Below are 288,358 nucleotides of genomic sequence, written 5' to 3'. Positions count from 1 at the left end.
GCTCAACACCCCACGCTGCAGATCCAGAGACAATGCTGGCGGGGAACGCGGAGTGGATCTGCTGTGAGTTTCCCCTTCCTCTTGCCCAAGGGATGTTATCAAAATGTAGACAAGGTCGTTATGACTCTCTCTTCGCATCTGGAAAAGTGAAAATTGAGCCATAGAAGCGGGTGGCGGTCCCACTGCCTCCCCACCCTCCACGAGAAGGCTCCTGGCCCAGGAGGAAACGCCAACCAGCTGGCAGGCCCGAGACAGGCTTCTGCCTTGTGTCGCATGCCCCCCTGGGGTCTCGCAGGCACCTTATCCTGGGCTGTCGTGGCCACTGGCAGGGGCAGAAGGAAATTCAAGGAGGTGGGAGGCAGGTGCCAGCTCTCATTAGTATTCAACTCGGGCTGGTATCTGCAGCTCCCAGGCCAACCAGGACTGGCAGGCGGCTTCCTGGGGTATCCCCCACCGTGGGAACGAGCCCCTGGCCTTTCCCAGCCTGATAAATGCCCTCGACCAGCTTTGAAAATCACTCACCGTGAGCGCCTGCCCCCTGCACGAACGTCTAAGTTGTACCCCGGCAGGAAGGCCCCTGGGTCTCCCAGGCACACACACAGAGCGGATCTCCTTTGTCCATGGATTCAGCCTCTTGTCTCACTTCTGGAGACAGTTTCTACAGGATTATCGGGCGAAGTCAGTTTCCTAGGAGACGCCCCCACCCAACCCCAGCAGGTATTTCCAGCCTCGCAAACCATTAGATAAACTAAAAGGACAAATTAGTCCCCATTGTCGGCCCCTCCCCGCTCACCACTTCAATCGGGCTGTTTGCTCAGCCGATTGGAAGCCCAGCTTTCAGACCCCAGCCCTCCAACCAAGAGCCTGAGTCCATAACTCATCCGAACAACCACCTCCCGACTGCTTCTTCGGTTTCTCACATCTGGTATCTGCTCCCACCAGCAGCGAGGGCTGGGGTTAGGGTAAGTGAAGTCTTGAAAAGAAAGAAATGAGGGACGAGCAGGAAAATCAGGACCGCCCCAGGAGGCCAGTGTCGGACAAGGGTTGGGAAACACTTGAAATAACTCTTTCTGTTCTGTCTTGGTTTTGTCCACCTGCTCTGCTAGGCCCAGCCACTAACCAACCGCTGGTAACTTTTAAGAGTTTGTTCCCCATCAGATTCACAACAAAACCTATTGGGATTCCATGGGCAGCCACTCAGCTGAACTGCACACCCTAAAAGCACAGTGCAGTGGGAAAAGCCCAGACCAGGAGCCAGGCAAGCCGGGATCCCTATTCTGCCTCTACCCCTTAGGTTAGTGCAATGAAGGCAAGCTATTCTCTTCCTTCCTACAGACCTGGAATGATTGTGCCTATCTCACGTGACTTAAGAATAAAATCTTAAAAAATGAAATGACAGGCCTGGCCGGTGTTGCTCAGTGGTTGAGCGTTGACCCACAAACCAAGAGGTCACCGGTTCCATTCCCAGTTGGGGCACATGCCCCAGTTGTGGGCTTCATCCCCAGTAGGGGGCGTGCAGGAAGCAGCCGATGTTTCTCTCTCATCGATGTTTACAACTCTCTATTCCTACCCCTTTCTCGCTTTCTAAAACCAATAAAAACAAATAAAAAATAAAAACATTTTGAAATAAAATTGCATTTTATTTAATATAATATAATTTTATTATATTAAATAAATATAATATAAAATATAATATAAAATTTAATATAATTTTATGGCTTGGGACAGTGCCATAAAAAAAAGTCCACTTCCCTTCTCCTCGAGGTACTCACAGCCACTGGGACCTCGTTATTAACTGAGTCTGACATTCTCATGTGTCTTGGTTTCCTTATTTATAATAACTGGCAAACAATACCAATAGCCAGCCCAGTCGCTCATAGTTATTATATTATTTAAGCAAAAAACACAGAACAATTAAAGATCACATCAGAAAAGCAAGTGTTTACACAAAAGGGGGGAAAAAAAGGCTGGGAAGAGATGAGAAAAAAGGAAATTCACACCATTAACTGCACACTCTCTCAGAGAAAGAGAGTTTTATTGTATCTTAATATGTCCTTTTAACAGAGTAAAACATTACACAAGCACGTTTTATCAAATTATAGAATATTAGGTTCGTTTAGTCCAAATCCTGATGAAATACCTGAATACCATTTTAAATGCTTTTTACTTTTAATTTACTCTTTTCTTAAAATATATTTGAACTGATTTCAGAGAGGAAGGGAGAGGGAGAGAGAGAGAGAAACATCAATGATGAGAGAGAATCACTGATCTGCTGTCTCCCACAGGCCTCCGACGGGCGATGGAACCCAAAATCCAGACACATGCCCTGACCGGGAATCGAACCATGACCTCCTGGTTCATAGGTCGATGCTCAACCACTGAGCCACACGGGCAGGCTAGTTTACTCTTTAGAGTACGTTTTCAAAAGGCTATTTGAGGGTTCCCTGAGGTAAGCCAAAATGGTCACAACTCAAGAACAAGAGGTTACCAGCGATGGAGGGAGGTAACGTAGGAGAACCCTCCCCGTCATACGCCCTGAGCTCTAGTGACGAGGGTGCATGCCCTCTAACAACCCTTCAGAAGACACGGATTGGAAGAGGCTCCCTAAAGTAAATGCAGTGGCTGCTCCCCAGTGGGCCAACGTCCTTGGGGACTGATGACGTCATGGAAGGCAGAGCTCCACTAGGTCTGCCGGCCCAGCATTCCTCAAAATGGGGTGCACGCCCAGCTGCATCTCACTCCTCCTTTGGGGGTCGAACGACCCTTCCACAGGGGTCGCCTAAGACCATCGGAAAACACATCTATAATCACATATTGTTTTTGTGATTCATCACTATGCTTTCATGATGTTCAATTTGTAACAATGAAATTGGGGGTCACCACAACATGAGGGACGGTATTAAAGGGTCGCGGCATTAGGAAGGTTGAGAACCACTGCTCTAGCCCATAGAATCTTTGAAGATGCTACTGAAATTAGTATTTTTCGCCCCCCATAAAATGCATTTTAATTAATTCTGAATGTGAAACCATATTTGTAATGTGAAGGGAAGTGAAAAAAAGAAAAAAGAAAGCAAAGCATTGTATACCAGCCGTGGGCAAACTACGGCCCGCGGGCCGGATCCGGCCCGTTTGAAATGAATAAAACTAAAAAAAAAAAAAAAGACCGTACCCTTTTATGTAATGATGTTTACTTTGAATTTATATTAGTTCACACAAACACTCCATCCATGCTTTTGTTCCGGCCCTCCGGTCCAGTTTAAGAACCCATTGTGGCCCTCGAGTCAAAAAGTTTGCCCACCCCTGGTATACACTCATCATTGAAAAGAGGCAAAGTAGATTATGTATGAACAGAGAGAAAGAAGGAAAACAGATGAGATGTCCCTGGCTGAGTAGCTCAGTTGGCTAGGGCAGTGGTCGGCAAACTGTGGCTCGCGAGCCACATGCGGCTCTTTGGCTCCTTGAGTGTGGCTCTTCCACAAAATACCACATGCGGGCGCGCACGTACAGTGCGATTGAAACTTCATGGCCCATGCGCAGAAGTCGGTATTTTGTGGAAGAGCCACACTCAAGGGGCCAAAGAGCCGCATGTGGCTCGCGAGCCGCCGTTTGCCAACCACTGGGTTAGAGCATCATCCTGATACCCAAGGTTGGGGGTCTGATTCCCTGGTTGGGGTGCATACAAGAATCAACCAATGAATGTATAAATAAGTGGAACAACAAAGCCATGTTCCTCTCTCCCTTCCTCTTCCTCTAAAAATCATAAATTTCACAAAAATTTAAGTAGTGGATTTTTTAAAAAAGAAGAAATGAGTGTGCTGGTGTGTCATAATGTAGCATTTGGAAAACGCCCATGTAACTCGTTCCTAACCCAACTACGTCTGGGAGAAATATGACCCCACGCTTCTAAAGTGATTATCAAATGTAGTCACATTTTTTAAAAATATACTTCATTGATTTTTACAGAGAGGAAGGGAGAGGGATAGAGAGTTAGAAACATCGATGAGAGAGAGAAACATCGATCAGCTGCCTCCTGCACACCCCCTACTGGGGATGTGCCCGCAACCAAGGTACATGCCCTTGACCGGAATTGAACCCGGGACCCTTCACTCTGCAGGCTGATGCTCTATCCACTGAGCCAAACCGGTTAGGGCAAATGTAGTCACATTTAAAATAGAAGAGTAGAAATAGAGACTTTTGATTGCCTGAATACATTACTCAAACACTCAGTATTACATTTTTCTTAAGAGTCACACCATGAACTTTTTGGAGAAAGAAAAGCATCGTGGAAAAACAATTGTTGTGATGGGTATGAATGGACCTTTCTAGAAAACAAATTAAGTTGCCTTTAGTCACATAAGAATAAATTCCTCAGAAAGATTCTCGGGGCATAAGAGTAGAGAACTGTTTAACCTAAAAATCACAACGGAAAATGTTCTTAAATTTCCAGGAAGAAGAGCCAGCATCGTCTTTCAATTCATGGCGAGGTGTGGAAAGTAGGATCACATTTACCAACAGGTAAGTTCCTCTGGTTCATTCTCTTCTAACTACAGCTCTTGAGAACCTAACTTGAAAACTTTATCACAAGTTAAAATATTTTGAAGTAAAAAGGAGTGAAAACATGATAGAGAGAAATCCAGATGTATACCACCCATGAAATGGGTCCCTTCACCTTGGTCATTACACCCTGTAATCTTCATCAATCTTCTTTCAATTTGCTGTTCCTATTCCTTCACTGACACCCTGGATTATATGCCATCTACTTCAAACCTGACTGAGTAGTTCATTCACCTAAAACAATGGGGTACAAGTTAAGAGATACAAAGTCCTACAGAATTCTTAGAAATCAGAGGCAACATCTACCAGGGATGATCAAAAAAGTTTTTATGAAAATACTAATGTAAAAGAGTCCCTGAAAAGAAGTGTGGGGGAAAAAAAAAAAGAAGAAGAAGTATGAAGTTCACTAATAAGATGACCAAGAGAGGACATTTCAAAATTAGAGAAACATGAAGGTCAAAAGTAAAGGTCAAAATTAGAGAACATGACTTTCCTGCCACCTCCCCTCCACCTGTTATCAATCTTCACGTCTTATCTATTAGACTTCTTCAAGCTCTCTCTTATCTTTGCTTTATACTCAGTTCTCTTTATTGGGATTCTAATTCATATCCTCAATATCGTTCTCCACCTAGAATCAGTGGTCGGCAAACTGCGGCTCGCAAGCCACATGCGGCTCTTTGGCCCCTTGAGTGTGGCTCTTCCTAAACCCTAGGAGTACCCTAATTAAGTTAATAACAATGTACCCACCTATATAGTTTAAGTTTAAAAAATTTGGCTCTCTGCCGAAACCGGTTTGGCTCAGTGGATGGAGCGTCGGCCTGTGGACTAAAGGGTCCCAGGTTCGATTCTGGTCAAGGGCATGTACCTGGGTTGCAGGCACATCCTCAGTAGGAGATGTGCAGGAGGCAGCTGATTGATGTTTCTGATTCTCTATCTCTCTCCCTTCCTCTCTGTAAAAAATCAATAAAATATATTTTTTTTAAAAAATTGGGCTCTCAAAAGAAATTTCAACCGTTGTACTGTTGCTATTAGGCTCTGTTGACTAATGAGTTTGCCGACCATTGACCTAGATCATTCCATCATCTATGGATGAATCAACTTACTGCTTAGTTTAACACAGATTAAAAACATGATTGGGTCCCCAGTGCCTACTGAATAAAACCCAAAATCCGTACTCTAATATTTTATGTCTCAACTCATCATTCTAGATTTTGGTTTTAAAATTTCCCTTAAAGCGGAAACTCAGAGGTCAAAGAACAAGTGAAGTCAAGTCACAAGAGTCCTGGGAAACAAATAAAGAGTCATGAGTTGCCCACCCAATGTGGCTCAGTGGCTGAGCGTCGACCTATGAACCAGGAGGTCACAGTTCAATTCCCCATCAGGGCACATGCCTGGAGTTGTGGGCTCGATCCCTAGTAGGGGGCATGTAGGAGGCAGCTGAGCAATTATTCTCAGCATTGATATTCCTATCTCTCTCTCCCTCTTCCTTCCTCTCTAAAATCAATAAAAATATATTTAAAATGCAAATAAATAAAACAAAATAAAGAGCCATGAATGACCTTTGAGAGCCCAGTCTCAACAGGGTGGTGGGAGTGAACCACATGGAGGGGACCAAACTGAGGCACAAAGAGGAGCTGAAGAGGGGAAAATAAGGCGTTAGAGAGCTCTCTGGGGACATCAGACCATAACAATAACGAGAATGACAGGCTGGTATGCTAGGGGGAGTTAGCGGTGATGAGGAATGGCTTCTTGGTGGTAGTGCTGGCAGGAGATGGTGGTGGTGGTGGTGGTGTAACTTTTTTTCTGGGGGAGGGGCAGTAGAGAAGAGACTGAATCCCCAGTTCCCTTATCCAAAATCACAAAAGAGAGAGAGAGAGAGAGAGAGAGAGAGAGAGAGAGAGAGAGAGAGAGAGAGAGAGATATGCTCCCCCACAACCAGGCAAAAGTGAGAACTAAGTCCAAGGCCCTCACCAAGCCAACAATCTGCACAGAAATCTTGAAAACATGTAGAGAAAGCACAGCTTTGAGGAGAGAACCTATCTCAGCACATTTTGGGAAAGGAAGGGGCACTCTTGGTTCAGCATGAACTTATCTGTGTATTTGCTGATTCCCCCAGCTCATCCCATAAAGAATCGGAGGCAGCCACAACGCACCATGTGCTGGATGGGAGCCACCACGGCCTGGAACATGAGCTCAGCCCTCCTGGCCACCAGTCCTGTAGGACCCAAGCACACAGATCGTAAACAAAGAGCTCAAAGCCCCAAGCTCTTAAACAGGAGGAAATAAAACTACGAGAGCCACGATGAGAAGGGGCGGCTCCCCAGGTGTACCCGAGGGCCGAACCGGCTCCCACCACATCAAACGCAATGGCCCGGCCCCTCATTCCAATGGCTGAACCCTTTTAACAGCTGGGAATTAAAATAAGCTGTCAGCCAGCTCAAAAAGATTTTTTAATTCAAAATAAATCAGGCTAACAGCCTGCAGATGTTTGGAAAGAAAACGTTGGGGTGAGTCACTTTCAAAACCCACTTTCCCAACTTTGCCATTTCAGAGTTTCTGAATGGCTGCTACCTGCCCTGAGCGCCCGAGACCAACTCTGATGCTGACATCCTCGGACTTAACACTGGCCTACCTTTCGATGCGCAATCAATAGCAGAATCTCAATGTGAGAGGGACACATTGATTGGTTGCCTCCTGCACCTGCCCCCACCAGGGCCAGGGATTGAACCTGCAACTCAGGTACTGCCCTTGCCTGGGAATCGAACCCACAACCCTCTGGTGCACAGGCAGATGCTCTAACCATTTAGCCATGCTGGCCAGGGCAAGTGTTCATTTTTTTTTTTTATTGCTTTCATAGAGGAAGGGAGAGAGAGAGAGAAACATCAATGATGAGAGAGAATCATTGATTGGCTGCCTCCTGCACGCCCCCGACTGGGGATCGAGCCCACAACCCAGGCATGTGCCCTTGACTGGAATCGAACCCAGGACCCCTCAGTCTGCAGGCCGACGCTCTAGCCACTGAGCAAAACCGGCCAGCGCTCGTTATTTTTAAAGTAATGATTAAATGAATGAACAAGAGGGGGTAAAATAGATTATATTACTTATGCCCTCATCATCTTCTTATATGTAAAAGAACTCTTGCTGGGAGCATAGCTTCTTATGATCTCTATTTATCCAGAATTCAATAAGCATCTAATAAACACAGGATTAACTATTGTGTGCCCAGCCATGTGTGAAATCCTACGCGTGATGTGAAAGCGACGTAAACACGCACGCAGTGCAAACATTTGCAAACTTTGGAGGCTACAAAACACTTTGGACATCCTATGATTCAAACCTATTGCTTTATCGGTTAGGAAACTGAAGTTCACGGAGTTTGACTTGTCCAAGGTTAACAGCGGCAAGTAACAATATACTGTACACTCACCATGTGTCAAATACTGTACATGTACCATCGCCTTTAATTCTCCAAACTGCACTCTGAAATAAGTGTTGTATTATCCCTGTTTCACAGAGGAGGAAATTTGGGACTAATGGGATTAAGTGAGTTCCCCCAGACAAAGGCAGTGCTCAGGCGGAGGCCCTGTGCCCCCTGCCCAGGCCTTGTGTCCCCTCATCACACGGACCACACAGCGGAAACCATCCGAAAGCAGGAGGTGAGCAGGACGCCAGGGGAACCCAGCTAACCCGGCTCCTAGCATCGCCATGGGGAGCAGCATTGGCAGCGACAGGACTGGGGGTGTCCACAGTACATCAGGGGCAGGCAGATTTGGGGTGCGCAACGGTTTGTAACTTCTCATCTCTCCTGTTATTTATTCAATGCGACTCTGTTTACTTTCATAAGAGGAAAAAGGCCAGCTGGCGTGGCTCAATGGTTGAGTGTCGACCTCTGGACCAGAAGGTCACAGTTCGATTCCCTGTCAGGGCACATGCCTGGGTTGTGGGCTCGATCCCCAGTAGGGGGCGTGCAGGAGGCAGCCAATCGATGATTCTCTCTCATCATTGATGTTTCTATCAATCTCTCTCTCTCTTCCTTCCTCTCTGAAATCAATAAAAATATTTTTTAAATAAAAACCTGCCACCTAGTGTGAAAAGTGGTCCATGCCAAGGTTCAGGTGGATAGGACACAAAAGAAGCCCCAAAGTGCAAAATGTTTTCAAATCAGTACCATTTGCTTTCTCCAGACTCTTTCATCAGCTACAAAACACACTTATTGATTTCATGTTTTTATTGATTTGAGAGAGAGAGACAGGAAGGAAGAGGGAGAGAGAGAGAAAGACAGAAACATCGCTGAGAGAGAAACATCACTTGCCTGCCTCTTGCATGCCCCCTACTGGGATCAAGCCCACAACCCGGGCATGTGCCCAGACCGGGAGGGAATTGATGGAACCTGCAACCTTTTGGTGTATGGGGCGACGCTCAATCAACTGAGCCAAATGAGTATTTACAGGTCAAATGCAGAAAAACAGAGGCCATGATTATAAACCAGCTGAAGCCGTTTTGAAGATGAATTGCAAAAGAATGTACCATGAGCCTAAGTTGCAAGGCATGCCCATACTGGCTTCAAGGACAAAAGCATGGGTACAAACTATAATAAATTTCAAATCAGCAGCGACCAATAAGACTTTATTCATATCTACGACAAAACTGTTTTTCTTAAGAAACCACAGTTTGGGCGCTGGCCTGTTTGGCTCAGTAGATAGAGTACTGGCCTGCAGAAGGGTCCCAGGTTCGATTCCAGTCGAGGGCATGTACCTTGGTTGCGGGCACATCCCCAGTAGGGGGTGTGCAGAGGGCGACTGATCGATGTTTCTCTCTCTCATCGATGTTTCTAACTCTCTATCCCTCTCCCTTCCTCTCTGTAAAAAAAAAATCTGTAAAATATATTTTTAAAAGAAAAAGAAAAAAAAAAACACAGTTTGGGAGAAGCACGTTTTCCCCGATACTGAGATATGAGAGAATCTATTCCTTTGTTTGTTTTCTTGGGTTTTGCCCTGGTAAGAAGCACGCTGTATGTGTGTTTCTTGGGTTTTGCCAATCGATGTGTCTCTCTCACATCGATGTCTCTCTCTGTCTCTCCCTCTCCCTTCCATTCTCTCTAAAAACCAATGGGAAAAAATCCTCGGGTGAGGATTAACCAAAAAGTAAATAAATAAAAATAAATAATAATAAAAATGAAAGAGACACACAAGCTCTATGCCAATGTGGATGGATAAAGAAAAAAAAAAAATTTTTTTTAAACTGGGGTAGTATGGTTAGTAGAACTCAATCCAGAGAGGTGAAATCCACAGCCCCTGCCTCCCCCAGCACCTGCCCCTCCCTTGCACACACGTAAAGGCGGAATGGACTGTAGCCCCCCATCTCTCAAAGTAGCTCGTGCAGGAAATACAGACCTTCGGGGAGAACTGCTAGAAACCAGAGGGGTAGTCAGATCGGGTTCAGGGGCCGCAAACCACCGGTGATGGTGGGAGAAGGAGCCAGAAAGGGCCTCCCGGGCCCAGCCGGGGGGAATCCAGTTACATCACAGGAGGGGGAAACCACATCAAAGTCTAGATATTGGCAGCCGGGACCCCACAAGGGACTGACATGAAATACTACCTATCCCACCAGGCCTGGGGCGACGGACCAAACAGCTTCATTCCTGCACGGAGCCGGCTCCCCTGACCTGCTCGGCACAGTGGACGCAGTGTCTATGCACACGGTTCATTTTCTGGAGAGCTACACAAGATGATGGAAAGGCATGAATTAAAGAGGTATTTTTATGAGGGGGGCATAGTTTTTTATATATTTTTTTTTAGCTCTGCCACCTGCAAAGTCATTTCAGAGCCACAGGCTATGGAAGCTGAAATGCTAGAAGGGAAAGAGGCAAGAAGCAAGTGAGAGGGCGCCCTGTGAAGGCAGGAATGCGGCTGGAGGCCCAGGCATCTCTACTGCGAATCCCAGACAATCATTCCTGAAAAATATTCCCCACGGACAGAGGCTCCGACCTGAGACTGAGGTTGTGCGGGGAGCTCCTAAAACCCAGTCCGGCCTCTTGCCGTAGAAGGGTCTGGAAATATCCAGTACAGATGAATTCAAAAACATACAGAAGTCCTGCTACATATCTGCCCAATGGCTTCCTACTGCATCTCTCCCGTCTCCGACTCAGAAGGTTTTTCCTCTTTTCTGACATGTTAGAAGCCCAATTCCATGCCTGGCACCTACAAAGAGCTTCCTGCGAATCACACAGAATTGCAAATCTCCCTCCTAAAGCCCCACCCTGAGTATTAGCCACCAGGTGGGTACCTTTGTGTGCGATTTGCGCACCTACAGTCACGCATCGCAAAATGACACTTGAGGTCAACCATGGGCCACACACAAGCCGAAGATTTTCTATCACCTCGTGACCTTGCCACCCTCCTAAAGTTGCATTTTGACCTAAATATATACAAGCCTCGGTCAGATAGGTACAAGTATTGATGTGGAACTATACACTAAGATAAACTTTTAAATTTGCAATAGAAATAAAATTGTAAAACCCTCATTGAAATTGGTCACATTCATTGAATGCGTCTAACAATGTCACTTTGCTGAAATAGTCACCAATGAACCTTTAGTGCAGATTCCTTTATGATCCTTCAATTCTTCAGAGCCTTTTCTTTTCTTTCTTTCTTTTTTTAAAAATATATTTTATTGATTTTTTACAGAGAGGAAGGGAGAGGGATAGAGAGTTAGAAACATGGATGAGAGAGAAACATCAATCAGCTGCCTCCTGCACACTCCCCACTGGGGATGTGCCCGCGACCAAGGTACATGCCCTTGACCGGAATCGAACCTGGGACCCTTCAGTCCGCAGGCCGATGCTCTATCCACTGAGCCAAACCAGTCAGGGCTCTTTCTTTCTTTTTTTTATTGATTTCAGAGAGGAAGGGAGAGAGAGAGAGACAGACACATCAATGATGAGAGAGAATCATTGATCAGCTGCCTCCTGCACGCCCCTTACTGGGGATCCAGTCCACAACCTGGGCATGTGCCCTTGACCAGAATCGAACCTGGGACCCGTCAGTCCACAGGCCGAGGCTCTATCCACTGAGCCACACCGCCTAGGGCTCTGGACCCTTTTCTATATATACTGAGGTTATCACCACACCTCCCCGGACACAGCTTTCTGGGGTGCCCTTGGCCTCTACTTGATGATCACCTGGAACTCGAGGCTCTGAGTAAACAGACTCCGGGCAGTCCAAGGTCTCTCCCTCCTGGTGCTCCCTGGGGACCCCGCCCTGTCCGGCTGAGCTGGATTGCTCGTCCTGGCGTCTGACTCCATCTTCCCCGAGAGAGAACAAGGCTTTCCGCCTCCTACACGCAGGAGCTGCTGGCCAAGGGGAAGGTTCTCTGTGGGCGATGAGAGCGGCACACCCACTCCACCACATGTTGGAAAATCCAACAAAAGGGGAAATGGTGTCCTTCCTGGCTTCTCCAGAATGACCGGGAATAACCAGGGGACCCCACCACACACACAGCCTCCCATCTTCTGGAAATTTCAGCTCAGGCCTGGCCGGTGTGGCTTCAGGGGTTGAGCATCGATCTATGAACCAGGAGGTCATGGTTCGATTCCTGGGCTCTATCCCAGGTGTGGGGCATGCAGGAGGCAGCCGATCAATGATTCTCTCTCATCATTGATGTTTCTATCTCTCCCTTCCTCTCTGAAATCAATAAAAATATTTTTTTAAAAAAGGGGTCGCCTAAGACCATCCTGCATATCAGATATTTACATGACGATTCATCACAGTAGCAACATGACAGTGATGAAGTAGCCACGAAAATAATTTTATGGTTGGGTCACAGCATGAGGAACTGTGTTGAAAGGGCCAGAAGGTTGAGAACCACTGCTCTGGATGGTCACGCTGGCCAGCCGGTCACGGAGTGCCTGACGCCTCTCTATTGTTCCGTAAAGTTGCCAGGCTTTGCCGACCATTTGATGATTTGGCCGCTTGGCCAAAAGAGAGGAGTCTGTTCTCAGGCTGGCCTTCTTCTCATTCTGTAGACTCTGCTACCCTCCTGTGGTCATGCCGAGTTATGGCCACCTCGGCTTTCTTGTGAGATTTCACCACCAGCAGTAGGTGAACCTCAACATGTGAGATCCCATCCCAGTAAACACTGATCTAGGCAGGAGCAGTGAGAGGAAGCGTGGGTACATCAAACTGTTTCTATACAAAGAGGAAGTGCCTGCATGCTTAGGAAACCCAGCTCCAGGGGAGGAGAATGTCAACGTAGATCGTGGAAACCAAGGACAGAGTCGTGGACAAAGGATCGCCCGAGACAAAGGTACTATTTTAAGTCCTGGGCCCCTCTGACTTGTCCCCCCGGCTGCAGTTTTGCTGGCGGGAGCAATGCCTTCAGTCGGTTATGAAATAGACAACAGCTTGACATCCGCATGAACCCCACAGGCACGTGACAACCAGACAGCGTCCTTGGTCTCCAACAAGCATTTGAGAAGTGACTGCGAAGAGCAGTAGTTTCTAGTTGTGCCTTTCGTTCTTGAAAATCCCTGCTAACTTCGGATGAGTGCAAGCGTGACATGGACATCGCCCCGTCCCAACCGAGGAGAATATAACACACAGCTACAGAGGGCGTTCCCTTATTCAAGACAAAAGACTCTTCTTCCTGCCGGGGAACGTGGCCAGCACCCGTGGGTCTCAGTAGAAACGGTAGGAAGCTGGGATTGACGCACACAGTGAAGAATGTACGTGAGATGCGAGGAAGAAGGCTGGGAACGGAGAGTGGCTGATAATGCCATATGTGGCCAAGAAAATGGAACTTAAAATCTAGGGGGCTGGACTTTCCTTTCTGCTCTGCCACCAAGGAGCAGTGTGGCCTTGGAAGGGTCGTGTCACCTTTCTCAGTCCCCTCCTCTGCAGGGAGAGTGTCACACTAAACACTCTTTCACCCTGACCGGTTTGGCTCAGTGGATAGAGCATCAATCTGCGGACTGAAGGGTCCCACGTTCAATTCCGGTCAAAGGCATGTACTTTGGTTGCGGGCTCCATCCCCAGTAGGGGGCATGTAGGAGGCAGCTGATCGATGTTTCTCTCTCATCCATGTTTCTAACTCTCTATCCCTCTCCCTTCCTCTCTGTAAAAATCAACAAAAATATATTATTTTAAAAAACAATCGTTCACTGACCATTTAACCCTGAATGTTCATAAGCCCAAGAGTCTAAGAGGAGGCGGTCAAAGGGAGCAGCGGAGGTGGGGGGAGGAGGAAAATTTTAAACTGTTTCATTGGTTGGGACACAGATGTACTTGCAACCAAGGGAATGACTCAATGACCCTTTCAGATGACCTTTTCTCCCAAAATCTAGGGAATTGGAGGTACTTCTCCAAATAGACTGTTTGCCCAATGAATAGAATCCTAGCATCTCAAGATTTTAAACCTTGCCATAACCGGTTTGGCTCAGTGGATAGAGCGTCAGCCTGCGGACTCAAGGGTCCCAGGTTCGATTCCGGTCAAGGGCATGTACCTTGGTTGCGGGCACATCCCCAGTAGGGAGTATGCAGGAGACAGCTGATCGATGTTTCTCTCTCATCGATGTTTCTAACTCTCTATCCCTCTCCCTTCCTTTCTGTAAAAAATTAATAAAATATATTTTTTTAAAAAAAAAAATTTTAAACCTTGATGGTTCAAGCAGCCTTTGAAAGCCTGGTCAATGGAGAGGTCTTCTGGGTACATAGCTAAAATCTGCCTCACTGTAGCTGATCATCATTGCACCTAGTTTTACCCTTGGGAGTTGGAGAGAACAAATCTAATTCCTCTTTTTCTTTATAACTAGCCACATGTTAACAGGTATCTACCAGGTTCTTCTCTTCTAGTATCCACAGTCCTCTCAATGAATCCCTGCCCAGCTTGGTTTGAAGTTCTTTCATCACGTGAAGAGTTTGAATACAGGGTGGGGAGTTATTGAAGCTATCAGGCAAACAAACCACCACAGAAAGACTACAAAACATTTTTTACACGCACGGTCCCAAAAATTGACTCCCAAACAATATTTTTCAGAAGTTGCTGGACAAAGGGCCCCACCAAAACAAGGAAGTAAATTAAGAGAAAAGGGCTGGAATCCAGAAAACAGAGACCTATAACAAGGAGAAAATCCCCCCCAAAAAATGTTCTTGTAAGATCACATGACCAGTTCAACTTGAAGCAGGGCAGAGGGGCTTTTAAAAAGCCCCTATCATACAAGGCGAATTTGATAGAACACCTTACGTATTTCAACATACCGAGAGATTTTGGCAATTGAAGGAAACGGTTGGGGTTCAATGGGCGACATGTCAATAATAAACCTAAGCAAACCAAAAAATACTCAAAATTTTATTAAATCTAGGAAAAAACAAAACATTGTGCAAGAAAGGAAAGATACTTGATTTGACACCACTATAAGATCGGTCACTCTGTTTTCCATTTATTTTGCAACCAGTGTGTTGAGGAATTGGAATTTCAAATCAATGGGAAACAAAAATTTTTTTTTAATTTTTAATCACGCTCTTTTCATTCACGCTCTGTCAAATCTTCCTTCCCTGCACGATAGTAAATCCTTTAACACCTCGGGCAGGTCCCATAACTTTCCAGTTCTTTGCAGTTATTAAAACTCAGTCCCATCCTGTTAATAAGTCTGGGCTCATATCTGATTCAAAACGTTCCCTTCTCCCTCCGTGCGAGCCTGGCCTGTGGCTGGAAGGAAGAGAGTTTTTTATCACCACACCATCTCCATCTTCATATTCCAGATCCTTTGGCAGTGGGAATAGGGAAGGGGCTTGGAGGGCGGGGGGCGAGGTGGAGGGGGAGACAAACATCTCCTTACTTAACTGGAGTCATTGGAATCCTCTCTCTTGGCCAACCTTGACTGGCCAGTGAGTCTCGGCCAATCTTGACTGGCCAGTGAGTCTAGGCCAACCTTGACTGGCCAGTGAGTCTCGGCCAACCTTGACTGGCCAGTAAGTCTAGGCCAACCTTGACTGGCCAGAAAGTCTCGGCCAACCTTGACTGGCCAGCGAGGCTTGGCCAATCTTGACTGGCCAGAAAGTCTCGGCCAACCTTGACTGGCCAGCGAGGCTTGGCCAACCTTGACTGGCCAGCGAGTCTCGGCCAACCTTGACTGGCCAGCGAGGCTTGGCCAACCTTGACTGGCCAGTAAGTCTAGGCCAACCTTGACTGGCCAATGAGTCTCAGCCAACCTTGACTGGCCAGTAAGTCTCGGCCAATCTTGACTGGCCAGTGAGTCTCGGCCAACCTTGACTGGCCAGTAACTCTAGTCATGTGGAGCTGGAGCACAAAGCTAACTCTTTCATGGGGTACATGAGTGTGTTGACTGTAGGATGTCCTAGGCACCCCTCCACTACATGTTTCACTAATGGGAATCAGTGGGAAATGCTACGCTATAGCTCTACTCTTCTGCCCTCCCAACTCCCATCACTAGTGTTCCATTCAAAGCCTCTTGCTGATGGGGTCTCCTCATGCTGAGGGCAGCCCTCTGACTTGGACTATCAGCAACAGGTCTCAAGGCCAACCTCATCCTGCAGGGTTCCCTCAACCCGCTAGGGACTCGCAGCCCCTCCCGGAGCTGGTGTTGACCCGGCTCTGCTGCTGCCCCTTTACTGAGCCCCCATGGTCTCCCTCCGATTCCTCTCCCTTTCTCTGGTTCCTTTGATGTCGGTGAAGGAAAAGAAACCCTTGTGGGCTGGCAAGCCCCTCTTACCATGAACGCTGCACTCACTCCCCACCAGGCTAGCAACTCTAAAAATTCCCCTGTGTCTCTAGACTTCTTGTGTAAACTGCCACCATCCCCCTTCCCACCCTTTCTCCCTGGTTTGATTCTCCTAGATCAGTGGTCGGCAAACTGCGGCTCACGAGCCACATGCGGCTCTTTGGCCCCTTGAGTGTGGCTCTTCCACAAAATACCGACTTCTGCGCATGGGCCACGAAGTTTCAATCGCACTGTTACATGCGCGCCCGCACGTGGTATTTTGTGGAAGAGCCACACTCAAGGGGCCAAAGAGCCGCATGTGGCTCGCAAGCCGCCGTTTGCGACCGACCACTGTCCTGTATGGTCTGGCTCTGTCCCTTCTGTCTCTCCTTCAAAAGTAGGTAGGAGACTTTGAGCCTCTTCCTTTCATATGGGGTTGTAGTCATAATTCTGGACATGTAATTACATCTATTCCTTGGCATTTTCCCCCTTTAAGTATTTATTATCCAAAGTTATCAATATTAACCATTCTGGAAACAATCTTTAAGCTAGGAAAATTGAATTAAATTGTGTTAAAGAAGAGAGGATGAATGTTTTAATTTTTCTAACCTTTGGCCTTCTTTTCTTTTTTTTTAATTTTGTGCATTCATCAGAAGAAAAAAAAGTGCTTTTATCATATTGGCGACCTTCATGCTACTCTCATGAAGCAACTTTTAGCGTTTTATTACATAACTTCCTCTGGCCAAAGAATTATACTTCAGTAAACCTCTTATATGACATCATCCCCTCCCAAATGCAATGTTTACTCTGTACAGAGCAAGGACTGTATGCCAGTCATTGTACTAAGTGTTAGGTCTGTGTTTTTCAAACTATTGGTCATGACCCATTGATGGGTCGTAAAATTAACTCAGTGGCTCATGACCAGGATTTTTTAAAAATACGAAATAGAGTAGATATAAATGTCTTGCCACAGTCCTGTACACCTGAAACTAATATAAAACAATATTGAATGTCAACTATAATAGAAAAAATAAAAAAATCATTTAAAAATAATAACATTAAAATAAATAAAATTTTAAAAAGAAATCGAACAGGAAATATCAGAGTGTGTTGCACATAATAAGGGTGTTGCTTCATGACATTGTTGTTAAAGTTATGTATGTCTCTGCCCATGTGTACATCTAGGTACTCCAATTATTAATGTAAAAATCTGTTTCCTACTGCAGATTATTGTAGGAAAAATGAAAAGCACTTTTGATCCATCCCCTTATTTAATCCTAGCAGATAGATAGATCATAGATAGATAGATAGATAGATAGATCATAGATAGATAGATAGATAGATAGATGATAGATAGATAGATAGATCATAGATAGATAGATAGATAGATAGATAGATAGATAGATAGATAGAGTAGATACAGTTATTGTCCTCAGTCTGAAGATAAAAACACTAAGGTTGAAAAGAATTGGACCATATGCTCAGGTTTGAAGAGCTAATAAATCACAGATTTGGGATTCAAATCTAGACCCAGCTCTGCTCTTCACCACATCCTGTCTCTCTTTCACTAGATTAAGGAACAAAATAAGAGGCCGTGGTCAAAGCTATGTTCACACCTTTGGATAAAAGGCCTAATACAAAGGAAAGAGACACAAATCTCCTAGACTAAGGTCCTGCTTCCATAGGTCATCTCTGTTTCCCACCCTATCAAAACCATTTCACATGACTCATGCTTAGGGTGCAGAGTGGTCCTTCGTACTTATTGAACTTGGCCATGCAGGCATGACAGCGAGCACAATGAGTCAGCAGCAATACCTGTCCCCGTTGTCGCATTAAGATCTTGGCCTGGAGGCTGTGTCTGAGCCATCTGGGCTACTCCATCCATCTTCACCTCATCCTTCACATTGACTTTTCTCAAACTCCATGCACCCCCAACTCCCTCCTCCAACCTGTCTGGGAAGGCAGCGGAGCAGCTGGCGTGGGGAGCCAGGTGGTGTCTCTCGTGGTTAAGTGTCTGCTGTGGTCAAGCTGTGCTCTGACCATCTCCATCTAACTCATCCACACACATCGCCGTGGCAATGGAGATGCCGCATCCCAAAGCCCCGACACCAGAATTCACCACCTCCCTGTCCCTGAAGAGCTCTAGAACCACAATTAATGAGCTCACTGTTAAAAACATCCTAAAATCATTAAAAATCCTCACAGGCTTACCCCCGAGAAAAGTGACTCCAGTCCTTGCGCACAGTCCCCCAAGAAGGCCAGTTTGAAGAGAGGAGATTTTTTCTGGACCCCAGAACTCCCTGATGCAAAGTGTGAGTGGCCCGGGGATCTGCTGTTCCCTTCAAGCAGCTGGTCCCATCTCTTTGACAGACATGCATTAGGTTTCTTTGGCCAAGTATCCATCAATCGAATCTGAGCTTCAAATGGATCAGTAAGTCCAACCTAATCATTGAGAGCCAGCTGGGAGAGAAAAAGCACAGCCTTGGTGGAATTCAGAAGGGTAACAAATTTCTCAGGTGTGGGCCAAAAACTAGAGCTTCAGAGACAAGACCAATGGGACATTCCTGTTAGCCAGATGGCCCATAACCACCAACCTCCAGAACAGCAATGGCGTCCGTTACTGCTCCCAGGGGATCTCTTGGGCCATGGGTTTTAGGGGGCTGCCACCCCCCAAAGGATTCAGTGTACTCTGACCTCACCCTCGAGCTGCCTCGGCCACTCCATTGGTTAAAAATACCCCTGAACTGTCCTAATTTTAGAAGAGGCAGCACAGTTATGGCCAAGGTGATCTTGCCGAAGAAGCCAGCCCATCAGGCAACACAGCGATGCAAGTACCTAGAAGCCTTCTGCCCTGCAAAGTGTTTCGGAGCTTCTAGTCCTATGGGATGTGGGCATATGCCCAGGGGCCATTGTGGGGAGCATCCAAGCTCTTTATGCCAACATATCTCCAAAAAGGGAGAAAGAAAATGTAGATACATCCAGGGTGCATCCCATGGACTCTCTGCCTTCTTTCCTCTACCCTCATGCTACATGTGGATGATGACAAGGAACACAGCCCGGCCGGTGTGGCTCAGTGGTTGGGCGTCGACCTATGAACCAGGAATTCACAGTTTGAATCCCTGTCAGGGCACATGCCTAGGTTGCAGGCTTGATCCCCATTGTGAGGTGTGCAGGAGGCAGCCAATCAATGACTCCCTCTCATCACTGATGTTTCTACCTCTCTCTCCCTCTTCCTTCCTCTCTGAAATCAATAAAAATATATCTTAAGAAAAAGAAGCCCGGGCAGTGTGGCTCAGTGGTTGAGCATTGACCTATGAACCAGAAGGTCACAGTTCGATTCCCGGTCAGGGCATGTGCCAGGGTTGCAGGCTTGATCCCCAGTGTGAGGTGTGCAGGAGGCAGCCGATCAATGATTCTCTCTCATCATTGATGTTTCTATCTCTCTCTCCCTCTCCCTTCCTCTCTGAAATCAATAAAAATATATTTTTTTTAAAAAAGAAAAGAAAAAGAAAACAAGGAACATAAACTTTCCTAGAGACAGAATTCAAGTTCCAGTCTTACCCATCACCTATCATGCCCACATGACCATTGAATCTGCCAGGGGTCAAATCTGACCTTCCTCTGACCTTTGTGACCTCAAAATAGCCCTGCTTTCCCACTGATCTGATAGGTGCTCTTGGAATAATTACTCTAAATAATCACTACAAATAAACTCTATCATAGTAGCTATTCCACTTCTGGCTTTCATGTTATTCACCTTCTTCCAAATAAACATCATTTCCTGATGCCTGGAAAGTTCCAATCTTGTTCCAGATTGACATATTACTTTTCCATTATCTCAGGGCAGCAATAATAATAACAGTTATAACATCTTCCTTCTCCTAGAAGAATCCTGGCCACTTCTTGTACTTTTCTTGTTTGGAATTCTCTTGTGGGCTTTTTTTTTTTTTTCTCCTCCTCCTCCTCAGTGGAAAATGTTACTTCTAGCTGCTGGATTTAATTTACTTTAATTTAATTACAGCATTTTCCACACATGCCCACAGGCTCTTGGTAATAGTTGCATTTTTTAATAAATCTAATATATAATAATGACTTTGTTTTTAATTTTCCACTGAGAATTGGATCCTGAGTTGAATACAGCGCTCCAGACAGGGGCGTCTGGTTCCTTCCACGTGCCTGCGTTTCAGGCAACTGAGCGGGGCTCCTAATTGGAAAACGGCTGTGCTTTACTCTCTATCCCCACACACCCATGTTCCGTGTCCTCTGCAAACATCCCATGGGGGGGTGTGCAATGGCCAGTTGCTTCTGTCAAAATGATCAAGCTAGTTGTGCAGGCCTGCCCCGGGCTGGACTATGAGAGAAAACTGAAGGTTCCTGGCCAAGACGATTACACAAAGCGATTGTGTGGACAGTACTCTTTGAGGATGGCCTTTACTGGGTGTCCTGCTGCTGTCTGCCTGTAGCCACACATCACGGGGCCAACTCCGAGTTGTAATCAAATACAGTCCAACCCAAAGATAAATCCTATGACCATGGATCTGTGGTCTCTTTACAAAGACCATCCTAGCACCATGGCAACGTTCATTGACTGACATCTTCATGAACATGTGTTCATGTTCCATTCATTCAACTCTATGAGAAATTAACCAAGTTTGGGGTTCTTTCCTTGTCTTTCTCCCCTAATCCAAGTGCTCAGTAGAGAGCTCAGCGCCACAATATACACTCAGTAACATCTAGGGCTACTTTTATTGGGTGTTTACTATGTGTCAGACACCACTCTACACACGTTACCTGTACTACTTCAGAGTACACCTACCAGCATGCGACTGTCCCCATCCTACAGATGAGAGAATGGAGGTCTACAGAGGTTAGAGGACATGTTCAAGTTCACCCTGCAGTAAATGGTGAAAGTGTTCAAATGCATAGTCCATTAGGCTGTGCTTACCAACGAAAGCACGGAACTGCCAATCTGCAGCAAAGCGCTTGGAAAATGCCCTGCCTTTTAATACACTGGGCATCCCCTTGAGGTCAAGTGCAACAGATCTCAGGTCTCTGCCAGTAACTGAGATCTGCCCACAAGGAAACTTCTCTATATACTCCAAGCACCTACGAGAAAAGCAGGCAAGCAGGACAAGTCAGAGCTTTGAAATGGAGCTAAAAGTCCCTGCTACCGTCTTTCCCACTTGACCATGGGGTGAGGGTGCTTTAGAAGCATGGCCTAGGAGAACAGTACCACCATGGTACCCGGGCGACCTTCCACGTATCCACATAGGCCATGCAGCTAGCAGCTTGAAACACAGCCCATCTGAACATCTCATGATCTTCTCAGGAGAGCCTGGGAGGCCTGGGAGGAGCTGCTTCAAGGTCATGGCCCACTCACCTCTCGGTCTGCCTGCAAGGACATCATGAGACAATCTCTCCTCACCTCCCACGTCCTAGGGCATGGGGCCTGCCTCCCTCAAAGCAGAAATGCAGACGATAAACCCACCCAGGCCCAGGTTGGGACTGGCTCCTCGGCCATGGGGAGTGCCATAACTTGTACTGCAGTGGTCCAGCCCCTTTGGTATGCATGCTGCCTTTTCTGGTGTGTTGGGTAAGGGCCACGGGGAGCTGAGTACCTTTGGCTATTTTTCCTTTTGCCGTGTAAGTAATAAATGGTCTGGATCTATCTTTACCAGTCTAATCAGTCAGGCCTTGGCCTTACAGTAAGTCTTGTGTGCGCTGACAAACTATCCCATCAAAGCAGGCACCTACTCAGGCAATGAAATGCAAATTAGCCAAGGAGAATATTTAAATAAGGGCTGCCTCATTTCAACTGACCATGGAAACTGATGCCAAAATCTAGTATCTCTCTCACTCTCACACACACACACACACACACACACACACACACACACCTCTGTTTAAAAGCATTTCTAAGAGCCCGGCCAGCATGGCTCAGTGGTTGAGCACTGACCTATGAACCAAGAGATCACAGTTCAATTCCCAGGCCCAGCACATGCCCGGGTTGTGGGCTCAATCCCCAGTGTGGGATATGCAAGAGACAGCTGATCCATGATTCTCTCTCACCACTGATGTTTCCATCTCTTTCTTCCTCTCCCTTCCTTTCTCTGAAATCAATTTAAAAAAATTTTTTTTCCAAAAAAGAAGCATTTTGAAGAAAAAGAAAAGTCACATTCACCAAAAGCCATTGCCTCTATTTGCCTTTTGCTAAGCAAGCTGGTGGTGACTTGGGAAAATAAATGCACATGCATTCCGTTTAACAAAATTAATATTTATTTTCTATAAACAAACTCAGGAGAATTCTCAGTGGGCACATCTTTCCACGCCAGATTTTAAAGTTCTGTCTTAATTCTGAATCTCGGGATCTGTGCGACTCCAAATGCTAAGATGTGTCTGAGGATGGATCCCATCCCCTCCTCGGGTCTCACATGGGCTGTAACAGCCAAAGGAACGCGGGAAACTCCCCGTCACATGGCAGGACTGGGGATGGACTGCTCTGGTTTACAAATACACCGACTGCCAATTTTTGAATAGTTTTGTTCAAAGAATATGTGAAACATGATTAACACCAAAAGCCCCATGAACTTATTGTAAACTACATTTAATGATTGAGAAGTCGCTTCAGGACAAAGTACATGAGTAATTAAAAGTGGGCCAGCCCGGCCAGTGTGACTCAGTTGATCACGCGCCATCCCATGCACCAAGAGGTCACTGGTTCGATTCCCAATCAGGGCACATGTCCGGGTTGCAGGCTCAATCCCCAGTAGGGGGCGTGCAGGAGGCAACCCATCAATGATTCTTTCTCATCATTGATGTTTCTATCTCTCTCTCCCTCTCCCTTCCTGTCTCTCTAAAATCAATAAAAACATTATTTGAAAATAGTCTAATTACCATAGAATTTTTTTAAAAAAACATGGAGGAGAAAACCCTCATTCTAAAGACCCAGACAATCTGTTGGAGAGGAAGATTTTCATTAATCACACTAGAAAACACAGCAGCTTTTTTTTTTTTTTTTAATCAAAGCCTCAGAATTACCTCTGGGAAAACCAATTATCACACAGGCTGGGCAAAAGTAGGTTTACAGTTGCCAGTACTCAAACCACAGAGCTGATTCTTATATGACTGTGTATTGATTACTGTATTGTTTTCCATACAAACAACTGTAAACCTACTCCTGTTCCCACCCGGCCTATCAGATGGGCAGGACCAGCTCAAGATGATATGATGGCCGAAACCGGTTTGGCTCAGTGGATAGAGCGTCGGCCTGCGGACTGAAAGGTCCCAGGTTCGATTCCGGTCAAGGGCATGTACCTGGGTTGCGGGCATATCCCCAGTGGGAGATGTGCAGGAGGCAGCTGATCGATGTTTCTCTCTCATCGATGTTTCTAACTCTCTATCTCTCTCCCTTCCTCTCTGTAAAAAATCAATAAAAAATATTTAAAAAAAAAAAAAGATGATATGATGAAGGAATGACAAATACCCACACTTCCACTTTTTAAGTTTTTAAGTGTCTTTCCGTTTCACTAAGTTATCCACTGCTTGAAATCCCAGGTATAATTAGCTTCATAGACATCGAATACAAAGGAGGGTGAGAACCCTCCCTCCCGCCAAAGGTGTCCGACACGCCTAATGTCACCGGTGTCCTCACACACGCAGTTACTACAAAGGCATCCGCCTTTCCAGCTGGACTCCTTCGCGTGGTTTTATTAAGAATGATGTCATGCAGTACTCCTTAGTTCGCTTGTTAAAAAATTTTTCTTTTCTTCTTCTTTTCTTTTTTTCATTTCTTTCCCCCAAAGAAGTCTTCGGACTACAGTCATTTGAAATTCATCCAGTAGGTTTCAAATACCATCAGTGAAGCTGCTTATTTTTTAATGTTTTACCCCAAATCCTCATAGAAAATTCGAGAAAAAGGAAGCACATGAAGGAAAAAACATTTTCAAAATTAACCAAACCATTGGGTGATGGGTGCGCGATGCAGTGTGCTGATGATGCTTTGTTGAGTTGTACACTTGAAACCCATATGGTTTTGTTAAGCAATGTCACCCCAATAAAACTCAATAAAAAAAGGAAAGAAAACGTAGTTGCAGCAATGATAACAATCTCATCTAAAAGCTGGCTGTAAGTAGATGTATCAATGTCAACGTCAGCTCTAACCAGTAGGGACCCATCCGCTGTGTTCCAACAAGCTCCTGTGCACGCATCACCCAGACCCTCGGGGGTCACTGCTGCCTCAGTCCCTGTCTCCTCCCTGGGCCCTGAGCCACTGGAGGACAAGATCAGACTCAGCTTCAAAAATGACTAAGCACCTACCATATTCAAGATACTGGGATTAAAAAAATAGGAATAAGATATGCTTCCTGCCCTCAAAGAACTTACAATCCAATTTCAGCAGGTAGAGAATGAGGAGAGTAGAAATAAATAATTTCCACATACAAGAGTCCAAGTGATCATTGCAGTATATCCAAGGTCATATGAGAACGCTAGAGGCCCAGTGCACAAAATTCATGCACTTGTGGGGAGGGTCCCTCAGCCCGGCCTGTGCCATCTCACCGTCTGGGAGCCCTCAGGGGATGTCTGACTGCCACCGAGGCAGGAGAGGTTCCCACCACTGCCGAGGCGCTCGCCAGCCATGAGCCCGGCTTCTAGCGCACTGACCACCGGGGGGAAGCTCCTGCATTGAGCGTCTGGCCCCTGGTGGTTAGTGCGCGTCATAGCGACTGGCCGTTCCGGCGTTCGGTCAATTTGCATATTAGCCTTTTATTATATAGGATAGGAGGAGAGCCAAGCAGGTGGGGGAGGTCTCCTTGCGGAAGCAACAGCTCTGCCTGAAAAGATGAATGGAAATTGACATGTAACAGGTGGAAAGGAAGGGATGACAGAAGAAGGGTGCTTCGGGCAGGAGGCAGGGCCTGAGTCTAATACCATGATTGGTGTGTGCCCAGCCTACCAATCATTTGCTCTCCTGGAGTCAAGTTCAAGGCAAGGAACAATGGGAAATAGGACAAAGAGCTTCTATTTACTTACGCTGAGGTTCATTGGGGGTGGGAGGGTGTCACTAAAGGCCAGGGAGGGAGTGGTGTGGGGCGATTTGCATCTCCTCAGAGAGAGAGGAGCAGGAATTGGGTACCTTTTATGTAGTGGGGGGAGGGGGTAGTGGGGAGATTAATTTCTTGCTAAGTATAGTATTTCCCCTTTAAAATATGATGAAGAGTTAATCCAGGAAGTTTAATCTGGCTTACACTTATTTCATCACATTCTGTAAGAACTGATTTAAGGAATATATTTACTCAGCGGTGGAAATGAACAAAAAAGTCCACAGGCCCCAAAATGCAAACCCCATCAGCCCGCAGGCAATTGGTGTACAGTATGCAAATGTCTTCCCAGCCATCCCCACGGAAATCTCGACCCCTTCTCCAATTTGAATTCGCCCGTGGGAGCTTTAACACTGAGAATCAGAAGTTTCCTTTCACCAAAGGTCAGCCCTGGAAAATCGTTCCCTAACCCCCAAAACAAACCCCGTTTGGGGGTTTCCCAAGCTGACGTTGATTTCCGGAATTTACCAAGTGCTTACTCTCATTACCGCTTTATGTCCCCCTAATGGAGCAAATTCTCTTTCCAAAGGCGGAACTCTTCCCAATTATTCTGTGAAAAGCCGGCCAGAGTTACTGCTCTACATTTCAACACTCCGGGTTCCGCCAGCTGTAGGGAGGGCCTTCACCAACATCATCCCCTCCCTCAATCAAGACTTACTTATTTCGGCCCGGCCAGTGTGGCTCAGTGGTTAAGTGTCGACTTATGAACCAGGAGGTCACAGTTCGATTCCTGGTCAGGCCACATGCCCTGGTTGCAGGCTCCATCCCTAGTAGGGGACATGCAGGAGGCAGCCGATCATGATTCTCTCTCCTCATTGATGTTTCTATCTCTTTCTCCCTCTCTCTTCCTCTCTGAAATGAATAAAAATATATATTTTTTAAAGCCATAACAAAATGTTATGTCTCTTTAGCCCCTTTGAACCTGAAACGGTTCCTTAGCCTTCTGTGTGTGTATGTGTTTCTCTCAATGGTGCTATTTCTGAGAGAGGTAAGCCAGTTCTGCAGAAAGCCCTTCCATTTGGATTTATCTGATATTTCTCCATGATTTGATTCAAGTGATGCATCTGGGAGACAGGAAAACCACAGGCATGACGTGCTGTCCTTAGTGAATTACTTCCAGAAGCCCATGTTACTGGTTTTTCCATTGTGGGTGATATTAACATCGATCCTTGAGAGATGTGTGCCAAGTTTCTTCACTATAAATAAAATTACCTGTTTTCCCTTTGTATGTGCTTTGTAAGTCAGTACTTGGAGACCATCATGCCTTTCCTCATCAAATTTTAATCACTAGCTGTAACATTCATTGCCTATTTCCAACTTCATTGTTCCTTCTACGTGTATTAGTTGGCAACATAATGTAAGGAAGAGCTGTCCCATCTCTCCAATGTATTTATTCATTCACTCATGTACATTAGCACACATCATAAATATTAACTGGATTTATTGGTTTGTAATCAAATTGTGATGCTCAAAATTGGCCCAGATTTCACTAAAGGGAGCCTCTTCAAGCTGGCTGCTGCATTCTTTTCTACAGATCAATAATGAACTTCTACTTTTGGAATCATTTCAGAGGTACAGAGGAGTTGCAAAGATGGCACAGACAGCTCACATCTGCTCCTCGCCATTCTACGTTACCATGCTACATCTGTCAAAGCTGAGAAACCAGCCATTGCGTGTTACTATGAACTGAGCGCCAGACTTCATTAGGGTCTGCCAATTGTTCCCACTGCTGTCCTTCCTGAATCCAGTTCAGGGTACCCCATGGCATCTCAGTCCACTCTCCTCTCTCAGTTTCTGTCATCTTTCCCTGTTTTTCATGGCCTCGAGTATTTTGAGGAATACTGGTCAGGTAATTTCTACAATATACCCCAATCTGAGGTGAGAGGGTGTTTCCGTCATGATTAGACACGGGTTATGGGGTTTGGGGAAAGAATACCACGGAGACGAAACCCTTTGTGATCACAGCATAACAAGGGGTATAAGCCAGCACCATGACATACCACTAGGGCACTGACCTTGATCGCTTTGGTTAAGGGAGTGACTTCCAGGTCTCTCCACTGTCAAATGACTCGTTTCCCCTTTCTATGTTCTAGTCATTGGTAATGAGTCACTGTAGCCCAGCCCACACGTTGTTGGGGGCACAGAGGGGGTCAGTGTGGGAAGATGAAGCGCCAGATCCAGGAGGGGGTGAAATATCTACATGTATTATCTGGAATTCTTCTGTAAGGAAAGCTTGTCGCTTCTCCTCCATTTAGCTATCTTGTTATCCAGTTATTGATAGCATGTGCATTTTTTCCTTGGAGTCATGATGCCATTTTACATGCATATTTGTTGCAATTGTCCCAGCTTAGACCAGGAGTTCTTTCAGTTTGGTGCCTGAGTCCCCGTGACGTGTCTCCATGCTTTTGGTCTTTGACCACGTCCTTATTTCCTGCCACTACAAGTCTCCAGGCAAACCTTGTACTCCCCTTGCTCTATCCCTAGAATAAGCTTTTTTTTTTTTTTAATTTTTTATCCTCACCCGAGGATATTTTTCCATTACTTTTTTTTTTAGAGAGAGTAGAAGGGAGGGGGAGAAACACAGAGAGAGAAACATCCATGGGAGAGAGAGAGATACATGGATTGGTTGCCTCCAACATGCACCCCGACAAGGGCCAGGGATAGAGCCTGCAACCGAGGTACGTGCCCTTGACGGGAATCGAACTGGGAGCCTTCAGTCCTCGGGCCAAAGCTCTATCCACTGAGCCAAACCGGCTAGGGCTAAGCTTATTATTTACTAGTTCCCCAAGGATCCCTGGCTCCCATTATGGGAGACAAGTATTTAGAAAACAAGACCTGGGGGCCTGGTGTGCTCCTGGAATGTCACCACATCTAGGCCAAGAGCCTTTCTTTTCAAATGTCGGTGAGACAGAGGGATAGTGATGGGAATGGAACTGGAGCAGGTATCCGATTTTTGTTGTACTGATCCCAGGAACGGGCAAAGCTGTGTTTTAGATCCTGGCTCCTCTTGAAAAACAGAATGAACCCAACAGACTAGTTAGTTAGAAGGGAAAGTGAAGGCAGGTGGCCCAGAGGATGTGAGAATTTGAGAGAAATAGAGGATGAGGCAGGTGACGAAACAATGGATGCTCATTCATCCCAGTTTTCGGAGGACAAGGCTGGTACATGCGGCCTATGGCACCCGTGTGATGATTAGCAGCGCCCCTTTCACACTCAAAGGGAGCTCAATTTGCACAACCGATGATCTGGTCACCCTGGAAACTACCTGGAGGATGAAGTTTGTGGTGGCTAAACCCCTGATGAGGAATTTGAGGGTCAAGCAATGTAATCACGCCTTTGCGTTTCATAGAAATTTCCATGGAGATTGAAACGACTTTTCAAGATTCCTTGGATTTCAAATGTGTTTCTGATAAGCTTTCTTCCTGGCACCCCGCTGGGCTATGAAGGTCAAGAGTGCCCGTCCATCTGAAAAGCTTACTGTTCCCCACATCGGTTAACCCAGCGACTGGGCCGGGTTTACAATCCCCGAGCGGCTTCCACTAAGTCCCCTTTGGTGCTTTAAGAGCAGATCCCACCAATGGAAAGGGAAAAAAGTCCCTTTAACAACCTTTTCTCACTTACCCAACCCTCCTTCCGCCTGCTCAGTGCCTTGGATTCCTGTCTATACCTTCCTCCGCTGTCTGTCCTTGTCCTTCAAGGCCCCATCTTGAAGGACACGGGTGGAGTGAGTGTAAGCTTGACTTAATTTTCTACCACTCAGATTCTGAAATTTTGAAATGATGTTTAGACAGAAAAAAAAGTGGGGTGGGGGGGAGCAGGGGGCGGCCTAGCCAGTTCTGCTCAGTGGATAGAGAGTCGGCCTGCAGACTGAAGGGTCCCGGGTTCGATTCCAGCCAAGGGCGCATGCCCGGATTGCGGGCTCGATCCCCAGTGTGGGGTGTGCAGGAGGCATCCAGTCAATGATTCGCTCTAATCATTGATGTTTCTATCTCTCTCCCTCTCCCTTCCTCTCTGAAATCAATAAAAATGTATTTTTTAAAAAAAGGTTTTCACCTACTGGATAAAAACACAGAATGTTATTTATTTATTTATTCATTAATCCTCACTCGAGGATATTTTTCCCATTGATTTTCAGAGTGGAGGGAGGGAGGGAAGGAGGGGAGGGGAGAGGGAGAGAGAGAAACATCCCTGTGAGAGAGACACATCAATTGGCTGCCTCCTGCACCAGATCCAACAGGGACCAGGGATCAAACCTGCAACCCAGGTACACGCCTTTGACCGGGAATCGAACCCTCAACCCTTCAGTGCTCGGGCCGACACTCACACCAGCCAGGGCTTGTACAATTGGGGTTTTGAAAACCCCAATTGTCTACCCAACAATGTAAAATTCCAGGATTTCCTAGCAACGGCAGCATGCAATGAAAATACCCAGTGCTAAACTTGGAGCCGAGAGGAACATTCGCATGGAACTGGGTTTTATAAAGCAATACTTGCTCCAGGAACTGGGCGCCTAGAAAATTTAATCAACTGCAAACTGACCATGGCTGCGATGTGTGCACGTTTAAGAGTTAAACGGTTTGCAAGACTTGGACCAGAAGGGTCTCCTGGTTTCTCTCAAACGAAGTTGCTCCAGCAAGAGTTACCTAAGTGCAAGCAAGCCCAGGTGACGTTTTATATTTCCAGGAAGCCCTCGTGCCAAGATTCGGCCCTCAGAGAATGATCAAACCTTCATTAAAACTCCCCAGAGCAGGAACTGAGACCGGGAAATAAGACGTTCTCACTTCACGGGTGCATCTAGCGCCAGCGCTCACGTTGTAAGAGCTGCTGGGGAATCAGGTCTTGGTCCTGACAGAGGGTGTGTTAGAGAACCCACAGTTCCCTCTGAGAGGGGTCTTCCCAGAGGTCAGAAGGCAGGTGTGGCCCCGCTGGTATAACCTGTGAACCAAGAAGTCACAGTTCGATTCCTGGTCAGGGCACATGCCCAGTTGCAAGCTCGATCCCCTATTGGGGGTGGAGGGGGGCGGTGTGCAGGAGGCAGCTGATCAATGATTCTCTCTCATCCTTGATGTTTCTCTCTCCCTCTTTTCCTCTCCCTTCTCCTCTGAAATCAATAAGAATATATTTTAAAGCCAAGACTGGTTTGGCTCAGTGGATGGAGCGTCGGCCTGCGGACTGAAGGGTCCCAGGTTCGATCCCGGTCAGGGGCATGTGCCTGGGTTGCGGGCACATCCCCAGTGGGAGATGTGCTGGAGGCAGCTGATCGATGTTTCTTTCTCATCGATGTTTCTGGCTCTCTATCTCTCTCCCTTCCTCTCTGTAAAAAAATCAATAAAATATATTAAAAAAATAAAGTATTTTAAAAAAATAAACAAACAAAATAGAAACAGACTCACAGATACAGAGAACAGAATAAACTGATGGTTGCCAGATGGAAGGAGGTGGGGGGAGGGGGGGACTGGGGGAGGGAGGTGAGGGGATCAAGAAGTACACATTGGTAGTTACAGAACAGTCACGGGGCATGGATTACAGCACAGGAAATATAGTCAATAATATTGTAATAATTATGTGTGGTGCCAGGTGTGTGCTTGAAATATCGAGGCAACACTCTGTAAAGTATATGAGTGTCTAGCCACTACACTGTACCTAAAATCAATGTACACCTGACACTAATACAAAATAATACTGAATTGTAAACTGTAATTGAAAAAAAATATTTAATTAAAAAAAGTGCCATATAGAAAATACACATGCGAGTATTGGAAGTGGAATCTGGATTGGGGGATAGTTTGTGTGTGTTGTGCTTAAAAGCAGTGAAACGCATCAAAATATGTGTAGAACTAAAAGTCCCAAATGGTGATCCTGCTTTTAAACTTGGGGGGGGGGGTGATAGATGTGTTCATGTAGTGATGGTTCCTCAGGTTTCGGCATTTCTCAAAACCTATCCAATTGTGGGCTTTGTTTTTGTTGTTGTTGTTGTTGTTTTTTAAATATATTTTATTGATTTTTTACAGAGAGGAAGAGAGAGGGATAGAGAGTTAGAAACATCGATGAGAGAGAAACATCCATCAGCTGCCTCCTGCACACTCCCTACTGGGGATGTGCCCGCCACCAAGGTACATGCCCTTGACCGGAATCGAACCTGGGACCGCTCAGTCCACAGGCCGATGCTCTATCCACTGAGCCAAACCAGTCAGGGCCAATTGTGGGCTTTGAATACGTGCTGGTTATTCTATGCCAATTATATCTCAACTAGAGGCCCAGTGCACTAGCACCAGTGGGGTCCCTCGGCCTGGCCTGCACCCTCTCGCAATCTGGGACCCCTTCAGGGATGTCAGACTGCTGGTTTCTGCCTAATCCCCGCAGGCCAGGCTGAGGGACCCCACCAGTGTACGAATCCGTGCACTGGGCCTCTAGCATGCATATAAGACCTTTGGTTACTCTTTTCCCGCCCTCCCCCTTCCCCCTTCCCTCTGAGATTCATCAGTCTGTTCCATGTCTCCATGCCTGTGCGTTGAGAGTCTGCCCCCTGGTGGTCAGTGCGCATCATAGCTACCGGTCAATGGGTCAAACAGTCACTTAGGCTTTTATATATGTAGATAGAGGTGTTTTTGAAAGAGGACAGGTGGTGTTCAACACCATCTTAAAGGGACAGTCCAGCTGCTGGGAGTGGAGGATGGGGGTTAGGCACAGGGGAGCAGAAGTGAAAGGCGTTTTGCTTTTTCCTTTCATATTCCTCTCTGCATTGACTGAGTCCGTTCTCATGCTCATGAACTTGTGATTTTATGATTTAACCCATTTCATTTCAAACTTTATCGTTTAGAGTTGAGAATTTTTTTTTTCAATGTGCATGCTTATTTTTACCTATCACTTTCCAATTGCATCGATTTCTGAGAGGGGAGGGGACACAGAGAAAGCCGTTTTGCTAACAGGCAGGAAGGAAAGGGGAGAACTGTACCACAATGTCCCACATGGGAGGGGCGGGCCCTGATGGGAGACTCCAGAGTCAGGCTCCAGAGGGAAGCTGTGGACATCAAGAACAGCCTTAGAGCCCTAGCCGGTTTGGCTCAGTGGATAGAGCGTCGGCCTGCGGACCGAAAGGTCCCGGGTCCGATTCCGGTCAAGGGCATGTACCTTAGTTGCAGGCACATCCCCAGTGGCGGGTGTGCAGGAGGCAGCTGATCGATGTTTCTCTCTCATCGATGTTTCTAACTCTCTATCCCTCTTCCTTCCTCTCTGTATAAAATCAATAAAATATATTTAAAAAAAAAAAAAAAAAAAAGAACAGCCTGAGGAAGAACCAGGACTGGGAACCCAAAGGTCTTGTTTCCACATCGATCCCACCAGGAACCAATGATCCGATTCCTGGGGTGGAGCCCAGGAATCTGCACTGTAGCTCTCCATGTGGTGCTGATGTGTAGCAGGGGGTGGGGGACCATGGCCTTGGATGGTACAAAAGATCCTTGAAGATCCCTAAGTCTAGAAGGCTGATGCTCACCTTCATTCAGAATAAAAATCGCCCAGTAGAGGGTGCTGCTATCTCTAAAACAGAGAAACCCTCCAACGTGAGTGACTACATCTTCCCTCTGCCATGAGTTTGGGGATGGTGGTTGAGGCAGGGGTGTCAAAAGCCCCCACCTGGCAGTCAAATCAGGTCTGAGTTGATGGTTCATTCGCTGTGAGGTCAACTGCGCTGTGGGCAGGAGAAAGGAAAGGTGAAAGGCCTTTACTGGAAAAGTTAGTTTGACGGACAACTGAAGGATGAGTTGTAGGACAGTGACTGGGTCAGGAGTGAAAAAGACAGAAGGGCCTTGAGCTTCCAGAGGCTCCAGACAACTAATAAAACTAACAATAATTACTATTGTGCATTATTATAGATGATTCACATAACATTAACAATAACAAAGTATTGCCCGGCTGGCGTGGCTCAGTGGTTGGGTGTCCACCTAGGAACTAGGAGGTCACAGTTCGATTCCAGGTCAGGGCACATGTCTGGGTTGCGGGCTCCATCCCCAGTGTGGGGCGTGCAGGAGGCAGCCGATCCATGATTCTCTCTCATCATTGATGTTTCTATCTCTCTTTCCCTCTCCCTTCCTCTCTGAAATCAATAAAAAAAAATATTTTTTTAAAAAATAGATAGCAAAGTATTGTTTATTTAGTATTAGTATTTTTATAGAGCACGGGCTCTCTGCCAAGCACCCTTCTAAGCACTTTACATAATGGTAGCTAGTTAGTTACAACAGAGCCATGAAGGAGGAATCATTATTTCCCAGTTCACAGAGGGGTACACTGAGGCTGAATAACTTGCCCAGAGTCACCGGCTGACATAAGTGGTGGAGCCAAGCCAACCTGTTTGACTCCACAGTGGCTGGGTGTACAGACTCCATCCTGTGGCCAAAACATAGGAGAGGAATTCAGGCCACTTAAAACGACCCTCTGTACCCTAGCCGGTTTGGCTCAGTGGGTAGAGCGTTAGCCTGTGGACTGAAGGGTTCCGGGTTCAATTCCGGGCAAGGGCACATGCCTGGGTTGAGGGCTTGATCCCCAATAGGGGGCCTGCAAGAGGCAGCTGATCAATGATTCTCTCTCATCATTGATGTTTCTATCCCTCTCTCCCTCTCCCTTCCTCCCTGAAATCAATTAAAAAAAAAATTTTTTTTTAAAAAGAAGTGAACATTTAAGATAAATAAAATAAAATGATCCTCTGCAAAGAGGCTCAGCTACTCCGTGGGTTTGGGTGCAGGAGGCTGTTGGTTGATGGGGAGCTCTTGTAAAATATCTGAGAGCCATGGAACAGAAGAAACAACGAGAGCTAGGCCCCACTTCTCTGCCCCTGCTACCTGAGGGCCCCGGGCTGACTCCTCCTTCCCGGAGAAGTGCCCTCAGGGAACACCTTCAGCGGAAGAGAGCGCCCTCGTGGGTAATCCCGACCCAGTGCTTTTATGGGGCTGTTATCAGGAGGGAGCCTCACACCTCAGGCTCACCGGTCTGTTATTACCCCCGGTATTTGCTTTGGCAAACCTTGGTTGCGAGGTTAATTTAGTTGCACGGAATCAAAAGGTAAGTTGTAGACATCCATGCACCCAGCAGCGCTGAATTCGCTGCTCACGGTGAAAGAGCATAACTGTTAGAATATCCAAAAGGCAGCACCTAGGATTCCAACGTCTTTCTAAAGCCCACGCATCCCACCACCATCTCCAGGAGTCAGGGACAAGCACTGAGAGATTTGTCAGACACCAGAGGGGAGGGAGGAGACTCCGATGGTTGCTGCTAATAAACTGTGCAGCCCTAGCCGGTGTGGCTCAGTGGCTAGAGCGTCAGCCTGCGGACCAAAGGGTCTCGGGTTCGATTCCGGTCAAGGGCGCGTACCTTGGTTGCAGGCTCCTCCCCAGCCCAGGCCCTGGTGGGGGCTCCTTCAGGAGGCAACCAGTCCATGTGCTTCCCTCACACCCATGGTTCTCTCTCTCCCCACTCTCCCTAAAAATTCAGTGGAAAAATATCCTCAGGTGAGGATTAACTAAATAAATAAATAAATAAATAAATGTGCAGGTGAGTTTGAGCACACTTAACTTGTTCAAGACCAAGTTTCCTTTATGACCCCCAAGTCCCCAGGCCAATGTAATCCATTGGCCATCTAATCTCACATGATTAAAGTTAATCCAAGGAGGGATGTTTTAAAATCTTCATGATTGCTCTGCTCCTCTTTTTCTCCTAATATTTAAGAACTAGAGGCCCGGTGCACGAAATTCGTGCACTCAGGGGGGCGGTCCCTCAGCCTGGCCTGTGCCCTCTCCCAGTCCAGGAGCCCTTAGGGGATGTCCAACTGACGGCTTAGGCCCGCTTCCCACGGGGAGCGAGCCTGGGCCGTCAGTTGGACATCCTTAGCACTGCCATGGAGGCAGGAGAGGCTCCCGCTACTGTCACTGCACTTGCCAGCCATGCGCCCGGCTTCTGGATGAGAGGTGCTACCCCTGTGGGAGTGCACTGACCACCAGGGGGCAGCTCCTGCATTGAGCATCTGCTCCCTCGTGGTCAGTGCATATAATAGCGACCGGTTGTTCCGCCGTTTGGTCAATTTGCATATTAGCCTTTTATTATATAGGATTGTTTATATGTTATAAATGAGTCACTCTTCTCCATCTTCATGGTTAGAAACACCAAACCTAACAGGCTCACACCATGTCATCAAGGGCCAGCCCTGGTACCATTCTCTGGGTTAAAGGGTCTTCAACTGAGCTCATTTTGATTCCTCAATAAGAAAACCTGACTATCTAGGGGTCCACGATTCTCTGAGAAATAGAGGCATCCTTTAATGCAAACACTATATTTCAGAAACTTGCTTCATTTTCCCATGGTATTTTTTTAATAATATATTTTTATTGATTTCAGAAATGAAGGAAGGGAGGGAGGGAGGGAGGGAGGGAGGGAGGGAGGGAGGGAGGGAGAGAGAGAGAGAGAAACATCAATGATGAGAGAGATTCACTGGTCGGCTGCCTCCTGCAGGTCCCAATGGGGATCAAGCCCGCAACTTGGGCATGTGCCCTGACCAGGAATCAAACCGGGACCTCCTGGTTCACAGGTTGATGCTCAACCCCTGAGCCACGCCAGCCAGGCATTTTTCCCATGGTATGGGTGTTTAAAATAGTGCAAGGTGAGGTCACAAGAATTTGTTTAATTGAACATAGGCCAAAGAAGAGAAAGTGTATGTGCAATAAAAAAGGTGTTGTTACTGTGATGCTATCACTTAAATATATTGAGAAAGACAGATTTAATTTGTAAATACTGTCTATTTATCCTAAGAGTCAAGGTTACATATTGGAAAGTTTAATTATAGAAAAATAACCAAATGAGGGATTTTGTAGAAATACTTTGGTGACCTTCTGGATAATTGCAAGAGAATATAAGATTAATGAAATTTCCTTAGGATGCATGTTAACTCCAGAGTTTTAACTTTGCTTTTTCCAGGCAGAAGTATTGCCTCATAGAAATACTTAATCAATACAATTTCATGTTACACTCTATGCAAATTATTCTTACTTATGAAATTGTGTGGCAGCTAATATTCTTTAAAACAGATTGTTCTCTTCATTTTAAGACACTAATTTGAAAGTTTTGTTAAATAAAATATGAGGGTTTTTAACTGAGTTCCTAGCCAATCACAATATCTATTATTCAAGTGTAGAAAATCAAAATTAAAGAAACCCCATATTTAAACTGTATGTATCAGATAAAAACCCATTTAAACCCAACAAAACTTCCCACGGAAAGGATAGAAAGAAGAGCAAGATCTATTCTAGTCTAGTAACTGGTATATCCTAACGCTTTTTATAAAGCTTAGAGGAAGTTAATTCCTGATGTGGTGTTATTAAATTAGTTCTTTTCTCTGACTTCGGTGGAAATAGAAAATAAGAGGCACACGTGGGTGTCCTCGCTGCTGCTAACCAACCATGTGTCAACTATGAGACTGGCTTATTACTTACTAGTGTAGACTCTTCCACAGCGAGTCTGAACTCCTAAATGAATTTCCTAGACCCTGACCCTTGAGCTTTTAATTCTCAATAAACACCTGATCATTATACTTCAGTCATACTAAAATGACATGAAATGTAAATTAGGTGTATTCTTCAGGTATAAAAGCAAAAATCTAAGTGAATTTAAACTCTTGATCTCAAGAGTATCTTCTATCTAGCCCAGCAGTCAAAAGCTTTCTGGGTTCCTAATTTGGTAAAAACCAGGCAACTTTGATCTCAATGGAAGAAAAACAAACTTCCCCAAAACTCATTACAGGTTCAACTCAAACACACACAAACACACACACACACACACACGAATCCTAGGGGCTGCTGACCATGGCTACTCCTCCCCAAAAGCCCCCAGTACTGCAGCCCCCCTTCTCCACGGTCTCACTTTCTGAGGTTTCACTTCCTGGTGGTCAACCACAGGCAGAAATTATTAAATGGAAAATTCCAGAAACAACTCAGAAGTTGCGCGACCTTCTGGGTAGCAGGATGAAATCTCATGTTATCCCGCTCCATTGCGCCCGGGACGTGAACCATCTGCGTCCGGCATATCTCCATGTTGTACACGCTCCCGGCCCATTGGTCTCTTAGCCATCTCGGTTGTCAGACCTCCTGCCACAGTATCACAGCGCTTGTGTCCAAGTAATTCTTACTTTACTGAATAATGTCTCGTTCAAAATACAGAGATTAGGCAGGAAATAACCTAGGGGACATGTTTGTTAGAGGATACATTTTAAAATGTTGGACAGATCTTCATTGTTGCTATGGGGCTGTTTATTTGATTCCGTCTCGCTATTTGGTTAAGGTCATCTTTGAGGTAAAAAAAATATATAAAAATATTTAGCAGGCTCCCCATTCTTTCCAAAAGTATAAAGATGAACTAAAATCAGTGATGAAAGAAACAGAGAAAGCTGGAGGGAGGATTGTGATGAAACTGTGAACGGTGAAAATGTGTAAGATTGGTATGCTTTTATAATAAAACATTGTTTAATATAATTATAATAAAATAAAATAAAAGGTCTCACTCAATTCACTTCATCTTATCACGTAGGCATTGTATCGCCTCATATCATCACAAGAAAAAGAAGAGGGATACATACAGGACAGTAAGATATTTTGAGAGAGACCGCATTCACATAACTTTTATCCCAGGATATTGTTAGAATCATTCTAGTGCATTATTCGTTATTTCTTTAATATATTTTATTGATTTTTTTTACAGAGAGGAAGGGAGAGGGATAGAGAGTCAGAAACATTGATCAGCTGCCTCCTGCACACCCCCTACTGGGGGTGTGCCAGCAACCAAGGTACATGCCCTTGACCAGAATCAAACCTGGGACCCTTGAGTCCGCAAGCCGACGCTCTATCCACTGAGCCAAACCGGTTAGGGCACATTATTCGTTATTGTTGTTAATCTCTTACTGTGTCTAATTCGTAAGTTAAACTTTATCATAGGTATGTATATCTAGGAAAAACAATATACAGAATGCCACCCCCCCAAAAAAAAAAATGTATACACATTGTAACAGCTGACACCTCAATTTTGAAAAAGAATTCTATTTTCATAAACACTGCCTTTATCATTATTCAAAGTATATGTATACGTTTTGGGGGAGACCTTTATATAAGGCTCGGTACTATCTATGGTCTCAAGCATTCACTAGGGTCTTGGAACGTATCCCCCACAAATAAGGGGGGGACTGCTGTACATTTCAGAAGTCCCAGATGCTGACCTTTCAAGGCTGAAATATGGTCACAGTCTGGCCATGGGTGTGCTGAGCCCTGGCGCCCACTGGCAGCTCTCATTCTGGCCATCTAGGAGGTTAATATTAAACCCTACGCCCTTCGGAGATGCCTGCCCTAATCTGGTTACATCTGTTTTATCCCACACAAAAAAAAAGAAAGGAAAAAAGCCAACAGTTAGAAATGTTATGAACAGTCGCTGCAAAGATCATTCCACGTCTTAGATAACACAGCAATACGGTGGGTGCTGTGGTTTTATGAGAGCCGTGCGAATGTTCTAAAACTTTATGGCTTTACGATCCCTTGAACCCGGGGACCTCCTCCTCCCTGGTTCCATGAACCCATTAAACCCTTCCAACATCACCGTGCCGGTGGCAAGCCTCCAGGTAAGTTCCCTTGCTCTGGGCACCTGGGATGAACAGGTGAACCTGCTATTCACCGGTGGTCACCGGGTTCAGGGGGAGGTGACTGGGCGGCAACCTGGTGGTGTAATGTCTAGAACTCAAGACCACTCCCTGCTCAGTGGGTCAGGGCGAGGGCCAGGCAGGCGAGGCCCTCGCCCGCCTGGGGGCAGAACTGAAGAGGGGGGTCAAAACACCTAGCATAGGGAGATGCAATATTTTAAAAAACAAAAAGGAATGCGAAAAGAAATCGACGACGAGTCCTAACCGGTTTGGCTCAGTGGATAGAGCGTCAGCCTGTGGACTCAAAGGGTCCCAGGTTCGATTCCGGTCAAGGGCATATACCTTGGTTGCGGGCACATCTCCAGTGGGGGGCGTGCAGGAGGCAGCTGATCGATGTTTCTCTCTCATCGGTGTTTCTAACTCTCTGTCCCTCTCCCTTCCTCTCTGTAAAAAAATCAATAAAATATATTTTTAAAAAAAGAAAAAGAAATCGACAACGAGCCAAACGTCAACATTGAAAATAAAGACAGATTTGGATTCTGCCCTTGTACGGTTCGGCCTCACTCACCTCACCTGGATCCTGGCCCTTCTGTTCTGACTCAGTGGTCCCAGAAACTCCACACTTTGGGAACAACCCCTTTTTACAGCATCGCCTGGGACCAGAATACTGACTCAGCACATTCTACCTGATGGTAACTGGTCTAGCAAATGCCTTCAAAAAAACAGACTTGGGGAGTCTGGAGAGAAACCAAGAATGACGATGCTGGGTCTGTGGGGGCAGCAATGGGACATCAGGAAGATAAAGAAAGCCTTTCTTGGTTTCTTACTCAAACAAGACTTAATGTGTCGAATATTCTAGTTCCTGGGCATAAGGGGGCGCTGCCAGCCCTTAGAGCAGTGGTTCTCAACCTTTCTCATGCTGCGCCCCTTTAATACAGTTCCTCACGTTGTGGGGACCCCCAACCATAACATTATTTTCGTTGCTACTTCATCACTGTCATTTTGCTGCTGTTATGAATCGTCATGTAAACATCTGATATGCAGGATGTATTTTTATGGTTACAAATTGAACATCATGAAAGCATAGCGATTAATCACAAAAACAATAGGTCATTCTATATGTGTTTTCCGATGGTCTTAGGCGACCCCTGGGAAAGGGTCGTTCGACCCCCAAAGGGGTCGCGACCCACAGGTTGAGAACCGCTGCCTTAGAGGCAGGCTCAGGATTACTTGCTGCTTTTAACTTCCCAATCGCTAGAACCTGTTGCCTTTAGGCCACAAGAACAGAATTTTTCTCAACAGACACAGTCAGCAATTCTAGGTTTGCAGCTGCTGTGAATGTATCTAACTCCAGAGCATTTGTAAAAACCCATCCAATGCGCAAGAACCGGTGGAAACTTTCTTTGCAAAGATGTGCAACGCCAGAATGAAAATGTGTAAGAAGAATGATGCTAACAACAAAGCTATCGGTGTCCTCCACCGTAGCCATCCACACTAACAATATAATTGCATTAAAGAGCAGTTACAGCATTTCACATGAATCAGGACTCCCTGAAAATGTTCAAGATGCTTCTTTAGAGTTGGACATCCAATAGCACAGCTTCTTAAGGAATGGTGGACAGTGTCTCAGGCCACCAAAGCCAAAAAAATGCACAGCAAATAAGAATTTAGTCAAAATATCCCCGTACCTTCAAGTGCCATCCCCCCCCCGACCTCTATCCCCAAATAAATAGCCCCTCTCTTCCAAACAAAAAGTGGTTATTTATTTTCTGTTTTCAACTAGATCCAGCACAAGTTTATATGTTAAAATATCACATCATCCCTTGATTGCATTTGTAGGGATTTTTTTTCTCTCCCTTTCAAAGTGTCTAGAGATGAAAGAGCATGGGGTTCATTCCTCAGCGTTTTCTGTTTTCATTTTTCCTGGGCCCTTCCAAAAACATACAAGTATACACAGGACAGATCAACTACAGATCTTCTAAAACTAAAGGCTGATGTTAAGTGTTGATGCTTTAAGTGCAGGGGGGAGGGGGGCATTTTCCTGAAAGAGAGGAAAATGGTTAAATCAACACTGGAAAACTCCGAGACTATCCCCAAAGTCCGTGAACTGGGCAAAACCAGGGGGTGCCACAGGGACCCAAGTCAGCGGAGGAAGCAGAGAGCTCAGCCTGATCGGTTCTAATCTTACAAAACGAAGTTTCTAGACACCGTGTGACTTGTGCGAGACATGAGGCTGCATATCAGAAAGCTGCAGAGTAACAGAGAGCGAATACAGGTACAGATTCGGAGGGAAAGAGGAATGACCAGCCAGTGTCTTCTCTTGTCAGAGAAATTGGCTTACACGTCTGTTTTCTCTGTAGCCAAGTCATGTCACTTCCACTAAGACATTTTCAGAACAAAACCAAGTGCAGCTCCAATAGTCAACTCAAAAACATTAATGAGAAAGTGAAAAAATGTGCTACAAAAGAAAGGTGAAAGGTCTCCATCATCCAGTTTGGTAGGGTGTATACATTCAAAACTTTAGGAATAAATAAAACCTGAAGAGAGAAGGACCCTGAAGAGGAAATGAGGTGTTAATACCTGTGTTTCACCAAGAGAATTACAACTGACCATCCCTATGTTTAGCTTTTAAAACACGCTAAGCTAGTCAAGTGATATGAGATGCCTAATGAGAAATGACAGATTCCTAAGAAGAGAAACAAGATGGTTAGCAAGAAGATGGGTTGCATTTCATATTCGTTTCTACACTGTTTTATACATACAGGAAAACACTGAACTCACAATCCATGGCATCTTCAGGCTAGTTTCATGTCAGGTTACCATGATGCCGGATATAAAAATTGATATCAAGAAAACGAAAACATGTGGACAAGTTAAGTTCCGTTTAATACGCAATGTTCACATGATTACCAAATGTGTTGTTGATTCTTCTACAAGAGAATTAACTTACTGGGCAAGTTCACTGACAGTTTGGCAATCAAATGAATGTTTCATTTTTAAAATATTTCAGGTTTGACACATTAGTGAATGACATCTGAGTGACTACATACTGAAAACTGCCTTCTTTAAAAATAAAAAGAAAATTCCCTTCTTAAAATACTTAGCTTCCAGGCAGCCCCAGAGAAGCTAACAGTTTTAAGAAATGTATTGGAATTATTGTCAGCATGAAATTCAGAAGTAAAGAGCTCATTTGCCTAATAGAGTGGTTCTCAACCTTCCTAATGCCGCGACCCTTTAATATAGTTCCTCATGTTGTGGTGACCCCCAACCATAACATCATTTTCGTTGCTACTTCATAACTGTAATTTTGCTACTGTTATGAATCGTAATGTAAATATCTGATATGCAGAATGTATTTTCATTGTTACAAATTGAATATAATAAAAGCATAGTGATTAATCACTAAAACAATATGCAATTACATATTCAATATGTTTTCCGATGGTCTTAGGCGACCCCTGTGAAAGGGTCATTCGAACCCAAAGAGGTCGCGACCCACAGGTTGAGAACCACTGGCCTAATAAAATGTTCCTACAGCCGTTACTACTATCAACGATTTATTTTCCCTTAGCCTCTGGTCAAAATCCCTGGGTAATGTTCTTGGCCACTTTGCAAATCAAAAGTTAATACCTAAATAGCAGTGCATTCATGTCAATTTTCTTATTGTGTAATTAGTAACCATATATAATACATTTATTTTCTCTAATATAATGAAATGTTTGATTTCTGGTATTTGTTGCTTTGGGTTAATTTTTTTTTTTTTTTAAATATATTTTATTGATTTTTTACAGAGAGGAAGGGAGAGAGATAGAGAGTTAGAAACATCGATGAGAGAGGAACATCGATCAGCCGCCTCCTGCACATCTCCCACTGGGGACATGCCCGCAACCCAGGCACATGCCCTTGACCGGAACCGAACCTGAGACCCTTCAGTCCGCAGGCCAACGCTCCATCCACTGAGCCAAACCGGTTTCGGCGGGTTAATTTTTTTAATGGCATCTGCATCCTTTACTTTCTCAGTGAAATTCAACTATAACACAAACTTAAACACTAAAAGTGTCTAGGAACGAGTTAGAGTTGGTTGGAAATTGTCTATATACTGAAACCTTAGGTCTTAACGGCCAGGATTTCTGTCTATCACCTGAAACCTTTTGTAGTCTTTTTGGAACAAAACTAACGAAAGTATTTTCGTTGCATCAAATAATTCCTTATAGCCATTGTTCTAGCTGATCTTTGACAGAAAAAAATTAAATAATGTAGTCTAATCTATAATACAGTGAAAAGTACATGCCTGTGAACTTTGTGCCCCTGTATGGGTTTGTTTGTTTTTTTTGGGGGGGGGAGTAAGGAGGTTGGTTTTCTCTGTATCTAATACCTATTTTCTCATTTTACTTATTACATGTACCTTTCTGTGTGTCTTAGTCGTATAAACGAGCTGCTAAAATGCACCCACAATAATAGTCAACCTGTATTTATTTATTTATTTTAAATATATTTTATTGATTTTTTACAGAGAGGAAGGGAGAGGGATAGAGAGTTAGAAACATCGATGAGAGAGAAACATCGACCAGCTGCCTCCTGCACATCTCCTACTGGGGATGTGCCCACAACCAAAGTACATGCCCTTGACCGGAATCGAACCTGGGACCCTTGAGTCCGCAGGCCGACGCTCTATCCACTGAGCCAAACCGGTTAGGGCAGTCTCCCTGTATTTAACTTGTAGAAAGTTCAAAGTATTTTACTGGCATTACCTCCTAAACCCTTCTATCCTCTTGAAAAAAAAAGATAATAAAGATAAGAACGACCCTTTTTGCAATGACTGTGGTGTTCTGATTTCTTGTTTCAAAGCATAACTTGTGAGAGCTGGGTCTTCAGATGAAACCCGAGGATAAACCGCATGAGGTACGCTCACAGTCATCTTCTGAGAAGCCGTGTAGCCTCAAGGTCAAGAGTGGGGGCACTGGAGTTCGACTACCTGGATTCAGAGCTTGGCCCAGTCACGCACTAGCTGGACACCCTGAGGTCAATCCCTTCACTTCCCTGCAGCTCAGTTGTCCTCATCGGTCACCGGGGTGCATGATCATAATAATATCTGCCTCGTTGAATCGTTGGGGGGAATGAGTTTAAACTGTAAACAGCTGAAGACAGGCAGTGGCCGGTGTGTAGGAAGTACTTGGTATATGCTTACTATGTGTGTTTCTTAGTTTTTTTTTTACCTTTTTGTTGTTGTTTTTTCTTTTTTAATGCTTGCTATTTTTTAAAATGATGACATGCTTTTCATAAATGTGCCTTTAGTCTCATCGGGGTGGTAGTTTTATTCTCCCAATGTTTCCAGTGCTGTGTATCATGGCTCTATCATTCATCTTTAATATCTTTTTTAAAAATATATTTTATTGATTTTTTTACAGAGAGGAAAGGAGAGAGATAGAGAGTTAGAAACATCGATGAGAGAGAAACATCGACCAGCTGCCTCCTGCACATCTCCTACTGGGGATGTGCCCGCAACCCTGGTACATGCCCTTGACCGGAATCGAACCTGGGGCCTTTCAGTCCGCAGGCCGACGCTCTATCCACTGAGCCAAACCGCTTTTGGCATCTTTAATATCTTATCACAGCACAAGGTAACAACTCTTCTCTTTCCTTTGCACCTAATTCAGCGGTTTCAGTCTTATTGTGAAAAACTAGCCAGTTTTTTTTCTGTCTGGTGCTTTTGTTTATTATGTGTCTAGCAACTAGATTGGAAATGAGACAGCTATTAATTTGAGGGGGGAGAAAAAAGATAAAGATGGTTGATCCTAACATTGTATTACTAGATGTGGTTATTGTTAAGGAATGTAACGTATTTTTCTGTTACCTTATTCACATGTTATGAAAAATTCCAGGTGAGGATGAGTGGTTGTCAAGGCGTGAGATATCTCCCCGTAAATGGTCACAATGGGAAAAGTATATTCCCCTGTCAATCATATGCCCAAATCATGTTTATTTGAAAAGTATCATGTGGGAATGCAAGGCTCACTCATGAATTCATTCAAGAAAGACTTAGTGATTATCTATTATTTGTTAGAATGAACTAGACTCCCAAGCAGGTCCTAGCATACTGGTAAAAACACCTTCTAGCCGAAACCGGTTTGGCTCAGTGGATAGAGCGTCAGCCTGCGGACTGAGAGGTCCCGGGTTCGATTCCGGTCAAGGGCATGTACCTGGGTTGCGGGCACATTCCCGGTGGGGGATGTGCAGGAGGCAGCTGATCGATGTTTCTCTCTCATCGATGTTTCTAGCTCTCTCTATCTCTCTCCCTTCCTCTCTGTGAAAAATCAATAAAATATATTTTATTTTATTTTTTTTAAATATATTTTATTGATTTTTTACAGAGAGGAAAGGAGAGAGATAGAGAGCCAGAAACATCGATGAGAGAGAAATATCGATTAGCTGCCTCCTGCACATCTCCCACTGGGGATGTGCCCGCAACCCAGGTACATGCCCTTGACCGGAATCGAACCCAGGACCTCTCAGTCCGCAGGCCGACGCTCTATCCACTGAGCCAAACCGGTTTCGGCAATAAAATATATTTTAAAAAAAAACAAAACACCTTCTAGTATCCAAAGCCAATTTCATGAACCCATATGAAACCTATTCTTTCTCACCCAGCTATCAGTCTGAATGTCTATGAAAATGATTTGGATTTGGATTCAATTTGGATTCAAGTCTTGCGAAGTTGCCTCTGGGCTATAACAGCGATGGCTCCTGGCATTACCAGTAAAAAGGAGGGCTCCCCGCCTCCCCTTGCTAATTAAATCAAGGATGGAAATGAATACATAAGGGAGCAACACAGAGATCCCTGCTCAACGCCACCCTGTCTGTATCACCCAGCTGCCCGTTTCTAAAGTCTTCTGCCATCTCAGTGGAACAGAAGAGATCACTGCAGCCTGCTCATCTTCTTCTCCTTGAAGGAAATACACAGGGAGAAGGGATGGGTGGATGACAAACATGTCATCGTCATGCGAAAGCGCACCGAGTTTCTTTAAGAATCAAAGGGCGGTCCCTCTCCTCTCTTCCTGAACTCAAGAAAGCCGCTTTTGGAAGCAACTGGAAGCTGGGATTCTGTGTCTACGCGGCTCAGGCACCCAGGCAGCCAGGGGAGCTATTGGGAGGAGCTATTGCAGACAAGTCTGTGAGAACCCCTCCCATGCAGTCCTGTTAGCCAGGAGAGCAGTTCTTTTGACTCATACTGTTAACTCCTCTGTACAAGGTCTGGCTAATGCTCAGGGGACTGAGGAGAGAAAGAAAGATCTTCTTTCTTCCAGAAAGAAAAAGAGATTTAAACACACACACACACACACACACACACACACAAAAGTACACTACTATGTTTTATACTTGGGGACAAAAATTTTTGAGGACTTCCATTGTTGGTTAAAGTAATATTTGTCATAATATGAAGTAAATGTATAAAAACATAAATTAGGTTATATATTTTAGCTCCTAAAATATACAACCAACACATTTAAAAATGTAATGGCAACAAAAAAATAACACAATGATGGCATTAATTTAATGTAACAAATCATATATTGCTAAAACTAAATCACTGCCCATGATGTGAATATAGTTCTGATTGAAAATAGATGATTGCATAAAAGATATATTGTATATAGTGAGAAGGTTTAACATATAAATACTCATAGAAGAAGAGGAGAAGGAAAAGCAGAAACAAAATTTGAAGAGATAATGGCTGATGAAAACTGCAAATGACTGATTCAAAGGCTGTGAATTCCAAGTAGAAAAAAAACTTTTAAATCCACACTTGGTACATTATAGTAAAGCTGATGAAAAGCCAAGACAATGAGAATATCTCAAGAGGAATTTTTGAGGATAAAAGGAAAGACTCATCAAAACAGTAGAACAACAGCTGACATTTCAACAGAAACAATAAAAGCCAGAAGACAACGGAATAACATATTTAAGCTCTAAAAGAAAATCACTGCTGACCAAGAATTCTGTAGCTGATGTAGGGACTTCTTACACAGCTGCAGTAATTAAGATACTCAAGTACTGATCGAAGGATAAACAAATACACCAATGTCAGATGACAGAGTTATGAAACAGACCTACATATATATATATATATATATATAGACACTTGATTTATGACAAAGGTCACAGTGAAGAGCAGTAGAGTACCTTTCTAATAAGTGACATAGGGTCTATTGGGTGCGTAGATAGAAAATAAACGAATGCTAGCTCCAACATATATATTCCAGACAAACTGTATATCTAAATGTGAGTTGTAAAACAAAGTCTTTTGAAAATACCGTAGGAGAATCTTTGCAATCTTATGGTAGGAAAAAGCTATTTAAACAGTACACACAATAACCACCAACTTATAAAATCTGATAAACTGAATAGCATTATAATTAAAAATTCTGTTTATCAAAAGACACCATTAAGAGAGTTAAAAAAGGTGAGCACCAGGTAGGATAAGACACTTGAACACTTGCAATTAGAATGACTATAGCTTGTGGGTTATAAAATGGTTGCATTCCCCCCTTTCTATACAGATCACTATTTTTGTCTTAAGTAAATAATACTTTTTAATTATTATTCATTATCAAGGGCATCTGCTGAACTACAAACACGTATAACAAATTAAAATCTGGTGTGAATGACATGAATGCTACTTTAGCAAACGGGGCTTCCTTATTAATACAAAAATTTAAATTTGTATTATTTCAATATGCACTGTAAATTAACTTAAAATTTTTTATCACCACGGAAGTGACACCTTAGAATGTTAATATATTTCACTGTTGAGTACATATGAAAAAATATTAGGATACAATTTAATTTCCCTACACAGTTTGTTTTGCCAACATTTTATTTTTCTATATATTAGGTTGTATTCTGCATTTTTTCAAAACTCACAGTAAAGATGCAATAAAAGCAGTGATCCATGTGGGAAAAAAAAAATGGTTGCATTTCTTTACCCATCCCTGGGTCCCAACCAGCCAGAAAAAAAAAAGGGAAGAATTTCCCACTTCTACATTATTCCATTTTCTACCACGTGTCACAAGGCCACATCAGGCTGCAAAGGTGACTGGGAATGTAGTCTTTATTCTGGGTCTGTACCCAGCTAATACTCAGGGTTCTATTCAGGAGGGGAAAAGGAGAATGGCACTGACAGATAATTAGTCATCTCTGCCATGTTCTGGATTGAAAAGATTTCTCTATTTTTTAATTTATTTTTTTATTTTATTTTTTGGAAATTGCTTTACATTTTGGGGAAAGATTTCCTCCAGTGAAGTTTAATTTAACAGTGATACACTCTGGGCAACTGACATGAATGTCCTAAGAAGCTGAAGGGCTTAAGCCTTAAGTTCTTTTTTGCTTCTCCATCTCTCTCTATGTGTTCCTCTACCAGCTACAAGCACATTATGAACACTCTTGGGAAAATCTATTTTTCACAACTGATAACTGCATTACTGATATAGCAGATTATAAACCAATTGTTGCATAGGCACTGAGCTTGATGAATACTGATTTCTAGTTTGAAAAATGTTTTTGTTTGTTTATTGTTTGACTGATTTTCAGAGACAAAGGAAGGGAGAGGGGGAGAGAAAGAAACATTGATGTGAGTATGAAACATTGATCAGCTGGCTGCCTCCTGTCTGTCCCCACCAGGGATCTACCCCACAATCCGGGCATGTGCCCTGACCAGAATCAAACCACCAACCTTCAGTGCACTGGGCGATGCCCAACCAACTGAGCCACACCAGCCAGGGCTGAAAAATGCTTTGAACAGATTATAATCTGCTTAAGCTGCATATTGATGTCCTGATAGCCTTCTGGGACTTTAGAAAAATCAAATATACGAGAGATAACCTTAGGAATTTGCAGCAATACTATAGAAGGAGAACTTTAGCCTCTGGGTAGTCACAGCAAAACACTGAAACCCAATCACAAAATTCATTGACATTATTTCTCCGAAACAAATGCAAGGCTTCCTTTTATGAGATTATGAAACCAGAGTTCAAGACAAGTTCAAACATCTAATAAAATCTATAAGACACCTCATTCGGCTGACTTGTCCCTTGCTAAATATCACCTCGCTATAAAAATGACAAGGAAAGAGAAATTAAGGCAATCGAACTACTTGGAAAGCAAACAGAAAAGGGGAATTTTAACAATGGCATTGCTTTGAGTCTTCAATGATCATGTTTTAGTGCCTGACTATCTGGGTTTTGTTGCCTGGCTCGACCATTTAACACTTGTTTTGGGAAATTACTTCTCTGTGGTATTTCGTTTTCTCACCTAGAAGTAGGGAGGAAGGTGATAGGCAATAAGTCTATCAATTTCATGTGATCATTTGGAAGATGCAATGACTTGGTACTATTCTTATAAAGTGCTTGGACAATAACACTCAGTCACTGTGGGGTATTATTATTATACGCATTCAAGAGAACATGGCCAGGCCTTGCCTAAGACCAATTCTAAATATGAATCTTTGAGAGTGAGTCCCAGGCATTAAAGCTTCTCGCGTGATTCAAACGTATATCCAAGGACTGAGGTGATGTGACCATGAGCAGACTGTACTACAAGCCTTCAACTAGAAGGTTATCTGCTAATGTGTCAGCAATCTTTCCTCTTAAGTCTGGAATTACTGGGGAGTTTTATTTTCCTTTTATATGTGTGTGTGGCAGGGGGTGCTTTTCTGTGGTTTCGAATTGTCCTATAATAAATACTAGTGGCCCGGTGCACAGATCCGTGCACATTGAAAGGAAATTAATTAGAAGACATATTTTAATATTGCTATTCGCCCTTTCTCTGTCATAGAAGTGTCAACCAAATTCACGATTGACAATGACAGATCGAAACACATGTGTGCGATTGGCGTCAGCAAGCGCTTTATATGTATCACGCATGAGCGAGTCGATGTTTATTTTTAAATTGTCAGTGCGCATCTTGTGTACCGGCTGATTGGTCGGTTGGATGGTCAGACAGACGTATGGTTGTTCAGTTAGCCTTTTATATAGAGAGATGTATTACCACATTAGTAAACATGCTATTGGAAACATTTTACACACATATGTGCCTGATGCCAATACACCGTCCTGCCCTCAAGATTGTGCAACAGTGGGGTCAGGTGCATGCGGAGAAACATGTAAAACAGGCAGATGCCATGAGTGCCAGGAAAGACACTCCAATGCAACACTACAGCCGTTCAGAGAATCAGCACTTCGAGCCGCTGAAGGCTGGGAAGGCAAGGTGTCCTAGTGGACTTCAATTTCCAATCAGAAGCGGAGACTCTTCCTGGTAGATAATGGGAAGGAGTTAAAGGATTCTGAGACAGGAAATGGCACAGGCGGATCTGTTCTTGGCAAAGAGAACTCTGGAATCTTTGGGCAGGATGAGCAAAAAGGAGATGCAAACATCCCGGAGACTAGAGATACCATTGACCCTTGGACAACGTTGCAGGGAGGGACACTGACCCCAGTGAAAATCGTCTGCAGATCCGCGGACCAGCGCAATTCAAACGCATGCTGCTCAAGGGTCAGCTGTTCATCGGTGGCGTGGCCTTGTGTTGTCCCGGGTTGCCACCTGCTCACTGTCCCCGAGCCTACTGAATTCCCACCTCCCGGTCTGTCTCTTGCCAGTTTTTTTAAACTTTGGCACCTGTTCAGCTTCTCATCTTGCCATGGCCCCGGTAAATTCCATCACGCAAGGGGATCACCCAATCCCAGGGCCACGCTTTAATTCCTCGAATCAGAAGACCTTCAGCGCCATTCCATGGTGGCCACCCAGTCTGCGGCCTTCAACTTCAAGCTCCCGCCCTCGGACATTCGTCTCGCATTCCCTATTCACACTGGCCCTGCCCTTAAGTCTCAGTCGGCCTTCCGCTCTGCTCATCCCTCATGCTTCTCTACTTCCAAGTGGCCCACGGCTGTACCTTCTCAATGGAAGTACCCCCACTTCTGAGTGAAACAGAGGCCACCATGTGGGGACCCCCTCACCTGACTGCTCCTCAGCTACCAAGTCACTGGCCTCTTAACGCCTCTTCTTTCTTTCTCTCTCTTTTTTTTTAAATTTCAGAGAGAGTAAGGGAGAGGGAGAGAGATAGAAACATCCATGATGAGACAGAATCATTGATCGGCTGCCTGGTTCATGGGTTGACACTCAACCACTGAGCCACACCGGCCAGGCAAGTTGTTTTTTGTTTGTTTGCAGTTTTTAAAATATATTTTTATTGATTTCAGAGAGGAAGGAAGAGAGAGAAACATGAATGATGAGAGAGAATCATCGACTGGCTGCCTCCCACACGCCCCCCACTGGGGACCGAGCCCGCAACCCTGGGCATGTGCCCCTGACCAGAATCGAACCCGGGACCCTTCAGTCCTCAGACCAACGCTCTATCCACTGAGCCAAACCGGCTAGGCCAAGCTGTTTTTTTTTTTTAAGGCTCATATATTCATGGGGGGGGGGCTTATAAAATTATAGCCTTTTCAATCAAGGTGCATTAAATTTCCTTTTCAGTTATTATATCAGGGCATCTGGCTATTTTCAAAATGCTTAGCAAATCAAACCTTTTTCTGAAAATGCAATTGCCCCAGCATTAGTCATAGAGGCTTAATCATTGGTGAGGAATAAAATGGCCCTATCTTTACCATATGCCACCGTAATCACTTGAGCAAACAGTCTGGAGACATTAGTATTATTCCCTGCGGGCTAATGGGTTCAAAGTTGTAAAGTCTGGAAATATTTTACCAGGAGAATGCTGCTATCGGCATTTCCCATTCTGAACCTCAGCTGGCGCTGTTACACCTTGCAGGTCAAGCACCTCGCTTGACGATGAAATACGGAGCAAACAAATGAATTCTGACGCTACTCAGACAGGAACTCCCAGAACAGGGACAGACCCCAGGAGGCCAGCTCCCTCTCCATCGCCCACTCCCTCTATTCTGATGGGAACACAGCGCCTTTTCTGGCAGCCCAGCTCCAATCCAGGCCTGCACCCTCTTTCTCGCTCTGGTTACCCTCTACTTTGTTCTCCATGCGGGGAGCTCAGCACCCATGAAATTCTCCGTGCTGACCCTGTGCTGGTCATTGATGGGGAGTGGGAGACAGGAGTCTTTTCTTAAGGCACTTGGCGATCGTAGATGTCAGAATGTCAATATGAGAGGCCAGGAAACTTGACGTCATGAATGTGTATTTTTAATTTTTTTAATATATTTTTATTGATTTCAGAGAGGAGGGGGGAGGGAGAGAGAGATAGAAACATCAATGAGGAGAGAGCATCATGGATCAGCTGCCTCCTGCACGTCCCACACTGGGGATGGAGCCCGCAACTCAGGCATGTCCCCTGACCAGGAATCGAACCATGACCTCCTGGCTCATAGGTCAGTGCTCAACCACTGAGCCACACTGGCTGGGCATTCGTGTGTATTTTTCATAGACACTTACTGTGCACTGACAACTATTACTTTTTCTAATCGAATTCACCAATCCTGATGTTCTATGAATTTTTTTAAAAAACTGAGATTCACAGAAAGGAGAGGGATTAACATGACTGAAAGCTTAGGCTATGATGAGCATTTTTCATGTTCTCCATCCTTTGAATAGAGATTAAGTGATGTATCCAGAAATACGCAATTGATCAGCAACCAATCTGGCATTTGAGGTCTAACTCCAAAGCACATGTGCTTTCCAAACTTCAGTCATTCAAATGACTTACGTCAAGCCTTCAGGGCTTTTGCCGGAATCTTGTACCGTATACGCTACTGTTTCCTTAGAGGCTGTATGGTTCAGTGGTTAGAACACACTCCTGAAATGAACCTACCAAGTTCCAATCCTAATGGTGCCTCTTACTAGCTTCTGACAACGGGCTTAACCTACACCTCCCCTCGTGTTTAAAATTGGGGTGAATAATTAAATGAAGTAATGCATGGTAAGGCCCTAGAGCAGCGGTTCTCAACCTGTGGGTCGCGACCCCTTTGGCGGTCGAACGACCCTTTCACAGGGGTCGCCTAAGACCATCCTGCATATCAGAGATTTACATGACGATTCATCACAGTAGCAACATGACAGTGATGAAGTAGCCACGAAAATAATGTTATGGTTGGGTCACCACGTGAGGAGCTGTATTTAAAGGGCCAGAAGGTTGAGAACCACTGGGCTAGAGTAAGGTCTCAAAGTTCACTTGTATCATTTCAGAATTTCCTTCAAATCAGGCTTTTGCTACTTAAGGAGATGTATTTAGAAGGTGAGATTTTTTATTTTTTAATATATTTTATTGATTTTTTACAGAGAGGAAAGGAGAGAGATAGAGAGTTAGAAACATCGATGAGAGAGAAACATCGATCAGCTGCCTCCTGCACATCCCCCACTGGGGAAGTGCCTGCAACCCAGGTACATGCCCTTGACTGGAATCGAACCTGGGACCTTTCAGTCCGCAGGCCGACGCTCTATCCGCTGAGCCAAACCGGCTTTGGCAGAAGTTGAGATTTTTATAGCATAACCCTGAAAGTACAAACTTGCTGTGACCATCATATTTCCATGAACATGAAAAGAAATGCATACTATTTCATTTTAATAACGATGTATGGTGCCAGGTGGTGGGTACTGGAAATATCAGGGGAACACTTTGCAAAGTATATGATTGCCTAACCGCTATGCTGTACACCTGAAATTAATACAAAAGAATACTGAAGGTAAACTGCACTTGTAAAAAAAGAAAAAAAGTTTTAAGACTAAATAAATAATAGTTATTATTATTTTTTGAATATATATTTTTATTAATTTCAGAGAGGAGGGAGAGAGCGATAGAAACATCAATGATGAGAGAGAATCATTGATTGGCTGCCTCCTGCACGCCCCCTACTGGGGATCGAGCCCACAACCCGGGCATGTGCCCTGACTGGGAATCAAACCCAGGACCTTTCAGTCCACAGGCTGATGCTCTATCCACTGAGCCAAACCAGCTGAGGCTAAATAATATTTAAATAAAAATGTTTATGTATCACCTGAAATCATTTCCCGTACCTCACCCTACTTTGGAATCATGTCCCCACACCAGGCTGCTTGCTATTCATAAAGAGATCATAGGAAGCTAAGCATTGAAAGGTTCCCATGGAGGAAGCAGTCTTAAGCTTCCTAGATGTGTGGAAAAGAAGAAAAAATTAAGAAAACCAAAGGGTAGACATGGGGTGGACTGGAGCAGATGCCAAAACCAATTAGCAAAAATGAAAAGAAAAAAAAACCCACAATTTTTGCAAGGCTACTATTTCTATAGGGCCCGCCTGACAAGAGAAAAAGTTCTGAGATGCCCTCAGTGAAACCACAGCAGGCCAAAGAGTGGGAGAAAGAAAACCCCAAGTACCCAGTTGATAGCCATGGCCCAGAACTAACCGCAGACTCCTCACATTCCTGAATGTTCCTTCAAACCTGGAATCGGCTTCCAGGTGGCTACTTAAAACAACAGCCGACCGCCAGATGCCACGGCGTTCAGCGTGTGCGTGAACGTTCCAGACTCTTGTCCACAACCGCTCGAGAGGCAATAATGAATAGTCTTCCTTACAGACTGGGACCCTATCCTAAAACGGTCCCCGCTTCACTTTTCCACCCCTGTATCTCGAGCTAATGTACATTCTTTCAAAACAACTTCCATCTTTCTTCCCCAAACCCGTTGCGTAAAGAGCCCGTCAGCCTCAGGACCATGGCCATGTTCGTCTTCATCCAGCCCTGCAGCTGGTCGTCTAGACTGTAGGTCCCGGCACCTGGTCCTCTTTCTGGCTAATGTAGGGCTCCATCAGGGAGTTTTAGGATGCGAGGGGGATTTAGACTGAAAGTGTTCAGCCCCAAATAGTATTCAGGCTATGAAAACTCTCGACATAGACAGGGTTTTCCCCGACTTTCACAAAATATCTTTGCTTTCTGACAATATCAAACACTGGGAGGTAGTAATTTCAGATAGAACAGCCTAGAATATGGAAATCAATGGAAAAGATTATGCTTCTTGCCCTGGCCAGTCCGACTCAATCAGTTGAGGGTTGTCCCAGGCACCAAAAGGCCACCAGTTCGATTCTGGTCAGGGCACAACCCAGGTTGTGGGTTTGATTCCTGGTCTGGGTGCGTCCGGGAGGCAGCCTAAGGATGTTTCTCTCTCACATCAATGTTTCTCTCTCCCTCCCTCTTCCTTCCTTCCTCTCTCTCTCAAATCAACAAAAAAATATATATTTATTTTAAAAAGGAAGAAAAGATTATGATTCTTGAAAATGTGATTTGGCAATGCATGAGAGTACAAGACAAAGCTGAAACAATATACAAGGTACTATCAACTGGGAATATCGATTCCCTGAGCAGGCTAGTATTTGTGAAAGGGGAAACAAGGAAATTAGGGTACTACAAATCAGTAAGGAATGCTTTGAGCTTCAAGGAACAGAAGACTTACTAACAGGATCTTGAAAAAAAATACAGCTTTACTCTTCTCATATATAAAGAAGCCTAAGAGATCAGCAGCTACTGACTTTGATGCATTAATGGCATCCCCAATCTCCTAACCCCCCAATCCCCCAACCCCCAATGACATCAAGACCTGAATCCCTACATGGCCATTTTTGGGGGGGTTGGGGGTTAGGGGGTTGGGGGGTTAGAAGATTGGGGGCTGGGAGGGAACTTTCCTGTTTTTTATCTCAACTTGGTTCCCTCTGCTCTGTGGATCCTCTGAAAAAAAGGGAGGAAGGGAAGTAACACTCTCTCTCTCTCTCTCTCTCTCTCTCTCTCTCTCTCTCTCTCTGTCAAAAAAATAAACAAAACAAAAACACACACACAAAAGCCTTCCCAGAATTTTTCCCTCCCCCACCTCAATCGCTTACCTGCCGGAAAATGCTTAGATCACCCCAATTTTGAAAACAAGCTGTTCACTCATGTTGACTTTCGTTTGTTTTCTGAACCAGATAATCCTCACACTGCGAGGCATTTTTTTCCTGAGCCAAAGGTGAAGACTCGGAGTCCTTACCTGCTGCCTCCCAGGGCTCCCCCCTCAGTCTCACCCAGGCTTTCTGGAGACTCAGGGGTTCAATGGGGCTTTGGGGTTTGACACAGAAATGTAGGAAGCTTTGGGTAACTGTGGGAACCGATCTCCGTTGAGCAAATGTTTCCCAAACCTGCTCCCAAGATCCAGCCTTTGACCCCCTCTGCCCTTCTAGGCATTCCCTCCACAGCCCCTGCCCTCCCTGACCCTGGCTCCTCTCCAGCACACCATCCGCACACATGCAATCTCAAGGCCAAGGTTAATTTCCCTCATTTACTTTTATCTTTTCTTAAGAAGTCCTTGCAAACAACTCTAATTCTGCTCTATCGACTGTTTCTTTTCTCTCCCTCTCTCTCATCACTCCCTCTTCTCCACATTACCCCCACGAGAGCTGACATGAATCTTTGCAGGCTCTAGCTTCCAAATTCTCCCAGGCCTTGCAAAGGCATTCAGAAATAAACCTTCTTGCGTTAGAATTTCACAAAGTAAGAACTTGGAGTTAAGGACAGGCGACTACATATCTCACACAACTAGAGATTCTCAAAAAGAAGAACATCAAATGAAAAGGAGGAGAAGGAAGAGGAGGAGGAGGAGAGGGAGGAGGGGGAGGAGGAAGGCCAGGACTCTACTGCAAGACATGACTTGTTGCGTGGATGATATCACCATGGGGCGTGGTTCTGGTCCCAAGGAATAGCATGTTCAAAACATTAAGAAGTCCAGAGTTTTCGTTTTCTCAGCAGTTGCCAATGCAAGCCCTCTTTTACAACAAGGCAATTATGTATTCTAATGAACAACCGCTAGATAAGAGGGTTCATTAATAGGCACCCCCACATTTCCATATCAATAACCAGGGCTCCATAGCAGTCATTTGCTCTCATCTACTGAGCGTCACCCTCTGCCCCCCAGCAAATGTTTCCGGTGTCAGAAACCACTTTACCTTGGCCCCGGTGGCCTTGTCTCCTGCCCTGGTGTGATGTCTCAAGTCCAAGGTGCGGAAGAGAATTCGGTGGATAATACTGTAAGGAAAAGAAGTGTTAGGGGAGACCCATGTGGTCAGGGCATATCCTATAGACTTGGTCTTGGAGGAGACTGAATTGGGATATGAGTCTTTAGAGAAAGTACTGTCCTCTGTCATACTCAATCAACAAGTTGGCCCTAGCCAGTTTGGCTCAGCGGGTAGAGCGTCGGCCTGCGGACTGAAGGGCCCCAGGTTCAATTCCGGCCAAGGGCATATGCCCAGGTTTCGGGCTCGATCCCCAGTAGGGGGCGAGCAGGAGGCAGCCAATCAATGATTCTCTCTCATCATTGATGTTTCTATCTCTCTCCCCCTCTCCCTTCCTCTCTTAAATAAATAAAGATATATTTAAAAAAAAAAAAAACAAGTTGTAATGACACATATGTTGTGTTCCCATCCCTGGCTAGATGTTGCAGGGGAGAGCCCGAAGCAGGGGAAAGGGCCAGGCACTGGAGTACAGGAGAGCTTGGTCCTAATCCTGCCCCCACTGCACCTGAGCTGAATGAATCACTTAAGCACCCTGAGCTTTCTTTTCCTCATTAAAAGAGGGAACGGACTGCACAGGAGTTTCCTGAGAGTTAAATGAGACCACATATACATGTCAAGTACCTGACACACAGAGGAGCTTGCTCAGCGTTATTATTAAAATACAATCCATGTTCTCAAGGAAGATACTATTGATTTGAAGGGCTGAGGCATAGAATCAAAAACCAGAGGGTGTCGTCATACAATAAGCACCATTGGAATTCAGAACTGAGCAAAACATTTGTGAAACAAATACCATTTTTTTAAACCAACCAATTCCATTTTTAAATAACTTTTTTTGATATTATATAGGTATCACATACTCATTATGGCAAATGGGGTGCAAAAAATATAAAGAATAAGCATTCTAATGGCATTAATTCCAAATCCATACACACACATAAAGTGTTAGAGTCATGCCAGTGGAATTTAAAGTCCACGTGATTGTCCACCTGGCGTGGCTCAGTGGTTGAGTATCCGTCCACCAAGAACCAGGAGGTCATGGCTGGATGCCCAGTAAAGGGGGAGGCGGTGCAGGAGGCAGCCGATCAATGATTCTCTTTCATCATTGATGTTTGTATCTCTCTTTCCCTCTCCCTTCCTCCCTCTGAAATCAATTTTTAAAAAAAATAACGTCCACGTGATTTTCTACAGGAAGTAAATTCCTCAACAGGAGAATAGATATTTAAGTTGAGACAGCTGTACAATGGAATACTAGATAGTTGTATAATATAAATAGAGTAAATCTTTACATCCTAACTTGGAAAGACAGCCAGAATATAGTGTTAATTTTAAAAAGCAAGCTGAAAACAGATGGTGGACAGGTGAGAAGGGGGTTGGGGAAATGAATGAAAAAGGTGGAGGTTTTATGAAGTACAAATGGGAAGTTACAAAATAATCACGGGAATGTAAAGTACGCCATAGGGAATATAATCAATAATATTGCAATAACTGTGTATGGTGCCGGGTGAGTCATGGGGTTGGGGGGGGGGGTCACTTCGTAAGGTATATAAGTGTCTAATCCAGTGGTTCTCAACCTTGGCTGCACATTAGAATCACCTGGGAATCTTTTTAAAATCCTGATTTCTGGGCCTCATCCTCTGGAAATTCTGTTTCTTTGTTACTCATGTTGTGGCCTCACCCCATAACAAAGAAACAGAATTTCCGGAGGATGAGGCCCAGAAATCAGGATTTTAAAAAGATTCCCAGGTGATTCTAATGTGCAGCCAAGGTTGAGAACCACTGGTCTAGCCGCTATGCTGTACACCTGAAGCTAATATAATACTGAATACCAACTATAATTGACAAGTTTTTTTAAATTTTTTTTAAAATAAAAAAGTAAATTGAAGTCCGAAATGCATAACGGGAAAACGGTTATGTTAGTAAGCACGCTTTCCTCTGAGGTTTGCAATGATCTCAAACACTTTGTACGCGTCTGTACCGTTTGAAGACCATTTAGTGATTTTTAAAATGTTCTGAACAACACGACAGATGGCGGGAGTGGAGCAGAAGGTGAGACGGACCGGGTGCAAGTTCACCTACCGGGCGTTGACCTCGACCTGCGGCTGGACTTGTCCTCGGAACAGGTGACCCAGCGACCGGGAACCCGGGCCTGCGAGGCAGCCGCTGCACTGGCGGCTGAGGCGCCTGCGCAAAGCCAGGCAGGAGGCCCCGCCCAGGGAGAAGGCCCCGCCCAGGGAAAAGACCCCGCCCAGGGAGGAAGCCCCGCCCAGGCAGGAGGTCCAGCCCAGGGAGAAGGCCCCGCCCAGGCAGGAGGCCCTGCCCAGGCAGGAGGCTCCGCCCAGGGAGAAGGCCCCGCCCAGGCAGGAGGCTCCGCCCAGGGAGAAGGCCCCGCCCAGGCAGGAGGCCCCGCCCAGGGAGAAGACCCCGCCCAGGGAGGAAGCCCCGCCCAGGCAGGAGGCTCCGCCCAGGGAGAAGGCCCCGCCCAGGCAGGAGGCTCCACCCAGGGAGAAGCCCCAGGGAGTGAAGATGCACCTGCAGGACCTGCCCATCCTGCCCAGAGTGATGGTCGGCCTGGTGGGCGTGTGCAACAGCAAGACCTTCCACCGGGTGGAAATGGATGATGATCAGCCACGACCTGGGCGAGTTCTCCATCACCTCCAGGCCCACGAGGCACAGCCGCCCCGCCTTGGGGCCACCGACTCCCGCTTAGTCCCCGCGAGGATCTAATAAAGGCATAGGCTTCTCTAAAAAGAATGTTCTGGAGTGGATCCAGAGACCGGGAAGCAGGGAGCAGAGTGCGGGATCTCGGAGGGAAGGCGGGGGGGGGGGGGGGGGGGGGGTGGTGATCAACCAAGGACCTTGTATGCATAGATGCATGGCCCATGGGCACAGACAGTGGGGCGGAGAGGGCCTGGGGCGGAGGGCGGGTGGGGGAGCGGGCTGGAAGTGGTTAATGGGGGTAATAAGGGGACATATATAATACTTTCAAGAACAAAGAATTATTTTTTTTAAAAAGTTTTGAAGCCAGGTTCAATTCCAGTCAAGGTCCCATGCCTAGATTGCGGGCTTGATCCCCGGTAGGGGGCGTGCAAGAGGCAGCCAATCAATGATTCTCTCTCATCATTGATGTTTCTATCTCTCTCCCTCTCCTTTCCTCTCTAAAATCAATAAAAATATATTATTTTTTTTAAAAAAGAAAGACACGCCCTAACTGGTTTGGCTCAGTGGGTAGAGTGTTGGCCTGTGGACTGAAGGGTCCCAGGTTCAATTCCGGTCAAGGGCATGTACCTTGGTTGCAGGCACATCCCCAGTTGGGGGTGTGAAGGCAGCTGATTGATGTTTCTCTCTCATCGATGTTTCTAACTCTCTATCCCTCTCCCTTCCTCTCTGTAAAAAATCAATAAAATATTTTTTAAAAAGAAAGGAAGCCGAAACCGGTTTGGCTCAGTGGATAGAGCGTCGGCCTGCGGACTGAAAGGTCCCAGGTTCGATTCCGGTCGGGGGCATGTACCTGGGTTGCGGGCATATCCCCAGTGGGAGATGTGCAGGAGGCAGCTGATCGATGTTTCTCTCTCATCGATGTTTCTGACTCTCTATCTCTCTCCCTTCCTCTCTGTAAAAAATCAATAAAATATATTTTAAAAAAAAAAAAGAAAGGAAGACAAAAGGAACATAAAGGGAAGTGAGGGGGAAAGAGGAACAAGAGCCATCAAAGCCCCAGAATAACAAAGGGCACTATCTTATCGAGTGAGCATTGGGGCTCAGAACATCTGTTTCAAACGCCGCCGGGGCCTGAGACGAATGTGGGTGTGGGAGCCTAAGCCAGGCTCTGCCAACGGGAGATAGCGGTGTGCTCCCCCGAACCACTGTGGGGTCCCAGAACCCACACCTATCTGCTGCGACCATCCTTGCATTGACGTGTTCAACATGACTTGGAACCTGTCCAATGGAGCCCATTTGAATGTTGGTGACAAAGGACAAAGAAAAAATCCCCTTGGGTGGGTAAGAGATCAACCAAAGGACTTGTGTGCATGCAGATGAGCCTAACCAATGGACACGGACAGCCGGGGGTGAGGGCATGTGCTGGGGGGTGGGAGCGGCAGAGGAGAGGTCAATGAGGGAAAAATGAGACATATGCAATACTTACAGTAAAGAATTTAAATTTTTTAAAAAAGAAAATACCCCCCCCCCATAGACTGTGAGGTAAGAGGTGTACTACACTTTATTGTTTCATTCATTCATTCATTCATTCATTCATTGATGTATTCAACATGTATTGATGATTGACAAACAGAGACCTGAGTACCTGAATAATAGGGTAACCACTCACAACCCATATGACCTCCCTGCTGTGACACACACACACACACACACACACACACACACACACACACACGGGCGCTTGCACGTCAGCCTCACTCTCTCCAGTTCATATTTGACACCATCATAGTGGTAACAGTGGTGGCAATGGCTGCAAGGAACACATAACCTTAGGTGTCCGGCAGGTCTAAGCATGATATTTAAAGGTGTGGGGGTTTTGATGGAAGGAAATAAAAATGAGGCAAAACAAGACAGTGCATTTGATGTATGTTCTGAAATGAGATGGTCAGGGAGGCAGACGTATACAGAGGGCTCCACAAAATCAGCTGGCGTTGGAAATCACTGACCCTCCGCCACGAACATGCAGGGTCTGGTGGGACAGCCACAGCACCCCTGCAAATGGGTGTCCTTCCTCACGTGAAAAGTGTGGGGGATCTTGACATTCCAAGTAACTTGCCCAGAGTCTCACCACTTCTTAGTGGCCTTGTAACCAGGATTTCAACACTCATAACTGCTCCAATAAAATGCACCAACAAATATATTAAGAGACAAGCAGGCCCCGTGACTTCAGGAAACGGACCCTCCTGGGTCAGGGTGTCCCTAGGACTGGCCCGGCACTCAGGGCTGGGCTGAGGTAGTCTCCTGTCGAACCCCATTTCTCAAACACCAGACCCAGCCAGACAGGAGGCCCCTCTGTCCTCTGGTCCAAGCACAGACAAAAACAAGAACACTCTGCAAACCACAAAATTACCAGTCAATCCCCCTTGTCCGGGACAATCTGAGTGACTAGTGAAACAGGAATTTTTAGGGGTGAAAAAGACAGGTTTAGGAAATTTTAGACATTAAGGGGGACCACGGAAGAAGCCCAGGGCTGCAGAGCAGCAGAAGGTGTATGTCCATAGAATGGGGGAGATGAAAAGCTGCAAGAGGTGCATTTCCATAGAATGAGGGAGCTGGGAACAGCAGAAGGTCTATATTTACAAAATAAAGGGAAGAAAGCCCCTCATTCAGAGGGAGAAGAAAGCCCAGAGGGACTAGGAAAACAATAAGGAGTAGCAGGGAGAACCTCACATGTCCCCTGTGAGGTTCCACCTTTGAGCTCAGGAGTTACTATAGTAACCAGTCTAGGGAAATAGTGACCAATCAGGGGGGATATCAAGGCATAAAGATGTACAGCCTTTATAAACTGTGGAAGAAGAGATTCTGTGGGACTCTTTCCCCCTCCCCACGTGGGAGTCTGTGCAGTGAAATTCTTTCCCCTCCCCACGTGGGAGGCTGTACTTGTTCTTCAATAAATTTCCACCTTTGCCATACCATCTCCCGTCCGTGGATCCATTCTTCGACTCCAACGGACGAAGAATCAGGGGCACCATCCTGCCCAGGGGGATATGGCGTGTTCCAGCCCCCAAAACCTGCTTCTTTGCTAGTTCAAGCCTGAGCCTTGCTTCATTCCTCCCACTTTATAGATCGGATTTACTAAGACTCCTGGCTGGTGTGGTCACAGGTTCAAGTCCCAGTCAGGGCACATTCCTGGGTTTTGGGCTCTATCCCCAGTAGGTGGCATGTAGGAGGCAGCCTATCAATGATTCTCTCTCATCATTGATGTCTCTCTCTCTCTCTCTCTCTCTCTCTCTCTCTCTCTCTCACCAATAAAATGCATATATATATACATATATATATATATATATATATATATATATATATATTTTTTTTTAAAGTCATATTAGCTTATGCTGTGTATCTCTGAACATGAAATTACAGCCACAGACTCACAGCCTTCCAGCAGGCCCGTCTCTAGGCCCCCAGTCTTCTGAGGCAGATAAGAACCCTGGTCGTTTTCGTCACCACTGCAAGCCTGTATCAGCACAGGCCACTCCGAGAATTTTCTCCTCCCCCGCCCCCTACTTCCCTGAGAAAACGTAGGCAAAATGTCACCAGCCCTGTGGTTATAAATCCACGCAAACTTGTATCTTGCATCTGAGCTTAAAAAACACTTTGGCTCAGTCTTGGAACACATGATGATGGCACAGGGACAGAAAATAAGACTCGCATTAGTAAAACCAACCTAAAGAGATACTGAGTGATAAATTGACTAGCGGGCCCGGCCGGTGTGGCTCAGTGGTTGCACGTTGACCTATGAACCAGGAGGTTCCTGGTCAGGGCACATGCCTGGGTTGCGGGCTCTATCCACAGTGTGGGGTGTGCAAGAGGCAGCTGATCAATGATTTATCTTTCTATCGTCATTTATCTTTCTATCCCTCTTCTTTCCTCTCTGAAATCAGTAAAATAAATAAGCAAACCGACTAGAGAAAGCGACAAAGGCGTTGAGCTGCCTGTTGAATTCCCACAAACATCTCAGCCGTGTGTTTACTTTTCAAAATGTTTATTTGCAGCACCATCGAACACCATTCACTGTCGGAGGTACGCATACAGGACTGGGGGACTTCACTTACAATGAGCACTGAGTTTTTTTCAACTTCATATCTTAGCGTTTTCCTAATTCCCCCCCCCCCCCGCCAAAATGTGACAATTACACTGTGGCAAAACATCGCCTGTGGGGACAGAGGGAAGACTAGAAGCAACAAAACTCCACAATACTGTAACATAACTTGAGACCTCGCTCTCCCAGGAAAAGCATCCTCGTCTTGTTGGATTATTCCCATTAGGATGCAAAGCAGGTACCCAGTCTCCGGCCTGGCTTTGGACCAAGCGGAGACGGTCCATCCATCTAGCAACATTCTAGAAAGTTCCGTGTAAACAAGGAAGTCCAGAATAAAACATCTAAAAAGGGAAGCTCCAGAAAACGACATATCTGCATAAACTCCCAATTCCTAAGAACATTTAGATTACATGAAGGGGTACGGTGTGAGGCAAGTTCCATTTGAGCAAGCAATTTCCTGATTCAATGCCTACTTCACTCCTGGGGCTACTCACATGCAAATATACTGAGAGGCGCAAATAGGTGACCATGTGTCAGAGCTATGATGGCAATAGACCTGACAATCGGTCAGTGACCATTCCTCAGTCTAAATTCCAAACACAAAGCAGGTCATGTTTCCCCATTTTTTTTCCAAACCATCTCCCCCCACCCTTTTTTTTGCAGCCTTCACTTGCAAAAGTGTGGAGATACATTTAAAGGCCAGATACTTGCAAAGCAGGAAATGCATTTTGTCCACTTGGGGAAAAAATGGGTAGGATTTGACAAAGGTTAGCCATAAATAATAAAGACTTGTGTTAACATTTTTAGTCCTGAATTTGTCCTGGGTACTAAGAAAAAAAAAATCGTCCTTGTTGGATTATTCCCATTGGAATGCAAAGTTGTTTGTCAGGGACCAATAACAAGAAACACGATGAAGTTTAAAACTGGTGGAGAGCCCTAGCTGGTTTGGCTCAGTGGATAGAGCATCGGCCTGCGGACTGAAGGGTCCTGGGTTCAATTCCAGTCCAGGGCACATGCCCAGGTTACAGGCTTGATCCCCAGGAAGGGGCGTACAGGAGGCAGCCAGCCAATCCATGATTCTCTCTCCTTGTTGATGTTTCTCTCTCTCCCTCTCCCTTCCTCTCTGAAATCAATAAAAATATGTTTAAAAAAAAACGGGCAGAGAATTAGGCACCTTGACCCCAGGACCCCAATGGTCTGACATCATTGGGTCCCACTTTGTAGTGGGTGCATCAGGTTGAGAATATCCATGAATTGAAGAGATCATCACAGACCAGCAAGAGCAATGCTTTTTTCTTCATTTCGTTCCACGTCGTAATGACAGATCTATACGATCAAATTTGTAAGGCCTTTTGCACAAATTATATCTTTTCTTTAAATATCTAAAGTTCTTACATAGAGACGGCATGATTGTAATTCTTATAAATTATAATTCTTACAATTTATAATTCTTATAAATTATCATTTTTATAAATAGTTTGATCTCCTCTTTTACAATATATTACAAAACAGAGAATTCTGCAGAATTGATTATATTACAAGAATTACTGGGCGTTGGCAGGGTTTTTGTCAACAATATCCCTCTAGCACCCTTAGATTGAGTCAGCGGTTCAGAACGAGGGCCATTTTGCCCCCCAGGGGACGTGTGGCTATGTCTGGAGACATTGTTGGTTGTCCAAAGGGGGTGGGGGGGGGGGGTGATACTATCATGTTGTGGGTGAGGCCAGGGAAGTTGCTAAAATTCTGCAATGCACAAGATAGCAGCACACAACAAGGAATCAGCCAGGTCAACATGTCAGCAAAGCCCAGACTGATAAAGCAGAGCCAAAGCCCTTACTACCTCACAGGGCAGCTGCTGTATTATAATCCACAATCGACCTCAGTAAATTCTTTGAGGTTCAAAGCACCCATTCCTCCTGAAGTTCTGATTTACTCCAACTAGAATTCAGTTAGCTGGTGGCAAAAAGAAAAAAAAAAGTAACTAAATATGGAGACTGTCTTTAATTGCTCTTCAATGTTTTTCTATTTTATTAATATTTTATCAAAAAAATAGAGGGATAACACATTTTTTTTTCCATCAGCAATGGGGCGTGGTCGCCCTATGGATGGATATTCATGATGGCCAATTATCATAAAAAAAAAATTAAGTTCTATTTTCAAAAACAAATGGAAAGTTGGCAAATAAAAGTGGATGTAGTACTTCCTGCAGCTGTGCTGGAATTCTGTGGAAAGGACTCTTTTTGGAGAAATAGGAGGACAGAGGAGCAATGCAAAATGTCATCCCTGCATCCTCCAGGCTAGCATGCAGGGATGACATTGCCCTAGACTTTTTAGAAAATCATTTCCAGTTCTGAATAAAAGGGAGACAGAATTTTCTGGAATTCACCTAAGTACAGAGGGACATTAAACTGAGTGACAGTATTTTTTTTTTCATCTCAGAGATGAAAACAGAGTTGTTTAAATCCACTGTTTATCAGCTGCTACTGCCACCAAGCAGGGCCATTTCAAAGGGAGAAAGAAGCCCTTTGCCCTTCCTGGGGAGAATTAAAATGCAGGACAAATAAAGGCCTCGGGAACCCCAAGTAGAAACACCCACAGCAGGCACCACAGGGCCTCAGATGGTAAGAAAGCACCGAACTCGTCACAAAAACATTGCACTTGCCCTGACTGGTTTGGCTCAGTGGATAGAGCATCGGCCTGCGGACTGAAGGGTCCCAGGTTCGATTCCGGTCAAGGGCATGTGCCTTGGTTGCGGGCACATCCCCAGTCGGGGCTGTGCAGGAGGCAGCTGATGGATGTTTCTCTCTCATCAATGTTTCTATTTCTTTATCCCTCTCCCTTCCTCTCTGTAAAAAATCAATAAAATATATTTTTTCAAAAAGAAGAAAACATTGCACTTGCTTCGCTCGCTTGGACATTATTAAATGCACTCAGTCAAAATGTCTTACCATGGGATTATGTCACATCGGCTCTACTGCATCATTTGCTATGTTCATTAGATACTTTTCTGAGGTCAGACTTCATGATATTGGAATTAAGTGCAATAATTCCAGAAAATAGATATGCATTCCTGTAGCCAGTAGCACAAAAGTTAGAAAATTATCATTCTTCCCTTTTAATAAAAGCAGAGTAACCTGAAATCAAATTAGACCTTCACATTGGGGAGGAAGAGACAAATTTCTTCTCTGGCTCTGGAAGGGCCTTTCAAATAACATTTATCCAGGAGAATTGGGTCCACGCATCACCATGGTGAGTTTCAAAAGCCCCTGTTTTGTGTGAGTACCTGCCACACTTTTAATATTAAAAATAAAATGTCATATATTTTAGCAATAAGCATATATATAGCCTAGTCCAATAAACTCCTAGAGATAAAACATATTTAGGTATTTTTCTAATTTACCTAACTCATGGCCGATTTAAACTCAGATAATAGATTTTCAAGGAATAAAACTATTCTTATCCTACTGAGGATAGATGCTTACTTATTTTAGTCTTAGAATTTTATTCATTTATTTTTTTAGTGATGTTTGTGATGGGAAATGTGAGTGCTTTTTCTGTTAAATACTGTGCAGGACTCAATGCTTACTTAGGGCCTAAGAGGGGATCATTTTCAGTCAACTTTGCAGCTCATCAAAGAAGATTCTAGTTCTCTGGTGAGGTACCGCCCATTTCTCAAACCTATTTTGAGATTGTTCTGATGAAAGTATTCTGCCTGGACTGTGTGTTAAATGCACGGCAGATGCTTCTCCAATACTAAGACAGGTATATTGGTTATGGATCCGAATCAGAGTCTAATAAATGTATTTGAACTTGGTAACACAGGTCAGACACATAAAAGTTTAAGCTCCTCAAAACACATTTGGTAAAGTCAGCAATGGAATTCCTTCTCATTTCCATATACTTTTCCATTAAGTTACTAGTTGGCAATTGTCATAAATATTTTTAAATATGTCTAATTTAAAAAAATCAACCTAGCTTAATTCGGGTGCAGGAATGAGTACAGAATATTATATATTCTTCTACCCAGAAATGCTCATTTTTCTCCTGGTAAATGCCTCATAGATTAATGTGATCGTATATTTAAAAAAAAAAAAAAGACTCAAAGGAAATTTGGACAAATAAGTAAGTCATTATTAAGCAAATAAATGAAAACAGTCCCCATGGACTGCATCTCAAAGACAGTATGAAAGTACTTGTGTCATACTTAAGTAGAAATACTCCTATATTTCCAAGTGAAAAAAAGAAAAATAGTATATATATTTAAACATTTGAAACGCCCAGTTCACAGCAGAAAGTAAACATTCATTTTCTTTCCACCTCACAAAATGAAATGGCCCAATAGCATTTTCCTCCTGCTCTCTCCCTGCTCCCCCCATAAACTCCACTTTTTCTCCTGTTCTGAAAGTGGTCTCTTCCTTAATTGGTCTCTATTTTACATTCATTCAAAAATAAGCCAAAGAAAAAAATTGCTGCAGTGGCAAGACTATTCTTCCTCTTTTATAATCTTCCAGTGGAATGGAAAAAAACAAACAAACAAACAAACAAACAGCCATTATGGCTCCTAAGTCTGTGCGATATACTTGGCAATGAGCTCCCCTGAGGGTCAGCTGGAAGCTCTAATGGGTGTCAAACAAAAGCGACTTTGAGTCCGCTGTCCACAGTCGCTGAGTCCCTGCCTTCAGTGCCCCTGACATACACACACCAGTGCAGTTTGCTTCAGAAAAATCAATGAGCAAACGAAAACTCTTGAAGAGCAGCATGGGACCTCCAGGACCACGCAATGGGTTTCCTTGTCAGTCCCGTAAAAATTCACAGGCACGGTCAACGAACACCCCACACTGCCAACCCCTCACTGACCACAGAGTGTACACCGTGGGTTTGGTCAGTGCCTACACGGACTCCCACAAGCTAAGCTGTAGGTCCAAAGTGCCTCCGTCTATACAGTCTGCTTATGCGGGGACAGGGTTAAAAATGTGTGCTGTTGACATAACACTGGTCCCCCTGAGTTTTGGTGAAAGCTTGTCCATGGTCACTCCCACGGCCATCCAGAGATACTTCGATCGCCACGTCCGAGAGTTCTGGTCTACCGCGGCCTTGGCTTTGGTACATGTCTAGGCGGGGAGAGCCGTTGTGCTCGGCACAGCCATTGACGTGGGCCACGGGCAGTGCCCGGGGGGGGCAGCACAGGTGCTTGGCACAACTCTTGGAGATGCAGGGGGAGCTGCAGAGGGACAGCGTGTCCTTCTGCTCCGGGGACTCCGGCGAGTCCACGGCCTCAAACTGGATGGTCACGCTGTGGATTCCCGCCCTGTGGAAGATTTCTCGAATTTTCAGACTGGCGTCCTGATACCCCCTGTCCTTCTGGTACTTGATGTGCAGGGTGGCAATGATCTTGCCACTTATAAGTTCCCAGATATGCAGTTCATGAACGCTGCTGATGTCCGGCACGGCCGCGAGCTTACTCACTAGGGCAGGGAAGAGCAAGCGAAAGCCCATGTGAGAGCTAGAACTGAGACATGGAACTGCTTCAGGGGCGGGGGGTGTGGTCCCTTGAAGCGTTCTCACCAAAATGATGTATTTACGAAGAATAACAGGAAGAAAAATAGCCTCACCTACTACTCAGCTATACAAGGACATGGCCCCATCATCCTCTTTCTCCTCTTGGAATTCCTCTACCAAATATTTTTAGGCCATAAAAGGCAATTCAAGAAAATAAGCTTAAGAACAAGAAAAAATGCCCAGTGTGGCTCAGGGGATGGTGTTGTCTCATGTACCAAAAGGTTGCCAGTTTGATTCCAGGTCAGGGCACGTGCCTGGTTTGCGGGCATCGATCCCCAGTAGGGGGCGTGCAGAAGGCAGCTGAGTGATGTTTCTCTTTCACATCAATGTTTCTCTCTCCTTCACCCCTCCTCTCTCTCTAAAAGTCAATTTAAAAAAAAAAATTTTTTTTTTTAATCAATTAACCTGAAAGCAGGATCTAGAACACAAGAGATTCATGGTTTCAGAATGGGGAGAATAAAAATGGAGTTCACCTTATTTGGATGAAAATAAATCCTTGACATGAAGGTAAGTAGCCCAGGTAAGTAGTCCAGGAACAGGAATTGCCTGAGCACTACATTCTCAAAAAATGCGCAGGTCAGCCCAGTTGGTGTGGCTCAGTGGTTGAGCATCGACCTATGAACCAGGAGGTCACGGTTCGATTCCCTGGTCAGGGCACAGGCCCGGGGTGTGGGCTCGATCCCCGATCCTGCAGGAGGCAGCGGATCCATGATTCTTTCTCATCATTGATGTTTTAGCAACCTCTCCCTCTCCCTTTCTCTCTAAAATCAATAAAAAAATATATTTTAAAAAAATATGCAGGTGAGTCACAGAATCATAGGCTGCAAAGGACCTTTGGTTCTTGGAGCCGTGACTCATCTCACGAAGCTCCAAGGGATAAGGGATGTCTCTACCGCTGATAGGGATAATTGAGGCTCTGAAATAACGCGGGCCCTTTGGCCTGGAGAACGGGAAGTGGACAGTGGTTCTAGATCAGACCCGCCTGACTTACTCAGCTCCTCCACGTTGACCCCTTTGGGGACCATCTGCAACAGAATGATGGCGGTCTCCTTGATGAGCGGGAAGGCAGACGACAAAATGATGATCACCATGACGACGGTCAGGCTGGGGTCAATGTAGCATTGCCAGTTGCAGTCGTCATCCTGGCCCAGGGGCAGCACATAGAAGATGGTGGCCGTGATCACCACCACCACCGAGCCCAGGGCGTCGCCCATCACGTGCAAAAGCACACCTGCCGGAAGAAAGCAAGATCCCTAATGCACACGTCCAAGTTCAGGGGCCACGTGACGCTCCGGGCTCGGGGGTCCCACGTCTGTGAAGATCCGTGGCTATTTGTTTTCTTTTGGGTAAGAACGGCAGGATGGATTCAATTTTTTTTAATAGATTTTTATTGATTTCAGAGTTAAAGTGAGGTGATGGCGAACGCGATCTTAAAAACCTACCATATCTGTTTTTTAAACTGAACCTAAAAGCAAGATAAGTAAAAGGATAGTGATTCTTTAAAAATATATTTTATTGATTTTTGACAGAGCGGAAGGGAGAGGGACAGAGAGTTAGAAACATCAATGAGAGAGAAACATCGATCAGCTGCCTCCTGCACACCCCCTACTGGGGATGTGCCCGCAACCAAGGTACATGCCCTTGACTGGAATCGAACCTGGGACCTTTGAGTCCGCAGGCCGACACTCCATCCACTGAGCCAAACCGGTTAGGGCAGGAGAATGATTTTTTTTTTTTTATTACAGATTCTCTTTCCAAAAAGACTCACCACCAAGCTCTTTAGAAAGTCTCCTAATTGTTGTAAAGTATACGAGTGCCTAACCACACTGCTGTCCACCTGAAACTAATACGAAATAATATTGAATGTAAACTGTAGTTTAAAAATAACATTTTTAAAAATTAAAAAAAAATAATAAAAATAGTGGGTGAGGGACTAAAGATCTTGAAAAAAAAACTTTCCCAACTCCTGAGAAGAGCAGATTATCTATAGTACAGAACAAAAATCATGTCACTAAGTCATATCTCATTTCAAACCCCAAAACTACTGAATAAGCTTAAAGCCTTCATCATCATTGGTTGACTCTATGGGTGTAAGACTACAGAGCTTAAAAATGTTAATTCATTATTTAGAAATGTCTACATATCCTGTTCTACTCTAAGAACTTCCCCTTAGTTAATTTCATGACAAAATAAAAACTAAATAATTAAATATAAAAAAAATCCCTCTGTTGTAGTTACATTTCTAAAATTAATTCATTTAGAGTTTTTAGGAACTCACATGTTGTTGTTATTTTCTGATCCTCCCTATAGATCCATCCTTTGTAAAACAGATGTGAGACTCTCAAAAATAAAGACGTTTCTTGGATTATTAATTTTTCTTCATATTATTTCCATCTAAGCCCTAGGCTTCCCCAAACCACCTGAAAGTAAAAGGTAGTAGCATGGTCTTTGCTGAAATTCTCAAAATCAAGGTTGGGCATTGACCCAAAGGGAAGTCATTGTCTGAAAAGTTGGAAAGGAGAGATGTTGGTGCCTGATGAGAAAGGCACCTCTGAACCCCCAGGGCTGACCTTGGCCCAACACTGTGACCTTGAGCTCTTGGTAGGGGGAATGCTAGGGATGTGCCTTCCACATGTCTCCCCAGAACCCCCCCACACTTTGGACCTGGAGGTGGCGATTCAAGTGAGTCAACCAGACCCATCACGGAAGGGCCATGAGGGTCAGTTCAGCAAAGCCACCTGGGATAGCTGCCCGCCAACTCACTTCCCACCTTATCAAAATGACATTCAGTGAAAATGGGCTGCACTGTAGGTTAGCAACGCCCACGGGTGGGCAAAACCAAGAGAAATGGGAGCGTGTCACCGATCTGTGAAGCTCTTGAGCAGGCAGCGCTGGGGCAGGTCTCAGTGAGCAAGGGTCAATGGGGAGCAATGAGTGTCTCCCTCGCAATCGATGCGGGGATGAGGCAAGAGCCGGGTCAGAGTCTACAGGTCGTGGCCTGCCCACTTTCTAACCGGCTCAGAGGCGAACAGAAAGGGAAGGGACCAGCGCAGACCAGGTGTAGCCCTGAAAGGCTTTCCAGTCGGCCCAAGGGCAACCCCACCTCTGATATTCAGGGCTTCCGACTTCTTCTCCTTCCTCATCGTCTCCTCCGGCTTGTGCTGGACGTTCAGGGAGTCACCTGCATTCAAAGAAGAAACCTTGTGTTGTGTATAAGTTCTACAAACAAAAAGAACCAATGGTCTCAAAAAAAAGGCTTGTTATTTTCAAATTCCTCCCAGCTTATCTGACCCCCCACCCCTGTACACACACACACACACACACACACACACACACACACACACGGCTCAGAGCCAGGAACAGGCCCTGCTGGCCTTGACATGAGCCTTGGGATCCACCTTTGGACTCATTCACACTTCCAAACAATTGTAACACCAGGAGGCAAGTGGGGAAGCCCATCTCCACCCCAAAACCCATAACTCCAGGGGAACGGAAGGATGGGGGGGGGGGGTAAAAGAGAAGTGCAGCTCGCATCTGGAGAAGGGGGAGGGGAGGGGCGTGATATCTGTTGCCCAATAATAACTAATTTCCAAGACAATCGATACTGTACAGAAAGAACGGGGGGGGGGGGGGAGGGAATACACGCACAGCGGGCCCACGGGTCCAGGAGGAAAACAGAAGTCGTGGGCATGGAAAGAAACCGTGGGGGAAATGTTGGCTTAGCATGAGAGGTCTGGAGCGGGACTGCAGAGGGAAATGGGGGGAGGGGAGCGAAAGAGGGCGCGCTGGGGGCGATGGGGAGGGCACGGCGGAGGCTGCACCCGAAAGGCACCTGCTACGTTGGCGAACACAGTCGCCCCCTTCTCCGCGGTCTTTCCCACGCGCAGGGTCACGGCCGAGTCCGGGCTGGGGGCTGCGCGGGCGGCTCCCTGCGGGCCCCCCAAGGCTCCCGGGGGCCCGGGGGGCGGCGGGGGACGGCGGCGGCGGCGGCGGCAGCAGGAGGACCAGGCGCCGCAGTCCTGGAAGACCAGCAGCCCCACCACGTTGACCGCCAGCCCCAGGGCGCCCACGATGAGCACCAGCGCCGGGTCGTCGATGCGCTCGGGCCGCCCCAGGCGCAGCACCGCCTCCACGAAGATGGTGAAGCAGAGAGCGGTGAGGAACACGGCGTTGCTGAGCGCGCCCACCGCCTCGGCGCGCGCGTAGCCATAGGTGGCGCGGGGGCCCCGCCGCGCGCGGCGCGCCAGGGCGCCCGTGCCCAGCCCCACGCACAGCGAGATCAGGTCCGACAGCATGTTGAACGAGTCGGAGATGAGCGCGATCGAGTTGCCCAGGTAGCCCGACACCAGCTCGGCCACGAAGAAGATCACGGTGAGCACCAGCATGCACAGCAGGCGGCACGTCTTGCCCGAGTAGCGGCCCATGGTCCCCGCAGCGCAGCGCGCACGGCCCCGCGCCCCGACCCCGACCCCACGGAGTCCGTACCGCCTCGGGTCCCGCCGCCCTGTCCTGCGCCCGGCTCTTTATGGAGCGGCTCGCCGGTCCCTGCGGCCAGAGTCTACAGGAGGGGGCCGGGCGGCGGCCGTATCTACAGAGAGCGCACGCCGCCTCGGCGGTGGCCTTTCCCCCTCCCTCGCGGCCCCTGGCGGGCGGCCACGGCCGATGGCTGTCCCTCTGGGACCGAGCCGGACACAGCGGGGAGCTGCCGAGAAGCGGGGGCGTGTCTGGAGGTCACTCCCCCCCCCCCCCAGACCCCCAGTCCTGGCCCCAAGCCGGTAGGATCCACCCCACCAGCCACTGGCTTCTCCAAGCCCTTCCAGCTGCAAAGCCTGACTGTTGACCCTCAGCGATAAGGGGCCGGCTCCTGGGTGTGATCGCTGTCCTGGACGTGGCCGCCTGGGCCTACGTGCACAGACACCAGCCGCTGGCATTAGATTCCTCATTAACCTGGGAAGGCCGGGGGCACCCATCTGGCCAACCCTGTCCTGCAGGGCGCTTCCTGTTTTGTGAGGTTTGATCTGATGGCTCACTCATCGCTCCCGCCCCACGCCCACCCGTGGTCTAACTATCTTATCCCCTCTGCTTGCTCGCAGCCCTCATAGAGGGCACATTACCGTTGCCGTCACCCCCTCTTGGCACAGTCACTCCCCCACCCCCTCACCCCTCTTTAGGGTCTTCTTTCACGAGGCCGCCTCTCCCAGGTAAATTACAGACAGCCCTGGGGGACACACCGGTCACTTTTGTAAGTGTGGCCTTGCCACCCAGCACCCCGAGCCCAAGTTCTCCGTGGGAGGCACGGGGCCCTTGGCCACCAGAGAAGCCAGGGCAGGGCTGCGCTGTGTGCTTGTACCGTTCTCCGCTGGAGAGAATGTTCCGCGCACCCCACGTGTCCCGACCTGACACTCACAGGTCAATTGACCTCCATGAAGGTTTATTCCAAACAGAGTCTTTCTCATGTTGACGAAAGGATCTGTTCCAAGTAAAAGTTGTCCTAAAGAGGACCATCCCGCCCCAGGACTGCGGGAAACCCGGGAAAGGGACCTTCGGAGGCCCAGGAAATGAACGAAGCAGACAAAAGGGTGCTTGCTCTGGCGGTTTAGGGAGTGGGTGGGGGGAGCCCTTGTGGTTTTCTTTATTGGTTTGTATCTACTTGTCTCATTCCAAAAAGGATCTGAAGGTGAAGTCTGGCGATTTCTGTTCTCTTCCCAATCCCCAGCCCCTGAGCTTGAACTTGGAAATGACGACGGCACAGAATGCACTAGCAGAACGTTCTAATTCTAGCCCCTCACTGCCTCAGCCTTGGAAAGCACCCCCTTGTTTTTGTTTTTTAAATATATTTTTTTGATTTTTTTACAGATAAGGAGAGGGATAGAGAGTTAGAAACATCCAGGAGAGAGAAACATCAATCAGCTGCCTCCTGCACACCCCCTACTGGGGATGTGCCCACAACCAAGGTACATGCCCTTGGTTGGAATCGAACCTGGGACCCTTCAGTCCACAGGCAAACGCTCTACTCACTGAGCCAAACCGGTTAGGGCAGCACAGTCTTGTTTTTTAATGCCCTCTGTGCTAAACCAGCCTTGATCTGAGGGCCCCAACTTTTACCAGGTAAGCCTCCACACTCAGGGTGCCTGCTAAGCATCTCCCCACTCCACCTCCAAGAAAATACCCCTGCAGGAGAACTTGAGGACATTGGCTATTTCGAGCATTCTCTAAAAATCAGTATTAAAATGATCAACAATTTAAAAGAAGGAGATGAACATTATGGAGCTGTGTAGCCTGGTACAAGACCCTGAAGTGTCTGAGCCAGTTTTCACTGCTCTTAAAAGGGAGTAAATATCTACCTGCAGAGGTTATTATAATGAACCAAACAGACAAAAAAACCCTGCCCTCATGGATTTTACACTCTAAAGAGGGCGAGACAGACAGTGAACAAAATAAGGAAGTGTGAGCCCTGACAAAGAAGACACCTACCAAGAAGGGCTCCTGCTGGCTAACGGGGCTCAAAGTCAAAAACAAACAAACACCCCAATAACAGAGCCAACCAGCCATTCTAGGCAAACTGCACTTCAAGGAGAGGCCTGCACTGTTTCTGGATCTGAGTCAGCCCTTATGAAAAAGTTCTGGAAATCCTACTTCAACCAATAGGACTGAGGCTTTCCCCATCCAATCTGATTTCCACAGCTTCAGCTAATCAGAGCAGCGCTAATCTGACCAATCAGGACACTGCCTTTTGGACCAATCAAACTGCAAGAATTTGGAGTCCTCATTTGCATGACGACTGACCAATCAGGAACCAGGAGCATGGACTTTTGTCCATAAAAGCCAGCTCCCAGCTGTGGCTCTGGGAGTACACTTTCTCTTTCCACCAAGGACTGAAGAGTGTGCTCCCTGGCTGAGCTGAAACACCGGCTGGAGATGTGTCCTTGGAGCAGACCGGAGCAGCCTGGCATGACACAGAGCTTACGTACAACACAAAGCAGGCTGGCCAGGAGCAAAGCCCCAGAGGGGCCTGGCCCCGGGGCCACCTCACAGCTGTGCTGTATACAATTGAGCTATAAAGTTTTAGTCTTCACTGCAAAAAAAAAAAAAAAAAAAAAATGCAGAGAGAGAGAGAGAGAGAGAGAATAAGTAATAGGATTAAATGGTTAATAGTCGTAAAGTGATTATAACAGCAACTGGCACATAGGAGGCACTCAATACATGCTCGCTGCTTATTTAAAAAAAAAAAAAAAAGCCAACAGGAATAAAAAAGCCAACAGGTGCAGGCTAAGGAGAAATAGACTGGGCGGGAGAAGGGAAGGGTAGAGGTCAGAGGTCCCCGCACTATCATTCACGTGTTAGTGTTTTGACAGCACGTGTGTCAGAGAATCCCAGGTGGCACACTAATCTCCCACAGGAAAAGGTGAGCCAGGCACCGCCCACTTCCCCCTTTCTGCCTCTCACTGTCCTCAGACTAAGAAACCTCCCACACATGCACCAGGACGGCTAGCAGAACAATCAGAGGAGAGAGGAAGCCTTAGGGGCATGGCCTGACTGCGAGGCTCAAGTATCCCCTGCTGATGGCACCCGGAATTCACAGCAGAAAGAAAAGCTGAGGTCAGCAGAAAGGTATCCGGGCAGATAACAGGAATGATGTCATGGCCCCGGAGGGCCTTGAGGGAACTAGAAAGCCATTGGCTGAGGGACCACGGGAGGGAGCTGTGTCTTCCATGCCCTACCCAGGGCCTCACTGCTGACTTCTTTTGTTTTTAATGTATTTTTATTGATTTCCGAGAGGAAGGGAGAGGGAGAGAGACAGAAGCATTAATGATGAGAGAGAATCATGGATCGGCTGCCTCCTGCACGCCCCCTACTGGGGATCAAGCCCACAACCCCGGCATGTGCCCTTGACTGTAATCCAACATGGGACCCTTCAGTCCACAGGCCTACGCTCCATCCACTGAGCCAAACCGGTTAGGGCGCTAAATTCACTTTTTATAGTTGTTTCATAGATTTCCTGGTATTTTTAAGGTAAATAATCATTATCATCTGCAAATAAAAGACAATTTTATTTTTTCCTTTTATGTAAAGAAATGTATGCAAGCTCCATTTCCACTAGGCTTCTGACATCAGTATCACATAAGTTTGTTTTTTTAAAATATATTATTATTGATTTCAGAGAGAAATGGAGAGGGAGAGAGAAACATCAATGACAAGAGAGGCTCATGGATCGGCTGCCTCCTGCACACCCCCTACTGGGGATGTGCCTGCAACCAAGGTACATGCCCTTGACCAGAATCGAACCTGGGACCCTTCAGTCTGCAGGCCAACGCTCCATCCACTGAGCCAAACAGGCTGGGACCCAGGTCAGTTTTGTGTGTATGTGAGGGAGACCCTCCACTCCGCTCCGCAAGCTCCCATTTATTTCTCCTCGGGCACCTCTACAGGAGCAACCTGCCTGGCCTCTTGCTATCACTTCCCCGAAAATTGAGAGGCAGGGTAACTGCTCAGGTTAGTGAGCCTGGGAGAGAGAGTGGAGCGCAATTCTTCTAAGCTTTCTTTTTTTCTAGATGTGCTTCCCACGGACCTGAACTCCTGGTCTGTGTGTACATGAGGACAACCAGATGGGGCAGCTGGGCCCTGTGCAGGGGGGCCTGGGATTGGGTGAGTTTAACTCTGGGATGGACTATTGAAAAGCTGTTTGCTTCCTGGCCGGCGTGGCTCAGTGGTTGAGCGTCGACCTGTGAACCAAGAGGTCATGGTTCAATTCCTGGTCAGGGCACATGCCTGGGTTGTGGGCTTGATCCCCAGTAGGGGGCGTGCAGGAGGCAGCCGATCCATGACTCTTTATCTCTCTCTCCCTTTCCCTTCCTCTCTGAAATAGATTAAAATATATATATATATTTTAAAAGAGCATTTTAAAAAAAGCTCTAAGCCACAGCCTTCAGTCTCTGTCATAAAGCTGACATTTTATGTTCAACTGGCATCTAGATCTTACCTACCCAGGGCTTCCCAATGCCAGAGAATAAAAAAAGAGTACAAGGTAGTGCAAAGGAGGTTTACAGTTGTGAGCATGCGAAACCTGGAGCTTATTCTTGTATTATTATTATTATTGATTGATTTTTGCATTCTTTTCCATACAAACTACTGTCGACCTACTGCTGCCCCACCCTGTGTCCTTATGAGTCCCTAAAGCCCTAACGCACTGGTGAGTTGGCAGGAACCTTGAGAAGATAAAGGTGAGAAGCTAGAGGCCAAAGTTACACATGGAGATTGAGGCTTGGGTAAGACCAGGACACGAGCTGTGGGTTTTAAGGGCCCGGAAACCTTTCCAGAATGTGCACGGACAGCTCCACATCCGTTTTCCCTCTCCACTGGCAGATTTTTTTATCTCCCTTTAGTTCAGAATAAATTCTTCTATTATATCTTTGAATACCTATTCTGCTACATGGGTCTGATCTCTACCTCAGCAAACACCTATGCCATATATCTATCTAAGTGTAAGCCAGGCAGTATTTTGACCTTGGCAGGTCATAGCAAGCAATTCCTCTGTACTCCCTTCAGAAGAGTGGAGGTTGTTATAGAGAGAGGGCTGTTTCAACAGGCCTCTGTGAGTGCGAGCTTTCAAGACTGGGTTTTACTATATGCTTCGGTCTTAACTGTGGCAAGAAAACGAGAGGGAGAGTAGTTCGCAGTCAGAAGCAACAGACTGAGCTGGAGGAAGAGTTAGTTTTCCTGAGGCTAGGGGGATGCAAGACAGAAAGGAATGAAGGGAGGGAGCTAGGGAGAAAAGGAGGAAGGAAAAAAGGAAGAGACGGAGGGAGGAGAAAGGGAGGGAGGGAGGAAGAAAGGGAAAGGTAAGGAAACGTTCACAAACCTAAATATTATTTTGTTGTTAATCCTCACCTATGGATTTTTTTCCATTGTGTTTTTAGAGACAGTGGGAGGGAGGGAGAGGGAGAGAGAAACATCAATGTAGGGAGATACATCAATTGGTTGCCAACCACACTCCCACACTCCCCCCAACTGGGGCTGGGGATCAAACCTGAAACCTAAGAAATATTCTTTCTTTTTTTAAATTTTTTTTAAAATATATTTTATTGATTTTTTACAGAGAGGAAGGGAGAGGGATAGAGAGTTAGAAACATCGATGAGAAAGAAACATCGATCAGCTGCCTCCTGCACACTCCCCCCTGGGAATGTGCCTGCAACCAAGGTATATGCCCTTGACCGGAATCGAACCCGGGACCCTTCAGTCCGCAGGCTGACGCTCCATCCACTGAGCCAAACCGGTCAGGCAGGAAATATTCTTAAAGAGGAGATTGGATCAGATCAGGGGCTGGGATACAGACACAGTACCCGAGACAGGAAGGCAAGTTGCCAAACAGCTGCCTAAGATCTGGAATAGAGCCCCCTCCTCCCCCACCACCACCAACCACCACCAGCACAGGAAGCCAGATCCAGGGAGTATGAAAGTCACCCCCTTAAAGCTGTGAATACTCCAAAACACAAGCCACTGGGGACTAGGGCAGCTCCCGTGTCTGTCCGGCCACTGTGCGCTGGGTGTGTGGACAGCGGGTCCTCTGTTCCTTCAGCTCCCAGAACTGCGGGTGGAGGGGAGACTCAAGGAGCCGGACCTGGGGACTGCACCTGCGGAGCCACCTTGGCCCAGTCCCCGAGTAAGATGACGTGATCCTGGGTGTGAGGCTGATGTCCAGGCAGCAAGATGTTAGGGGCCTTGAGGAGCAGTGAGTGTATCCATATGGGAAGTGACCTGAACTGCAGCTGGAGGGCAAACTGTGCAGACCTTTCAAAGATGAGAGCCAGGCCCTGGCTGGTTTGGCTCAGTGGACAGAGCAGCAGCCTGCGGACTGAAGGATCCCAGGTTCGATTTCGGTCAAGAGCACATGCCCGGGTTGCAGGCTCGATCCCCAGTAGGGGGGGCTGTAGGAGGCAGCCGATCAGTGATTCTCTCTCATCATTGATGTTTCTATCTCCCTCACCCTTCCTCTCTGAAATGAATAAAAATATTAAAAAACAACTATTGTGGGTGGAGGGACTGCCTGTGACAGGAACAGGAACAGGGCAAGAAGCAGAGTTAGGGCTCCAGGAAGGAGCAGGAAGAGGGAGACACACTGAGGGTGGTCGAGGAGAGCATCCGATGGTCCGACCTTTGCTTTAGCTGGAGATGCCTTTCGAGTGACATGGTCCAGCTCGGAGAGGTGACATCGACAAGATGTGTTTGGACAACAGCTGCTGCTGGCAGACCCACGACACACGGACTTCATTCCTCTCACTGCCATCACAACAGCAGCATCCACGTTGGCAAACAAATGTCTGACCCAGAAAACAATGGCAAAGTCAAAGGGGGAAAAGTCCACCAGAAACGCCAGCCTTCCGGGCTATGGAGAAGGAAGGAAACGACGTTAGGAACTGGGTTAACCCATTCAACGTCAACAAGGCCACCGAGCCTTCCCGAGAGAGGGACCCCAGGGGCCAAACACAGGACGCATCTCCCCAGCTTCCAAACAGAAGGTTGATGCAGGACGATGCCCTGCTCAAGGCCCACAATGCGCAGCTGTGGAAAGACAGCATCTAGAGGCGCCCCCTCCACCACCACCCCTGCAAGCGTCCCACATTCCCAACAGCTTCAGCTGGGAAACCTGCAGAGGCTGCCCCTCAGGCCATGACAAAGAAGAGAGTGAGCAGGAACCTCCTTAGGGAGCAGGACTCACAGGCCTAAGCAGCTCAGGGAAAGTGCCACCAAGAGATCTGGAGCCTGGCCCTGGCCGGTGTGGCTCAGTGGATTGAGCACCGTCACATACACTGAAGGATCACTGGCTTGATTCCCGGTCAGGGCATGTGGCCTGGTTGCTGGCTCGTTTCCCAGTAAGGGGCATGCAGGAGGCTGCCCGTGTCAATGTTTCTCTCTCACATCGATGTTTCTCTCCCTCCAATATCAATCAAATCTTATATAATTTTTTAAAATTTCGAGCCTAGAATATCATGGAAATTTATAAACTCTGGTGTAGGCAGGAGTCTGGTAAATGTCACTCCCTGGTAAAGGATGTGCTGTGTTTACCAAACACGGAGAGAGAGAAAGCAACAGCATAGACGGGCCTGGAGAGCATTGTGCTAAGCAAAATAAGTCAGTCGGAGAAAGATACATATCACATGATCTCACTCATTTGTGGGATATAATGATCATCATAAACTGATGAACAAAAACAGATCCACAGACAGAGAAGCATCCATCAGACCGTCAAATCTCAAAGGGAAGGCAGGGGAGGGTGGGGGTAAGGGGGAGAGATCAAGCAAAGGACTTGTATGCATGCATATAAGCCTAACCAATGGACACAGACACCGAGGGGGTGAGGGCATGAGCGGGGGTAGGGGGGAGGTGGGGGGGTAGAACAATGGTGGGATAAGGACACATAAGTAAAACCTTAATCAATAAAGAAAAAAAGATTTGGAGTCAAAACAAAAGTAACAAATGAAATTGGAGGAAAGGCATTTGGTAAAAATAAATACATACGTACATAAATAATAAAAGCAGCAGATATTTCCGATGTCAATCTGTCATTTATAAATTCGACCAATGGGAAGCCTGTGCTACCCCGGACGGAGCTGCACACATACTTTTGTTTTAAGATAAAGGCCAGGGCACAGCGAGGTGTCTGTTCCGGTACAAGTCAAGGGCATGGAGAGATCTACTTGTGACATTTCAAATAAAACCCAAGCCTGGAAAATTATCCAAAATAAAATACCAACATCAAAAGAGAGGAAATCTAAGTAAACAAGGAGGAGGAAAGCACAGACACGAAGCACCTTTAGTCCCTCGTCCCAGGGAAAGGAACTAGCAGGGCCACCTCCTCTCCAGGGTCTGAACCCTAGGAATGCGGGTCCCCCCATCCCTTCCCCAAACATGGCACACAGAGCCACCCACATGTTGGACTTTAAATCTATTTTGTTTGTTTTTTCTTTCTTGCTTGCAGTTTTTGCTTTTTTCCTGTTGCCTTCACTTTAGCCCCAAACTCCTGCTTCGCCATCAATTTTGTGTGTCAAGGGGGAACTCACATTGGTGGGAACTGGTCTAGGCCAGTGATGGCGAACCTATGACACCTCTGACACGCGAACTCATTTTTTTGGTTGAGTTTTCTTTGTTAAATGGCATTTAAATATATAAAATAAATATCAAAAATATGTCTTTGTTTTACTATGGTGGCAAATATCAAAAATTTTCTATATGTGACACGGCACCAGAGTTAAGTTAGGGTTTTTCAAAATGCTGACACGCCGAGCTCCAAAGGTTCTCCATCACTGGTCTAGGCTCTCTCGTCTCAGGGAAATCTTCCAAATATTCTTTTCTCCCAGGTGTTCTTATTTTTTTAAAATATATTTTTATTAGTTTCAGAGAGAAAGGGAGAGGGAAAGAGAGAGAGAGAAACATCAATGATGAGAGAGAATCATTGTTCGGTTGCCTCCTGCACGCCCCCTACTGGGGATCAAGCCCAAAACCCAGGCATGCACGCTGAACAGGAATCGAACCGTCAATCACTGAACCCCACCGGCTGGGTTCTCCCAGGTGTTTTTAAAAATGTCTGGCTGGCCCTAGCTGGTTTGGCTCACTGGATAGAGCGTCAGCCTGGGGACTGAAGGGTCCCAGGTTCAATTCCAGTCAAGGGCATGTACCTTGGTTGCGGGCACATCCTCAGTGGGGGGTGTACAGGAGGCAGCTGATTGATGCTTCTCTCTCATCAATGTTTCTAACTCTCTATCCCTCTCCCTTCCTCTCTGTAAAAAATCAATAAAATATATTTTTTAAAAAAATAAAAATGTCTGGCTGGTCTGTCGGATTTTCCAATGAATTTACTCCATGAGTCCCAGGGATGTTTAAAGTCTCAACTATATATACAGCCTGTGATGTTAATATTTAACTTAAAGTTGGTGGTCCTATTTTTTACTTTTCTAGGACCTCAAACATGAAAGATAACCGGTGTCAGCAACTCCTGCACCAAATAAGACAAAGCAGGACAAGTACACGGTCCACAGAAGCAGGGGAGGCGGAAGGCTTGCAAAGTCACAAACTCTCTCCGGCCACAGGTTCCACAGAAATGATGATTCCCTGACTCCGATCACTAAACCAGGAGGTACCATAGTTCTCTAGCTGAGAGGCACTTCACACGACGCTTCGAGCCAGGATTCCAGACATACCGAAGTTCTTTATCCTACGTTTACATCAAGTCTTTTGAAGCCAACAATCATTTTCCCCTCCTATTTGAAACCTCCTAGTAGAAATCAGTATGTATGGATTGATTAGATTTCTTCTTGGATTAGAAGCCAATTGAAATTGGGTTAATGGCAGTTTTTGAGATCCATCCAACCCAAATGTTTACTCTTTACTGTAAGCTTCTTTAGGTGGTTAAAAGAGTATTTTTTAAAATGTATGTTTTGGTTAAAGTGATGAATACCTTGAGACATAAATGCTAAGAAGCTAACTAGCTATCCTAAAATTACTCAGAGGGTTTAAATACTCTAAGATTCCTAATAGAAAAATGCAGCAACACCTAAGGCTACCAAAATGAACAGGAACCTTAAAGCACTAGCTATATGTGTGTAGTTCTTATTGCACTTAGGTATTTTATTTGTTAAATATGTTTTTATTGATTTCAGAGAAGAAGGAAGAAGAGACAGACAGAAACATCAATGATGAGAGAGACTCAAGGTCTGCACACCCCACACTGGGATAGAGCCCGCAACCCAGGCACGTGCCCTTGACCGGAATCGAACCTGGGACCCTTCAGTCCATCAGCCAATGCTCTACCCACTGAGCCAAACCAGGCAGGGTGCACTGTTATTTAAAGTAGAATACTGTATAGCAGCAAACACTTCAAAAGAAGACAGATGCTTTAGAACACAAGAGAAACCCATACGGTCAGGGTGGAATATCTGTCTTCAGTCTCTTGTTATTATGTTAGCATGGACACAGACAAGAGCCAAACTAAGACCTATCCAATAATAATCTGATTTATAAAAAACAAACAAAAAACCTACGGTTGTCTACCAGTTCTCCTGTTGGTCAGAGTCAAACCCTTTGCCTAAATTGTTTTTGTAATGTGCAAAAAAATATGTTGAGAGTAAAGACAAATTGGAACTAAAAACATAATGTTTACTAATGGTGACACTTCTGTTGTCTGTCGGAGCACTTGTTTGATGTGAGCTTTCTTACCTTTATTTATAGTTAGCAACAAATATGTATTTTATATTTATATTTTATATACATATACATACATATACATATATATACATATATACATATATGTATATATGTATGTGTGTGTGTGTGTGTATGTGTGTGTGTGTGTGTGTATATATATATATATATATATATATATATATATATATATATATATAATGTGAATTTTATGATGTGGACACTCCAGCAGTAATTCTTTCTATGACTGATGTAAACAAGGCACAAGGTCTCACATTAACTAATTATTGTCTTTTTAAAAAGACGGGCCCTGATTGATTCCTTAGTCTGAATAAAGATACAGACTCTAGTTTTTTGCTTGTTCCCTTTTATACTTAACACCTACTATAGGTGCTCTCAAAACATGCATTCCACCAGTGGGAAATTTTAGACAAAAACAGGAAAAGGACTGGGCCCAGCCGACATAACCTACAGCAGTGGCAAAGACAGGAGGAATGCAGTAAAAATGCAAACGGAGACTCAGGTTCCCCAGGCGAGTAAATGCCCCAGCTCATGAGAGAAAACTGACTAGCATCCAATAAGGAAAATCCAAAAATTTCTTAAAATCCAGATGAGCCATTATTGAACAGTACTGGATTTTCACCTAATTCAAAGGCTTGCATTGTTTCATTTTTTGAAAAACCATCATTATTCTTCACCAAGTGCCTATGAACTGCTAAAGCCTCGGAATCTCATTACTCCTGTAACCCGCACACGACGGGTGGGCACCCAGGCTGGCAGTGACACTGGACCACTGCCCTGCGGTAGAGCCGTGCCTTGAACCTGGTTCTGGTCACGCCATAGGCCTCCTTTTAAAAGCACTGGAATTTTCTCTTCTGCTAGGGCTTTCATATTTTTTCTAAAAGAATTCCTCTCATGGCAGTACACACATGGTTCTAGCTGGTAATTTATCTTATGGGTTGTTTTAGGTTTATTGCCGGATTTAAAATCTCACCTTTTGACCAACGATCCAGTAAGTTTGCTACCCGCTCTGACGCCCCCCAGAGATCCACCTACACAATTCTCCTCCTTCTCAAACAGGACAGATTTAGAAATACATACAGGTCATTCCACCCAAAACAGAGCTAAGTTTACAAGGCCAGCTCCTTCCTTTCCCTCTCCATGTTACTGAGCGTTCCTTGAACATCCTCCCGAGTTCACCATCCGAGCCCATTGTTCCACACTCTCTCTACCTGAGCTGGCTAAAGAGTCCAGTGCTTTTTAAGCATACTTTATGGGGACACTAAAACATTATTTTTAAAGTCAAACAGAGCCAGGCCATATCTGGGTAAACAAACAGAAGGAAGTCATTAAAGGAGACTGTTCTCAACGCCACATCCACCTTCCTTCTCATCGCTCCCTCCGTGGCTGCGGTCAGTAACTCCCCTCCCTTTCTCCACCTGCCTGGCCTCTTTTTCCTTCCCTGTCACCAAACGAGAAAGCAGACCCTCACGATGGAGGTGGCCTGCTGCCACCCTGCTCACAGGGAACTTCGGGCTGGAGGCGACTCTTAGGGCAAAGTCAGGGGAACAAGAGGCCCCTCCATGGCCCCATCGGAGGAGGCCCCCCCTCCAGGACCGGACCCACCGAGAGCCCCAGGACACTGCCTGCCCACCTGCAGGGTTTACCTGTGCCCGGGTCCTCCAGGGGCCGGCCTGCTGAGCAGTAGCAACAGTCCAGGATGACATAGTTGAGCACGTTGAAGAACAGCCCGATAATCCCAGCCAACAGGACCAGCAGCGCTTCTTCCGTCTTCTGGGGGTTGATGTACCTCTTGATGGCCTCCACCAGGATGCTAAACATGAGCGCCACAGCGAAGATGGAGTTGCCAAAGGCTCCCACCACGTCGGCCCGCAGGAAGCCGAAGGTGCTCTTCCTATGGTGAGAGATGGTGCTGGCCCGCAGGCTGAACAGGCCGATGACCATGGACAGGAGGTGGGAGAGGACGGCGAAGGCGTCGGAGGCCAAGGACAGGGAGTTGCCGATGTGGGCGACCGCCAGCTCCATGACGAACAGGAGGATGCTCACCACGCACATGAAGACGAGGCGGAAGCTCCTCCCGGAGTATCGGCCCATGGCTCCGGCTGGCAGGCCGTTCCTCTCCCTCTCCTTCCTCTCCCGGGAAGGCTGCGCTCCGAAGGGAGCAGCTACAGATCTTGAGATTACGACTCCTGGAAAACTCTCTCCCTTCAGCCATTCAGCGCTTGTCAGATTTGGAAATCACCCTTTATAGGCTGCCATAAAGCCATAAAGCAGTTTAAAGGGCAATTAAACGGGAGATGTCATGTGAGCTGGGACTGTGGAAGGGGAAGGCTCGGCCTCAGATACGGACTCGGACTGGAGGAATTTGTTTGTTGTGTGTTTCATCCCAGAAGTCAGGAGTCTCTGTGCCTTCGAATCACACAGTGGCTCACCGCTGGCTTCAGCCCTCGCAGCTGCCACTCACAGTCACCCGGGAGACAAGTCGGTTGACAAAGGCCATCAGATCCTGTCCACCCTGGTGTGCAAAGTTTTGAGTGCTCTCCACCGCCTGGGTCAGGGGACACCCTGGATCACAGCTACCGTAAGTGAAACCCAAACATGACGCGAGGGGGAGTTTCCCACTGCCTGGGTGCTGATAGGGAATACACAAGCACCTAATTCCACACATTCTCCCAAATAAGACCCCCCAAAAATAAAAAATTCCTCATGGTCAGGGAAGATAAAACACCTTTAAACTGGAGGAACTACAGACATGACCCCAGTCATTTCAGGAAGAAAGCCAAATTATAATAACTTCACTGAGACAAGGAAATCCTTTTGTTTTTAATCTTATCACCTGTCACACTCAAAGGTTTGCTGGGTCCTGATTCCGTAAAACAATAGCGGCCTCTATTGTTTTGAGTAGCCTGCCTACAGTCAATCCTTTAAAGAAATGAGACTGAAATGACTACTCCCAGTGTTTTCTGAATTTAAATTCTGTGATGGTTAATTTTATGTGTCAATCTGACTGGGCCACCAGGTGCCCAGACATTTGATCATTGTTCTGAGCGTTTTCTGTGAGGGTGTTTGGATGAGATTAGCATTTGAGTCCTAAGACTGAATAAAGCAGATTGCCCTCCTGTGTGGGTGGGCCTCATCTAATCCGTTGAAGGCGGGAAGAGACACAGACAGTCCTGATTCCTCCAGCTGAGTGCCTTCAAGCTGAGATGCAGGGCTTGAATTGAAAACATTAGCCCTTCCTAGGTCTCAAGCCAGTGGCCCTCAGACTGAAACCATCCCCTAGACCAGCGGTTCTCAACCTGTGGGTCGCGGCCCCTTTGGCGGTCAAATGACCCTTTCACAGGGGTTGCCTAAGACCATCCTGCATATCAGATATTTACGTTACGATTCATAACAATAGCAACATTACAGTGATGAAGTAGCAACGAAAATAATTGTATGGTTGGGTCACAACATGAGGAACTGTATTTAAAGGGCCAGAAGGTTGAGAACCACTGCCCTAGACTCTCCTGAATTTCCTGTTTGCTGACTCACCCTGCAGAGCTCAGGACTCTTCAGCCTCCATAACCGAAATTCTGTATAATCTCTATTTATTCACCCATCCTCTTGGTTCTGTTTATCTGGAAAACTCTAATACATTCAATTAGGCCTAAATCCTCACAACTTAGATGTAGCCCTAATGGTTTCCTTAGCATCTCATACACCACCTCCAATTCATCTCCAGACTTCTAATACAACCAGGTTGTGTATCAAATCGCACCCAGATCTTATCCATTCATGCAACAAATACTGACTGAGTACCTACATGTCACACACAGTTGTAGGCTCTGGGGAAGGGAGCAATGAGTAAGACAAAAATCCGGGGAGAAACTAAGATGGCGGCATAGATAAACACCGGGAAATAGTCGCCTCCCACAACAATTGAAAATTAGCCCAAAGGACGGAGCAAACATCGTCCAGAAAAACAGGAAGGCTGGCTGAGTGTAATTTCTACAACTAGAAGAAAAGAAAAGCACGCTGAGAGCCAGAGGAGCTGCGGAGGCTGAGTGCAGAGGTACAGCGGCGGCTCGCACGCACGGAAAGGGGGTGGCACCTGAGGACGCGGCTGTCTTTTTGAATCACAAGCTCCCGACTGCTCTGAACTCCGGTTCTGGGAAGTCTCTGGGGACCCAGGACACATACGGGGAGAGGCTGCTCTCTCAGGCGGCAGCAGGCGAACTTGAGGGCGGATTTCCCTCAGAGGTGCTTGCAGCCGTTACCAGGACACTGAGACGCGCGACTCCGGGCGCGGAGAATCAGCCATTGCTTCTTTCTACGCCCTTTGACTCCCTGAGACCCCGCCCCACCCGGGCTGCGGCAGAGGCTTTTGCATGTGAATGCCCCAGAACTTTGCAACCTGATAATTACCTAACTGCAGCCGGGCAGACCCGGAACTTCCAAGAGAAGGCCCAAGGCCCCGCAGCGGCTTGCATTGCTTCACAGCTGAGCCTCTTCGTGGCTCCTCCGGCTGTGAGGCCTCAGGCAGAGGCTGAATTAGCACCTCCTTAGATCCAGGAGCCACTGTACCCAGTGGTCAGAGGGGGACCATTCTCCCACTTCAGACACAGCTGCTTCCCACAGCCAATTGGCCTGGAGGTCAATTCCTCCCAGTGATCCTACAACAACCAAGGCACCAAGAGTGCACCAAGGGTGTCCACCCCAGGTAACTGGGGAGGCTGAGCCACTGGGCCCTACAGGACACCTGGCGCGCAGGCCACTCTATCAACACAGGGAAGCAGCCAAAATGCGGAGACAAAGAAACAGGTCACAATTGGCAGAAACGGAGGAGGCCAGACGACTGGATATAGAGTTCAAGGCCACGTTTATAAGGTTTTTCAAGAATTTTATGGAAACCGCCGATAAATTTAATGAATCCCTCAAGGAGTATGGTGAGACCATGGAGGTCATGAAAAAGGACCAATTAGAAATTATGCATACACTGACTGAAATAAAGAATACTTTACAGAGCTCCAACAGCAGACAAGAGGATCCCAAGAATCAAGTCAAAGATTTGAAATGCAAAGAAACAAAAAATACCCAACCGAAAAAGAAAAAAGAAAAGAGATTCAAAAAATATGAAGATAGTGTAAGGAACCTCTGGGACAACTTCAAGCGTACCAACATCAGAATTATAGGGGTACCAGAAGGAGAGAGAGGGCAAGATATTGAAAACCTTTTTGAAGAAATAATGACAGAAAACTTCCCCCACCTGGTGAAAGAAATGGACTTACAAGTCCAGGAAGCGCAGAGAACCCCAAACAAAAGGAATCCAAAGAGGACCACACCAAGACACATCATAATTAAAATGCCAAGAGCAAAAGATAAAGAGAGAATCTTAAAAGCAGCAAGAGAAAGACAGTCAGTTACCTACAAGGGAGTACCCATCCGACTGTCAGCTGATTTCTCAACAGAAACCATGCAGGCCAGAAGAGAGTGGCAAGAAATATTCAAAGAGACGAATAGCAAGAACCTGCAACCAAGATTACTTTATCCAGCAAAGCTTTCATTCAGAATGGAAGGTCAGATAAAGAGCTTCACGGATAAGAATAAGCTAAAGGAGTTCATCACCACCAAACCAGCATTATATGAAATGCTGAAAGGTATTCTTTAAGAAGAGGAAGAAGAAAAAGGAACTCTTACCATTTGCCACAGCATGATGGAACTGGAGAGCGGATAAATACCACAAGATCTCACTTATTTGGGGAATATAATGAACAACATAAACTGATGAACAAGGACTGATCCAGAGACGGAGAGGCATCGATTGGACTGTCGGGCCTTGGAGGGAAGGTAGGGGAGGGTGGGGGCAAGGGGGAAAGATCAACCAAAGGACTTATATGCAAGCATATAGGCCTAACCAATGGACACGGACAACGGGGGGGGTGAGGGGGTGAGTGGGGAGAGGGGGGGTAGAGGGTACACATATGTAATATCTTAATCAATAAAAAATATTAAGAAATAAAAAAAAAAAGACAAAAATCCGTGCCTTTATGAAGCTTACAGTCTAGTGGGGGGAGACAGATAATTAACAAAATAAGTCATAAAATGTATTGAATGTCAGGTGGTAATAAGATGGAGACAAACGAAGCAGAGAAGGACAGAGTGTTGGCGTAGGGGTGGAGTTGTAACTTTAAATGAAGTGATCAGGGAAGAATTTACTGAGATGCTCGAGTGAACACCTGAAGGAGGTAAGAAACTCACTCATTCAGCAGGTGTTTCTTTTCTTATATACATTTTTTTTTTTTTTTTTTTTTTTTTTTTTTATTTTTTTTTTTTCTTTTAATTAAATCTTTATTGTTCAGATTATTACATTTGTTCCTCTTTTTTTTCCCCCATAACTCCCCTCCTCCCAGTTCCCACCCCCCCCTCCGCCCTCACTCCCCACCCACTGTCCTCATCCATAGGTGCACGATTTTTGTCCAGTCTCTTCCTGCATCTCCCACACCCCTTTCCCCCCCAAGAATAGTCAGTCCATTCCCTTTCTATGTCCCTGATTCTATTATAATCAACAGTTCATTCTGTTCATCAGATTATTTATTCACTTGATTCTTAGATTCACTTGTTGATAGATGCCTATTTGTTGTTCATAATTTGTATCTTTACCTTTTTCTTCCTCTTACTCTTCTTAAAGGATACCTTTCAGCATTTCATATAATCCTGGTTTGGTGGTGATGAACTCCTTTAGCTTTTCCTTATCTGTGAAGCACTTTATCTGACCTTCAATTCTGAATGATAGCTTTGCTGGATAAAGTAATCTTGGTTGTAGGTTCTTGGTATTCATCACTTTGAATATTTCTTGCCACTCCCTTCTGGCCTGCAAAGTTTCTGTTGAGAAATCAGCTGACAGTCGTATGGGTATTCCCTTGTAGGTAACTGAGTTTCTTTCTCTTGCTGTTTTTAAGATTCTCTCTTTGTCTTTTGCTCTTGGCATTTTAATGATGATGTGTCTTGGTGTGGTCCTCTTTGGATTCCTTTTGTTTGGGGTTCTCCGCGCTTCTTGGACCTGTAAGTCCATTTCTTTCACCAGGTGGGGGAAGTTTTCTGTCATTATTTCTTCAAATAGGTTTTCAATATCTTGCTCTCTCTCATCTTCTGGCACCCCTATAATTCTGATGTTGGTACGCTTGAAGCTGTCCCAGAGGCTCCTTACACTATCTTCGCATTTTTGGATTCTTTTTTCATTTTGCTTTTCCGGTTGGGTGTTTTTTGCTTCCTCGCATTTCAAATCATTGACTTGATTCTTGCGCTCCTCTGGTCTGCTGTCGGGAGTCTGTATAATATTCGTTATTTCAGTCCGTGTATGCTTAATTTCTAGGTGGTTCCCCAATATACGATCGAGGGTCTCATTAGTTTTCTTGTAGATCTCATTAAGTTTATCGGCGGCTTCTAAACAGTTCTTGAGAGACCTTAAAAGTGTGGTTCTGAACTCTATATCTTCCATTGACAATTTTGTCCTGTTTCTTTGTCTCCGCATTTTGTTATGCTTTCTTGGTGCACCCCCTAGTGGTCTTTGTGCGCAGTCTTATAGACCTTGATTGTTGTAGCTAATTCCAGGGAGGGTTGGACCTCCAGGCCAAGTGGCTATGAGAATCAGCTGTTTCTGCAGTGAGAGAACTTCTGTCCTCTAGGGAGGTGCTAATCTAGCCTTTGCCTGAGGCTATCCGGCAAATGCCTCTGTGCAGGGCGTGGGCGGGGCGGGGCGGGTCGCACAGTATCAATAGGGTGGGCCGGAGAGAGCAGTGATGGCGGCTCTCAGTCCTGTCCCCAGGGGCTCTGCCTCTCTGAGTCCCAGCAATGGCTGCAAACCTCGGAGAGAAAGCTGCACTCGCTCTGACCGAAGCCAGACAGTCGCGCTTCTCCCGTTTGAGTCTGGGTCCCTAAAGACTCGCCTGTATCTGGAGCTCAGAGTCTGCGACTCCCTCCCGATTGAAAACGCCAACCGCGCCCTCCGCCGCCAGCCCGCTCCGCGGCGCGCGCACTCCGCACCTCAGAATTTGACTTCAGCACTGCGCCTCCTCTGAGTGTCCGAATGCGTTTCTCTTTCCTCCTAGTTGTAGGACTTCCACTCAGCCAGCGTTCCTGTGGTTCTGGGTGATGTCCCTTCCGTTTTTTGGTTTCACTTTTGAAGTAGTTGTTCAAAGCAGCAAACTCCGGCGTTAACCTATGCCGCCATCTTGGTTCTCCTCTTATATACATTTTTATGGATTTCAGAAAGGGAGAGGGAGAGATACACGTAGGTTGCTATGCCAGACTCTCCAGTCAAATGCCTTCTCTTCGCTGTTTTATGGGGTGTTTTCTGCTGCTGATGCCAAGACCCAATGCAGGAGGAAGAATCTGGAGGGTCTGCTCAGCCCTTCAACTGATTGAACAAGGCCCACCCATACTAGGGAAGCCTACCTGCTTCACTCCTCCACCAGTTCATCAGCAGGTCTTTGTTAATGATCTGTCTCCCCCTACAACATGCTGTTACTACCCAATTCTAGCAAACGCACCTGGCCTATTGGTTTTCTTTGTACTGCAATGAACACTAGCACACACGCATGACTGTGAGTGCCAGTCATGTATCTTCATTAACGGCTGTCATCTGCAAGCAAAACAGTGCCCTTTCCTAAAGGACGTTGTTTGGCCGCAGGCTTCTGCATCCTCTGGAAAAGCACCCCCTCTTCTCAGATGTTTGGAAAGTTTTGATATTTTAGCTGAATCTCAATTTAAAGAAAAAAGTCTACCTCTTATCACATGTAGATTTAGGGTAAAAGATTCCTGCCCTTCACATACTGACTTACTGTGGAGTTCCTTTAAATAATGAATTCCTTTGAAGCAGCCAACTTCAAGCTTTTCTGCATCTAGTTCTCACCAGAAGCTTCAGGAAATTCCTACGAATAGAGGATATTTTCACCTCTTCGTAGGAATTTCCTTGTAGTACGTAACTCAAATACTTCAGAAACGAACGAATACATAAAACAAATGAATTCATGGTATTTATTACTGGGGTGGTTTACAGAAAAGTCTTTTGCCACTGGTATTTGAGACATAAGAACAGGTGTTTATCTCATGTGACCTCCTTTTTGAAGTTTTATTTTAAAAAATCATAAAACTCTGTATCTGGGAAGATATTAGTATCAATTTTTTAAAAAGTGCAGAGGGTTGGAGAGAGGGCCGTGGCTTTGTCCTCAGTAACTACGCCCAAACAAGGTGTAGTACTTGGCAGGGTTCTTGCCGCAGACGCATCTGGCTCCAGGCTGCAGCTCACAGAGCGGTTTGAAGGGGATGCAAAGGCTTTTGGCTCCCATGGATGGAGCACCAGGTTCCAGATCCTGATCCCTGAAATTAAAACATACAAGAATCCCATTCATTGAAGCTGTGCATCTCTTCTTTCTCACTGCCTCACCTCCCACGTCTTATCTGCTCATTGCATTTACCTGGCTGTGGTCTTCTTGATCCAGTCTTCACAGTCAATTTCCCCACAGAATGGGATCTGAACAATCTAATAGGAAAGGAACAATATACAGTGTGTATCCCTCCTTCCAGGCTGTAAATAGAGCACCAGTTATTTGCAGCCACCCAGCCCTTGCTCAAATGGAGTCCCTCCTGCAAACTCTTCCCTGCACGTAGGACTTGGTTAAAACATGTTCCCAGAGGCTTTTCTAAGAACACAGTGAAATAGACGAAGAAATGATAAAACCTGAGCAATTCATCAGATGAACGTTCCTGCAGGGTAAGGAAGTTACCTACTTCTCTCATGTTCATTCAGCAAAATGTATTAGCCTGAGCCCCCAACTTGGTAAAATGTCATTTTGATCATCTGCCTTGAGATAATAAAGAGGTGATAATTTCAAGGCAAATCTTGGAGGGAAGGAATGAGTAGGTAAAGGGAAGATGGAAGGGCTGGTAGTAATAAATATTCTAAAAAAATTGAATAGAGAAATTGTACAACGCAAACTGAAGCAAAGACCAACCTGGGTCTAAGGGCTGAAATCACACCAAGCTACAGCCCTGAAACTTGGAAATCATTAGCAGTTGTGCAATCAGAGCATGAAAAAAATGTGTTTGCTTTAAACAAAGTATTGTTTAAAATTCATTACAGAAAACAAAATGGGGGAAATCTTTACTGTCACTATTTAAGCAATGATAAGAATATTAAGACAATTACAAAAAAATGCCTTTGGATACTAAATTTGGTTTCTTAGAAATTTTTACTTTAACTCACAACATAGCTGTATTTTTAAATAACTAATAAATTTTACAGCAAATAGTCTTATTTTCTTTTTCTCATGAGAAAACATTATTAAGCCTCGAGAAGGTATTTCTAAAATAATTTTTAAAATTTAAAACGATGTAGCATGTAAAAAACTCAACTTAAGTTATTAAATGTTTTGGACTCATAAATGATAATTTTGTAAAACACCATGTTTTAATTCTTTCTAGCTTCAAAGTAAAGTATAGATAATAAGACCTAAAATTTCTATTTATTCATATAAGTCATTAATATGAAGTACAGTATTCATTTTTATGCTATTTATTCAGTCATGGAAAGGTTCTTAATTTTTACTTTTTATAATTTCTATATCTATGTTTTTTAAAAGATACAATCTTTTGCAACACACAATATCTTCCATTTTGTAGCAGAAAAGGTTAGTGACAAAAAATAACAAGACTCTAAAATTATGATGATCAATAGATTAGTAATGTATGTCAACAGTAAATATATATTACAAATATAAATAACATTTATTTTTCATTTAACTAAGACCATCCCCTTGGAAAAGTTACTGAAATCAAGTCCTACACATTTTTCTTTTTTTTCATTTATACCAACAGGGAAAGTAGAAAATCAAACTTTCACCTACATTCACATTCCAAAGATCCCTTCCACCTTCTCCCTTCTTAGTAAATACAGTTTTATTTACAGTAACTTCAAAGGCTGCTGGCGGGCCAGTCAACATATTTCAGCTGAGCAATGTAAGATGAGATGCGGACGGAACTGGCTACTGAATTCAAGAAACGCAATGTGCTTTGCCTCTGTGCTCCCTGGACATACAACTGAAACATGTATTCTGCTTTAGAACACATGTGGAATCTGGTTCCACTAGTGTCTGCTGAGACTCATTTCTTTGAGAGCAATGAACTAACTATAACTAGTGTTGACTCTATCGATTTATTAACTCTTATGTAATGTCTTCATACACTGTATTGCTACAGTGACTCCATATTTCTATACTACAGGAAATTCTAAAGTTCAGTAAATAATGGAGAAAAAATAAAATAATCACAAATTGCAGTGAAAGGAGAAACGAAATGTAGACGGCACCAGTGGCTACCCATTCTCTAGCCTTCTCTCAGAAGGACGGAGCTTGAGTCACGTGACAGATTACAGAACCCAGAACGGGGAGGATGAAAGGCAATATTCCAAGCATAAGAGAACGGTGGACACGGAAGAATAATGGATCTGAAGGGCATTTTGAGATGAACTATTTTGCACTCATTTAATAAGTTAGTAAACTGAGCCAGCGAGATTAACATGCTCCCAGACCACGCACTGAGACCTAGTAAGAGGTTTTAATCATAACCAATTAAAACTTTGCCTATCAAGCATGAGAAAAAGCTTTTACATAATCAGTTCACAGTGTTATCCAAAAATGATAGACTGTCAAGTTTTAGGAAAACCAGTTGAAAGAGAATATAATGGCCCCGGCTCGTCTGGCTCAATAGGTAGAGCGTTGGGCCTGCGGACAGAAGGATCCCAGGTTCAATTCCCGTCAAGGGCACATGCCCGGATTGTGGACTCGATCCCCAGTGGGGGGCGTGCAGGAGGCAGCTGATCAATGATTCTCATCGCTGATGTTTCTCTCTCTCTCTTTCTCTCCCTTCCTCTCTGAAATCAATAAAAATGTATTAAAAAAGAATGCTGAATACTATGTAATCCTTCTGTGTGACTGGCCTTGAAAAGGGGATTAATATCATGCTTCAGTGAGTCTTAAAACACCATTTACTGAAACAGTTTTATATTCAATTGTTTTCAGAAGTCTCTTACCTTTCCAGAATCCAGCAGCTTCTGGAAGTCCTCCATTGAATTTGCCACCACCATGTGAGTCTTAAGGTCTTCAGAAGCCCTACCAAGAAATAATGAGAAAAGAACACATAATTTCTCCTAATAATATAATGTTATTTTTAAACAAGCATAGTTTAATGAAATAACAATAACCTGGAAGTGAAAATTCAATGAGAAACTCGACTTTGTCACTAGCAATGACATTCAGTAATCTCAGTGAACTCATCATTGTGTAATTGTGAACATGAAATGGATGCGGAATTTGCCAAGCACACAACAGGTAATTTTTACTTTTGTTATGGTTGTTAAATCTCTGTTGACCAACATTCTATTCCTGCTATACCACTGGCTACCTTAGAGTCTAGGTTGTCTTTTTAAATTTTTTTTTTGGGGGGGGGAAGGGGGGTTATTTTTTAAACCTCTCTGGTCTTTTCTAAGTTTTCACAAACCTAGAAAAATACTCAGGTAAGTCTAATTACCCATACAGGATTCTGAGAATCAAGCACGAAGGCATGAAAATGTTTTGAAAAGGAAAAACACATAAATATCCATTATTCAAGCTATTTTCACCCACTAGGTAATTCTTTTAGAAATGGAAATAAATGTTATTCTCTTCTGCATTTGAAGGCATGCATGACATGAGGAAAGGAAATAAGGCGCCACACATGGACCAACCTTCTAGTGCCTCTGCCTTGAGACCTGCAATTCTAAGACCCCTTCCCATAGGTCAGGGCAGCCCTGAGCCCCCCACCCCCACCCCCAAACCCATAGGCGGTTCTGAGCCTTGGCCACACATCAATCACTTGGGAGCTTTCACTACTGCAGGTGCCAGACCAGCTCTAGACCAATTACATTGACATCGCATGGTAGGGGCCCAGGCACCGCTGGTTTCTAAAGCCTCCCAGGGGCTGCTCATATGTACCTGGCAGGTGAGAATCAATGCCTTATTTCCTCAAATTTATGTCATAAAAGCCTAGATCTAAAACGAACCCAAATTAGCCCATGGGCCAGTCAGTCACTGCTGCAAACCTAGCAGGGAGCAGAAAGCACCTAGAAAAACGTCCATAATACAAGTCAAAACACAGAGAGAAAGGCACACTAAGAACCACGGGAAAGAGGGCTTCCCGTTGGGACAGAGAATTCCCGGGACAGATCTCAAAGGTCGAGTGGGGTTGGGAGATGAGAGGCGTGAGCCGCTCATTCTGAGGAACTGACTTTCTGAAGAGACTGGCGTGGATGTCCTCCAGAAGAGCTTGAAGTTTAGTCTCGGCCTCATTTTCAGCCACCGTGAGCTTCTCTCCAGTATCGCGTCGGACGGCCACAAACTGACAGCTCTTCATATCACGTGGCCCGACTTCCAGTCTAATGGGAACTCCCTAGGAAACAAAAGAGGCGGATAAGGTGACACAGGCACAACTCCAACTGACATGGGGGGGGGGGGGGGAGGCACGGGTAGGCTTACAGTTGTGAGTTCACAAAACAGTTTATTCTTGTATTATTAATATTTATTAACCCTTTGTACGCATAAGTGTCCATAGACACAAGCAGTAGACCGTCCCCACACGCCAGCCACAAACCTCGCATATCAACTCTGGTCGCCCAATTTAAAATCAGACTTGTCAGTGACATCTCTGGGTTTGTAAGGAAAACTATGGTAACTTAAATTCGTCAATATTCCAGCGTATATGGAAGAAATTCCAGTATCTTCCCGTTTTGGATGCGTGGCAGTTAACTGATTAATTATAGCATTGTTTATTTGTATTATAACTGTAAAGCTACTTTTGCCCACCCTATATAGACTAATTTCATGGCTTTGACATAAATAATAAAGAAACAAAACAAAGGCATGCACAAACAGTAAGAAAAAGCAGGCAACATTCCTGAGCCATTACACAAACCCATTCCGACGAGGCATAAACCTAAGAAAAAACTGTACTGCCTGAGGTTTATTAAAACAAAATAAAAATAAACTTCCTCAAAAACAAGTTCAAATTTAGCAACTGAGCTGAACACATAGTTTCAGTGAAGAACTCATAACAATGAAACAGAGAAAAGTCATGAGAAAGACTTACATTTTATAAAAATACATGTAAAGAAGATCTAAATCCAACGGGAGAGTTTACCTTGAGCTCCCAGTGGTTGAATTTCCAGCCCGGCGAATAGTTATCTCGCAAATCAGCTCGAGCTCGAATATTCACACTGAGCAGCCGCCTTCGATAATCATTGCATTTTGCAATCAGAGCATCTCTGTCTTCCTCAGAAAGTGCGTTTGTGATGCCACAAGGAATGACCACCACCTGGAACCCAGCACAACAGCATATGTTCACACAAAGAAACAGCATACAGACGTGACTCTAAATCTCAACACAAATCAACACGGGGTTGGGAGGGGTTGGCTTACAGCTGTGAGTTCATGAAACAGTTTATTCTTAATTATCATTTATTAATTATAGCATTATCTGTATTACAATGTAAACCTACTTTTGCCCACCCTATGTAGACTAATTTCATGGCTTTATTGACAATCCTATATAATAAAAGCCTAATATGCTAAGTGTCCGGTCGTCCATTCAACCAATCAAAGCGTAATATGCTAATGATATGCTAAGGCCACTCAACTCCTTGCTATGATGTGCACTGACCACCAGGGGGTAGACACTCCAACTGGTAGATTAACTTGCTGTTGGGGGTCCAGCCAATCGGAACTGAGCAAGGTGGGCCGACACACCCTGGAACCCTCCTGCAGTCACTCCCTGGCTGGCCAACTTCCTGCATTCTTCCCCAGCCCTAATCATGCACCGGTGGGGTCCCTTGGCCTAGCCTGTGCCCTCTCGCAATCTAGAACCCCTCAGGGGATGTTGGAGAGCCAGTTTCAGCCTGACAACGGAACAACAGGTGCTATGACACACACTGACCACCAGGGGGCAGATGCTCAATGCAGGAGCTGCCCCCTGGTGGTCAGTGCGCTCTCATGGGGGAATGTCGCTTAGCCAGAAGCCAGGCTCACAGCTAGCGAGCACAGTGGCAGTGGGGGGAGCCTCTCCCGCCTCAGCGGCAGTTGGACATCCCCCAAGGGTTCCTGGACTGCGAGAGAGCACAAGCCAGGCTGAGGGAGCCCCCCTCACCCAAGTGCACGAATTTCGTGCACAAGGTCTCTAGTGCAGCGGTTCTCAACCTGTGGGTTGGAACCCCTTTGGGGGTCAAATGACCCTTTCACAGGAGTCGCCTAAGACCATCAAAAAAAACATATATAAGTACATATTGTTTTCGTCATTAATCACTATGCTTTCATTATGTTCAATTTATAACAATGAAAATACATCCTGCATATCAGATATTTACATTACGATTAATAACAGTAGCAAAATGACAGTTATAAAGTAGCAACGAAAATAATTTAATGGTTGGGGGTCACCACAACATGAAGAACTGTATTAAAGGGTTGTGGCATTAGGAAGGTTGAGAACCACTGCTCTATTGAGTAATAAAAAAACAAAACAAAGGCATACACAAACAATAAATTGCTGGAGCGATTTCTAATCTATATATAATGTCTACCTATTAGCTGCACATGGCTTGTCCGTGCTAAATAAATCATTCCAAAAAAATGATTTCTAAAAGAAGTTTTATATAAAGAAGCTAAAAATTAACAGTAAAAAACAAGAACACAAACGATACACATAGTTATACAACTGAAGTCTAGACTGAATTCTATGTTGTTTCTCTGTTGGCAAAATCTACCCAGATGATATTCAGAAAATTGCCCTTTCGAGTTTCTGTTAGTAAATATGACCTGTATTTTAAGTGCTAACAGAAATACCTTCTTACCTGAACGCAGGCTACACGTGGAGGTAACACTAAGCCCATGTTGTCCCCGTGAACCATGGTCATGACACCAATGGTCCGTGTGGTCAGGCCCCAGGAGTTCTGATAGGCAAACTGCTTCTCTCCTGGCGTCTTTGGGTCTTCAAAAACGATTTCAAACATTTTGGAAAAATTCTGCCCTAGATGATGTGATGTTGCTCCCTGAAATAAAGAGAAATAGGAGCTTTAATTGTAATAACCTATTATGCCTGCGAAAATGACTACAAAATCACATGCCTTAACATGACCTGTTTTGTCTTCCTTGATTTATTTATATATAACACATTTTAAAAGTGTAGCTGATACACCAAAGAGAGTAGGTTTAATTAAAAAGTGCTGTAGAAGTGTGCTGCTGTGGGCAGCCCCTTTCGGGGGAAGAACGTTAGTTACGAAGGTTAAATGGGACTCCACGCCTTGGCAATTCAGAACACAGGCCTTGACTTAATGACTGACCTGGGAGACTTAGGAAAGCGGGGCAGACATGCCTGGAATTAGCATGTGGGCTAGGAGCACATGACGCACTGGTTTTCTAAAAGAGCCCACTGCCCCGAGGACAGAGAAATGCGCTGGCTCTGCCCACAGGCCATGCTGACTCAAGTCCCCCGCGGACCCAGGGCAGCAGCCGGTACCTGGATGGCTCTCCCACTGGCAGATATAAACGCCTCCACGGTGGTGGTATAGTCTCCTCCTGCAAACTTCTCCTTTTCAGTTTTTCTTCCTTTTACAACAGGAATTGCCAGGAGTTCTTCATATACCTGAGCATATAAGTCAAGTATCTGCAAGACCTGCAACAACATTTTAAATGCAGAAGTGTTCAAATCTCTGGTATACTTATTTATTACAGACTATAACCCTGTACTATCTAAAACTAACTGTGGTGGGAAAAGCACCTCAAACAATAAAAACCTTTTTTTGTGGGAAGGTTAAAGCAGCCAGTGTGAAGTTATTAAGGAAAACATTCCAACAAAGCAGTGTGAAAAGAAGTTAAGAGCTTTTAAAAACCTACATAAATTGAGAGTGCAAGAGAAGATTAATGCTTTTGAAAGATACACAGCAACCAGGGTAAAAGCCTCCTGAAGAATAATTAATTTCACCCACAGGTTTATTTCTGCTACATCCTGAAGTCCAAAAAGACTTCCATCTGAAAAGTTATTAATAGCATTTTCTAAATAATTTCAACAAGCAGTTTCTTAAAGTCCATGCACACTTGCATTCACTAGTTTTTTCTCTTACCATTGTAATGTTAAATTACAATATAACAAAATAATTTATACCAAGAAATTCTTGCCGAAACCGGTTTGGCTCAGTGGATAGAGCGTCGGCCTGCGGACTGAAAGGTCTCAGGTTTGATTCTGGTCAAGGGCATGGACCTTGGTTGCGGGCACATCCCCAGTGGGAGATGTGCAGGAGGCAGCTGATCGATGTTTCTCTCTCATCGATGTTTCTAACTTTCTCTCTCCCTTCCTCTCTGTAAAAAATCAGTAAAATATATTTAAAAAAAAATTCTTTTAATGCTATTTTGATCAGATCAATTTCAGCTTAGAGTGATATATTGAATGGTCACCTATAATAGACGTACTGCATTCCTCACAGCTGGACAAAGCACAGGGTGGACAAAGCAAAGGACACGCACAGAACTGAGCAAGGACGACCACTCTTCATACCTCTGCTGCTGCTTCCTCAAATGTGGCAAAGGCGCTGTGCCCTTCCTGCCAAAGGAACTCGCGAGTCCGCAGGAACGGCTGCGGATGCTTGAACTCCCAGCGCTGGAAGAGGCAGGAAGACAATGTGGTCGTTAGAGAGAGCTTTGCCGTTTTCATTAGCAATTTCATGTGTGAGCAATCAGAAGTCATAATGTGATCCAAAGGACTGCAAAAAAGCTTCCATGCTCCCAATGCTTTGAATAGACACGTAAGGAGAGACCAATGAGCAGGCAGGACAATGGGAGCACAGAGAAGGGTGTGCACCTACCACCACGTTGCACCACTGGTTGAGCCTGATGGGCAGGTCTCGGTGCGACTGCACCCACTTTGCATACGCAGGATACATGACTGAAAGACACCGGGAAACAGGCAGGCTTAGTCACTGGAGGTTTTCTTTCTCCCCGAGGGCTGCTAAGAGGTAAACTGCAACGTAACTAACAGGAAGGAGAAGGTCGTGTTTGTGTAAATGTGTTTCCAACGTCTGTAATGGTCAGTGAATGGTATTATGTATTTCGTAAAGCAGGTTAATCAAGAACGTTATCTAAACCTGATCATATTTTGTGTTCTTAGCAATGAGATTTACATTTAACATTTAATTTGCTTTTCTGCTGTTTTGTTTTTAAAAAACACTAAGTGAAGACCTATAGTATATACCACGTTCTATGTTAAGGTCTTTGCATTCATTATCCTGTTCAATTTTCACATTCAACCCAGAAAGTTGCTATCACAACCTCAATACTAAAGACGTGGATACTGAGGTTAAAGACGGTAAAGTGCTTGCTAAATCAGCAGTTACAGGGAGAACCAGAATTTAGGGTAAATCTGTATGTTTGATGCATCTACCTGGAGTATGGAAAGCTCTTGCCTTAACTACTAATTTGAGTGAGGCGCCTGTCTTATCATGGCCTAGTCAGGACTATCTATAGCTAGTAACACACACACACACAAAAAACCCTTGCCAATCTAGTATGTGAAAACCAGCTGGTGTCATAATTTCAATAATGCATCATTACAATATCACACAAGAGCTTCACCAAAGTATCAAAGAGCAAATAATCCTGAACTATAGATGGATACTCAGGTTGGAAGCCACCAACAAGCCCAAAGCCTCAAACTCCACTACCAAGTGTACATCTAGGAAAGTCACTTAACCTTTCAGCCTGTTTACCTACCAAATGGAGGTAACAGTAGCTGCCTCATCCTTCCTCACTACACGCTGTAAGAGTAATACAAGATACAAATACAACCATTAGCAACCTATAGAAAGCCTACATGAGTGTAAATGTAGTATTAAGTAACAAAATTTATAAATACAACATAAAACATTCGTGTTGGCAATTTTATAATAAATTTCAAGAATAAAAATTATCCCAAGAATACAATTCCTTGGAAAGTTCTGAAAAATTATAGCATAAAAACAAAATAATATAACTGTGGTGTGTTTTTTGTTTTAAAATATATTTTTATTTATTTAAGAGAGAAAGGAAGAGGGAGAGAGAAACATGATGAGAGAGAATCATTGATTGGCTGCCTTCTACATGCCCCTTACTGGGGAATCGAGCCCGTAACCCAGGCATGCGCCCTTGACCGGAATCAAACCTGGGACCCTTCAGTCCGCAGGCCAACGCTCTATCCACTGAGCCAAACCAGCTAGGGCCTGTGGTGTATTTAAAAAACAACAACAACAAACCTTTATCCTATTGCTAAAGAGCTCTGTAATGAATACTGTACAGAATAAAATTCTATACAGTATTCTGGTATCTAGTCAGTTTGCATTCATTCATCTTGGCATATACATTCATTAAGCTTTACGTATTGTCAGCAGGATTATAAACATCACAGAACGAAGCGGAGACCAACTCTACACACTGCCTCTCACACTTCAGTGCGCTTCCTCCTGCACCAAGGCCGCTCCTCACCTGTTTCACTGGTAGGACGAACGGCAATGGGTTCTGCCAACTCTGTTTTGCCAGATCTTGTAACCCAAGCAACCTGGTAAGAGAAATTATTGTTCATACATTGTACAACAGCACTTAGAGAAGTAGCACAAATGCTGGCATTTCAGCAACTCAGCTTTTGCTCTGTTATGGTAAGGTGAATGCTGCTATTCACTATGGGAAAAGGTAGATACTGACTGTCCTTACAAACATTGAGAGAAAAGCAGAAGCCAGTTAATTACTTAATGTAACAAACACAATCAGACTTAACTTGCCCTAAAGGCAGAAACATGTCTTAAAAAATGGCTTTTAATTTACAAAAACTTCTCTAAATCGGCTATTATAACTTGCCTTTTAAATTACTATTCAAGTGTGAACTGAAATACACTTTTGAGTTTACGTGGAAAAAACGGCAAAAATCAATCCAGCCCACCCACCTCCGGGGCAAAGTCGGCCACGTGCGTCTTCTCCGTCTCCAAGGCGCTCTGGGACACAAACATGGGGAAGTAGCAGTTCTCCACGCCCAGCTTCTTGATCTCGGCGTCGAAGAAGTCCTTGATGGACTCCCAGATGGAAAAGGCCCAGGGACGGAGGATGTAGCAGCCACTCACATCGTAGTATTCAATCATTTCTGACTTGGTGATGACCTTTGTAAAAGAAAAATGCAGGTTTTAAGGCCGAAACAGAACCAAAATTACAGTACAGGTGCTGGGAGCATGATAACCACGCCTCCACCTGGAGGCGGCCAGCGCTGGTACATCCTCTTCAAGTGCATGTAAACAGCCCTTTCCACCCTCAGAAACAGGGAGCCCTACACCTGTCCGAAGACTTGAATTCTAATCTTGATCCTGCTGCTCCTATCTTTGTGGCTTTGGACTATACCGTCACCTCACCATACAGAAATAAAAATAAAAATAATGACTATCTCATAGGGCTACTTCGTGATTCCACACTTATGTGAAGATGCTTTGAAGACTGTGACATGCTAGATTTCTATATTATGTATTATTAAAGGCATTATGCTTTATTATTTTGTGTCTGGACTTCAGAACCGAAATATAAAATTGTCTTTGAGAAATTTAATACATAAAAATCAAATGAATGTATACTCACCTGAGAATACCAATCTGCAAGATTTTCTTCTTTTTTTGCCTCAAGACCCAACCTGCAGATGTGAACAGTAAAATATAAATTTCTTCACTCAGCAATTGCTTCTAGGTTGAACAGAAAGAAACCTCTAAAGGTCAAAATATTCATTTTTCTTTAGTATAAGTTATTTCTGTATTGATATCTCTTCTATATTCATTCTATTCTAGATAATATTCCTTTTCTTGAAACATGAATAATTACTCAGGAACCGTCTTATGATGCACACAGAAAAATCTACCCATGAGTTGTTTTATAAAAAGTACATTGTTTTAGAGTTTATAAACAAGGCTTTCTTGGTTTAAAATCTTAGTGCATTTATACTTGAATTCTCCATTTGTAACATTTCAAAAAATGCCCATCTTAAACCTGCCCCTTCACAAGTAGTCAGAAGGTAAAAGATGGAAATTCTAGTCTTTCTTCCACTATTCTGTGCATCTGATCACCCCGTCAATAGGCAAGAAAAGCAACTGCGGTATCCTCTTGCCTAAGAGACTGTGTTTGATGTGAGCATGAGACAGAACTTGAACTTCAGCTAAAGAAATCTAAAACACAGTCTCTCAGGACAGAAGCTGTTAGTAACAGTGCTTCCTTCTACTAAGCCACTCACGGAACCAAGCACAAGGTTCAAAGTTCTGGATGGGGCTTAGAGACGAGAATCACATTATGTGCACAGATTGGAAAGTACTGGACTACCACCTATCCCACCACTATTTTGTTTTTGAACAAGCTTAGTTTTATATACAACTAAACCCACTTGAAATCCTCGTGAGTCCCCACAAAAGAATTTCATTCAAAAAATCTGTTTAGAGTGCAAACCGACATGTCTAGTTAAGTACCACATGTGTTAAAAGGGAGAGGACGGAAGATGTATATGTTTGCTTTTAGTTACCTACTCAGCGGGCACAGAAAAAACTACTAACAGTGGTTACCAACTCATTATGGTGGTCGGAGGGACTGGGAAGATGGAAAACAAGCATAGGATGGAGACTTCACTGACTCTATTCTGAGACTCCTGAACCAGCAAGCGAATGTGTTGCCCATTTAAATAAACAGAAAATTAACAAAAGCTACCTGCTGACACTATACCTGTAGCATTCTCTGACTTAGTGTGACAGTCAAACTAACCACAAAAAACTCCTTTTAATGTAAGAGTCGAATGCATTCCAAACACTGCTTGCCAGCAAAGGGAGTTCCCGAGGTGGTTACCTGGTCTGCTTCCGGGGGCCCTGCCCTTCGCCGGCTCCGCTGGGCGGCAGCCCACCACCGCCCTGGCCCCTAGAGGGCTCTTTCTTTGAGCCATCATTTTGCTTTTGAGGCTTATTCTGCTTTTCGGATTTATTTTCCTTTTCTTTCTTTTTCTTGTCTTTGTCCTCGGCCCCAGTGGCAGAGACGGGCTTGTACTCGACGCCGGTCAGAGACTTGTACTGCGCCTTCCGCTGCAGGAGCTCCTGCACAGCCGCGTCCACCTGGTCCTTCGGTTCAGCAAGAGAACAGGATGGTATTTAATGCAAAGCCCTGCCCGAAGCTTTAGAAGCAGATCTGAGAACACCACTGCAGGCAGAGGGGTGTGTGGTAGGGGGAAAACACTGTATGTACTAACTGCTGAAAATAAGTGAATATCGCCCTAACCAGTTCGGCTCAGTGGATAGAGCGTCGGCCTGCGGACTGAAGGATCCTGGGTTTGATTCAAGTCAAGGGCATGTACCTTGGTTGTGGGCACATCCCCAGTAGGGGGTGTGCAGGAGGCAGCTGATCTATGTTTCTCTCTCATCGATGTTTCTAGCTCTCTATCCCTCTTCCTTCCTCTCTGTAAAAAATCAATAAAATATATTTTAAAAATAAATAAATAAGTGAATATGAGGAACAGGGATAGGACTGTGCAAGAGACTGACTTAGAAATCGTGCTATAACTGCACTGTCTAAAGAGTAGTCATTAGCCCCATGTGGCTACTAGTATTTATCTCTAAATTGATCTGAAGTAAATCAATCAGCAACCCGGCTTCTCAGTCACAACGGCCACACTGGCTGTGCGGGACAGAGCTGTCACGGAGCACGCCTCTGAGAAGGCACTGGTGCAGAGCACATGTCCTACCGCAGTTTAGGAGCCACTCCATCACACAGGTGGAAGGAACAGTGACCACTGCCAAGGTGACAGCAGTCCAGTCTACATTCCTGGTCAAATTTCAAAACCTGTAACGTTTCTGCCTTCCACTCAAATGAATCTGTACCAAAAAGTCCTATTTGTATAAAGGTAATACTATGAGCATAAACCACACCATGGTTCAAAATAAAACTTGTCGTTCAAGACCAAGCATGTCAAACTCAAAGGCTAACACGGGCCAAATAAACGAGGCATGCGGCCCGTGGGCCACGAGTTTGACATACTTGTTCTAGACTGAAGAGCTTTAGGAGAATGAGTCCAACGGAGAGCACGGACTGCTCGGGCCTCCGTGAGCCAGGCTCTGCTGGGGTCGAGGCGCCTATTCTCCAGGCTCTTACAGACCAGAGAGAAGCAGATAATTTCACAGCTGAAATCAAGGGCAGTTACGTATTATGTCAGAGAAAGGCGGTGTCCTGGGAGACTGTGCAGTCAGATCTAGTTGGGGGAGAAAGGGCCACGGAAGGCTTCTCGAGCAGACAAGACAAAAGAGCTGGGAACTGAAACATGACAAGTCTGCCAGATTCCATGGGGCAGGAAAATAGCGGGTAACGTGAAAAACAAACGTACACACAGAACAGCACACCAACCTTAGAGGCTTTCTCAGCTTTAAGCTTCCGAACGACCTCCCCTTGAGAAGCTACTTGATCGAAAAGCACTTTGGCTTCCGCTGTTTCTGGACCACAAGGCTCAGAGCTCCTGGCTGGACTTGAACCTGAGCCGTGAGGTAACGGGGGCTGGCCAGGCACGTATTCCTGCCCGGTCTTTTCTTTATACTGAGCTTTCAGAGAAAGCAAGCACTCGACAGCTTCGTTGACTTTAGCCTGTGGTCAAGGAGAAAGAGATATTTAGTGCTGTAACTTTTCTTCTTCCTTATGTAAACAGACAAACGACAAAACAGCCAAGCAAACTGCCAGCGACCACGCCCTGGGTAAGGAGAGGAGTCAGAATTTATAAAATCGGAGCACAGACCACCCCAATGGCTTGGCCAATATAAACCTTATTTTCTTCATTTCTAAACAGAAGGTAAATACAACACTGGGAAAAACACACAATCTGGGCCCAACTAAAGAACAGTTACATCACTCCCTCTGATACTTCAACATAATCATCATGAAAAGAACGAAACAGCCCAAATGAGACCCTGGTGACTCCCGCAGGGAAGGCCAGCCACGCAGGCAAAGGCCTCAAGCCAGAAGCCTTACCTGGTGGCAGCACTAACCACAAACCAACATGCCACCGGGAAGCCACGGTAGAGAAAAAGCACCTGCAACTCACCCTACCCAAGTCTCACGGCCAATTCTACCAGAGCTGAGAGCCACCCACCGGAAGCCGGAAACCCACGTGGGGGCCAAGGAGGCAGGAAGCATGGGTGTGCCTTCCGAGAACGGGCATCCGACAGCAATCATTTCCTTGGGCAGCTACTTTATGAGACAGTGCTCTGCCGCCTACAGACCTGGAGCCCGTCACAGCAGCACCAACGGAGCGAGCACAGGGAAAGGCAATCGCCCCCGATCGCACACCGATAAGGGGGAGGCGGGCTGACCGATACTCCCGGCCCGTCTCTCACTTACATTACTTCAGAATTCAGGATATTTTCACAGCAAAACCTACCTGATCCTAAGAAAAAGGAGGTAGTTCATCAGACACACGAGAATCAAGAAAAACAGAAACTTCCACCAGTTAAAAGAAAGGAAATGGGGCAAAGTGCAGGGGCTGTCCGGCAACCATTTCCACAGGAAGAGGCCTATCTGAAAGAGGCTCCACTTTGCCACTGGAAGTGTTCACGCGAGTTTAAAGCCAGATGGCGCACATTTCACACAGGGAAACAACAAAAAAAAAACCACACCTTTGTTTGGCAAGACTACAACTTGAAATATTATAAAGGAGAAAATTAAGATGGCCAAACGACTTCATTACGACTAAGACATTCCAGTAGGAGTAAAAGCAGAAGGAAATTCTAAAACTAGATTATGTCTGTTCGCTGGGCTCCACGTTATGAACCGTGTCCTCCTTTCCTGCCACTTCGCACCACAGCACTTCTCAGCAATTTAGACACCACGGTCACAGGGCCCAGGACTGTGACGGCGTGCGTCTCCCCGGCCCTCCCCTGGCCCTCCCCTGGCCCTCCCCCGGCCCTCCCCCGGCCCTCCCCCAGCCCTCCCCCGGCCAGCAGGTGACGGCGAGCTGCTGCTTGTTAATGTTTCCAGGGCTTGGCACACGGCAGGTGTCAGTAAATGTTGACCGTTATGTCGAAATGTTCAAGCAGACAGTCTACAAACATCACGTCCCCCAGGAAGCCGAGTCCGCACTAGCAGCTGGAGGTCACCGCCTCCTCACAAGGCTGCCTGGCTCCCCCAGCACACCCACCTTAGGGGCTTTTTCCGCTTTCAGCTTTCGCACCACCTCCCCCTGGGCAGCCACCTCATCGTACAGAGATCTGCCTCCCGGGGGGCTTGCTGAGGACGGAGACGATACAGCTTGCGCGGCCACCGCCGGAGGACTTCCAGGCTTGTATTCCTGGCCCGTCTTCTCCTTATATACGGCCTTCAAAGCCAGAAGCTGTTTTACAGCTGCATCGACATCTTCCTTTGCTGCTTTCTTGGCTTTCAATTCCCGAACCACATCCCCCTGGGCAGCCACCTTATTGTAAAGGACCATGGGGTCCTCAGAGACAGCACTAGTATTAGTCAAAGGGGGCGCTGGTCTTTCCTTAACAGGAGTCGTTGTCTACGGAGGCAGAAAACCAAAAGCACGATAATTAATTCATGTTCAATGTCTCTTCCCCAAATTAAATCAAACTGTTTTGTTTCAAGTTAAAATTTTAAAATCAGAGACCAGTTTTTATTGTGTAAATGAAAGGCTCAAGTCACGACATTCCCATTGTAAATAGTTTCGAACTCGTATCTCCTAATAAACTTGCACGCTCCTGCCATCCCTAGCTCAGATATTTTACCACTTACCTAGTCACCAAAACAAAACTAGAGGTTACTGTCTTAATAATTCTACTCCCTGGATCCATGTCCTACACTCTGTTCTCTATACTCTCATCCTCACCACTTACAACACCATCTAATCCGACATCCCACCCACCCTCCAAACTGTCTTCCTCACTGATGCTAAATCTTCAATGACTACCCAACTGCCACATCCAAACTATGCATCGGGTGCTCCAGGTGCCACAGAAAATTCACCAGATGCCATGGATACTGTAAGTGTCTGAGGCAAACAGAGCAAGATGCCCTCATCTGTGTGTGCCACAAGCTCAAGGTGTTTCAGCTGTAACATTAGAGCGTGCTGCATTCTTTCAAGGACGTCATATCTTGGCAAAAGTGAAATAAAGCCCTGTCGGTGTGGCTCAGTGGTTGAGTGTCGACCCATAAGGTCACTGGTTCGATTCCCAGTCAGGGCACATGCCTGGGTTGCAGGCTCGATCCCCAGTAGGGGGTTGGCATGAGGCAGCCCATCAATGTTTCTATCTCTCCATCCTCTTACCTTCCTCTCTCTCTAAAATCAATAAAAACATATCTAAAAAAATAAAATAAGCAAAAGGTGAAATAAAAATAAGAATAAAAATATTGAACATTTAAGAACAAAGTATTTTTTAAATAAAATGTTTTTCTTTTCTTTCAACTTACATGTTATTATTTTTTCAAATAGTTACTAAGTTACTGGGATATAATATGTATGTAGTTGTTTGCACTTAAGTACTTAATAGAGACAGTATTTACCTCATTTTTCAGTGTTTCTACTTTGGTCTTTTCCTTGGACCCAGAAGTCGGCATTTCCTTGGTGTGCCCGTCAGGAATGAATATTAAGACACAGGGTGCTTCTCTGCAGCTATGTGGGCTGAAGAGAACAGGAAGGGCCGGAAAAGTGCATTTGAACCGAATTATCTGAACAGCAATTAAAACTGAATTCCTAGATTGAGTCGATGGCACTGTGTTAATGCTCTTAAATATAAATAGTCCATTCTCTTAGTCAAATCAGAGGTTCTTCCGTGTAGTTTAAAAATAACGACGTTGATAAAAATCAACCGTGCTAATTATAAACTTCCAATTTATAAACTTCCATAAATGTGAGCATGCTAAGCCCAGGATAACAGTGTATCTACTCCACGTGGCACCAGAAAGGCATCAGTGGATGCTAACGGTCTCACTCTTGACATAAAAGGCAATTCATGCCGAAACCGGTTTGGCTCGGTGGATAGAGCAACGGCCTGCGGACTGAAAGGTCCCAGGTTCGATTCCGGTCAAGGGCATGTACCTTGGTTGCGGGCATATCCCCAGGAGATGTGCAGGAGGCAGCTGATCAATGTTTCTCTCTCATCGATGTTTCTAACTCTCTATCTCTCTCCCTTCCTCTCTGTAAAAAATCAAAATATATATATATATTTTTAAAAAAAGGCAATTCATCTACCTATCTGCTTAGAAGCAGAACCATTCCTGCAAAATATTTGAGAATTTCTCAATTCTAAAGGGTAATTAGCAAACTCCACTGCCCTGAGACTATTTGCAAGCAAAGAATTTCTTCAAATTTTGTAGTAAATGCCAAAGTGAAAAGGAAGAGAAAGAATGTAGTAACAATAGGATCAATGCATCTCTTCAATATTTATTAGTAATAGCTTTATTGAGATATAATCTACATAACAAAAAAGTCATCCTTTGCCCTGGGAGGGTAGCTCAGTTGGTTGGGACATCGTCCCATATACCAAAAGGTGGTGGGTTCGATTCCTGGCCAGGGCACATACACAGGTTATGGGTTTGAGCCCCAGTCGGGGCATGTGCTGGAGGCAACCGATCAATGTTTCTCTCTCACATCCATGTTTCTCTCTCTCCCTTCCTCTGTCTAAAATCAATAAAACAAAATAAAAATTCACCCTTTGAAAATCCACAACTCAAGGATGATATGAAGTGTGCAACCATCACCACTATCTAATTTTAGAACATGTCTATCACCCCAAAGAGAAACTGAACCCTTTGTCCATCACTCCCAGTCCCCATTCTTCTATACCAGTGATGGCGAACCTCTGACATGGGAACTCATTTTCTTGGTTGATTTTTCTTTGTTAAATGGCATTCAAATATATAAAATAATTATCAAAAATGTAAGCCTTTGTTTTACTATGGTTGCAAATATCAAAAAATTTCTATATGTGACACGGCACCAGAGTTAAGTCAGGGTTTTTCAAAATGCTGACACACCGAGCTCAAAAGGTTCGCCATCACTGTTCTAGACCCTGACAACCACTAATCTGCGTAGTTTCTAAGGACGTGTCTATTCTGGACACTTCACATAAATATGTGGTCTGTTTTGACTAGATTATTTTACTTAGCATATTCTTACAAGGGTCATGAACGTTTTAGCACAAGTCAGTACGAATTTCATTCTTTTTTATGGCTACGTAATATTCTCTTGCATAAACAAACCACCTTTTGTTTATCCATTCATGGCTGTTATGAATAATGCTGCTCTGAGCCTTTGGGTACAAGTTTCGGTGTGAACACATTATTTTTCTTAAGTATATACTTGGGAGTAGAATTGCTGGGTAAAATAGTAAGTATATGTTTCAAACTTTTGGAAGAACTGCCACACTGAGTTTTCCAAAGTGACTGCATTATTTCAGATTTCCACCAGTAACGTATGAAGGTTCCAATTTCTCCACATCCTCAACACTTGCTATTGCCTGTCTTTGTGGTTATAGCCATCCTCGTGGGTCTGGAGCACATCTCACGGTGACCTTGATCTGCACCTCCCTAATAGCTAATGATGCTCAGCAGCTTTTGTGTGCGTACGGGCCATTTGTATATCTGCTCTGGAGAAATTTTTTCTTTATACTTGGACTACATGAAGATGAATTATAAGATGGTTTAGTTTCAGAAACGAATTTGTGAATATTATACTGTTTCAAAGATATCACTAATTAAAGTCTCAAATATTAAATACAGAAGAAAAAATCAAATTGAATAGAGAATTACCAGGTACAACATTTTCGTGAAGTTCAAATTTTTAAAGTATGATTCACTCTAAGAACGTTAAGCATTTTCATTTAGTTGTTCAGCTACACTTATTTACCTGACAGGTTCATAAGGTTGATCACATATAAAGAACCCTCTTCTTTGGAGCTGTATAATGTCCCCTTTTTTCAAATCCTTAAGGCAGGGGTCCCCAAGCATCAGTTCTTCGTGCTGCAAAGGTGAAAAGATGAAAAGACACTTTCTCAAAAAATCAGAGCACTAAATGCAAACCGTTTTCCAGTAGCTGCAATATTCCTATTTTACACAGATATGTTAAAAACTTTACTATGTAAGCATACACAACAGAACAGAGAAGTATAAAAATAAATAATTATATTTATTGTAATTTTCGAAGTTAATATTTATAAACTGACTGGCTTCAGAAAACCTTTAAACTAACTTGCTTGGAGTCCCTGCAGGTACAAAAAAGTTTCCCACCATAAATATAAAGCATTCACACCAGACTGAAAAGCACTTACGGATAAGGGCTCTAGAGCCAGGATGCCTAGGTTTGAATCCCAGCTCAACCATTTAGTGTCTGCCTCAGGCAAGTCACTTAACCTCACTCTGCCTTACTATCATCTGTAAAACGAAAACATTACTCTTTCACATCTTATTTTAATCAAATTCTACAAATCTCTTCCACTGTATTTGAGGAAACAAATACTTAAAACTAATTTTAAAAATCCTAAAGAGAAGTTTACATAGCAGGGAAAGACGAAGCACGGTTTCTTTTAGTTACCTTACTGTTCTTGTTGACATACTGCTTGAAGTCCTCGTCTTTTCCCAGCACTGGCTTCGTGATCAAGTGCTCATACGTGACACAGACCACTGGGATGGGAAGAGCATGGGCCGTCTCCGCAAGCCACGTGATCTTAGTGGTTTTCTTGTAGTCTTTGTTCTCCAAATTCAATTTGGCATCAAGAGATACAATTTTTCCATTTGCATTTCTAGGTGTAAGATTGAAAAGTGTTTTTAAAACATAAACCCTAACTGCCCTAACAGTATCTGTAACAAACAGATCAGGAATTTTCTTTGTAAAAATTTCAAACCAAACACTTATTTGAGTTTTTCGTATGTGCCAGGCATATACTGGTTATAAATAAAATATAATCCCTGCTGTCAAGATACTAAGAATCCACTGGACAACAGACCCACATACATCTGGTGAAGACCATGAACATATTTACAAACTTTAAAGTGAGCCATACTAAGTATTAAAAAAAAAAAATCTAAAATAATGTATTTTAAAACATGTAGCAATTACTTAAAATAATATGCAATGACTGGACAATTAAGATGTCAGAGTCTATATAAATCAATCTTCACATATTTTGTTCCATTTATGTAATCTTAAAATTATAAGTACAGTACAATATAACCACTGGAAAGTTCAGATTCATCATTAAACAATTAATTTTAAAGCTGATTTCTGTATAGAGAACATGTTAAATTCTGTCCAAAGAATCCCTCTACCAGGTAACTATAAAATGAGAATCAGATGATCAACAGGGACCCTAAAACATTAAAACTATTTTTATATCTAGATGAAATAAATTTCAGCATCACAAGCAAAAGCTATCCTGATACCCTTTTAGTAAACTGGATTATCTATGGAAAAAAAATTATTCAGAACTTGCAGTACTTATGCCTGGGTAAATTTACCACTCAGCCACATGAATGTATCTGAACCAAGTAACTTTTTTAATTTTAATTTTATTTATTTTTAAAAAATATATTTATTGACTTCAGAGAGGAAGAGAGAGGGAGAGAGAGAAACATCAATGATGAGAGAGAATCATTGATCGGCTGCCTGCTGTATGCCCACTACTGGGAATCGAACCTGCAACCCAGGCATGTGCCCTTGGCTGGAATCGAACCCGGGACCCCTCAGTCCACAGGCTGACACTCTATCCACTGAGCCAAACCAGCTAGGGCATGAACTAAGTAATTTTTAATAAGTGAATAAACATAGCACCCTTTTATCCCATATTTACTTGAAAACAAATGAAAGTTCTTACTTGTGTATTTTGGTAATGTTGATGTTGCCCCAGTTTATAAATGTCACCATCTCCCCCTCTGACAACGTCTCCGCATCGGCACCTTCGATGAAAACTCTGGGGCTGTACCACACGGGCTTCAAGCCCACGTCAGGATTCTGATGAATAAAGGAAAGTGTTGATTAAAAAGACAACTTGTTGAACCCAGTGTGGAAATACACCTATTCTTCCATTTTATTCTTTCACCAAAAAGTTATCTGTGCTAGCTGGAATCCCAGCCCCGTGACCTGGGTCAGTCAACTGACCACTGATGCCAATGGAGTTAGATGAGGTGGCCTGCCCGAGAGTACATCCAACCTAAAGCACTGTTTTCAGAGCTGGAACAGTGGTAGTTGTCCCTAAGTGTCCTCGACCAGAATCTGCTTTGCTAGTCTCAGAACCTCACTGCTTTTGCAGGAAAGGAGAAAATAAAGTCATTCCTGACCTCTGCTACAGATTATAGGACAGATACCACACCTTAGGAGGAAATTAGGAACCTTCATGTTTTAGGAGACAAATTTTAAAGACAGAACTGTATATGTATAGATAAATTTTCTGCCTTTTCAGTATATTTTACATGAAGAAGGTAAAGAGATTTGGGGAATAATTTCAGGTTTTGAGAGAATTCAAAAGAAAAAATATATGAAGATCTTTTGAAATAAATATTAGATAGCATGTGTTTAGTAATGGTTCAAAATTGGACCAATGCATTTGAGAAAAACCAGTATGTTGTAACAACTTATATTATGGTGGGGTCAGAAGAGAATACTGGCAGGCTAAATATAGAACACTTTGTGAGGGAAATAATGACAATGAAAATTTCACAAATCAAACTGAGAAATCCACTCATCATTTAAGTACGTTTTCCTATCAATTAATTCTTGTTTAATAATAAGCACTAACGTCACTCATGCTATCTGACCACAATAGTCACTTTAACAAGTAAGCACCCTTAAGAAGTTTTATCCTCACCATTTATATTTTAAAACATTCAGTCAACTTCACGTTTAAGCTAACTGTAGTGTGTGATATATATCGTATGCCACTGTTCACCTAGTTGAACTGAATAATCAGATGCAAGATAAAGGCAAAGCCAAATCAATCAAGCTCTCTCTCCCTCTTTCCCCCAAATCTTATTAGGGCTCCCCTTAAAATAACTCAAATATTTAAAATAAAGAAAACAGCTAATGTCACACATAGAAAGGCAATCACGTAAGGCAACGGCCTAGAATATTTATAGCTCTTCATGATGCATATCACCATACGTGTGAGTCTAGGAGCGTAACACGGTGATGAGTAAGGTCATGAGTCCATCAGTCTGCTGGTGTATGACGGGTCTCTGAACATAACCTTCACTGTATAATGAGGACATTTACAGACCACTCACAAAGCTGGACTAAAAGAACCTACTTTTCTTTCAAGACAACCCAGGAAGTCATGACCACCCAAGGAGATAAGCATAGCTTGACTAACAGGGAGCTCCCTGCTACCCGTATTTAAGACTTAAATTCTAATTTAGACAGATAACACTTTCACTTTACTGGTATTTTCTAAAACAGAGCAAAGAGCAGCATGATAAACTCTGGGTACACGTTGTGACTTAATATTACTAGGTCCAATGTTCTGGCTTAAAGACAAAGGTAAGAGCTAGTGAATAACCTAGTTAAGCGAGAATGCACCTCAGCTTCCACACCAAGAAAGGAATGTGAACTGATACCTCATCTTTCAAAAGGCCTCTGAGAAGAGACGCATTCTTATTATACACGGATATGCTATCTCCACAGAATAAAAATCAGGCACCAACTGAGTGGAAGTTCTGTGTGATGTGCTGTGGATTTCACTAGGATAAATGTCTTCAGCAAGAAATCCCCAAAGTCTTTTCTCCAATTAGTATCGCAACCTGATAAATAATGTTGGATAGAAACGATCCCCAAACCACGCTCTGGCCACCAAAGCACACTCTCCCTTTTATTCGCTATCCTGCCCCTTCTAGTAGACAGAGCAGCACTGAGGGTGCAGGGTGACCTTGGGGTGTTTGGCCACTTCTTTCATCTCCTCCTGAGCTCCAGGGACGTGCACTGGGATCACCTCCTTCTTCAGTAACGCGACGTATCGTGGCGCCACCGGGTCAATCACCTGCAACAAATGTGCCCTCGTGTGAGAACATTCAGATAATCCTCCACATTCCATAAACAGCACAGGAATACTAACTGGCTTCCTTTGTTACTGCATTTACTAATTTTTTTTTATTCATCAGCTAACTCTCCTCTAGCATTTTGACTGTCAAGTAGAAAAGAGAGGAACAATCGTAAATGAAGGCTATAGGAAGGACCGAGACCGCCTTTCCAAGAATGAGGACTGACAGGTGGAAAGAAACCAACTGCTTAAAGCATAATAGTATTTTGAAAGTAATTTTTTAGTTTTATTATTTTTAAATGATTTTTAGAGGGAGAGAAACATCCATCATTGCCTCCCGCACGCCCCCTACTGGGGATTGAGCCAGCAGACATGTGTCCTGACTTGGAATCATACCCGAAACCTTTCTGTGCACAAGAGAAAGCCCAACCAACTGAATCACACCGGGCAGAGAGAAAAGTAATTTTTAACTCTGCGATTAGAAGGTAAGGAAAGATTATCCTGTGGGATTACATATTAATCCTACAGGTAGATATGATCTTCAATCCTGTATTATTGGAAAAGTCCATTTTGAAGGAACATAAATGTGTGTTTTAGTATAATTTTCTATAATCAGGTTTAGGTAATGCATCACCATCAAAAGCAGAATAGCATTAGATCACTATAATAAGGCAATTCTGTAGGTTAAAAAAATGTAAACAAAATATTTCTACGTGTCTGCATGCTCTCTCTACAGGGACCACTGTATTCCCAGTCCTAGCAAGGGCCTGGCACATACAGGGAACCAATACATATTTGCAGATTAACTGAATGACTCGTCCTCGTCACTGTGTTCTAACCTACTCTACCTCCAACACAGCAGGAGCTTGGCCCTCGGGTCCGATGTGCTTTTCTCACTTCACTGCTCAAGTTAAAATTTTCCATGATGACCAGTCACAAAATCAGTGTTTAAAACACTAAATGAAGCCCGTGGAAGAAAAACGTAGGTAGGAGGAAATGTATCTAAAAGGAATGGAAATGATCTTTTCCCATTTGAAGGATGCAGGAAAGAGTGGCTATGACTGCTTTATTTTTTACTCGTTTTTTGTTTGCTTTAAAAGTATTCTGGAAACATGACATTGTGGAAACTCTGAATAAACTCAGAGAAGAAACCATTCTCAGAGGATCACTCACAAAAGTATGAAAAGCTAGTTAATTTCCCCTTGTCTGCTTCTCCTCCCCCCGTACCAACTCAGCACCGGCCTCTCTAGGTGGACAGCTTCAGCCTTGCCTTCCTTGAGACCTACAGGTCACTTTTACTAGTTAAGGGTTCTTCTATGATCAAAGATTTAACTTGTGACCACTTGGTTCAGTGTTTAAGACGGTGAGACAACTGTTTAAGACAACTTCTTTAAGACAACTGTTGTAAAGAAGCTAAAACCAACCTGAGAAACGTACTTCCGTCTCCTGCAGCTGTTTCCTCGACTGACGAGAGCAGCAGGCCGTTTCTCACACTGACCAGCTAGAATGACCCCTTAGGCCTTGGCTAGCACAAATTTTCAGGCCACTTCAGTGTAAAGGACTATGATTCTAATGATCTGAAGTGTGGAAATCTATTTTTTTTATTGTTTTTATTGATTTTGAGAGAGAGAGGAAGGGAAAGGGTTAAATAGAACCATGGGTGAGAGAGAAATATCTCGATTGGCTGCCTCCTGCACACCTCCTACTGGGGATTGAGCCAGCAATTCAGGCACATGCCCTGACTGGGAATCGAACTAGCGACCTCTTAGTGCATGTATTGATGATGCTCACCCACTGAGCACAAGGGCTGGGCAAGCCCAACTCTTCCTCTAAGGCCTCCAATCATTCTTTTAGTCTCTTCCCATGTTAAACTTGAGCAGATAACCAGTGCTAAACAGAAATCTGAAAAACTGCCTTTAATATCAACAAAAAAAACAAAATGAACCACCTGGAGGAAACAAATGCTCTAAGTAAAAAAATACTATTAGCCCTAGCTGGTATGGCTCAGTGGATAGAGCGTCAGCCTGCAGACTAAAGGGTCCTAGGTTCAATACTGGTCAAGGGCACCAGCCCATGTTGCGGGCTCAATCCCCAATAGGGGGCGTGCATGAGGCAATGATTCTCTCTCATCATTGATGTTTCTCTCTGTCTCTCCCTCTCCCTTCCTCTCTGAAATCAATAAAAATGTATTTAAAAAATAAATAAATATTATAACCATGAAGTAGGAAGGGGAAGTTATTTTGAAAATTCAGAGAAGAGAAATCTTGGAACTATGAGAACGTAAATGAACAACTCAATGGAAGGGTGGTTGAATAGATCTACCAGAAAGTAGAGCCAAATGGAAAGATAGAAAATAGAATCAGAGGACCGGTCCAGGAGGCCCAGCATTTGCTCAAGAAGAGTTCCAGAGAGAAGAAAACTTTCTAGAGGAAAAAAAAAAGAAAAAGAAGAAGAAGGAAGGAAGGAAAGAACGAATTCGAGAATATTTCCCAAAACTGAAGGAATGAGTTTACAGACGGAAGCCCTATGTTCTTCCCATGGCTATGGATGAAAACAGACCCAAACCATGGCACATCATCATGAAATTTCAAAGTGAACGCATAGGCCACGGACAAGGTCTCAAACACCTTCATCCCAGGCCCCCTTATCAGGGAGCTCCTGAGGCAAGCAAGAGGTAATAAAAAGAGAAGGAAGATCCACGAAGCAGACGATCCACCAGCGAAAGAAAGCCAAGGGACCTGCAGGGAGAGGAGGAAGCCTCATTGGGTAGAGATCAGGCCCTGCAGCACCGAGGCTGTGGCAGAGATGTCTCCGGGTGGTACTTGCAGCTGAAGGGATACCTGGGCATGCAAACACTTTGGTAGGGAAGCTAGACAATGTATGCGGAGTCTGAGACACAATTAGAACACTCAACAAATTAAGGGGCCGGGGACACACAACGACCACAACAATCAGCTACAAGAAAACCAACAAGTTATGAGAAAAAGAAAGAGACCTCATCTTCCATGGTGGGAAGACAACTGATGAGGCCCAGAACTACAAAGTCAAGAAGTAGCAACACACATCATTTAGAGAAACGGGCAGTAAATACCAAAAGAGTTATTGAAGGAGCTGAAAGTGATTTGTCCAGGGAAGAAAATGGAAGGAAGACAGAGGAATATACAGAACTATATGACTATAGTGAAATGCATTTCTTATATTCGAACAAAGTATACATCTGTAACTTTGTTAAAACTGAAAACCTTTAAAATTTGGACTATTCATAAAAAGCGCATCAATGTTAACTTTGCCTATAAATTCTACTTTATTATTAGTAACTGCAGCAACAGAAAGAACCAATTAATCACTCCTTTATGGATCAAAAAACTGACTACACACAAAAACTAAATAAAATAAATTCAAGACACATGCGAGACAAGCAGCTACTTCTTGAGGCCAGGCATCAGCAAATCAAGCAGCAACACGGAAGAGTTTACGGAACACAATCACAGAAACCACAGTCTGAAACACGGCACTTCGATGATTTGCCTTATTATAGTGTCCAAGCATCTGCTTCCAATTGGTATTATTAACAGTGTCAATATGCAGTATTCCTCATTTGAGTTCATTTAAGAAACGCTTTTTAAAAAGCTAGATTCAGTAAGACACAGGAATCAGAGTTCATACAACTCAATGGAATCTGTAACTTTAAAACTGTGTTCTCTCAGTTCACAAGGGAACGGTGGAATGGTCAAATCTTCCCTATGCCACGTTTTTAAAAACTAGGAATAGTGCATTTTCAATGGGTTTGTATAAACAAGTCTTACATAAATGTGATTGTGCTTCAAAGCTGTACAACAGCTCAGGGTATAAGATATGCTAGAAGCTTTGTGCTAAGTAAGGCGAATACCTTCTTACAGAGAGCTCGCAGCTTGAAAGCAGAAAAATAAATGCAGAGTGTTCATAAACGATTTAAGGAAAAGCCGTCACTGTTCCCCATCACTCCAAGTTTGCTTGCTTGAATCACTGTTACTCGTTTGGTACAGTTAATAGGCTTAACGCTCTTTATATGTTTAAAAAAGGAAAATATTCCATTTTCCTGTAAGTCTGCAACAATGATAATATTCTTCACAAAACTGCCTCTCCCATGAGCACGCTAATGAACTCTACAGGTAGGAGTTAGACATGAGAAAAGAGGCGTAAGAGTCAGAACATTTACCTTTTTGTTAAATGCCCAAATTTTGTCCCATTCCATGTTGACAACTGAGCGCGAGGAACCCTGGAAAAACAGTAATAAAATGACTTAAAGGACAAGAAGTAATGAAAACATTTCCTTTAACTGTAGCTGTGCATGTTAGAAAAAGTAAGCCCAGTAATTGCCTGCAAGTTTATTTCCGCTGGAATACAAACTTATGATGTACAAGCTAATTTGGTTCCTTCAATAGGTAGAGGCAACAGTCACATACTGCACTGGGTAAAAATACCCCAGCTGCTTTTGTCCACCCCAGCTTGGAGGAAGGACATTCTCAGTTTCCCGTTCTCAGAGTATAAACAGTACTAAACATACTCTTTTTAAGAAAACATTCTGCCCTTGCATTAGAAGGCACAAACAAGGAATAGAAAGAACAGAAATAAGACCAAGGAGGTATTAAGAGACACTTGAAAATTCCAGCGGGGAATCTGGGAAAGACACCATCACTCACCTGAGCAGCAATAAACTGCTTCAGGCCTTCAACGGTCATCCCTCTTCTCAGCACACCACGAACCGTGGGAAATCTGGGGTCATCCCTGGGAAACGGACATTTTTCAGTATTAATGAGATTTTTTAATGTGTAGATGCAGAGAGTACAAAATACCTTAACGAGTAATATTATATTCAGCTTGTTAAATATTTGGACTGAGAGGTGGTTGTAATAACTGGGTAGATCACAACCCAGAGCCCGAGTGCTTGGAAGAGGAAAGCTGCTCACCAGTCAGCTACTGGAAACAGTACAAGCATATCTGAAGAAAGACACAGGGTGACACCTTCAGATCCGGAAAACCCGGGCATTAAACAGTAGGTGCTTTTTACTTCACAAACATTCAAGGTCCCTGCTGTACATATGGCCAGGAGACCAGGTCTCTGAAGGACCAGACTCACAAGTACTTTGCTATGAAACGCTGAGGAAGTACCCCCATGTGCAGGGGATGTACCCCCATATGCTTTTCTTTTTTTTTTTTTTTTTTAAATATATATTTTATTGATTTTTTACAGAGAGGAAGGGAGAGAGATAGAGAGTTAGAAACATCGATGAGAGAGAAACATCGATCAGCTGCCTCCTGCACATCTCCTACTGGGGATATGCGCGCAACCCAGGTACATGCCCTTGACCGGAATCGAACCTGGGACCTTTCAGTCCGCAGGCCGATGCTCTATCCACTGAGCCAAACCGGTTTCGGCCCCATATGCTTTTCATTCCCACGCTCCATGGCCCACAATGTGCTCTATGTTTGTAGCATTACAACAAAGGGGAAGGGGGACCTGATGCACCGGAGCAAATAAAGACAAGGACAGAAACCCCCCAGGCCTAGCATTCCACCTCCTCCCATCGCCCTCCCAGCCTCACAGCAGTTAAAGTCGCTGAGCTCCCATGCCCTTGCTCCCCTCCATTCAACAGTAAACATACCATCCATCCACCAGTCCTTCGTCTACAAACCATGTGAGTTTTCTCTTGGACAGCACTGTGTTGTTGAGGTTTAGCCGACTATATTCCCAAATGTACGGCTTTCTGATGCCTAAGGCTTCAATAATCCAATAAAACTGCTCATCTCGGTCATGGTATTCTGTTGTTCTCAGGGCATGTGTAACCCCTTCAATGCTGTCCACTATAGGGCAGGCAAAATCGTATGTTGGGTAAACACTAGGGAAAAAGGGAATATTTAACACATCAACAAGAAGCATTTTAGCCTTTCTATCTTAGATTAGGCATTATAAGCAGCAATACTAATTTAAAACATAGTCTTTACAAGTTAGGAAATTCTTAAAACCCAACATGTTTTATGACCTTTAATAATCATAATAGATCAAAACATTATCAGGTTTTGAGAATAATGAATTGGTTACCCACTCAATAGTCAAACAAAAAAGCAAATTTGCAATTTAATAGACAATCGGGTATTGGCACAGCCAACTGTGCAACCGTATTTCTGTAATGACCAATGTCCATCATGGTAGGAAGCAAGATACAATCATTTGGAGGGAATTTAGCTTTTCAATATCTTATTAATCTCACACTCAAGTAAACTAAATTGCTTTTGTAATAACTGCATACAAGAAGAGATAAGAGGGGTGAAAAATTAGGAAAATTAAAATTCCATATAAGATCGAATACACCTAAAATAAATTTCTGCCTAAAAAATGTACATAGCACAAAAGCAATTTTAATTTTAATTTTAAAAAACATATTACTGCTCCTGCATTAGGCTTTGCAATTATTTGATACTGAAAATGTGGATGCAAATTCACTTTTCCAAATGTATCCAAAGCATGTGCTTAGTAAAACAAGGAGGCACACATCAACACCACCCAAGTTGACTTAAAGGCACACTAACCAACCAGGTAATCATTATATTTACCAATCTCTTCAAGTTAAAAGTCAGTATGAGTATGCAACAGGCTTCTTCAAAGTATAAGAAAACATATTCTATGATTACTTTATGAAGTAATCTAATGGAGGAACCTTTTAAAGAAAAAATTCTATTAACCTGAAAACCCACACAAGAAACTAATAGAAACTAAAAACAGATACTTTCTTTTACTGTTCCTATTTCTGTAAATTTTCAATTCTGTCACATTCATGAATGAATTTTTGCCTAGCAGAATCAAAGTTTAAACTAAGATAAGTATCTTCATCAAAAGATAAATAAAAAATAGATACCACAGTGTATCTAATCAACACATTATAAAGCAACTGCAGGCAGCCTGGAGGACTTCTCCAGATACAAGGCATCTCAGAAATGATGTGGAGCCTTAACTGGTAAGTGTTCGCCCGGCAGGCTGCCTGCTTTACACAGGCCCAGTTCATCCACGATGAACAAAGATCAGGAGTCATCACTATTCCATCCTGTACCGACTCCGAGTTTACAGGGAGCATCGGAGCAGAGCCTGGCAGGCGGTCACCTTACTTGTATCGATTTCCAGTCCTCGGGTGAGGCTGAATTTTGCAGCGGTACAGTGTCGGGTCCCTCATGCACCCATTGTTACTGTTCATGTCAATTTTTGCTCTCAAACAACAGGACTGACCAAACGGGCTCCCTTTTTTCATTTCTTCCCACATTTGCAGATTCTTCTCAACAGCTATAAAGTGAGAGTTATATTAGTTGATCTAGCATATTACTAATTGAGTTGAATTCAAATTTAAGAGTCCTGTAATTTTATGTAAGTGTTCATGCTCTGGTTTTATATTACCAGCAGTTTAAAAGTATGATAATAGTTCCAATATCTGGTGCCAAGAGTAAATGCACTGTTTTTTTTTTAATGCAGAAGTTTCAAAAGACACTTAGAAAATGCCCTCTATAAACATCTTTTAGAAGAAGTCAATACATTCTACGTGTAGCACTGATGAAGGCTAAGACAAGAAGCATGAGGCCTGGAGGTTTCTCTCCTCCGCATTTCCCATTTTCCATCATGACCCAACAGGCCGGCCCCCCTCAAGTTAACCCCGTGCCTTTGGAGTGGAAGCACCCTGTTCCCTTGCCACCTATTGCCCAGGGACAGCCCGGTCTGGCCCGGTCCATGCGGCCTGAGAGCCTGAGCCTGAGGACTCCCTGAAAGCCCCCGTCACTCCAGTGGGAAGAAGGACACCCTTGGATCCGAGAAAATGAGAGGATAGAAAACAGACAGCGATACACGTTTAATCCTAGAAAAGAAATGCTACATCCCAAGTGACTATGGTCTTACCTATGTCAGAATATCAAAACCTTTTGGACAAAAAGACCCGTTAAACAATGATTCTCTGTGGAAACTACAGAAATATGGTGCACACATGACCTGCTCCCAAAGGATCAAGTTAGGTCTAAAAGTCCAGTTGGTAACTTAAAAAGAAAAAAGACTTCTGTAACTATTTGACAAAAGACCTCTATAACTATTTGACTTTACTTCCCAAATGTGACATTCAAGATTTAACTATAATAGTGTGGAAGTTCCGGCAACATAATTATAGAATGAATATAGGCCAATTCCGAAGCCCAAGGACAAGTAATAAGAAAGATGTGCGTTTTTGTCAAGTGCTATTTCAAAGATTTAGGGCAACACCAAGATTATAGAGTATGTTCACATTTACCCACATGCTGAAAGGAAGGTTTAAAGCATGAATAATATTATCACCAAACACTACAAAGGCTAAGCATTTCAAGTGAGAAAAAATACAGAAATGCCACAGAAGGAATCACTCCAATAGAATGAAGTTCACAAGGCTGCACGTAGTACGTGAGAGGCAAAGGGCACGCGTACCTAACGCGCAGTTGTGAGGCTCCCAAAATAACAAGAGAAAGATGACAGAGAAAGAAAAAAGACTGGTGAGAGATGGACTAATGTATGAATCATGTTCCCAAATGTGTTTAAACCAGCGTCTTTCACAGAAAAGAAACCACGTTCTACTCCAGGCAAAGCACAAGAACAGCAATAAAACATCAAACGCTGACTGTGCCTTACAGTTGTTTCTGTGTTTGGATTCTGTCCTCTGCTCTCGTTCGGCTTTCATCCGCTCGGCAGGAGTATCATCCACATACGCCTTCCCTTCCTGAATTAGCTTCTCGGCGTATTTCATTATAGTTTCAAAATGGTCCGAGGTGTAAGTAAACTGGTCTGGTTCGATATGCAACATGGCAACATCTTCTAGGATAACCTGCAACAGGAACCCCAAGTCACCATCAGTGTATCTGGCACATTTCCTTGTGCACGTTCATTCCTTGACACTGTATTTGGGCAAAATGTAATAACACACCGTCAGTCTTATTTAGCCTGGAAATGGTTGTGCAAGTTGTATTAGATCAGAAAAGAAAAAGAGACTCGCTCTACTAGCTTCTGAATGGTCGGCTGAGAAAGTGGCCTCCTGAGAGAGCTTTCCATTTACTCTGGAAAAGCTGGTTACTATTGGCCGTTCTGACAATGACTTGCCCTCTCTGCACACCTTGCAGTGCTTCTGGGTAAAGATGATATGAGAGGCGAGGAGACCTTCCCATTCCCCAATACGTGGTCGGTGTGTGTTTCAGCCATAAACTTAAAATTATATGACAGAAAGGAAACCTGCCTCTAGTTACCCATTCATTTAAGAAACGTATTTATGAGAAAATGTATTTAGGTAAATTCTAGGTATTTAGGGAAAATGTATTTAGGTAAATTCTAGGTATTTAGGGAAATTCTACAACAATCGAGGAAGAACAAATAAACTGAAGGTTTTGGTATGGGAGCTCAGTATTTACTGGCTTAGGTCTGAGACACAGAATACACAGATGAAGGAAAAAAGCGTCTATGAGAACAAACTTAATTTAGTGTCATGAATTGTTTCTATTTAACTCACATACCATGAAGGTATCAGGTCACCGTCTAATTTGAAATAACTTTTCTGACAAAGGGTTATCACTACACCTTTAATTACCTTCTCAAAATCTTCCTTTTCTTTTTCAGGATTTGTGTCATCGAATCTCATGATCAGTTTCCCTTTAAAGTTAACCTGGTAGTGCTGGTTGAGAAGAGCAGCTTTGGCATGCCCAATGTGTAAGTAACTAAAACAAAAACATTTCACAGAGACACTCATTAACACGTCTTGACTGAAGAGTTACACTTAACCTTTCTGAGGAGATGAGAACTAAACAAAACTGCTTCTAGTTGGAAAGTACTGGGATAGAAAATCTGACCCTGGCAGGAAGAAAGACAGACTACCACACTTATCTTAAGAAATAATCTCATATGTAAAATCTCACCAAGTTATTTACAAAAGGACTTTCACTAAGGGTCTCATCCAGGACTAAGGTCGCACTCTGTAAACCACAGTCTATGCAAACACTACTGCTCCTAAGGGCAGCTGACAATTATAAGATATAAAATGAATCAGAGGCAATGTTGATAATGGTACACACCTCAACACCCTCCTCTATCAATGAAGTGGGTGAAAAGAAATGCCTACACTGTTGCTGTTAAAAACATAATTTATCTGCCAGCAAACAGGGCATGAAGCATGAAGTTTAATCGGCTCTCACTACTTTTTACTAGTTTCAATTGATAAAGATAGCTGCAGTCACACTGTTCTACGGTCACCTCATGTCACACACACCTCTGATCTTAGTTAATATCAACAAGGAAGAAAAAAATACAGCACCCTGTTATGTCCCTATATCATTTTTAAAATCAACCCTTTTTAGAAATTCATATAACATTCTAGATCAATGATTCCATTTTAAGAGTTTATATGCACAGGTTAATGGTAGACAAGTACAATGCAATGCATTTAGGGTTATTCAAAACTTTCTGCATAAAATAAAGGGCTGTAAGCGGGCCCAGATGATATTCTAGAACAGAAAAAGAACATTAGGAAAAACATGATAAAATTAAAAAAAGATATGGAGTTTAGATGATAATAACATATCAATACTGGCTCATTAGTTGTGGCAAAGGTACCATAGTGATGTAAGACATTAACATTAGGCGAAAACTAGGTGCAGGGTGTATGGGAACTTTTTACTTTTTTAGCAACATTCCTATAAATTTAGAACTATTCTAAAATAAAAAGTTCATTAAAAATAAAACAGAGAACTGCATTTCAAGAAACAAACAGAAATACTGAAAGCATTAAACCCATAACGTGTTACCCCCCGTTGTTAAGGAAAAAAGATTAATAATCACTGCCTGCCTGCTATCTGGCAGTTAATATGTTAGGCATTACACACAGGGATTAATTTAGGAGAAGTGATAAAATCAAACCATTATCTTAAACTTAAAGATATTTCTGACTCTGAAATAATGTGTGCAGTTCTAACAATTCAAACCTCAAGAAAGCTAACAGGACTGTAAAACATTCATTCCCAAGAGACAACCTGTATTAGCTCAGCTGAAGAAAATTCGACTTGTGCTGTGTTAGCACCGATGCTGGACTGGGCTCTGGCCACACGTGACAGACACAGGCATATAATTTTAAGTCACACGGACTCTAGAGCCAGACAGTGTAGGTTTGAGCTGGCAAGTTACTGTCGTATGAATCAGCTTCGGAAAGCATTTGTAAAATGGAGATACTAGCAGTGCCTTTCTCACAGGCTTATCAGGATTAAATAAATTACTGTATGTAAGGTGCTCGGTAGCATTTGCACAAAATGGTTATATATCATGTTAGCTAAGAATAAGAACAAAAGGTGAGTCAAGTCTTCTGGCCTTTCATGCAAGACCAAAAGTGATTAAAAAATAATTAGCCCTGCCCTCACCGGTTTGGCTCAGCGGATAAAGTGTCCACCTGCGGACTCAAGGGTCCCAGGTTCGATTCCGGTCAAGGGCATGTACCTCAGTTGTGGGCACATCCCCAGTAGGAGGTGTGCGGGAGGCAGCTGATCAATGTTTCTCTCTCATCCCATGTCTCTGACTCTCTATCCCTCTCCCTTCCTCTCTGTAAAAAAAATCAATAAAATATATTTTTTTAAAAATAATTATTATTCTTCAGCAATATAAGAAAATATGATAAAAAATATGGAAAACCTAAACATTGATTTATATTCCCAAATCCAAAAACTATTCAGATAAGATGATGCTCTGACATTGACATACTTTAGAACAAATGAGGAATTCGTTACTCCAAGTGATAGAAAATATAAAGATTCAAAAAGGACAACTGTTCAAATGGCATCGCTATCAACAACTACTCCTAAGAAAGTGGGTTTTATCATATCACCGAAGTCACTACCCAACAGGGCAGCCATGACCTCTCACCCCAGGGACACAGGAGCAGAAAACGGGGCAGACTCTGTGGGAATTAAACCATGCAAGACAGGTATTATTGGTGACCGATTCCACCCAGTCGACCAATCAATCACTTAATGATTTAGTCTGTGAATTTTCCAGGATCATTATTTCTCTTTCATCTCTTCTACCCATTCATTATTTCACCATCTAAATCAGCAAACTTAGAAAACAGACAGAAAACGGGAAATGCTAAAACTGGCTTCGCTGTTAATGATGGCGCTTATGAAATAGTTTGTGAAGAACTATCAAGAATGGATGGCTAGCCCTAACCGGTTTGGCTCAGTGGATAGAGCGTCGGCCTGCGGACTCAAGGGTCCCAGGTTTGATTCCGGTCAAGGGGATATACCTTAGTTGCAGGCACATCCCCAGTGGGGAGTGTGCAGGAGGCAGCTGATCGATGTTTCTCTCTCATCAATGTTTCTAACTCTCTATCCTTCTCCCTTCCTCTCTGTCAAAAATCAATAAAATGCCAAAACCGGTTTGGCTCAGTGGATAGAGCGTTGGCCTGCGGACTGAAGGGTCCCGGGCTCGATTCCAGTCAAGGGCATGTGCCTGGGTTGTGAGCACATCCCCAGTGGGAGATGTGCAAGAGGCGGCTGATCGATGTTTCTCTCTTATCGATGTTTCTAGCTCTCTATCTCTCTCCCTTCCTCTCTGTGGGAAAATCAATATATTTAAAAAAAAAAATGGATGGCTAAAAAGCTGTGCATCTGCCACTTTCTATTGTCTACACATTCCATTCGCCACAGATGGGGAAGAATTTGGCTACACAATACAAAACCTGAAATTAGATAAAATTCTTTGGGGGAGCCTGACGGGTTTGGCTCAGTGGATAGAGCGTCGGCCTGCGGACTGAAGGGTCCCGGGTTCGATTCCGGTCAAGGGCATGTGCCTTGGTTGTGGTCACATCCCCAGTGGGGAGTGTGCAGGAGGCAGCTGATCGATGTTTCTAACTGTCTATCTCTCTCCCTTCCACTCTGTAAAAAAAATCAATAAAGTATATTTGAAAAAAAAAAAATTCTTTGGGGGGAAAATAATCATCTCATTTATAAAATGTGTATAATACCTTCCCAACGGCTAAGCTCCGTGGCTACTGCTTTAACAAGAAGCACTGAATCATATTAGTATCCGTGAAGGGCTCTGTTTTAAAGCCTGTCTCCTGTGCTCCAAGAGGCTGACAGATGTGCGAAAGCCGAGACTCCCCGTCTTGGGGATGCTGGGCACGGCCCGAAGCAGCCCCAGGCGACTGACCTGCAGCCACAAGTCTTTTTCCTAATGAGCTAGCAACCTCTTACTATTGTCTGTGGGCTCCAAGAGTGAAAAGGGTGGGGAAACCCATTAATAATTTTTAGGACCACCCCCCCCTTCCTTTATTTGAGGAAAAAGTAACTGAAAATAATTCTACCATCACTTCTACTACTAATGACACAAATATAAGTCTTTATTAAATGAAAACCTAAAAATCTTAAAATGTAAGTAAAACTGAAGCCTTTCTACTTAATGGAGATTTTTCTATCATAATTATAATTCTGTCTGGGGTAAAGCACAAACACTGTTTCTCTCCTGGAATTAATAAACTACAACTATAAATTTAATACATTAACTGTCAATAATTCAAAAAGGATTAAAATTTTAACTCCCACAATTAAAATCTTATTTTCTTCCATATTAACCTATTAATATTAAAAATATTTTAGAACTAGCTAAAGATTTTCCACTATTATAATTTTAAGTTTTATTTTCTTACCCACTAGCCTCTGGAGGAAATCTGACAGTAACCTTTCCCATCTCAGCACCTGGGAGCTCAACAAACTTCCCAACATCTGGCTTTTTCTGAGGTGCCTGAAAACAAACAACAACAAAATAGTTCCATGGTTAAATGTTTAGGAATATATTAATTCGACAAATACCCCCCAGAAATGACATGAAGGCTCTGCAGAAGCCCAGCACTCGATGGTCAGTGGTTCAAAAACCAAAGAGATCGAGATCTGGGAGGAAGAAAAGATGGTACACCTAAAAGCAACTTGGAGTTTGGAATTCCTGAGGGACACACACTAGACCAGGGGTCTTCAAACTACGGCCCGCGGGACACATGCAAATACAAATATTGTATTTGTTCCTGTTTTGTTTTCTTACTTCAAAATAAGATATGTGCAGTGTGCACAGGAATTTGTTCATAGTTTGTTTTTAAACTATAGTCCGGCCCTCCAACGGTCTGAGGGACAGTGAACTGGCCCCCTGTTTAAAAAGTTTGAGGACCCCTGCACTAGATGATCATCATTGTTTAGGCCTAGAATTATGCAGATGATGGCTGTATGTAGTTAACCGGCTGCAGAGGCCAGCCAAGACTTACAATGGCAGGTTCGTCCAAGACCTTTTTTATTCAGGAAAAGAAAATGAACTATGACTAGGGAGAACTTTCTTTTCAGATCTGGGGTCTCTGACAGACAAAGACATCAGCATTATACAGTTTAAACAGGCTTACCCCTTTAGCTTTGGTGGCTGAAACATTCCACTTGGTACCCACTGACTGGAAGGCCTGCTGGGCTTCAAGAAAGCCAAACCAGCGCTTTACATGAACCGGAGCTCTGTTCTGCTGCAGCTGCTCCTGCCAGGCCACATTTCCTGTAAGCAAACATAATTTTAACATCACTCAGTAAGTCTGCAACTTCAAAAGCAAAGCTCTAGTTGGGGTTAATTTAAGGAAAGAAAATGGCTCAGTCAGAGCTGTGCTTTTATAATGAATGAAATCAGGGTATACAATGAAATGTTTTCCAAACTTAAATACACTTTACAGAATTCACAGAAGTTAATTAAAAATACTTTTTCAGGCCCTGAGCAGTTTGCTTGGTGGTTAGCCATCAGCCCATGGAATGAAGGGTCAGGGGTTCGATTCCGCTCAAGGTCACGTACTGTCCTTGCGCACGCAGGAGGCAATCTGTCCGTCTGTCTCTCTCGCCCTTCCCCTCCCACCTTTCCTAACAGAAAAATGTTTTCAATTCGATTCACTGAAATGAATAGTAAACCGTGCCCTCACCACTGCCTCACGCCAATGAAAGGCCATTGCTACATTTCATAATTAAGGAAAAGCTTTAAGGAAGTCAACTAGAGATCAAAAAAAAAAAAAATTAAGATCAAGAAGCAGCTCATTCCTTCAGATATATTAAAAACAGGTATTGAAGGAAATTTGTTTAACTTTAACATCACAAAGTTATATCCTTAAGGTATATTTCTTTCATAAACATTAAGTAAAAAATCAATATAGACAAAAATGTCATGACAAACCTACAGATGAAACGGTCTGACTAGAAAAGGCCTTCAGTTAAATTGTTAAACAACAATTTAATTTGAAGAGTTTAAGCCACAAAAATGTATAGAAAATATTTTTAAAACCCCACATAACCCAAATTTAAAGAATAATAAAATACCATGGCATATTTCCTTCAGGCATGTTTTTACAGAAAGTAAATTAACAAAATTCAGGTCCCCTTTTTACTGCTCCTCAATCCCATATCCTTATCCGTTGCAACTAGTCACAGAAGACGGAAGCCGTGACCTCGGAGAGGGACAGCTCCAGCTCACCCCTCACTCACACGCCTACTGAGCGATTAGACAGCAGTGCCCGGAGTGAAGTAACGGCCGAGACAGGAGCGGTCTAGCATCAATGGGATGAGGGCATCCTTAGCAGGAACAAGGCCAACTCCAAAGGCAAGAGGGGACCTGAGGCAGTGAGAGCGACGACCCCCGGGGCACAGATATGGAATCCTGTAACTGGACAGGGATAAACCAGCTGGGCTGGTCATTTCTTTGTAAGTCCTAAGTATCTGCCGATAGACAGATAAATGGATGTTTATTCAAATACAGAGAAGCACGTGTACTTCTTATCCAGCAAAACGTTAAATAATTAAAACACGACATTCTTCAAGGCGAGTTATTGATACCTTTCAGGGTGGCCCAAACACACAAGTCAGCTAAGCTCAAGGAGTTTCCAACCAAGTATGTCCTCAGAGACAGGCAATGGTTGAGCTCACTGATGGCAGAAGGGAACAAATTACATGAAGACAATTTTGTGGCACTAAACTCCAACCAGTGATCAATCTGTGAACATAAAAGAAATGCATCCTGGAATTTAGATTTTAATAAAAACAAGCAAGCAAACAACCTCAGTCAGAACCATGCCTTTCTTTTAAGTGATTAGAATTTACCATTATGTGGATTTAATTCTAATTGCCTGGGATCTAAACTGGCGTTTACAAACACATTTTGTGGTTATTTTTCTGTGCTATTTTTTTCTGCAGGACATTAAGGGGCACTTTCAGGGAAGAAAAAGGAAAAGATAGGAGAACTGGCAGCAGGAAAGAATAACCAACTGATTGAACCCAATAGGTGGTAGCCAGATGAAACAGACTCATCCACTTGCAGGGTTAAAAGTAAACACTTGGAAACTATTCTTTGTATTCTGGATTTTATAAGCATTAGAAAAGTTAGAACTGAATACAAACAGAAAAAAAAGGCTTTACTGTAATTAATGAGGTATATACTTAGAAAGGAGAATGGGGTCCAACCTACGTGTGTGACCCTGGGGAAACTTAACTTTAACTTTTCTAGGCCTGTTCCTCATCTGTAAAGTAAGGGGATTGCATAATAAGATCAATATGGTCACGTCCAGATACCGAATTCTAGGAATCTAGGAAGAGGAAGAAAGCACTCAATGACCCAACTTTGGGATTAAAAGTTCCAAGTTAGGAGCTAAGAGTTTTTTTTTTTCTTCTGAAAATAAAAATGGGCTCAGAATTCCTTAACTTGGCCTATGACTAACACTGTCAATATCCTTAAACAGAATAACAGTACATAAGCCAACAAGAAAATGAAGTTCTCAAAAGAGCAGAAGCATAAATCAAAACTCATCACACCCAGATGTTCATTCCGTACCTCAGTGTGTTCCATCAGGTTAGAGCCGTACAGCCTGGCTGTCATGGCCACTCTAGCCAAGTAGCGAAGGATGGAGTTTATGTCCGTGAAGACCACATTTCTAGAACAGAAGCATGAGGAAAATATTACTGGCTCTAGCAAATTAGTGAGGAGACTTAAGAAGAAATATAAAGATAGAAATCTCCTATTTACCATGTGTTTTCTACTACAGCCAAAAAAAAAAAAGTGATTTGTCCTTTACTGTTTCTATCAAATTCCAATTTGTTCTGCAAAGTTCAGCTAAATCCAACAACTGACTCCAGAGTAGACTATCTATATGATGCATCCTCCTATTAGTTTCTATATGTCTATTCAGTGGTGCAAATATGAAAATATAATTGGAATATTGAGAATAACTGGTTTAAAATAAATCAAAGCACCAAAGCCAAGGATATATTCTCAGAGAGAAGCTAGTTTTATCAACTTCCAGGTAAAGATAGAAGATCAAACCCCATCAAAATTGTTTTTTTAAGAAGTATTTTAAAAGACCCAAAATCATAAAGAAAATAAGAGAAGAGACAATAAAATAATTCTTACTAAATTTATTTATTACCACTGACTTTAAATTCTTACAATCTTCCACCAGAGTAAATTATAATTGAATTTAAAATCCTTATATATACTTTCAACAATGATTTTTAAAAAAAATAAAATCAATATGTGTGTGTGTGTGTGTGTGTGTGTATATATATCTTTCTGTATATTTTTACTTTCTTTCAAACAGATTACAAATATAATTCTCTAAACAGAGTTCTTTTAGAATGAAGAAAAGCATTCTTCTTTCTAGGGACTATCTACCCATTAGCAAGTAAAACAAGCCTGCAACATTTAATCCTGAACGTTTTTTAAATGCTGCTGAGTACTGAAACAAAGCTATCAAGGCACTTACTCAGACACACGAAGAACATTCTCTTTCCCTTCTTCCACAAAAATGCTGACGTTGTCTTTCACATGTTCTACCGCCAGCAAAGCACCTAAGAAGAACAAGATGAAAAGGTTTCTCCTCGTAAATACTGTAGTGTTTAAAAACTGAATCATAAAGCAATTAAGGATGACTTAACACACCAATATTAAGTCTCGCAAAGGGTAAGCTTTTTTCCCAGGAGTCTATAAACAGAAAGTACTAGTCTTCTGGTTTTGGAGGGGAAAAAAATCAGAAACCATTCCCTGGCACAGTCCAACTGCCTTCGAAGACGCTCAGCTTCCAGTGAGGGACTCTGCAATTAATCTTTCCCTCCTCAGGAGGCAAGAAAAAATTGGAATAGTGCTTTATAGAAAAGCTATCGTTAACAGTATTTGAGTGATTACTATGCGGTAGGCACTATGCTAAATGTTTTATAGACTTTAAAATGTTTAATCTTTGCAGCAACCTTAAGAGATAGACACCTTTATCTCCATTTTGCAGGACAGCAAACTGAGGCTTGCAGGAGTTCTAGCCCAAAGTCCTTGACTAAATGGTGGGCTGTTGGCCGAAACCGGTTTGGCTCAGTGGATAGAGCGTCGGCCTGCGGACTGAAAGGTCCCAGGTTCGATTCCGGTCAAGGGCATGTACCTGGGTTGCGGGCACATCCCCAGTGGGAGATGTGCAGGAGGCAGCTGATCGATGTTTCTCTCTCATCGATGTTTCTAACTCTCTATCTTTCTCCCTTCCTCTCTGTAAAAAATCAATAAAATATATTTAAATAAATAAATAAATAAAATAAATAAATGGTGGGCTGTTGGTATTTGAATGCAGGTCTAAGGCAGTCCAGAATCCAAAATCTAAAACACGGTGTCCTCTGCCTCTGCACACATATGGAAGTTTACTAAATTGGTTCATTAATCCTTTGTCCCTTCGTTCTGGCAACCAACCCCATGTGGAAGACAGCATTCCTCCTTCCTCACGGAAGCTGTGGGGGAAGCCAAACAAGGGACTTGCCACGCTCCCGCCACTAGCGAGTGGCGGCCAGGATTGGACTGGGGACCCCAGGAACCAATGTCTTTGTTCTCACCCGTGAGACCACACGGCCCAGTGCTTTTCAGCTCGGGAATCAAAGCCCTTTCTTTCGGAGCGCACTGATTTGTGTGAGGTTAGCCCATCATTACTGGAACCAATAGGCTAAAACAATAGCATCTTTAAAAGGAATGTTTAAAATAGCTTTTCAATTGTGGTTTTTGTTACAGTAACACTCAGACCACCACCAAAGGAGAAAATGTAAGGCATCCTTCCTTAGCCCTTGGTGGCCAACTGCATCCAAAGATCTGGCCCAGCCGGCGTGACTCAATGGTGGAGGAACCAGGAGCTCCCGGTTAGATTCGGAAAAGGGCATATGCCAGGGTTTCGGGCTCGATCCCCAGTGGGAGATATGCAGGAGGCAGCTGATCAATGATTCTCTCTCATCGTTGATGTTTCTATCCCCCTCTCTCCCTCTCCCTTCCTCTTTGAAATCAATAAAAATGTATGTATATACTAGAGCCTGATGCACAAAATTCATGCAAGAGTAGGCCTGCCTTCCCACAGCACCCAGGACCCCGGCTTCCCTCTGACCGGCACCTGGGACCCAGGCTTCATCCGGAAGGTTGTCCAGAAGGACGTCCGGTCTAATTAGCATATTACCCTTTTATTATTATAAGGTTTTTAAAAAGATCTGGGCTTCTCAAACATTAGCAAAGCGCCCATGTGTCTACACCAGTGTTCGGCAAACTCCTTAGTCAACAGAGCCAAATATCAACAGTACAACGATTGAAATTTCTTCTGAGAGCCAAATTTTTTAAACTTAAACTATATAGGTAGGTACATTGTTATTAACTTAATTAGGGTACTCCTAAGGCTTAGGAAGAGCCACACTCAAGGGGCCAAAGAGCCCCATGTGGCTCAGGAGCCGCAGTTTGCCGACCACCGGTCTATACTATCTATAGGCATTAACAAATAGGAGGTCAGCCCTAGCTGGTTTGGCTCAGTGGACAGGACGTCGGCCTGCGGACTTCAGGGTCCCGGGTTCGATTCCGGTCAAGGGCATATGTCCGGGTTTCTGGCTCAATCCCCAATAGGGGGTGTGCAGGAGGCAGCTGATCACTGATGCTTCCATCTCTCCCTCCCTCTCCCTTCCTCTCTGAAGTCAAGTTTTATATATATATTTATATTTATATATATACTTATATGTACTTATATATTTATGTATATATATATATATATATATATATATATATATATATACACACACACACACACACAAACAAATACGAGGTCAATAAGCTAAATTATTTCGTGCAACTTTCCCAAAGTGATGATAAAAAAAAAAAAGCAGAAATTCTAAGCTCGCTCGCCACAACAACCTCGGCCACGCTGACAATTGCAGTTCCACCCTGAGCCTAAGGCGCATCGGGAAGATGACAGCTCCTGGCATTCCCTCCACCCGCAGGGCGCCCAGCCAAGCAGCCCCGCCAGCCCACGCCGTGCGCTGGGGTGCTGCGGCCATGACCCCGGCGCCTCCAATGAGAAACACAGGCAGCCTCCGTGGAAACTGTAAATGCCGCTGTCACCGTCTGCCTCGGCCCCTTTGAACCCAACGCAGAGGCGAGAAAAGCCGAAGCCGGTGGACTGAGGAGCTTTTCTGGAGGAAGCGAGGAAAGGAGAGACGACAGAGACTCACGGGGGGAAAGTCTAAAAAAAGGGGGGGGAGGATAGTGGGGTTTGAAGTTCTGAAATGTTACCCCTACGAGCAGCTCTCGGTTCTCCAGGGAAACCACTTCCGAGAGGGAGGGGAGGGGAGGGGAGGCGGCCGGAAGCGGTCCCTCCGACCGAGGGCAGGTCCCGGGCTGAGCCCCGCGTCGCCCCGCCGTCCCGGCTCGCCCCGCGCCTCCCTCCGCGCCCCAGAAAACTGGCGTCAGGAGCAGAGGCACCCGCCGGGGGACAGAGGAGGGGCGCGGAGCCGACTCCGAGTTCAGGGGTGTTTGTTCGGGGGTTGAGGGGAGGCCTGGCCTCCGGGACCGGGATCCCCACGGCGCAGCCAGGCGCGGCGACCTTCCCGCCCCGCACCCTCTCCGGCTGATGCAACCTGCCCCGGCCCGGGCCGCGGGCCTTACCCAGAGGAGGGTCCCCCGAATTCACGGTCAGACACAGCGTCGCCATCGCCGTGGGTCTGCGGGTGCACCTGTTCCTGCGCCGGCCTGGCTGCCGAGTCCACCCGGGACGGACGCGCCGAAAGGGAGAAGCCGCAAGGTATGCGCCGCACGCCTGACGCAGCCGCAGCTCTCGCCCCGCCCCTGCGCCGTGGCCTCCGGGGCTTGGCGCACGCTGCTGACGTCATCGCCGCGCGCCCTCTGCGTCCAGCAACCCGTCCCCTCCCCTTCCCCCGCCCCGCCCCCCACATCTAGGGACCCCAGGGCCTTCATGGCCTTCCTGGTTGCCATGGGAAAGACGCTGCAGCCACGGCGTTTACGACACTTCGTAAAGCACGGAAAGCAGGTGGCGAAGTCAAGATCACGTGACCTACAACGGGAAATAAACAAATTGTGTTGTTTATTGTCCTGAGTGTTAGGAACAAAAAAATAGAATATTGAGGACAAGCTGTGGTTACGGGAAATATTAATCATGCTCTGTTGCCATGATTGCCTTGTGCTGGTTAAAGAAAGGGCATTCTGACCTGGCTGGGGGTTGTACTCCTGGGACCAGGGAGCCCCCTAGTACCTAGGAGTCACCCTTGCACCTGGGAGTCAACCTTGGAATGTGGTCCATTCTCACTCAAGAACCGCCTATTATCATGGGAAGATGAACAACCTGTTGCCCAAACAGCGGAGTCCCACCCCAGGCCGCATTGCCTACCTCTCCATGCCTGTAATCCCTACTCCCCCATGTAATCTTGAGAAGGCTAAAAGGCTGGTTCCAATGTAACCCTGATATTTGCGGGGGGGGGGGGGGGCAGCTAGCAATCTGAATCCGTGCCGGCAAGCCCTGTGTACATTCTTGATAACCTATAATTAAGTCATTGCCCCTTTCTCCACAGACTGGTCTTGCAAGACCTATTACCTAAATGCTCACCTTTCACAGAGGCCATAAACCATGACACAGCCCCAGAGGGGGGTTATCAGGGCCTGGCACCAGGCCAGGCCCTTAGGAATGGTCTCAAGACCCCCAACACCTGGGGCTTTTTGCAAAGCCCGTGAAAGGTCCGGAAGTCCCATTCCATATTTGGGAGTCAAAGACACCAAAAGGGGATAAAAGTGGGGTTTTCACCATATTGGTTGGCTCAGAATTTTAGAGGCAACCTCCTCTGAGTCTGCCGGTGTAATAAATCTATGTAACTCCATTTCTCTAAGCGTTGCTTGGTTTTTCTCCGGTCTTCTATAACAATCTTTGTCCTATCCTATACATGCAGCTGGCTTACAGGGGACTGCAGGGCAGATTTCTGTGGATGACCTGCTGCTTTCCCATGCTGCTGGCGTTATTGGAATAAATGCTCAGATATGATTCAACCTTGTCTCTGCTGAATTGGCTCAAGTAGCGACAGGCAGCCTGGACCCACTGTGTGTATGTAAACACAGAACAAGTCCTGGGCGCACACACCAAGCCCACAGCTGTAGTGACAGTGTGGATGCAGGAACTTATGTTTCCTCCATTTTTTGTTCAAAAGGAGAATGTATTTTCAATAGTTCTTTTTGTACTTGAAAGTAATAGTTATAAAGAAAGGATTTACTGGACTGGGTGAAAAAAGTGAAAGGGTTAAGAAGTACAAAATGATAGTTACAAAATAGTCATGGGGATTAAACAGAATAGGGAATATAGTCAATAATATGGTAATAATTATGTATGGTGCCAGTTTGATACTGGAAATATCAGGAGGATTGTCTAACTACTCTGCTGTATATCTGAAACTAACACAAAATAATAATAAATGTAATCTGGAATTGAAAAATGAAAACAAAATTTAAAGATAGGATTTATTAATAAAAGGCATTACTACTAAAAGCCCCTGTCCCAATTTGTCTTGGCGTTGTTTGCCTGAACTGCCTTAGCCTTTTGGAGGGTCATCTGTTTCCTGCTCTTAAGTCCTCAGTAACCAGTGTGTGTGTGTGTGTGTGTGTGTGTGTGTGTGTGTAACCACACACACTTCAGGGACTGGTTGTCAAGCTCAATGGGCTGAGGATTGATTGCAAAAATCATCTCAACCTCATCACCACCCCCACTTTCTCTTAACCTCCTAAAGACACCCCTATTTTATACTATAGTCCTGCTTAACTATGGGACTTAATGCAGCTATAGAGGAGTTATTTCTTTCTGTCCCAACCCACCATCAAAGGTGGCTGCCTCATTATAGCCAGCCTCTAGAGTAGATAAAGTGCCTGCATCAGAACAAGACTCGCCTCCCCCTCCCCCTTACCTTCCTATCAGAATCTCTAGGGATGGGATCTATAATCTAATTTTATGAAGTTCTCTAGGTCATTCTGTGCACACGAAACTCCGTCTTTCTCCCTCCCTCGTGGCACTTGATTTTTCTTCTGCACACCCTGCTAATTCTCAAGGTTCTTGTTTGCTGAAAAACTTTATTTTAGACATCATATTGAGTGTCTTCTACCATATAATGCACTAGGGATACAGAGAATCGTGGAATCAATTATTCAACAAGTGAATAACCAAATAGTCTCTTTTAAAACACCTTCTAGAACAGTGGTTCTCAACCTTCCTAATGCCACGACCCTTTAATACAGTTCCTCATGTTGTGGTGACCCCCAACCATAAAATTATTTGCGTTGCTACTTCATAACTGTAATTTTGCTGCTGTTATGAATCATCATGTAAATATCTGATATGCAGGATGTATCTTCATTGTTATAAATTGAACATAATGAAAGCATAGTGATTAATCACAAAAACAATATGTAATTATATATGTGTTTTTCTGATGGTCTTAGGCAACCCCTGTGAAACGGTCGTTCGACCCCCAGGTTGAGAACTGCTGTTCTAGAAGGTACTGAGGAACTTAATGCTGTCCAAGACAAGACCCGCTTTTTCTAAATACCTATTATTATGCACCTAGGAATGCGTTTCCGTACTTCTGTCCACTTTCCTCTCAGGCTCTCCAGAACAGTCTGGGACCCCCCACCTGACACTCTCATATGTCAAAGGCTGTCCTGTCTCCCATGCTCTTGCTCCCTGGGTCAGATGTCTCCAGTCCATTCAACAATCCTTCAAATGATAGTTTTAATTTATTCCAGCTGCCCTTTTCCAGATACACTCCTGCTAGTCAATGTGCCTTTTAAAATGTGATACTCAGAGCTAAGCAAAATGTTCCGGGGGTGTGTGATGAGGGCTGAGTGCTGGCAGAAGCACCCTCTTAATGTTGCCCATTACAGGGCCATTAATGCACCACAGTAGCTCTTTACAGCTACAGTAAAGTGTCGACTCACGTCAAGATTGTAAACAACAAATCCCCAGAGTTCCCCATTCTCCAGTTATCTAGTGTAAGACATTGCATGTATTCATTTACCCTTGTCTTGATCCGTACAGAATTTAATCGAACTAATTTTCTCATTTTAAATATCATTGCTAAATTTTAACTTTTGAGATCATTTCTTTCCATCTCTATCACTCAGTGCATCCAAGTCATCTATCATTGTTGATTTTTGAGAGAATGGAATCAAGGAAATGGATGTCATCAATAAAAAATGACTTGTAAAAAGCATGCCAAAAAAAAAAAAAAATTAGTTCCGAGCTGTGGTACACAAATAGAAACCTGCTTTCAGGAAAGCAAGATATAGCCGTAAGAGTCCTAGTGATAGTGATCTTGTTGGATGCTTTTATTAATTAGTTCCAAGAGTTCTAGTTAGGTTGGATTTTCTGGATAGATCATTGTTTTCCTTCTATCCAATACATTTTTAAAAATATATTTTTAGCCCTAGCTGGGTTGGCTCAGTGTTTGGTAAAGCATTGGTCTGTGGACTGAAGGGTCCTGGGTTCGATTCTGGTCAAGGGCATACGCCTGGTTGTGGGCTCGATTCCCAGTAAGGGGGCATGCAGGAGGCAGCCAATCAATGATTCTCTCATCATTGATGTTTCTATCTCCCTCTCCCTTCCTCTCTGAATCAATAAAAATAATATTTAAATATATATATTTATTGATTTCAGAGAGGGAGAGCGAGAGATGGAAACATCAATGATGAGAGAGAATCATTGATCAGCTGCCTCCTGCATACCTTCTACTGGGGACCAAGTCCAAAACCCGGGCATGGTTCATAGGTGCTCAACCACTGAGCCACACTGGCTGGGCTCTATCCCATATTTATATCTTTTTTTAAAATATATTTTGATTTTTTACAGAGAGGAGGGGAGAGAGATAGTTAGAAACATTGATGAGAGAGAAACACCCATCAGCCGCCTCCTGCACACCCCCCACTGGGGATGTGCCCGCAACCAAGGCACATGCCCCTGACTGGAACCGAACCTGGGACCCCTGAGTCCACAGGCCGACGCTCCATCTGTTGAGCCAAACCGGTTAGGGCTTTCTATCTCTTATATGTCATATTTTTTCTTGTCTAGGGATTCAGTATAATGTTGAATAAGAGGAATGATAATGTTGAACAAGAACATTTTTGTCTAATTCCTGATTTTAGTGGGAATATTGATATTTAAGGGAAGGAAGATAAAAACTGAGAAAGGAAACTGAGAAGGAATTGGTAGAAAAGGGAGGAAAAATATCAGGATGAAGAGAAGAAAATTGCAGGAGGGAGTAGCCAAAGATGTCAAAGCCAAGTCCTCTTCAGGCTCGATTACAGATGCTCTCCGTAAAATGATACTATCTTATGGAGGGAGTTCTGAACTTCAATGCCGAGTTAATCCCTGGAGTAATCTTCTTGAACTGTTCAGAATCAAAATTGCTGGATGGAGCCTGTGACCACTTTTGCAAAGCTTCCTAGGTTGATTCTGAGATGCAGTTGGGGTTGGGAGTGATTAATTTCAGCCACTTGCTTCATCTAATAACAGAACAATTTATTTAAAAGAAGTTAGATGGGCACTAGGCTTACAGGGTTGACCATTTTCTAAGTTTTATAAATGTCTAATCACTATGCTGTACACCTGAAACTAATATAAAATTGTATGTCAACTGTAATTTAAATAAAAAAAATAATAAAAGCACGGGACAGAGACCAGCTAGAATGAAATAATTTATTATAAAGAAGCCATTTTTCCATAAATCTGTTTCATCAACATACATAACATTTCAGTATGTTCATAACTGGAAATTTTTAAAAATTACTGTGAAAACAAGAATGAGATTCAGGTAACAACTTGTGCTTCTGTGGCCTAAAAAATCTGGCTTATACAATAGGAATGTTGATTAAACAACTGACAAGGATAGTCAATTGGAACTAAACTTTTCTTTTACTTCTCCCAATAAAAGGAGGAACAGAAATGTGACAGACAGACTTTACAGATTCTCCAGATTTTAAAATTGGTCTGGTGGATGAATTAATCACCAAGTTCTTAAAATCTATTTTCTACTCCTAAGTACCTAAAAACAGATCACTGATCAATGCAGAATAAAGTCAAGGGGTCGCTCTGATTACACCCCATTAGTCTTAAACTGTATGATTTTGAGAAGCAAGTCCTCCTCCTAGCTAAGTAAATGAAATGTTCCCTTAAAGAATGAGTGCATGTTTTTAGGTTGTCTGTGGTTTATTGATAATATTGCAGCACAGCAGACAGACTCCAACGGCTCCATGTGGTGTCTTGAAATTCATCCCAACGGGAGGCTGAGTGACGTGCAGGCTGGACAGACTGCCCAAGTCCGCGAACGTCAGCATTTTCTCAGTGTCAGGATCAACTTCAAGGACATCCTCATCCAAGGCTGAGACTTCGGGAACGTGGTCCTCTCTCCTCCCTCTCCTCCTGCAGCTGTCCCCCTACCTAAGGCCACCAGACTGGCTTAGGGGACGAGTGCTTTTTTAACAGATTCGGGAACGCGGCTGGCGTAGTAGTCATGGTTCCTCAGCGAGGCCAGGACCCCAGCGGAGTTCATGTGCTTCACTTCCTTGTCGTACTGAAGGGCATTGCCATGGACGTCGGTTAACTTGCCTACAGAAAAAACACAGCACGTTAATGGCTGATTCTACCATAATAGTTCATTATTTGTAAGCGCCTCTTGCTTCCCCGGGCAATAATATCCAATTATCTCTGCAAAAGGAAGATAGTGGTTAAGTGTTAATAATTCACTTGAAATTTAAGACTACAGAACAATTTTAACTAACTGAAGGAGCAAACATTTTTTCTTCTGATTAAAATCATTTCACTTAGCGTTTTCTTTTTTTTAAAAAAAATACATTTTATTGATTTTTTACAGAGAGGAAGGGAGAGGGATAGAGTTAGAAACATCGATGAGCCGAAACCGGTTTGGCTCAGTGGATAGAGCGTCGGCCTGCGGACTGAAGGGTCCCAGGTTTGATTCCGGTCAAGGGCATGTACTTGGGTTGCGGGCACATCCCCAGTGGGATGTGTGCAGGAGGCAGCTGATCGATGTTTCTAACTCTCTATCTCTCTCCCTTCCTCTCTGTAAAAAAATCAATAAAATATATTTTTTTAAAAAAAGAACTCAGTTTTCTTTAAAAAAAGAAAAAAGAAACATCGATGAGAGAGAAGCATCGATCAGCTGACTCCTGCACACCCGCTACTGGGGATGTGCCCGCAACCAAGATACATGCTCTTGACCGGGATCGAACCTGGGACCCTTCAGTCTGCAGGCTGACCCTCTATCCACTGAGCCAAACTGGTTACGGCTCACTTAGCATTTTCAATTTTATTTCTCAGCGTCAATTCCTTTCTCTTTTCCTGAGCTGATCGCTTTTCCTATTGGTTATACTTCATCATTACTATTCCCATTTTTAAAACTACTTTCTTTATTCTACCATTTAATATTAACACTTTATTTGGTAAGAGTTTAAATGACGTACATTCAGAAGATATAACTATTATATTAGTTTCATTTAATAATTCTAATGAAAATGGATTGTGATGAATTTAACTTCCTTGTCATGTAATGTTAATGACATACTGATAAAATAATGTACTTGGAAAATGGAAAAGATAAAAAAATAAAAATAGCCCTAGCCGGTTTTGCTCGATGGATAGATCGTCGGCCAGCAGACTGAAGGGTCCCAGGTTCGATTCTGGTCAAGGGTACGTGCCTGGGTTGCGGGCTCGATCCCCAGTGGGGGGTGTGCAGGAGGCAGCCAATCAGTGATTCTCTCTCATTATTGATGTTTCTAACTCTCTCTCCCTCTTCCTTCCTCTCTGAAGTCAATAAAAATATATTAAAAAATAAATAAATAAAAAGAAAGAAAATTAAGGTTTGACTTGATGTCTATTTGAAATTTTAAAATCACCTAACTATGTACATATTTATAATATATTTTTAGTCAGATTTTAAAAATTCTAACTCTATGATCTTTAGCACTAATACAGAGATATTTACCAACATTGGCTTAAAATAAATTAGGTGGTTTTTTCAAGAAAAAAAAACACCCTAGCTCTTGCTGATTTGTCTCAGTGGATAGAGCATTGGCCTATGGACTGAAGGGTCTCAGATTCGATTCCCATCAAGGGCACATGCCCTGGTTGTGGGCTCAATCCTCAGTAGCGGGTGTGCAGGAGGCAGCCAATCAAAGATTCTCTTCTCATCACTGATGTCTCTGTCTCTCTCTCTCACTCTCCCTTCCTCTCAGAAATCAGTAAAAATATATTTTTAAAAACCCCTAAAGGCATTAAAGCCATAAATTAATAAGGGTTTAATTAAGTTAACTACATGCAGATCAAGGTCCAAAAAAAGAAACTATATGTAAAGAAAAATGAACTGGCTGAAAATCTACTTTCTCGCCTATGAAATGTGGGGGTTGGAACAGATAATCGCTAACTTTCCTCCCAGCTCTTATATCCTGAGAGTCTAGGTAAAGTGGCGTCACTGCAAAAACTATAATCCCCGCTAATAAAACGGACTCACCTCCCACAGCGTGTAGAATGACTTCCGGAGCACAAGTGTCCCACTTCTTACAGCCAGGACTCGCAAACACGTAAGCGGAGGCTTTGCCTTCAATCAGCTGAATGATCTGTAAAGTGAACGATGATAATTATCCCTCGACCATGACATGAATGAGGTACAGATAAGAGAGGATTGCTTGTTTCTATGAAATATATTTCAACTCCTGTGTTAGGCTCCACTTAGGTGAAAGCCTTTAGCAGGTTTAAAGACAAGACTATTATGAAGAAACATACAGAATACATGCATCATAATATCTAAGGGGGAAAAAGTGGTCAGTAGGCTACAAGAAGGGTGAATGAACAGTCTCCATCTTCCAAGATAGAGAAAATAGTTTTCTTTTTTATGTTTGTTTTTCTTTCTTACTGACTGTAAAAGCAATATGTGTGTGTGTGTGCGTGTGTATGTATATATATAGTTCCAAAAATGTACACACGCACTTTGAATAATTATAAAGGCAGTGTTTATTAAAATACATTTCATTTTCAAAATTGAAGTATCAGCTGTTAAGAGTGTGTATACATTTTTTGGGGGGGCACCCTGTATTTACTGTAGAAAAATTAAGTTATTTAATGTTATAAACAATTGACCATTATTATACAAGGGATAGAGAAGCATCAACTAGTACAATAATGTGTCAATTGTAATAGCTCCTAAGAGATGTGTGATGCCGACTAGTCAATCTAACAAGTAGTTAGTTACTTGTCTTTGGGGTCATATCCATTATTAGTTGCACTGCCAAAATATGAATTTTTCAACAGTCATCTTACTGATTCTTGTAATATTTTCATAAAACTGAGGCCACTGATAGAACTTGCATGACACAAAACTCTGGAAGCTTCTGTAAAGTGTGGTGAGGGATGATGATAGGTTTCAACTGGGGCACTGACAGTTGAGATGGACAAGAGACATTAGGGAAGAATTAAGATCTCTAGCTGGGTCTGGCTGGCCTGGCTCAGGGGTTGAGTGTAGACCTATGATCCAGGAGGTCATGGTTCGATTCCTGGTCATCCCACTAGGGGGCGTGCAGGAGGCAGCCAACCAATGATTTTCTCTCATCATTCATGTTTCTCTCTCTCTCTCCCTCTCCCTTCCTCTCAAAATCAATAACATATATACTTTATCTATAGCTAGGACTAATTATAGGATCTGAGTAAAGGAGTCTAGGACGACTTTTACATATCCAGCTGGAACAATTGGGAAAATGCTGGTTCCTCTCCCTGTTCCAGAAAGGAACAGGGAGAGGAACACATCTGGGGCAGGCAGAAAGAAGGTGAGTTCCAATCGGGCATGCTGAATGAGAGCCTGAAGAATGTCATCATGATGGTATCCGGGGGGGAATTAGATGAGAAGAGACGCAGATCACACTGTTCCATTTCACAATTTCCTCAGGAGATGGGAGCCTGGAGGAGATCGTGGGGAAGTATCCAGGGAGAGGGGCGGGAGCGGGCTAGGAAATAATCCAAGAGGGTCCCTGAGAAAAAAAGGGTTGGCAAGAGGCACAGGATCTTATCCTAACGACATTTTATATAAGTTTTTTTTTTTTTAGTTAAGCCTCACCTGAGGATATTTTTTCCCATTGCTTTTCAAAGAGAGTGGAAGGGAGGGAAGGAGGGAAGGAGGAACATCTAGGTGAGAGAGACACATTGATTGGTTGCCTCCCTCACATGCCTCAAGGGGGTGGGGGGAAGCAAACCCCCACTGGTGGCCGGCCTATGCTCTAACCACTGAACAACCCCAGCCAGTTGACATATTTTCTCTGAACTGTCTTCACAAGAGATTTGAACCTTCACATTTAAAAAAAAAATTCAAAAATGTTGCTGAAATGTGCTTTGAATGGCAAATTACAATCTTTAATCTCTCCTCCCAAACTCCTCTTTGACATTTAGTTAAAAGCTCAGGTGTTCCCTTCAGTGAGTCAACTGCATTCCGAGTGGGTGGCGGACTGTTTCGAACCTTATTTCCCGCCCCGCCCACTCGCAGCACGTCGTCGGGGTTCATGGCGGTGACGCAGTCGGTGACCAGCTTGTTGCTGTGGGACCGGGTGGTGGTGATGATGTGCTTCCCAGCAGGCACTTCTTTCAGCTGGAACCCGAAGGCACCCAAGCCTAGAACTCCCCAGATTGTCCTTCCCAGCGCGGCCCCCGGCCCTGCCTGTGGAAACAGGAAACACCAGCACAGCCTGTGATTCGTGGGAGAACATGTCAGCCACAAATAGAACACTGAGCTGTCATTGCATTCTAACTGTTAGATCATAAAAACATGATCACGCTACAGAGTACAAAGACAGTAACATCGACAGGGACATTTTCCCTAGGGAATCAGCGGGTCGTTCTCACTGCTGTTTTGGTTGATAATTGGGTTTCAAAGGTACTGAAGGGAACTTCTGGTTATTCCCCGGAGTCCTCGGGAGAGGAGACAGGCTAATTCCTGCTGCTCTCTGAATCATCGAATACGCTCATTATCGTATTTGAAATAGCTCTTTGCAAAGGGCACTGAAGTCCCCGGGAAATGAAATGCCATGTACTGGTCAGTACTTTTCAATACCCGAGAAGGGGGCAGGATCCTGTCGACATGGGCCTAGGCCAGGGGTGGGCAAACTTTTTGACTCGAGGGCCACAATGGGTTCTTAAACTGGACCGGAGGGCCGGAACAAAAGCATGGATGGAGTGTTTGTGTGGACTAATATAAATTCAAAGTAAACATCATTACATAAAAGGGTACGGTCTTTTTTTTTTTTTTAGTTTTATTCATTTCAAACGGGCCGGATCCGGCCCGCGGGCCGTAGTTTGCCCACGGCTGGCCTAGGCGGTGGTGATAATGCATTTTGCTGCTATAGAGACAGAACAGCTGAACAGGCTAATACCGAAGAGCAGCCTGGATAATGGAGGTCAAGGTTACAGACTTCACTGGCAATGGTGGTAGTAAAATGACAATGCCGACGCAGCCTTAGAATCTGTATTTGCCTTTGCAGAGCTGGGAGCATTTTCCACCACACTGTTTATGACCACGCACTTCATGTAGAAAAACATAACCGGTATTGCATGCCAAGTAAAACTGATGCATAAAATGATTAATGCAAAGTCATCAAAAAGACCATTATTTAACACTAGAGGCCCGATGCACGAAATTCATGCAAGTTCGTCTGGAAGGTCGTTTGGCTGTCCGGTCTAATTAGCATATTAATGCTTTTATTATTATAGATAATAGACATACTAGTATATGGTAGGCATACAGACATAAGTATGTTACTGAATACTGGACACGTACTAAGTGCTTTACATGTAGTATCTCATTTAATCTCCCAAACAACCCCACGAAGTAGGTGTTATCATCCTTACTTTATAGATGAGAAAAAAAAGAGATTGGAACCATTAAATAACCTGACCAAGGACTCTAGGAAAATCATAACCAAACTGAGGCTCTTCTGGGTTCAAAGCCAACAGTCCTGAGCATTAGTCTGGGCTGCCTCAGTTTACTTGCAAAAAGCTTTCAAACACAGCACCCTGCGTGTCCTGCAGCAGGACCCTGAGGTGGTGGGATGGTGGTGGAGGAGTGCCCCTGGGGCCAGCACCCGTGGGAGGGAGGGAAGGCAGCAGGAGTGGACAGAGGGGGAAGCTGAGTTGTGATGCAGACCCAACAGCCTCCGCCGGCCCTATGGGAGCTCTGGAGCTAGACTGGCCCTTCAGGGTTGTACCAACTGGGGTGCAACGCCAGGCCTTCGTCCTGCACTCATCAGTCACCGGAAGTGCACCGTCTTGGGAAGGAGCGTGCCACTGGGCGAGGCAGCTCTTTGCAGGTGAGCGATCCCCGAGGACGCCGACAGTATCACGCCCTGCAAATGGAGCACCAAAGGCACCGCAGGGCCAGCACTGGGGACTCTCAGCCCCTGGAGCCTGCACTACCGAGAGGCTGGGGCCTGACACGCCGATGGGCTCAGTGGTGGCTCTGAGGGCTCAGTGGGCCTCAGATTGACTGCTGAGAGGACTTATCAAGAAGCCGACTTACTTAGCTTTCGTTATTCTGAAGCAGAAAGGAAAGCAATACAAATAGTGGACAGGAGCCTGGCCAGTGTGGCTCAGTGGTTGATGTCACGGTTCGCTTCCTGGCCAGGGCACATGTCCGGATTACGGGCTTGATCCCCAGTAGGAGGTGTGCAGGAGGCAGCCAATCAATGATTCTCTCCCATCAATGATGTTTCTCTCTCTCTCTCCCTCTTCCTTCTTCTCTGAAATCAATAAAAATATATTTAAAACACAAATAATGGGCACGAGTATTCTGGGCCTGAAAATGAATACTCTGGGCCACATAAATGAATATGGAGGCAAAGAGTACGGGACCATGGAATCCGGCATCTGGTGGGCAGGGCCATGCAGGCCCATGAGGCGGCCAGCCAGCTTCCTCTGTGCTCCTGATCGCCTTCTCCTCACTGTCTCTCTCCCTCAAAGGCTCCCCACCAACTCTCTGGGGGCAATGAGGCTACTCGTTTCACCTTACCGATGAGCTAAATTAAATCTCAGAATGGCTAAGAAGCTAGCGCCCATATAAAGATACACTGGGTTTCTTTGCACTAAGCCAAGTGTTTCCTTCAACTGCCTACCAGCTTCGGTATCTGTTAGAAGCAATAACGGAGTTTTAACTGATAAAGGTCTTTCATCCGGCTCAAAGAGCAATGTAGAGGAATCGGTAAGAGGTTGGACTGGGGTTTGAATCCCAGACGTGCCATTGACAAACTGGGTAACCCAGGGAAGCTACTTGCTTTGGTTCCTCTCTCTTTAAAACAGGGGACAAGGGCCCTAGCCAGTCTGGCTCAGTGGAAAGAGCATCAGCCCGAGGACTGAAGGGTCCCGGGTTCGATTCCAGGCAAGGGCATATGCCCAGGGTGCGAGCTCGATCCTTAGTAGGGGGTGTGTAGGAGGCAGCTGGTTAGTTCTATCTCATCATTGAGGTTTCTATCTCTCTCTCCCTCTCCCTTGCTCTCTGAAAGCAATAAAAATATTTAAAAAATACAACAGGGACAAGATGAAAGGGTGATGGTGAGCATTAAATGAGATAATGCATGTGAATTCCTTGAGTCCGGTAGGATATAACAAGTTCTTGATGCATTTGAGCTATTATGGTGATGATGATGATGATGGTGATGATGATGACTGGAAGTTGAATATTCAGCCTTGCGCACTACCAACAGAGCTGAGCAACCTTCTCCTTGCTGCAACATATTTCAAGGCACAAGCAAGAGGGAAGGAAGAAAGGATAACGAGAGTATACAGAGGGAATGTGGTGAAGGGACAGGCGACGAAGGGGAGAAACAGAACAGGAGGAGATGGGCGGCTGCGTGGGCTCGACGAGGACTGGCTGGCAACACAGGTTTCCTACCTCTTTGCTGCCAACTAGTGGAGCCAAACCCTAGCTATTCTTCTCACCTTTGCTTCCTTCCTGCGTTCCCTCAACTTCTGCTTTTCATTGTTCTGTGGAAAATGAATACAAGTTTTCTAATCTCAGAAGGGATGGGAGGGATGGATGTTATTCACAACTTCTAAGCACTCAGATCCTTTTTGGATGAAAGGTGCCATGCATTACAATGTGATCTAGGAATAAAAATGTCTCCCTTTCAAGTAACAGTGTTAACTTAAAGTTTCCATAGCGGCCACAAACTTGTATTTGTATAAAATATTGCATAAACATTAAAGTCAGAGTAAAATACTTAGTGGATACTTAATATGAGAAACTTCACCAATAATGCCTAACTAGTTTTGCAAAATAGTCCTAATAAGTACATGATTATAGGTATTATCATACAAATGGCAGAATATAATAAAACTATCTTAGAGGTAGAGGTTACGCTTGCTCTTAACTCAAATTGGAAATTCAGAAGGAATACTCCCCACTCTGGTTACTCGGTTTCTCCAACGTTCTATCAAGGTCAGACTCATGTCAATACCTGAAGTAATAATCTCAATCGTTTCCTTTAAATTTAATGTGATCTAATGATCTATTCCTGCTTTGGAATCACACTAATCTCCTGCTTCTAAGGAAGACAATTTCTTGGGAGCAGAGTAGAAAGCCCAGCCCTATTAGAGAGAAAGTAAGAGAAAGGTGCAGGAGCGTACTCGGTTCTGCTTCAACGCTGACTCTAGTTTAGGCGCGAGGCAGTGTTACCTGGGAAACAACATGGCTAGCATCTTTCTCGGTTCGAATGGCTCCCTTCTTCAATGTGCTTGAAGGGCCACCTGTAAACCAGGTGTCTCAATGACCAGACTAATCCAGAACCACATCAGTAATCCCCAAACGTCTGCATTTGAACATTAAGGCATGCGCTGCGTGTATGACGTACGCATCCCTGGCACCAATGCCCCCGAAGCTCTGACTCCACAGGTCTGGGGTGTATTTTGAAAAGATGAATGCACGTGCAACCGAGCTAGACACCACCAGGCTAGATAATATCAGGGACCATATAACACTGTAATTATTGATCTAATAAAATATTTGTGTGTGGCTCCCCTGCCACCTCCCTGCCGGTGGGGGCCGCCATGTGTGGGCAACATCGACCTGCTGGCCGCCTCAGCCCAGCTCCCATGTCTGCATGAGAGAGCAAGACAGTACAGCCAGGTGCACAGCGAGGCCTCCATCCACACTGGTCACTGGCCGGAGTTCTCTGTTCCTTGACCCCTGGACCCCCCCATAGCCTGCTCGAATGGCCTTGCTTCCTGGCATCTGCCTTCCCACAGAAGAAGTGATTCAAGTGGGAAAGAAACGTGAGCAGGTGCCATTGAGGCTTGGAGATGCTGAAACGTGACTTGTCTGCTGCAACCTCGGGAATCAGGAGACTGAATCTAAAGATAATACGGAGGGAAACCCAGAAGATTCCAAGAAGTCTAGGGGTGACTCCTCAGACACCACGGCGACGCGGAAGACCTAGCACAGGAGTGCTGTGAAAACTGCCCTCCAGAGATCGAATCATTAACTCCCTTTACCTGATTCTAGGCTTGTTGGGTTCCTCTCCCTTTGCATGAAAAGACCCCTTTCAACTCCTTCAAAACCTTCATCTGCCTGGGGGAAGCGGGTCGTCTCATCTGACTGCCTCTTGAAATAACCTCTGTCCTTGTTGCATTAAAAAAACAACTGTATCCGTTACAGTCCTACCTGGTAGTTGTAATACGGCTGGTTAATAACTCCCGCTATGGCTTTCCCTTCATAAGCAATTCCAATCAGGACTGTTACATTGTCAAGAAGACCTAGAGAGAAGAAATGAGTATCAATATGATGTAACTTTTTCATGTCATATGACTCGTCATCAGCAAGTGAATTGCTGCGGGTTATTTTTGCAGTAAAGGTATGGAATCCACAGTGATTCATCCATGATCAATCCAACTTCTGGCAAAATGCACACATTATAAGAGAGCTGGCCAGAGAGAGAAGCGGGGTCTAGGGCCACGTCACTGGATTGCCACACCTGGTCTCATTAGCACACTCTGAAAACCAATTAAATTGACCGGCCATGATTCCACAGCCATTATCCCTGGATCCCTGTGCCCCCTCTGCCACCATCCAGCTCACTCCTGCCTGCTGGAGCCACTTTTATAATACAGGTTCTCAAGCCCTTTCCCAGAACCAGTGAATCAAAATCTCCAGAGGTGGGGGAGGTGGGGATCTAGACCAGCTGTGTAGGTGCTGTGTGTACCCTAAAGCTGTCCAGAGCCTCCCTGTTCCACAGTGGAGATGTCTTCAGTGCACACACATACATACACACGCACACACATGCACACGTGCTCACACACGCACGCACACACTCTGCGGGACTCGCTCATTGCAGCTACGTCTCCTCCAAGGACAGAGAAGGAGTTTTCTCTAGTAACTATGAGAAATTTTCTTTTCTCCAGCCATGCAGCTGAGAACCAACGTAAGAAAAACCAGGGAGCTCTTTAGTTCAGAAGTAAAACTCAAAGCTTACGTTATGCTCGTAAAATCTAAAACTTGGGCTCTGAGCCTGGTCTTGCTTACGTTCATGTTGCCCATTTTATGTTAATTTGCTGCTTTGTTCTCTTTCTCATCTTCAATCATTTCAGAAGAGAGAAATATTGCAAGGTGTTTCCAAACCCATCTTTAAAGGTGAGGCGGGCCGAAACCGGTTTGGCTCAGTGGATAGAGCGTCGGCCTGCAGACTGAGGGGTCCCGGGTTCGATTCCGGTCAAGGGCATGTACCTGGGTTGCGGGCACATCCCTAGTGGGGAGTGTGCAGGAGGCAGCTGATCGATGTTTCTCTCTCATCGATGTTTCTAACTCTCTATCTCTCTCCCTTCTTCTCTGTAAAAAATCAATAAAATATATTTAAAAAAATAAAGGTGAGGCGGAACAGACAGTGAGGGGACAGTGTATGGGGGGGCGGGGGGGATAGGGCCAGTGGAGGAACAAGGGCAGTACGGTTGTGCTTCTCTTCGGGGCTCTACACCAACAAAGCTGGGGTTCAGTGTGGTAACACTGGTTCAATGCTAGTTATTCTCACGTAAGGCCATTAGAATTGGGGGGCTGGTAGACTGTGTGTGTGTGGGGGGGGTATGAGAAGGAGATGAATTTTCTCTGTGTCTGTGACAATCACTGATGTATAACCACTGTTAGGATGGGCACACACACAGCTTTAGGACACACACATAAAAAATAACACCGGCTTTTCACACAACATAAGAAACAGTAAATGTTTATACTCAACATCACAGGCTAGTCCTCCTGCTCCCAATACAAACAGGAAAGGGGTACCAACCTTCAGTGTACTCCTTGGTGCCATCCAGAGGATCGACCCAGACCACGAGCTAAAAGATACCAGGAAATATCCACATTAAGTCTCCAAAACATATATATGTTAAAAAAAAAAAAAAAGATTTAAATAGACTAACCGAAACAACTCCCTTTTTATTTCAGTTCTGAAATTGTATTACGGATGGCTTACGCCATGTCATGTAACAGTAAAAAGAAACGTATTGTTTTGCAGTCATGGAAAAGGTCCCCTTCAGTTGGAGAAAAGTCCAACCTAAGAATTTTAAAAATGAAGTGCTTCCCGGGTGAAAGCTGACTGTCAGCGGCAACTGGACACAATGCCGGGTACACGCTGAGCGCTAGATGGTGAGACGGGGAAATGCCACAGTGGCGCCAAAGTGCGCTGATTTTAAAAAATGACAACATGACTGACTTAAGGTCACCGTCTGCATATGACAAGTAAAAATCCAGTTTATAGAACTGACGGTAGACAGAAAAAGGAGTCCTTCCTACTCAGGACTGTTGACCTGATTCAGGCCAGGTGGCCATGAACCGCCAGAACTGGAACGCGATGGGACTTTGCCAGCGAGGGCTTCTTCTGATGAAAGACACGTCTCCTTTCCTTTGCACCCTTCAGACCCCAGAGAAAGGTGCCTTACTCACGGTGAGTATTCAATGAGAGTGTGTCAGACAAATTAAAAGGAGAAAAATCAAAGAAGTATGACAGTTATCTGAAGTCACGGATGTAACTTAAGCAACGACAAAACGCAGGCGAGGCGAGTTTCACGGCCTTCCAAAAACGTAAGGTAGTGGTCTGTTTCATCTCCTTCCGGCCCCAGTTGCCAATGAAATGTTCTACTACCAAATCTGCTACGTAAAAAATTAGATTTTCTCTCTAAAAGTAGTTTTAATAATAGCTTTAGAGTGAAGAATAACCAGCAGCAAGAAAAAGTGAATTCCAAATGAACAGGTCAGACATTCCATGTGCTGCCTGATACCCCACGTTGGCTCTGAAAGTTTCCCAAGTCCCGGGTGCCCCTATTTTATAACTGCCAACTTCCCATCATCCTAGGCGAGTGGTATTCCCTTTACTATGGCAGAAACAAACACAAAGAGACCACCAAGAACGAGGAACAGAGAGCTGAGCACTGATGTGGAACATACATCTTCCTCTTTAATCGTGCTGTACTGCGAGGGGCACGGCTTCCGGAGGATTTCTTCCCACTGCCCATCTTCAATCAGCTCCTGATCCACTTCCTCGGAAGGCAGGTCCTGCAGCAGAGAGCATTGGTCACTGACGCGGCCGGGCGTCCGCCGAGCACTTCGGTGTCAGGGACGGAAGAAATGTCAGCATCCGTTTTCACTATTCCTACCATTTAGGTTCAGCGCTTTAATTGCGGGTAGTTTTTATCGCGCGCTAACAGGTGGCGCGGGCCATTTTTGCTCATTTTTTGCGCAAATGGCAACGTTCAGTAAAATTACGATAACTTTAGTTTTACATATTTTTTTCAATGAAACTTTTTGTGATTTACTATAAAATGTATACTGAATTATTTTTCTTAGAATCTCACTGAATGCATGGCGAGGCAGAGAACTGTGTGAAGGGATGACTCTACGCAGTTGAATAGATTACCGTTATACCTGGAAGTACATACATAATTCACCATTGTATGTGTTAGAGACCCAAATTTTGTCCTTTGGAATTTGTACATCTGCATGTTAGCATCCCTTTCGAGCAATAAAAAAGTATAAAAATAAACGTATTTATACGTACCCGCATTCTACCGCTAGTCTATAAAAAACGTATTAATACGTGTCCTGCGCTCTACTACCAGTCAACGTAAAACGTATAAATACGTTTCCCGCATACAATGTGTTAAAGTAAACCGAGTAAAACTGCACACATGACCAGATAGGGCTCGTCAAAGCTGGCTACAGAGTCCCAACTTCATTAGGCTGAACAGTGAGAAGGAAAAGAATTTTTACGTACTATAAACTTTTCAACATAAGTGGTTCTGACGTCAGCTACTGCTCTCTCAATTACATGAGACATCCATTCTTTCACTTTCCCAGCGTTAGGGTGTTTGGCTACGTATGTAAGTAAGCCTAATTAGAAAAACAGACGCCCTGCAGGTGTGGCTCAGTGGTTGGGCGTCAACCTATGAATCAGGAGGTTGTGGTTCAATTCCTGGTCACGGCACATGCCCAGGGATGGGGGCTTGGTCCCCAGTATGGGGCATGCAGGAGGCAACCCAACATGATTCTCTCTCATCATTGATGTTTCTCTCTCTCTCCCTCTCCCTTCCTCTCTAAAATCAGTATGTTTTGAAAAAAACAGAAACAAAACCCATTTTATTCTAAACTTCTAGAACTCTGCCCATCTTTTATTTCAGATGCTGAATATTATAACAAAAACCATATCTTTGATGGTCAAGAATTGAGACATCTGGCCTAAAAATGGACCAAAATATTTCATAATCAAACATTTCCTTCAAGTCTTAAGGAATATAATTATTTTTGCATTAAAATGGTAGATATAATGCTTGAGATCATAATAGTGGTATATAAATCACTAACGTGGCAACTGTACACCCATATGGTAAACAGGCATTTAAATACATACATAGCCCTGCCAACTCTCACCTCTTCCCCTATGATGGTTAGTTTGGGGAATTTCCGTGCCAGGGAGGAGCAGATGCTCATTTGTGCCAGTCGGTCGGCTTTGGTCTGCAGGTCCGTTGGACTGGTCTGCAACAGAGAGGCAAGCGTTAGCAGAGCTCATATACAATGTCGTCCTCTGATGCCTAAGACATGAGCATCTGTATCATTTAAATGACCCTGTCTATTGTTAGATTCATGGGACTTAACATCAAATGATCAACTATTTTCTTGGCTTGGTTTTTCTCAGGGGATTCAAAGTGGTAAAAGTTTGGAGAGAAGCTTTCAAATTATCAGAAGATGTTCTTCCCAGTTCAGAAATTGCTTTCATGCCTGGCCAGTATGGCTCTGTTGGTTGAGTGTCATCCCATGTATGAGGAGGTAGAAGTTGGATTCCTGGTCAGGGCATATGCCGGGATTGTGGGCTTGATCCCCAGTAGGGGGCGTGGGGAGCTCATCAATGTTTCTCTCTATTGAGGTTTCTATCTCTCTTCCTCTCCCTTCCTCTCTCTGAAATCAACAAAAACATATTTTACAAAAAGAAAAGAAACTGCTTTTATAAGATCTCTACATCAATTTTTTTGTTTAAATAGGTTAAGCGATAGAGAATTCATAACTTCTTCAAGGCAGCCAAAGCTAAAAAACACTGTATCTTCAGTTACTTGAAAGGAATTCTTTATATGGATTCTTCCAGAACTTTCACTCACTAATCCGAATCCTAGTAATTCAAGGGGTCCCCAGGGCACTTTCTCGGTGTAAAGAAAAAATCCCTATTCCTGAAATACAAAAATGAACAACTATAATATTTAATATGCTGCTCACCTATGGCACCCTCACTCAATCCAGAGTCATTCTAGTGAAAGACAGTGGAAAATCTCAGAACTGACAGCCACAACCTCCTTTGTTAGTTTCTTTTCAGAGAATTATGACTTGCTCTCATTTACACATGCCTGGTTAGGTGAATTCACAGATGATATGAATTTACGTACGCAGTGCAATTTTTATGATGCTTTGTAATGAGTTCGGCAATGATCATGAAAATCAACCCCTTTAAGGCACACTGCGGTCTGCTGCTTATCTCGATGCCAAGTGCTACTCTGCCCCAATGTGGTGCCACCAGGCAGAGATCTCTGTTTCATTCCCTAAAGAGTGATGTCTGGCACACAGTAGGTACTCTACAAGTATCTGCTGAATGAAACCTCTGAAGAGAATTGTTGAACTGGAAGACGACATACATCAATGAAGTTCAGAGACCACCACTCCAGAGAAAAACACACACGTTGGCAACCATTTAACTCTATGAGAAAGCTATTCCTACTCTTTTCTTCCCTAGCGCAAATATTTCCTGCTCTTCCTACTGGTAGAGGGTCAGATCTCACCATTCTGCAATCCCCAAAGGGGTGCCATTGATTAGTTTAGCTATTAAAGTCTGTCCAGATTATTACATCCTTGAGCGAAACCTCAAGGAACAAAAACGAGGTCGGTACGAAATAAGATGAGATTTCCGGGTACCTTCTCCACGATTCCCAGGTCTCCTTCGGCGATAACACGTCTGACTATGGTTCCTGCCTTCTGAGCTATCGAATATGCTGAGGCCACCAACCGCATCAGCACCGTGTGACCGGAAGCCATGGTCAGTCCTAAAGGGAAAGGGAGAGAAAGGTTTTGTTACTTTCAAAGCCAACCACTGGCTTTTCTTTACTTGAATTCAATTCAGCACGAATTTATTGCATGCTTACTTGGGACTGCCCCATTTAACCCATATAGATTGTTAAGAAAGACCTGGAAAAACCCCCATTTCAGTAATAGCTCTCAATAAACTCTAAGTCTTCTCTCTCTGTAGATGGGACATGTGGCGGCAACAGGTCCCAGCCGATTGAGCACGCGAGAAAGCTTTATGCACGAGGTGTGTGACGAGCAAAGAATGCGGTGGGCGTTTCCGGAGCTGAAAATACATAACAACTTCCTTGAAGAGCTGATATTGTGGTGCATTGGGAATAAAGTATTAAACCCTCAGGCCTATAGCATAGACCTGGTGCCAAGACAGGTGTGAATACATAAGGGATGTGGATATACAGCAGTGATGGCGAACCTTTTGAGCTCGGCGTGTCAGCATTTGGAAAAACCCTAACTTAACTCTGGTGCCGTGTCATATATAGAAATTTTTTGATATTTGCAACCATAGTAAAACAAAGACTTATATTTTTGATATTTATTTTATCTATTTAAATGCCATTTAACAAAGAAAAATCAACCAAAAAAATGAGTTCGCGTGTCACCTCTGACACGTGTCATAGGTTCACCATCACTGATATACATTGTGTCCCCCAAAAATGTATGCACACTTTGAATAATTATAAAGGCAGTAGTATTATTAAAATGCATTTCATTTTCAAAATGAAGTAGAATCTACAGACATAGTGTGCATACATTTTTAGGAGGGGTATACCCTGTATGTGTGGAGTAATTAAAAAGGGGAGGGATTGCATGTGATTACAATTAGTTTCTGAAAAATCGGCAAGTATTGCTTTAGAGATAAAGTGAAATTTCACCTGCTGATTATTTACCAGCATCCTCATCAGTAGCCACACAGAGAGAATAGCAGCGTAACTAACTGGAGTGAAGACCAATTGCATAGAAAAGTAATGAGTGTCTGAGTCGTTTCTGGCCCCGGTAGAAAAATAGGGAGAAAACAGCCTTTAGGGTCAAAGGCAGCAGCCCAGTCCAAGTGAGAAAGGCCCTTCACCCCTTTGTCGACCCATTCCAGGTGAAGTGGCTCTTCTCAGCAGATGCATTCCCACAGAGAGGTGGCAGCTAAAGGCTACCCATTGGGGGCACTCGGCAGCCAAGGAAATAAGTCCCTCAGTCACTAAAATTGCAGGATTTGAATCTGTATCTTCAAAGATGAACATATTTGATCCTAAACCAGTCAGGGCCTTTCAGCCTCTTTTTAAAAAATATATATTTTTATTGATTTCAGAGTGGCAGTGAGAGGGAGAGAGAAACATCAATGATGAGATTCATTGATTGGCTGCCTCCTGCACGCCCCACTGGGAGGCATCGAGCCTGCAACCCGGGCATGTGCCCTTGGCCGGAATCGAACCTGGGACCCTTCAGTCCACAGGCCGACGCTCTACCCACTGAGCCAAACCGGCCGGGGCTATGAGGCTGTTTTAATGTGTTTCACACTCAGTCCCCGCCTTACGTAAGATGGCCGTGTGGAAGGCGGACCGGTTTCCAGCACTGTACGGTGTTGCTCTTCCTGTTCTCAGGTAGCATTTACCTTTGAGCCGGCTGAGCAGTCATTACAGTCTTGCCAGGCTTCATACATGACTAAACCACTCCCCTTTCTTTTTGCCAAGTCCACGGTCACTTCTTCCAAAGAAAAACTTGTAGGCTCTGTCTTTCTCCTACGTTCTTCAGAAAATGTATATTTACGAACCCCCACGTAGGAACCGACATCAGCTTTATGCGAATGTGGAAAATCAGGTTTGGTGCGAAGCGCACATTGACTTACAAAGAGATCCCGTAAATCTCTTTTCAATCGGCACATAGGAGAACATGTCTACCATGTCCTCTGAAGAATTTCTTTGGTCCAAGCTGAATCAGCAATGAAATGTTACGGTCCCCTAGCCCTAATATTGTTCTCACATACTTTTTTAAACAAATGAATACAATGTTGGCTCTTTGTATAAAGAAAATGCAGCTAATTCTATTATCGTAATGCAACATCTGTAACAGAGGTTCCTCTGAGCCTTTTTAATTGTGACCCTTCCCAGACCCCAAATGAGAATTACCTGTAGCCGGTACCGGTGGGTACAGAACAGGCCAAAAAAGCTACCTGCAAGTTAACTAACTTCCTTATAGCAGTTCAGATTAAACTCACCGTGCTTCCTTCTCTACCATCTGTACTCCACTGGGTCCTAAAACACGCCCGTTCGCTTACCTGGCTCAAAGGTGAGTGATACCTGTGAACAATTAGAACAACACTGTACAGCAGCGGTTCTCAACCTGTGGGTCGCGACCCCTTTGGCAGTGGAACGACCCTTTCACAGGGGTCGCCTAAGACCATCCTGCATATCAGATATTTACGTTACGAATCATAACAGTAGCAACATTACAGTGATGAAGTAGCAACGAAAATAATGTTATGGTTGGGTCACAACATGAGGAGCTGTATTTAAAGGGCCAGAAGGTTGAGAACCACTGCCCTACAGTTAGGGAACCTGATCTGTCTTGTGCGAGTTTACTGAAAACCAGCATAGTGGTTACAGGCGCAGGCATTGGAGACAATTGCCTGAGTCCAGATCATGGCCCTGGCACATACACGCTGTGTGACCTTAGGAAAGCCACTTAAACTCTCTGTGCCTCAATCTGTAAAATGGAGCTAACAACGGTACCGAAAGCACGGAGTTGTAATTATTACACGAGAAGCACATGTAAAGCACGTAAGACAGTCCCCGGCACAAGGGAAGCACGGAGTTACACTGGCTAAAACATTCCTGTAGCTTTTGCAACGTTATTTTAACCCCGAAGATATTCTGTTGGTAATCACTATGACCCTGAATCATAGTACAGCTTCTTTTAAATCACATTCTGGGCTTGAGGCTTAGGGTATATATGAAAATAAGGTTGTATGACCACGGAAAACAATCAACCTAACTTAATCCTATCTTTTAGGTCAGTGATTCTTGACCTTCCTAATGCCCCGACCCTTGAATACAGTGCCTCATGTTGTGGTGACCCCCAATTTCATTGTTACAAATTGAACATAATTAAAGCACAGTGATTAACCACAAAAACAATATGTAATTATATACATGTTTTCCGATGGTCTTAGGTGACCCCTGTGAAAGGGTCGTTCGACCCCCAAAGGGGTCGCAACCTACAGGTTGAGAACCGCTGTTTTAGGGAATCTTTACAGCTGCCAATGTGGCTAGTTCAGGAATCCAACAATCCTCTCTTTCTCTCTCTCTCTCTCTCTCTCTCTTTTCATAGCCTGGGAGAGTATCTTGAATTCTGTATAAAGGTGGCGAGCATATGAGGGCTTAATGAGTGTGCGATCAAAATACTGAGATTATTTATCTTTGGAACCCAACCAAATGGTGCTAAAGTTCAAGGTCATCTGGAAATATAAAAAATGTGAGCACAACGGAGCATACCAAAATAGGCTATAAAATTATAATTAAAAAAGTTTAGTCCTGGGCAGAATTAGACAAATTAAGGGCATCAGATAAATTCCAGAGCTAGAACCGAACACAATAAAGCTGATATTTCAAATCACAGGGGAAAGTTAATTAGGCATAAATGGCGGGGCAATTGGTAATTTTTTTTTTAAAAAAAACGTTGGATCCTTTTTGCATTCTTTATATCGATACAAATTCCAGCTCAGTGCATGATTTTAAAAGCAAAGCATGAAACTCTAAAAGTATGGGAGTAAAACGGATAAAGTGTTTTATAAGTTTGGTTAAAGGGCTTATAAACATGACGAAAAACAAGAATCCATAAAAGAATGTACTGATAAATTTGACTGCATATACAATTTAGACTGTATAGTCACAACACCATAAACAATGCAAAAAGATGATTCACACACAACAAAAAAAACTTGTTTCACATGCTAGATACATGAGCTCATTTTTGTTACATAAAAAGGGCTTTTAGCCCTAGCCAGTTCGGCTCAATGGATAGAGCGTCGGCCTGCAGACTGAAGGGTCCCGGGTTCGATTCCAGCCAAGGGCACATGCCTGGGTTTTGGACTCGATCCCCAGTAGGGGGCATGCAGGAGGCAGCCGAACAATGATTCTCTCTCATCGTTGATATTTCTCTCTCTCCCTCTTCCTTCTTCTCTGAAATCAATAAAGAAATATATTTAATAAAAAAAAGGGCTTTTATGCACCCATAGGTAAAAGATGAATAATCCAATAGAAAAAGGAGCAAAGGACACGAGCAAGCAATTCCTAGAAAAAAGAAAAGCAATGGCTGGTAAATACCTGAAATGCTCAACTTCAGTAGTTATGATAGAAACGCAAACGAAAACCATGAGAAATGGCTGTTCACTTGTGAGATTGGCATAGACAAGAGAGTTTGCCCAAATGTGTCTGGAGTGTGAGGACACCTCGTCCTGAGCACTGTTACAAGGATGCAAAGTGGTGAAACCTTTTGGAAAGGTTATAAAAACCTCATTTAAAAAGCCAAACGGCCCTAACCGGTTTGGCTCAGTGGATAGAGCCTCGGCCTGCGGACTGAAGGGTCCCAGGTTCGATTCCGGTCAAGGGCATGTACCTGGGTTGCGGGCACATCCCCAGTGGGGGGTGTGCAGGAGGCAGCTGATCGATGTTTCTCTCTCATCGATGTTTCTAACTCTCTATCCCTCTCCCTTCCTCTCTGTAAAAAAAATCAAAAAGAAAAAAGCCAAACGTACAGGTTTCGAACTAGCAATTCTATTTTCAGGAAAACAAGCAAATCAAGCAGGTCTACAGGTGTGTAGGGAGGACCCACAGTAGGAAGAATGCCTGCTCTTTTAATGAGATTTAATTGTAGGTTCTAATTGTAGATTTAACCCACAGTCCAGGTTTGCCTTGTTATGTTTCACCAAATAGAGCCCATAAAGACCCCGGAGAATGAAGATAACATCTCATCTCCACACCTGCAATGGTGACACTCACGAACCTCGGTCCGACACAGGACCATCCGGACGCGCAGAGTCACGCCAATCTTTTTGCACAGAAATCCCTCGAATCTCCGCGTATCTGTGCAGAGGGGCGGAGTTAGGGGACCTTGCCCTTGCCCTGACCCGCAGGGGAGAAACTTACTTACGCGGACAGGCCTGGGACAGAGTTGGTCGAAAGAGACTCCAGGGATAACCCCCCAAAAGGCGTTATGAAGCAACAGGTCCCTCGCGGCGTCCGGCACAGCTGTCTCCCAGTCAACAGGACGTCTGGGGACGTAGGGCAACCCTACCCCCGCTACTGCGCATGCGGCAAACCCGGCGCAGGCGCAGAGCAGCTGCGTCGCCGAGACCTCGTCCGACTCCCGACCCGGCGAAACTCCACTGCTCCGTGTTTTCCTTAAGGTCTCGGTTGGCGCTATGTTGCCCGCGGCCCAAGTGGAAGGTGTGTGTCTACCTTTTTAAGGATTCTTGCTGCTTTCAGCGAGTCTCCTAGCCCACTCTGTGCAAACAGTCCACCCTTTTTTTTTTAAAAAAAGTACTTTATTGATGTTTCGCAGAGAGGAAGGAAGAGGGATAGAGAATTAGAAACATCAACGAGAGAGAAACTTAGATCAGCTGCCTCCTGCACACCTCCTACTGGGGTTGTGCCCGCAACCAAGGTACATGCCCTTGACCGGGATGGAACCTGGACCTTGCAGTCCGCAGGCCGAGGCTCTATCCACTGAGCCACACCACTTAGGGCCACGGTCCACTCAATATGTTCCCTGGGTTAGTGATCTCACCCTCGAAGGGGTTAGCCACGACACCTCCACCTCCTCTCCCAACAACAAAACAACTTTATGCAGAATTGAATTTGCATTTGCCTGCTGATCACTCCCAGGAGATGGCCTCTTCCTGGATATTAATGATTTTTTTTTTTTTTTTGCTTGATGCACTGCCAAAAGTTAAAACCAGCAAAAACAAAAATTGTCTCTCCCCCTTCCACCCCACGTAGGCATTCAGCGTATGCTTAAGGAGCACACTTTATGCTGCTTGAGCAAAGCGAATAGCCAACCATTCTTTTTTTCAATATTAAAAAGCAGGGCACTGTGCTTAGACCAATAATGAAAAGCAAGATGGCAGAGTAAATAGCAAACGTATGGGTTATAAATGCAAGTTGCTTAGCCTCCTCCACATAAACAGAACTTCTGCGATTGATTGGCAAGCCAAGACCCCTGCAGTTATACCTCCTGTTATTGCACGTTGCTTTATTGCGCTTCACGGGTATTGCGTTTTGTTTTTGTTTTTTAAATAAATTGAAGGTAAGTTCGAACTGCAAATTTGGATTCCTCATTTGCATAAATTGGACCCATCCCGGACCTGGGCGGGGACTGTCGCTATAAAATTGAGCCTCCTCCCCCCCATTTGCCTCAAGGGAAGCTCACCTTTAGTTTCCTCCTGAGGCTGTGTTCTCAGGTTGGCAAACAGTTCATCTGAATAAAATCTTTTCTTTTACTGCACCCCGAACTGGGGATGCACCCCGAACTGGGGATGCACCCCGAACTGGGGATGCACCCCGAACTGGGGACGCCTGTTGGCATTGGATTGGTGGCAGCAAATTTTGTTGACATGATAAAGGTACTACTTTATTTTTAAATATTAAAAAATATTTTAAAAAGATTTTATTGATTTCAGAGAGGAAGGGAGAGGTAGAGGGAGATAGAAACATCAATGTATTTTTTATTTCATTATTATTTTTTAAGGGCAGGGCGCTGTGATTGAAATCAAAGCCCCAGCTGCGGCCACATTTGGCCCCGCCCCGCCCCCTCGGAGCCAGTCCCGCCCCTCGGAATCAGGCCTCCCACCCACTCCCGCCCCTACCCCAGCGGCTGAAGCGAATACCCGGAGCTGGACTACTATCTCGGATCGGGAAGGCTGCGCGCCCTACCCTTCCGTGCCCCCTGCGCGTGCGCACTCCCGCTCGGCTCGCGAGGTGTTGCTGGAGTCCCTGTTCCCCGATCCAGGGTGGGAGCCGAGGCCCCGGTGATCCCCGGAGATTGGGGGGGCCCGGCATGCGTTGGGGGCTGCGTCCTCGCGGGCCGGGGCCGGGGGCCCTGGCCGCCGCCTGGAACCTGTGGGGGCCGCCCCGCCTCCTCCCCTGTCGCCCGGGGTGGCGAGGGGCCGCCCGGGGGCTGGTGGTGCGCTCGGCCGCCGGGGCCAGTAACCAGCTGCAGAGCGCGAGTGACGGCAAGTACCGGGACACGGTGCTGCTGCCGCAGACCAGCTTCCCCATGAAGCTGCTGGGCCGCCAGCAGCCCGACACGGAGCTGGAGCTCCAGCAGGTGCGCCCCGCCTCTGCGCCGCGCGGGGGACCGGCAGGGAGGCCGGGCCGGCGGGGGCTGGGGAGACGGGCGGGCCCGGGCCGCGCTGGGCGGGGAGGGCGTGGGACAGGCCCGCGGGCTCCAGGCCCCTTTGGGGTGCGTGTGTGTGTGTGTGTGTGCGTGTGTGTGTGATCAGATGAGTGGAAACCGCCCACTTCTTACGGGTTTTCTGCCTGAAACTTCAGTGAAGAACCTTGAAGAGTCCCTAAACGGCCGCAGGTTCCCGAGCAGAATATTAAAGGGGTGAAACCTAAGTCCCATGTTCCGCTTGGGCAAAACAGGCCAGTGTGGATACTTTCCCAGCGGCTTGTAAAAAGTAAATGAGTAAAAAAAAAAAAAAAAAAAGTGAATGAATCTGTTCACATAGAAATAAAAATTTGGTTAGTGCCCGGCCGGTGTGGCCCAGTGGTTGACCCTCGACCTATGAACCCGGAGGTCCCAGTTCTATTCCCGTTCGGGGCACATGCTTGGGTTTCGGGGCTCCACCTCCAGGGCGGGGCGTGCAGGAGGCAGCTCATGGGTGATTCTCTCTCATCACTGATGTTTCTATCCCTCTCTTCCTCTGAAATCAATAAAAAAAAAATTTTTTTTAATTTTTGGTTAATGCACTTTCTGTCCTCTGTAAACTTTTGTGCTGAATGTTTGGACTGACTATGCTAAATAAAATTTGTTGCCTAACTGTCAAAAAAATTTTTTTTTGGTTATGAGGACAAGTGGAAGCTCACCTTTGTGGTGTTAATAGATCCCTGGTTGGACTTATGACTTGTTTGCAGGACCGAGTGGTGACACTTAACTCTCTCTGAGTTGCTTCCCAAACTAGGTGACTGCCTCCTGTATTCAGTCGAATATTCTAAGGGCAGAGATGCACATGTTAGTGTCATTCTAGGCAGCGGTTCTCAACCTGTGGGTCGCGAACAATGAAAATACATCCTGCATATCAGATATTTACATGACGATTCATAACAGGAGCAAAATTACAGTGATGAAGTTGCAACGGAAATAATTTTATGGTTGGGGGTCACCACAACATGAGGAACTGTATTAAAGGGTCGCGGCATTAGGAAGGTTGAGAACCACTCTTAGGGTCTTGAAAGCCCATGACACTCGGGATATATTGGTTAAGCAACTTTCGGTTAGCTTACATATGACAGTTATCAGCGTTCTAGACTCATCGACTTGTTCTGGCACCTAATTTTTAAAAAAATATATTTTATTGATTTTTTACAGAGAGGAAGGGAGAGGGATAGAGAGTTAGAAACATCAGTGAGAGAGAAACATTGATCAGCTGCCTCCTGCACTTCTCCTACTGGGGATGTGCCCGCAACCAAGGTACATGCCCTTGACCGGAATCGAACCCGGGGCCCTTGAGTCCGCAGGACGACGCTCTATCCACTGAGCCACACCGGTTAGGGCGACACCCTAGTTTTTGAACGCGTTTTATCCGGGACCTTCTGTATTCCAGGAACTGTGACCGTTTCAGATGTTCTCTTATTTCATCTTCACGCCAAATGGATGTTAACGGTTTTTTCAAAGGAGGAAAACAGGCCCATTAGGGCAAAGTTGAGTTGGCCAAGGTCACGGAGTCGATTGCCCTGCTGTTGTCTCAGACTTGGAGAGGAGCAAGGGCTGGGATTTAATCAGAAGTCTGTGAGGGCGACTACTGAAAGGTTTTAAGAGAGTCCTCAGCTGTCAGAGGGGAAGGGGGTTAAGTTAAGGAGGCCTGTGGAAAACCTGAAGGGATTCATCAAAAAAACAAAACAAAAGAAAAACCCAAACTCACCCTAGCCAGTGTGGCTCAGTGGATAGAGCGTGAGTCCTCGGACTGAAGGGTCGTGGGTTCGATTCCAGTCAAGGGCATGTACCTTAGTTGCAGGCTCCATCTGAACCTCAAGTTGGGGGCGCGGGGGAGGCATCCAATCGATGTGTCTGTCTCTTTCACATCGATATTTCTTTGTCTCTCCCCCTTCCTTCCATTCTCTCTAAAAATTCAATACTTATAGACACAGACAACAATATGATTACCGGAAGGGGGGCGTAGAAGAGAATAAAGGGGGGATAAACGGTGATGGAAGGAGACTTGATTTGGGGTGGTGAATGCACAATACAATATACAGATGATGTATTATAGAACTGTACCCCTAAAACCTGTATAATATTGCTAACCAGTCTCACCCTAATAAATTCAATAAAAAAAGTACTCAGATGTGCATTTCAGAAACACCACCGTTTGTGTTTTAGAGTTAAAGACATTGGAATGAGATAAGAAATAAGTGCTGGCTGTTCCTCATGGTAAGACTCAGGAGTATGTGTTTATACGACGTTCAGACATTATCGCTCTCTTTAAACAGAAATGTGGATTTTCAGAACTCTATTCATGGCAGAGAGAAAGAAAAGTAAAGACAGAATTTTGTCTTCACGATGGACCTCCTTATGCAAATGGTGATCCTCACGTTGGACATGCTTTGAATAAGGTAATCATACTCAGGTCTATAAGACTTGGGGGAAAATATTTAAATACACTTTACAAAAGAGTACTCGAATAGTATGACAATGATATACATTTGCATTGACACATAAAATGAATGTCTTAACAGAAAGCAGCAGTCAACCATTTTGGTCCTGCGTGAAGAATAACATCCCTGGTATTTGCTTTGAGCTTGTTATTTTACGTTGATAAATTTCGTTTTAGTCAGTAAGTCATTATTGAGCACTTACTATGTGCCAGGCGTTGTTCTAGGCTGGAAATAATCACTGAACAAAATAAAGATAGGCTTTGTCCTTTGGAGCTTATGTTTTAGTCAGGGAAGACATCATCTATCAGATAAATAAAGTATGTTAGAGCTGCTATAGACTGCACATTGGTTTCTTCTTCCAAATTCATATGTTGAAACCTAATCCCTACTGGGGTGGTATTTGGCAATCAAGGTTTTGGCTTCTATTGCTGTAGATTTTTTTTACCTATTCGAAAATTTCAGAGAGGCGGAATAAAAGCATATACTAGTATGTTTCTATGTCTGGTTTCTATCAACCACGCATGGAGTATTTCTGAAATTCATTCATGTCGTTTTAGATGTCAGTAATCGCTTCTTTTTTTCATGGCTGAGTAGCATTCTATTGAGAGAATATACCACAATTTGTTCATCAGTTTTTTTGTGTGTTTTTTTGAGTTCTTTATTTTCACGTATACTTCCATGGGAAACTGGGAGAGGGTGTGGCCTTGGACATCTGTCTCTGCTTTCAAAACCAGGAATCTGGTCACCAAACAGGTCCATACTGCTTAGAGCAGTATTGCATTATAATATGGATTGTACATATTGTATTAGAAAATTGTATTGAAAACTTTTAACATTTGAGATATGTGATACATATTGCACATTCCATAGAGAACAAACTCTGTTGCTTAATAGCTCATTTTTGAATTATTGCACATTTTACAACAGCCAGCCAAAAAGAAAAGCATAACTTCAAATATCTGTTACTCTTGTTATTATGTAGAACTTGAATTGGGAGATTTAATAGGTTACTTTATATAAATCCTTTTAAAATTGGGCTTTCTCAGTGTTTTAAAATATTAAGAAAATAAGGTAAACTGTTGGATACATGCTTCATGTATGAGTGACGATTAGTATTTTCTTTGCAGATTTTGAAAGATATAGCCAATCGATACCACATGATGAGGGGTTCCAAAATCCACTTTGTGCCAGGCTGGGATTGTCATGGGTTACCCATTGAAGTAAAAGTCTTATCAGAACTTGGCGGGAAAGCTCGGGATCTGTCAGCGATGGAAATTAGAGAGAAGGGTAAGTAACCTCTCTTTCTGTTTTGAAATGGTATTCGTAAACACTGGTTCTTTGGAAAAGTCTGGGCCTGATCAGAGAGACCTGTTTATTTTGTTTTTGTTTGTAGTTAGAATGAGATCTGTTGGAAACCACTTTGTCACAGACAATTCAGATTTTTTAAAAATTGACCTTTGTGGGAACTTATGTTCAGAGATTGAAGGAAAGATTTGTAAGCATTTCCAAGTACATAGTTTAGTTCTTTAGTCTTCGTGTGATGTGAGTGTTTGTGTGTGTGTGTGTGTGTGTGTGTGTGTGTGTGTGTGTATAATTTATTTATTTATTTATTTTGTTAATCCTCACCCGAGGATATTTTTCCCTTGATTTTTAGAGAGAGTGGAAGGGAGGGGGAGACACACAGAGAGAAACATCGATGTGAGAGAAAGGCATTGATTGGTTGCCTCCTGTCCGCCCCCTACCAGAGCCGGGGATCGCCGGCAACCGAGGTACATGCCCTTGACCACAATCGAACCTGGGACACTTTAGTCAGACTGTCGATGCTCTATCCACTGAGCCAAACTGGCCAGGCCTAGTCTTCATATTTTGAGATTATTATTTTGACCAGTGTTTTTATTTCTTTTCCTCGCTAGGGCTGTTGACCTATTTCAGGTGATAAAACAAAAGTAAATTCTAAAATACAAATATATTTTAAATTAATCTCTTATTTGATTCTTCAGTAGATTGTGTCGGCAAGGAATCTTGTATTTGTATTATGTTAAGCTATTGTATATTTGGATATGATTGTGAAGATTATTTACTTGTGAAATTTATTATTATCGACTCGATGTACTGATTAATTTCTTTTGTATAATGAAATATATTCTCTGATCTTTTCTTAAATTCAGAAATTTGAGGAATTCTTCCAGTGCATTGTTTTCTAAATGTGAGGTCATTGTACAAAGTCTAGAAAATACGGAAGATGGTAACAAAACTTTAACTTTTGAAATTCTAGTTAATTTTAGAGTTTGAACACCTTTAACTTTCAAAATCACTTTGCCTATTAAGTAAACTTTATCATCTAAACTGTGTACAATACCTGCATTTAGAGAGATACATGGCTGAGCCATTTTTAAGAATGTGAATTTACGGGTTTGTCAAAGCTTTTTCTTGTCTGTGTTTGTTCAGCTAGGTCATTTGCTAAAGCAGCAATTGAGAAACAGAGGTCGGCATTTATTCGCTGGGGAATTATGGCAGATTGGGACAATTGCTACTATACGTTTGACGGCAGTTACGAGGCCAAACAGTTGAGAATTTTCTACCAAATGTATGACAAGGTACCGAAGTACTTTTTTCCTTTTTTCCTCCGGGAGTGTTAGATTGTTACAGAATCCCAGCTTTTCATAGACCTCTTTGTCTTTTCTAGGGCCTGATTTACCGGTCTTACAAGCCTGTGTTTTGGTCTCCCTCATCGAGGTATTGGTGTGTTTTTGCTCATTAAAGGAGACATTTTGTGAGGCCGCCAGATCCTTATGTCTGATATGTTTCCACCTCAGGACCGCCTTGGCTGAAGCGGAGCTGGAGTATAACCCCCAGCATGTCAGTCGCTCCGTGTATGTAAAGTTCCCTCTCTTGAAACCTGCCCCCAAGTTGGCATCTCTCATAGGTGCGATTTATTCATATTTACTCATTGCTTGAGTTTTTGACAGTTGTGGGATGGGAACATTTGCTAACATATTTGAAACTCTGTTCCCACAGATGTTTCCTCTCCTGTTAGTGTTTTAGTCTGGACCACACAGCCTTGGACAATTCCAGCCAATCAGGCTGTTTGTTATATGCCAGATGCAAAGTAGGTAGAGCATTGCATTTTTTGTTTGTTTGTTTTTTTTAATCCACAAATAGGATCAGTTCTATCAGTAGCATTATTTTGAACTTATTTCATCCTCATTATTCTCTTAAAAGTTAATGTGTTATAACTTAACCGTGTTCATATAGGCTTTAAGATTTTATTTCCAGTGTTTTTTGGAAAACAAAACATGTAAGGGATGAAGTCCTTTGAAAATAGTACTTTTGGGATCTTGAAGTTAGTTTTTCTAAAATGGCACTAACAGATTTAAATGTTATCCGTGGCTTTTCTTCCGTCATTGTTAGTAACGTTCCCCTAAACTTTTATTTGAGGTATGCCGTTGTGAAATGTTCCACATCTGGAGAGCTGTACGTACTGGCTGCAGACAAAGTGACGTTTGTTGCTTCTGCTTTGAAAACAACATTTGAGGTTATTTCAACATTTTCAGGTGAAGATTTGTAGATATTCTCACTATCACAGTCATCAAACTATTGGGTGGATTGAGGTACTTTGCTGAACGCTGCTCATTCTGAATCAAAACAGACGCGGCTTCTGCCTTTCTAGAATATACGTTACAGTGATTCCCCTGAAGGAGACTATACATTAAACATGATAGGGGTATAGAAAAACGTGAACATTGACAAAGGCACAACAGACAAAATAATATTTCTGCCAAATATCCAATGTAAAATTGGACAAGTGTCCTTTCTGTGAGGTAGAATGTACAAAGATCTTTTCAACTTTTTATCCAAAATTAAGTTGCTAAAAATCATTTTTATCTGATGTAATCAAAAGAACACGGAAGGAAGTAAATATATTTATTTTTGGTATATGATTTTACTAAGGAAACTGAGTAAATTCTGAAAATTAGTCCAAAAACAGTGCTTCAATCAAAACAATCTTTAGTGGGCTTCAATTTGGGACTGGTTTTGAGATATAACTGTGGAATCAGGGAAGTTTGAAAATTACCTTTGGTTGGGCTGGTGTGGCTCAGTGATTGAGTGTTGACTTGTGAACCAGGAGGTCACGGTTCAATTCCAGGTCAGGGCACCTGCCTGGGTTGTGGCTCCATCCTCAGTAGGGGCTGTGCAGGAGGCAGCTGATCAATGATTCTCTCCTTCTCCCTTCCTCTCTCTGAAATCAATAAAAATAAATAAACAAAATTACCTTTGATCCTTAGGAATGATGTATTTTTGAGTTTCTTACAAAAAAATGTTTTTTAAATGAATGAGATAACCCAAAATGGGAAGATTGCCTAACTAATAGTGAAGCCCTCTATCTAAATGCCTAGGTTCAGATACAAGCCAATTAGAAGTTTATACAGTCTTAGCAAAAATAAAAAGGATTTAAAAAAAAATACTTCTATTGATTTTTTACAGAGAGGAAGGGAGAGGGATAGAGAGTTAGAAACATCGATGAGAGAGAAACATCGATCAGCTGCCTCCTGCACACCCCCTACTGGGGATGTGCCCGCAACCAAGGTACATGCCCTTGACCGGAATCGAACCTGGGACCCTTCAGTCCACAGGCCGACGCTCCATCCACTGAGCCAAACCGGTCAGGGCAATAGAAAGGATTTTATGTGAAAGGCAGGAAAGAAGCTACAGAATGTTTAACACTTAATATCATTTGGTCCTTACTGGTGCGATAGGTAAGGAGGATCCAGTATATTCTTACTCTATACGCCCCTCTTTTCCTCCCCTCGCCAATCCCCTACCTGCATTTTTAGTGCAAAATGTCTACTCCACAAGTTAGGTGTTGTTATGGAAGCTGAAGGGCACTCTCTCAAGGTTTTTGAAAGTGGTTATAGTTAAGATCACTCTTCTAGATTATGTAATTGTTTCAAATTATTACTGTGCAGAGAATTAGTGGGTTGCTATTTTGAGCCACCACATTTCCGAGTAGTAGATGTAATTCTCAGGCTGGCAAAATAAGCTGGTGACAACTAGCTTACGACTGCTTAGAGTAGTAAGAATGTTGAACAGCTAAAGCAGCATAATTTGTATCGGGTAGGTTTTCTTTGCAGAAAGAATATATTGTTTCTTATTAATCACTTAGAGCTCCCAGAGCAAGGGAAGGGGAAGCCGGGCGTGGGCCGGTCTCGGGCCAGCTGCTCCTCTTGTCTGCTCTGTTGCTGCTCTCAGAGAGGTAGGGGAATCGCCATTTGAGATGATTCTTTTCATTGTGTTTTTCTTTGCCTTCAGGTGCCGATTTGGAAAATGGTACTTGCACTCATCCTTTAATTCCCGATAAAGTCTCTCCGCTCCTACCTGCAAATCATGTGACCATGACCAAAGGCACGGGATTGGTTCACACAGCCCCCGCTCATGGTATGGAAGATTACAGTGTAGCTTCCCAACACAACCTGTCCACGGTACTGGTCCTCTTCCTTTTTAATCGCTGCTTTCGTAGAATTAAAGTGATAAACCGAGTAACATCTTTTTTTATAATAAACAATCACTTATCATCATAATTGTGAAATTTGTGTAATACGCTGGAGCTTCATTAATTCGCCCGAATTGAGAAAGATTTCCCAGACAACACAAAATCAGCGTAAAATTAAATTTGAAGAATGTATATTGAGTGGGGGCAGCTTTTTCTTTCAAATATGAAGTCACATGGACAAATTACTTTCTCTGAAAATTGGCAAGTGGATTTTACTAGTTTTACTAGTTGAAAAGAACAGGTGTTTTTAAAACTATATAGTCCTCTCTAAATTAATTTTACACACATCAATTGCTTAGCAAGTTTTTCCATTTAAAGGTGAGTTTCAAAGTCATCACTGTGTGTGTACGTTGCCATAGATCCATGAATTAATAGAGATCAAATTAAAAGTGATGTTTTACTTTTTAGTAAACATTAGGTCTCTGCTTTAATAAGACATTTTGCCTTTAGTGATGTAAATGTATAAATTTACATTTCCTAGTCACTGAATAAATCCTCGAAATTTCACTGTAGTGAAAGACTAGACCAAGCATGTCAAACTCGCTGCCAGTGGGCCGCACGCCTCGTCTGTTAGACTGAGATGTCTTATCTGTGTTGTCTTGCCAGATACTGTCATAGGTAAAATGTCTTGATACTTTAATTTTTCAAAATGACACTTTGTAGGATTGTTTAGTGGATGAAGATGGCGTTTTCACAGCAGCTGCAGGGCCTGAACTTCAAAACAAGGCCGTCCTTGACGAGGGGACGGATGTGGGTGAGTATTGTGTATATTGGTGTCATAAATCCGTATTTTCTGAAAAGTAGCCAGCAGGAGCCTTGACTTACGCTCCCATTTTATAGTTTCAACAAAAACAAAAGGCTAAAACGACGTCTTATTTTGCCACATGGTTTAAAATAGAGTGTAGAGTTTTTCATATCTTCCTTTGAAGATGCTCTGTTTAAGCAAATCAAGGTGTGGGCAGGGCCGCGCTCCCTCTGAAAGATCGGTGGACGATTCCTTTCTTGCCTCTTCCGTTTCCGGTGGCTCCTGGTCATCCCTGGGTTAAACCAGTCCTTGGTGCACGGCTGTTACTCCAGTCTCTGCCTCCAGTGCCACCATCCTCCTCTGTGTGACTGTGTTCTTTCCTCTTGGAAGGACAGTGATGGGGTTAGGGCTCACTCTAGTCCTGTGACTTCATCTTCACTCGATCACATCTACGAAGACCCCATTTCCAAATAAGCTCACATTCACAGGGTCTGGGAGTGAGGACTTGAGCATCTCTTTTTGGGGAACAAAATTCAACCCACTGTGCCTCGTTTCTTTTCTTTCTTTTTTTTTTTTTTCCACCTGTACCTGGTTTCTTCCGGAATACATGGTCACCATTTTAAGAACCTAGACATGTAACACTGTGACTCTGAATTTCAGGTGTAGAATTCTAAGTGTATCGTGTTCATCTTTCCTTTGAAGTGAAGGCAGTGGGATAATCCGGAGTCTGGTTGAGGTTTTACAGTCCCTGCGTGTTTTGCCCCGAGAGTCCCAGGTTATGCCTGTGGTACTTGGCAGGTGGCTACTCTTCCTGCACCTGCTGGTGCAGATGTAGGTCTCCTGGGAGTATAGAGGGTTACTAGGGTTTTCATAGTACTTGTAAATATGTCTAACGCAAGTTGTTACTGACTTTCTTTTTAGTTATAAAGATGCTTCAGGCTTCAAAGAATTTGTTGCTAGAGGAAAAATTGGTGCACAGTTATCCCTACGACTGGAGGACTAAGAAACCAGTGGTTATACGTGCCAGCAAGCAGTGGTTTATAAACATCACGGAACTCAAGGCCACAGCCAAGGTAGGAAGGCGTCCTACTGCAGGCTGGGCTTTCTTGTTCTCAGTTGGGGAGGGCTGCTGTTAGGATCTCAGTGTGAGGCGGAGGGAGGGTGTGCTGCTGTTAGGATTTGGTTTCATAAAATCGTAGAATTTCAGATCAGGAAGAACCTTGGATTTCCATTCCTCGTTATACACGTGAGGAAAATCAGCCTGAGAGGGGTTAAGTGACGTGCCCAAATCCTGCCCAGTGCAGTGAAAGTGGCACAGAATTGGGACAGAATGGAGCTTGGCAGATTGTTTAATCGCTCAGAACCTCCGTTTCCTCATCTATGTAAAGGCGATCATAACGCCTACCTCCTGGAATAGGTGGGTAAACGTTTCTGGAGCAGGAGTCTGGCACATGAGGATTCAATACAATACTTTCAAGACCCTTGGTTTTCCTAAGATTGAAATTTCAGTCTGTTTGAAAAGTTGTTGCTTTGTGCTCATACTCTAGGACAGAGGTTCTAAAGTTTTATATGTATTTGAGTTCTTCCATTTAATGAAATGTTGGCATGGCAGTTTGGGGCCCTCGCCGAAGCTACGTGTAGCAGTTTGCATTTTCTGAATTTGTATTGAGTGGACAGTTGTGACATGGACTGTTTTTGTTTTTTTTTTGGTTTTTTTTTTTGACATCCCATGAAGCCCTTACTTGTAAATGTTAAAATTTATAACTTCCATCTCTGCACAGACTTTTGGATGCAGAACATCTTAGTCTGACGCAATATGCTGAAGCTGTTTTTAAAAAATGTCTTCTATACAATTTTCAGTTGCTCTTTGCAGAGATAGAACAGAGTGATGTACTGCCATGCTTCTTTTGCCCAAGTTCAACAACAATCAACTTACGACCAATTTTGTTTTTACCTAAACCCCTCCCACTACTCACTTTTTGTTGTTAATCCTGACCCGAATATATTTGCTCCAGTGATTTTTAGAGTGGAAGGGAGGAGGGAGGAGAGATAACCAGAGAAAAAGAGAGAGAGTGGGAGAGAGAGCGAGCGAGCGAGAGAGAGAGAGAGAGAGAGAGAGAGAGAGAGAACCATTGATGTGAGAGAGACACACTGATTGGTTGCCTCCCACATGCGCCCTGAATGGGACTGGGGATGGACCCTGCAACAGAGGTACATGCCCTCGACAGGCAGTCACACCCCAAACCCTTTGGTGGGTGAGCTGACCCTCCAACCACTGAGCCAAACTGGCCAGGGCCCACCACTCATTTTTACTCCTATCCACTGGATTGTTTTTTTTTAAATTTTGTTTTATTGCTTAAAGTATTACAAAGAGTAGTACATATGTCTCCTTTTTGTTCCCCCTTGACCTTCCCCTGGCCTCCCCTACCCCCCAGTGTCTTGTGTCCGTTGGTTATGCTTACATGCATGCATACATGTCCTTCTGTTGATCTCTTACCCCTCCCCTCCCCTCCACTGTATTGTTTTGAAACAAATTTCAGGCATTCTTTCTTCCATAAACATTTCAGCATGTGGATCTGAAAGATAAAGATTCTTTAAAACATAATCCCAGTGGCATCATCACCACCTTAAATAAGTAATAGTTATTCCATAACAAAATCAAGTATCTCTCAGCATTCACATTTCTTGGATTTTTAACCCAGGTGTTAAATTGAATGGCAGGTTTTGTCATTCTGCCAGTAGGTGGTGCTACAAATGGCTTTGGGGGAGGAGGGGTTTCTGTTAAGGAAACGAATCATGAAACTGAAAATATAAAAATGCTTTTATTCATGGGTAGGGAGATTTTAAAAATGAAGTTAATGTATTTTGGCCTTTTTTGAGCTTATTACCAAACATTTTTGCTAGATAATTTGTGTTTTTAGTAATTAACAAATGAAATGAAATCAGATGTTAGTAATTAGATGTTAGTAATTTTCAGCTCTTGCTTGCGGGGGGGGGGGGGGGGGGGAGGAGGGAGCGTTCTTGAGAGAGGAGAGACAGCAAGTGAAGGAGTAGTCACTTATTTTGAGAATGTGTTTTTCCGTTTTAAACCATACTATATGCAAATTAGGTTAGTTTGCAATCCTTGTTTGTCCACCTATGACAGTAGTTTTTCTTAAGCATTTAAAAAATGATTGAATTCAAGTTTGAATTGATTTTAACTCTAGTTTAATGAAGTATAATACTTCTACTAAACCTGTTAATACTACCTGTTATTGCTAGTTTTGGTCTGGTGCTTAGAAATGGTATAAAATCTTTTATTACATACTCAGAAGCTGCCGTCTGCTCTTTTTTTTAAAAAATATATATTTTATTGATTTTTCACAGAGAAGAAGAGAGAGGGATAGACAGTTAGAAACATCGATGAGAGAGAAACATCGATCAGCTGCCTCTTGCACACCTCCTACTGGGGATGTGCCCACAACCAAGGTACATGCCCTTGGCCGGAATCGAACCTGGGACCTTTCAGTCCGCAGGCCGACGCTCTATCCACTGAGCCACACCGGTTACGGCTGCCGTCTGCTCTTGATGCTCTTTATTAGATCCTTTGTGGCCCTGGTTCTACTGCCTCATTTGCTCTGAAATGTGTAGTGTTTAAGGCAGTTTTTTGGGGAAGGAGAGTTGGCAGGGGACATGTGAATGAATATAAATATCTAAAGAAAAGAACTATATTAGGATAAATAGTGACGGTTCTAGGAAACTCGTTCTGCTTTCTCTCCCTGGACTTGCTTTGTGGATCAATTGCAGGAATTGTTAAAAAAGGTGAAATTCATTCCTGGATCAGCCCAGAATGCCATGGTTGACATGGTGGACCGGCGGCCATATTGGTGTATATCCAGACAAAGAGTGTGGGGTGTTCCGATTCCCGTGTTCCATCATAAGACAAAAGACGAAGTCTTGATCAACAGGTAGGACTTTCTGAATATTTTCAACATTTTAAAATGAGTTGTATTTTCCTCAGAAATGGAAAAATAGTGGATTATTGAGAACTCCTACTAGATGTTAAATAAAATATTCTAAAATAATTATCTTTGGGGGGGAATAAAATATAAATTTCAGAAAGATCCTTTCACTATGATTGAAATTTGAATAGCTATGTCTTTTCAATGTTTATACATAGGAACAGAGGCTCCGAGGGTTTTTTTCTATGAGAATTCATTGTTGCTACATGCTAGGCTGTGTGTTAGAATAAGCTGTTGGGAATCCAAAGATGGACAGTGTTTCGTGGGGGAGTCCCAGTATGTAACTTTTATTTATTAATTAGAGTCACTCTCTTACTGAGTCTACCCTCCCTTTCATCGGGAATAGTGTCGTGTGATTGTGTAGATGCTTTATAATTTAAGAAGCTATAATACAGTTCAATGTATAAAATTACATTTGTTGTAGTGATTACATTCCCAATTGTATCTTATTTTTTTCTTAAGTTGTTTTTTTTTTTCATTTGGAAAGATAACACATGGATATAGTAAACAGTTTGGAGCAGAAAAGCTTATAGAGTGCAAAGGAGATTTTTCCCCAGGCCAGACACTTGACCCTTTGAGTTAGTGAACAAGATTCCCGTGGTCCCTGCTCAGATGGGATGATGGTATAGCTGATGTACCTTCTAGGAAGTTATGGAGGCTGCCCGTCTTGTGTCAGCCACACATGTGGGAAGGGGAACAGTAATCACTCCCTTTAGGAAGAGGTTTTTACTTGTTTTGAGTACATTTGTTTTAATTTGGTTTATGGACTTTTTACTAAATTATTCTGTAAGACGAGTCAGGAGTGTGAGCACGTTTTGTGAGTTGTTTCACATTTCATCCGTGAGGATGAGTGAGGCTTTGAAGGCATGGAGGCCGACAGGTGGAGGGGAGTCAGGAGCCTGCAGACAGGGTGAAAGGCCTGCGTTGGGTTTGTCATCGTTGTTGTGAAAGGTTCTCCGTCTCATCGTCAACATTAGCAGCAGATCTTCAGGTAGAGCTTTTATGAAAATGCGTATTTTAGAGTTTTAAAATGTTGATTAAAGTGGTTTTTGGTTTGTTTGGATTTAATCACTTATAATTGGGTGTGAAAGTTCCTTTTCAATCTGAAATATGCTTGTTGCCCCTTCACCTGTCACTCCTTCCCAGGGGTCTGACACCTCTGGCCGCCTGGCCCAGGCAGCGTGAGAGGCTGGCCCTGGGCTCAATACTGAACCACACGCCTGCTCACTTGCTTCTTTCACAGAGGATGTGGTGTTGGAGTAGGCCTTGCGGATGAGCTAGGACATCTGGGAAAGTATTGGGATCTGCAGGAGCCGAGGAGCTGGGGGGGAAGGGGGAGTAGAACATGTGTGTAGGAGCCATAATGCGCTGTTTGCGAGGGAACTTCAGAAAGATGAACTCTAGGACACATTGGTTGGGGGAAATTATAGTGAGTCTTGAGTACTAGGTTAGGAATTTAAGCTTTTAAGTAGACATGAAGAGTGAGAGTATGTTTTAGGAAAAGAAACTTGATTCTGGAGACCAGGAAGTCATTATAAGGCTTTTTATTACAATTATAATTTTATTAAAATTTGGAGCTAAGACTCTTTGAACCTAATTATTGTTGCTTATGTGTTGTTTTTTAATTGAGAGCTTGATCAGATATAAACTAATACCTTATTACCTCTATTAAGAATTAATATTAAGAATTAAAGTTGAGGTAAGTGCACACAAGTGAGAGAGAAACAGACAGACAGACATAGACAGACATTGATCAGTTGCCTTCCGTATGCCACCCGGACCGGGGATCGAAACCACAACCTTTGGGTGCACAGGATGATGCTTCAAACCAACTGAGCGACCCAGCCAGGGCAGAACAAGTGTGTTAGGGGATTTTCTTGAATTGATTGAGGTAGACCCTGTGTGTATATTAGTAAGCAGAGCAAACAGATTTATTGGATTATTATTTAATCAAGACAGTTAAATGGTACATAGGTTGATTGATCAGTAAGCTGGGTGAAATAAATGCGAGCTTCGTCAGAAAAACACAAGCAGATATTCATCAGGTACCATTTATGTTTTATTTATAGTCAGTACATTTACATGGCTGTTACAGATTCTTTTTTGTGTGTGTTGCCTGCATGGTCCCAGTTGGTTTCTGATTCCGAAGTCGTAGAGATATACAGAATATTGGCCTACAGAAATGACAGACACACTTAGCCACACTGTCTGTCAATTCATAGGTCATTTTCCTGTACACCATTTGTTAGCTCACAACTCGGCCCACGCACGGAGGGCTGGGAGGGACCGGAGGAAGAGGCAGCCCACTCCTGACTGGTAGGTGGCAGGTTGTGAGACAGGGAGCTTAGCCGAGATGAGAATCACAGTGACCACGATCTGCTGTCTTTCTTGGATGTGCCTTTGTATTGCAGCGAGTTGGTAACCATCAAAAGTAACAGCATCTCCACTGGAAATTGGTACACAGTCCACATGGAGTTGCTGTTACACTTGATAACTCCATTATGTGTATCAAAAGATGCGTTCAGCTTTTCTTGATGAAAGTCTATAATAATCTCTTAAGTATACTTAATTCACAGAAGAAAATCTTCATGAATTCATATTCTAAGTAAGTTTAGTAGCTGGCATATTTGAAACTCTGATGTTTAATTTTGATTTGAATTACTGTTCTCATCTGCACTTTATATTCGTATTTGTAGTTTCTCAAATAATTCCATTTTTGTCTTTAACATCATCAGGCATTTTCTGAATCTGTAATTTAATGCCATTATAATTCAGGTGGAAATCTATTTCTAGTTAACAAAGATAAAATAAGTACTTTATAGCATAAAAAAAGATAAACTATAGAAACACTTGCTACCTAGGAAGGAAAATAAGTTGTTAAATTCCTTTCACCATTTCAGATGATTATAATTAATTTAACAGTTTTAATGCAATAGTTAACTTATGCATTTAAGGAACTTAGTAGCTCCTGATTTCTAGAAATTATGAGAAATTTCCTAAAAACAGGCAAGGAATTTCTAGTTTAAGTTGGGTGTAAGCTTTGGCTACCTCAAATTTTTACTCATGTTCATGGCCACTTGGTGAAAAATTATAATGTGTATTAAACAAAGAAAAATTTCTCCAAATAGGTTTCCTTCACCTTTCAAACATAAGCATAGCTTTAAGGTAAAAAATAGCTCCCTTCTCTGATTTCAGTGTGTTCCAGAATTAAATTTAGTACATAAATAGGAAATATTTAGTCTCTTACCTTCATCTGGTAACTTACAGAAGAAGAGAAGTTCTTGTAGTCCTTAGTATTTCTTGCTTCTATGCAGACAAAATGCAGGACACACTGGACAGCAACCGTTTCTTCATTACCTAGTAACCCTAATGCTGCTTAATTTCCAATAACACGCTAAATAAGCTTCCAACCTCATCGATGTCAAAGTCCAGGGGGATTGGTTGGTGCTGTAGTTGCTTTTACTGCCAGGGCATTTTCGCTGATTGAAACCTGTTGGGCACATAGTGCATGTGTTTAGATAAGGCTCTTGCGTAAAGTACAAAGTTTTATGGTGGACTTATCGCTTTATGAAATACAGCGCTAAAATGGAAGCATATAGGTTAGGTACTGATAAGCAGTTCCACCCACTCTCGTCGACAGTAATTTACACTGATTTTCAGGTTATAAGTTAACTGTTAAATATAGGCTATTATTAACAAAACTAGAGGCCTGGTGCACGAAATTCGTGCATGGGGGGGGGGGTGTCCCTCAGCCCAGCCTGCACCCTCTCCAATCTGGGACCCCTCGGGGATGTCCAACTGCCAGTTTAAGCCCGATCCCTGTGGATCGGGCCATCCCTCTCACAATCCGGGACTGTTGGCTCCCAGCCGCTCACCTGCCTTCCTGCCTGCTTGCCCCTAACCATTTCTTCCTGCCAGCCTGATCACCCCCTAACCACTCCCCTGCCAGCCTGATTGATGCCTAACTGCTCCCCTGCTGGCCCGATCGCCCCCAACTGCCCCGCCCCCCGCTGGCTTGGTCCCCCCCAACTGCCCTCCCCTGCTGGCCTGGTCACCCCCAACTGCCCTCCCCTGCCGGCCTGGTTCCCCCGAACTGCCCACCCCTGCCAGCTTGGTTCCCCCCAACTGCCCTCCCCTGCTGGCCATCTTGTGGCAGCCATCTTGTGCGAGGGTGTGATGGTCAATTTGCATATTCCCGCTTTATTATATAGGATGGGGGAATTCTTAACTTTCCAAAGATAAATTTTGACTTTGTCCATGTATTTTTTTCTGAAGAATATTTGATATCACTAAAAAAAATGCCTATCAAATAGTTTAAAAAAATTTTAAAGCATGATCTCAGTTTCGTTATAAGAAATTTACACTTCTAAATATTTATCCAAGGGACATAAGGGGACCAATGTCTTGTGCAGTGATGTATATGTAAGGAGGTCCCATACAGTTGTTTATAAAAGCACGTAATGGTATAGGAAACAGACTACTTAAGCCAATTTCAGAAGAATGAATGTGCAGCCATTAAAAGTGGTAGCTCAGCTCTTAATGGGTGCCAGTTCCCTGTGTGTGAAAATGAATGAATGGAGCCCACCCAGCATGTGGCTGTTCGGGGGCTTTGCTGCAGACCTGTGAGTATCTTTCAAGCAGTTGTGCAGCCTTTGCTTGTATTTTTCCTCCAAAGTTATATTTATTTTTTTTTAAAATATATTTTATTGATTTTTTACAGAGAGGAAGGGAAAGAGATAGAGAGTTAGAAACATCGATGAGAGAGAAACATCGATCAGCTGCCTCCTGCACATCTCCTACTGGGGATATGCCCGCAACCCAGGTACATGCCCCTGACCGGAATCGAACCTGGGACCCTTCAGTCCGCAGGCCGACGCTCTATCCACTGAGCCAAACCGGTTTCGGCTATTTTTATTTTGTGATCCAACAAACCTCAAGTCTGTAGGTTGGATGTGTGTGTTTATTTTTATTGCAAGTTTTGTTCTTAAAACTCTCCTAGAGTTTCTTAGGATCATTCGGACCCCCAGAGTCCAGGTCAAGAGAAAATTGTCACTTTCTGACACCAGTTCTGGGCATTTAACTTGTGATCTGTTTAGAATGCGAGGATGTTTTTCTCTGTGAAACCTGCATTCTTATGTATCAGAAGTTTTGTTCAGTTTTTATCCTCTAACTCCAGAATTGTCTTTAATTTCTTTTTGTTTTATTTTATTTTATTTATTTATTTTTTAAAAATATATATTTTCACAGAGAGGAAGGGAGAGAGACAGAGAGCCAGAAACATCAATGAGAGAGAAACATCGATCAGCTGCCCCCTGCACATCCCCCACTGGGGATATGCCCGCAACCCAGGCACATGTCCTTGACCGGAATCGAACCCGGGACCCCCCAGTCTGCAGGCCGACGCTCCATCCACTGAGCCAAACTGGCTTCGGCTCTTTTTGTTTTAAAAATGTGAGTAATAGTTGTCTACGGTCTCAAAATAGAATTGAGTAAATGTAGCAATTAAATAATGAATTTTAGTTCGACTAGAGGGGGTGGGTTTTTACAATTTCTTAGTAACATGCCAGCTGCAAACTCAGAATCTTTCTTTGTTGTTTGGTATTTCTAGTTATCGACGAGGTAGAGTAACTGAGTATAGTTCAGTAATACTTATAGTAAATCTTCACTGAGTTACCTGCTATTTAGGGATGTGAAAAAGCGTTGACTTTGGCATTCTAAAATGGACATGTCAAAAAAAAGGGGACATGTCAGTATCACCTGTAGTTGTAAGTGGCTTTTCCCGGTGTCCATGGCGACTGAAGCTCAGGAGAAGAGTATGCTGTGCTCCTGTCAGGATCTGCCGAGTCGCAGGTGGACTCCGGTCCTTGGACTTGGTGCTCCTTCTGTCAGCACTAATCTCCTGAGACTCCCTGTGCCCCGCCTTCCCCTGGCTCATGGCTAGTCCTTGTGCCTCTGCTTAGCAAAGCTGAGAGATGGGGAGTGTGTGTTGACTGTAAGTGGTGGTCTTTTAGATGCGCTAGAGAGGCTGAATAGCAGAGTAAAAACCTTTGAACCATGATTTAGGAGACACGCTTTCAAGGCCTGGCTTTCACTGTGTTACTGGCTCAGGCTCACGAGTGTTAAGGAACCAGGAGGCACAGAGCAGAGCTAAATGTATTTTCTGCGAATCAGTTAGTGCTTAAAAGGGGCTTTGACAAGTGTAGTGCATGGTGGACACATAAATGTTTATTTTGACTAATAATATTGATCCCAACATTTCAATCCTATTTTCTAAGTGAATATGAAATTTGAACCATTCTCTTTTACTTTTGTACTATTTTTTAATTTTAATTTTATTTTTTGTACTACTCATTTAATCTGTGTATTTCCAACATTTAAGACTGGTTTCCTGCCGAAACCGGTTTGGCTCAGTGGATAGAGCGTCGGCCTGCGGACTGAAAGGTCCTAGGTTCGATTCCGGTCAAGGGCATGTACCTGGGTTGCGGGCACATCCCCAGTGGGAGATGTGCAGGAGGCAGCTGATCGATGTTTCTCTCTCATCGATGTTTCTGACTCTCTATCTCTCTCCCTTCCTCTCTGTAAAAAATCAATAAAATATATTAAAAAAAAAAAAAAAGACTGGTTTCCTATTTTATTTTACTATTTACCTGAAATTGCAACTGATTTTTACAGCATATTGTACTTGTGTGTAGTATAAGTATACTTTTTCTAGTATCTCTCTTATTTAGGTTTATTCAGATTTTTTATTATAGTATATTCATATTTTCTTAACTGATAAAATGTTCTGAGCAAACTGCATGAACTAGTAATAAGTAACTAAATATTGTCATATAATTAGTTATTGCAGAGTGTTTTATGGTCTCATCAGAAAAGTTTATCTTTACTGTTAAAGTCCATCTAAAATGTGTGACTTGCCCTAGCTGGTTTGGCTCAGTGGATAGAGTGTTGGCCTGCGGACTGAAGGGTCCCGGGTTCAATTCGGTCAAGGGCACATGCCTGGGTTGCAGGCTCGATCCCCATTAGGGGGCGTGCAGGAGGCAGCTGCTCAATGATTCTCTCTCATCATTGATGTTTCTATCTTTCTCTTCCTCTCTGAAATAAATAAAAAATATATTTAAAAAAATAAAACGTGTGACTGTGTTAGATTTATGGACTTGTGCTTATTTTAACATTATTGCTTTTCATAATTTCTTTAAAATAGATGCTGGTAGCATTATACTTTTTAATCCTTCATAACATATTTTGCTTCATAGTGATACTTTGCTATTATAAGGTATTTAATTTATACTATCCATTTGATTTTTGCTTCCCACATTTTTAAATAAACAGTCATCGGTCGGTGAATGAGCAGACCCAGAGAGGTGAAATGATTTGCACCGCGCAGTCATGATTCATAAACCGTAGATGCAGATTAAGAACTTAAAGCTTTTTCCTACCCACTACTCTGTCCATTGTCATTGGCTCTCATGGACCGAGAGTTAATTCTTCGTTACTTGCGCTGATGGACTGTGGAAGAAAGGAGGATAACAGAAAAGTCGGCTTTAGTGTCTTTATTTTAATTAATTTAACTGTTAATGTGGGTATGTGTTTTGGTAACAAAATGAACTGTCTAAATTTACCCGACTTTCAGAGAATCAGTTTGAGTAATAGTTACAGCTTCTCTACTTCTTACTAAGAGGTATGAGACATTGCTCCAGGCATCTTATATATAAGCTTGATTAGGATCTGTGATAGCTTGCTTAATGATACTCTTATTTGCATTTCACAAACCAAGGTACAGAAACGTTACGTGCTTTGCCCGGGGCCACATGCTAGACAGTGATAGAACCAGGAATTACCCAAAGCTGTCTGGGTCCAGGGTCCATGCTCTTGACCATGATATATACTGCGACTGGGTGGAAAGCCACTAGAGGAAGTTGTAAAGTCCATAAAGCTGTGATAATAAGTTAAAGTATGCTGTTCCTCTGAGAAAATTTAGTATAAATGTCCCCCTGAGTTTATTTTTAAAATAATTTATAACTGTATCTCCCCAAAGATATGGTCAATTTCAGTTTTCACTTGCTCTGCACTCACTGGCTTTCTGCTGGGTGTTAGGCACTGTGCTGAGGGGTCCGTGGCTCGGCTCAGGCGGTTTGCCGTCTTCCTAAGGAAGTACGTAGGATCACTGGCATGGAGGGTCATCAGGGCAGGGACCTTACCAACCTTAACTGCTTTGTCTCCGGTGCTCGGAACACTGTCCGAGACATTGGAGGTGCTCAATAGATAGTTTTGAACAAATGAAGTTCATCATTTGCATCACAGAGAACAACCAGGACTTAGAGGTGTGTTAGTGCTTGAGCGCGGTCTCTATAAAAAGTGGCAGCTTGGCACTTGTCAGGATGGCAGCCTGGGTATCTGTTGTCCAAGGGGACGTCCTGGTGTTGGGGGTGTTCTGGTGAGGCGCTGCCTGTGCACATGGACGTGGATTCAGGCCTGTGAGCTGTGACGGGCACTGAAAGTGTCTGAGGGGGTTGGTGAGGCCTTTTCAGGAGTATGGTTCTCTCAGAGCGGTATGGTGACATTCAAGGGATGAGAACTGGGGAGAAGTGAGACCATTGCATCCATCCAGAATCGTGGCAGAGAGGTTGCACGAATTCAGTATTAGATCAAGAACAAGTTGGAGCAATATTTCAAAGGTAGGACTGTCAGGATGTGCTGTTTTGGGGCAGGAATTGGGTGCGGGGCGGATAACTAAGAGGTTTTGAATACAAATACTTGAATAGGAAATAGATGGATAGAAATAGGGAAATGAGTAACTGAAATAGGAAAAGTTTTTTCTTTTAAGGGATCCATATGAGTTAATATTATTTTTAAGATATATTGATATTATTTATATTGAATTTAAGATGATAGCATCAGCCGAGTGAGCAAGTAATTGAAGAGAATACCATTAAAGCAGTGGTTCTCAACCTTCCTAATGCCGTGACCCTTTAATACAGTTCCTCATGTTGTGGTGACCCCCAATTTCATTGTTACAAATTGAACATAATTAAAGCATAGTGATTAACCACAAAAACAATATGTAATTATACATGTGTTTTCTGATGGTCTTAGGCGACCCCTGTGAAAGGGTCGTTCGACCCACAGGTTGAGAACCACTGCACTAAAGTTTGTGGGAAAGGATAGGAAAATATCCTGCGATAGGAAAAATATTACTTTTTAAAACATTTAAAATGTTGGTATTAATCACAGCAGTTAATGGAACAACTCTGTCTTGTCCCCGTCAAACAGCCAGACCATTGAGCACATTGCTAAGCTGGTGGAGCAGCATGGCAGCGATGTCTGGTGGACTCTCCCCCCCGAGCAGCTCCTTCCTAAGGAAGTCTTATCTCAGGTAAAGTTCCCTTTGTCAGTCACTAGCCTCTGTGTGCATTGCATGACTTACCAGCAACAGAAGAGAGTCTTGGGAGTTAAAAAAGTAGGTACATTATCACATAAAGCAAGCATGTCAAACACGCTGCCGGCGGGCCACGAGTTCGACATGCTTGATGTAAAGTGAAGGAGCTATTCACTGTAAATAGAAGTCAGTGCATGGAGAGGAGACGTTTTTGTTTAGCTAGAGAAGCTTGGTATTTAATATAGTCGAGGGGGTGAGGATTTTTGTCATCTCATTGAGGGCCAGAGTTTTAATGGACTTGCTTAAGTAGCTGTAATTGCGAGAACAGGAGCTGACATCGGTACACCAGGACTTCGTAGGATCTGAATTAGGGGTAACCAATGGCATCATACACCAAATATCCGAACTGGAACATAATCTTGAGAAAACAAAAACAAAAGCAACATTACAAACAGTTTTATATTTGCATTAATAAATGTGTAAATCAGGTGGCCTTACTAATTTTGGCATGCAAATGAGTGAGTTGTATGTAATTGTGAAATGTTTGTCAGTGTTTTAAATTTAATGTGAAAATGTGAGGGTAACAGTTGCAAGCACTTCATGTCCTTTGGACTTCCGGGGATTTCTCGTGTGCATTTCCGGTGACACTCAAGTGCTCTTCTTACCTGTCTCCTCAGGTCGGGGGTCCCGACGCCTTGGAGTACGAGCCTGGCCGGGACATCCTGGACATCTGGTTTGACAGTGGGACCTCCTGGGCCTGTGTGCTTCCAGGTGATTACATCGGAGCCTACACACCCGTCAAGCAGTTTTAGACTATGCAGACGGTACTTAGCAGAAATCTATAGCCAGGATCCCTCTGGCTTTACTTGCAAGATCTGCTCTAAGTAATCTGAGATCGGAAGGACCCTTGGAGATCATTCAGTCTGAGGATTTGTACACTTCGTGTTTGTTTTTCCAAATGAAATTTTATACGGAACCTCAATACATGAGATAGAGAAAAATGGGAGTTTTCTCCCTCCTTTAGCCTCCCCGGCCCACCTGGCCACCCCGAGGCACCCGGTTCTATAGCAGCAAGTGTGGACATCATGGAAACGGTCTGCCCAGCATTTTTCAGCAGAGGCAGTGAGACTGAATTAGAGGCCAGTTAGGGGCTGGTCACCTAACCTAGAGTCAGGCTCAGGGACTCAGTACCTGGCTTTCCGTTCTCCTCCTCCTCTACTACATTCCCCTCCTCCCCCCAGTATGAACAACTGACTACTTTTACACTTACTCCTAGTTAGGGAGTAAGTGACTCACTGGCTAAAGGGAAAGGAGCGATTGGGCAGGAACTAGGCGAGCAGGAGAAGGTGCACACCAGAGGATGTGTTCAGTTGCTGGGGGAGAATGTCCTTGGGGATACTAAGTGGAAAGTTTGCGATAAAGCGAAGTATGCGGCGGGTCATCCCTGGGAGGGAGGAGACGGGATGAGGTGCCCCGGGAACAGTGGCAGCTCAGGCAGGTGCTTGCACTGCTCCAAAGGGCCGGCTTTGGCCCAAGAGGCCCTGTTTGCTTTCGGGAACAAGGGAGTGTGGGGAAATGTCTTGTCTGTGCAGAGGCCGCTGTTAAAGGGATGGGAGGGGATTGTCCTCAGGTTTTCCCTGCGGCATGCTCTGGCTCGAGGGGGAGCTGTCCTCAGTAGGGGGAGGACTGCAGTATGGATCCCAGTAGGGGAACCATTCCTGCACTTGGCCTTTCAGCTTAGGAAATTGGAAAAGCAAAATGCATGTAAATTCATGTTTACTCTATATTACAGCTAAAATATACAGATAACATGGCCAAGTGTAAGTTATGTTAATACAGTTTTATATTTTTTTATGTAGGAATTTTCAGAATTAGTATTTCGTAGGTTTCTCCCACTGTATTTAAGAGAAAACATGTGACCTAGTGCTCATGTAGTACATTTCAGAGTTCACTAACTGCTTTGGCTTTGGTGAGAATTGCTGCTGCTAGCGTTGTTGCTTTTTAATTTCTGAAGTGGTTTTACATCACCAAGCACATCATCGCGTGCCAGTTATACCTGGTCATTGCCTGGGTCACAGAACGGGGGAACGCCATTAAGGACCCCCCTCCGCCTCGCCCCCTGCCCTGTCCGTGGTGCTGATGGCGTTTAGTCATTCTGTTTCTAGTTTGTGATGTTCTGAACCAAATATTTGTGGCAGAAATACTTTATTAAACGAAACTTATGACAGAAATACACCTGATGAGCAAACCATGTTTTTCTTCCCTGTCACATTTGGGTAATTAATTCAAAGGAAGAAAATTAATTTGTTATTTAAAGATGTATGTTGCATGCATAGGACGCTGCCAGAATATAAACTACTTTTATGATAATACATAAGTCTCATTTTAGACTGGAGTTTTCTGCTTTTTCACTCAGATCTTATATTCCTCCTCCTCCTCAAAAAAAAGTAAACAAAATAATCTTATGAGATTAGTCAATATGAATTAGATAATTGGTTTATATTTTACCTATTTTCTTTCCTTTTATTCTTTTATGACCAAAAAACCCAACAAACTTGAAAAGATGGGCATTACACATGAAGTGGGAGTCAAGATACTAGGCGAATTCATAATTCAAAAGGCCATAAAGTGAAGGTGACTTGCCTTAAAAAAACACACCACAAGTCACCTTTTCCTGAGAAGGCTTGTTGTACTTCTCATTCTCAAGTGGTTGGTATCAAGTCCAATGTGAAATGACTTATTGCCTACGTCTGCATATTTCCTTGAGAGGACATTATTGAAAAATAAAATCAGCCTGATTTTGAGCTAAATTTTAGCTACCAGACTTCATCAGTACCTGCTAATGTTTAATGAGATAAATTTGGTGATTACATGGCATATGGTTTTACTTTTGCTGACAGGTTTTATAGCAGTGAAAGAGATTTGGCTTATCAATTTTAACACCAGGCCAAATTCGGGTTTCATTGTGAGTTCAAGGTCAATAGAACTTAAGAAATGGAAACTTGAAACTTCCTGAAAGGGACTAGTATTTTTAAGTGAATCTTATATAGGTAATAAATCATACCTGTATTTCTAAAACATTCTTTAAACATTTGCCAAAGGCATTAATTATTGCAGTGATTTTTTAAAAACACACACCATGAATTATTTTTAAATTTTAAGTAGACTAATTTTTTGGAGCAGGTTCAGGTTCACCACAAGATGGAGTGTCGGGCACAGAGTCCCGTACCCTTTGTCCCCCCTCCCCCTCAGTCTCCCCATCAACACCCCCCCACCCGATGGCACATGTGTTACCATGGGTGAAATCCATTGACACGTCATCACCACCCAGAGTCCATGGGTGACAGCAGGGTTACCTTTGCTGATGTAGCTTCTGGGGTTTGAACAATGTGTAATGATACGTGTCCGTCATGATAGGGTCATACAGAGTATTGTCAATGCCCTAAAAATCCTGTGTCCCGCCACTCATCCCAACCACCCCACCCCTCACCTCCTACCCCAGCCCCTGGCTCATGTGGCTTTTTTATAGTTTGTCCATCTTTTTACCGGGCCACTGTCAAATTAGAAGTTAATAATTTGCCCTTTATCAAGAGTTTGTTTTTTTTTTCTGATTAAATGTCTTGGTTGAGCACATGCACTCCAGATTGTCTAGGTTCAGGACCCTCCCCTTATCTGTCACTGCTGCTCATCTGCATGACCTTGTTCAAGTAGTAAAACCTCTCAGGGTCTCACCCTCCTCATCTGGAAAGTGGGGATGATAGTAATTCCTGCCTTACCGAGTTACAGTGCACAGCAAGTGAATTAACCTATAAAGTTAATTACCTACGGCTTGGGAGTTCACACGCAAGGTGTATTTTCTTCATCTGGATTAATAAATTGGCAGTGAGGGTAAAAGCCATTGGTTACTGAGACACAGGAAATAAACAGTGTGATCACTCCATCCTTTCAGTGCTTGGATACAGATACATTTTTCTTTTCCTATTATAATGACATTTCTGTACTCGTCAATGCTTGTTTTGAGGTGCGGACCAAAGAGCAGACTTATACGTGGAAGGAAAAGACCAGCTTGGCGGTTGGTTTCAGTCTTCCTTGTTGACAAGTGTGGCCGTGAGGAAAAGAGCCCCTTTTAGGTGAGTATTACACCCGAACCGAACACACCGCACTCTCTGCTTCTGCCGGGTCTGCCAGTGTGGGGAGCTTGTGCCAAACACCACCTTTCCTGAGCTTGCCGTCTCCAGTCTCATGAGAGAAGGCAGAGTTTGAAGGTAGAGAGAGAAAGAGAGGGAGAGAGAGAGGAGAGAGAGAGAGAGAGAGAGGAAGGAGGTAACAATGCAGAAAAGTCTGGTCACTGATATGGGACTCGGCACTGACCGGGGAACAGGAAACCTGCGGAGAGCGAGGCCTCCAATGTGGTCGGACTCCACTCAGGGACGGAGACAAGGGCGTCCTAGGTCGATCGAAGGCAGCCTGGGCTCAGATGTCCTTACATTAGTAATCTCCAGAAGTGGCTACTGTACTGAACAATCCCATCAGGAGGGTTATTAAATTAGGGATTCATAGTTATAGGTAATTGCTTTTGTTTGTACAAATATGTGTATAGAGGTTCTAATCAGAAATATTTAAAGAGCTTAATAACACTTTTGCTGTTTTACTATGAAAACCCATTCCAGCAAATTTAAATGTTTGCTTCTTGTATAACATGCTTTTCTACGCCAATAGAACAGCAGGTATTTCTTTCTTAAATTGCCTTTTTCAAGATAATTGGAGGTGATAATCTGCTCTTTTTAAAACATACTTTTTCCCGGTTAGTTTTTTTTAAATATATTTTATTGATTTTTTACAGAGAGGAAGGGAGAGAGATAGTTAGAAACATCGATGAGAGAGAAACATCGATGAGCTGCCTCCTGCACATCTACTGGGGATGTGCCCGCAACCCAGGTACATGCCCTTGACCGGAATCGAACCTGGGACCTTTCAGTCCGCAAGCTGAGGCTTTATCCACTGAGCCAAACCGGTTTCGGCCTTCCCGGTTAGTTTTAATGATCAAAACCAGCACATAATAGATGCTCAGGAAATGCTTATTTAGGGAACGTAAACATCAAGAACGTTTCTGTGTATAAGTAGAGAGCTTACTATTTAACAATCATGATAAATGAGCTGCTGAAATTGGACTTTCAAGAAAAGCTCTCCTACATAATCTGTCAAGAAAAACCCCATCTTTGTGTTAAACGAAGATATGCTTTTAAAGTGATAGGTCACCTTCAAAGTGATCGGGATGATTGTTATTATGGTTATTATAACAGCTGATTTGCCTTCTCAGGACGGTGGTGGTCCATGGGTTCACCCTTGGAGAAAAGGGAGAGAAGATGTCCAAGTCTCTAGGGAATGTCATTGATCCTGATGTTGTCATCAATGGAGGAAAAGTAGGTGACTTTTCAACATTCCTTTTATATTGGTTTTAAGGCCCCAGACCCTTCATGTAGTCACTTCAGTGGTAAAAAAACGAACCCATCTTTTATATGAATAGCAGATGCCTTACTGTGTCCTAAAACTAGACTCTTAAATAATATGATTTTAAAGAAAAAGGGAAGGGCTTGGATTTCGGCCCTTTTAGACCCATTTCTGGTCTGAATCTTTAGGTAGGTCCTGAGCCCTGCTACCCCTTTTTTAATTGTCTGAGCTCTGAACTGCAATTTTACATTTAAATGGAAATGATCTAAGAAAAAATGAAATTGCCACTTCTAAATGCATGTTTCATTATTCTTGGAAATTCTGCTCTTTAAAGCACGCCATTAATGAACATGAAACCTGGGGTTGCTGATAATTTGGTTAATTTTGAAGTTGTTTGCATAAGAGAAATCACGGACTGTTGTTCCTTTGGCCTTTTACTGCCCTCCTAATGGCCAGGAGTCATTTCCCTGTGTACAGAGTTGCTAGGGAACATTGAGAGGGAAAGCAGCCCTTCCCTCCGTCCGGAGACATCCGGGCGCGGCTCTGTCTGGGCAGCCACCGTGACCGGGGAAGCGGTGTGTTAGCATCTGCGTGGTACACAGGACTGCAGGGGGCAGTCCCTTTTCCTGTGCGGTTTCAGAGGCAGCCTGACTCCCGAGTGTAGCCCTCCTTTCATTCCAGTGCAGGCGTCTGTTCGCTCACCTGTGCTCAAACCTTTGGGCGTAGGAACACCAGGAAGGCTTGTTCACCTGCTTGGAACGGGAATGGAAGCCATGTTTATGTGTGTGTGTGTTTTCCCCTCAATGAAAAGGATCAAAGCAAAGAGCCTCCTTATGGTGCTGATGTCCTTCGCTGGTGGGTCGCCGAGTCCAACGTCTTCACTGAGGTGACACTGGGTCCCTCTGCACTGAATGCCGCCCAAGAGGACATCTCCAAGGTCAGAGCTCCTGCGTCCCGTTGCCCCGTGAGACGTTTGCCAGACCATTATTTTTAAAACAGGCACGGTTTGTGTGGCACTGCAGATCTGATGAGCATTTACAAATATCCTATATGATCTGTTTAACAAATCAGTAATAATTTTATACACTGTCTTTTTATTATTAAGTATATAGCATAATACGGGAAATTGTGCTAATATTTTTGGAGGAGGCTGTATTTTATTCGAAAATCCACCCATTTTTGCTGACAGGCGTGTTAACATTGTAAACAAAAATAGAATCTGCTGAGACAATGCAGCAAGTATGCTGGACCTCCCCTACAGAATCGATTCCTGCAGCACACCGTCCCCTAAGGCCCCGCTCAGCCCACATGTTAGAGTTTCATGTTTTTGGTTTTTTTTGCATTTGTAGTCTTATTTAGGAATGTTATTTAAAAAGTATCCCATTGAGAAAGTATCCCATTTATACAACTCATGTTGTATAAATGAATATTGAACATGAGTTGTATAAAACCTAATTGCAGAGAAATAGAAATAAGAGAACTTTTCAGTAAGAGCGTAAAAGCTGTAGACATTTTTTTATTGTTTTCAATAGCTTAGGAACACACTCCGCTTTCTTTTGGGAAATGTGGCTGGTTTCAACCCGGAGACAGATTCCATCCCCGTGAACAAGATGTACGTCCTAGACCAGTACGTGCTGCACTTGCTGCAGGACTTGGCCGGCAAGGTGAGTGGGCGCCAGTCGGCCTTTGGGAAGTGGGAACACCAGCACCGTTACGTGGTGAAATCCGAGGCGCAGCAAGGAAATTGCTAGAAATTGTAGCTCCGGCCCTGAGAAGAGTTACCCTTGATAAACCCCACATGCTCCGAGGTTGACCTGAGGTCTTAAGTCTTACGACCTCTTTCCAATAGGCCCAGGCATCTCCTCAAACCACCTTTTCTCCCCAGATCAGCTGTTTCTAGGGAACACCTTTTGCTAATGACAACCTGCACTTCCCTTTGCGTACCCCAGCGTGCCAGTGTTTCTGCCTTTGTTCCCTAGATCACCGATTCATATAAACAGTACGATTTCGGAAAAGTGATTCGGCTGTTACAAGCCTTTTACACCAGAGAACTTTCCAACTTTTACTTCAGCATAATCAAAGACAGGTATGTACGGCTGAGCAGTCACGTACTCAAGGGTTGCTCGTCTGTTCTGCTTGGCAAGGGCTGGGCATCCCACTGTGAGCAGGTGGGCAGCTGGGCGGTTACCAAGGTGGATTTTGAGTGAAGGCTGCCTCTTCCTGGCTTTGTGATTCGGGGCGGCTGACGCCACCTCCGCGTGGTTACGACAATGAAAGAACAGTCACGTGCTCGGTGCTGTGTGTGATGCAGCGCTCAGCAGTAGCTGCTCTGGATGCTTGTCTCTGGGAGTTAGTAAAGCGCAAGGACCGGCAGCCTTTTAGGGGCCACATTCAAAGACCCCAGGTAACTTACTAGTTTGGTTGGCCTTTAACGCAGTAGCCCAGGCCCTATCACCTGGAGAAGGGAGTTGGAGGTGCAGAGCTGCTGAGAGGTTTTGAGGCGGTGGGCACACTGGGAGGAGGAGAGCGCAGGGGAGGGTGTTAGGGGAAACGTGTAGGACAGAGGGTCTTACTCTTGAATTCGAAGGGGATTAGAGTTAAACCCATGAATTAGCCGCTGTAAGCATGAGCTGGACCCGGGACAGGTCGTGTTGGCAGCCAGCGTGGCCAGCTGCTGAGTAAGCTGTCCTGTGCAGGCTGTACTGTGAAAAGGCAAATGACCCCAAGCGCCGCTCCTGCCAGACTGCGCTGGCGGAAATTCTGGACGTCATCGTCCGCTCGTTCGCGCCCATTCTTCCTCACTTGGCTGAAGAGGTGTTCCAGCACGTGCCTTACCTGAAAGGTAAGGGCAGCGACTTGCTCCCTAAATGAGAAAGGTGCTGATGAGGGTGTGACTGCTGATGGCAGGCCCTCACCTAAGGGCCCTGACCCCCCTAAGTGAGTGATGGGGGTGGCACACCTAGTCCCTCGGCACCTGTTGTGGAGGGGTCGGGGGGCTTCAGAGGGGCCTGGACGTGCTTTCTGAAATGTTAGTAGCTCAGTGACATTGAGAAATCACTTTCCCTTTAATATTTATAAAGGTCAGAAACATTAAATTTTATCACAACGAAGTATAGTGTTTTTTATAAGCTTTTTTCCTCTGATTGGATTAAACTTAGAGGAAAATCAGAAACTATAAATCTGACTACCCCAAAACAACTACTGTTACTATCGGATAGTCCTCTTTGCTTCTAGGCATCTTTTTTTTCTTTGAGATCTCACTATATGTTTTATCCTTTGTTTAAATTGAGCATGATCTCCAAATGATAAATAAATGTCTGGTAAACGGATAGCTCCATAATATTTCCTCCCATGGTTACCTTAAAGAGCAGTCCTTATTTCCCATGAATAGTAAATATTTAGTGGTTAGAGCTTTGTAGGGAGTCTGGAGTAGATGCAGATTCGTGTGTGTTTGTTAAGAGCCCAAGAGCGTTTTCCGCACGGGGTGGATCGCCACCAGCTCCATCTGGAAGAAGCCGGGGCTGGAGGAAGCGATGGAGAGCGCGTGCGCCATGAGGGACGCCTTCCTCCGGAGCATCCCGGGCAAGAATGCAGCCGAGCACCAGGTGACCATCGTCATCGAGCCGGGGCTACTTTTCGAGATAATCGAGGTAAGCAGTCATTTGTAGCTTTTGAAGTGGTGTTAGGATCACAGTTTCACTGGAAATTTGTTTTTTAAAAATCTGTATATTGGGACAGGGAAGGTATTTTCACTTGAAATGCAAGCCCTCAGGGCTATTGAGATGAGATGACATGTAAATCCAGGGCAGCGGCATAAGAATACACAAAAATCGGAGTTTTGTGTTAAGGGTGTAGTTTTCTGAGAATTTTTGTCCATGTGGATCAGATTCAAAGCAAATCCAAAACGAGATTTCCATTTTTTTCTTGAATTCTGGGAAAAAGATCATTTGTTCCAGCAGATTGTCATGTGATCTCAGAACATTCACCCTATTTTTATCTCCAAAGTTCTGTCCAGTTTTCTAAAAAATGACCATCTCATTTGGTTGGTAAGCTCAGTTTGAATTTTTTAAGTTGTATTTGATCAAGAACTGAGGCTTGAAGTCGCTAGTAGATGAGATTGTCAGTCAGAATAGAGAATTGAGAATAGACCCACATTCTATGGTTGGGAAGTTCTGGCTCCTTCATTTTACGAGTGAGGAGATGGGGCTGCTGATCCTGACCCGGCCGAGGCCACACAGCCGGACGGTTTGTCCCTACGTGTCACGTGTCCTATGGTTCAGTAGCTCTGAGTGATAAGCTGAAAATACAGCTGGTTTGGATCATTTATATTGGAAAAAAGTGACTATATTTTCCTTGGGAATTACACTAAGTAGCTGTCAGATGAAGTCCTGGTTCTGTCAATTACTAACCACATGATCTGTTAAAACCAAATTAGTCTCTTTGAATCTCCAGTTTTCTCATGAGCTTTTTAAAAGGAGTGTCCCTTAGCTCACGGGCATTTTGAGGATCAAAATCACAATGAAAAACGTGAAGTGGGCATCATTCACCCCAGTTAGTGTCCTCATATGCGGACGGTGCCGCGTCAGGCGGTGCCCTCACCCCGCGCCTGCGGGCAGCAGCACGATGCAGGGTGGCGCCCGCGGGGCTGAGAGCTGGGCAGCTGGACTGTTGGAGCCTGCGTCCCTGTTTGATTGGACGATTCCGTTCCAACCTTTCACACTAGTAAGGACTGGCGTGTTTTAGTGGAGTAGTGTCGGGGCAGCGGTGCAGAGGGTTTCTCACGACACGCAGTGTCTGATCTCAGCTTACGTGACACTGAGCTCAGCGACTCTCCCGTGCTCACTGCCAGATGCTGCAGGCGGAGGAGACGTCCAGCACCTCCCAGCTGAACGAGCTCATGATGGCTTCCCAGACCACGCTCCTCCCCCAGGACCCGCCCGCCATGCCTGCGGATGCCACCGAGCTGAGAGGGACGTTCCTCATCAACCTGGAAGGTGAGGAGGGAGGAGGGAGGACGAGCGGGACCTGGAGCACGGACTGGCGTCCAGTGGCGCCTGTGCTCTGAAGGCACTTCCCATGGGGACTGGCAGTTCCTCAACAGATCTCGACAGTGTCCCACCCGACGAGCTTGGGGACGCAGTGCCAGGGCTGGAAGGGGGTTCCTTCTGTCCTGACACAGTGGCCGTCAGCACCCTCACTCCCGTTTGGCCTGTGTCCCCCCCGTCCTGTGATACCCGGAATCTGAGTGCTGCCGGCCCTGCCCCCCCTTCCCGCGTTGACTCTTAAGATGTCCGGGGTAGACCCCAAATTACACCACCACGCAGCTGTCCAGGAGAAGGGGAAGAGTTCTATGGAACCCATTCGCGAGTGAGGTGTCTGTCAGCCTCATTCCTGCTCACTGATGGACGTGGAGATGGACGTCAGCAGAGGAGAAGGTGCACCGTGCTGGGAAAGGGGGTGCTGCCCGTCCTTCCTCCAGGGCTCAGGTCCCGGCAGGACGCGCTGGCTTCCTGGCAGCATGGACCGCACAGCGAGGCCTCTGCTCAGCTTGCTCCCCCCGACACTGACGTCCGGTCCTGGTGCGATGACTAGACACTAACTTAGTTACCAGTCTGACGTCTGAGGGTCTTCATAGTGGAAGAGGTGTCATGTCCTTTCGTCTAGACCAGGAAAAGCGGGGACACTGCAGCTGTCTCTCTACTGTGGCTCTTTTTAAAATTCTCAAATTCACTGCCTTTCCAGCCACATACTTACCAGATCGATCCCAGATTGGTAGCCAGAGGGCTGCCTGAGTTAGGTATCGAGCCGGAGCTGAGCTGGGGAGCAATCAGTTTACCTCCCCTGTTCCCTTCAGCTGTGCGAGTCTGTCTCGGCTACATACGTATGTCATGTGACAGGCTTTCCCACGGCAGGAAGGAGAAAGCTCCAAAAAGGAGCCCCTGCAGAACCAACGGCAACAGCGGGGCGAGGTGAGTGGCCCGTCAAGCACGCGTGTTTCCTCCACAGGCGGTGACATCCGGGAAGAGTCCGAGTATAAAGTGATCGTCACGCCCACGACCAAAGAGAAGTGTCCTCGCTGCTGGAAGTACACCGCCGAGGCCTCAGACACGCTCTGTCCCCGCTGCGCCGACGTCGTCGGGGGGAAGTAGTGCCTCGCGCTGCTGACAGCGGCTCCCAGCATGACCCGGCAGGACCGCTGCGGGTCCGGTGGACTGTTTACAACCCGGGGAGAAACGCTTAGGCCCCGAGTGGAGGGTGAGCGCCAGCCAGAATGCTAAGCTTTTCCTGTCACCGGATAAAACCACGTGTATATACCTGCAGGCATCCCATGTGCAGACGGAGACTGGGGTATCCACGATGGACTCGCTCAGAACACGGGCACCGAGTCCGCTTACCTTCAAGTGTGCTGAGCAGGGAATGTTTTATATTTTACTAATCTTCCTGACTCAGTACTCCAGCTCTCCATGTCTACAAATAAAGGCATTCTGGAAAGCGAGTGGTGTTGGTGCAGAAGTTGTGCAATGCACGCAGAGGTTTGAAGGGCACTGCGTTCCGCCTCGCCAGCGCACGCCCACCTCTTAGCGGAGCTGGTTTGTGGGGCTGGATTGGGACGGAAACATCAGTGAATCTGTTCTTCTCACAGACGAGGGAAAAACCCTAACGGTACGTACTTAGGTTTGTGAACATGAAAGCTGGAAGTTTATTTCACTATTATACATAAATTCACAACAAGGAGCAGACAGGAAACAGCGGTATATACAGAACGGCATATACAGACTAGTACTTACAGCACATGACGCTAGGCCACAGAGGGCTCCACACACCACTCGGCACTGGTTACACTTTCCAGGATGGCTGACTACTTAGCCAAAGCTAACTCTTAAGTCCAACAGATCCACTCCTGTCAGGCTGAGGGGCTTTCCCTGCTGCTGTCAGTACCTTAGAAACATTTCTCTTAATTACATGAATCACAGCCACTTCTAACTGGATGCCTGTCATACTCCTATAAGCTTAGTATTACTACATCTGAGATTTTTGTGGTTGTAAATTGCAATTAATCGTGTATTTTTTTTTATAAAAAGAAAGCTAGTTAAACGTCATGGTGTTAACTTTGACCTAAGATGAATTTTTATAATGAAGGAGAAATGGAGAAGAGCCTGTTGTTTCTGTTTTTTCTTTGCAAAGGAAGGCAGCATTTAGAAGCCTGATGTTTGTTCCTCTTTATCTACATTTATCCCGGCTCTTGGGAGTCTACGTCTAAACACGCCTGTGATGTAGATCTGTGATCACGTGAATGCTTGTTCTTTCAGCATCACAGCGGGACTGAACACGGACCACCACGCCTGTCTAATGCCGTGGGGGCGGGGGGAGGCGTGTATCTAGGAAACCTGCTGGCTATTGGCTTCCATCAGTAACTGCGGTAAGTGCAATAAGCCCTTTGTTTCAGAACCAGCCATTAGACGTCAAACCTCACTCCTCCTGTGGCTCTTCCTTGTTGCAGACGGTGTGCAGGCAGACCTCGGCGACCCGGGGTTCAGTCCAGGCCACTGCAGTTAAGCAGTTCGTGACCGGTCTGCTGATGGTCTTGCCGTCAGTCTGTACACACTCAGTGTCTGTGAAGTGCAGGAGAGCAGGCCTGCCTGCACAGAGCTGTCTTCCTTCGATCAGGTTTATTTTAAAAGCCCTTGATGAAACAGTAAACTGTGTAACTGTTTCTTAACCATACAACTCAGCACTCAACGTTAAAATTCTGGGTGCGGATTTTAGGTTACACATCTAACTAGAGACTCGATTTGTTATGGTTCTACGTGATTGTGTGTCCTTCCAGAAGAAGCTCAAGCGCTTTTATTAGCTTAAATGCTGATTAGGTTCGTCTTCCCCCCAAAGTGATATGGAATCTTTAAAAATGCCTATAATTCCAAGACGTTTAACCAGCTTCCAAAGTATCACTACTTTCAGAATATGTAGAAAGATCACAGGAAGAGCCAGTCTTAGACTGATCGTAACAAGTGACTGACGCTGCCTACGCTCACCAGAAACCATCTGAGTGCGTCTGGATGGGGCAGCGGGGACCCAAGCAGAGGCTGGACGAGCTTCAGGCGCCTCCTTGGCCCAACAGCCTGCACAGCTCTTTTCCGAGGTTTTCAATGGAGCGGGAGTTGCTAAGTTTTAGACAGGGGCGTTCCTATTTGGATGTGATCTGTAGTTCAAGAGCATTTACACTGGGATGCCCTCACCTCAGACGTTTCTTTATGCCCCTGAAGCGCGTACTCCTCAGCCCTGTGCAGTTGCTCGAGTGGCTTCTTCCAGGGAAGAGAAGCACTGACCTCTATCGTCTATCACACTGAGCTACACAAAGAACGACAGGTGCCACTGACCGCACGGTATGGCTACTTTCCAGACACACCAGTGTAAACGCCTGGTATCTGAAGGGCTCAAAGCACTTTTTAGAGTTGGGTTAATTGGGTTTTACTCAGATTACTCAGCACGTGGACTGCGAGGCACTGAGGGTACAAGGTCAGTTGTGTTTTATCCTCTCAACCAGCTCTGAGGTAGGTTTGCTAAAGCTGTAATGTCACGACGCATTTTCTTACTGTTCCCCAGAACAGAGAACATTACCAGCAGCAGACATTTCTAAACATTTGTAAGAAAAATAAAGTTAGACTTACATTTTTAGCATCTTTGCCCCTTTTTTTAAACATAAGTTTTACAAGATTGTACATTTTTACAATGACCTGATATGGATACGCTTTTGAATCTTGGCAAAAAGCAAGCCTTACCTTGTGTTATCATTAATTTTGGTGTGTGGCTCACATCTCAGATTCTCAGTTTTGGCAAGTACAGGCAGGTCCTTTCATACCAGAACAGGGGTTCTAGCTAATGTCCCTTCTGATGGATACGATGACCTTGACCGTGTTACTCTATTGCAAGGTCGCCGTCCTCTGGGAAAGGAACCTGTCAGCTTCCAGGACTCCGGGTGACAGTCCTGTGAGAGGTTAAGCGCGTAACAAAAGCATCTTCCTAACAGTTGTGAAAGGAGAGTGAGTGGGGCGTTTCTCTGATTTTACTGATGGGACTGTATTTACATGACCATTGGAATTTACTTAGAACAATAACATCTGCATATGAAATATAGAATCCTATAATAAGAACATAATCTGTAAACTATAACCAATTTTAAATAGCAAAATTTAACAATAAAGCTACTTAAGTGCTTGAATTAGATATAAACAGGAAAACATCTGTATGAGTAGTTAATAGTATCATTGATATTTGTTCATATTTTGCCGTAATTGATACTTGTTTATATTTTACCTTTGGCATTAACCAAAGGAGTGGAACTGAGCCAGGACTGTACTTTTTAAAAGTAATATACATATTTTTAAATTCATTTTACAAAAGGAAAAAAAAAAGACAGAGTCCCTCCATCAAATCCCAGCTCTGACTATATAAAATAACCATGCACTACTTCACGTGCTAGTCACACACGTGGACGGGTCATAGCGAAGGAATGGCTATGGCTTCCACAGCTTCGATGAGGTGTAAGGCTAGACTGTACTGCCCGTGGTTCTCTGGTAAAAGCTCAATGACTTTATTCACTAGTTTAGCTGTCGTTGCAATTGGCACTTCTGTGTTTTGAAGATCCTGGGGGTCCTACAAATAGGACACAAAAATAATCTATCAGTTATACACACCTGAATAAAAATGCTTTTCTTCAGAGCGAAGTAAACTAATAATTAAGATTTTCTCCTGAGCTGGTATCTAAGGAGGCAGGCGGTGACCTCCCGGTGGTCTCCATCCGAGCGTACTCACCATCGCTTTCAGCCAGGTGCAGAGAGTGGGTGACAGGCGGGCCAGCAGCTCCCTGCCTTCCCTTGCCTGGGTGTGGAGGAGCGCGTGCGCCAGCCTCTGCCCCGTCAGCACCAGCAGCTGAGAGGCAAGGACCTCTTTGTCTTGAACCTGCAGGATGGCCTGCGGAGGGGAACACGGACAACCAGGGTGAGAGCTGGTTCTGATCTGTGGCCGTGTGTACAGCTGACCCTTGAACAACATGGGAAATAACAGCCTCTACTCTGGCTTACTGTATGGAAGAGCTTAATGTGTAAGACATACGACACACAGGATGTGTTCATCAAAGAGCCAGTCAACACTAGGCTATTGGCAGCTAAGTTTTGGGGAGTCAGAAGTTAGACACAGATTTTTCACCATGTGGGGCCAGCTCCTCAACCCCCATGTTCAAGCAACATATCATCCAAATCAAACTTGGCATTTACAACCCAAATTTCTGTTTTCCAATTTGGAACGACTGCAACTTGTGAATCATTTTCAAGCTTCTGCCCGTTTTCCTGACGGCTAGGCCTGTGCAGAGAGCAGGCCTGCACACTGGACTTTACTCAGCATTACGCAGGGATTTTAATATTTTTATATTCTGTGCTGTTTTGTGCCTAGAAGCTCTAACAGAAGGATAAGCAAAAAGCTTTATGGAGACTTGACTGGTTCTTGACTCCAACCGTCCCCGTTCTCACTTGAGCCCAGTGAGCACCCGAGGGGCTTACCTCCTCCCCGAGGTGGTCCACTCCGTAGTTGTAGAGCTCCCCCACGTAATGCCGCCTCACCACGTCTTCGTTAACCTGAAGGTGATGGGCCAAGTCCACGGCCAGCACTGGCCACTCCAGGTCTTGCCCAGGAGGAGCGGCTGGAGCCGTGTCTGAGCCCTCCTTCTCCCTGGCGCCCGCGTGCTGAGCCTGGACAGCGGCACTGACAACCTTCAGCAAGAACTTGACGGGAGACAGACACAGTGGCCTCCGTTAGTATGTTTCCGTAAACATACCCGTGAGAGTGGCTTTCCCATGAAAGTTGTGTACTTGTCAAGAAGCGACACAGGTAAAGGTAAACGAGCTCTCCACAGGCGGCGGAGGTGGTCAGCCTTCACAGGCCAGCTGGGGTTTTGTTTTACTACCTTTTCCCCAAGAAACAGAAACAAAGTCCAGCAACTAATTTACCTGTTGTCGTATAGAAATCAAATTTGGATCCATTTCTCCACTGGGTAGTAACTGAATTGAAGTTAGGTCTTTGAAAAATGCATTTTTCCCCTGAAGAGAAAGAAGAGACCAAGAAAACATGAGTATGGGTTAAAAAGCATTTAAGACTATCTTGTGGTTGATGTTTTTCCTCCTCCAAGAACATTTATCTGGTAGGCGGTGCCCAGGGACCCCTCCTCCTGGCAGTCACTCATGGCTGGTGACTTGCTGCTAGCAAGCAACTGGGCAGAGATGACAGCGGGTCGGGTCACTTTACAAGTTGGGTTACAAAAGGGCTGTGGCCTCAGCCTGCGTGCTCCTGTCCCTCGCCTGCTCTGAGGCAAGCGAGCTGCCTGTGGGAGAGGAACTGAATCCTGCCTACATGTGAGCGTGGACCCCTCCCCCACCCCCTCACCCCCCCCCACACACACACAGCCCCAGCCGTCTGAGCCAGAAACACACCCAGATGGGAGAACCCAGATTCTTGGCTCACAAAAACGGTAATCACCTCTGGTCTCCAGCCACTGGGTTCTGGGATAATCTGTCATGCAATAATAGGTAACTAATACTCAGTATGTGCTCTGCATCCTTTTAAAAACCCCTTGCTCGAGAGCAGATGTGTGTCTGAAGAGCCAAAGCAGAATCCAGGGTTCACGTTCCTCGGAAGGAAACGTAACAGAGCAGAGTGGCCGCTGAACTGGAAGCCACGGGCTCTCGTCCCAGGCCCACCCCTTCTGTCCCGGGAGCGTGATGGGAGGAGAGGACCCAGCGTGATGGTCCCGCCCACACCTGCGACCCCGGCTCCCAGGCGGCTCTGGTCCTGAGGCACTTGCCTTGCTGTCGAAAAGCGACAGTGGCTTCACGGCCCTCAGAGAAAACCGCATGACCGCGTACAGGATGGAGCACAGGACGGAGTGGTGCTCCACCAGCGGGTAGTGGATGGGCTTCTGCTCCAGGGCCAGCTCCACGATGGAGATGGGCCCTTCGACCGCGAGCCACGCGTCCTCCGTCTCCAGGTCGGGCGCCTGCATCTCATCCCTGCCAACATCCGCCTGCGTGTTTGAGAATGGAGAACAGTATTCAGAGCTGGTGAGGGCAGAGCTGGCACCTATCTCATTTAAAGAGCCCACCAGGGCAAAGTGCAAACTTCTAGTTCTCCCCACCCCCAAATTCTAATTTTAACCACCCCCCCCCCCCAATCCAATTCTAATAAGAAATATCACTATTTTTAGGCTTAAGTCAAAACTTTGAAATGAATAAATGGAAGTATTTCTGTAGTGCTTTCGTTGGTCCAGTGAGTTTCAAACTAATTAACAGCTCAGACAGTTTAGAGCGGAAATACGCCTTTTACCTCCAATAAAGTCTGCAGGAGATCCAAGCAGGAGCCGAGGTACGAGGTCATCGCCGTGTCGCTCATCCCCACGTCCTGGTTTCAACAAGGAACAGACTTAGTTCCCGCAGCAAAGCTGCTCCAGCTGCTCTCAGAGAAACAACACGACTTTCCACCCTCAACGGACGGCACCAGCACATTTCAGTCGCTTTAAGAAAGTGGCACCACGGTTCCTTTTTAGCAGCTGGTGTCCCGGGTGCATGGTTCAGACACCGTGTCATCCGCCACCATGGACGGGGCACTGGTGCTCACTGTCCCAGAGTCACGGGGGACAGCCATTCGACAGCCACTGCGTATGGTCCCACCTGACAGTTCCGAGGAAACAGCCTGGCCTGGGCTCAGAGCGCCTTTTAGGGACTGAACGGAACCCTCTGAACAAAACTCGAACCCTAAGCCTGTGAACTAAATACCCCACGATGCTGTGTGCAACGGTCGTTCCTGCTGACGCCCTTGAAGGGTCTGGCCGAGGGGCCCCTGCAGTCACACGCTGTTTATTAAACCGGCAACCAGCACATCCCTCATCCCTAAGATGTTCAGAGAGTGAGTGTGTGTGTGTGACATGAACTACAGTCACAGGGACGTTCGAGCGCGTACCAGAATCCTCAGCCATGGCGATTTTGGGGGACCGAGGGTCTGTAATAGCTGAGTTTGTCCCAATATTTCTTATATGTGCAATAATGTTCCAAAGTTTGAGTAAAAGCCAGTGCCCGCGGGCAGGAGTGTTGATCTAACTCTCCCTGTACAAGTTCTTATTACATAAAGGTAGATCAAACCGCTACTCCCGGGTCTACTTCAATTTGAAGTTCGATGTTCTGTGATCAAGCTCTCACTTGAACGACAGCAAAAACATGCAGCAGCAGCAACTTGTTACCCTCCTGTCCACAGGGCAAAGTTGCAGGCGTCTTGTGAGAGCCTGGCTGGCCCAGCTATCTGAGATCCGCACAGGCAAATCAGGACCGGCCAGAGCTCGAGAGCAGTTCCCCTCACACGGTCCCACCTTCCAATTTCCTTTTCTCCCGACATGCCATCAGCTGGTGAAAGGCAGCGCTCACCCCTGCGTTAGGGGGTTCTAGTTCAAGTGTGGGGTCAGCAACTACACACCCAGCTCAGGGCGATTCACTTACCCTCCGGCATAGCCTCTCCTTGGGTGACTTTCCAACCTAAGACAAAGGACAGGAATGCTGTATTTATTTAGTAACTTAAACAAAAAGGCATCACACACACACATAAGGCATCACTCTGGTATGGGAAATAAAAGTAACCAAATTCTAAAAATACAGATACACCTATAAGTAAGTGTGGCCACCATAACACAATGCAATTAATTGTGTGGTGGAATTTGGTAAAAGTACATTAGGAAAAAAAAAACCACTCTGGGCTCACAAATCATCCTTTTAAAAAATATAGATTTTTGAACTACTAAATAAGGAAGACTCTAAAAAATCTGGTTCTTACTTTGCATAATTAAGTAACTAGGTTTCCTTGAAACTCAGAACCACACTCCATGCTACAAACAAGGAGCAGCTAAGAATTCTGCTGGCTGATGAAGGCACAATGACTTTCACTGGTCGGAAAGGAGGGACGATCTAAAGCAGACAGAAGCCCCACTTCTAGCTCGGAAAACCAGCTGACTTCCGGGACACAGTGGATAATCAGCCTGCTGTTCACTGCACTGCACAGGGTGGTGGGTGAGTGGCAGGTAACGTTAGTGACAGCACAGCTCACAGGAGGGAGCGATGGTGGAAGACGGGACTCCAGTACAAAGGACTCCGCCTCATTAGCTCCTGCTGAGATGACAGCAGTGGCCTTCCAACAAGCAGGCTCAGCCCACCCAACTCCAATGTGTCTCACCCTGTCGCCAGAATCAGTTTCCAAAATGCAAATCCGAACACATCATTCCTCTGCTTCAAGTGGCCCCAGTGTCTTCGAGAAAAATGAAAAGCTGCCCCTCACTGAGCCCTCACCCCACAGCCAGGCTGGAGGGTAAGCGGCCGACACATTTCACTAGAAAATCCCAAACCCACACCAGCCTGCAGCTCGGCCTCCAGCAGCTGCAGATCAGGCTCCAGTCCTAACCATCAGTCTTCCTGAAGCTCACAGACCGGCCCCAGCCGCTGTGCCTGAGGCCGGGAGGCTCCTGCTAGCGCCGACAGCTTCCGCTCCCCCAGCCCAGGGACATGCTGGCATGTTAAGTTCATCCCCAAATCTAATGCTGGCTGCGCATACTGCAATAACGTAACTGAATTCAACCGATGAAAGGTGAATGATGAAACAAGGCAGCTGTGCCTCTCAATATTATGTTGACTGCTTTAAAAAGATTTATAGAGAGTAGCTGACGCCGAGGTCTACTGGAATAGACACAGGAAGCAGCTACAAAGATTGGGGCTCAATTATAAAAATCTAAAGACTCTGCACTCAGACTGCACCATACCTTTGAGAAACAGGTCCTAGAACTCACGGGCAATGCATTATGGGTGAGGTTTATGCAGGAAAACCGAAGAACTACAATCGACCCCATTCTAAGAAGATACCTGGGCTCCGCACCCAAAGCTGAGTGAGTGAGGCACCTGCAGGCTTTAACCTAAAACAGAGGGCCGGTCCCTGCCTGCCCGACCGCCAGTCCTGGCCTACGGGGTCCAGAGCCTTCACCAGGACTTTCCAGGGCGTGGGCTCCTGCTCGAGTCATGGGATGCCAGCAATGGGACCACGTCTCACTGAGCAGGAGTGAAATGTGGTGTCAACTAAAACACAGTCTAGCGAAGCCAATGGAATAATCTTTCCAATATCCACTCACTCGGGACCAATAAACAAGCAGCCAGGACGTGAAATTTAGGGTTACCTTATCCAGCAAGTAGGTGGCAGCAGAAAACCTTTTCACCAAGAACGTGTTCCACATCATCAGGGCGATGCCTGCAGCAAGCGGAGAAATGCAGTGAGCGGAGGCTCGGGTTTCCTCTCCATCACACGGGACGCACCCGGCTTCCTGAAGCTTATACAACTACGCGGGCTGTTTACCGAGATTTCAGCTCCTATGCCTCAGGCAATACGTATAAAGTTAATAAAAACCTTCACTTAATAAAAAACAGAACGGGACTGCCGAAGAGGATATCCAAATGGCCAGTAACCATAAGACTCAAATCTTTAGTGATAAGAGAAAGATAAACTAAAACAGTGATGGCGAACCTATGACACGCGTGTCAGAGGTAACACGCAAACTCATTTTTTTGGTTGATTTTTCTTTATTAAATGGCATTCAAATATATAAAATACTACCATATGACCCAGCGATTCCACTGAAGGAATGAATACAGCTTCATTCATACAGCCAAACACTGGAAACAAACCAAATGTCCATGAGCTGATTGCTCTCATATATAATCATCAAATAAAGTGATAGGTAAAAAATATTAACCAAAATACAGAAAATATAATTAAAAAGCACACCCAGGCTTTATGCTTGCATATTTAATAAACTATGGCGTTTAAATTAAAATTCTGAAACAGCTGTCAGAACTGTCAGTGCAGCATGACATCACGTGCAGTTACACCCACACAGCCACTCCTGGCGGAGCAGCGGGGCCCTGCCAGGCTGTGAGGAGACCGGGAGCCGCGGTGCACACGGGGGCCGAGCCCTACCCTGAAGAACACTGCCTGACGTCCGCAGGTAACAGTTTTATCAGGGAGGACACACGACTCTGGGGACCGTATTCCCTGAGGAGTCACTTTAAATCTTATTTTCTTTTCCTGGAAGAAGGTCTGATCTCAAACGGTGAGTAATGAGCTAATTTCCAAGCTCCCCTCATGTCACATGAGGCCTTGTGGAATTCCTGCCGTTTGACTTCGTGCCTCCGACAGGGAGGTGGTCGCGGAGGAGAAAGCAGCAGCTTCTCTAGAGCTGACCACATGGACCGACAGTGACACTTCCTCCTACCACCCAGACCTCGTCTCGAAACCGCGGTGACCCACGAGCCCAAGGCTCAGCTCCTCAGCTCTGCTGGGAACTCACCTAAGTGGAACCAGCAACCTGTTTACAATTTCTCTACAGCTGCCAGCCACTCCCTTTTCTGGACAGTATTTCTCTAAGCAGTTAAGAAAGCCAGTATTTTGTATAAAACAATACACACTAATGTTTAGGTGGTAAGACCACCAAATAGGAACATAATAGGATGTGAATGTAAAGATTCCTGTCCTTGAATCAGTGATGTTTTCACGCCTGTTTACTCACCGTTCTGAACGTGTGCGTTAAGGATGTGCTTCAAGTGTTCTATTGACCTCACAAAAAAACGTGCTTCCTTACATGAAGGGAGAAAAAAAGAGCAAAAAGAATATCATTTAGTAAGTGTTTCAAATACAAATGGAGACTTCTCACATAAGCTTCTCCATAAAGCTACATAAGGATGCTGCAGTAAGAACATGGAAGTATTAGGTAAGAAGTAATTTTTCCTGAGATAATGTCATGCTCTCTTAAGTCCACATCACCTATATAATGATTGATTCCTAGACACCCCCAGGTCATAGATGCTGACACCTGGGTTCAAGATTTACTGTGATCTGTACATCACAGCAGCATTCTCCAAGAAATACTTGCATTCCACACAGATATGCAAACAGTGCATTTCCTGCTTTGCAGTATCATTCATTCATTATTCAACAAATATTTGTTGAGCAACTACTATGCGCCAGGTTGTGTGAGGCACCAGGACCACTGTAGTGAACAAAACAGACCCCAATCCTTGTCCTCGCTGAGGTGACACTCTAGTGAGGGGGTCAGATAAAATATGCAAATAAACCACACAGGATGTGAGTGATCAATGCCAAGGAGAAAACAGAATGCAGTGAAGGGAAACAGGAAACACTAGAGGGGATGCTGGAACGTCCACTCTTTCTAATCAAGGTAGTTTAAGACTCAAATACAGTTTGTGAAATGTTCCCCAGAAATTTCCAGATGTTTGCTGAGTAAGTTTGTGGCCTGTACAAAGACTAAACAAACACATCACCTTGGTAATTTCAAGTGTTCCGAGCCTAACAAAGCTGTGTGTGCAAAATGGACCTGGGATGGGGTTGCATGGGGCAGGAAGATAAATATTTAACAGGAAAAAACCCACGCAAATCAGAAAAGCGGCCACTTATTTCAGATGTAGCAGCTCTAATGGACCAGGATAACACTAGTCAAAATGTCAGGCACCATGCGAGCATCTTCTCTATAAACCGCTACGACCCTGAGGCAGCTGCTGCTAGACCCTCATTTGCTTTAAGGAGAAAACAGGACAAAGGCTTCAGAACATTCCCAAAGCTGTTAACCGGTGGGGGTGGTGGTGGTGGTGGTGGGGTGTGTGTGTGTGGGGGGCCCTGAACTCAGCTCTGCCTGCCTGTGGTTTATAAGTGAATGCTTAAAACAGCGAGTCTCTGAAACATCACTTTCTTAGCCGGGCACCTGGAATTGATTCAGATTTTGGCAATTACGATGCCCGTTTTGCCCTAGCATTCTTTTTCCACGTGGGAAAAGGACCCACTTCTGTAGCGAGCCTATATACGATTACCATTCAGACCGGGAGGGTGATTGGAGGGCACCGGAAGGTCCCCTGTCCCTGAGCTCTTCCTGGGATCAGACCACGCCTTCGTGGAAAGCACTTACATTTTAAAGGTCTTCCTTGAGTATGTGAGTGATTACATACTGGAGACTCTTTTTGAGGAAGGAAGAGTATCATCACTGTATTAGCGTGATTTCGTTCATCAGGGAGATTTTCACTCAGAAGTGCAACCCGACATGAGGACAGTAAGGGAAAGAGTTCTGGGGGCAGAGGGAGAAGGCAGCAGGGCACTGACGAGGGAGGCCTGGTGAACGACTGTGCCTGAAAGGGGGCCGAACACCACGTCTTCACATCTTATCTATCCTGGCATCAGTCCTGAGGGACTGACACCGTCTTAAAAAAGGCGGAGCGAGGAGAAACGGGCTGAGAGAGGCAGTGCCTCCAGGCGTGGGGCCCTTCTCCCCACACTTCCAGACGTGAACGCCCGGAGACAGGTGGTCGCCAAGAGTGGCCGAGAATGATGCCCGCAGAACTGAGGCCCCGAGGCCGGCCTGGCCTCGAGTCGCCCTGTGCACCATGAGGCCGACGCAGACGGGATGAGGGGATGCAGACACCTCTGCACAGTCGGCCCTGGGCGGGCATCAGGCTCCTGACTCACTTTTATCACGGTGACCACAGTGTGAAGAATTTCAGTTAGGTAGGTGCTATCTCATGCAGGAATTCAAAAGGAAATAACAAATATACTTATTTCCCGGCTGGCGTGGCTCAGTGGTTGAGCCTGGACCCACGAACCAGGAGGTCAGTGGTTCGATTCCCAGTCAGGGCACATGCCCAGGTTGCGGGCTTGATCCCCAGTGTGGGGCGAGCAGGAGGCAGCCAATCAATGATCCACTCTCATCATTGATGTTTCTCTCTCTTTCTCCCTCTCCCTTCCTCTCTGAAGTCAATAAATATAAATATACACACATATATTTACTTTTCACCTCTAACAGGGAAAAGGCAAAGTACACTGGTTTTAGATCCGAGGCCCCGAGGCTAAATCCCGACTCAGCAGTGCGCTTAGCAAGGAACGCAGCTTCTCCGAACCAAGCTCTAGCGCGAGGATAATGGCAGTGCCTGCACGCCACGGTTTCCGGTGAGCGTGAGGACAATGCCCAGCTCCCAGGACAGACACTTCCGAGGGGCAATCCCGTGTCCCTGTAAGTTACGTAATTAAACTGCCCGAGTGCACAGGGTGAGCGCAGGAAGACGACCCCGGAGAGGGGCGGCGTCTCACCTCCGGGTCCTTGTTCCACTGCACCACGTACTCCCAGCAGCAGTGTGCGTGCAGCACGTCCAGCTCCAGGCTGCACGGGAACTGCTCGCGGGCCGCACGCAACAGGTCTGCAAGGCAGAGGCAGGGGCTGTGACTGCCGCCTCCACAGACACGGGCGGGTCTCCTCCGGGCGCCCATCTCCCCGCATTTGTGTTACCTGGTATGGCTCCCAAGTTCACGTCCACCTCTGACACCTCAGATAAACCTCGGCTGATACCTTCCTTGGGTTCGTCTGGGTTTTCTGCATCTCTTTCTTCGTTAGCCAGTTTTAATACTTCGGGGCTCAAGTCCTGTTTAAATACCCACTTGGCCACACTGTCTGCGATGCCACCTGCCGTTTGGAGACAAGAACATGGAAAGTTGCAGCATAGCGTCTGCGGAAGGGAGCCGTTGGCAGGACCCGTATTTCCAACCACAAGTCTAAGTGCCAATGTTCAGTTTTCAGCCGGAAAGTGACCCAACCCCAGGGGAGTCACCGCAGTTCCTACCGACCACTCCACCTGTGAGGGTAGCCGGGCATTGGCTACCTAAGGGCACTTTTAGACTCACCTAAAATATTAGACAAATGTAAGTGCATATGCACACATGCCTGGATACTGCATACCTTCTACATTCACAAATTCAAAATATAGGGAGATGAAGGGATGAACACATCTTTGAAAAACACTTTCATTTAAATGTAAGTGAAAACACGGATTCGCACGATACTGGTCTAGGCTTCTTAGGGCAATATATTACTTTTAAGAGTCAACTAACTTGCCTATATGGAACATTTAGGGGCAAAATTTAGCTACAGTTAATCAACAACATGATGCTATATGCCATGTTGCAATTAATTTAGTCCAAAAACTTATCAATGCAAACTGAAAAACCTTCACTATGAAGAGTCCTGTTTATTACCCAAAACATATTACACATCTTCTGTAACTTACTGAAATGTCTTCTCTCAGTCTTTCCTCCTATTTTGATTCAAATGTACACCTTTCCACAGAAAGAATGCTCACAGTAAAATTACAATGATCAGGGGAATGGGAGAGCAGTGTGCTGGGCGAGATGTAATTCCGTATGTTTGGCTTCCCAATCACTTGCAAATTTTCCTTCCGGAATCAAGGCCCTGATGATACTGCTTCGGTGAATATGAAAGTGGTGTTCCCACACTTGCCCCGGGTGGCAGCGTGGGGTGCTGTGAATTTATAATTAAAAACTTCACAAGTCTTATAAGGAATGAGAAAATGGGTTAACTAAATAAAAACCTATAAATACATGCGTATTATAAACCCAGAAATAGTCATCCCAGCATCACAAGCCTGACGGAGCTGCTGGGAAGAAAAGGGGACGATCGAGGTCATTCAAGATGTAAATGCTTATGGTCCTGAGATGGAAGCCTGGGACCGACTCCAGGAGGCAGGAAGCCATGTGTCGGAAAAGATGCACACGGTTCAGTGGAAATTAGCAGGAAAAAGAGAAGACCTGCAGTTCTGGTCTCATGAGAGGCTTCTGGGAGGAGGTGGCATTTGAGCTAAGATGTAGAGCTCAGGGTCCAGGAGAAGAAGAATGAGAAAGGGGGAGGTGGGGAGAGGGAAGCACGCAGGCTCAGAGATGGGGACCCCCGGGCTTCACTGGTGCTGAAACCTAGCGACCAGCAGGAAGTGGGAAGGGGTTGGATTCAGTCAGCCGTGCTGGAGAGCCAGCTGCCGAGGTCACTTTGTCCGGCAGCTTCTGAACTTCGCTTAACCGTATGGGAGGCCCCAAAGACTAGCTTATGGCTTATATGCCTCAATAGTTATGGCATTAGAAATTAAAATGCAGAAATTGTAAAAGATGTTATAATTCATTTTAAAATGAAAAAATAAACCCACTGCAGGTTAATGTTTTATGAAAATAACTAATTCCCAAAGCCCAACAGGATGTCCAGGGAGGAGGGGCGCTACTCGTTGCAAATCTCTCTCCCATCTGGCTCGGTCTGGAGTCTCCGATGAGCTCTGCCTCCCGCCCACTGGGCTGCTGTGCTGGGTGAACTGCTCGGGGAAGGAAGGGATGCACCAGGCACGGAGTTGGTAAAGGGGGGACGCTGGAGGCCCCCAACCATTCTTTAAGAACGGCTGCTTATTTTGCAAGGCTGGGGGCTGGGGGTGGGGTTCCCTGAGCAAGGAATTGACAGGATCAGACTCTGAGAAGTGTGTGGTGGGCTATTTACCCATTTTAAAATCTGCGCGGATTGCTCTTTCCTATTCTTTCGGTCATTTCCATAACAGACGCTCACACCACCACAACAGCTGCAGACACACATGCTCCCACAGACTCGTTACCTCTCCCTCCTTCCAGGAGCTTCCTGACGGAGAGCCGGGGGAGCGGCTCGGCCGGCAGCGAGGGCGCCCTGGCGGGGCGCGTGTCCGCTCTGCTGTGCAGCAGGGTCTGCAGGATGAGGCAGTCCTGCAGCTGTTTCAGCAGCAGCTTCCAGTACTCGGTGTCCAGAGACAGGGCCTCCCAGGAGTCCGTGAGGGCCTCCGCGTCCGCACCCAAAACTGTTTGGGAAAACTGACAGACAACGCCCGGTGAGGACCTGGCGGGGATTCCGCATCACCATGAACTTGAGTGAGCTCTGAACCTGCGGGCTGATGGACAGCCCGGGCACATGGCACAGATGTTACCACTCAGCTGGATGAAACGTGAGGGTCGGGAGTGGGCGGGAGGCTCGGGGGCGCGGGGGATGGAGTGTGGACATTTACAGAGACCTGCGGCGCCCCCTCCCTCGGGCTGTCAGGGCCGCGCTGGAGAAGGGCCGGCTCTCCTATCAGTACCAGGACACTGACCTCTCCTCAGAATGCACTCACCAACACAGAAAACGTGTCTCCAACTTCTCCCTCATATTGCAAACCTCTCAAGCTGCTGATATTAACCGACACTATGAGCTACTGAGACTGAGGATGTAGGTGACTGCAGACCTAGCTAAGGGTCTCATCCAGGTTAATGTGGCTTCCCGCCAGAAAACATAATCTGAGCTACCACAAGCGATGGGATGTTAGCCCTCCCTCCCCACCTCCCCACCTCCCCTACTCCCCGTTTTTTTTTTTGTTTTTTAAATATATTTCTTTATTGATTTCAGAGAGGAAGAGAGAAGGAGAGAGATAGAAACATCAATGATGAGAGAGAATCATCGATCGGCTGCCTCCTGCACACCCCCTACTGGGGATCGAGCCCGCAACCCAGGCATGTGCCCTTGGCCGGAATCGAACCCGGGACCCATCGGTCCACAAGCTGACACTCTATCCTCTGAGCCAAGCCGGCTAGGGCTCCCCCTGTTTTTTTAAAGTGTCTCCAAGAGGTGAGGAGCAACCACCCAGGAAAGGGTCAGCAGGGAACTTCTGAGTCATTGGTGCTGCGTGCCCCACACACCCTGTGCTCACACAAGCGAGGTCGAACACAACCGCTGCATTTCCAGGAGCTGGAACAAACCGGGGAAACATGTGGTCCAACCCTGGCCTCTCTCGCATGGGAAACTGAGGCTACAAAACTCATCTTTAAGGGACTCGCCACCGATCACCAGCCACTGGCAGAGCCACAGCAAGTTCAGCTCTTGCCCCCTTGGGCCACGCGTGCTATGCTCACATGTGGGTGCTGTCTGAATAAACAGACTAGGGAGCGCCCCTCACCCCCTCCTGACCCTAAGAACGACAAGTAAGAATGGGACACACAGCTTAGACCCCCGAGGCTGCACAGCGCGAGGACGTGCGGTGCCTCCGCAGGTGGGACCAGCACGGACAGACGCTGCGCCCTGCCACTTACCTTCTTCTCGGTCGCGCTGTCCGAAATCTGTGCGGCCACCGAGTGCCCCACGTGCGCGGACAGCAGGGCAGCCCCGTTGTTCTCAGACTGAACGCAGGCCGTGCGCATCTGCTGCCACCACGGGGACACCGACTGGGAGTCCCACGTGTCGTCGAGGGCCACTGCAGCCAACGTCAGAAAGGAAGCTTAGTTCCCCAGTTCTGGGCCCGGTTTTCCAGATTAAACACAGTTAGAACTAAATTCCCAGGGACGAACTGGCCTATTTCTGAATGAACTGGAAAATTGGTCTAAGTCTAGCGGAGTCAGAACACGTCTATTCCAGTTACTCTTGCTGGGTTGGTCACCTTGCTTCTGGACCAACTTTAAATCCCTGCTTGGAATAGTTCATCATTGCGGAAATGGAGCATCGAATGTTTAATATAATAGGTTATTGTTCTCAGCAGAACAAAAGTAAGAAAAGTAATAACCTCCACCAGAGACCATTAGATTTACCTCCGAGTTAAGCAAACGCACTGTGCAGATTACATTATTTTTGGTGACAGCACAAAATGTGACTTTCAGAAAGCCACGTCCTCGCAATGCATGAGGGCTCTGGGGAGAAAGACTTTGCAGGAGACACGATCTCTCTTCCCTGCGGCTTCTCCAGCACTTCAAGCCCTAAACAGGCTTCCGAGAGCGGAGGCCGCGGACACGCAGGCCAGGCCCCAGCACTTTACCTTTCATCCGGCTCAGGAGGGACAGCGTCGTGTGCAGACAGCGGACAGACTGCGGCCTCTCCAGGATGTCCTTCTCCTTAGAAAGCCACACGCTCAGGAGCAGAGACTGAAAGAGATGTAGATGCTCTTCAGTCTAGACAACATTTCACTTCGACTCTCGCACTTGTACACGGGATCCAGTGTTCCTGGGGAATGAGTGGGGGCTGGGACATCATGTGACAAGGACAGAACGAGGTGCCGTCTGCCTAAGGGATCCCTAGTCCTCTGTGGAGATCTACATCCCTCCTCTCCACCTCTTGCCTGGTCTAGGTGCTGCCTTCCAGCTGGAGCCTCTGTCACACTAAGTTCTCAGTTAATGTCATCACTAGGGTCTGCGACTTTAAGTGAAATGATGTGTAACAAAACCCCAACTGTACCGTAGCCTCTCACACATGTATGAGTTAAGTTACCTCAGCACCTTACAATGTGTAACAAAGCCATGGCTACGTCAAACACATATGAGTTAAGTTCCCTCGGCATCTTACGACGCGTAACAAAGCCATGGCTACGTCACACACATACAAGTTAAGTTCCCTCGATACCTTATGACGTGTAACAAAGCCATGGCTACGTCACACACATACAAGTTAAGTTCCCTCGACACCTTATGACGTGTAACAAAGCCATGGCTACGTCACACACATACAAGTTAAGTTCCCTCGACACCTTATGACGTGTAACAAAGCCATGGCTACGTCACACACGTAAGAGGTAGGCTGTGGCATCTCCTCTGCTCTGCCTGGGCACTGGCAGTGGCTGCTCTGGGAACCAGCCAGATGCGAGCAGGACACCCACTCATGGAGTGGCGCACAGACCCGCACATAGGTTCCCTCGGCCAGAGGGCTGAGCAAGGGCCAGATCGGCTGCCATGTCCCCAGCTGGACGTGACCACAGTGACCAAGCAGGGCTCTTTTTAAAGCCAATCTTATTCTACATCCAATTTCTGACTTTGATTCTTGGGCTCTGTTTTTTGTGTTTGTTTTTTTAGAGAAGTTCCCCCTCCCTTCCCTTCGCAGCTGTGAACTGTGAGCGAGGGCATGCGTCCGTGTGCACGTGGGGTGGTAAGAGAACAGCCTGTGACGGTGGGGTTATTTCCTCGCCCTTTTTAGAACGAGCAGACGTCAGTGCTGTGGTTTACCCACGGGATGAATCTTCTGTCTACATTTCCTCCAGCACAGAGGCCAAGGTCTAACGCAGACTCTGTTAGGGAGTGCCTGACCACCCTGCACTGCAGGGAGGAAGTTCATTCCGATAGGAACATTGCTACTGATGGTCGCGGTCCACTGAGAATGCATGCATGCATGTCACATGATAAATTTCCTTTAGGGTAAATATGGGCTATGCTGTCACAATCTACAGGGAACGAGAAAAAGAAAATACTATTAACTAACTAAATATGGGGCTTATGAATGTTTTTGACCATTTTTAGAAGGTTTTCATGTATGTTCTATGATATACTTTAGACCAGCGGTCGCCAACCTTTCGGACCTCACAGACCACCAGGGGTCCGCGGACCACCGGTTGGCGACCGCTGCTTTAGACAATGGTGAAAAAAAAAAAAGAAAAAAAAGAAAAAAAAGAAAAAGATGGACAGTTCCGATGAGTGAGCAGGAGAGAACAGCGTCAGCAACAGGAAGCTCACCAGCAGCAGCTGCGGGCTGAGTCCCGCCGACTCCAGCGTGCGGCACATGTCCTCCGTGGAGCTCTCTCCGTGCAGACACTTCCAAAAGAAGAAGCTGCCTGTGGGCGGAAACAGCCGCATTAACCAGTGACCTCGCCGTTCGGACAAGCTTCCTCAACGGCCACCTACCCCCACAGAGCAACATAAGGGAGAGGAGGGAACCGCTGGTTCAATCGGCTTGACTTCTTAAAGCGGAGCCCGTCCTGACCCCGTCTCTAAGTGTACTTATGGGTACAACACAACTGCTGTGGCACAGTGCCTGCACGCCCAGAGCATCTTTAGGGAACTGACAAATTCTTCGGTTAATTTCAAAATCAACCGAAGCTCTGAGACGCTCTAGGCTCGTCCAGGCTTCCTTTGAGAGCGGGCGGGATTCCAACAGGGGGCTGTGATTCCACCCGCCTCAGGCCGCTGCCTCTCCACTCAGGTGAGTCCACCCGCCTCAGGCCGCTGCCTCTCCACTCAGGAGATTCCACCCGCCTCAGGCCGCTGCCTCTCCACTCAGGAGAGTCCACCCGCCTCAGGCCGCTGCCTCTCCACTCAGGTGAGTCCACCCACCTAGAGCCACGTGCTCCTCTTCACCCATCTTCCTTATGTTGATCGCGTCCTTCTCATACTCTAGATATTCCAGGAATGTCTTCACAGGCAACACACCATCCTGATCATCAGAAAAGCGGACAGCAGCCCTGCTGTTCTCTTGTTTGTACTTCTCTAGCAATGCCTGGAGCTTCACGAGTTCCTTTTCATCCAACCTTAGCAATACAGCCAAGTCCTTAAAAACAGGAAAAAATTCTGAATGGACGACGTTGCTCGCTCTGAGTCTGCCACGGTGTCAACTCCGTCCCCTGAAGTGAAATGCAACACCACAAGCCAAAGATGGATTTTTAACTAACGTGACTGCTCCAATGAACTTGGTTAGGGCCTTACTCGCCAATTACTCTGCGTAAAACTTGACCCACATTCATGAGGAGGCTATTTAAATAAAGTAAACTAAAAGTACCATTTTTAGAACATTTCCTGAGATTATACTTGTCTAAAATGTTCAGATTTTAATGAATGTGTTACTGTGTGATCAGAAAAAAAAATTTAACAGGGTGTCCACTGCCACTCTTGTGATTCTGAGGAAACTAAGGGACTAGTCAATAAGAAACGGACTCCTCATTTATTCAGCTGCAAAAACACTGGAGAATGTATTACATATAAATTCTCCACGTGGCTTCGGGGCTACAGAGATCGGAAGTCCCTGATACAGCCTGCAGCCTTTCAAACCACTCTTCTATACCAATGTGCAGGAACATCTCCTGATCCGATTGTTTTTCTAAATTAGGGAAAAGTACACACACACACTAAAGACCATACTTTTGCCACAGCAAGCACAACTCGCTCCCCCCATGTGACGTGAGTAAGGCTGCATCCTTAAACCAGAGCAGTTTTATCTATTTATTGACTAAGGCTGTTGTTTCTACAAATAAGCAATAAACTGCCAAGTGCTACCGAACGCATGCCAGCAGTCCATGGTATACTGGGTTTATAGACGAGCTTATGGACCATGTGCCAGAGACAGCAAAATGAATTAATTCAGCCCTGAATTTCAGTTCTGTGTGCACGAAATTAGCCAGTCAGCCTAGAGGCTGAGTGTATGGTGTGTAAAGGATCTAAAGAAGTCTACAGCAAATAAAGTTTTAATTCTTAAAAAGTGCTTTAAAAATTAAAAAAAAGAACAATCTGACAACTGATTTTTTTTTTTAATAAGTATATTTTATTGATTTTTTACAGAGAGGAAGGGAGAGAGATAGAGAGTTAGAAACATCGATGAGAGAGAAACATCGATCAGCCGCCTCCTGCACATCTCCTACTGGAGATGTGCCCGCAACCCAGGTACATGCCCTTGACCGGAATCGAACCCGGGACCTTTCAGTCCGCAGGCCGATGCTCTATCCACTGAGCCAAACCGGTTTCAGCTGATTTTTAAGAATTTGTAATTCTTTTATCTTTGCATATTACACTGAGCTATCAGGTGGAGATGCATTCTGCAGGGGATTAGCAGAGCCATCAATGTAACTACCTTTGGCAGAGTGTGAGACGGTAGCCGGGTCTCATGAAAACATTAGGCACTGCCGTAACCGGTTTGGCTCAGTGGATAGAGTGTCGGCCTGCGGACTGAAAGGTCCCAGGTTCGATTACGGTCAAGGGCATGTACCTTGGTTGCGGGCACATCCCCAGTAGAAGGTGTGCAGGAGGCAGCTGAACGATGTTTCTCTCTCATCGATGTTTCTAACTATCCCTCTCCCTTCCTCTCTATAAATAATCAATAAAATATATTAAAAAAAAAAAAGAAAACATTAGGCACTGTGAAATGCCTAGGCAATCCTGTGCACATAACTCAATCAACCTGAAGATCCTGGAAAATGGCTTTGTCATGTGCAACAGCAGTCACAGAATACTATGAATATATTACTGTTCAAATGCTTTGTAAAATCCATCTATAATCCCAAAGATAAAAAAGATGCTAGAATGTGGAAGTTGTTTCCATTACAGAGAGAAAAATCTTCTCTTATTTTTATGTTTAAGAAACTGTTATTCATGTATGCATGTTTAAAGTACATTTCAGATGCACCAGATAATTTTCTTAAAAGAACTACCAGTGACCTGACATCAGTAAAACCAGACAGCTGGCCACGGTCATACAGAAACTGGAGTGGGAGAGGGGACATACTTCTCTCTAGTCCCCATTAAAGAAACTTCACTTCTCTGTATGGAACGTAGGGATTTCATATACACGCCTCAGAAATGAATGATACTGCACTGTAATAAATAGAGATTACCAGGTGCTGTCACTTTTGTTATGTTATGTTTTATGGAACAAAAGCATAGAACATTTATTATAATTATTGTAAACACTTGGATGTACAAGAGAATCTTTTAAAAATGCATTTCTTTATGTGTACACAACAGATGAGCTGTATGAGTTTGCTGACAACAATACAGAAAATGTGGTCTCTCTGTTAGGCAGAATCATTTTTTTTCTTTAAAGGAAAGTAAAGTTTTGCTACTTTGGTAAGCTGACTCTATTTTAACTGGCAAATGTTGTCCAGAAGTTGTATTATAAGTAGTAACTTTAAAAAATGAGTTCAGGCCCTGGCTAGTTTGCTAAGTGGTTAGAGCGTCGGCCCATGGACTGAAGGGTCTTGGGTTTGACTCCCAATCAAGGGCACATACCTGGGTTGCAGGCTCAATCCCCAGCCCCGGAAGGGGCAAGTGCGGGAGGCAACCAATCGATGTCTCTCTCTCACATCGATGTTTCTCTCTTTCTCCCTTTTGTTCCCCCCTTCCACTCTCTCTAGAAATCAAAGGAAAAAATAGCCTCAGGGGAAAAAAAATAGCCTCAGGTGAGGATTAAAAAAAAATGAGTTCAGAAAAACTAGAAGCTTCTAGGGTAGTGTAAATGGATTAACAATAAACTTTAATTTTTCTGGCATAAATAATATAAACTTAGCAGCAAGACACAGAGAACCAGCAGGGAGTCTTGTAAAGAAAATACACCTGTAAGCTTTACAAAATTTTTCCATTTTCTACTTATTTACTACCAATTTGAGAAACTGAAGATAATCGGGGAGACGATTTTGTCGAGTGGGTAGTGGGAGTACTCACGTTCTCAGAGACCGACGTGTCTGCGGGAGAATCAAGGGCATTTAACTGACTGACGGACTCGTGAAGGTGGAGCAGCTTCAGCTTGCCGGCGCAGAACTGGAGCAGCCCTTCGTCAACAGACTCCGCCTCTAAAAGGCAACATGCAGTGAAGAGATGCTTCCCAGACTCACAAAAGGCTTTTCTCCATTAAGCCTCTTAATATTACCCAATTCCCTGCTCTAATTTGTTAAATACCGGGAAGCTTTCACTATAGACGATTAATAAGGCAAAAATAATTTTTCTATCATGGCCAAAATATTTAAATTTTTAAATGAAATGAGCTACTCTAACAGTAAAAAGAAAAAAAAGAAGAAGAAATATCTTGGTCTAATATTCCAGTTTAGAAAAATGATTTGGAAAAAGCTTTGAAAATGTCCTCTCTCAGCCCATGACTCATCACTGCCTATTAGGCTCTCACACTGAAGATAACCAATTAAAGCTGCTATCGTGGTGGTCAAAGATATGAGGATTCAACCAGAAACTGTGGACTGTGCCAGATGTATCCTCAAGAAAGGGTGGCAAAGAGACCAAAAGTAGAATTCCTATCAATTAGTTTTTTTCCCCAAGATTAAAAAGCTCAGATAAAGAGCAACTCATACCAAGAACAGGGAATAAAAAAGTCCCCAAATCTTAAAGGTATAAAAGAAGTTTCCTTTTATCTTATGTACTTTATTTCCACCTTAAAGTAATAGGAGAGCATCATAAGCCGTGGATAGCTTTCTACTTCTACGATCAGTTATACAATGAAGTGAGACCATAACCACCAATCAGTACAATCTGATTACCTTGATTTTTCAAAGTGTCCATGAGAGTTTGGGTGACGTTTCTAAGGCAGGAAAATGGTAGACGTTCATTTGCCAAAATGCTTTCCAAAGCCTAGAAGACAGTTGCAATCCAAGTCATTAGAAGGCAATTATTTGTTTATATTTGACATTGATGCCTCCACTTTCACTACACCACATTTCAAAGGGAAGCTCCATATGTAAGCTGCATTAGTATATATACCTGTGAGTGAAGGGTGCATCGTAAGTAATATGTAATCAATTTCTTGTCATGCTGAACATGATATGACAAAAAGTTCAGAGGAGAATGAAACAACCAAAAGCGACTGGTGTTTAACAGAATAGCCAGGACTAATTAGAAAGAGAGGTAAGCTACTCACTAATAAGATGCGTTTGAATAAGTCTATATTATGTAAATATCATAGTAGAGGCTGTTGTCATGTCAGTGACAACTTAATTACTGCATATGGATGGGGCTGACTGAATCTAGGCCAGTCTAGATATATAGGGTGTGCCCCAAAAATGTATACACACTTTGAATGATTATAAAGTTAGTGTTTATTAGCATACAGTTCATTTTCAAAATTTAAAAGGACCTACAGAAATGAATGATTTTTTTGTCAATGCGTTTTCAAATTGATGACCGTTCTAGTTCAGGAACTGCTGATAATGTGAAGCAATGGAATTGCAAACATCAAGAATAATTTCATTGGGTATTTGTGGGCCCTCAATTCGTCAACTGTTGCTGGTTTTGTATGTATCACCTTTAGAAAGTCTAGTGGATAAGTATTCTTTGTTCAAAACTTAGACTGGCTTCACCCATTATTTCAAATTAGTTAAACCTAAAAAGAAGTGAAAATTAAGTGAGTTATCAGCTGTTAAAGTGTGTATACATGTTTTGGGGGTACCGTATATATACTCACCGCACCTGCCCCTTCCTTCCCCCTGGTAGAAATTTAAGAGCTTTATCACCAGTTCCCAAATCTCTCTTCATGCCTAAAGAGGCAACCATCAGAGTCCCCAAAGGGTTGGACACAGCAGTTACAGCTCATATTATCATTTCATATTAGCACATTAAATTGGATTTTTATTGATGAGGTGAGTGTAAAAGGTTAGGCTGAGAATGTGGCATGAGACACACCAGCTGTGTGTTTGTGGGGAAAATCAGGCTTAGCAGGTGGCTCGAGAGGCCAGCCAGGCCTATGATGACACAGCTACCTGAAGACTATACAGAAAGTGACCACATGTGGCAAATACCCCGGCAGATGTCATCTGCATCTGCTCTGTCTACTCTGACACAAGCTGGCAGCTGGCTTGCTTTCTTCTCTACCATTCAGTCTTCCCAAGTCAAAACTAGTTTCTTTTCTCCCCTTAGTGTCAAAAACACACAACTTTCACTATTAGGTTTCCTGGCATTTTTTAAAAATTCATAACTTCATACACAATTCAGCAGTATAGTAACAACAACAACAACAGTCAAGACGACAGCCTGCACTATGCTCAAGGTTCCCAGGATGTGAGAGAAGAAAGATGGGGTGAAGTTGAGAAGGCGTGTGTGGTTATGACCGCCCCCTTCCTGCTACTGATTCCGAGCTGCCTGCCTAGATGCCCACCTTGTCATGAGAGTGCCATCCTTGATACCCGAGACTTGCTCTGAGGAAAGGAGAGCCCTGAGGCTCCGAGCCTAGCAAGCCCTCTGAGGGATAAATGCAAGAGAAGCGCTTCTTTCTTTTTGAGATTTTTTTCTAAGAGCTTTTTGAGCCAAGCTGTCAGTGGGATGGAAAACTTGACTGAAAGTCAGAGGGACTTGCCTGTTCTACAATAAAACAATACAACGTGTTTTAAAAAATAAAAGACAAAAAGAAATCAGTAGTCATTGAATCCTCCCACGTATCTAGCCTGGCTTCAGACACTGAGGATTATAGAAATGACACATTCAGTGAGGTCTCCACTTGAAGGAGCTTAACAGAGGGGCAGATGAAAAGGCGGGGAGCCACGACTAGTATCAGCTATGGTGACACTAGTGCGATGAGCGGCGGGGGAGGAGCTCGCTGCATCCATGGCGGAAATGTCTGGAAGGCGGTGGAGCTGGGACTGAGCATTACGAGGGGACTGACAGGGGTGGCCGTGAAAGAACTCATGAGGCACCACATTAGAGCCATGGAGTGGAGGCTGGGGAGCGCAGGGTCCCTAACGCAGTACGAGTGAGACGTGAGTCAGGACAGGATGTCCAGAAGCAATTTGCCACCAACCAGTGCAGCGAAGAGGCTCCGAGCCTAGCAAGCCCCTTAGGTAGAAACACAAGAGAAACGCTTCTTCTTTTTTTTGGGAGAATTTTTAGAAAAGCTTTTTGAGTCAAGCTGACGACATGTGCCAGGGAGCAAGACCTCCGATGCCCAGAGGAAGCCCTGCTCACGGGCACCAGGAGACACACAGAAGGATGGTCACAGTTCACGGCTCCTCACAGCAGGAAACTGAAAAGCCCTAAGTGTCCACGGGCGGGAGGTGACTAAACTGCAGTCAGTGGAATCGCAGGGCACCGTCCGCTGCAGCCTGTGCGTCAATGTGGGGGAGGCCCAGACACACGGGGAAGGGGTGATGTCACAGAAGTGGGGCGTGACTCCTTTTACACACAGTTGAAAAGGCGGAGAAGGCATCCATCAGCTTTAAAGGAGCCACGTAAAAATAATATAACTCAAAAGAAAAGCAAGAGAAGCAACATTCTGAACACTGGTCCCTGAGAGTCGGGAGAGGGGGCACAGTCGATGAGGGACATGGGGGCCCCTCAGAGCTCCTGGTGGCAGCACGTGGGTTTACGTTATTATTCCTTAATCTCAACGGATGGTATTATGGTGTGTGTGTGTGTGTGTGTGTGTGTGTGTGTGTATAAAACACATGCACTTGTCTGTGTGGTAGAATTACTGACTTTTTCAAAAAAGAAAGGAAAAAAGAGACAGCAGAAACTGCAGTGTGGGAATATAAAAAAGGATGAACATGAGTAAGAACACAAAAGGAAGGCTAGCCTTTCGTGCTTGGAGGGGAACGAAGAAAATAAAGATTTTCTCCGGAGGGAACTGCAATAGCTACTCAGCAGGAAACTTCACATATACACTCACCTGCTTTTTGGTTGCAGGGTACTTAATATCGAGAATTAATTCCTTTATTTCTGTTTCAACCGAATCTAGAAAGAGAAAATGAAGCAAAGTAAAATTTCCACTTTTATTGCAGGCAAATTTTATTCTGAAAGAAAAAGGGATCTATGTGTACTGCCCGTCTGCTTGAAGGGTGTCTGGGTCTCTGGCGCTGCTGTTACAGACGTGCACACACCCTGAGAGGGCGACTCCATGGGACGGCACAGTGAGCGCCTACGCCTCGCCTCCTTCTGAAGAGCCGTCACAGCTCATGAACGCGATCCAGTGTCTGACGGCTCCATTTAGAGCAGGGGTGGGGAACCTTCTTTCTGCCAAGGGCCATGTGGATATTTATAACATCTTTTGTGGACCATACACAATTATCACCTTAAACATTAGCCTGCTATACTTGGTCAAACATGTAATTAATTCACCCCTAATGCCTTGGCAAGGCCAGACCAAAGGATTTTGCGGGCCTTATATGGCCCATGGGCTGCATGTGTCCCACCCGACTTAGAGAATAATATTAATTTAAGGAATAACAGAGTATGCTTTAGTATTTTTACTAGAAAACACCCACCAAGACTGGGAGATTTTGCTTTCAGCAAGGCTGCTAATTTCTTCATTAAGTGCATGTCCTTGGCCCGTTCGCTCTTCTTGTCACTGAAACAGTAAACACAACACGTTCTTACAAATGTGACCTTGCTTCCTTCTACTTCCGACCCTCCGACTGTGCCCTGTCCTTTACTCTCTTCCTACTTAAGTTTAAAGGTATCAGTCTCATAAGAAAAAACACACACAGGAAAACAATAACTGCAAAACTACTAGCAAGATGCGGGTGGGACGAGTTAGTAGAGGGGTGCCAGCGAGGGACACCCGAGAAGCCTCACCTCAGCGCCAGATGGAAAGGAACAGTCACCGTTTTCACACCTGCAGACACGGGATCCAAGAGGCAGATCTGGTAGGTCTGTGGCTGCCAGCTCTGACTGGTGACGTTATTTAAGCCCATTATTTTATAGCCAGGATACAGGAGCCTGTATACACAAAGAAATCACACACCAATATGGTGACCACATCAGAGAAAGGAATGCCACTAGGGGCTTCTATTATAGCCTGGGACCCAACATTACAGCAGTGCAGAAGCATCAATAAGGCAAATAATATAAACGGATACCAAAACGGAAGTGAAGCGGGACTCGATTGGCAGAGTGCTGCCTGTTAAAATGTGCTAGAGCCCGGCCAGTGTGGCTCAGTGGTTAAACATCGACCAATGAACCAAGAGGTCGCTGGTTTGAGGGTACATGCCAGAGATACAGGCTCGATCCCCAGTAGGAGGAGTGTAGGAGGCAGCCAATGGACGTTTCTCTCACAACGATATTTCAATCTCTCTATCCCTCTCCCTTCCTCTCTCTCTAAAAATCATTACAAACATATTTTTAAAAACTGTGCTAGAAAAGGAAATGAACACAGGCCCGTGTTGCAATGGCAAACAAAGCATCTGACATCTGAAGGCACCTTCCCTCCGGAGCCTCCACAGCGTGAGGGACGGGACAAAAGGCAGCACCAAAGCTAAGTCATCTGGTAGCACATCGCCTCCTTTTCAAGAAGGTTTCTCTGTTATCACACACTTGCAGGAAAAACCGTAATAAAGAACATGTGTCTCAAACAACCTGCAAACGAATAAGCAGGCTGAATGAAAGCTTTACTTGGATGAAGCTCTGCTGCACCAGGAAGGGGCGGCCTGCAGCTCACCTGCAGTGCTTGCCCACGTTGAAAGCGCCCACTCTGGGTCCCTGCTGTGTGCTCCACACCTCCAAAATCCCCCTCCTCGGCGCGTAGATCACGAGGAACTGAGCCACTCGACTGGGGCCCTGGGGACTCCCAAACGGGGAGGGGTCCCCCTTTTCTGGGACTCTTTCGTGGAGGTCCTCTACCACCTGGACCCAACCAATCTGGGCGTCCCGATACCCTGAAGACAGGAGAAAGGGATGCTAATTGGTAAATTAATGTAAGTTTAACAGTAGCCTTCTCAAGCACTATGGGATTTTTTTGGGGGTGGGGAGGAATTTAAGAAAAGCTATAAAACTTTATTTTTAAATTATGAAATATCTTAAACAGAAACTATTAATAATTATAATAAATATAGAATCTTGTATTTTGCTCAGTTTGCTTCAGATCGCTTTTTTCTTTAAGAAGAAAACAGGTGTCATTGAAGCCTCGTGAACCTCCCATCTGATTCCCTTCTCTCTCTCTCTTTAAAAACTCTCTCCCTTTAAAACACTCTGGGGAGATGATCAGGTTGGGTTTTGAAACAACAGTCCATTTAAACTTTAAGGAAGAGATCAAACTGATTTCCTGTTACTCAAGTTCCTTGGTGGTGGGCAGATGGAGGGAAAGTGTGGGCCGCAGAGTGAAGGGAGGTGGCCGCTCTCACAGGCCATCGATGCCTCTCTTCCCAGCACAGGGAGGAGAACTGATTGCACTGGGGGCCGAAAGGTGAGCAGCAAGGCCAGCAACACGCCCATCACAGGGGATCTGGGCCGGCTGGCACACCTGCGCCTTTCAGGTTCAGGGCAAGTCTTGCTGAGAACAGACTTGATGTTACTTCAGAAGACGAACATCACGGAGGAATGATGTGTCTACAGCACTGAACCCTCCTCTGCAGACACTGAGGCACGTGGCCAGTGATTGCTGTAGGAATTCGTCGGCAAGATGAGAATGGACTCCATCTGGTCCAGGGTAGCTTAATGTCCTCGAGTCCATTATGCCAAGTGCAGACCAGACTGCACCATAACTGTGGTTTCCAACCTGTGCTCACATGCTGTTATTCGGGTGATTCCCAACGATGCAGTCTCCACTTCTTCCTTCGTCAAAGACTTTTTATTTTGTTCAGGTCGACAATGTAACTTCATATTTTCAAGCCTTCCTAACAGTTAGGTAAGACCATGTGACTAACTTCTGGCTAATACCTTATCGAAAAAGGTTGGAGGGCTTCAGGAAGTATCTTCAAAGTAGACTGACTCCTTTCCCTTCTTCCGTCATGGGATACAGACAGAGGGCTGGAGCTCCGGCAGCCTTTTGCACATGAGAGGACCTTGAGTGGGGAAGCTACATGGAAGGACACTGGGTTCCTGAGGACACTGTGGTGATTTCATATCAATCCTGTACTTGGGTCTGATATTAGCAGCCAAATGCAACTCCCAATTGACACAGTTACCAATAACGTTAAGTGAATTGGCCAAGCATATGGATAGAGAAATCAAGCCAGAGAAGATGGATTTCGCTAGGTTTTGCTTCTTAAATCTGAAAGGCTGGCATTCTAGCTTTGGGGAGAACATCTGACTCAAACATGGCCTTGTGAAGTGGAATAAATGTAGCCGGGGCAAAAAAAACTGAGTTCAGAAATTGACAATGACAGAGAGAATTGAAAAGAACATAAAAAAGAGGTTAGACGGGCCAATGAGTTCATCAAACTTAAAGACATATCAACTGGATTTCTGGATCAAGTGTTGCCAATCCCAGTTCATGTTAAAAAAAAAAAAAAAGCATAAAGGATTAGACAGATCAACCAGAAGCTAAAGAATGATCATGTTGCTCAACTATTTGCTTAAACAAATTAAGCTTTTTTCCTGGATGTTTGTAAGGACATACCTTTCCACATGCGTATTGCGATTCCTCTGGTTACATCCAATAGAATAACTCTGCCAAAATCATCCGTTACTGCTGCCAGAGAGTTACAGGGAGACAGACAAATGCTCTCACCGTGGCGTCTAGAATCTGGAAGCCCAAACCTGAAATGTAAAAGAAAACAAAAAGCTCAAATCACATTCCAATTTAGAGATATATACCACAATCATGAAATGTGTAAATGACATAGGCTGAATCTACTTTTACATAAAGAAATATGAACCTTGCATGGACTAATAATTAATTACCTACATATGACAGTTTGCACTATAAGAAGTTTCCTCCATTATAAAATGAAAACATCTATTTATTTTATAGGTTTTCTATGTAAATACCCACGACCTTATTTTTCAGAGAACATCAAGTGCGTCATAACCATCTCTCCTTGATTAAGCGGTATGTCATGGAAAACAATACCCTCACAACCAGCGAAATTTTAGAAAACTTGGCTCCTCCACAGGCATGTGCCGTCTGTTTTAAGTTCTTATTCCTAACCTGATTTCTCTTTGCTAGGTAACACATCTTGCTGATACCAATGTTAATTAGCTTGAAGGGAGAACTTCCCTTCTAAATATTTCTCTCTAAGCTGCTCCTGGTCTGTAACCAACCAATCGTACTAGAGCTGTAAGTACAGTAAGAATAAACGGCACTGAGAAAGGACCAGGAGAGCTCACTTTGATGACAGTCCCTGAGACAAAGGACTCAAATTCGCTACATCTGTTGGGGATGCATCGGGCCATTTGGTTTATTTCTTGATTCCTGAATTTAAAAATGTGGCATATTTTAAAATAAGATGAAAAAACCTTAGGAGAGAAACTTTAATAAGTTTCGGTAGCATAATTAGTTATATCTCTTTAGGTAAAGAATATCTAAAAGGGGGAAGGGAGTGTTTCTACTCCCCTTCATGGTGGTTCTTTATATCAGGTAATAAAATATAATTTTAAAACAAAATCTAGCAAAAAACACCTCTTCTCCTCTCCAAACCTGACAGCCCTAAGGATGGAGGTAAGTAAAGAGGCAAAGCCAGCATTCTGAAGAGGGCCTGAATGCAGGGGGCTCCTGTTTTCATTTCTTTTTTTTTTAAAGAAATTACTAAGGATTTTTATTTTTTATTTTTATAGCTTACTGACAAACCAAACTATTTTTAAAAAGAAATTCATCAGCTATCACAGAGTTAATGTCCCTGCGACTTAGAAGCTAAGTTTACAGGTATCTGTAAAACACAACAACGCACACACACACACACACACACACACACAAATACATACTGAGCCCCTGTGATGTCACAAGGAGACAGCAGTGAATGAAACAGGCAAGAACCGCTGTCCTCGTGGAGTTTACATTCTACTGGAAAAGTCATCCCATACCAGTGACTTTTAGAGGCTCCAAAGACTCATGAGATTAACGAATCAGCTAAGCTCATCGAAAGACCCTAAATCCCACAGAATGTTTCCAAAACCACCCCAGTTTGAGAAGAGCATGGCCGACTTGCCTTACAGCTAATGGGGTGGCTGGCTCCATCTTCGGCTTTTGCTTTTGGACAGCTTCTTCCTCGTGCCTACTCTTCCAACCAAGCCAACCACTGGAAAGAGAGCGTGAGAATAAAACCGGGGCTCGCAGAGCGTCCAAGTGCAGACTATCACATTAGAAGCCCAAACCAAGCTAGACAAAGTAGAGACGGCTTAATGTAATTGTTAGCGATTACCTGGCGGCATTAAACAGAGCAGAAGTGAGTTTGCTGGCAACGGCGAGGGCAACGTGAGAGAGCAACGGCTGTGTGCTTCCCTGGAAGACAGAACACGTGCCCACTGACAAAGGAACAGGGTAGCTTTCTAAGCCTTTCTAAACGAGGCCTGCGTTATAAAGTCTGAAAAAGCTGTAAAGCCTGGATAGCAAGAACCTATGCAGCTCCTTAAGGGGAATATAGTCACTTTATTTCAGGAGGTAGCAATGTCATCAAAGTGTCAACGTCAAAGCCACTGGCGTTTTATCTTTAGGAGTTCCCTCTTTTAGTTGTAACTTAATTGAAACTTTTAAACTAGGATATTAAAATGGCATTACTATATCAAGGCTGTGGATTTCCCAATCATACACAACTTGCTCTCTGCCCTCTTTAAAATATATATATATATATATTTTACTAAAGTAAAAAGATAGGTTAGGCAATTCTGAGAAGGCTGCTTTTCAAGCGAGAAGTAAGAGCTGCCAAATCTAACTGTCTCCTGTTTTAAGGAGCCATTTTCACCACGTGGATAACGACAGCTGGCAGCCAGTTCTGTCCTGACAATCCTCACAGATGCAAACCTGGGGGGGCTGGTCCACACCCCAAGCTTCTGACCACCCCACAGTATCCAAGGCAACGCGGTGTCCACGAACTCGGGCCATCAGAAACAAAGTTCAGTTTACACTGACTTCAGTACCTTTCAGTTAATTTACAGAATTTAGAAGAAAGCGAGCGGAGATTCATATGAGCTTAGACTGAAACTCAGCAATGTAAACTGCTCAACCTTTGTAAGGCTCAGGTACCATAGCCATTTTTAGACAAGGTGAAAACTCAGTCTGTGGCCTTACCCATGATCAGGGAGGAACCTCTTACCTCTAGAGCATAGAAGAAGCCAGTGAACGGATTGGACCCTACAGTGATGTACTGAGACATGGCAGGTGGGCTGTTCTTAATGGCTGCGTTAAATCCACCGATATTGGAGGCAGTCTTCATTTGATCGAAAGGGGACAGCGTCATAATACCTAGTGATCAAGAGACAACAAGGCATGACCTGAATGCACTGAAAGGACCCTGTCAGTGTAGGCCATTGAATGTTTACTTCAATTCCATTCTAGGACATTAACCGCTCAATTTAACAGATAGAAGTCATTTTTTAAAGCTACAAAACTAATTATCATAATGTACTTGTAAGGTTAAAAGTGCACCTGTAAGTCCTCTAAGCTATGAACCATTATATCTTATCTTCGCTGCTCCCTCTGCCAAGAATGTTCTCCCGGAGCTGTTCCTCCTCACCCTCATGTCTCAGTCTGAATGCCACTTCCCTGGACAGGCCTTTCCTCACAGGCTCCCCTGGAGTACCCTCTTCCTTTATCACAACTCTGATGATTTACTCCTGATGCGTCTAACACTCTGCCGTTACCATACTGTTTGTCTCCTTGTCACCAGAATGTATACTTCATCCGTCTGCCTTGCATTTCGAGCGCCAATATTAGCTGCTGGGACACAACAGGCACTTGTTCATTTATTTGCTGAATGAACTAATCAAACCTTTGCATAAAGTCCACTGCACTTTTTTTCCTTCATTTTGTAGGCTGGGAGATAAGTGAATAGAGTCAGATTTTTCTACCCATTCATTTATCCTAGCCTGTTTCAATGTTCCAAAGTTTAATTAACAGCACAGGGATGCTACCCTGAACTGAACTCAACACTTTGGAGTTTTGTTGCAATTTTATTTTAGCAAAAGAGTCAAGACAAACTGAGTGTCTACCAGTAAGGTGTTAACACAGAGGAGTGCATACAATCCTATGCAACAGCAAACAGACCATCTGTCCAACATCTACTGTTTGGCCTCTAGATTCACACTCCTGCCCTCTCTCCCTGCTCACTCCCGGGGCCAGTGTGCTGATCCCGAGGACTTGCAGTTGGGGTCAGACAGCTGGGTCAAAGAGAGTAAGGAGAATGAGGTCAGGATACCTACTTCCCGTGACCACTGAACAAAAGCCCATCCCTTCGCAAGGCAAAGGACGTCTCAACTCTGTCCACCTCTTTCCAGCTCCCCTGCGTGCACCCCAGACAGAGCCTGCTCTCAGGTGCTGAGCCTACTCCTCACCCCCAAGTCCTGGCGCTGCTCTGGGCCCTCATCTCTTAGGCCTAGGAGTGGGTAACAGCTGTGCTGTTAACCAGCCCTGAGACCTTATCCCAAATGGGTGGGTCTCACACTTTATAAATAGTTTCTCTGCAAATAATCCCCTTTCAATGACGCTATTTTTAAGATGTCACCTGTCTTCTATTAGGACTCTGATAAAAACGTATATTTGGCAAAATTGATGTGAAAGCCTCTTTATAATATGTTGATAAGAAAAGGGCTATAATAGTTGGTATGAATAATCCTAGTTTTGAAAGCCTGTCTACATAACCATACATAATGGCACACATACAATTCTGAACGAATGTTTACAAAAATGCCAATGATAAGTATCTTTAGATGGCAGAATGTAAGGGGATATTGTTTTCCTTTTCTCTTTACCTATTTATGTACTATTTACATTTTTAACAAGCAAATATTACATTGACAAATAGAAAAACATATTAAAATAGCATGTTCTTCATCTCCACCCCGTTTCTACTACCTTAACTCGGGAGTCCATTACTTCTTCCCAAGATTATTGCACTTCCCTACTGTACTCATTTCCTAGTCTTGACCCGTACATCGCGACCTCTGAACTTCCACCAGTGGTTTTCCTAACAGGCTGAGATAGTGTCGTGCTCCTGCTCACCATTCCTCAGTGGCTCCCAGTGTGGCTGTGGGAAAGCTCTCAGTGCCTCCTGGGGAGCACACCGGGCCCTTCAAAACCTGACTCCTGTTTCTATACTTGGCCTCACTCCTGCCAGTTCTCCTGGGCATCCACTGTTTCTCCAGAAGACGATGCACTTCCACCTTCATGCCTGCGTGGCAAGAATGCCTTCTCTGTGTCTGTTCTCTTGGCCAAGTCCTTCTTCTTCCCGTCCCGGATTAAAGTCCACCCTTCTTCCGCACTCGCTCAGTGCCGGGCCTCTCCCTGCTCCCAGTGCAGCAGTCCACTGTCCACTCCAACGACCGTTCGGTTGTGGTCCTGGACCTATTCCACGGTTTCTTCCCACGACACACACACGTCCTGGCAGCTGTCTTCTCGGCTCTATTCCCGAGGCCTAGCACGGTGAGCCTTCAAATACTGGTTTCTAGGAGAAATCTGCTTTTCTCTATATTCTGCTGGCTTAAAGGTTACATTTTAAAAACACTAATCTATAGGGAAATTATATGATTAAACTTGTCTGCAGAAAAATCAAATCAAATAGTGAAAGTCTGAACTAACTTCCACGTGTCTCACTAAAAGCAATGCATTTTCTTTTCACATAAGAATAAATCTACAGCCGGAACCGGTTTGGCTCAGTGGATAGAGCGTCGGCCTGTGGACTGAAGGGTCCCAGGTTCGATTCCGGTCAAGGGCATGTACCTGCGTTGCAGGCACATCCCCAGTAGGAGATGTGCAGGAGGCAGCTGATCGATGTTTCTCTCTCATCAATGTTTCTAACTCTCTATCTCTCTCCCTTCCTCTCTGTAAAAAATCAATAAAATATATTAAAAAAAAGAAAAGAATAAATCTACAGTTCGAATCAATGAGATCCTGCAATCAAAAGGAACAGAAAGTAAATTTCAAAAGAACTGAGCTAGTAATGCTTACCAATGCTAGCGTGATCAACGATGGTGTCAACATCTTGCAGACCCCATTTCTTATAAGCTAACGGTGGTGGCTGTATGTTCTCATTGCCTGAAGCTGCAGCTGTCAAAGACAAAAATTAGACAAACCAACTTCACTATAATGAGAACAGTGAAGTTTTATATTTTTTAAAAATCACAAAAATGTAATAACATTTTATGTTTTTATTGATTTCAGAGAGGGGAAGGTAGAGGGAGAGAGGGGCAGAGCATCAATGATGAGAGAATCATTGATCAGATGTCTCCTGCACACCCCCTACTGGGGATCAAGCCTGGACATGTGCCCTGACTGGGAATCGAACTGCGAACTGGTTCATAGGTCGACTCTCTACCATTGAGCCACACCAGCCGAGCTATAGTGACTATTTTAAGTGTCCCCAAGACAATCTACACTAATAAAAGAGAAAAATGGTAATTGGCGTATGGCGATACCGTTTTCATTGGCTAATCAGGGCTATATGCAAATTAACTGCCAACTAAGATTGGCAGTTAACTGCCAACTAAGATTGGCAGTTAACTGCCAACAAGATGGCGGCTAATTTGCATATGTAGGCACAATGCAGGGAGGCGAAAGGGAAAGCAGGAAGAAGCCCCCTGCCACTGACAGTGATCGGAAACCCAGGGGGGAGCTAAGAGCTGGGGGGCAGGGCAAAGGCGGCCCCCCTGCCCCCCAGCCATGATCGGAGAATCAGGCACCTTTGCCGCCCTGGCCAGTGATACCAGGAAGTAGGGGTGGAGACAGCGATGGGAGCTGGGCACGGTCGAAGCTGGCAGTCCCAGGAGCTAGGGGTCCCTTGCCTGGGCCTAAAGCGAAGCCCACGATCACGGCACCCCCCGCTGCCACTGCAGGTCCCCGCTGCCCGGGCCGGACGCCTAGGCCAGAGGCGTTAGGCCTGGGCAGGGGCGGAGCCTGCAACCGCGGGGAGCTGGGGGTCCCCTGCCCAGGCCTGACACCTCTGCCGGAGGCCTCAGGCCTGGTCAAGGGGCCGATCCGGTGACTGGTGATCGGAGGGTGATGAGGGTCAACTCCTCTGGCCGAGGCATCAGGCCTGGGTGGGGGGCGGAGCCGGGGATTGGGGGGATATGATGGTCCCCTTGCCCAGGCCTGAAGCCTGGGTCAGAGGCGTCAGGCTTGGGTGGGGGGTGGAGCAAGCGATCAGAGGGAGATGGGGGTCCCCTGCCCAGGCATGATTCCTGGGCCAGAGGCCTCAGGCCTGGGCGGGGGCCAGAGCCAGTGATCGGGGGGAGATGGGGGTCCCCTGTCCAAGCCTGACACCTCTGGTGGAGGCGTCAGGCCTGGGCAAGGGGCCGATCAGGCGATCGGAGGGTGATGGGGGTCAACGCCTGAGGGCTCCCAGTATGTGAGAGGGGGCAGGCTGGGCTGAGGGACACTCCCCCCCCCCCCCCCCCCCCGGCACACACACACCCAGTGCACGAATTTCGTGCACCGGGCCCCTAGTCAGTTTATAATGGGCTAAATTTCAAAATTTCAAAAACTATGAAATAGCTATAAAAATTCAACTGAATTCTGACTTGGTAGAAAAGCGTGTCTATTAGAGATGCACATTTTGCCGAATCCGTGAACAACTCCATTGTTCCTGTGCTGGTCACACTCGCCTCTGGCAACTCATAGGTTAAATAGGTTACATGAAATTAGACAAACATCACCACAAGTTAGCTATTTCTTGCCAAAAATTACCTTTTGCTACCTGATTTCGACAAGCACGAAGAGACTGAAAAAGGCTAAATCCATCAATAGTCACAATGGCAGCAGGATATAAGATACTCAGCTCTTCATTCTACCAAAGAAAGAAGAAAATAATCAATCATCATTGCCAAATAAATGTATCCATTTTCCTATTAGAGCTGAGTGTCATGACTAATATAAAGTAAAAAATACTATGACAACAACTGTTGACCACCAACACAAAACAACAACAAAAAACAACACAAGTAGAGGAAAAGTAAAAATAAGTGGAAAATTAATTTCAGAAAGTTTTTGGCCAAGGAATTGAGAGTCTTCTCAATTATAAACTTTTGTTCATGGTGAATAATGCTTTTCGGGTACGAGGTGAGATTAACAAAAAAGGTAAACGTTTTATAAAAATAAAATACAGTCATTGTGCAAATACAAACACTATATAAAATAGAAAGAAAAAAGGAAACTCACCTGAAATCTTTGACAGGTCTCAGTATATATCTTCACATATAATCATACATTTTGTGTGAGAATATACCACATATATTATCCCATTCATGTTCTAATTATTCAATAATATGTCAATGATTTTCCATTTTGCTGAGCAAACAAGTAGTTTTTCATTATGTCTACACAGCAATTAACTAGGCAGTGCTTTACATTACTAATTAACTCTCTCATAGGAATTAATGGGTATTAATTTAGTCTTTCCTATAAGATTAATTTCTTCTATTGCTCCAGTTCTTATAGCTCTACTCCATCTATAATGCTAGTTAAGTCCCCACAGGCACACAATATATACACCTGTTAACTTTAAACCTTTGGAAGCAGGGTGGTACAAAGAAGGATCGAATATATGGGGTGTCCCCCAAAATTGTATACCTAGTTTGAATAATTATTAATTCCAATGGGTTAAATCTGAAAGAAAGAAACATCAATTGAGCTATCAGGAAAAAGTGTGGATACATTTTTGGGGGGACACCTTGCACATATACTTTGATACCTAAACCCAAATTAAAACTATATAAAGTTATATAATACCACATTCCTGTTTTAAGTCACTGTTAAATTCTAAAAATAAGAAACCTTTCTTGGCTTCTGACTAAAATATTTTATTTGACTGCAGAACAAACATTAAATAATTAATGCAAAACTTCATTAAGTAAGTAAAAGTATGACTGGTATTCTCTTTGCTCAGCTGTAAATTGGTTGTATCTCAAGAATGTGACCATACAGCTTAACTGTGCCATCACACAAAGATAGCTTTACCTCTCCACCTGATATAGAGAAAGACACGACTTCAGGTAAAGCCACTGGTACTTGAATACGAACTCTCACATACCTGCTCAGTCACGCCCGGATGTCGTGGGATCTCGTAGGTCCTGCATTTAAGCTGCAGCACAGGGTCCTCATTCAGAAGCTGTGCGAGCAACAGCACACCGTTCTAGGAGGAGGCACAGAGAAGGGCCCAGCTTGATTTCTCACCAACATACCTGAGCCGGTGCGGCCAGGCAGGGAGTACCGCGTCCCCAATAAGTTCTCCACGGACACCAGGTCCTCTCTTCTCAGAAGAATACAGCTTCTCTTCTGTATCGCTCTTACCAGAATTTTCTACCACCGCCCCTCCCCTATCCAGCCTCCACCCCCATAAAGCATCAACTACACGTTCCCAACCGGCAGGAAGGAGTCGCAAACGACTACAGTGGTGCCTAACGAGGTGTCCCAGTCCCTGCTGTTTCCGACCAGGGGGCCCGGGGCTCACCTCCGTGTAGAAGCGCACGGAACCCGACGTGAAGCCCAGCACGATGCAGGTCCAGTCAGGGCGGCCCGTGGAACTCCTGCCACAAACAAAAGCCATGACCGGAACAGCCCAGCAATCACAGCAAAGCAAACAAACCCCTCTTATCCATCCTTACCTCTTCTGGCTTGCCAGCGGGATGCATAGGGCACTGGTAACATGCTCCCTAAGAACAAAAACAAAAGTGAGAGCTTATCTCATGAGCGGATGGACTGCTTTTACTTCTCTCTAATGGACCAGTCTGACTCAGCGTCTCGGTAAAATCACAGTAAAACTCCACCTTAAGCCCTGGCTGGTTTGGTTCAGTGGATAGAGCGCTGGCCTGCGGATTGAAGGGTCCCAGGTTCAATTCTGGCCAAGGGCACATGCCCAGGTTGTGGGCTCCATCCCCCCAGTGTGGAGCGTGCAGGAGGCAGCCGATCAATGATTCTCTCTCATCATTGATGTTTCTATCTCTCTCTCCCCTCTCCCTTCCTCTCTGAAATCAATAAAAATATATTTAAAACAAACGAACTCCACTGTAAGTAGGACCATAAAATCCATTCTCACGAAAGGCAATGCCACATTCACTTGAGGGTAATTTAAAAGCAGTATTTTTCATTCTGTATTGTCATGAAAAGCATGAAAGTAAAGAAAGCAAAACCTGTCGACACACCGTGATTATGTACACAGAACTGAGACAGTATCAAAGCTCACCAGGCTGTCGCTACAGCCCACTCCCCTCTCCTCCACATCAGTGGGAACTTGGGTGAGGGCAGGAGGAGCTGTTGGTCACGGGAGTGCAGGTCTGCAGAGCACAGACACCAGGGACCTACTGTGCTTCAACCGGTGGCTGCTTCGTGCAGATTTTGCACAAACTGGCCCTGATAACCTATCTCTAAGCACAGGTTAGGGTGGATGTTCCCTAGCGGTTCTTTTTTCCTGACAGGTCGGCTTGAAAAATTTGTCAGGAACTCAGAGAACAAGCCCGAAAATAAAATAACTCCTTGACTGATTATTATTTAACCAGTCAAACCCCAAGACCGTTAGGAGAAACTAGAAATACTCTTGCCCACACGCCAGGGAATCACTGAACGAAGTCAATCTTTTTGCTTGTTGTCTGTAAAGGAATTCAGCCAGTATGTTTGCTCTGCACTCGTGGCAGAAATGAAGTGTCTTTGAAATGCTTTAGACTAAATGACTTACTAGTAAGGAGAAATATTTTCATTTTTTGATAAGAGTATCTATAATGTGCAGGCATGTACTACGGGCTCCCACTTGGCTTTCTTTTATCTGAATTCAAAGTCTAAGAAGTCGTATTCATTTTTATCAGAGAGCTTTGGGTCATAAAAATGCAATTCGAAACAGTTTTGGCTCCAGGTTCAGGCTAGCAGCTCCATCCTGTAACCATGTCAGAGATTTGATTGTATGACTCTTACTGGGTTAGCAGGAAACCTTGAATTCACCAACTTGCTTTTTTGAAGTATTTGTGAGTTCTAAGCATTAATGTATCCCTGGGGTGGTGAACACAGAAAACAAAGTAGAGATGACGTGTTATAGAATTGCACACCTGAAACCTATATAACTTTATTAGCCAATGTCACCCCAATAAATTCAATAAGAATAAAAATAGAAATGAAAAGAAAAAAATAATTACTGTAGCACTGTCCCCTTTAAGTACAAGTCCAATGCCAGCGAAGCAGAGAAGACAATTACTGCCCTTGACTTTCTGGCTGAATAAAATTAGCAATGGAAGACGGCAGAAAAGAAAAAATGTAGAAAAGATGTTATAAAATTCTCTCTGACCTCGTCTTTAAATCCTCTCCAAACAGTTGTGTGTGTTTTTAAGAAATCACATGATGAGTAAAATTAAAACTTGCTAACTGAGTCACGCTCTACCACCTCAAAGTTGGAATGAACATACACTTTCCAAAAGATGAAACTTAAATAGATTCGCTTACAATTCAAACAATTTCATATACACATTTAACACACATAGAGGCAAAAAATTAACCGGTACCTACCCTTCTTCGACATTTAAAGAGCCACTCCAACCAACAGCAAATTGCATTTCTTCCTTTCCTTTATCACTATATTTCCATTTTGCTGAAAAAATTAAGTTATCATATAAAATAACTGTAATATACTAAAACAGTAATTTATAAATTTCACTCTTTCCCTTTAGAACAGCGGTTCTCAACCTGTGGGTGGCGACCCCTTTGGCGGTCGAACAACCCTTTCACAGGGGTCGCCTAAGACCATCCTGCATATCAGATATTTACATGACAATTCATAACAGTAGCAACATTACAGTTGTGAAGTAGCAACGAAATAATTTTATGGTTGGGGTCACAACATGAGGAATTGTATTTAAAGGGCCAAAAGGTTGAGAACCACTGCTTTAGAAGCATGAGTACAAAATTTAATAGTTCTGTATTAACAGATTTGGGTCATAAATATAAGAGAATGTTCAAAAATTTTAATAAGATATTTATAAAACTCTACCCTTCATCTCTCCTTCCTCCAATTAAATCCATATAATAAAGTTATTAATTCATATATACCCCCAACCTATTTTATGTATAAAACTACTTTTATCTTTAGATGACAAGAAAACTTCCTGTTAGATTTATGCTGCTGGAGGGTAAATCTGCTTTATAAGATCATCCCACAGCAATCCAATATAGGATCTCATCTTGATCAGTGAGGTCTTCCTATGCTCTGTATACCCCAACCATAATTTTAACCTTCAGCAAACATCATGAGCGGAACGCTTATGTCCCAAATAGGAAATTGCAGTACTGTGAGTTTTCAATTATAGCTGACAACCTCCTCGCTCTCATTATTACTAAAAAGGGTCAGCTGCCCGCTGAGCTCTGGCTGCCCTTGCAAGGACTGGGCAATGCCCAGCCATGTCTCCGAGTGCCACAGAGAGATGGCTAACGTGTGTGCAGCCAAGAAAGAAAAACTGAGAGGGAAAACAAACAAACAAACAGAAAAAACAACAACAAAAAAGAAAAGGAAATAAGACAAAGAAATACAAAAAAGGAAATACGAAGTTTTAAACAATATATAACATAAACTTTCGAATGCCACCATACAATGCACACAATAGAAATAACATCTTGTCTTTCGAATACATTTTCTGTTCTAGTCTACGCATTAAAATGAAGACCACTGGGAAATAACAGATACTCACGCACTAGAAATACAGCTTTCTGCTCCCGGGCTATCACCATAAGATCATTGGTTGGCGATAAGGATAAAACGCAATCTTGAAGCCAGGAAGTTTTTTGTGTTTTACAAGTGTTTCCTTCTTCTTCCTGTGGGTAACATGGCAAAGACTGTACATGCAACAATATCAAGAGTTATTTAAACTTAGCTTGTCCACCTTGAAGGGCGAGGGCGAAGAAAAAAGGGACAAGAAATCTTCCCTCTAGGGCGGGGGGATAAAATGGACACATATGTAATACCCTTTGTAATACTTTAAGCAATAAATTTAAAAAAAAATAAATTAATTAAAAAAAAGAGAAAGAAATCTTCCCAATTATTTCATAAAGTCTCAATAATATTTCTTATCAAAACATGTTAAAGATGACCAGCAAAATGTCCACTACATACAAACCTCAGCTTTGAATATTAATGCCAAAAACTTTTAACGTAAACAAATATAAACTAGCAAGACATTAAAGGAATATCACATAAGGGTCACTCCGAAAATGACTGAGTATTAGAAAATGCAGTAATAATCCTATGCCAGAGACAGCCAGGCTGTCTGCAGCCAGACAGCAAAAAAGAACTATCTGATGAGTAAGGCTGTAGGATCTGTGAACTGTTTGCTACATCTGACACTCTTTTTTACTTGACCTGAAAGGTTTTTTCATTTTTTCAACTGAAAAATTATTTATGTATAAGTGAATTCCCAGAGTTAAAAAAAAAAAATCAACAGATCTTAAAAGGTCTGCTTTGGAAAGTCTCTCTCATACTCCTGTCCTCTAGCTGCCCTGCTGACTCTACAGCAGCGGTTCTCAACCTTCCTAATGCCGCGACCCCTTAATACAGTTCCTCATGTTGTGGTGACCCCCAATTTCATTGTTACAAACTGAACATCATTAAAGCATAGTGATTGATCACAAAAACAATAGGTAATTACATATGTGTTTTCCAATGGTCTTAGGCAACCCCTGTGAAAGGGTCGTTCAACCTCCAAAGGGGTCGCGACCCCCAGGCTGAGAACTGCTGCTCTAGAGACAAGCCAGGCAATCAGTTGTGGTTGTATTTCCAGAGAGGCTTTCTGCACATGCAAATAAATACATTTACTACCCTTTCCCCCTTTTTCTAACACAAATGGCAGCACACTACATACAGGTGTTCACAAAAGTGGGTTACAGAAGAAGACAAATAATACAATAACTAATAAATAAAAGCATAATGTGCTAATTAGACCAGATGTCCTTCCGGACTAAGCTGGGGCTGCAAGGGAAGCCTGGGTCCTGGGTGCCTGCCGGCGGCCGGAGGAAGGAAGGCCTACTCTTGCACGAATTTCATGCATCAGGCCTCTAGTAACTAATAAATAATACAAGAGTGTGGATCTGTCCCATGTCAGATGTTTAAGATGTTTTGAGTCCAAGTACAAGTAACATCACCAACGGCCTGGAACAGCAGAGATGAGGAAATCCCCTCGCCAGTGCGGGTCACAGTGAACTAGTGTTGAACTAATTTGCTTATATAATGAACAACAAAGCTTGATTTCCAACTTGTCAAAAAAAGCCCAGGCTGGAGAGTGGGCCGGAAAGCCCTAGGGAGAATGTTCAGTGAGTACCAGCACACACTGGGCACCGACCAGATGCCAGCTCATCGGTTTGTTTTGTACCATAAAGGCATCTGCCTACCAATTAGGTTTTCTGAAAACTTCCCCCATAGTAACGGGGCCCATAGTCACCAATACTGCTCTCTGGAAGGTGCCGATTCTAAAACAACACCATCATTTGACAAGCTAGTTAATTTCCCAAGAGAAGCATGAAATTAAAACAAAACAAAAACAGCACCACCCAGGACTACCTTGCTTTCCACAAAGACTAGCCCCTACCAATTACTAAAGCGAACATTAAATGCACCCATTGGCTATAAGCATAACACCTGCTGGGGCTTGGGGAGAGAATGTATAATTTTATTTAAATGTGGCCTAAACTTCAAGGACTTGTTTTCTTTGAATTGAGAGCAGCAAAACTTTTTCTTAGTGTGCACAAATATGGATTATGAAACCTAGATTATAAAAAGGAATTCATTCTAAATAACTAGGGCTGTCACATATTTTTAAATTTTTCTTTCTTTTGATTTTAAGCCCGCAAATTTGTCAAGTGATTATTTTTTTCAGAATGAAGCAGGTGGTAAAAATTGCAGTGATGTAACCAGCCTTTCAAGTAGAGCTGGCCACTACCGGGGCTGGTAAATTATCCCTCTGTAAACAGAGTGGCACCCGGTTTTGGTACCTCAGCTGCTGCAGTGACCAGATTGCTGGAATAGTTTTTCAAAGTTGTCAACTTTAGTATAATGAGTCCATGATTTGCAATTTATATTGTCACTGTCACTGTGCTTTCACAGACATTTACATATTGCAGTGGAGAACCCAGGATAATTAAGGGGCTGTCAGCAAATTCACTGTAATTCTCACCAGTTTCCCATCTAAATCATAGAAATAAAATAGTCACCTACACTTTCTAAACCAAGAGATGTAAGTGCTTTGGCAATATTGAAACACAAAAAGTAAATAATGCTAAGTAAGTAGGTTTGTCTCCTCCCACCCACCCAATCTGCTATCAACATATGTAATGTCCAATGTATCTCAACGTTTTTATTTTTATTTTTTTTAGGTAGCAGGACTTTTCATTCCCAAACAAAATTCTATGCAACAGACTAATCTATGCGACAGATAAAAGCAGAGCGTAGGAGCAATACAGCAGCTCTGTGGAGCCCCAGCGCTCTAACAAGTATGACAAGTACTGGTCTAGGCCAGTGGTCGGTAAACTGTGGCTCGGCAAACTGCGGCTTGCGAGCCACATGCGGCTCTTTGGCCCCTTGAGTGTGGCTCTTCCACAAAATACCAGCTCTTCCACAAAATGCCGACTTCTGCGCATGGGCCACGAAGTTTCAATCGCACTGTACGTGCGCGCCCGCACATGGTATTTTGTGGAAGAGCCACACTCAAGGGGCCAAAGAGCCGCATGTGGCTTGCAAGCCGCGGTTTGCCGACTACAGGTCTAGGCCATCTTCCACACTAGACACTACAATTCTCAGATGCAAGGTCTAAGGTCTTTTCAAAAATTAAAATGGGACCAGGCAAGAGGCTCTTTCTAAATGTCATTACTAACCTGATTACAGGTGACCCAGTGAAAAAAATTTACAAACACAATTAGTCACATAAACCTACAATTTCAATTTCAATTTTTAAAACAACTTTTCTTCCTAACTTTAAAGGAAGTTAATGATAATTCAGTAACTCTTACAGTTTTACTTCCACTGTCAATTCAAGTAGGATTGATTCTATTATTATTTACTTTTAAATTGTATGCATACTATGATCCCATTTTAACAGAATTCTGTTTGCTCATTCATTCAGTCACTCAACCAGCATAAAGCTATAGCAAAATGCCTACCTTTGTAAGCCCTTAAAGTCAATAATGAGACTTGCAGGGAAGGTAGGTGTTGAGTTTGCTGTCTGTTTCCATTCTGATTAGGTGGCTACCACATATACTTTTGCATTTCATACATCGGCCAAAATTTGCTCTTATTCTTGTCTTGTTCTGTCCCTGGAGCTGGCTATGCCTTTGGAATGGTTCATAATCACAGAGAGCAGTGGAAAGAACACGTATCTACTTAGTGCTATTAAGCACAAAAATGCTCTTGACAAAGATTTTAAAATGTCAACCTAACACTGCAAGGTGTCACCATCATTACAAAAGGAAAATGCCACTATCAAAGCGCGTGCATGCAGTGATAAAGACTCACCGGTTCTTGAAGAGCGGGCTCTGCTTCCTCCCATGCTCCCCACCCATCATCTTCCCAGTTCGCTGATTTACCTGTTTTAAAACAGATGAAAAGTACTTACAGGAAATATAGAGCTTAAAGCATTTTAAAACATTTTCTCTAAACATAATAAAGCCAACCCCTGATAGACAGTACACATTATATAGATGTATAGTATATAAATATAATGCTGACGTTAATGAAGAAAATAACGGTAAACTATATTATATCAGGATATTGCTTATGTAATAATAACCAGGAAACATATGACCTAAATTTCCAAATCTATGTCATAATATAACTGTGCAAGTTGTTTGGATCTTAAGATACTGGACGTCCACATTTAAACCAAACTGCGACGGTGACTTTAAAAAAAAAAATCTCATCACACCTGTCAGAATGGCTATCATCAACAAATCAACAAACAACAAGTGTTGGAGAGGATGTGGAGAAAAAGGAACCCTTCTGCACTGCTGGTGGGAATGCAGACTGGTGCAGCCACTGTGGAGAACAGTATGGAGCTACCTCAGAAGACTAAAAATGGAACTCCCATTTGACCCTGTGATCCCACTCCTAGGAATATATCCCAAGAAACCAGAAACGCCAATTAGAAAGGATATATGCACCCCTATGTTCATAGCAGCACAATTCACCATAGCTAAGATTTGGAAACAGCCTAAGTGCCCATCAGCAGATGAGTGGATTAGAAAACTGTGGTACATATACACAATGGAATACTATGCTGCGGTAAAAAAAAAAAGGAACTCTTGCCTTTTGCAACAGCATGGATGGAACTGGAGAGCATTATGCTAAGTGAAATAAGCCAGTCAGAGAAAGATAAATACCACATGATCTCACTCATTTGTGGATTATAGAGAACAACATAGACTGATGAAAAAGGACAGACCCAAAGACTGAGAAACAGCGATCCGGCTATCAATCCCCAGAAGGAAAGTAGGGGAGGGCGGGGGTAAGGGGAAGAGATCAACAGAAGGACTTGTATACATGTATATAAGCCAAACCAATGGACATGGACAATGGGGGGATGGGAGCATGAGTTTGTGTGTGGTGGGGAGGTTGGGGGTTAAAGGGGGGGATGAGAAAAAAAAAATCTCAAAATGACAGCATTTGTTACTTAAGACATTAGACAAATTAAATATACACAGTGACAAAAATGCCTAAAGTTTTACATAGATGTCTTAAAAAGTGAGTTATTTTTTGATAAGACAAGGTATCAATGAAAACTAAGTATTGAAATGACAGATCTACTATTCTCTACCTTTTTCTGATATTCTGTGATTTCTTACACATGAGAACATTTTCGTGGATTAAAATAAGATGTTCAACAAACACTGTAACAAGGAATTAAAAATCCTATATAGGTTTGGAGAGTATGATTCCTTACATTGTTCATGTTACATGTTTTTATATAATATTTTTGAATTTATCTTTTATGGCATCCCATCAGAAAGAAGGAATAAAACTATCATTTTTTAAATCATTTACTCTGAGTCAAACAATAGATGAATGATAAGTTGAGGTCCCCAAATCAGATTGCCTAGGTTCTTAGCCTGGATCCAGCATTTACCAGCTCTGTGACCTAGAGCAAGTTACCCACCTCTACAAGCTTTAGTTCTCTCACACTAAAAGCTTGGAAAACAGCAGTACCTACATCTCGTAGGGCTGTTATACGATGTAAACCAGGTCGCATACTAATGTCCTCAATGCCCAACATGTAAGCTGGCAGTGCTCAAGATTTAGCCATTACAACACTATAAAATATGAACAAAATACTGTATTTAAACCAACCAGCTTTAAGAATCTAAAGGGAAGAATCAATTAAAAAGATGAGCTGAACCTGATATCTAGTATGCCTACCGGTAGGAAGGAAATAGATCTTTCCCATCTATGAGGTTTTACAAGTTGCTAAAATCGATTAGGTCTAGATGGCAAAGAATGTTACAGTCTAGTATTTGAAATCATTGTTCAATTAGCTTCACGGTAATAATACTCTCTTAAATCTCTGGGATTTAAATACCAAGCAACTGCTTCTGAATACACATTGCTAGGTATATATTAAGTCCTCAAGGAGCACTATCTTCTGATTAACAATGTACAATTTACAAAAGGTTTCCAAATACATGTTCCTTAAACAGTGCAACAAATGTTCTACTAAATACCACGGGCAGCAGGAGCAGAGAAAAATACAAACCCACTCCTTAAAGAATCTGTAGTGTAGTTAGTGTAGAGGACAAACATATAATTATAATACATGCTGAGTGTTGTAACTGACTACTATGGGAACCAGATGAGGCAGTGAGAGAGAGACGAAAAAACATAGTGAGGAGTCATCTTAAACTAAGTCCTTCAAAAGTGGCCAGGAACCCTGCGGATATACTTGAAAAAAAGGTCAGCACGAGCAAAGGCAAAGAGGCAAGCAGACGCATTGCGCATACAGGGGTTATTGGATAACAACTGACACGTATGCTGAGTTTCTATGTGCCTAAGTGCTTTCTAGACATTAGTTCACTTAAAGCTCCACAAGGATCCTGTATCATCCCCCCTTTACAATGAGAAAAACAGATCGCTTAGTTTACACAGCTTAACCACCATCACAGGGGATTACATGGTGGAGTGGGGTTTGAGTCCAGGTGGCCTGAGTTCCAAAGCCCATGCCTGCAAGTATTCTGTTACCCAGTATACTCATTCTCCTATGGCTTATGAAGAAGGATACCATTAAGAAACAGTGGGGCTTACAGTTAAGGTCGAAAGTAAGAATGGTTATTATTTTAGCCGAAACCGGTTTGGCTCAGTGGATAGAGCGTCGGCCTGCGGACTGAAGGGTCCCAGGTTCGATTCCGGTCAAGGGCATGTACCTGGGTTGCGGGCACATCCCCAGTGGGAGATGTGCAGGAGGCAGCTGATTGATGTTTCTCTCTCATCGATGTTTCTAACTTTCTATCTCTCTCCCTTCCTCTCTGTGAAAAATCAATAAAATATATTAAAAAAAAAAAAAAAGAATGGTTATTATTTTAATACTAGGGGCCCGGTGCATGAAATTCGTGCACTGGGTGTGTTTGGGGGGGGAGTGTCCCTCAGCCCAGCCTGCCCCCTCTCACATACTGGGAGCCCTCAGGCGTTGACCCCCATCACCCTCCAATAGCAGGATTGGCCCCTTGCCCAGGCCTGACGCCTCTGCCAGCGGTGTCAGGCTTGGACAGGGGACCCCCATCTCCCCCCGATCACTGGCTCTGGCCCCCGCCCAGGCCTGAGGCCTCTGGCCCAGGAATCATGCCTGGGCAGGGGACCCCCATCTCCCTCTGATCGCTTGCTCCACCCCCCGCCCAAGCCTGACGCCTCTGACCCAGGCTTCAGGCCTGGGCAAGGGGACCATCATATCCCCCCAATCCCCGGCTCCGCCCCCTGCCCAGGCCTGATGCCTCGGCCAGAGGAGTTGACCCTCATCACCCTCTGATCACCAATCACCGGATTGGCTCCTTGACCAGGCCTGAGGCCTCCGGCAGAGGTGTCAGGCCTGGGCAGGGGACCCCCAGCCCCCTGCAATTGCAGGCTCCGCCCCTGCCCAGGCCTAACGCCTCTGGCCTAGGCGTCCGGCCCGGGCAGCGGGAACCCGCAGCTGCAGCGGCCCCGTGATCGTGGGCTCCGCTTTAGGCCCAGGCAATGGACCCCTAGCTCCCGGGACTGCCAGCTTCGACCGTGCCCAGCTCCCATTGCTGGCTCCACCCCTACTTCCTGCTATCACCAGCCAGGGCAGCAAAGGCGCCTGATTCTCCCGATCATGGCTGGGGGGCAGGGGGCTTCTTCCTGCTTTCCCTTTCGCCTCCCTGCATTGTGCCTACATATGCAAATTAACGGCCATCTTGTTGGCAGTTAACTGCCAATCTTAGTTGGCAGTTAATTTGCATATAGCCCTGATTAGCCAATGAAAAGGGTATTGTCGTATGCCAATTACCATTTTTCTCTTTTATTAGTGTAGATAGAAACATTTCCTGGAGATTGAGACTTGCAGGTTTTTTTGTGTGTATACCTTGGAAAATTACAGTTTGTTCTGTGGCAACCTAATTCGGTTAGGTAATCTCTTTATTCTGCTAATTTTTCCATTGCACCAAAAACAACTGCCTCATTGTGGGGCTGGTGGCAACTAGGCCATCCATTTGCACAGTTTTAGAAAACTCACTGGCTCTGCTATGAAAAAGCAAAGTAACTAGCAAAGTGCATCACTCTAAAATCCAAGGTTCAATTTTTAAATTGCTGTAAGAATAATGTATTCATCAAATTACCACAATCTTTGAAAACCATGAAGAATGTATAGCACTTCATGAAGGTCAACTAGCCATTCATCCATCCATCCATCCATCCATCCATCCATCCATCCATGAAACACAGCATCTCTTCTGTCTTGAGCACTGAGCTAAATGCTGGAGATACAAAAGCAAATAAGCCTTCAAACAGATGAGTCTGTGCACATTACCCCTGTTGAATGCTGTACAAAACCAAACCATGCAAACTGTGTTCTTTCTCCTCCATCCTGGCATTAAAAGTACCTGACTCAATTCACAGATGACTCATCTGATCAAACAGAAGACAGCAGCAATCTGGACTTCCTGCCCCTGCAGAGACCCAATATCTCTTTATGCCACAATTCAACACATCCAGGAAGAGGAAAAACTTGAAAAAAAATGCTTTCTTTTATACAAGCTATGTGTGTTTATGACAGCTTAGTCATTTCTCCATGCCCCTGACGGGGGAGTTTCTATTAAGAAGTGGGGAAGAATTTAATCAGGCATCTCCCACTATCGCAGGAATACATTTTCCAAGGAGGCCACAGTACAAACGGAGGTTAAAGGAAGGTGAAACAAGCTATTACTCGGGTAGCTTAAAGATGTTTTTGAAGGCTCGTCTAGAATCCCAAGTCTCTTTATAATACTATAAGAAAATGCACTCCAAATTCTAGTCGTCTTAACAATGGGAAACATTTTATTTATTTATTTATTTTTTTAAAAAAATATATTTTATTGATTTTTCACAGAGAGGAAGGGAGAGAGATAGAGAGAGTTAGAAACATCGATGAGAGAGAAACATTGATCAGCTGCCTCTTGCACATCCTGTGCCCGCAACCCAGGTACACGCCCTTGACCGGAATCGAACCCGGGACCTCTCAGTCCGCAGGCTGACGCTCTATCCACTGAGCCAAACCGGTTTCGGCTACAATGGGAAACATTTTAAAACAACCGCCTGCAAACTGTGCACTGCCTTTGTGGCTATTTCTATGCAGTGCCAGTGATAGAATTTCTGTAGCCTCCTGACTTCCATTAAAATCATTTGACAATGTTTTGCAGGCTGCTGAAGTCTAAATCAATGGGATTGAGCAGAAAATTAAGAAAATGGCATTCACATTCACTGCTTTCATACAGCCAGAGCTAGTCTCTTCTGCTGGTTCCCCTCCTTCTCCAGGTAGGCCTAAAATCTCGGCGAGGACGAGATTAAAGTAATGAATTAGGGATGACTGACGTTTCGGGGTTGGACCCACCCACAAATCTGAGGCAGATCACTAGTTTCAAAGATAAACTTGAATACCAATAAAATCTGATCCTAAACATCCTTTTCCTACCATCACCCTTCTTTCTTTTTCCCTCTCTGGTGGGCAGGTGTTAGCAGCACTATCCAAGGAAAATATCATGCGAGCCACACAAGTAATTTAAAATTTACTAGCAGCTATATTTGAAAACTAGGTGAAATTAATGGTAATAATATTTTATGTAACGTAATAGTCAAAGTATTACCATTTCAGTATGCAATCTATGTTCACTGACACATGATATCATTTCACTGTGTTTTCCATGCTCAGGCTTCATAGTCTGTGTATGTTACACTTAGAACACACCTCAGTTGAGGCTAGTCACATTTCAAGGGCTTGCCCGCACAGTGATGGTAGCTACAGTGTGAGACAGCCCCGGTTCTTACCCTTATCAAGTTAACTATTGGATAACCACCTTTACCCCTAAGGCAGCGGTTCTCAACCTGTGGGTCGCGATCCCTTTGGCGGTCGAAGGAAAGACCATCCTGCATATCAGATATTTACATTACGATTCATAACAGTAGCAACATTACAGTTATGAAGTAGCAACGAAATGATTTTATGGTTGGGTCACAACATGAGGAACTGTATTTAAAGGGCCAGAAGGTTGAGAACCACTGCCCTAAGGAGTTATATGACTTTGGGCAATTTAACTAATCTCTTACTGCCTGGCTTCCTCTTTAGCAAAATGGAGTTAGTCATTGTATCTACTCATATATACAGTTAATACATGCAAAGCACTCGGGACAGTGCTTGGCACGAGACACCCTTAAGTGCTGATAAAATTATCATTCTCCAAATACAACATCCCCAATTCCTCCTTCTCACCCTCTGCCTCTGCCTCACACACACTGTCTCTACCTCTTCAGATTCAGCTTTTACTCAAGGGCTCAGAGGAATCCTTTAGGGAGTTTACTTACATCCACCAATGATCTTTCTCTCTTGTGAAAACTCAGCATTTGGCTGTATTTTTGTTTCAGAACTTAATTACAAACTGCTTGGGTCATCTGTTGAATTGTTAACTTGTCTGGTTTTTCATAAATATAGATACCTCTGTCTATACAACTTAAGCCTTGGAGAGCAGGGAGTGGGCGTACTGTGTGCGCGCCAACACTTATACACACACATACGTATTCTTTTCACATTCTTAGCCATCTTTCTTTAAAATTCACTGAAAATCAAGGATGTATTGAAGATTAATTTAAAGTATTAAGAAGACTGTCCACTTAAAATATTTTGTTAGTCCACCTCCCTTGCTGAATACCCTTCTCCCTGATCTTACACCACATCTTGAATCATACTTGCTCTCTCTCTGAATAAAATTAATATAGAGAATTAACAAAAAGCAACTAACCACCTCCTCACTGACTAGTAACTTGACTTTTCAGTCCTTAACTTTTTTATACCCAGCACCAATGAAGACTAGAATAATTGGTAATATAAGCATAAACCCTTGTTCTTACCCTTATCAAGTTAAATGTTTTGCCTGAATAAATGAAACCAATGACTTCAAAATATAAAATGTAACTACAACTCCTTCTGGAGAGAAGTTTTTCCCGAAGAGATCAGATTATACTAGTATTAAAAAAAACCTGTTCAGTCTCTCACTTGATAAATGATATACTCACTGAACCCTTCACACCACTGAGAAAACACATTTTGTCAACCATCAAAAAAATTACAGATGTCTTTTTTAGGGTTATTCCCAATGAATGAGTTATTCTACCAACAAAAGCTTAAATAAGAAATTCAACTTCTGCTTTCTATAGCTCTATTTAATTCCAAAAATACATCATTCTGATTTGCTTCTGAACAGTCTGTCCTCATAAAACTCATAAACTGCCTGTATGTTTTTCATATAGTAAGAACCTGAAGCTAGAAAGGAAATTGAATTCTAGAAGTGGGCAATTAATTTGACAGCATTTGCTTTTTCCAATATGAGTATGTCAAGATCGAGAACTAAATGAGACACTGAAATCATTAAATGTTAGGAAAAGAAAAACTTAATTTAATCCCTATGGCCTAATGAAAGATCTTATTAGCAGAGAAGCAAATTCATTTCCGTCCTTCCGAGACAAAAAAAAAAAAAAGAGAGAGATAAGGTACTTGTTTCTATAAAGAGGAAGAACCTCTAGAAGCTATGACTTGTAAATAATTCAGGGGATCCAACACAATTTAGTTGGGCCTTCCAGGCCATGGCAAGGAAAGTATCATGTAGCAATACAAAGTTAAAAAAAGAAAAAAGAAGAAAAAAAAAAGACTAACTCATGGAGAATCTGCTTCTGGATTTCCTATGCCTCAGAATTATTAATATTTTTCTATTTCTAGGGAGATGGAAATGGGAAATTAAATCTCGTATTAGCATATTCATTTCAGCACATAAACACGTGCAGCAATCTAAAATGAGGAGGCCATCCCATTTTCAACAGCAGGGGTTTAGCTCTTTCAAATCCCATGATTAAATCAGACTGGATCTTTAAGGTCCCTTTCAGTTCTAGAATTCTAATGACTCATATTGTCAAATAGGTGACCTCATGCATCACATAAGAACACATGTTCTGATAGCCAATTCACAAAGTGACAAAACTGAAAATATCTTTAGGCAGAAAGAGGTTTATTAAATATGCTCCCTTTGCCCAAAGACGTAAGAAATCTTTTGACCCAACTTAACAAAAACAATAAAACAGATTTGAAAAAATTTAATATGCCTTCTTCTCTGTTGTATTATTTGGTTTTCAAAGTAAGGGCAATAATTTGTTAGAAAGAACTTATATACCTCTTATAACTGTTTCCGACAACTTCATACTTATGTTACTGATTTATTATATCTGAAGCAGCAAAGACAGGCATAGCTAATCAGGTGAGGGATGGTGTGCCATTATGAAATGTAGCTGAAGGTGTGTGAATACTGCCAGCTAAGGCTAATTTCTGAATATTCTAAAGAAGCCAATTCGACATCTTCCTTATTAAATCCATCCTAATATTCAACTACTGTCCCTAGGAGAAAGCTTTCCTTAAATCCTTCCAATACCAGCTTAATCTTGCTATTACTTGCTGCTTAAAAAAAAACACAGAATATATACAATGATCTTAATACTACAAGAAAACCATTTTTCATTTATTAGAAGAGCAAAAGTCAGAGAAACTGATAACTTAGTACGATGACAAATGTGTATGTAAACAGGCACTTCTGTTTGCCAAGGTTAGGAATGCAATTTTGAGTTACTTTTTGTACATGGGGTAAGATCATCCCTTTGTACATGGATATGCAGTTTTCCCAACATGTGTGCTGCCGAGACTGTCCTTTCCCCACTGAGTGGTCTGGCGCCTTGTCAAAGATCATTTGACCACATAAGCAAGGCTTTATCGCTGGGCTTTCTATTTACTGCACCGTTCTACTCGTCTGTCTTTAATGCCAGCACCATACAGGTCTGATTACTACTGCCGCTTTGTAATATGTTCTGAAATCAGGAAGTATGAATCCCCAACATTTTTCTTCTTTTTCAGGGTCCATGTCTCGTTTTTTATGCATGCTATGATGCCAAAGAAAAAAGATTGGGAATGACTGAGCCCTATAAAAAATGTCTTCACACTTTTTGCTTATATACACTCCCAAAGACTTTTCCCTAGTATGTATCCTTTGCACAAAAAAAAAAGTGATTTCTGATATATTATAAACATGGGCATTAAAATTTTAATATAAATTTATATCATCCTTTTAAACTTATTCAGTGGATTCTAAATACTACAGGGAAATGATACTCACCAACATCCATTAAAAAGTATGATGACCTTCTCTAAGAGTAATTTTGTAAGTCCTTATTTCTCCTTGAGTTCTGTTTTGCACTCCATTTCCTCCACAGAATACTATTCTAATGTAATGTATTATTTACTTATTTATTTACTGCCCAACTCAGTTATAAATATCAGAAAGCTCCAGTCTAGAAGTCCTGGCTCACTGGAAATCATGTCACTGTAGGTGAAGTAAGGACCCATACCATCACCCGTCTCTGAAATTTCAAAGTAGGAGACATTTTACTATCTGCTTAGTAGATATTAAATTTTGATTTAGTAGAAGCAACTATGATGGGTTCTCACTAACGTAAACCACTGGGAAACAGTAGGGTTCGATGTCTCCTTTAAAGCGACAGAGGACAGCCTCACTTTATAACTGAAGATAAAGAGTAACCAAGTCATGCTGCTATTCGCTGACAACTCAAATACCCAGGCACCAGCTAGCGCTATGTCTATGGCAGCTGCTCACATTAAAATAAAAGAATTATTAACCCAACTGATAAGCTTCCCAAATTATCACTGATCTAGGACAAATAGTTCATGAAAAGTAAGTAAGTTTTCTTTCTTTCTTTCTTTTGGTTTTCCATATCCTCTAGACATTAGCTGGGATAAGAAATTAAAACTACGAGCTAGGAAAAGAAATAATCTCGTGATTTCTGCTTCCCAATAAAGTAATCATTTATAACACCAATAAAGTGAAGAAAAGCAAAGTTAAACACCACCAGCAATTTAAGGCAAGTACTATTTTTTTTAATGTATTTTTTATTGATTTCAGAGAGGAAGGGAGGAGGATAGAGAGAAACATCAATGAGGAGAGAGAATCATTGATGGGCTGCCTCCTGCACGATCCTGGGGATCGAGCCCGCAACTCGGGCATGTGCTCTTGACTGGAGTTGAACCCGGGACCCTTCAGTCCACAGGCCGTGTTCTATCCACTGAGCCAAACCAGCCAGAGCAAGGCAGGTACTATTTACCCCACTCAACTAACTTCATTTTTACCCTATAGATTTCATCCTCACAAAAATGTAGGTTCAGGGTTTTTTTTTTTATAAAGAGCTCTTTACAAAACCTGATGTTTTGCAAAAGATGGCTCAGAGGGATTACTGAAATCCATGGCCCTAGCCTTTCCCAGAATTCCAAGTAAACTACCCCCAGCAGGGCAAGCTATTTTCCTGATTTTTATTTGTAAATTAAAGCACCATTTAAACTATAAAATATAGTCTTGGCAAAGGGGATCACTGGGTAATAGGTTCTTTCTCCATTTACTTTCTACCTGAACTGATGTTAGCCATAATACCAACAAACATAAACCTACAAAGTTGATTTAAAAGGGTAATAAATATCTTCAAACTCATAGGCATATTGCAAATTAGCCTAGAAGTGTGGGATACGATTATATCCCCAACTACCTGGACTGAGTTCATATCCTAAGGCTACCTTTTGCTGTGTGACCTGGGACAACTACTCCATTTGTATGTGCCTAACTTTTAGCACCCGTCACTGTGCCATGCAATATGGCAGCCAATAGCCACACGGGGCTATGTCAATGACATAAAGTTAAAAATTCAGTTCCTCAGTGGCGCGTGCCACGTTTCAAAGGCTCCACAGGCCGATGTGGCTAGAGACTGTCATACTGGACAGTGCAGACATGGTGATGAAAATAAATGAGATGACATGATTGAGAGCAACAAATGAGACCGAGGGAGCGGGAGTGACTACTTTAGATGACATGGCGGAAAAGGCCTCACCGAGATGTTGACATCTGAGCTGAGACTTGCATGACAAGATGCAGCTGGCATGCAAAGGCCTGCATAGAGCATCCAAGGCAGAGAAAAGGGCAAGGGCAGAGGCCTCTGGTGCCAATGCGCTTGGCTGGTTTAACAACACGAACTATGTTTGAAGCACAAGAAATCAGGGAGGGGAGCTTGAGATGCAGGAAGTGGAAGGAGGCAGGGCCTCAGGGGTCTTGTGAGCCATGCAAGAATGTTGGGTTTTATCTGGAAGTGCAATTGGAAGCATAGAAACTTCTAAAGAGGGGAACGTTACCACCTAAACTATGTCAAAGAACTCACTCCGACTGCCTTTGGAAACTAGTTACAAGAAACCCAGAGTGCAAGCAGGGAAACCTGTTAGAAGGCAGGTGCCATTGCCCAGGTGAGAGCAGATGGTGGCTTGGACTGGGAGAGTGAGATACAAAGACTGTGTTCTTTTTGTCTGCATCCTATCTACAGTCCTGTGTCTACTGTCCACACCCTGGCTCCTTGAAATAGTCAACTTCCTTTTTTAATTCCTCACTATCCTGCAAATATACGTTCTGCCCCCACCTTTCCACTGAAACTGTCCTAAACTCCCAGTCACCTCCACCTTGCCCAAACCAACAAGCACTTCTCTCTCCTTACCTTACCTTAGCTCACCTCTGCTGCATTTGCAACAGCTGACCACTCTGACTTCTCAATTTCTCTCCTCCATCAGCTTTGGGGCATCCAGCTCACCTACTTTCCCTCTCTCTTACTCTTGTTCAGCCTTCTTCCAATGAACTCCCACCTGACTCAAACTTCAGTCCTCAGTTCAAGCCAACTAGGCAGCCACCCACTGCAAAAGATGTTTCCACCAATGACGGACCGCATAGACGAGGGTGGTCTAGAACAGTGATGGTGAACCTTTTGAGCTCGGCGTGTTGGCATTTTGAAAACCCTAACTTAACTCTGGTGCCGTATCACATATAGAAATTTTTTGATCTTTGCAACCATAGTAAAACAAAGACTTAACATTTTTGATATTTATTTTACATATTTAAATGCCATTTAACAAAGAAAAATCAACCAAAAAAATGAGTGTCATAGGTTGGCCATCACTGGTCTATAAGATTATAACAGAGCTGAAAAATCCTCACTGGCTAGTGACTTTGTGGCCATCTTAACCTCACAGTACAAAGCACTGCTCAGTGTTTGTGGTGGTGCTGGCGTAAACAAGCCTACTGCGCGGCCGGCCAGGTGAAGAATGACACACACAGCCACAGTAGCAGGCTGTACCACCCAGGGTTGTGCACTCTATGCTGTTCCCACAACAGCGCGACCACCTAATGGGGCATGACTGCATACGTAATCCCTGAAACTCATCGGACACTGATAACTCTCAAATGAACATCTCTGACCCAGGAATCCTTACTAAGTTTTAGACCTCTGTATCTGGTGTTGGACTGGCCACCCCTACCTGGGCATACCACAACATTTAAAATGCAAAAGGTCACAAACTGATCTCCTTCATTCTCTCATTACATTCCCTTGTTCAAAGTCAAAAGCCCAGCGGCATGGCATCCTCAACTCCCTCTCACTCATCAGCTATAACGCCCGTCAACCAGGTCCTGCAGATTCTGCCTCCTTAATGCTCTCCAATCCAGCCCTTCCTCTCAAGTCCTGCTCAGGCTGCTTTGGTTCAAGTTCACATCACTTCTTGTGTGGATTATTAGGATAGTCTCCCAACTAACTTACCAGCTTCCTACCTCTCCTGCCCGTGGCTGTGGAAGCACGTCATAGCGATTCAAAAACTTCACTGACTACACTAAGTTCAAATCTGACCATCGTGTCGCTTCTCTGGCAGTGGTTCTCAACCTTCCTAAGGCCGCGACCCTTTAATACAGTTCCTCATGTTGTGGTGACCCCCAATTTCACTGTTACAAATTGAACATCATTAAAGCATAGTGATTCATCACAAAAACAATATGTCATTGTAGATGTGTTTTCCGATGGTCTTAGGCGACCCCTGTGAAAGGGTCGCGACCCACAGGTTGAGAACCACTGGTAAAGCCTTTCGGAGGCACCCCACCACTTTTTACGAGGCTTCTCATGATCCAGCTCCCTCCCTGTTACCTTCACAGCCCCCCACCCCCGCCCCGAACCCCCCACTCAGCCCTCACATTCTCCTCTGTCAGGTTTCCTTAGTTCTCTAATACCCTGTCATTTCAGCATCCTTCCTCAGCACATGTTATTACCTCTCCCTTATTCATCCAACGACTACTTCAAAGGTAGGCTTACGTATTACCACTTCAGGGAAGTGTCCCAAGTGCCTCATAAAACTATATCTGCACTTATACATATATTCGTATATGTACATACATGTACACATCTCACTCGCACGGCATGGTGGCTGCTCATTTATTCGTCCCAGTCAATTATGAGCTCCAAGAGGGCAGAGACCACCAACCTTGTTGGGTGTGTAGCACTAGAATAAATATTCAGACAATTTTGATTTGCTCTCCTGGAAATTTAAAAAACAGGGTGGAGCTAATGTGGTGGGCCTTGTACCACCACCCCAGCACAGCCCAAAGTGACAGCAGGGGGCTGCAAAGCCAAAGGCGCTTCCGGTTGGAAATGTGAAAGAAACAACACACAAAACACCCCCCCTCTCCACAGGAGGCAGCAGGACGCTGAGGAGCCAGCAGTGACTAATGAACCTGACCTAGGACCTTACACTTCGGGGCCAAGGCTGCGCGCGGCGCTGTGATGATAATAGTAATAACTGGCGGAAGGCCTCCCGTCTCAATGAACCTTCATGTAAATATCTCCCTACATGCGATTTTGGTTCTTGCTGTGGGTTCTCGCTCCCTTCCTGACAGGTTACTACCCTTACTTAGGAGTCGCTCACTTGTCAATCAGCCATTTGGTCTCTACATCTGAAGGGAGGGGGTTGGTTAGGAGAAGAGGCGCCAGGGCGAAGATAAACACTTCTGGAAGGGGGAGCAGTGGTTCTCAACCTGTGGGTCGCGACCCCTTTGGCAGTCGAAGGACCCTTTCACAGGGGTCGCCTAAGACCATCCTGCATATCAGATATTTACATTACGATTCACAACAGTAGCAACATGACAGTGATGAAGTAGCAACGAAAATAATGTTATGGTGGGGTCACAGCATGAGGAACTGTATTTAAAGGGCCAGAAGGTTGAGAACCACTGGGGGGGGGGGTAGGTAGCAGAAGGACACGGACTCGGGGATGGGGAGGCCGGAATCAGGGGTGGGGGAGCCGGACCCAGGGGTGGGGGAGCGGGACCCAGCGTGGGGGAGCGGGACCCAGGGTGGGGGAGCGGGACCCAGGGGTGGGGGAGCGGGACCCAGGGTGGGGGAGCGGGACCCAGGGGTGGGGGAGCGGGACCCAGGGTGGGGGAGCGGGACCCAGGGTGGGGGGAGGGCGGGATGGGGCTGGAGCGCCGACAGCTGTCAAGGCACCGGGAACACCGGGTGGAAAGGCAGGCGGGGGAGGTGGAGAGGACGCTGGCGGAGAGAGCCAGGGGCCGGGGCTGGGACACACGGGGACCGAGGAGGCGGACGAGGCTTGGGGCAGGCGGCGGGGTGCTCAGGAGGAAGCCGGCGAGAGGCAGGCGACACCCACGCTGCCGGGCGGTGGCGGCTTGGGGACGCGCAGGGCGGGGGTCCCCGCGGAGGGGGGCGGGGGTCCCCGCGGAGGGGGGCGGGGGAAGAGGGCGGGCGCGCGGGGAGGAGGGCGCCCCCGGGGCCGGGCGCGGCGCGGCGGGGGCACTTACTGGGGTCCCTCCGCAGGGCGCCGAGGGGGGTCTCCCCCCGCAGCTGAGGGAACAGGAAGTCGCGGGCGGCCGGCAGGTCCTGGAAGGAGCAGAACTGGACCACGGAGCAGGCCATGGCTCCCGGCGGCCCCGCCGGGCACTCACCCGACGCGACCACGCCCGCCCCTTCGCCACCCCACGGGGGCCGCCGCCGAGCCCCAGAGCGTCTGCCACGCAGGGGTGGGGTCACCACACCGGAAGCTGTCAGCGCACGCGGCCCTCCCGCCCCCCGAGCCCTGCGCAGGCGCAGAACGGCCCGGCCGCCGCGTCACGTGACCAGCGGCGGCCCTGGGGCCCCGCGCCGACGTGGAGGCCTGAGACCGACTCCGGGGCGGGTTCTGCGCCGCCTCCCGGGAACGAACCCCCTTTATTCATTCTGGCTTTTCGCCGTAGGTGATCTCTGACTGTTGTCCGCGTCGAGCCCTGTCATTGAAGCGATCTTAGGGGTGCCTTGCTATTGGCCAGATCCTGACCGTGCAGAGAACCATCCCGGCTAAACCAGAGGCAGGCCGGTGGGGGACGGTAGCATGCAAGTGCCCGAGTTTGCAAAGATGAATGCCTCTTCCGCCCAGGCTAGCTTGAAATGCGCCTCCCGCAAATTCCCAGGGTGCCATGCACACCCCGTACAGTACTATGCGTCACACTGTTACTCGCTTACGCTTTGGACCTGCATTGGATTTCCCATTCATTCACCCATCCACCCATTCAACAAATGTGCATTGCTCCTCGTTTCTATTCCAGACACGCGAGGCGTGGAGTATAGAGCAGAGAATAAAAGAGATTAAGTACCCGTTCCCATGGAGCTAAAATTCTAGCAACTGGCACAGGTAGTAAGCAATTCATTAATTACTTAACCATTTAACTGAAATGGGGGAAAAAAAAAAAAAACAACGCACGATTTAACTGATAATGCTAAAGAAAGAAGTACTGAGTGCTGTGACAGCACATGACAGGGAACCTTGCCTAGTTTCTTGCTTTGTTTTATTGGGGGTGGGAGGTGGATGGTTGCCAGGCTCAGGTACAGACTTCGTGGTGAACTCCTGGAGTTGGGGGTCTCATTTAATGTCCCTTCATGTCCACAGTGTCTAGCATAGGACCCGGCATATAGTGCTTAACAAATATTTGCTGGAGGCATAAATGGAGTAGAATGTGTACATCAAGTAAACAAAAAGGAGCCATTTCTTTACAAAGCACTTTAGATTTTTTAAAGTACTTTTCCATCCATTGTCCAATTGGGTAGTCACGATGTCATCTAGAAAGTGTGTCTTAGCCTAATTTTTTAAATGAAGTAATGTAAGTGTCTTTGAGCAGACTCTTGAAGTTCATTTCAATTATTTTTCTAAGAAGTACAAACCGAAGAAGGAATTATTTTAAAGTTAACACACAGCACTGCAGACACTCATGGGCTTCCCCAGAGAAACCTAAAGTGGTTGTCCACTCTGAATGACAGAAAATGGGATGGAAATAAGTTGAAGGCATGTAGATGAAGTCCAGGGCATTGATTTCTGTCGGGGCTGTGTACACACTTTCTTCTAATAATATAACTACCATTAATTTCTCCTCCATTAATTCCTGTTTCTAGAGCAGGACGAATTTCACAAAACAGGATAGATAATTCCTATGTTATCAGGTTCTCAGAGAGCAGTTCTTCATCCATAAAATACCTGCTTGGATGAGATGTGCTGTGGGGTTCCTTAAGCACCAGAGACCTGTAATTCTATATTCAAAGCTTGCAGAAAAGGCAAGCCTTCAGTGCCCCCATTTTCCATCTGGGAGAAAAAAAAAAAAAAAAAAGCAGTGCTTCCTCCGATCTTCCAGTCCTGATGATTAAACCCCCCAAAATACAACCCCAATACCAAAGTAGAATACAATTTAAACTTAGACTCTTAGCTTCAGAGGATGAATGAAGGACACGTGACACTTTTTGGAAGCGTACTGTGTCACTACTTGGAAACCATTCAAGTTCCTATTCAGGTAAATGCATTTTGTGGAAGTAACTGCTCTTGGCCGATTCCGCTGGCCTTTCTTCTGCCCTCAGGCATTCATATATCTCCGTGCCGGGGCCATGGAGTTTCATTACTGCTGTTTCGATGGTGAAGTTCCTGACTTCCGTCCAAGTTGTATTGAAAAGCCTCATTCATGAATGTTTTTAAGGACTTTAGAGACCCTTCACAGAAATTACAGCACATTCATGAACTGCACTCTTCCCCCAGGAAGTTGTAAAGCTGCGGGGGATGACTCTGGAGTTCTGCTGCCATGGTTTCTGGAAGGCGTGCCTTTTCTGCAAGCTTTGAATATAGAATTAGACAGTGAATGACGCTCACTGCCCATTCCTAAGAAAGCACATTGCAGGGGCGCTTGCTGAAGTGTGATTTCGGGGGCTAATTAAAGTGGTGTGACCAGCATAATCACGAGAGGATGCTAGCATGAACTCTCTCCAGCGTCCATCACTGTGAGTTAGAACCCTGATCACTGTGGTTAAGAGAAAGATGCTTACTCAGCATGAGCAGCAGCAGGTCCTTGCCGCTCTTGACCAGCGGCCTGAGGCTGAAGGTGTTCAGATCCAGGATGGACAGCAGCGTGTGAAAGAAAGAGCCATGGACATGGAGGCAGGAGACCTAAGGTCTGTCTCAGCGAGGCCGCGAAGATAGTCACATGAACTTGGGCAATTCATGTCACCTTCCTGGACCTTTAGTGTCTCAGTCTAGAAAACGAAGAAGAACTTGAACTCTAAAGTCCATCCCAGGAATGTGCAGGTTTTGGTAAAAATTGGGAAGGAAATGGTCTGGGAGTTGGAGTTGCTCAAAGGAGGGGGGCTCTAGGCAGGCACCTGAGGAAGAGGCTGGGTGGACAGCAGTGAACTTGAGGACACTGCGCATCTCTAAGGGAACCGAATGAGAGCCGGACATGATAACTGTGCTGCGGGCCCTCCTGGAAGTCTGAATTGAAATGTGAGCAGAAGCAAGGTCCATAAACAGCTAGTTTTATTTGCCGAACACCCACGGAGGATAAGTCCCATCTGTCTGATTGAACTAGAGGTGCTGTGGTGAGCGCAGTGAGGTGAGAAGGACTAGCCCGCCAGAGATACTACCTCACTGGGGAACAGACAAACACTGAGAACGCTGACAAAAGCAGAGGCATGGGTGCCCTTTGGTATTCACATAGAGGTACGCCGGGAACATTCTACAATACTTGATTACTGAGCATCTGCCTTTGAAATCCTTCAGAACTCAGCTCCAACATCACCTCCTGGGTGGAGGACCTGACATTCCCAGGCAAAATTAGCTTTTTACTATGTAACTACTCTAAAACTTAACACCTTGATGACAGTTTACCCACATTTGTCTCCCCCACTAGATGGTGATGTCCTCAAGGGCAGAGATTGAGACCTGTTTACCTTTGTGACATCTATTCACGCATTTATTCATTCATTGAATATATATTTTTTTAAAAGCCTACTAGGTACCAGCAGCTAAATATATACATGGCTCATACCCAATACACAAAAGAAACACATATTTGTACTAACAGTGAATAGATTGCAATGACACACAGAGGTGGACAGGAAGTTATAACTCCATTTTGAAAATGCAATGTTGGGCAGAGTACAAGGGAGCCCATAAGGGCACCTCACTTTGGGGATCAGGGAAGGCTTCCTGGCACAAGCATCATCTCGGCTGAGACCAGAAGAACGGAGTAGGTGTTAGTCAGATAAACCAGATGGAGGATGTCATGGGAGCATAGAGGGTCAGGGTCAGTATTCTCAGACACAGAGGAAAGCGAGGACAGAGTTTATTTAGAGGGTTGAGTATCCTTCGACCTGTCTAGAGCTAAAAGAAAGTGTTACGGTGAAGCAGGAAAGGTAAGGAGGGGCAAAATCATACAAGAACCCAAGGGCAGGGACTATGGCTTATACAACTTTGTCTCTTTCTCCAGTGTCTAGCAAAGTGCTTGACAAACAGGTGGCTGGCAGGTAAATGTCTGTGGAAGGGAGGAAAGAAGAAAAGAAGGAAGGAATGTATATAAATGACATGGAACACGGATCGTGCCTGTCCTTGAGGGCATTGGACAGACAAGACAGCTGTCAAAGTATGGAAATCAAAGCAGGTCCCAGCCCTAGCCGGGTTTGCTCAGTGGATAGAGTGTTGGCCCTCGGACTGAAGGGTCCCGGGTTCGATTCCGGTCAAGGGCATGTACCTCGGTTGCAGGCTTGAACCCAGACCCTGTGAGGGTGCATGCGGGAAGGCAACCAATCCATGTGTCTTTCTCACATTGATGTTTCTCTCTGTCTCTCCCCCTCCCTTACATTCTCTCTAAAAATCAGTGGAAAAATATCCTCAGGTGAGGATTAACAACAACAACAACAGGTCCCATTTGATTAAGTACCAGGAGAGAACAGCGCAGGCAAACATGGTGAAGTCTGGAGAGATCGCTCGCTGTGACCCGAGCTGTCACAGAAGCCTGCCTGCGTTGCATTGCATCTGAAGATGAGTAGGGTTTACTAGGAAGAAAAGAAAAAGGACATTGAGTCTTCCCAGGCGGAGGTGAGGGCCTGGAGAGAGAGGTAAGGTGAAGGAGAAAGTGAATCCTTTCTAAACTTCCCCTTTTCCAGTTGACTTCTGTTTCATCCAGCTGTTTGGAGGACATCAAGGTGTTCGCTGGAAGGCCCCATATCATAAGGCCCGGGATTCTGCCCAGGAAGGTCTATTCATAGAATCAGAGTTAAGAGACTCAGGTTCATATACTTGACCTGAACAAATTTCAAAGCTAACTGAAGCATTGAATCTATTCTGAAAGCCATTTATTCTGAATACATGTTGTGCTTGAAAAAAACAAAAGGTTGGATAACCATTTGTAAGCAGGAAAAGAAAAACACTTGTTGCAGAATTTGGAAAACCAACAGTGTGGCTTTATGTTTTTATTTATTTATTTATTTATTATTATTATTACTATGATTATTTAGAGAGAGAGAGAGGGAGAGGGAGAGAATGAAGCATCGATTGGCTGCCTCCTGCATGCCCACTATTGAGGACTGAGCCCACAACCCAGGATGGAAAAGATGACTTCTAGGTAGGTGAGACGATGCTCAGCCAACTGAGCCACACTGGCCATGGCCGATGCTGTGACTTTTAAGTTGTCCAGTCATTTCCTTCGCATCTACTAATCTTTCAAATAGTGGCTATGGAGCAGTATTGCTATTCCCACCAAATGATTAAAGAGTGATGATTTTTATAGACAAGGAATAAAAACAAAAAAAGGTGATTATTTACTTCATGCTTTATGTAACTCTAGGAATCTCACACTCCAAGTGTCCTTAACCTTTGAGATGAGGAAATGATCTGTCAGCCTTCATTTAATTAGAAAAGAGACTCTGAGTGTGTGGTATGTATAACTGAAAATGTAGAAAACCCCTGTCATTAATGATAGTATGAAATCAATCCAGAGTTTGTATGGAAATGAGCCACCCACATTTATTTTTTTAACACCTTACATTTTATTAACTAATGTAGTCGCATACTATTAATCCTTAAGCATCCATCTGTATTCTTTTTGCATTTGTCTGTTCTCTTCCTCTTCCCTCCTCTCCCCATCATCACTACATCTTTGCACCCTGAACCTATCTCTATGAGAAGACTTAGTAAAGCTCAGTCATTCTAGCTAAACTAGATTCCTAAAAGCACGTACCTTTTGGAGAACAAGTTTTTTGACATTAAGCCCTGTAAACCTGGCAAAATCCACTTGGAGATTATTTTTCCTAAAGAAATTAAAGTTCGAAAGTGCTGAGATGTTAAGCAATGAATAAAACAAGGCAATAAATAATTCACTCATGTATTAATAAATATTTCAGGGCTGAGTGGAGTCCTGGTTAATGCATGTTAATATCTTAGTAAATGAAACTCTTTGAATGCTTTATGTTACAACTTCAACTATTTAGCATTACTGTGCATGGATCTATAGATAAAATATTTAACAAAAGTCAGTAATGAATAGGAAAAGAGCACTTTAAGGATGTTTTAATAAATAAACTCATTAATAGTGCAAGACATTCCAAGGCAAACATATGCATTTATCAGACCCTAAACCTGATTTCACTGTACTTGTCAGGACTCTTCTCACTTAAAGTAGACTGCCCAGGTGAATTCTGAACACAGACATTGATTAAGAGAGTCACTGCCATTTACCAAACTCACAGTCTCTCTCTCTTTTTTAAAAATATATTTTATTGATTTTTTGCAGAGAGAAAGGGAGAGGGATAGAGAGTTAGAAACACTGATCACCTGCCTCCTGCACACCCCCTACTGGGGATGTGCCCGCAACCAAGGTACAGGCCCTTGACCGGAATCAAACCTGGGACCCTTCAGCCCGCAGGCCGACGCTCTAGCCACTGAGCCAAACCGGTTAGGGCTCACAGTCTCTCTTTATGTCGCACATATGTCCCTGAAATGCAGCCCGAGTTGAAGGCATAATCCCCAGAGCAGGTTTGGGGGTGCTCCAGCCAGAGGTCAGAGGGGTGTCAGGAACTTGGAGCCATTTTTGAGGTTAGTTCTTTGGCTGGGGTGGCATTGAATTCCCACGGAGAGCCAGGACAACTCAGACAAGCTCTGTGTTCCCAGCTATGCTGGGAGGGGCACTGCTCTCTGTGCCTTTGCTCAGGGCAGCTCTGTAGAATCCGAGTTTTTGGGAGGACATCCTCAGTGTGAAATGAGCCCCAGGCATGGTTGTCATTTCCCATACAGACACCAAAGCTGTTCTGGTCACCAACGCTGGCCCTGCCCGCTGCCCCTGCAAGCTGACTTCTCAGGTTTTCGAGTTTTCCTTTCATTTCTAGCTCCTGCAATTTCCCTTGTTCTCGTGCCCTTAGCTATGATTTAAAAGCTTATTTGTTCTATTTTACCCAGCACATCGAGGTGCTTGTAGCTGAAAGACTGTCAGATATTTCTAGTGGCTGGAACCAGAACTCTCTCGAATTCTTCCTAAGACCTTTAAATTTGGCTTTGACTCAAAACAAAGCTTGGAGGCATTTTTTTTTTCTTCCTATTGTGAAGAGAAAATAGAATGAAAGAGCAGAGCAAGAAAACCTGAATGGAAATGAAACCTGCGTGTGCTTTTACAAGGCTTAGCGCCTCGGCTTTTCGTATTAAGTACTTTGCTCTCCTAAGTGCTCAGGGAGGCACCGAATGCAGTTGAAGAAAATGGATTTCTGCTTTCTGGCTCTGCATCTCTGCCCTTCCTCTCTGTCTCCAGTTAACGAAGGGATGGGTAATTTATCCACTGAAAGCCTTTCTTTTTCACCCGATTCATTATCCTGAACTAGTTCTTCAACCCTACCTGTGATTCTGTGACATAGCTATCATTTACTGAATTCCCATTTTCCTTAAAGCAGTTGGAATTACTTTTGATGATTTACAACAGAGAATTTTGACTGATACAGGATGATGACTTCTTTAAAAACTTTTCTTTTAGCCGAGGCCGGTTTGGCTTAGTGGATAGAGCGTCGGCCTGCGGACTGAAGGGTCCCAGGTTCGATTCCGGTCAAGGGCATGTACCTGGGTTGCGGGCACATCCCCAGTGGGAGATGTGCAGGAGGCAGCTGATCGATGTTTCTCTCTCATCGATGTTTCTGACTCTCTATCTCTCTCCCTTCCTCTCTGTGAAAAATCAATAAAATATATTTAAAAAAAAAAAAAAACTTTTCTTTTACATTAACTGAACTTTGTTTTCCACACCAAAGTTGAGCCTAAAATGTCAACCACATTTTAAGAAAACCCAGTGTGGAAGTGTGTACACAAAGAGTTAGAAAATCTTAATTAAAAAAAAAAAAAAGGAATATTAGTCTTCCTTTATTTTTTCTTTCAAAACAGAATTATTTAATAACATTCATTTCATTTAAAAACAAAAGCTTTTGGGGGGGGTCCTTTTATTTTTATTTATTTACTTATTAAATTTATTGGGGTGACATTGGCTAATAAGATTATATAGGTTTCAAGTGTACATTTCTATGATACATCATCTGTATAATGCAGTGTGCCCACCACCTTAAGTCAAATTATCTGTCGCCATATATTTGACCCCCTTTACCCTTTATTCCCCCCTCACCCCACTTCCTTCTGGCAACCACAATACTGCTGTGTCTATGAATTTTTGTTTGTTTCATTTGTTCCTTTGTTGCTCCCAGTTTTATATCCCACATATGAGTGAAGTCATATAGGTTTTGACTTTTTCTGTCTGACTTATTTCACTTAGCATCTTATTCTCAAGATCCATCCATGTTGTTGAAAATGGCAGTATGTCATCTTTTCTTGTGGCTAGGTAAGTATCCCATAGTATGGCCACCATTCCAATATGTTGGCCGCCGTGAATAATAAGTCTCCCTTTAAATGATGAGACCTCTAGTGAGTTTAAAATGATTTCTTTCCAACACATTCTCTGTCTGAGACTTTGATAAATGTGCTGCTTCAGTTCAGTCTGAGCTGCTGGTTCACTCATTCATCCAACCATGTCTTCCTTCAACACTTCCCAAGAACCTGCTCTGTGCCAGGCACTGATTTGGCACCAGCTTCCTCCCTTCCTCCGGGCTCCGTATCCCAGCGCACTACACATTCTGAATAAAAGCAACGGATTCGGCTGGAGAGGCTTAGGAAGCAACTTCATCCACTTATTCATCGTCGCTGAGTGCAGGGTGTGTCCTGCTGGGGGTGCGGCACTGAGAAGCAACAAGTTTTCTAGGCCACAGGCTGTCTCGCTTCCTCCTTAGCTCTTGCAGGAGGCTCACTATCAAATGCAGGTCTAGAAAAGTCTACGTCCCTAAAGTATGGCGACCATTAAGACACATTTTGCCTTTGATGTCTTCCACATTTCTATTAAAACCATAATTACCCTTGATTCGTAACCACAGGCCTCTGGAAATCCGGCTACTATTGGCTCCAAATCCTCTCCCCTGTCATCCACAGACTGATGTCTGTGAGAACAAGAAGACTGTATTTTATTCATCTTTGCCTCCTCAGAGCAAAGAATGGAGGAACCATTTAAATAATGTTTTAGAGTTTTAAATATTTCTCACAAAAAGTGTTGCTTTCTGTTGCCTGCTTACTACCAACCACACACAACTGACCTGGTACCTGCAGGTGCTCTCAACTCAGCTCACTTTCCTCAGGAAGACCTGCTCTGACGCCAAAGGCAAGGTCTGGACTCGCTGTGATGAGCTCAGAGAAAAGCCCAGGTTTCCCCTTTACGGCACCTACTTGTGTTTAGGCGGTGCTAGTGTTCTCTGTTAGAATATAAACTCCGGGCGGGCTGGGCTGCTGTAAATCAGAAGCAGTGCCCAGGACACAGCAGATGCTCAATAAACATCTCTGGAATAAATGCATTTGGATCAATAGCATTTATAAGGCTAACCTTTCTCTCCTTTTCATCCTCCCTTGTCTGCAGAGCTGGTTAACACTCTTCGGCAGGTGTGTGTGTTGTATTTCTATCAGTTTTCTATTTCTACTGGATGGATGCATGGTATCGTGATGAATCTATGTCGGGGCAGCTACAACATTTCCATGCGGGAGAGGCCTCTACTATTGCACTTCCCCAGGGCTTGGGTTGACACGGCAGTGGTGTCCTTCTGTCCCCTAAACTGCCTTTTCACCTTGTTCCATGGGAATGTGTCAGTAGGGAGTCTAGTTCGAAACGGAGATATTCTGGTCGCTTTTTCCTACTTTCACCACTAGAGGGGGCAGTGACATGCTCTGTTGCTGCACCTGAGTTGCACCTGTAGGATATTAGAGGGAGCTGGACCTCCTGGTCTCCTGGGCCAACTCCTCCCCTTTCACAAACAAACGCAGAGATGGAGGGACTGGCCTATGGTTACGGAGTTGATCAGTGACAAAACCCAGATCTCTCGCTTTTCCTTCCAGAATGCTTCATTGCAGCACGTGGTCCCCGGCCTGCCAGTCCCTGGAGGACCCTTGCAGGGCCCGCTGACAGGGGTCAGTTCTGACAATGCTGAGTCACTTGCCAAGCATTCCTGGGCCCGCCGATGTCCTCATCCAAGTTTATTTATCGGTGGTCCGTATCTACGCATGTGGGCTGGAGGGAGGGGCAGCATGAGGTAACGGGAGCTGTGCTGAATTCCAGCCCTTGCAGAAAACAAGATGTGGTGGATGGTTCTGGTGCTAGCTATGGCCTTTTGGTTACGCACACAAGCTTTCCTATTGCCCCTTGTTCTTGTAACTGTCCCCCCTCCCCCTCCCCCTTCACAGAGGCACAGGCCAGTAACACCGGTCTGCCTAATCACAGCTTCCTGGTCTCCCCAGACACAGCAATGGTTCAGGAGAGGGCACGGTGTCCAGCTGGGTCTATTAGAGTCCTGCCCTGGAATTCCTGAGTTGGAAATTGGAGGAACAACTCACTATCTTGCCTCGGGGCCCACAGTGCTGGAAGGATGTGAGGTTAGATGACTGTGGCCACCTTTCTCAGCAAATGGAGAAGACTTGTTCGTGGAAGAGAGGAGAGGTACGCACAGAACCAGAGAAAAACGCCAGTTGGAGGACTGCATCCCAAGTCCACTCCTTCAGCCCTGGCTCCTACAGCTTCTCACGTTCTGAGCCACCCAGTTCTTATTCCTAGCCATCTGAGCTCATCCATTCCTTCGTTTTGTTTGGTCTAAAGGCAGTTTGAGTTAGATTTGTGTCACAGTGAAGGATTTTGACTAGTACGGAGATCGGGCACCCTTGGTGTAGGGTAATATCACACCTTTCCTCTGACCCTAAACCATGGGTCCAGCCAACAGTCCATCTTTTAATACCAGATTCGCGGGCGAATAGTAATTAATTTTTTTTTTATTATATCCTCACTGTTGTCTGTCCTGGTTAGTTCAACCAGAAAGAACATGTTGCTAGTGAGGCCACGAGCACAGGTCACATGGTTCAGTTAGTTCTGCTCTGTCTGTAACAAAACCTGCCCCTAAAAACATCCAGCTGTTTTCTTAACAGGTGACCTTGGCCATGATGTGAACCAGTGAGGCCCAGTGCATCTCGGCACTGACTCCGGAAGGGAGCAAGGGGTTATGGAAGCAGCACGAGTCTGAGCCTTGGGCCATAGCATTCTAGTCCCACCTCCATCTTTTCCTTATTGGGGGACCCCCAAGTGAGTCAATTATCTTCTCTGGGCCTCCATTTATCAGGTTACAAAAAATATGATAGCTGGGCAACATGATCCTAAGATACAGTCTGGCTCTAAAGTGACATTACTCTCAAAGACCAGCTGAAGTGATCCTCCATGAATGGCAAGTCAGTCCTACTGTTTTTGTACCAATAAGACAACATATAACCTGACTGTGTTCTCATCAGTCCTTAGGGCAAGCTGGGTAAGGAATCATTAAGCATATTATAAATAGTTATCTTTGCTTTCAGCCCCAAAGTGCAGTCCTGCCCTCCTTGGCGAATGATATGTTCCCCTCAGGGCTCAGTCCTAAATATGCCAGGGAAAGCGAATCCTTTCTAAATATTAACGATTGGGGAGCAGCAATTCTTTTCTTCAGGGGCCGGGAGTGAAGAGCTTTCTCTGTTCTCACCTCTGCTGCCCGGGTTCCCTTTAACACCTCCACCTCCCAAACTGAAGAGCTGAGGGTTGCTAGGAGACAGGGCTGAGGTGGCAGGAGGTGATCAGCTCACGGGGAAGCCAGGAGGAGGAACCCAACCCTTGAGGAAGTAGAAAAGCAAGTACTTCCTAGACTCCTGATCTAGTTTTAAAAATAGAGTTAAAGTGCAAGTGGGGATGGGCTGGGGAAGGGAAAGGAGCAGGCTTTGGGGAAGGCGTGTAGATGAGAGGCAGAGACTCCAGAGGAGGCACTACGTGAGGCTGGTAGAAGGCTCAGAGATGGTAGGCTTATTGCTCAGAGATGCTAAATGCACAAGTCATTTTGACTGACACCCCTGGTGAATTAGATTGGGACCCTAGATGGTGGCCGAATGAACGCCTGCAGGACAGCTAAGAGCCGCGTGGCTGGGGCCGCCCTTCCTTGGCCTGAACTTGTCTCTGGGAAGCACTCAAGCTGGTCCAAGTGCAGCTGTACCTGAATTGCTCCGGGTGATGAGAGGCTGATCCGATACAGCTCCGTGTTACTATTAAGGGGACAAAGGTCAACTGGACCCTGTTGGGTGCCCCCTAGGACAGCAGGTTAAGACCACAGTAGGGGAAGGGTGGCTGCTTAGGTGGCCATGCTGTTAGCAAGGCCCTGAGCTTGGCTTGCCTGACACGTGGTAATAGCACTTGGCCCACGGTAAGAGCTCAATAAATGATTGTTATTTCTATTGTTCTAGTTATAATTATCCCTACAGATGGGTATTGAGTTTTCATCTTCTCCTGGCACCCCTGGGTTTTGCTTCTGTAACTATTCTGAGGTGATTATGGATCCCAAACATCCTTACAGTGGGCCTTGTCCGCTTTTAATGCCCCTTGAAGGGCTTCTTATCCCATTCCCATCCGAATGTGAGTCACACACTCAGAGTGAGTTTCCTTAGCCAGTCAACAGTGACGATTCACCCCAGCCTCTGCCCACATAACCCAAACCTGACAGACCAAAACACCTGACTCAACAAAACACCAACCACACGCTGCTACGTCTTGCCAGGAAAGAGCCACCTTCCTTTCATTGCTGACCTTCACTTGCGGAATGTTTCATGCGTGTTGAATGTGTTGCATGGCCTGCCCCAGAAGCCACTGCGTTTTGGTGGGGGAGCAACACCACCCCCAGGAGAGTCTGCTGTCTCCCTCCCTCCACTGCTGGCCTGCACAGAGCGGCCTTTGTCTGAGGTCCTGGCCTGCTGCTCGGAGTGGCAGCAGCAGCAAGAGCGGCACAGGGGCAGCGAGCTGAATTGGAAATCACAGCCTGCCCTGATGTAATGTTTCCGAACGCGTGGTGGTTGGGTCACATGAGGTCTGACATCATCTGGAGGTGGGAGCTTCCGGGAATGCTGCCACCAGCAACTTTGCCCGGCAGATACCGGATCTCAGCTCTTACAGAAGACAGAACAGCAAGCCGAGCAGAGCAAAACCGAAGCTATGTGCCAGCTTCAAAAATCGGAGGGGTCAAATCACAAAGGAGAAGAAAGGGCGTTGTCATACTTAGTTCAGAGACTCAACCCTCACCGCTCAGCGTTCAAACTCACTGATAACCAGGAGGACCTTGGGAGGCGTATGGAGTTCAACCATCTGCCTCTAAGGCAGTGGTTCTCAACCTTCTGGCCCTTTAAATACGGCTCCTCATGTTGTGACCCAACCATAAAATTATTTTCGTTGCTACTTCATCACTGTCATGTTGCTACTGTTATGAATCGTCATGTAAATATCTGATATGCAGGATGGTCTTAGGCGACCCCTGTGAAAGGGTTGTTTGACCGCCAAAGGGCTCGCGACCCACAGGTTGAGAACCGCTGCTCTAAGGAACATCTTATCTGGAACTTCAAATCAAGGAAAACTCTCCAGGGAGATGATGGTGCATCACCTGCTTTGATAGGTGGCTCGTGTGTCATTCCCCTAGAGCAGTGGTTTTCAGGGGGACGAGCTAGATAGATGTCCGGGAGGAGTGGCCAAGGGGTGAGGTTTGGGCACGTACCCCCGGGAGATACTCTTCTGCGTACTAAGTGGGTGGAGAGACAGGATCTTGGGGAGAGAATTGTGGGGTTCAGTAATGAAGCTTCTGCAAACTCCCTGTATAGACTAAAGATAGTATTTTAAGAAACAAAGCTTCATCTTTGTTAGTCATGAGGATATTTTTAATTACAAATATGTCAAATATATAAAGAAATTACAGAATACTAAAAGAAATGCCCATAGATATCCTTCACCTAGATTTACCAATTAATAACCTTTTCCCATCTCTGTTTCATTTTTGTCTCTCTCTCTACACACACACACACAGATACACACACGCTACACTACGGATTTTGTAGCCTAAGGATCAAGAATTCTGGAACACGGATGATGTAATGACAGAAGCAGTGTTTCCCAAAGCATGATGGGGAACAGGATCACTATGAAGTGGAACTGTATGCGGATGAGCATGGAACAACATGGAATCACGCACACCAAAGTTCAATCATTATTACTTCCCATTTTTCTTCTCTGCTGAAATGGCCAGTTTGCCTAATGCACAAACAGCCCCAGCTAATTACAGCCTCCCCCTTCGAAGTAAAAGCAACATAAAGGTCCATTCTTTTCATAAATCAAAATGAAATAATATAGCATTGTTTTGATAATACAGAAAAATACACTAGTAAAGTAGATAACGAAGAAGCAGAATGTATTGACATAGTCACAGCACCAGGAGAGATGGGGTAGGATGAAAAAGAACTTTTTCTATGACCTTATTATGTTCATTATAAAGTCCTTGTACTATGAGGGAGCAACACAAAAGAGACAGCTGCTATTCCAGTTCCAAGTAAACAATTTTATCAAAGATAATCCCGCTTCCCAGTACTGAATTATAAAAATGAGATCCTTTTGCCTCATAAACCTGGTTGCTCTTTCCAAGTTCTTCCCACCCACCTCTTCTCCTGCCTCACAAGGCTTTTGAAAATAATTGAGCCCAGACATGTCACCCGTCTCTCCTGGTCTCTATGTGACTTTCATATCTAGTGCTTAACCCCAGGCCCCGGGGAATAGAGTGTTCCTCCCCCCCCCCCCCCCCCCAACAGATTCGACGAAACGGCAAGAGGTTTTCAGGGAAATACTGAGAAACCTAATTGCTAGCAACAGGAACGACGATCCAACTTCGAGTTCTCCAGATGTGCGTGCATTCTGTCCACACAGACAGCATTTAAAATTTAATTAGAAATCCTTTGAGTTCTTCAGAAGAAGATCTTTAGTGAACTGTGGGAGCGGATGACAATTTTAATTATTCACCATATCCTTTCCTTAGGAAGGCAGCTCGCTGCAGCCAGAGCAGAACAAGATAAACGCTGCTGATCCCAACTCCCTCTTCTTTTGAAACTAGACTTGATCTTTTAGGGCAGTTGTAAGGTCACAGCCAAACTGGCTTCCCAGAGCCACCTGCCCCAGCGCAGCCCTCCCCACCACCCACAGGGCCCCTGAGAGGGGGACATTCGTTACATATGCTGACACGTCATCACCACCCAGACTCCACAGTTTGCAGTGGGGGCGGTCACTGTCACCGTATTTTTCGTGTGGGGTCTAAAGGGCAAGTTCAACACCAGTGTCCACGCCCGGCAGCCTCCTGGGCTTCCCCACGTCTCTGTGAAGCCCTTCTGCTGGCCGGCAGCCCCTTCCTTCGGCGCCTGTGCCCGGTGCGGTCAGACTGTCAGGGCCAGTCCACTGCCTGGGCGTCCCCAGCTCCCTCCCCTCATCACCACTTTTAATTATGTCTTATTTCCCTGGGAAGAAGTTTGGTGCTCTTCAAGGTCATGTGTAGTTATTTATACACACATGTGAGCTAAGGTGCTAATGAGTGATACTGGAGGCAAGAGGATGCTATAGGAGGCAGAGCTACCCCAGAGGCAGGAAGTTCAAATCCTGTGAATTTCAGGAAGGGGCAGGCTCAGGCAAGCCAGAGGGCAGACAGCTCTGGGCTGCCACTTGGGAGTGCCTCTCAAATCATCCCAGGTAGGGGGCTGCCCACACCTTGATCTCAGCCCAGCGGTACTTGATTCTGGGCTGCCAGCCTCCAGAATTGTGAGAACATAAATGTCTGTTGTTTTTTTTAAAAAAAATAATAATCATCCCAGGTAGGAGGCCACCTGCTCTACCTGTGCGAAGAGAGAGCCCTGTATTTTCCTGTCTATCATTTCTCCACTGCTTTAGATTTGAAATGCAAGGAGGAGGATTGTCTAGAATAACCCTTCCCTTCCCTCGCTCTCTCCCTCTCCCTCCCTCCTTCCTCTCCCTCTATCTCTTCCTTCCTTCTTTCTTTCATTTTACAGGTGGGAAAAAGAACAGATGACTCACCTCAGGTCTCCTAGGGTGAAGGACCTCGGGCAGTGGTGTGCTGGTAATGTTTAACAACTGGCTCTCTGGAAAAAAAGGAAATTTAGGAGTTTAGTGTGAATTTTATTGAGATAAAGGAAGTGTGGAATACACTTTGCAAATAATAAAATATACAGCACCCTTTATTGTAATTTCCACATAGCCAGTTGACCCTCACAAAATGCTTTTGCTGATTTTGCTGAATTCATGCTTTGAGCCTATAGTTGTGATTCAGCCATGCATGATATGACAAATAGAGTTGCACTCCCATCTGCTTTTCCCAATGAGTTACATCTGTTGTGTAATCTTCAATTTATTTACTATTTATCAGCCACAAACGGAGGACAGTTGGCTGTTGAACAACCCCTGCACAGTCGAAAATCCACATGTAACTTTTGACTCTCCAAAACTACTAATAGGCTACTTTTGACCAGAAGCCTTGCCGATAACAGTCAATTAACACATAGTTCCTTTTAAGTATCATATACTGCATTTTTACAATACAGTAAGCTAGAGAAAAAAATGTTACGAAAATCCTAAGAAAAATATATTTATCATAGAGCAATTCAGACTCATGTTGTTCCAGGGTCAAATGTATAACCATTAAACTGAGAGCTCTCTCAGCTCTAGTAATGTTCGTAATATAATTTTTTAAAAATAATGCTTTTGTTTCAGAACTGGCTTCCAAAATTCCTAGAAATGTAACCACTGGCTCAAACCGGCTCCAGCACCCCTCTGCCTTCGGGGCTGCGGCCACCTGGCTGGACTGTCTTCTCATCGTCAAAGCAGGGCTAGGATGCAGGACTCCACAGTCAAAAACCAAGCGTTTGCTTTCTGTTGTGCTGGGCTGGGTAGAGGCTGCTGACACCTGGCTGAGTTTACAGCCGGAATGCTTAGAGACCATCTCACAGAGCAGCCTGGCCTCTGCAGAAGGATATGAGCCTCTGTAGAAAGTGACACACCCTTTGTCTCTGTGCTCAGAGATGCTAACCCCCCCCCCCCCCCCCCGAGGAGAAAGCATGGCTGAGGTGGGGAAGGCAGGAATTGAAAGCAAGTGTTTGTCAATGTTTTCTTCGAGCCTCATGCCTTTCTACCCACCTGAGTCTGTGACAGGGACAGGGCAGCTATGCAGGGATCAGCGGGACAAACGCAGTCCAGCACCAGCTCCCTTACTGCCCTCTAGGCCCTCTGTTCTCCACTGGAGTCTGGCCACAGAAGGTAGTTCTGGGAGTAAGAAGGTAAGAAAAAAAGTCAAATATATAGCCGAAACCGGTTTGGCTCAGTGGATAGAGCGTCGGCCTGCGGACTGAAAGGTCCCAGGTTCGATTCGGGTCAAGGACATGTACCTGGGTTGCGGGCACATACCCAGTGGGAGATGTGCAGGAGGCAGCTGATCGATGTTTCTAACTCTCTCTCGCTCTCCCTTTCTCTCTGTAAAAAATCAATAAAATATATTTTTAAAAAATCAAATATATAAATAACGCCAACGTGCATTTGGGGGAGGTAAGTAAAAAGGACCCAGGTATGTTTCTTTGCTCTTCGTTTAGTCATCTCCCACCCAGGCACCTGGGGGACTATGTCTGCTCTGGTGGAAGCGTGGTCTCCCCTGAGACTTGCCTAAAAAGCACATAATTTCCTCTTTCAGATTTTCTATTGATTTGGCAGTCAGTCGACTGCCCTGAAGTTGAGTTGTGTGTTTTTGCCAGTCTGGCTGCAGCGGGCAGCATTTAATTTCTACTGTTACTAATGCTACCATTATTAATACTCTAACTTCAGGAAGGAGAAGGAGCAGACAGAGCAGGAAAATGTGGGGCAAGGAAGGCGACAGCTAATATTAATTAAGTTACTTTAAAAAAAATCAGAATATTTTAAAATCACAGTAGAATGCATTTATTTGTTTGTTATTTATCTATTTGTAGAATGCATTTAAAAGCCAGCATTTTAACGTGCATAAATCAGTGGTGTTTGTACATTCACAATGTCATGCAATCGTCATCATAATCTGGTTGCAGAACATCTTCACCCTTCCAAAAGGCAGCCCTGTACTCAGAAGGCAGAAGGCGCTTGCCCTTCCCTCTCTCCCCCGCCCCTGGACACCACTAATCTGCTCTCTCTCTATGGATTTGCCTAGTCTGCACATTTCATATAAATGGAATTATACAAAATGTGGCCTCTGTGTCTTGCTTCTTTCACTTAGCGTAATGTTTTCAAGCGTCATCCATGTTGCAGTGTGTAATGCGTAAGTTTGGATAAAAAAAGAGAAGAAAAATCACAAACCCTCTTCACCTGGCTGGGTATTGCCTTCCCCCCAGTTTTACTTGGCGGCCCATGAGAGGAAATACTGCCAAGGCAACCCTCTGGTTTTGTGTCTTATCCAGGGCCCGAGGAAACGGGAAAAGAGGATGAAAAGAAATGAAGTGTAGATATCCCAGGTGAATAGGTCAACTATCTTTTTAAAGTTCTGGTCATATTTTGGTTTGTAGTTATATCTACTTAAAGAGCATTGTGTTAGAATTGACTTCACATACTGTATTTTAATTTCTTTTATTTTTAATAGCCCCGAGGAAGTAAAAGATAAAACCATGGCAACGTATCAACCAAGGTCATACACAAAAACCTAAGAGCTGATCACAGAGGAAAATGGGTGGCATCTCAAAGACTTCATCACTGTCAAACACGCTCTTAACTCCCGGCAGCTCCGACAAAGGGATGCTGCTCTGAGAATCCTTGCTGAGACGTTTCCTTGTGGCTCTAGAAAACAGTCACGTTTAGGTCCCTGTTTATCCCTGTTGTCACTTTTTCGCTAAGCTTCTTCGTGGGTTGCAAACTCTTTCTGATTCACGTTTCTGTAACCTGAATTTCTGGTGGTTCCAAGGAATCGCGTCTGTGTTATAGTAGGGCTTCAGACAACTCTTTGTGTTGCTGTGTTAGTCAGAGTAATTAATGTTAGCCACACCAGCAAAACAACCTTGATATCTCAGTGGTTTCACACAATAAATGTTTCTTTTTTGTTCATGTCACAAGTCAAAACAGGTCTGGCAGCTCTCCTCCAGGCGATGACTCAGGGATTCAGGCTCCTTCCGTCCTCTATGGCCCTCTTGGAGTCCTGGCCGTAGCATGTGAACTGAGCTGACCAGCAAGCAAGGAGAGATCAAGCAGAGGATACCATGTTCACTTTAGGATCCAGACCTGAGTGGGGCCTACATCATATTCAGTCATGTTCCGTTGGCTGCTGCAAAGGGTCTGGGAGATGTAGTCTTCTGTGTGTCTAGGAGCTAGGAACAGTACTGTTGAGCACCTAGCCAGTCTCTGCCATAAACCTTCCGAACCCTCTAGCATGCTTGAAAAGAGGCGGGTGGTGAAAGGTTGCCTCTTGCTGGTTCCCTGGTCAGTCATGCCACACCTGTGCCTCTGCTTCACATGATTCCGGGTGAGCAAACTCCACTCTATATCACAGACCACCATTCCCTTCCCTGCTGGCCACTTTCTGCAGTTCTAGAACCTACTATCTCCCTTCGATCACCTAAGGATGAGAAAGTCTGATGCCCCTTTACCATTCCACACAGATCCTCCCCTTACTCATAGCCAAGAGAGGCCAGACGGTAACAACAAAACTTTACTGAAGGGTTTAATATCACAGAAGGTGGTTACAAGAGGGGGTTGTGGGGACCTCCACCTATAGCCAGTTGGTCACAAGTACAGATGACAACCTGGACCTGTGATGGATGTCTGAAGTGTTGGGGGGACAGAATCTGACACCGTCTCCAGATAGATATTGTCAGAACTGAGTTGAATTGCCAGACACCCACTGGTGTCTGAGAATTGCTCAGTGGTGTGGGGGGAAAATCCTTATCAGAATGGGTATCAGCATCATAAGTGGCCAGGTCCATGATAACTGAGGTTTCCAGAGCAAAGGAATTCTCATCCTAAGACGATTTTATTTTCTATTTGCTAAAACACAGAAAATTGCTCAAAAGTTTGACATGAGCTTTTTCTGGATTTAATCCTCTTCATCAAGATGTCCAGCCAGGATCACAGGTTCAAGTATGGGTCAAAGCTCAGATTACCTGACACCCATCCCTGTCTCTTGCAGGAATTCCTGTAGGAAGGAGAAGTCTGCCAAGCGCAGAGCCTGAGGGCTCAGTCCTGAGAAGACAGCCAGAGAAGGTCCATGCTCCCCTGCACATGGAGTCCAGGTATCTTGGTCCTTTTTCTGTCATTCTTGCGTCTACCATGGGTTCGGGGCAGTTCTTTATACAGAGCCATCCCTCAGCTAATACTCATTGAATGAATGGATCACCGGGTCATTTGAAATGAGGGCTGTTCCATTTTCGGTTTCAAGAAGAACTGCAGGCGATAATGTCCGAGCCAACTCCGTGGTTGCTCAAGTCACCGAAGCTGCTGAAGAAGCTGTGGGCACAGAAGGGTTGCGAGCTCAGCTGTCTCCCAGAGCTGATGGATAAGGAGCTCTTGTGGTACCCACTGGCTCTTCTTCTGCAGCCCCCCAGGCAGAAGATTCAGGCTGGGCCAGTGAGGACAGAGCAGGAGGGCACTGAGGGTCAGACAGCCACCTGCAGGCCAGTCATGGGATGACTCCACACCTGGTCATTCATACCGTCTCAGAGATGCCAGGAGAATGAAAGAAGATGGCACTGACCTTGCAGTCCTTGTGTTCCTAACCTGGATCACCTCACCTGCGCTGAATTATGCATTAGTAATGCTTAAAAACCCCTTTATTATCTTGTGAATGGCAAGAGTATTTGCAATGTGCTTTTATTTTGCTGTTAAAAACACGAATATGCTGAATGTAAATTTGTAAAATGTGCCCGTTTTTAGAACCCAGTTTTGGTATTTCTTACTGTTGTAATATTTCAGGAGTCAGTCTCAAAAACACAAATAGTTGGGGGCTTCCTCAAACTCCCAGAGGCACCCCACCTCATCCCTTTTGCCCTTTCACCCCTTCCATTCTGGACCTCTGTCCTTTGTCAAATGTTTGCCTTAGAAGTCTCTTTCCTGAAGAGTCTGTTCCAGAAGGTTCCTCTGTCCCTTACATAAGTAAATTCCTGTTGAATAGCCCCCCCCCCCCCCCGACCCTTCGACGTGCCTTGACATGCCCCATTCCTCCAGTGAACCCAGCTTAGGCTCATGCTGGGTTCCCTGCATGAGTAAGGAATGAATGAGGAGAGCCTTACCCCAAAGTGATCCCGCAGCTTCATTAAACTAGTAAGAGCAGCCTTCACTGGGCGGATATAAAGACACATGGATTAGCTTCCATTCTTCCTCCAACCTCAGCTTGGACTCAATATTTAGCCCCGACGAAAGCAGCATCCTTCCATAGTCACACCTAGAAACGTTGTGAGCGCAATCAGAATTTAAGGAATTTTTTTTTTTAAATATATTTTATTGATTTCTTACAGAGAGGAAGGGAGAGAGACAGAGAGCCAGAAACATCGATGAGAGAGGAACATCGATCAGCTGCCTCCTACACATCTCCCACTGGGGATGTGCCCGCAGCCCAGGTACATGCCCTTGACCGGAATCGAACCTGGGACCCTTCAGTCCGCAAGCCGACGCTCCATCCACTGAGCCAATCCGGCTTCGGCAGAATTTAAGGAATTTTTAGGACAAGGTTTTGTTGGGGATTTGAGTGAACAAAGCTGGGTGGGGGGTTCCAGATCTTTCTGCATGTTGTTTTGCTCAGAGGAAAAGTCTCACTTTCCTTTTTTTATTTAGACACAAACGTGCGAATGATTTGTGTTTCCCTGAATTCCCTGGCAAAGGTGCTTATTGAAATAACTGAGGGGCTGCCGGCAGTAAGGAGGGAGATAAAACTTCCTGGCTGGATTTTTTTAAAAGCTATAAATAATCATGACTGTGTTGTCACAGCACAGGTGATAATTCTTCGTTGCTATCCTGGGGCTGACCAAGTAATCTAACCAGCTCCTCTTCCGCACACAGCATCGTCCCTCAATTTTGGGTGAAGTCCATCATTTCTGAGAATTTGGGGGGAGTTTCTGGCATTGCTAACTCACTGGCGATTTTAGCTGAAGCCACCACCCGTGCATACCTGCCTCGGGCACAGGCGGAAAGCGAGGTGGCCGGATGCTACCTTAGGTAACTGGAGCATCACTCCTGGAAGCGAGAAGCTGCCTCTAAATTATTCAGTGAGCCACCTTCCAGTCCACGGGCCTTTCACATCAGTCGGGAAAGCAGCAGCGAAGTGAAGTGCCGTGATGGTCTCCACACAGCAGGATTTAACGGGAAGGCAAAAAATAGGGGAGGAGGAAACATCAGTTGGAAGATGCCAAGGAGGGCAGAGTGAGTTGGAAAGCCCACGACAGCTCTCCTCTTTTCCAGGTGGGAATGTGCGAAGTGGGAAGGATGCAGTGGTCCTCAGCCAGGGTTACTGCCACCTTTGCGGGTATTTTTTTAATGTGTGTGTTAACGTGTGTATTGTTCACAACATCCATTTCCTGCTGGGCTATTTGCACCTTGAGGGCAGGGATCTGACATTGCATTTCAATGTGATATGCCCTACCCTGGCACTCAGCAGGCGCCAGATAAATGCATGATGAATGAGATGTGCTCTGTTTGAACTTCTTTTAGCTCAATTCATCTGCTAAAAAGCAAACAAACAAATCACAAAATAAGTTTATTTCTTTGTCTAAGCTTCCAGTCCTTCACATAGTTGAGGTTGGCCTTCTTTTGTCTGGGTTGAATGGCCATGTCAGGTGCCTAATAGTTTGAAAGGAATTAATGGCTTGGAGGATAAGTCTTTAAATATTTTGGAGACAGTAGATATTTGAGCACTCCCAAGTTTTATAGGCCACCACTTAAGTGCTTCTGGACACTACACATCTAATGCAGACATTTCATCAACATTCTTCCTACATTCAGACAGATATTTACAAACAGATGTTTGTTTATATGAACAATACACTTTGGAAGCAACGACGCTCATTTCTATAGATCCACAGCTACCCTAGTGTCCTTGGGCGGCTACATTGGATGGAGTCCTATGTATCTATAGCCTAGATCAGTGGTCGGCAAACTGCAGCTCACGAGCCACATGCGGCTCTTTGGCCGCTTGAGTGTGGCAACAAAGTTTCAATTGCACTGTACGTGCGCGCCTGCACATGGTATTTTGTGGAAGAGCCACACTCAAGGGGCTGCAGTTTGCCGACCACTGGCCTAGATCATTTACTCTCTTTTGTGACAGACAGCCAATAGGACAGCTCCATTCCACCTACCTCAGCATGCAGGATGGCATGAAGAGGAAAGAAGCATGCATGGCAAGTTACGGATGTGGAGAACTCCATGTGGCTGGAGTGTTAAGTATAACCTGAGCTTAGGAAGAGCTAATGCTCAAAGCTGGATAGAATGGATATTTGTTGCTTATTTTAGAATCCATCCCTTCTCCATTTCATTCCTTGTGGTCTGGATGGGACTCCTGTTCTGGGAGTGGACACTGGATTAAGGCCTAAGCCAACTGGTATACCATGTTCCATTGGAACAAGGGTCAGAATGCGATCTAGACTGCTCTAACCAGTGTCAATCTCTGGACTTTTTTTTTTTTTTTTTTTTGAGAATTCTGAGTTAAAGATACCCATTCTTTTCTACCAGTTTAAGGGGAGGACCTCTCTGAGACTGGAATCAACTCTGAGGAAGTTGAGTCACAGCACAGAAAAAAGGGTCCTAGAGGTATCATTTCAGCCCCTGCACCAGGATGATTCTGAAATTTACAGTACATGAGCCAATACATTTCTGGTTTGGTTTAGGCCAGTTTGGATTGAATACTCTTGTTACCAGCAACTGAAAAAATCCCAATGTATACACTGGGTTAGCCAAATTCCGTCGTCAAGTCCAAAGGGTGAGCGCAGGGTGAAGGTCGGAGGACACTGGAAAGGTCTAGGGAGCACGAACAATACCTGCCACGAAGCGAGAGGGTCTGTGATGATGCCCCTAAATGAGGACGTACACGTGGCTGGGTTGGCAGCTGAAATCCTACTTGTCTTACAATCCTTTTTCTTTTTAAGTTCAACTTTTGGATTAGTTTCAAATATTCTTATTTAAAACATAGCTTTAGTAATCTAAATATGGGATATAAAGCCTCCCAAGGCTAAATGACCTTTTGAGAACTATTTGAACCATAAAACCCAAAAATAAACCAAGTCCATTTCTAAAAGTTTCAACCATCTGAAAATCAAAAAGGGGCATAGATTGCGATAGCTGCATTCACTCCAAATTTTGGCTCCCAAGAGCAAGGGATAGTGATTTTATACAGAGTTCTCTGACACTGCTCTCTTTCTTCATATTCTTCTTGACAAGTGGGTAGAAAATCTGCAGTAACACCTTCCAGTGCGAGTATGAGATTATTTTAGATAGTCACAGACACAGGATAAATTAACAGCCAACCCCTAACAAGGGCTCAGCTTCGATGGCCTCAATTCCATTATTATTTTCCACCCCTCCTGGTCAGAACCCAAGAGTAGTCATACCCATCATGGAAACTGCCCCCTTTGCCTTTTCATTGACCTCCGTTAATGTGACATTGATCCTCCTTCTTATGAAATAATAGCCCTGGCTCATTTACCTTGTTTTCATTACAGAGGCCCTCACACGAACTGCAAATGCCTCAGTGGTTCTCAACCTTCCTAATGCCGCGACCCTTTAATACAGTTCCTCATGTTGTGGTGACCCCCAACCATAAAATTATTTTTGTTGCCACTTCATAACTGTAATTTTGCTACTGTTACGAATCGTCATGTAAATATCTGATATGCAAGATGTATTTTCATTGTTCGCGACCCACAGGTTGAGAATCGCTTTGATCCCTCGGGTGGGGGGGGTGAATAGCACAATGTTCTATATGGTGTTTCTTGGAATCTTGAATTTCTCCCCTTCAAATTGGGTTGCAGATGGAGTGAGGTGAGGAGAAGCAGGCAGGATTCTGTTTATTCTTAACGGGAAGATCCTTGAAAAGAGGAGATAGGCATGGAGGAATCAGGTTGGAATGTCCTTCCCCACTGATTTTATTTTGATTCGATCCAAGAATCCTAGCAGGATAATATGGCATAGGACAGGGGCCATAAAAAGACACAGGCATATCATTCAAACATGGACAAGTGTAATGTGTGTAGTGTAGGTGTACACCTAGCCTCACACCACTGACTGAACAGGCCATTGTGTGGATATAATAGAAGTTTGCCTCAAAATAATTTCCCCAAAATGGGGTTCATACTTCAAAGTTATTGCTAACTGTGAGAAAATATTTTAGACCTGATATCTTCCCAAGAGGTGTTAGAATCTTACTGTTTGATGTAAGCAGGGCTACACTTCCTTCCTTCCCTCTTTCCATCCTTTCTTCCTTTCTTCCCTCATTTCATTTTTTCTTCCAAGTATTTTTTGAGCATTTTCTGTGTGCCTGATAGCCTATTAGAGCTGGGGATGTTACAGTGACCAAGAAACAAAATCCCTGTCCTTAGGTGTTCACACTCTAAAAATCTTGAGACTTTTTAAGAAATCTTGACTATATGTAAAGAGTATTATGTAGCTACTGTGTAGAGTACAACTGATCAGCCACTAACTTGATAATCCATCCCCTGACTTTACCCACCACATCACAACACCCCAACCTTCTACCCCTGAATTTTGCTGCGTACTTTTCTCATTCGTCCAGAATATGCCATTTCAAACTAGAGGCGGCAGCCAGAAAAATCATAAAGCATCTTCCTACTTCCTTTTAGGTGAATAGGTTTGCTACGTTTTCAGCAGCAAAGTAAACCTGACCTCCTGATTGTTTTTTATAAGTTTCATTTCATCAAGTTTATTATTAATAAAAATATCTGAGGCTTTTTGCAACAGCATGACTGTGAGTCCTTGTCTTAAGTGGCAATGTGAGATTGACTAGGCATTTAGAGGCATTTGAGAGAGATTGTGCTGGGGCTGTGACTTCGGTGCCATTA

At 44.6% G+C, this 288,358-nt stretch overlaps 5 protein-coding genes across 10 annotated transcripts; 1 reads left to right on the top strand and 4 right to left on the bottom strand.

Moving 5' to 3' along the window:
- Nucleotides 1-67,336: 67,336 nt before the first annotated feature.
- Nucleotides 67,337-86,687, bottom strand: SLC30A10 (solute carrier family 30 member 10; the record flags this gene model as incomplete). Of its 2 annotated transcripts, none has more annotated exons than XM_081114377.1 (4): nucleotides 67,337-69,282; nucleotides 70,368-70,607; nucleotides 72,480-72,557; nucleotides 86,240-86,687. In XM_081114377.1, the coding sequence occupies 4 exons, from the start codon at nucleotides 86,685-86,687 to the stop codon at nucleotides 68,783-68,785; spliced, it is 1,266 nt and encodes a 421-aa protein (XP_080970503.1). In that variant the 3' UTR covers nucleotides 67,337-68,782. The 2 variants fall into 2 exon arrangements, with proteins under 2 accessions (XP_080970503.1, XP_080970502.1); XM_081114376.1 differs by lacking the exon at nucleotides 86,240-86,687 and adding an exon at nucleotides 73,209-73,993.
- A 6,910-nt stretch (nucleotides 86,688-93,597) lies between these two features.
- EPRS1 (glutamyl-prolyl-tRNA synthetase 1) lies at nucleotides 93,598-138,868 on the bottom strand. 2 transcript variants are annotated; one of them, XM_081114374.1, is made up of 33 exons: nucleotides 138,686-138,868; nucleotides 135,510-135,594; nucleotides 134,582-134,681; nucleotides 133,591-133,747; nucleotides 132,135-132,274; nucleotides 131,397-131,491; nucleotides 127,302-127,428; nucleotides 126,356-126,548; nucleotides 124,828-124,999; nucleotides 123,330-123,563; nucleotides 122,367-122,451; nucleotides 121,883-121,942; nucleotides 121,574-121,594; nucleotides 117,574-117,684; nucleotides 115,531-115,667; nucleotides 114,252-114,459; nucleotides 113,568-113,680; nucleotides 111,224-111,341; nucleotides 109,863-110,222; nucleotides 108,083-108,316; nucleotides 106,541-106,806; nucleotides 105,299-105,350; nucleotides 104,623-104,832; nucleotides 104,168-104,240; nucleotides 102,517-102,596; nucleotides 102,210-102,311; nucleotides 101,175-101,330; nucleotides 100,510-100,707; nucleotides 98,805-98,978; nucleotides 97,897-98,057; nucleotides 96,664-96,742; nucleotides 94,052-94,116; nucleotides 93,598-93,953 (listed from the first exon to the last, which is right to left on the bottom strand). In XM_081114374.1, the coding sequence occupies exons 1-33, from the start codon at nucleotides 138,729-138,731 to the stop codon at nucleotides 93,803-93,805; spliced, it is 4,563 nt and encodes a 1,520-aa protein (XP_080970500.1). In that variant the 5' UTR covers nucleotides 138,732-138,868; the 3' UTR covers nucleotides 93,598-93,802. The 2 variants fall into 2 exon arrangements, with proteins under 2 accessions (XP_080970500.1, XP_080970501.1); XM_081114375.1 differs by lacking the exon at nucleotides 121,574-121,594.
- A 4,879-nt stretch (nucleotides 138,869-143,747) lies between these two features.
- On the bottom strand, nucleotides 143,748-165,013 carry BPNT1 (3'(2'), 5'-bisphosphate nucleotidase 1). Of its 4 annotated transcripts, none has more exons than XM_081114567.1 (10): nucleotides 164,850-165,013; nucleotides 159,547-159,674; nucleotides 158,020-158,124; nucleotides 156,541-156,648; nucleotides 155,384-155,432; nucleotides 153,769-153,860; nucleotides 152,049-152,093; nucleotides 148,582-148,779; nucleotides 146,590-146,695; nucleotides 143,750-144,671 (listed from the first exon to the last, which is right to left on the bottom strand). In XM_081114567.1, the coding sequence occupies exons 2-10, from the start codon at nucleotides 159,664-159,666 to the stop codon at nucleotides 144,523-144,525; spliced, it is 972 nt and encodes a 323-aa protein (XP_080970693.1). In that variant the 5' UTR covers nucleotides 159,667-159,674; nucleotides 164,850-165,013; the 3' UTR covers nucleotides 143,750-144,522. The 4 variants fall into 4 exon arrangements, with proteins under 4 accessions (XP_080970695.1, XP_080970696.1, XP_080970693.1 ...); XM_081114568.1 differs by having other exon boundaries at nucleotides 164,854-165,009; XM_081114569.1 differs by lacking the exon at nucleotides 152,049-152,093 and having other exon boundaries at nucleotides 143,748-144,671; nucleotides 164,854-165,009.
- Nucleotides 165,014-166,665: 1,652 nt separating this feature from the next.
- IARS2 (isoleucyl-tRNA synthetase 2, mitochondrial) lies at nucleotides 166,666-201,200 on the top strand. The gene is made up of 23 exons (XM_081114407.1): nucleotides 166,666-167,028; nucleotides 169,416-169,538; nucleotides 170,708-170,867; nucleotides 172,029-172,177; nucleotides 172,267-172,316; nucleotides 172,397-172,506; nucleotides 172,599-172,689; nucleotides 173,019-173,134; nucleotides 174,891-175,060; nucleotides 175,795-175,885; nucleotides 176,798-176,949; nucleotides 179,663-179,823; nucleotides 189,148-189,250; nucleotides 189,931-190,024; nucleotides 193,275-193,383; nucleotides 194,574-194,676; nucleotides 195,516-195,641; nucleotides 196,237-196,368; nucleotides 196,684-196,790; nucleotides 197,401-197,546; nucleotides 198,164-198,354; nucleotides 199,554-199,698; nucleotides 200,711-201,200. Exons 1-23 carry the CDS (start codon nucleotides 166,759-166,761, stop codon nucleotides 200,851-200,853), a joined length of 3,042 nt encoding a protein of 1,013 aa, XP_080970533.1. The 5' UTR covers nucleotides 166,666-166,758; the 3' UTR covers nucleotides 200,854-201,200.
- Nucleotides 201,201-201,375: 175 nt separating this feature from the next.
- On the bottom strand, nucleotides 201,376-262,600 carry RAB3GAP2 (RAB3 GTPase activating non-catalytic protein subunit 2). Its single transcript, XM_081114406.1, has 35 exons — nucleotides 262,386-262,600; nucleotides 247,438-247,508; nucleotides 243,629-243,752; nucleotides 242,454-242,535; nucleotides 240,569-240,616; nucleotides 240,415-240,490; nucleotides 239,995-240,096; nucleotides 238,653-238,752; nucleotides 236,919-237,017; nucleotides 234,070-234,218; nucleotides 233,179-233,258; nucleotides 232,966-233,055; nucleotides 231,438-231,577; nucleotides 229,539-229,755; nucleotides 228,677-228,820; nucleotides 228,367-228,449; nucleotides 227,772-227,836; nucleotides 224,659-224,749; nucleotides 223,835-223,962; nucleotides 220,742-220,955; nucleotides 220,145-220,242; nucleotides 218,464-218,569; nucleotides 217,748-217,908; nucleotides 216,271-216,499; nucleotides 214,119-214,292; nucleotides 213,923-214,029; nucleotides 211,341-211,407; nucleotides 209,955-210,025; nucleotides 208,240-208,275; nucleotides 207,077-207,151; nucleotides 206,559-206,777; nucleotides 205,708-205,797; nucleotides 205,261-205,482; nucleotides 204,518-204,676; nucleotides 201,376-204,358 (listed from the first exon to the last, which is right to left on the bottom strand). Exons 1-35 carry the CDS (start codon nucleotides 262,498-262,500, stop codon nucleotides 204,203-204,205), a joined length of 4,188 nt encoding a protein of 1,395 aa, XP_080970532.1. The 5' UTR covers nucleotides 262,501-262,600; the 3' UTR covers nucleotides 201,376-204,202.
- Between the last annotated feature and the right edge of the window lie 25,758 nt (nucleotides 262,601-288,358).

Source organism: Myotis nattereri (genome assembly GCF_964212035.1).
Source record: "Myotis nattereri genome assembly, chromosome: 20".
NCBI lineage: Eukaryota > Metazoa > Chordata > Mammalia > Chiroptera > Vespertilionidae > Myotis > Myotis nattereri.
This window is presented reverse-complemented; position numbering and strand designations above follow the sequence as displayed.

Excerpts from the sequence above, each read along its gene's own strand:
- EPRS1 (XM_081114374.1), bottom strand. The coding sequence starts at position 138,731 with ATGGCGACGCTGTGTCTGACCGTGAATTCGGGGGACCCTCCTCTGG. Across the intron at positions 106,807-108,082 it reads AAGCTGAGAAAGCCTCTAAG|GACCAGGTGGACGCGGCTGT; the intron begins GTTGGTGTGCTG and ends GCTGAACCGAAG. Across the intron at positions 94,117-96,663 it reads AGCTGCTGGATTCTGGAAAG|ATTGTTCAGATCCCATTCTG; the intron begins GTAAGAGACTTC and ends CTTTCCTATTAG.
- BPNT1 (XM_081114567.1), bottom strand. The coding sequence starts at position 159,666 with ATGGCTTCCGGTCACACGGTGCTGATGCGGTTGGTGGCCTCAGCATAT. Across the intron at positions 146,696-148,581 it reads TGGGCGGGGCGGGAAATAAG|ATCATTCAGCTGATTGAAGG; the intron begins GTTCGAAACAGT and ends TTCACTTTACAG. Across the intron at positions 144,672-146,589 it reads CATTCTACACGCTGTGGGAG|GCAAGTTAACCGACGTCCAT; the intron begins GTGAGTCCGTTT and ends TTTTTTCTGTAG.
- RAB3GAP2 (XM_081114406.1), bottom strand. The coding sequence starts at position 262,500 with ATGGCCTGCTCCGTGGTCCAGTTCTGCTCCTTCCAGGACCTGCCGGCC. Across the intron at positions 210,026-211,340 it reads TAACGCACACGTTCAGAACG|GCATCGCCCTGATGATGTGG; the intron begins GTGAGTAAACAG and ends CGCTTGCTGCAG. Across the intron at positions 204,677-205,260 it reads TGGACCACCTCGGGGAGGAG|GCCATCCTGCAGGTTCAAGA; the intron begins GTAAGCCCCTCG and ends TCCCCTCCGCAG.
- IARS2 (XM_081114407.1), top strand. The coding sequence starts at position 166,759 with ATGCGTTGGGGGCTGCGTCCTCGCGGGCCGGGGCCGGGGGCCCTGGCC. Across the intron at positions 175,061-175,794 it reads CCCAACACAACCTGTCCACG|GATTGTTTAGTGGATGAAGA; the intron begins GTACTGGTCCTC and ends GACACTTTGTAG. Across the intron at positions 179,824-189,147 it reads GACGAAGTCTTGATCAACAG|CCAGACCATTGAGCACATTG; the intron begins GTAGGACTTTCT and ends CCCGTCAAACAG.